Source organism: Peromyscus maniculatus, chromosome 5 (assembly GCF_049852395.1).
Source record: "Peromyscus maniculatus bairdii isolate BWxNUB_F1_BW_parent chromosome 5, HU_Pman_BW_mat_3.1, whole genome shotgun sequence".
Lineage (NCBI taxonomy): Eukaryota > Metazoa > Chordata > Mammalia > Rodentia > Cricetidae > Peromyscus > Peromyscus maniculatus.
The window spans coordinates 50,162,590-50,448,697 of NC_134856.1; the positions used below are offsets into that span (position 1 = coordinate 50,162,590).

The 286,108-nt window shown below is 46.4% G+C and overlaps 7 protein-coding genes and 3 long non-coding RNA genes across 20 annotated transcripts in view; 4 read left to right on the top strand and 6 right to left on the bottom strand.

Annotated features, from left to right (window-relative positions):
- Positions 1-85,228: 85,228 nt before the first annotated feature.
- On the bottom strand, positions 85,229-112,140 carry Cmc2 (C-X9-C motif containing 2). The gene is made up of 4 exons (XM_006986336.4): positions 111,993-112,140; positions 100,195-100,305; positions 90,435-90,506; positions 85,229-85,577 (listed from the first exon to the last, which is right to left on the bottom strand). Exons 2-4 carry the CDS (start codon positions 100,273-100,275, stop codon positions 85,491-85,493), a joined length of 240 nt encoding a protein of 79 aa, XP_006986398.1. The 5' UTR covers positions 100,276-100,305; positions 111,993-112,140; the 3' UTR covers positions 85,229-85,490.
- On the top strand, positions 98,232-106,249 carry LOC143273324 (uncharacterized). Its single transcript, XR_013051326.1, has 2 exons — positions 98,232-98,309; positions 105,078-106,249. It is a non-coding gene; the product is annotated as an uncharacterized LOC143273324 (long non-coding RNA).
- Positions 112,141-112,349: 209 nt separating the features above from the next.
- Positions 112,350-136,412, top strand: Cenpn (centromere protein N). 4 transcript variants are annotated; one of them, XM_016004933.3, is made up of 12 exons: positions 112,350-112,438; positions 112,977-113,101; positions 117,493-117,678; positions 120,099-120,144; positions 124,586-124,645; positions 125,307-125,383; positions 127,752-127,928; positions 128,565-128,666; positions 130,759-130,822; positions 131,641-131,753; positions 135,368-135,494; positions 135,727-136,412. In XM_016004933.3, exons 3-12 carry the CDS (start codon positions 117,508-117,510, stop codon positions 135,807-135,809), a joined length of 1,020 nt encoding a protein of 339 aa, XP_015860419.1. In that variant the 5' UTR covers positions 112,350-112,438; positions 112,977-113,101; positions 117,493-117,507; the 3' UTR covers positions 135,810-136,412. The 4 variants fall into 4 exon arrangements, with proteins under 4 accessions (XP_015860419.1, XP_006986400.1, XP_042133685.1 ...); XM_006986338.4 differs by having other exon boundaries at positions 112,351-112,433; XM_042277751.2 differs by lacking the exon at positions 112,350-112,438 and adding an exon at positions 112,641-112,698.
- LOC121829434 (uncharacterized) lies at positions 127,064-142,618 on the bottom strand. Of its 3 annotated transcripts, none has more exons than XR_013051325.1 (6): positions 142,060-142,618; positions 139,679-140,859; positions 139,506-139,550; positions 138,795-138,957; positions 133,986-137,207; positions 127,064-128,066 (listed from the first exon to the last, which is right to left on the bottom strand). It is a non-coding gene; the product is annotated as an uncharacterized LOC121829434 (long non-coding RNA). The 3 variants fall into 3 exon arrangements; XR_013051323.1 differs by lacking the exon at positions 142,060-142,618 and adding an exon at positions 141,321-141,547; XR_013051324.1 differs by lacking the exons at positions 139,506-139,550; positions 142,060-142,618 and adding an exon at positions 141,321-141,547 and having other exon boundaries at positions 140,704-140,859.
- Atmin (ATM interactor) lies at positions 141,564-160,637 on the top strand. Its single transcript, XM_016004930.3, has 4 exons — positions 141,564-141,887; positions 152,775-152,900; positions 154,557-154,756; positions 156,407-160,637. The coding sequence occupies exons 1-4, from the start codon at positions 141,564-141,566 to the stop codon at positions 158,208-158,210; spliced, it is 2,454 nt and encodes an 817-aa protein (XP_015860416.2). The 3' UTR covers positions 158,211-160,637.
- Positions 160,638-168,892: 8,255 nt separating this feature from the next.
- On the bottom strand, positions 168,893-175,280 carry LOC102927544 (leucine-rich repeat-containing protein 58). The gene has a single exon (XM_076572190.1). It carries the CDS (start codon positions 175,199-175,201, stop codon positions 174,575-174,577), a length of 627 nt encoding a protein of 208 aa, XP_076428305.1. The 5' UTR covers positions 175,202-175,280; the 3' UTR covers positions 168,893-174,574.
- A 2,698-nt stretch (positions 175,281-177,978) lies between these two features.
- C5H16orf46 (chromosome 5 C16orf46 homolog) lies at positions 177,979-191,468 on the bottom strand. Of its 3 annotated transcripts, none has more exons than XM_006986339.4 (3): positions 191,330-191,468; positions 180,470-180,717; positions 177,979-179,045 (listed from the first exon to the last, which is right to left on the bottom strand). In XM_006986339.4, the coding sequence occupies exons 2-3, from the start codon at positions 180,677-180,679 to the stop codon at positions 178,008-178,010; spliced, it is 1,248 nt and encodes a 415-aa protein (XP_006986401.1). In that variant the 5' UTR covers positions 180,680-180,717; positions 191,330-191,468; the 3' UTR covers positions 177,979-178,007. The 3 variants fall into 3 exon arrangements, with proteins under 3 accessions (XP_006986401.1, XP_015860417.1, XP_006986402.1); XM_016004931.3 differs by having other exon boundaries at positions 191,310-191,448; XM_006986340.4 differs by lacking the exon at positions 191,330-191,468 and adding an exon at positions 191,135-191,269.
- On the top strand, positions 191,459-202,145 carry LOC121829436 (uncharacterized). Of its 4 annotated transcripts, none has more exons than XR_006072244.2 (3): positions 191,459-191,595; positions 196,120-196,265; positions 201,602-202,145. It is a non-coding gene; the product is annotated as an uncharacterized LOC121829436 (long non-coding RNA). The 4 variants fall into 4 exon arrangements; XR_006072242.2 differs by lacking the exon at positions 191,459-191,595 and adding an exon at positions 191,635-192,242; XR_006072243.2 differs by lacking the exon at positions 191,459-191,595 and adding an exon at positions 191,691-191,833.
- Positions 196,786-208,536, bottom strand: Gcsh (glycine cleavage system protein H). Its single transcript, XM_006986341.4, has 5 exons — positions 208,321-208,536; positions 203,878-203,957; positions 202,241-202,304; positions 198,697-198,828; positions 196,786-197,560 (listed from the first exon to the last, which is right to left on the bottom strand). The coding sequence occupies exons 1-5, from the start codon at positions 208,457-208,459 to the stop codon at positions 197,463-197,465; spliced, it is 513 nt and encodes a 170-aa protein (XP_006986403.1). The 5' UTR covers positions 208,460-208,536; the 3' UTR covers positions 196,786-197,462.
- Positions 208,537-210,948: 2,412 nt separating this feature from the next.
- LOC102921975 (polycystin-1-like protein 2) overlaps positions 210,949-286,108 on the bottom strand; it is a 93,625-nt gene continuing 18,465 nt past the window's right edge. The window contains exons 8-43 of the mRNA XM_076573599.1: positions 286,087-286,108; positions 285,256-285,305; positions 279,988-280,105; positions 277,835-278,042; positions 275,548-275,668; positions 274,495-274,636; positions 273,277-273,453; positions 270,367-270,512; positions 269,571-269,762; positions 268,472-268,603; positions 266,373-266,555; positions 264,250-264,374; positions 262,668-262,794; positions 261,144-261,275; positions 260,115-260,334; positions 258,739-258,932; positions 253,119-253,349; positions 249,617-249,718; positions 249,117-249,295; positions 247,125-247,271; positions 244,208-244,407; positions 242,949-243,163; positions 240,447-240,663; positions 236,633-236,855; positions 233,794-233,998; positions 232,195-232,288; positions 229,695-229,832; positions 227,370-227,555; positions 225,372-225,699; positions 224,387-224,520; positions 222,573-222,700; positions 220,441-220,601; positions 214,824-215,034; positions 213,829-213,930; positions 213,233-213,364; positions 210,949-211,336 (exon numbers count right to left, since the gene is read on the bottom strand). The exon at positions 286,087-286,108 is cut by the window's right edge and continues 56 nt beyond it. Coding sequence (XP_076429714.1) covers positions 211,175-211,336; positions 213,233-213,364; positions 213,829-213,930; positions 214,824-215,034; positions 220,441-220,601; positions 222,573-222,700; positions 224,387-224,520; positions 225,372-225,699; positions 227,370-227,555; positions 229,695-229,832; positions 232,195-232,288; positions 233,794-233,998; positions 236,633-236,855; positions 240,447-240,663; positions 242,949-243,163; positions 244,208-244,407; positions 247,125-247,271; positions 249,117-249,295; positions 249,617-249,718; positions 253,119-253,349; positions 258,739-258,932; positions 260,115-260,334; positions 261,144-261,275; positions 262,668-262,794; positions 264,250-264,374; positions 266,373-266,555; positions 268,472-268,603; positions 269,571-269,762; positions 270,367-270,512; positions 273,277-273,453; positions 274,495-274,636; positions 275,548-275,668; positions 277,835-278,042; positions 279,988-280,105; positions 285,256-285,305; positions 286,087-286,108 — 5,784 coding nt within the window. The 3' untranslated portion in view covers positions 210,949-211,174. The remainder of the gene's footprint in view (positions 211,337-213,232; positions 213,365-213,828; positions 213,931-214,823; positions 215,035-220,440; positions 220,602-222,572; positions 222,701-224,386; positions 224,521-225,371; positions 225,700-227,369; positions 227,556-229,694; positions 229,833-232,194; positions 232,289-233,793; positions 233,999-236,632; positions 236,856-240,446; positions 240,664-242,948; positions 243,164-244,207; positions 244,408-247,124; positions 247,272-249,116; positions 249,296-249,616; positions 249,719-253,118; positions 253,350-258,738; positions 258,933-260,114; positions 260,335-261,143; positions 261,276-262,667; positions 262,795-264,249; positions 264,375-266,372; positions 266,556-268,471; positions 268,604-269,570; positions 269,763-270,366; positions 270,513-273,276; positions 273,454-274,494; positions 274,637-275,547; positions 275,669-277,834; positions 278,043-279,987; positions 280,106-285,255; positions 285,306-286,086) is intronic.

The following is a 286,108-nucleotide window of genomic DNA, read 5'->3' on the forward strand; positions in this document are numbered from 1 at the left end:
AAAATAAAAATAAGCTCTTCAAGGCTTATCCTCATATCCACAGTCTAGTGCATCTCTCAAACCTCATCAGAGACGTTTTTTCTTGCCATAGTGGGGGATTAACACAGAGACCCACAACTGGTCAATGAGCAGAGACTGAGAGACTCCAGAGTGTGCCTCCCAAGGTTCACTGAAGAAGAGGGAACAGGAAGACTGTAAAAGACAGAGGCAGTGGATGGCTACAGAGAAACAGCATTTTCTGGGCACAGTGGAACAGTTGTACACATGAACTCATGACAGTTGTGACAGCATGCATAAGACCTGTATAAGATCAAGCAGACAAAGTCCCAGCATGGAGGAGGGAGACATCAGGAAGTCCCACCCCTAGGTGAGGAGCTACTGGCAACTGATGGCTGTCTGAACAGGAAGAACCAATATTCTTCAGGGCTGCAGATTCAGAGAGGCTACCATGCTCCAGGAGATGGTCCCACATTCATACATATACGGAAAGCACTAAGCAGACTCCATAGGTTTATAAAAAAAAAATAGAGAATACATGAAATTTGGAGGAAACAGCAGAGTAGACAAATAGCAACTCGCTCAGATACAGGCACCTCTTATACCTATTAGAGGAGGAGATGGGCAGACATCAATGCAAAAATGCATACAGCAACATAAAGAGCAATATGGCATCACCAGAACCTAGCCCTCCTCCAACAGCAAGACCTGAACATCACAATGTAGAAGAAGCAGAAGAAAGCAACCATAAAAATAGCTCCATGAAGATGCTAGAGGCCTTTCAAGAAAAAATGAAAAATTCCCTTGAAGAAATTGAGGAAAAGACAAACAAAAAAGTGGAGAAAATCAATAAAGAAATTGACAGACATCACCCTTTACAATAGCCACAAATAATATAAAATACATGGGGGTAACTCTAACTAAGCAAGTGAAGGACCTGTATGACAAGAACTTTAAGTCTCTGAAGAAAAAAAATTGAAGAAGATAACAAAAAAATGGAAAGATCTCCCATGCTCATGGATAGGTAGGATTAACATAGTAAAAACGGCAATCTTACCAAAAGCAATCTACAGATTCAATGCAATCCCCATCAAAATCACAACACAATTCTTCACAGACCTGGAAAAAACAATACTCAACTTCATATGGAAAAACAAAAATACCTAGGATAGCTAAAAGAATCCTGTACAATAAAACAACCTCTAGAAGCATCACGATCCCTGACTTCAAGCTCTACTATAGAGCTACAACAATAAAAACAGCTTGGTACTAGCATAAAAACCAACATATGGACCAATGGAATCGAATTGAAGACCCTGACATTAACCCACACACGTATGAACACCTAATTTTTGACAAAGAAGCCAAAACTGTACAATGGAAAAAAGAAAGCATCTTCAACAAATGGTGCTGGCATAACTGGATGTCAACATGCAGAAGAATGCAAATAGATCCATATCTGTCACCATGGACAAAATTTAACTTCAAGTGATCAAAGACCTCAACATAAATCCAGTTACTCTTAACCTGATAGAAGAGAAAGTAGGAAGTAGTCATAAATGCATTGGCAGAGGAGGTCACTTCCTAAATATAACACCAGTAGCACAGACAGTGAAAGAAACAATTAATAAATGAGACTACTTGAAAATGAGAAGCTTTTGTAGGGCAAAGGACATGGTCAATAAGACAAAATGACAGCCTACAGAATAGGGAAAGATCTTTCACCAACCCCACATCTGACAGAGGGCTGATCTCCATAATATATAAAGAACTCAAGAAACTAGACATCAAAATACCTAACAGTCCAATTAAGAAATGGGCTATAGAGCTAAACAGAGAATTCTCAACAGAAGAAGCTCAAATGGCTAAAAGACATTTAAGGAATTGCTCAACATCCTTAATCATCAGGGAAATGCAAATCAAAATGACTCTTAGCCATCTTACACCTGTCAGAATGGCTAAGATCAGAAACACTGAAGACAGCTTATGTTGGAGAGGATGAGGAGCAAGGGGAACACTCCTCCACTGTTGGTGGGAATGTGAAATTCTATAGCCACTTTGGAAATCAATATGGTGCTTTCTTAGAAAATTGGCAAACAACCTCCCTCAAGACCCAGCTATACCACTCTTGGGCATATACCCAAGGAATGCTCAATCATACCACAAGGACACATGCTCAACTATGTTTATAGCAGCATTATTTGTAATAGCCAGAACCTGGAAACAACCTAGATGCCCTTCAATTAAAGAATGGATAAAGAAAATGTGGTACATATACACAATGGAGTACTACTCAGCAGAGAAAAACAATGACATCATGAGGTTTGCAGGCAAATGGATGGAACTAGAAAACATCATCCTGAGTGAGGTAATCCAGACTCAGAAAGACAAACATGGTATATACTCACTCATAAGTGGATACTAGATGTAAATCAAAGGATAACCAGACTGCAAATCACAACTTGGGAGGCTACCTAGTAAAGAGGACCCTAAGAAAGGCACAGGGATTGCCCAGCAACAGAGATATGGATGAGATCTACATGAGTAAACTGGAGGTGAGAGGAGGTAATGGAGGGCAAGGGTCTGGGGGAAAGAGAGCTTAGGAGAATGAGAGGGCCCAGCTGGATCAGGAACAGAGTGGAAGAATAAGGAAAGAGATACCATGATAAATGAAGAACCCATGGGAATAGGGAGAAGCAGAGTGCTAGGGAGCTCCCCAGGAATCCACAAAGATAACTCCACCATAGACTACTGGCAATAGTTGAGAGGGTACCTGAGCTGATCTACTCTGATGATTGGATGGCTGAATACACCAACTGTCATCATAGAACCCTCATCCAGTGACTAATGGAAGCAGATGCAGAGATCCATGGCCAGGTCCCAGGTGGAGCTCCAGGAGTCCAATCAACAAGAGAGAGGAGAGATTCTATGAGCAAGAGATATCGAGGCCATGATTGGAAAAAGTATAGAGACAACTAGCCAAACTAGTGGAAACACATGAACTGTGAACCAATAGCTGAGGAGCCCCTATGGTACTGGACTAGGCCCTCTGGATAAGTGAGACAGTTGTTTAGCTTGAATTATTTAGGGAGCCCCCAGGCAGTGGGACTGGACCCCCAGGCAGTGGGACTGGAACCTATCCCTAGTGCATGAGCCAGCTTTTTGGAACCTATGGTGAGACACTTTGCACAGCCTTGGTTCAGGGAGGAGGGGCTTGGACCTGCCTCAACTGAATGTACCAGGCTCTGCTGACTCCCCATGGGAGACCATGCCTTGGAGGAGGTGAGAGGGGGGGACGGGGGGGGGGTTGGGGGAGGGAGGAGGGAAGATAGGGGAATCTGAGGTTGATATGTAAAATGAATAGAAAAATCTCTTAATAAAAAAATTTTTAATAAATTTTAATAAGCCAAAATGGATGCCTCTTTTACAGTCATTCTAAAGACAGCCCAAGATAACGTGGCTCTGGAAATACAACATTCCGACTTTCCACGATCAGGAAGTTCTCATCAGTCAGCCTTGTAGAATTCACATCTTTAACATAGACATAGTTTTTTTTTTCTGAAAACTTTGGTTTATAGCAGACAGAGCCAGACTACCCAATGATTAGATTCCACCCATCATCGGGCCACCAAGATACCTTGCACTTCTGTCTTCTGAGAACTAACCACAGTTTATTGCAGCCATATCTGTAATTCAACAGCTTCTCCACCCTCTGTGGATTCTTCCAGAACACAGATCAGATGTTTCATTTCCAGATCTTTCTTATCTAGCTCCCAGATTTCTTAAATGATTCAATGTCATCAGTTAAGGTATGGGCAGGTCCTTCTCTGAAGGTGTGCTGGAACATAGCATATAACTGTAACTATGCATGTTCCCACAAGGCATGCTTCTAGCCAAATGTTGCCTTGTGGCTCCATCTCACTTGCCCTGCAGGAATCACACACACACACAAAAAAAAAGACCTGTGTGTTTGTAATGATTAATATTGGTTGTCCCTGTGACTGCATCTGGAATTAAGCAAAAGGCAAACCCAAGCTCCTGTGGTGAATTTTCTTGATCAGATTATTAGAGGGGAACACTCACCCTAATGTGAGTGGCACATTCCTGTGTTGAGAAACTTTGCTTTCTGCCTATTTACCATTATTATTATTATTATTATTACTACTACTACTACTACTACTACTACTTCAAGATTTATTTTATTTTATATGCATGAGTATTTTGCCTATCTGTGTGTCTCTGCACCACATGTGTGTCTGGTGCCCTGATGACCTTGGAGTACAGAAAAACATACTGGATCCCCTTGGAACTGGAGTTACAGGCAGTTATAAGCCTCTGTGAAGGTGATGAGAATCAAACCTGGGTGCCGTGCAAGGACAGTCAGTTCTCTTAACTACTGAGCCATCTCTCCAGCTCCTTACCTTCGCTGTTATGACAAGGTCATCCATCATATTACAGCTGCATCCCTTCATTAGTGTAAGAAGCAGCTTCTTCTGGCTTCTGACATAGCCTGAAGCCCAGCAGCTCTCCAGGAATTCTCCAGGCTGTCAGCGCCAGATTGGGACTGAGGAGACATCCAGGCTCGTGGACTGAGCCACAAGCATATTCTTGGCCTCTACAGTGTGAAACAGCACTGTTGACCTACCCACAATGCATTGTGCCAGCCAATCTAATAATCCCTCCGTTTAATACACACACACACACACACACACACACACACACACACACACACACACACTCTATCGATTCTGTTCCTCGAGAGAACTCATGACTAATACTGCACTCCAACACAGACTGGAGATGCTGACATTCTGTTATGCAAACCACTACAGAGGCTGGGGCTATGAATTAATGGTAGAATGTTTGCAGATTAATATGTGTGAGGTCTGGGGACCAATAAAACCAATATAGGATTCTCCCTAGAATGTTGAGAGAGACACCATCTTGTCCTGGTTCATGCCTTCTCTGGAAAGGGCCCCAGCAAAGGGAGGTAGATGGTAAAAAGGTAAGACTCCTAAAGCAACTCCCCCAAGTCAATGGATGCATTTCCTAATGAAACTTTCTTAACTTCCCTGAAGGTGACCTTCCCTCAGCCCCTTCTCCCACATGCTCTCTGCAGAGACACAGTCCATACTGAAGGACCCGGAGACAGAAGAGTCGTTCCATCCTTCGAGAATCAAAGCCACAAGGTCAGTCACAGCTGCCACACCTCCTTATCCCCGGTTGTGACAGGGCAGCAATGTTGCTTCCAAAGCAACTAGGACATTGTGTTTCACTGGCAATGCAGGGAGCCCAGGTGCATGCACATGCATTACTAATGCTACAGAGAACCCAGGTTCATGCACACGTGTTACTAATGCTACAGAGAACCAGGTGTATGCACACAGGCAAATACAACCCACGTGCCAGTGAGGCATACACAGATTGGTACACAAACCCAGACACCATCTTGCACCATGGGAACATGGCATCTTTTACAAAGAAAAGTCAGTCTATCTCTTATTATGGTCAGATGAGGCAGCTTCCAAGGCTGCACCAAGCAGGTCTATGTCATGTCATTTCCTATCTCTTACAGAAGCTTGAGAAATTAGCATCCAGCATTGTGTATACGTGCATCAAGTCCGCTGGCCCTGCCCATCTGATAATTGCCATGTTGGCTGCAAAGAACAAGAGGGGCACGGATTCCATTGGCATGAGATGTGTGCCTTCATTCCCTTAGGCTTTGGTTAGGAGCTTGGAATGCACTCTCCATAGCCAAGCTGTTTCTTCCCATCTCCCCTTCTCCTCTTCTTCCTTCCTCCCTAGTCCCCAGTTCTTCCTGGACCTGAAAAGTCCGAATCCTGAAAGCCACTCCTGAAGGACCTAGCCGGACAGCCTTTCCCCAGACAGGGCTGCGGTGGAGCCCCAGTTCCCACAGGCCTCCCTCCACAGTCTGCTGTGCTACGGGTCCTCAGGCCAGCCCTCCTCTCTCCCTGAAGAATCAAGCCAGGGCCTTAAGGGTAGCTCAGTTCCACGTGTGGGAAGACACTTGAGCACCAAGGACTTCCGGGACATGCTTAGGAGCCCAGGGCCAATGTGAGGCATCCTGTGACCTTGCCCCTACTTGCTCATCTTCAGATACTACACACGTTCTTTAAATATTTCCTATGCCAACATGTGGCTATGAGGTCATACAGTAAGTGCTTAGCCTCTGGCATGCAACAGGAAGACACTGCCTACATAATTCACCTGAAATAACACAAGTGTAACTACGTTTTCCAAAGTCCCTCACTGTTCTGTTTGCATGTACATAAAATAGGAGGTGACATTTTCCCTGTCTGCCTGCCCTTGGCACATGTTTTTAAGATTTTTTTTTAAATGTTTATTTGTGAGTGTGTGTTTATCATGCTATGTGAGTAAAGATCGGAGGCCATCTTTACCTGAGGAGGATAGAAGAGGGTATCCAGTCCCCTGAAGGCAGAGTTACAGGTGGTTGTCAGCTGCCCAACATGGATACCAGGAAATGAACTAGGGTCTCTGGAAGAGCAGCGAACACTCTTAACCACAGAGTCAGCTCTCTGGCCATTGGTGCAGGTCTCTCAGGCATTTGACCTATAAGAAGTTAATTTGGGGTGCCTGGAAATTGCAGCTTCTGAATGAGGCTGACCTTGGAGGGTTCCATTTGGAGTTTTGCCTTGGGAGTAATAAGCCTGTCCACCAGGACACTGAACAAGTCTGGACTCAACAGAATCAGAAGCCTAGATTCTACAAAGCACCATCTCTTACACAGAGCATGCTGATATGTATGTAATTACTTGGAACCCCACCCCCACCCCACCCCAGGAGTCTTGTGTATTCCAGGCCACCATCAAACTCCCTGCATAGTTGAGATTCTTGAACATAGTTGAGATTCTACTCCTCCTGCCTCCTCCTCCCAAATTCTGAGGCTACAGGGCATTATCTACTTGGCCTGTTTTTATGGGGTGCTAGGGATCAAACCCAGGGCTTTGTGTATGCTAGACAAGTGCTTTACCAACTGAGTACAGCCCATCCCTGGAATTCCATTTTGAAAGTCTGCTGATAAAGAAGAGCCATACCAAAAAGAGGAAAAGCCGGTGGGTCAATGTCTTGCCTTCGTTCCTTGCACCTGGCATCATCTATGCAATGGGTCAAGATTAGGTCAAGATTAGGTCAGGTAGCTCAAGGTGACTGTCAGCGCCAGCACCACCTGGCCCTCCCTGCCTTGGTCAGCATTTTGCAGCCTCTGCTTCCAAGCATGTCTTTCTGAAACTTCCCCTGGACTCCCAGGTCTGCACAGAGAGTTTCTCTGCTGTGTTGTTACCCTATCACTGCATGAAGTATATTATTCCCTTCTGACCCTGGGAGATCCCAAGGATAACAGCGCCAGATGCGTTATTTCCTTAACACCTATTGAGGTCCCTAGCACACAGTAGGTCCGCATACTTTTGTAGCAAATGAATGACAGCGTTAAAGAGGGTGGGCCCAGGCTTTAAGTAGCTCTTTCAGAAGCAGGTGGGCACTGCCGTGCCTACCTAAGAGGGAGCTCTTGGCCCAATTCGCACCCCTGTCTAGGCAATCAAACAAGTAGTCACTTTCATTCAAACACAAGGAAAGGAGGGGCGGGGGCTCTGGGATTTCTTAAACAGGGTACACAGGATGACAGAGCAGACAAACCTATGTGCAAAAGAAAACCTGAATTGCAGTCAACACTTAACATTCCCACGGTCGCCTTGGCCAGAGCAGAAAGAGGAGTCGGAACACGAAGGCCAGGTTAGGCCCGCTGCAGGGGGCGGGAGGGGGAGCCCAGTGTAGATTTAAGCCTCATGCCAACATTCATAGTTACGAATGGCCATTTTCCAGCTCAGGCCCTGCCTCTGATAGGCTGAAGTTCTGCCCCGAGGCCTGCTGGAGCCTGGTGCAGGACAGCTCCTGGGAAGAGGCAGCCTCTGAGCAATGATGGGAGGAAGTGGGAGGCCAGTAAACAGGAGGAAGTTTAGACAGCCTTCCTCCCTGGGGCATTGGCCACTTCTAGGTCATGAGGAGCAAGCTGCTAGCAGATCAGAAACTTGGCTGGGCAAAGAGTGAACGAATGTTTTGGAAGTTGCAGAGTCAGTCTTGTGACTTAAAGTACAACCAGTTCCTGTATTAGGGTCTCCACGAGGCAGTGGGAGGTTCCCACACTACCTTCAGCGCAGCAGGCTCAAGGCCAGGCTACTGGACCCAACTGGAAGCTGAGTCATTCAGGATCTTACTGAATTGTTGTGAGACCATCAGTCAATCAAGAAACATTTGCTAGCTCCCCAGTATGCTGAGGATACAGCAGCCGGGAAAGAGGCTTCACAACCAGTTAGCAGCTAAGGAACAGCACCAAGGAAATCCATCTGCACACCAAGGCCCCTTGTGAGGGTCTGTCACTCGCTGGAGGTGTTCACTTACTCAAAGGACTCATATGCTTCCTTCCCTTCCTTGATTTCTCTTTTGAAAGCCAATACCATCAGCTGGAGAAAGACCCAAGTTTGATCCCCAGAACCCACGTCAAAAAAAGTCTGGCTTGACGGCATGCCTTGTAATCCTGGCAGACTCAAGACTATAATCTCAGGCTTTAAGAAAGTCCCAGGGATTGCAGGCAGATCCCTAGGGCCTTCTGGGCAGCCAGCCTCGTCTAATAGGTGAGCTTCCAGTCAGAGAGAACTTGGCTCAGTAGGAAAAGGTGTTTAAAGGCAAGCCGGATGGCCCTCCTAATACCATGCTTACCCGTTGTGGTGGTTTGAATAAGAATGACCCCCACCCCACCCCTTCCCCTTCTTCCTTACCAGCTGCAGCACTCAGGAAAGTGGGCCCTGCACCTCACCTGAGCAGCACAGCAGAGCTGATGCTGTTGATGAGGGTGCAGGTGAAAGAACCGAGAATGTGAGCTTGGGAGGTTTGGCCCTTACCCCTCACTACTATATGGTGATATGGACAAGGGAGAGGCAACCCCCATGCTCCTTGCCACCAATGATAGTTGGGAGAGCTGGCCCTGAGGTCATAAGAGCAGGAGAGCTGTCCCTGTCCCTCACCAGCTGCAGCACTCATTACAGTGGCCCCTGTACCCTACCTGGGTGACACAGTAGAGTTAGCCCTGATGGTGTAGGTGTGAGTGAGCCAACCCTGAGGGCATGAACGCAGAAGAACCAGCCACACCCCTTGCTCATTGCTGCATTGGGTGACCTAGCTGCTGGTGAGCTGATCAACTCTGTAACTACCCAGGCCCAGAAACCAGGGTTATGAGTTGGCCCACCCCAGCATTCACCCCATTTATGATCTGCTGCAGCACGTGAAGGGGCCAGTCCTGAAGACCCAAAGCTGCAGGATCTCCATGACACAGGGCAACAGCAGGATCTCCAAGAGGAGTCCCAGTGAGACCCAGTATCAATGGTGCAGCAGAAACCAGAAGCCTGAAACCAGACCAATGACTCTCTGCAATGAGCACTTGCAGGTAAAGATATGTGGACAAAAGGATTTACTGTGTGACTCACTGTGTCACACTGCAGCTTCTATGACAAGATTTTTCTTTTCTTTTTTTTTTATTTTCTCTGAAACTTTATTTTATTTTGTAGGGGAGAGTGCAAGGGCACAGGGTGGATATGAAGGGATGGGGAGATGAATGGGATCGAGGTGCGTGATGTGAAAGACACAAAGAATAAATAAAAAGAAAGTTTAAAAAAAAAGATGGCCACCATAGGCTCATATATTTGAATACTTAGTCACCAGGGATGGATCTCTTTGAAAGGATTAGAAGGATTAGAAAGTCCACCTTGTTAGAGGAAGTTTGTCACTGGGGGTGAGTTTTGAGCTTTCAAAATCCCATGCCAGGCCTAGATTTTCTCTCTCTGCCTACAGATCAAGGTATAGCTCTCTGCTACTGCTCCCTTGCCCACCTGCACACCACCACACTCCCCACCATGATCATACCTCTGAAAATGTAAGCCAGCCCCCAGTTAAATGCTTTCTTTCATAGAATTGCCTTGGTCCTGGTGTCTCTTCACAACAATAGAACAGTGACTAAGACACACACTCACTTTTTAGCTGTGGAGAGTCACCCCTCCAACATTGTCTCCCCACACTTGCTCCTCCCTGCATGCCCTGTCCCTCACTACCATCCATCCTGATGCCTGAGCTGGGAAGCTGGAACCATTTCAACTCCCTCCCTCTAACTCCAGGGAATCCAACACCCTCGTCCGGCCTCCAATGACACTGTACTCTAGAGTACGCGCGCACACACACACACACACACACACAATTTAAAATAAAATAAATCTGCTGTGGAATAATCCTTTTGTACACTGTAAATATTTATTGTTCTCATTGTTAATAAAAAGCTGATTGACCAATAGCTGAGCAGGAAGAGATTGGGTGTGACAGCCTGAGACAAACAGAATGCTGGGATGAGAAAGGGCGGAGTCAGAAGAATCACCAGCCAGATGGAATGAGTTGGACACACAAAATGGGATAGAGGTAAAAGCCACAAGCCTCAGGGCATCACATAGATTAATAGAAATGGGTTAAGTTGTAAGAGCTAGTTAGTAACAAGCCTGAGCTATCAGCTGGGCAGTTGTAATTAATATTAAGCCTCTATGTGGTTATTTTGGAGCTGGTAGTTGGGACAAGAAAACCCCTCCTACATAAACCTCCAGAACTGGGGCTGTGCTGTCTTGCTGGGGCTTCTATAATAAAGTACCATAGACCAGGGGCTTCAACAACAGAAGTTTATAGCCTCAGAGTCCTAGAGTCAAATGTCCAAGTTCAGACACCATCACAGTTGTGCTCTGGGCTCACTGCTGCACATGACCAGTATGAAGGGATGAAAGATGGATCTTTTCTGTGAAAGCCATCACTTTGTGCCACCAAAATGAAGCAAAGAATGGTAACTCTTGATTTGCTATGCTTCTCCCAGGCTTGATTAAGGGCTTGATTGTGTTGAGGTGATTTCCTCAGAGGCCTCTCTCTTCACCTCACAGATGACTATTTTCCCTGTGTCTAACTCACTACACACACCCCATCCATGTTACATGCCATATGTGTTCAAGTCTATTCTTATCAATACAGCGATAGTGTGGGATTAGGACTCACCTAATGAACTCATTTCAATTGTGTCCCTTTTGAAAGGCCCCATCTCCAAATACAGTCCCATCCTCAGGTCCTGGAAATGAAGACTTCCACACAGGAATGTGGGAGACATAACTCAGCCCATCACAAGGTCCTCTGGTCAGAACCAAGGTATCTGCTTCAGGGACAACCTGGTAATGGAGTTCTGAGTTGAGAAGCCAGAGCTCTTAGATGCATCTTCATAGCCTTAGGCCAATCACAATCCAAGGCACTTCTCCTCTATGGTGTTGTTATTTCCTTATTGACTGACCTCTGAGATGGAGTTGGTTAAGGGCCTTGAAGCATCATCAATCAATTTGGTCACTCCAACCTGAACTCTATTCACATGGAAAGAATGAAAATGCTCCAAGGTCACTTAAAAAGCAGGAGTCCAGATTGCTTTTTACAACTGTAGTGTATTATCTGAAGGGACAAGTTTGGTTTTTCTGTCACAAAACACATTTGGACAAACCTGGGCAATATATTCCTCCATAGGAAATTGAAACGGAGAAGGTAACTTCTTTAAGCCCTTGATCAAGCCTGGGAGAAGTATAACAAATTAAGAGTTACCATCCTTTGCTTCATTTTGGTGGCACAAAGTGATGACTTTCTCAGAAAGGATCTGTTTTTTCATCCCTTCATTCAGGTCACATGCAGCTGTGAGCCCACCATTTGGGATGGTGTCTGTAACAGCACAGATCTCCACGGCAACCAAATGCCAGCATCCTCCTCAGCTCCCTCAGCATCAACATCTGAACCCTGCTATCACCCTGTCATCTCTGGGCCAGCCTTATTAGCCTGTTTCTCAGTGGTTGGACCATGCATGTTTTCTAATCTATCTTTTGTTTCCCTTCTGACTCTTTTGGATGATGTTCATCCATCTATAATCCATCTCTACATATTCTTGCCACATCAGGTAACTTACTATAGCTGTAAAAAGCAATCTGGACTCTTGACTTTTAAGATCCTGGGACCTCAACACGTGCCTCTGCTCAACTTGATCTCAGCCATGCCTCTTCCCAGGGTCGAGTCCATCTGCCAATTTTCTCTCTTTGCTTCCAGCATGTTCTATGTCATAAATACTAGGGCTGGTGGATGAGAATTCCCTCTTTCTTAGGCCAGCAAGATGGTTCATCAGGTAAAGGTGCTTGTTACCAAGCCTGGCAACCCGAGTTTCATTCCTGGGACCCAAATAAAGATGGGAGGAGAGAACTGGTGCCCTCAAGTTTCCCTCTGACCTCCACATGTGAGCTCCCCAACACACATAAACAAACCTCACTTTTTTATGGACAAAGGGGGTTATTTTGGGTTATTGTTTCTGAAGGAATACAGTGCATGATGGTGAGAATGCATGGCGACAGGAGCATGAGCCAGCATGGCAGCCTGGAACGAGACTCAAGAAATGTAATATTTTTGGATTAAAAAAATTCCTTCCTTCCAGGCCTTTCTCTACCTATCAGAAGATTATCTCTGTTTCCCACTGGAGATGAGCCCTAGTTCCAATCCTAGACACTCATGACACTGACACAACATTGAGTGTGTACATGCTGTACACTGAGTCACTGATCACAGAGTTAGAATGTCAGCAAAGTCTGCCTTATGTGACCAGAGAACAGGAAGTACATTGATGTCACTCCCAATGTCAGACCAGGATCTCATTTCCCTCTGCTCTGCTCTCCACCTCCAATGTCATCAACCTTGAAGACACAAATGGAAAGGCACAGATCCAGACACGAGGCTACAGGGATGTCTCAGGCTAACCCCAGTTGTATGTTCTGCGGGGCATTTACTCACCAACCCAGAGTTTTCTTGAGTGCGAGCAGCAGGATATATTAGATAGAAGGATTTAGATTGTGGAGATAAACAGACAGAAAATAAAAGATAGCCACAAGAGGGCCTGGAACCTATTCCAATGGGCCCTGACTGTCTCTGCCCCGGGGTATTTATAGAACCGCCAAGGGGTGGAGCAAAAGACCTCCCCTCAGCACAGCCAAGTGCAGACCATCTCAGACACCTGCACTCAGGCCCGTGGTCCAATCATCCTCTCTATGAGGACCTGCTGGGTAAAGCCACGAGGAACCTGAAAACAGGCTCCCACAATGTTCTTCCTCTTTTGTTCTTCTGAATAAAGGGTACCATTGCCCCTGTGTTAGTCAAGATTCTTACTAACAAAGGGCACACACCTAATGAAAACCAACTTTGAAATAAGTGGATTTTATTGCCCTATAATGAGAACTATGTGGGAAGCAAGCTTTAGGGAAGGGCACTTGGTTAAACACTTTACCCAGAAAACCCACAGTACTTATATTGTGTGATTGTGACCTTACTCAGAAATGGAATGTTGGAATATGTAGTTAAATTAACATGGGGTGGTATTGGATTTGGGTGTGTTTTGGGGAGAGGGACCTTTGTGTAAAACCATGTACAGGTCTGGAGAGATGGCTCAGTGGTTAAGAAAGCTTGCTGCTTTTGCAAAGGACCAGAGTCCAGTTCCTAGCATCATATTAGAACTGCATAGAACTCTAGCTCCCAGGAATCCAATACCCTCTTCTGGCCTCTGCAGGCACCTGCACACAGGTACACACACACACACACACACACACACACACAAATGTGGTGATATATTGTGTACCCCAGTAAAGCTTGCCTGGGGATCAGAGGACAGAGCCAGTCACTGAATTAGATATAGAAGTTGGGCAGTGGTGGCACACACCTTTAATCCTATCACTCAATAGGCAGAGATCTGTCTGGCTCTCTGTGAGTTCAAGACCACACTGGGCTACATGAGAGAAACAAAACCAGGCAGTGGTGACACACCCCTTTAATCCCAGGAAGTAACATGGCAGGACACAGAAAGGTATACAAGACATGAGGAAACAGGAACTCTCTTTAGCCTGAGGATTTCATAGAGGTAAGTACTTGCGCCTGGCTTGCTCTGCTTCTCTGATCTTTCAGCTTTCCCTCCAATATCTGTCTCTGGGTTTTCTATTAATAAGACCATTTAGCAATTTGTGTTACACACAAAATCATTTTTAAAAATATGTTTAGGAAAAAAACCCATCTGACAGGTGCAATAGAGACTGAAAGGTGGCATGGAGGGCCATTGGCCATGAAAGAGCTAGGAGAGATTTCTGAAACAGATTCTCCCATCCAACCTCTGCTGATGCCTTGATTCAGGACTTCTAGTCTGTAGAGCTATGGGAGAATTGAGCCCTGTTGTTTTTGAGCCATCTTAATTATAGTTATTTGTCATAGCCCCAGACTCCAGTGCAAAAGATAAGAAACCTTGAACAGCAATGCATGCCGTTGTTTGCACGAGGTCACACTGCTGTAAGAGGGGAGCTAGGGCTGCTTGAAACTGTTCATTGAGGCACAGTTCACATGCACACAAGACACCCATGTAAGCAATTACTCAGTGACTTGGGTGCAATCACACAGTTGTGCCTCTCTACACACTAGAGTGAGGACTTGAACCCATGCAGTTTGACTCCCGGGCTGTACCTTCAGCATATGTGTTATGTTGCTAGAAGTAAAGAATAAAGACATCCTAGGCAGGTAGAAAATTATAAGTGGAGGCCAGCAAGGTAGATCAATGGTTAAAGACACTTGCTGCCAAATCTGATGATCTGAGTTTAATCCCGGGAACCGACGTGGTGGAGAGAGAAATCCAGCTTCTGCAGGTTGTTCTCTGGCATCCATGTGCACACCACAGCATGAGTGCTGTCTTAGTTGTGGTTTCTACTGCTGGAAGAAAACACCATGACCAAAAGCAACTCGGGTAGGAAAATCTTAATAAACTCAATCAGGGCAGGAGCTGGATAGAGGCAGGAGATGATGCAGAGAGGCTATGGAGGAATGCTGCTTACTAACTTGCTCTCTGTGAACCCCTGATGGCTTCAAAACCAATACCACCTTTGAAAACAATTCCCAAGTTTGACAGCCAGCATGAGGTATAGCTTTAGCCTCCTCTGGACCACAGCTTCTATGTGTCAACCAGAAGAAACATTTACTAGGAGATTTTGCTGCAATTATCTTAGTCTCTTTTTTATCACTGCTAATTTCCCCCCTCTAGCTGACCAGTATCAATTGTCCTAGGGAAGAAAAAGCCTCACTTTAATAATTCGTAATTCAAAATATCACTTGAACTAACCTGATAGAGTCTTTGCTTCTCTTTAAAACATCACAAGGCAGATCTCCATTATCTCTCAGCATTCTTATCTTCCAGTCTCCCACAGAACAGCCCACTGAGCTCTGGGCACTCAACGACTTTTCTAGATAAAAGTTCAAATGTCACCACAATTCTCCCAACAACATATTGTCAGAATCTGCCACCCCACTCCTGGTACAAATTCCTGTCTTAGTTAGAGTTCCTATTGCTGTGATAAAATACCAAGGCCAACAACTTTTGGGAGGAAAGAGTTTATTTTGCTTATACTTCCACATCTCAGTCTATTGCCAAAGGAAGTCAGGGCAGAAACTCAAGCAGGGTGGGAACCTGGAGGCAGGAACTGATGCAGAGGCCATGGATGACGGCTGCTCACTGGCTCACTCCATCATGGCTTGCTTTTATACAGCACCTAGGACCTGATACCAGGCCAGGGGTGGCAACACTCATAATGAGCTGGACCCTCCCACTCCAATCATCCATCAAGAAAATTCAACAAAAATTTGCCCACAGGCAAATCTGGTAGGGGGTATTTTCTCAATGAATGTTTGCTCTTCCCAAATGACATTGGTTTGTAAAACTAGCCCACATATGTGTGTATATTTGCACATACATAAATAAATAAAAATATGATTTTTTTAAAAAGATAAATTATAATAAATGTCTCAATGGATTCTATTAGTGGTGCCCTGTGATAAACTCAGGACTCAGTTCTTTACCGCAGGCATTCCAGACTCCCTTAGAGGGCGGGGGAAGCATAGTTACACGATTAGGATGGGATGGTTTGCTTTGTCTCTACTTTCTCAGCAGTATCTGGGCACCTTCTCTGTGTACTTAGCACATGGGAAAAGGTGCCTGAGACTACAAGAAGAACCCCAAGTGGCAAGATAAAGATCTCGGTGGGTGGGGGCCTCTTACAGGGGATCTGAGTTTGGTTCCTGACACCTATATTAGTTTACAACCATACGGGGGATCCAATGCCTTCTTCTGGACTCCTAGGGTACTGTGTACGCACACACACACACACACACACACACACACACACACACACACACACACATTTTAAGATAAAAATGAGTCCTTAAAAAAAGGGGGTTCACAAAGAAGAAGTGACTGGGGTCTACGGAGACTGGTTAGACCTGCCCTAACAACTGTGGCATCCACACCAAGACAGAGTTCCAGCCACGGGACTGGAGAGACGGTTCAGGCACTGAAAGTGCTTGCTGCTCTTGCTGGACCTAAGTTCAGTTCCCAGCACCTAAGTCAGGTGGTAGTTACAACTGCATGTAACTCCAGGTCCAAGAGATCTGACAGCCTCTTCTGGCCTCTACTGGCACCTGAGTCCATATGCACATGCTAACATATAGACACAAACACATACATAAAAATAAAAATAAAATAATACTTTTTATAAAAAGAAAAATAATTCAGCCATAATCCCTTTTACAACTTGGGCGTCCAGCAGAATTCAAGGCCTCCATACAACTGTGCCTTTTGATGCCTGCAGACTCCAGGGAGAACATTCACAGAGCCCTAATTCACCTTTTCCTTGGATCCTTGCTCATTGAGTTTCTGAGAAACATATCCTGGAGGAGCATCCTCAGCGTGGAGCAGACCTGGTACCTAGGAGCTGACATCTGGCAGTGCAGAGGAAAACAGGCAGAAGATGGGGGGCGGGGGGGGCAAGTGACTCTATCCAAGGCAGCCAGCAACACTTGGAAGTCACCGCTCTGACCTGTCTCCAGGAGCAGGGAGAACATCCAGGCTAGGATCCCACATTACCCTGCCAGTCACAGGGAAGCAATTCTCCGGGTTATCAGTCAAAAGCCTCCTTTGGGAGATGAGAAACGAGCCTGAACGCCAGGCTGTTTAAGAGGAATTTATTGTGAAATGTGGGTCCAGGCACTTGGCATAAATCACATCAGATAAGGTTGGAGAGGCAGCAGCCAGCACACCTGGGTATAAATGAGATCCGACCTCAAACACAGCCCATGAGGAAAGAGCATCCAGAAGAGGGTGAGAAGCATGGGAGGAGAAACGTGTGGCCCTGAAGCCCAAAGCACACATGGCATTGCAAAGAGTGGGTGAGGAAAAATGAGGCTACATGACCATGTCAACTGAGGGTGACAGATGACAACATTTGGTGCCTGGATGTTTTTCAGAATACTCCAGTAACAAAAGCATCAAGGGTGGGTGCACAAAATGGAGACTGCCAAGATCCTAATCACAGTGAAGCTGAGAGGCAGATAGTTCAGGCTGCATTATGGTGTCTTCTACTTCGGTGCGTCCTTGAAAGTTCACCATTCAAACACTTCTGAAGAAAATAGGTCTTTGTCCACATTTGCGAACCATATCTCTGCAGATGCATACTTTGGAGCATGAGCCAGCCACATTTTGAGAGTTGCATGATAATTTGAAAACGACAAAAATTAAGAGCCATAAAGATGGTTCAGCAGGCAAAGGAGCTTGCCTCAAAGACCTGAATTCAATGCCCAAAGACCCATACTGTGAAGGGAAAAAAAACAGATTCCCACAATTTAAAGCCATGTGTGCATTATGGCACACACACACACACACACACACACACACACACACACACACACACAAATAAATAAATTAATAAATAAATGTATCTTTATTGTAAATTTTTATAATTGTAAATATGTTCCACAATTATGTTATGTATACACATACACATTGTGTATAAACACATATAGTAATATTAGATCACTACTTGTATACTGCATAGAATGTCAGGTACAATGAAGGCCAGGTTTCATTCCTTTTATTATTAAATTTCCATAGCAGTTACCTGAGGCAGTGGACATAAGTCAGCCAAGGTCAGAGAGCTAATAAATGCCAGCTCTGGGTTTAAGGCTCACCCCTGTCCAATGGGAGATCTAGAGGCTTATTTTTTCTACCAACCTCCAAGAACCCGCATGCACACCCTTACAAGGCCAGGAACATCACTCCTATCTTTCAGTGACTCAAGGTCAGGAGAGCCTCAGCCCACCCTGGCTGGCTCTATTTGGGAACTCTGTCCATCTCCCACCTTCCAACCCCCAAACTCAGTTCTTGGGTCCTACTGTGTAGCCAATGTGAGCCTGTGAGAGTGGCAGCCAGATCGTGCTTCTGTGGGGGACCTGGCACTTGCAGACCCTATTTGGACAATCTGCCCACATAGACTTGCCTTCAGGGAGGTAAGGAAAGAGTGGTATTCGCATGGCATGTAGAGATGAGGCCACCACGGTGCTTCCTGGTGTGCCCACACACTTATACCTCTCTCTCTTCTTACCAACAGCCTATCACACTGGTTCTTCACTTTGCCTTTCCAAGCTAACCAAATATTCACCCTTGGGCTGATGAGATAGTTCATCAAGTAAAATCACTTGTGGCATGAGCTCAGTGACCTGAGTTCACTTCCCAGAACCCACAGTGGGAAGAGAGATTCCACATTCAAAAATGGTCTTTCAACATCTGCAAATACACTGTAGCACATACACACACACACACAACAACAACAACAACAACAATAAAGAAAACCTTTTTTTTTGTTTTTTTTTTTGTTTTTTTTGTTTTTTGTTTTTTTTTGTTTTTCGAGACAGGGTTTCTTTGTGTAGCTTTGCGCCTTCCCTGGAACTCACTTGGTAGACCAGGCTGGCCTTGAACTCACAGAGATCCGCCTGCCTCTGCCTCCCGAGTGCTGGGATTAAAGGCGTGTGCCACCACCGCCCGGCCAGAAAACCTTTTTTTTAAAGAAAGCAAATGTTAGTTCTTGACCATCAGATGCTGTGTACAACTCTGACTCTGCTCCTAACACACAGCTGTGTTATTTATGTCAATGTCAATGTCTTAAATAACAGCCATTCTGTAGACTAGACCATAAGCCCTGGGGCCTTTATGGCCACCACTGTATGACCACATCTGGCACACAGCCTGCTACTGGAGAAACACCAATATACTTTTATTGGATGGATGAATTAATGCTTGGCGAATGCCTTAGTAGATAAACCTTTGACTGCAATGTTTTCCTTAAGGAGGATTTCTAAAAGCAGAATTATTATATCAGGTCATCTGGCCAAGAATTTCAATACTCCTTTTATGGAAACATCAAGATATGCTCACCTTTTTGTTGTTGTTGTTGTTGTTGTTGTTTTATTATACTTACTTATGTATTTGGAAGCAGGGCAGACAAACATGCCAGGGTGCACATGTGGAGGTCAGAGGACAACTTGCAGAAGTCAGTTCTCTCCTTCCATAATGTAGGTCCTGGGGATTGAACTCTTCTGGTCATCAGGTTTGGTGGCAAGTGCCTTTACACATTGAGCTATCTCACTGGCTCTATTTTTTATTTTTGTGGTTTGGTTGATTGGCATTTTGTTGTGGTGATGGCGGTTGAGTTGGGGTCTTGCTATACAACCCAGGCTAGTCTTAAACTCATACTCTCCCTAACCCAGTTTCTCAAGCACTGAGAATTCAGAAGCATGTCTACATCAAAATATTGCTTAAACCCTTAAAGTCATTGCTTCCTGCAAATAATCTCTGTTTTTTGTTGTTATAAAAAAAATAGTTATTTGTAATTGATTATAGCATTGTATAAGTGCAGAGAAAAACAATTCATTGCCCTTATTGTGAAGACCCGTGCTCACAGCTACAACGTGGAAATGGTAGAAGTCTTTTTAAACCTTTGACATAAAGATATGCAATTAGTAACATTCCATTCTGGTTTGGCCAGAAGGAAAGTCAATATCAAATATGAAGTCGAGGGACTGCAGAGATGGCTCGGCAGTTAGAATTTGCTCTCTTCCAGAGGACCTGAGTTCAACTCCTAACACCCACATCAAGTGGCTCACAACCACCTGTAACTCTAACTCCACGAGGTCTGGTGACCTCTGACGGCCTCTGAGGGCACCGGCATTCCCTCTATAGACATAACACACATAAACACAAGTAAAATAAGTCTGTCTTTAAAAATTGAAGTTGATTGCCCATTCTATATAAAAAGCCCTGGATTTGATTTTCTTTAATTTGAGTGTATATTCTCCCATGTTCTTATATGTGTATTTTAGTTTAGATGCTTTGTTTATTTTTGTTTGTTTTATAAGCCAATTACAAATCTTTCATAGAGCAAAACAGAATGTAAATAAAACTGAGTTAATAATTTCCCACTCTGCTAGCTGAGAGAATTCCCACTGGGTTTTACAGTGTCCAGAAGAGTCTGGCTGTGTCCCCGCCCCCCCAATAGGCCTTGGCCTCTCAGCTCTTGAGAGAGGGGATACAGAGTAAAAAAATATTACTGCCCCAGACTTTTCAAATGCTAAGCCTAGTCTTGCCCTTTCTCAGCTCTGTGACAAGCCATTGCTGGGCCTGTTGCCTCAGTAGGCAACAAAAAAAAAAATCCCCATGGGATGTCACAGAGACTTTCTAGTTACACAGACATCTGCTTAGGTTGAATTCACAGGGCTATGGCCAATAGCTTTCCATAGCCCAAATAACTCCTGCACAAGGTGTGAGTATCCAACCAGCAAACCAAGCACTCTTTCTGTCTGGTCCTACAATGTGATAAGACCACTACCATAATAGTCAATGTCAGGCTCACCAAAGTGTGACCTACTCAGCTCTAGGTGGTGACTCAGCACAGTAACTACCACACTTAAGCGATAAAACAGATTTCAGTGCACAGTGGGGCTTGCCTTTAATCTCAGCATTCAGGAGGCAGAGGCAGGCAGTGTGAATCTCTGTGAGTCTGAGGCTAGTCTGGTCTACATAGAAAACTAGAAAGCACTAACATATGTGTGTGCGCGTGCACACAGAGACAGAGAGAAAGAGAGAGAGAGAATGAATCCCAGTCTCGTCTCCTGGCCATTGCGAGACAGCTGCACCAGTCTGGGCCCTAGTAACAAACACTCCAGGCAATCTTCTAACCAAGCAAGGCTAAGGAACATGACACAGCAGAACCGTCGGATACACATGGAGACATCTAAGCCCCCCAACAGCTGCATACAGTATTCAGTTCCTGTCTGGTCTAGATCAATTCATCTGCCAGTTTATTCACACAGGTCACCCATCTGCCACTCCTATCTACGTAGGCAGGGTTTCTCACAGTCTGACAGCTTAGACATGTGTGTTCTTGGGGCTGGGGCTGCCCTGAACACTATAGGATACCCCTGGGGGTTTGGATGTGAAATGCCCAACAGGCTCCTGTCTTTGAATACTTGGTCCTCAGCTGGCAGGGTTGTTTTGGAAGATTGTGGAACCTTGTGGAGATTCATTGGAAGAAGGGGTTCACTGAGTGGGCAGTTGATTTTAGAGACCAGCCCTACTTCCTGCTTCTTAAATTTGGACACTGGTCTAAGCCACCTAATGTTCCTGTCACCATACCCTCCCTGCCAGTGGGATATAATCCATTGAACTATAAGTTAAAAATAAATCCTTCCTCGGGCCAAAGAGATAGCTCCACAGTTAAGAGCATGTGCTGGTCTTGTAGAGAACCAGAGTTCAGTTCCCAGCACTTATGTTGGGTGGTTCACAACCATCTATTACTCCAGCTCCAGAGAATCCAACACCCTCTTCTGGCTTCCTCGTGTACCTGCACACATATGTTTATACATAAACACAGACATACACATGCACATAAATAGATAGTATCCTGGGGTGGTTCTTTGAGACAGAGTTTCTCTGAGTAGCTTTGGCTGTCTTGGAACTCACTTTGTAGACCAAGCTGGCCTCAAACTTGGAGATCTGCCTCCCAAGTGCTGGGATTCAGGGTGTACACCACCACCATCGTGCTGATAATTTAATTTTTTAAATAAACCCTTCCTCCTTAGATTGCTTCTTGTTGGGTATTTGGCCACAGCAATAGAAAAGTGATTGAAGGTGAGTAGGGACATATGTAGCTCAACTGGTAGAGTGTTCGCTTAGCATGCAAAAGGCTGTGGGTTCTATAACCAGGGCTGCTAAAAAGGACATGATAGCACATGCCTGTAATCCCAGCATTCAGGAGGTAGAAACAAAGGCAAGGTCACCTTCAGCTACATCGTGTTTAGACTAGCCTGGGATATGTGAAGCTCTATCTCAAACCAGAAGTGGAAAGGAGAGGAGAAGGGAGGAGAGAAAATACTCAGCAGCATTCTTGGCCTCCCCACTAGGTGTCAGAAGCATCCCTTCCACTCCACTCATGTCAATCAAACACATCTAACAGAAATTGCCACTGTTCCCTGGGGAGTAGACATGTGCAAAATCACCCCCGTGTCGTGAACCACTGACCTGTGGAGACCAACCATTCTATCTGATGCTTAAACTAAAAGTTTACAACTTCTCAGTCTCAGACCCCTAAAACACATGCTCACCCTGAATCACTCCTTCCCTTTGGAGGATTCTGAGTAGTTCATATCCCACTATACAAAGTCCCAAAGTCCCTTGGCTTCTCTGGTCTAGATGGAGGCTATGAAGAGGACCCTTAAGTGAAATTATACATACGTCATTGAGACATCCCACCCAAGGGGTCCAGGAAGGTGTGAGCACCCACCCTGGCACAGTATGAGCTCCATGAAGGCAGACTGCTAATGCCCCACTACCTGGTCTAAAGCCCATGACATGTGATCAGTAAGCAATTGCCAGGAGTGTGGTGGAGGTGGACAGATAATCTGATAGGTGAACAGATGGGTAGGTGGACAAGTGAACAAGCAGGGGCAACACCCAAGGGACGACAGTTGGGTTACCCAAGCTTTCAAAGCTCCAGCGCAGCCACACTCGTAGACTGTGGAGAACAACCCCTTCTGCACGGGGCTGCTGGGAAGATTAAATGAGAAAGTGAAGAGCTGTGTGTAGCTTCCAGCATGAAGATGCTTAATGAAATGCCTGGCACATAGTAAATGCTGGCTCCCTTCTGTCTTTTCCAGGGTCCAGAGAACAAATTAAATTTAATTAAATGGTTCTCAGATATGGAGAAAGATAGAAGAGGTTCTCACAATGCTCCCAACGCAGACAGGAAGGAGCAGGGAAGTGCAAACACTCCTATCTTTCTATCTCATTGTCATGACTTCACATCATCCCTAACTCAGACGATGGATGCAATAAATTGAGATGCCACAGTGCCTTGCCAAGCACTTTCTGTCTGTGTGCCCTGGCACCTGGGAAGCTTTGGTAAGCGGCTCTCTGTGCATTAGGCTCTTCTGCCTCTGAGCCAGTCAGACTCCTGACCAGTGGGTCTCAGAGTGTTAATCCAAAAGCCAGGGAAGGGGAGTATAGCAAGAGACAGCATCTCAGCCTTTACTTAGCTTTAAACCCGGAGAGGCTTCGCTTGGCTCACCCTGGGTGTCCAAGACCTTGGACACCATTAGCGGATGTGGGTGCTGGGAACTGAGCTCAGGTCCTCTGCAAGAGCAGCAAAGGCTCATAACCACACAGCCATCTCTCTAGCAGACTGCATTAACCTCAATGGTCCACTCTTCCCAGGCCTGGCAGGCCACACCTGTAGTCTCAATCCCTGAAAGGGAGGGGGAACTGAGGTAGAAGGATCATTAATTGGAGGCCAGCCTGGGCTACAAAGCACTTCTTTAAAAACAAAAGGCTTATGTTCAATTTTCAAGTGCACAATAAAGTATTATTAGCTCTTAATTAATGACAACAATTTGCCATGATGTCATTAGAGCTCCTACGCTGACCCTCTCTACATAGCTGAAACCTCACCGTCTTGGACCAGCACCCCAGCCCAAAGAAAGTCCCCTTCCTCAGAGCAGAGCGGGAGAAGGAGGCAGCCTCGGAAAGATTTGACGACGTTGTCAAACATGAATTATAAAGAACTGTAATAAGCCTCAAATCTTAGGACTCAAGGAGCTACAAGGCCACGTCCAGATGGATTATCTTCCACGAGAAGTTGGGACAAGATGAGAGGAAACTTCTCTTCCCATGCATGCAACAGCATAAGCAGTGCTTGCTGGACGAATGAGTGAGTGAATGAATGAATGAATGAATGAATGAATGAATGAATGAAATAATGTTCATCATTGGCTGATCCAACTCTCCCACGCCTGGTTATTGCATAGTCCACACACCTTCTTTAGCTACCAAGGGGAATGTACAGAAATGACTTGCATACTCCTGTTTGGGGATTATGCGCTCTTTGACAATTTACACCATTTTAATGAAAGAAAGAAAAAGAAAACCGCAAGCCCTATGGCCTGCTCCAAAGCCATCTGGTGAGCCTTCCAAATTTAGACAGAGAAAGACACCTTGCCTTAGGTACCTGTCGCTAGAGCAGGTACTCCATATGTCTGCTCCATATGAGTACCTCCTAAAACGGCCAGATTCTCTCCTGAGAGATCAGAATTCTTACCCTTCCCCACTGCCTGTTCTCTAAGGGTGGGGACACATGTGATTTTGGGGGGACCGTTGCATGCATGCACAAGTGCATGTGGAGACCATGCTAAACTCTGGTGTTCTTCAGGACCCACCCACCTTGTTTCTGGAGCTGGTCTTCCACTGCCTAGTAGCTCTCTGAGTAGGCTGCCTGGTCGCAGAGCCCTGGGAATCTTCCTGCCTCTGCATCTCCAGATAAATTTTTGTGGGGGTTCCAAGGATCAAGCTCCACTTGCAAGCACTTTATGAACTGAGCCATCTCTCCAGCCCCAGCACCCATTCTTCCAACACTTTATGAAAACACATTCCCTTACCCAGGCTGGGGGAAAGACCATTCAGGGGCTGGGGATTTGGTGGCCACAGCACAGCCCTGCTCGGTTCTCCTGTGTAAGAACCGCTGACATTCAGCTTAGGCGCACTCATTTCTCTCGGATGCCTCCTCTCAGTGATCCAGCAGAGGCAGGGGCAGAGCGCCAGCAGCCCCTTCCCACAGGCCTCAGCACTTCTACAGAGCCGACTTCGGTTTGCAGACTCCTCACATAGGAAGGTGTGCTCTGGGGTTTTTCCTTGCGCCACGCCCACGTTTCCCACTCTCCTTCAACAGGCATCAGACTTGTCTCTAAGGAACAGTCTTGCCCACTTCTCTTCCTTCTTTGTCCCTCTGTGCCTGGTTTCCAAGGTCAAGTCTCCTAACGTGTTATTTGCATCTCTGATCCTATCTGAGTGCCTGCTTCCTGGAGTCCTGACCTGACCCAGATAGCCCGGCTGTTTAATAAATCAGAACGGCTGTTGATGCTGAGGCTCCACTGTTTGCTTTCAGTTTATATGTTTACAAGGCAAGCAGGCTTTGATCTTCTTGTTATTTTTATTTTTGTTGTTGTTGAAAAGAGAAGGGTGGGATTTAGAGTTTGGAGAGCAGAGAAAGCAGGCAGATGGAGGGTTGCCATGGTAACTGTTTCCTTGACCGACAGTGTGCAAGTTATATGGGAGATGGAATAATGACCAAAAGTTGAAAGGAGTGAATTCTAGAGAGACAATGGGAGGAGTATGAGAAGTTCTGCATGACCAAAAGTATCAGGGAAGAAGGTAGTCATCCTTATCACTGGCTACAGAAGCAGCGCTGCCCTGTGGGAATCTTTATTGACGAGTGTGTCAGTTAGCTACTGCTGTGTAACAAATTGCCTCAAACTCACTGCCTTAGAACATTATCATTCATCATTGTTCATATGTCTACACATCAGCCTGGGTTTGGCTGATGTAGGCTGAGCTCTTCTAAGGCAACTTTGCTCCACATCCCTCATCCTTCTTCTTTGGACCACCTGGCTCCCCTGGGAACGTTCCTTTCCTGATGACAGCAGAAGAGAGAAAAAATAGAAACGTGTGAGATCCAACATGTATCATTGCCCGGAAGAAATCACTTGCTCAAGAGTTAGATTAAAACTCCTCCACCTATAATGAGGCCTTGTAAAGATCATGGGGATGGAAGAAAATGGAGGTTTTCTCACTAGGAGACTAGCAATGAAGACAAGTATCCACGAGGAAAACTCAACTAAGAAAGAACAAGAGTGATTCAACCCCCCACTGATGGGAAACTTTATCTCCCTCTGACTCTGAAGATTTGAGTGAAGCATTAATCTAATTAATCTTTATCAATAAAAAATCTGTAGTCAAATATTGGGGTAAAAACTTAAAAGATCAGAAAACAGAGAGCAGCTGCCAATTGCTTCCTAGCGCTACTGTTCATTGATCCAAAAGGGCGGAGATCCTCTCTCAGCCCTGCCTTACTACTTCCTGTCTCCTCTCTGTCTACAGTCCTCCAAACCTCTATGGTCAGCTAGTGGCTAGCTTCACCCTCTGACTCCAAGCAAACTTTATTTGTCAGAACACAATCAAAATATCACACAACACTTGAGTCAGGATTTTAGCTTGAACCTCATAAAGTAATAAGACTTCTTCTGCCTTAGTTTCTGCACAGTGCTCACTGTGATAACTTCTTTTGAACATCAACTCTGTCCCCTTGCTATCTTCATGGCAAAAAGATGACAACAGGCAGATCAGAAGACACCCCCTCTACCATCCAATAAAGGTTTAACATTGCCTTCTGGAAAGACCAACCAAGGGGCTGAAAAGACGGCCCTGCCATTAAGAGCACCAGCTGCTCTTCCAGAGGAGCCAGGTTCAATTCTCAGCACCCACAAGAAAGCTCACAACCTTCTGTAACTCTGGTTTCAGGATATCTGTCACCCACTTCTGGCCTTCAAGGGCACTGCACACACGGTGCACAGACATACATACATACAGGCCAACAGTCATACACATACAATAAAAATTTTAAAAAAAGTCTTTTAAATCTTGAAAAAAAAAAAAAAGACCAACCAAGTACAGCCTGCCAAACAGCACCACAGCCATACTATACTGTTTTCCATGTAGTACCAGTCACTATAGCAAGGACAAGATGACACCACAGCATTTCTCCAATCTCCTGTTGGCAACACAGCAGGGTAGAACTGATCTCACAAAGGAGAGCATGGCTGCTCTCAGGAAGGGAAGGGGTGGAAGGAATGGGGCCTCAGGTAACCAGCATCCACTGGCAGCAGCCAACACGTGCATCTGCAGAGCATAGCATTGCAAACGACTACGTCCCACCTAGGGAAGCAATAACAGCGATACTGACACCGATGACTAGGGGACTCCTGACATGCACAGAAGCATGATTTGAAAGAGCGAGCGTGACAAATTAGGTGAAAGGGGTTGTAGGTTGGGGACAGAGGACAGGAATGCTTAGCACATCCCAGGCAGGGGAATAGGCTCCGGAACCAAAGGGATAGTGACATGGGAAGAGTTGAAAAAGAACCCATGCATCTAGAAGTCAAAGATAAGTAAGAGAGACATGAGTTCTGGGGCTGCAGAGAGGAGAGAGCAGAGAGGCAAGTTATACATGGTGCCCAAAGCTCTGCAAGGTATTTGCTTTTTACTCCAAAAGAGCATGGGATGATTGGAAGTTTCAGAGTGAGAACGGGAATGTGGCTTAATGGCCACAGAACATTTGCCCAGCATGAACAGGACCTAGGCTTGATATGTATTATAACGTTGCCAAAAAGGAAGAGGGGAGTGGGAGACAGAAATAAGGAGGAAGAGAACACAAGAGGAGGAGGAAGAGCGGTGTTAGATAAATGTCAAGATCCAGTTTATGTTCACTTTGCTCCCACACACTGGAAAGAAAGTGTTGGAGGAACTGAGGTTGTGGACCAGTAGCTAGAGTGCTTGCCTGATGTCCGCAAAGCCCTGGGTTCTAGCCTCAGCACTGCAGGAGCCAGGTTTAGTAGCTCACAGCTATAATCTCAGCACTCATAGAGGAAGGCAGAAGGATCAGATGTTCATCTTTGGCTCCTTAGTGAGTTCAAGGCCAGCCTGAGCTACATGAGACCCAGTTCCCTCCTCCCTGAATAAATAATGAAAGAATGGATTGCAGTTGGCAAGAGTGGCCGCAGAAAAACCTGAGCAGATATGCCGTTTATGGTTCCTGAAAACAAGGGTGGGAGTTTGGAGATGAAACAGAATAGGCAGACCTGGAGGGAGAGATGTAGAATCAACAAGGGTTGATGAGCCAGGAGGGAGAGAAAGTGGTAGCCTCTAACTCTGGGCATCGCCCTACAATAAGGGGACTCTGGTTTGACTATGGATGTCACAGGGATGACCTTGGTAGTATATAACTGGGTTCTGAGCCAAAGTCTACCTAACATTACTACAAGCATTCTCACTCTGCCAGCATGATGCCATCACGCTTCAGGGGCTCTTCAGTCACAGGAACCCACCAGCTACCGCATGATCCATTTCCATTGATATATCCATTTCTAGCTCCATAGAACAAGAGTGACACACACCTCTTGTGGAGGACCTAACCTGGGCTAAGTCAATCAGATGATCTGTAGGAGAACCTCATGTCTCTTCCATGCTCAGGTCCTGTTCGGCTAGAGCCCCAGCTCTCTCCCTCCACTAACAGGACTTGAGATCAAAACCAGAGAACACCATTACGTTTTTTAGGCTAAATGATCACTTGGAGAATGAACAGGTAGGGCTGGAGTAATAACTCTGTTGGTGTAAAGTGCTTGCTTGACTTTGATTCCCAGAATCCATGTGAAAAAATAAAAATAAACAGCCAAGTGTGTCGATTTCATTTCTGTTTCTGTGGGGGGGAAAATACCTTGACAAAAGCTGCTTGAGAGAGATGATTTTTTTTTTTTGGCTCCCAGTTGTGGAGAGATACAGTCCATCCTGGTTAAAAGGAGGTGGGGATCATAAGGCCAACTAGTCACATTGTATCAGCAATCAGGAAAAGAACAGAGAGAACAGGAGGTGGAGCCAGACTATAAAGCCTCAAACCCCACCCATTTTGCAAAGGGCAAAGGATTCTGAAATGCTCATTAGTTCAGTACAGCCCTAAGTGAAGTCTCTGTCTCACAGGCATATTTATCCAGCACATGGGATTCTGGAAATGACTGGTTTTATAATTGCTCATCCAAAAAAAAAAATGGAAAATGGTTCCACAGCTCTTTGTTTCAATACCATGCCCCTACAAACTCAGGGGCCAAAACCTTTTATTGTGACTTGACAATGAAGGATTTCAAATGGAAAAACACAAAGTGTGCTATTTTGAGCACAGCTCAGAAAACCTGTTGTCAGTGATCTGTCACCTGTGTCTAAAGTCCTCTTTGATAAATTACACAGGTGTGAAAGCCACAGGCAAGCAAATGTTCAAGGCACAAAGGTGTCAACGAGATCAAGCAAGGGGTTGGGTTAGTCTTCAGCAAAGACCTTAAATCATTTTAGCGAAAAAGAAAAGGAACTCTTTAATATGAAGCAGTAAAGCTCCCGGTCTGCAGCAGACCGAGAGATGATGAATCCTGGGACTTATACAACGCCAGCAGCTGCTCTCCACCTCTCAGCTCCCTCCGGTCACCTAGCCTTCCATCTTCCCCTTCAAATGCCCCCCAGGTTCAAGTCCAACACAAAAAGAGAAATTTCCTTTTTAGTAGCTCTTGAGTAAGTCCTGGGTCTCCTCTGATTAGACCAACTTGAGTCACATTTTCATTCTTGGGGAGGGGAAGGTGTGCAACCTGTGTATCTGACAGCTAATGTGAGCCTATGTGTGTATGTGGAAGCCAAGGTACCATTCCTCAAGTACCGCCCACCATCCCTTGTTCTTTGGGATAGGCTCTCACTGGCCTGGAACTTACCAGGTAAAGCTAGGCTGGCTGACCAGCAAGTTCCAGGGATCCACCTGCCTCCAAATCCCCATCGCTGAGACTATGTTTGCCCCCATTGTGCTCCGTGTTGTGGTTTGAATGTAAAATGTGTCCCCACAGACTGGTGTTTGAACAGTTGGTACCCAGATGGTGGTGACATTTGGGGAGATTATGGAACCTTTAGAAGGTGGAGGCCTGCTGGGAGAAGTATGTCACTAAAGTGGTTTTTGGGGTTTCACAACCTGGCCCCATTTCCTGCTCTCTCTCCCCCTGACAGCCAATGTCATGTGACTGAGCTGGCTTCCTGCTCCTGCACCATGCCTTCCCCAACACCACAGTGGACACTTTCCCTCTGGAACTGTGTGCCAAAGTAAACTCTTTATCCCTCCAGCTGCGCTTGCCAGGGTATTTTATCACAGTGACAGAAATAAAATTAACACACCTGCATGTCTTTAACATGGGTCCTGGGGCACCAAACTCAAGCCAGCACTTGAAACCAAACTGAGCTAGTGCCCCAGCCCCACATATCAATTCTCCAAACAGTCATTTGGCCAGAAAGAGAGGATGGCGCTGACTGGTTTGGATCTCACGGCCTGTGTGGAGGGAGGGAGGGGGAGATGAGGCTCTAGCCAAAACTTGGAGCATGGGAGACAGGGATGGGGCTCTAACAAAACCCAGAGACTACTGTAAGGCAATGATGTGGGGACTCCCATCTGAGACAGGCATGGGGCCCCTCACACAGCCTCACCTCAGCCTCTCCTTCCTGCTTCACTCCAGCTCTGGCCCCATGTCCTTGGACTGTGCCAAAATCAACTCTATCCTGTAATGATAATTTCACATGGCAGTACTCCCCCATCTGTGGCTCCTTTACTGTTAGGGAATGTGGCTTTCTGGAGAAGTCTTCTCCTGGCCTTCATATATTGATGACTGCTCTTGTTCAAGGCACCCCTCCACTTCATCCCCGACCCTTCAGTCTGGCGGCCACCTTCCCCTGAAGCTGCCCAGTGCACAGCTCCCCAGGACTCTCAAGCTGAACCAGTGTCTGGGTGCACCTCCTCTGTGGCCACAGCTCCTTTCCGTGTTCCAGCACCCCATTCCTTGCTCTTGTCCTTCCAGACCCATGGACGGCAACAGATTCCAGCTGTTGCTGCTCTGTAGGATTCTCAAGAGCCCTTTTGGTCTTTTTAACCCTGGCCTTCCCTCTAAGATTATTCCCCTAATTAAAATGCTTCAATCCACCTAAAGTGGATGTTCCCTGTGGGACTCTAACCGAAACCTTCAAAACACTGTTCTGACACCATCCTTCCTCCCCCACATCCATCCTGTGTCTTCCTCCCCCTCTGACTAGTACCTGGCTCAACTTTCCCCAAACTCAACGCAACCTTTCAGCCCTCGGGGTCCATCGAGTGTCCTCTCCCCTCCCCCTCTTTTCTTCATTAAATAAGTGCTCAGGCTGCAGGTGGAAGATGCACAGTCTCGCAACTGCTTGCCTCTTTCCATGGCTTTCTTCTCCCGCACAGCTTTGGCAGCTCCCCGTCTGAAGGTCACCCAGGACATCCTGTTCCATACTCCCCAGGTCTCTGTCTCTCTGTGACTTCTCCTCTACTTCCTGAGTCTGAAATGTAGAACTCCACCTGCATGTGACCTGTGCTTCTGTCTGTTCCTTATGCACTTGAGGCCCCTAATAGATGGTCCTGCTCTACCTTCCACCCCATTGCATCTCACCATCTGCTAGTTCCAGACCCCTTGAATCTCTCGACTCCTCTCTCCACCTGGACAGAACCCAGAAGGCTCATCTTCACTTGGACAACCCACACCTCCCACCTGGAACCTGCACTGGTTGGGACTCCCACCTGAACAGAATTAATAATCTCAGGATTATGGAGGCCAAGAAATCCCACAGCTTTGCTTTCTGCAAGCTGGAGATCCAGGAAAAGTGGTGATATAATTAAATCCAAAGCCAAAGAGCTAAGAATCAGACACTAGTTGAGTCATGAAATCAAAGACCTGAGAACCAGGGCTTCTCACATCCAAGGTGGGGAAAGATGGGTGCCCCAGCTCAGGAACATAGAACTTACCCTTCCCCTGCCCAGCTCAAGAACATAGAACTTGCCCTTCCCCTGCCTTTCTGTTTCATTCAGCCCTTCACAGATGGATGATGCCTACCCTAATTAATGAGTGTTGGTCATCAATTAGAAATTGGGTATTTTATTCTAACATGTCCTGGAAGGACCCTCACAAACACCCCCAGAAACTTTGTCACTGTAAAGCTCCCTGGTACCTTTAGTCCAGTTACACAACAGAATTTCTGTCCACCACCGCCCCATTCCCCTCTCTGTGTTGCCAACTTCCATCTGGGACACTCATGACATCTCATGGGTATGGTTCCAAGATACCAATGTCCAGGATGCCATGGCTTTCCTCTTGCCTTCTCTACCTGCCGTGTGGGTGTGCACTGATCTGATGGTGCCTGGACAATGGGCATACATGTCATTTCCAAACCTAACAGACCAAATTGACCAAGAGTACTAAAAATCACTAGGCCTCACCCAGGCACTGCTAAGTAGACTCTCCAGGGGGTGAAACCTATGCATTTGTATTGTTTAATCAAGCTTCTAAATGATGAGAATGTGAATCTCCTTGGGAAACCTGTGACCCACAGAGATGGTATGGGTTCACTTTTCCAGTAAATTATCTAGTCTATTAAATACAGAAAAACAAATTATTAAAGCAAAGTAGCTTCTAATGTTTCTGATTTTTGAAGCAAGGGTTTTTTTTTTTTAAGTTTTAGTAGCAAATATTAATGACACATAATTACGGGTTTCATTAGGACCTTTTCATATGTATACATAATGTACTTTGATCATATTCACCACCATCATCCCCTTTTGTCTTCCTCTCTCTCCTGTGGATTCCCTTCCTCCTCTCAACTAATCCCCCTTCTACTTGTGTGGATTTTGCTTGGGGTTTGTGTTTTATTTTTTGGTGAACCGATGACTTTATTTAGGTTTGCTTACAGCAGTATGGGCAATGTACCAGGAGATACACTGCTGAAGAAAATGTCTCTCTCTTCCCCAACAACCATTAACTAACTACAGATCTTGAGGGAAAAGTGGGGCCTCCCTGCTCCATAATGGAATGTTGACTACCAGATACTGTGTAGGTAATCACACCCGGAAGACAGTGTTTTCTAACACTGTTCCCATCCCTACAGCTCTGACGTTCTCCCTACCCTTCCTTCCATGACAGTCCCTGAGCCTTGGCGGAAGTGATATAGATGTTCTGTTTATAGTTGAGCATTCAACAGTACCTGTCTCATCACCTTGCCTGTGGAGAAGTCTCTGCAATATCACCACCTAATGCAAAAAGCTGCTTCTCTGAGGTTGACAGCACCCCTAATCTTTGGGCATAAACATAAATATTTTGAAGGCAATTTGATAGGCATAGAATGTAAATTTAGCAGGACAATAACAATCACTTCACTTTGAGAGTCCATGACCTTCCCTGCTGGCTTTTGTCCGGGTTTATAGTGGACAATGAGTGTTCTCTCCAATGGAACAGACCTCATATCCAGCCGGAAAGTGGTTGGTTACCCCTAAAACAGTCATGCCACTACTTCACTGAAAGCACCTCTTGCCCCACAGCTTCTAACTTTAAGGCAGAGCTTCACCAACAGAGAATGAGAACTTATGTAAGCTACTGTGGCATTCCTGACTAACACTCTGGGTGACAAGAGCAACTTCAAGACTACAGAAAAAAAAAGAGAGAGAGAAAGAGATATGCTGTCAGGGGAGGGGGAAAGGGGGAGAGAAGAGAAATGAGGCACAGGAAGGATTCATAATACAGAGTACTAAACTACTTGTTTTTTATCAGGACAAACAACTATAGCACTTGCTAAGATGAAGGGAATTGAGGCCAAGATGTCAAGATATATGAACGAGTTAGTCAGCCACCTCTCTAACTAGACTTTTGTGGCTTTCAATGCTTTCAGCCTACTTTTGTTTTTATTTTCCTATGATTTACCAGATGTAATTCCCCTCATAAGCCACTCAAAGCTTGAAGAGTGTTCTCAGGCTTGCTTACAACATCTTGGTGCTGACACTCCATCACTCGTTTTTTAAGCACTCAATCTAAACTGTTCTCTCCAAAAATAACTCAAGTGGACTTTGGTACCTGCTTTCAGCCCCTCAAAAGGAATATTCTACATTTCTTCCCAATTTCCGTAATTATTCTTCCTTCAGAAAGACAAAGGAAAAAGCATACTCTTAAGGCAATTTTATCTACAGCCTCTGTTTTGAAATCTACTCAACCCATAACCCCTCAGTATGGCCACTGATATCACTGTCCCGAGCTGGCTAGTACAAAAGTCACTCTTCTTGCTTCCAAGGCTCTGGACCATCAAGGTACTGTCTACCTATGGCCCAAGGGCCCCCTGGGCCTGGAAGCACTGTTGGGCTGGAGTTCTGTTTCTAAGCAGTAATATGCACCCAAGGCAAGAGCATGTGTTGTGGAATAACCTTTTTGTACACTGTGAAGATGAGTCACTCAGACTGGTTTAATAAAAGGCTGAATGGCCAATAGCTAGGCAGGATTTTCAGGGTAGAGAGGATGCTGGGAAGAAGAATGGAGTTGCATGGAGACATGGTGGAAGCAGGAAAGCAGAATAGATAATATATATCAACCTTGGGGCAGCAAAGATTAATAGAGGTAGGTTAATTTAAGTTATAAGAGCTAGCTAAAGACAAGCCTAAGCTATCAGCCTAGCTTTCACAATTAATAATAAGGCTCCGTGTTATGATTTGGGTATGTTATGATTTGAACTGGCTGGAGGACTTAGAAAAATCAGCATACATGCATGTTTCTGGGAGCCTGCACCTCCCTACCCTAGTTGAGACTAGACCCAAAAGGAATTCTGGGGAAGCTAGATTGTCTATCTTTTCATTAAAGCCTGGGCAGCGCTGTGCTCCCAGGAGCTTCCCTGTCATTTTGTTTGCCCTTTGCTTGTAAATGGGTAAAAGTCACCACTCTGATGGAGTCTGACCCACCTCACTAGTAAGAGGTAGGAATTGCTACTTACTCAAGGAAGGCCTGTTACCCTGGTGAAACCAATCACCTTTCTCATGATGGCTCCTCCATCTCTCCCTGGCACAAGCCAAGAAAGGTCAGTTTTAGAATTCCAGTATTAGATGGGGCCTTCAAAAGCATCTCCAGCAAGGGACAGAGGCAAGGCTGGGGCTCCTAACACTCAGCCCAGTACTGAGCATATTATATTGTATTAGTTAAGGTTCTCCAGAGAAATAGATGATGGATAAAATCAGTCATCACAATGGGCTTATCAGGAGCTCTGTTCAGGACGATGTTTCTCTACAACAGGCATCTGGTGAAGGTGCTGCTGATGCAGTTGTAGATTCCAGAGTAGAAGATTCCAGAGTAGAGTTTAAAGAAGACCTACAAGGCAGGGTGTAGCATGGTGGTGGGGAGGGCTGGATAAAATCACCTAAGAAGCCTGGCAGTGGTGGAGCCCGCCTTTAATCTCATCACTCAGGAGGCAAACCTAGGCAGATCTCTATGAGTTGGAGGCCAGCCTACTCTACAGAGTGAGATCTAGGACAGCCAAGGTTACACAGTGAAACCCTGTCTCAGAAAACCAAAAAATAAAAAAATAAAGATCATCCAAGAAGGAGGTACATATAGTAAAGATACCCAAGGCCTGAGCAAGGAGGGTCTCCAGTACTTCGGCACAAAAGAATGAAAGAGTTCAACAAGACAGACCACCCAGAAATGGAAGGAGGACCGAGGGAGGAGGCTATCCCAGGAGCAAAGAAGAGAAAGTGACTAGCTGTGTCAAATATACAGACAGGACTTAGCCACAAGGAAGTCACTAGAACCTGGGCAAGTGCACTTGCAGAGGAGTGGAGACATGGGGACCTAATAAGGATGGGATAAGAATGGAAGAGCAGATGAGAAACATTAGAGGCAGCCAGTCTGAACAACCTTCCAGAAATCCCTTGAACCCATAAGGTTTTAACTTTTCCTTAAGCTACTATGAATTAACTTTCTTTTAAATTTTTTTCCAGATGTGTTTATTTTATGTAAGTGTTTTGCCTAATTGCATATACATGTACTATGCACATACCTAGTGTCTGTGGGGATCAGAAGAGGGTATCAGACACCCTGGAACTAGAATTAAAGATAGTTGTGAGCCACCACGATGCTGGGAACTGAACTTGGGTCTTCTGCAAGAGCAGCCACTGCTCTTAACTCCTAAGCTATCTCTTCAGCACCTGAGTTAACCTTCTGATATTCACAACCTGATCCCTCACCCCAAAGTCCAGACTCACAGGGGAGAAAGACAAGGGGGTTGAGGATGCTATCAAGTATCTACTGTGTGCCAGGAACTTCATCAACACCATCTCATTTAATTTTAACTTAGTTATACTCATGCTCCACAGCAGCTATTATTTATCCAGGAATCACAGGTAAGGACACTGAGGCTCACAGAAACGGACTACTTTTGTTTTCCAATTTGCACCCCAACTGAGAAGTAACTGAATTCTACAGCATAACCACCACAAACTGAGTATGATTAAGAGAACCAGGGTGCCGCCAGGCCCCCCGTTTGTACACTGATTCACAGCAGATACTCTCAAACCTCAGAAATACCTGCAGGGCTTGTAAAACACAAGCTTGGGGCTGGAGAGATGGCTCCTAGCTAGGGTTTCTATGGATACAATAAGCACCATGACAAAAAGCAACTTCAGGAGGTAAGGGCTTATTTCATCTTACAACACTTAGGTTAAACTCCATCACTGAGAGAAGTCGGGACAGGAACCTGGAGGCAGGAACTGAAGCAGAACCATGGAGGAATGCTGCTTACTGGCTTGCTCCTCATAGCTTTCTCAGCCTGCTTTCTTATACAATCCAGGACCACCTGCTCAGGAGTGGTAGCACCCATAGTGGGATGCCCTGCTCATATTCATCAAACTAATCTGCTGAGGGCATCTTCTCAATTGAAGTTTTTTCTTTTCAAATGACTCTAGCTGTGCCAAGTCAACAAAAAGCTAAACAGGTCTTTACATAAGCCTGAGGGCCAGAGTTTGGACCCAGTGAACCCATATAAGTGCCGGGTGGCATAGCTGCCCACCTATTATTCCAGTCTCTGAAGGTGGAGCAGAAGAACCTCTGAACAATGTGGTCAGTAAGAAAAGGCCTATCAGTGAGCTCAAGGTTTGGCTGAGAGACTCTGTCTCAGTCAAGTAGATGGTAGAGTGACTGAGGATGATTCCTGACTTCAACCACAGGCCTCCGAGTGCACACTCATACAGTCAGACAATTAGCCAAAAATAATAATTACTATGACGTTAGTCAAAGGGAACTAAGGTTCTGGAGGGGCATAGGCTTGTCCTAGAGGGGAGGATGAACTTTTACTAGGAGGATCAGAGCAGGACTCATGGAGATGAACAAACACTAGAAGATGAGGAAGTGAGCTGTGAAGACTCAGAGCAAGTGTCGTTGGGGCAGCAGCAACAGTCCGTGCAAAGGTCCTGGAGTGAGGGCCTTTGAAGACTGGCACGGCCGTCACAGGACCTGGTGAAGGAAAAACAATTTGCAGTGAAGTCAGAGCATAATTAGGTGGTTTTTATTCCTGTAAGTTAGAAGCCAAAGACAAGGCACAAATGCTATATTCGTTATTTTTCTGTTCCTGTGGTAAAACACCATATCCAGAAGGAAGAGTTTATTTGGGGAGGGGAGGCGGGTTCCGGGGGATGAGAGTACATCATGATGAGGAAGGATTGTAGCAATGGCGGGCACAGGTGGGAACAGGAAGCTGGGAGCTCCCAATCTCAACCACAAGCTCAAAGCAGAGGAAGAGAACTGGAAGGGGGGTCAAGGCTATGACACCCCCAAAGCCCACCCCTAATGATGTACTTCCTCCAGCAAGGCCACACCTCTCAAACAGCGCCACCAACTGATGACCCAGTGTCCAAGTACCTGAGCCAGTAAGGGGCATTTCGCATTTAAACCACCAACCATGTATAAGTCAGTTTACCTGGGAACAGCAACCAAGTCACAATCTTAATATTTGTAACATTTTTACATGATACCGCAATCTTGGCAAACATAGTTGTGTAGTCTGTTCCTCTATTGCCAATTGTAATTTAAAAAAAAAAAAGCAGCCTTCACTAATAACAGTCAAACCCAGACTCTCAGAGGGAGAAATAGAGAACAAATCTCCATGAATCTACACAGAGAGAAGGGCAGGCAAGCTTCTGAACTCTGCATGTGCTTTCTTCCTGGAATCTGTCACAGTCACCAGCAAGCTGGCCACAAAAGGGTGTTACTTCACACTTAATGCCTTCCCGGCCTTGGGGAGGAGCCTCCTCTCTCCATCCTAGACATCCCTGAGCACAGTGGGGCAGAGACTGGAGGGCAGGAACAAACTGTCAGGTACAGAGAGAGAGCAGAAGCAAACTGAGTTCAGGGACCTATGGCTACCTGGACTCCACTCCCAGCCTCCTTCTCTGAGGTGGCCACTGGGGACACTTCTTCATTTGTTCATCTAATGCACCACTCCAGGGTGGATGTCACATGCTAGGCAACAAGGATATGCTTTGAACAAACTGGAGACAGCTCTTTCTGCTAGCCATAGCCACTCCTCTGAGAGAAAAAAACTTAATAAAGGAAGGGTTTCTCTTGACTTACGGGTTCAGAGGTGGCAGCCCATGGCTAGTGAGCACCGCTGCTCTTGGTTCACAGCAGGGCAAGACATCACGGAGAACACACGGTAGAACAAAGCTGCCCACTGTGTGGTGCCCGGGAAGCTGGGAAAGATGGAGATGGAGGACAGAGACAAGATATACCCTTCAAACACACACCCTATCAACCTACTTCCTCCAATCAGATTCCATTTCCCAGTAGCCCCTTCAATTATGAATCCACCTGTGGGTTAATTCATCAGTCACTTCAGACTCCTCATGATTCAGTCACATCCCCCTCCTTGTGAACCAGGGACCAAATCTTCAACACTTGAGTCTTTGGTATTATTAACAACAAAATTGGCAGATAGACCCAAAGTGGGATAAAGCAATAACGGAAATAAACATTCAAGCCATGCAGGGTGATGAAGGAAAGCCTCTGCAAGGCAACCCTGTGATGTAAGGCTTGAGGAGAAGGACGCAGCCTTGCCAAGATGAAAGGGACCTGTGTGGAGGGCATGAGTGAAGCAGGACCTAGATGTGTTACAGGCCCAGGGAGGAAGCCAGGAGGCTGCTCAGTGGTGACAGGGAAGGGAGCCAGACCATATGGCATAGCTTTGGGATTTACTCCTAATGTGCAATGGAATGCCACTGGAATCTTGAAGCAGGGGAGCTCCTGATTGACATGAAACCATGAAACACATGTGCATGCCCCCTTGAGAGAGATGGCCTAAATTCCACTCCGTGGGTCAGCTGCTGTCTGCAGCTGCTCTTGCCTGGTGGAAGCTGTACTGTCTGACTCCATGGAGGCTAGTGGCTAATGGTAGCAGTGGGAATTGACCAGAAGGAGTAAGTGATCAAAATAGGTTCTCAGATACAAGGAAAATGTTCCGTGGAGAAGTAGAGACGCGATCTAGAAGAGGGGATGGGAAAAGATTTGCTGAAGAAACGCTTGACTGAAGAAGGCTAACCTCCCACCCCTTTGGAACCAGCCTTCTATCCCAGATCATCTGCCACAGAGGGAGGCCAAAGTTCTGGAGCTGAATGTAAGCCAAATCAAACGAGAACGTTTCCAGTCTTGATGGCAAGTGATGAGGCATTACAGACTTCTTCCTCTGGGGACAGTCTCATCCCTCTGAGGAAGTTCCCAGGTGAAGCAGCTACCATTTCATTGCTGTGATCAAATACAGAAGCCAGTTAAGAGAGGGTGGGTTCATTAGGCTGTGTTTTAGGACTCAGCACATCACCGTAGGGAAGGAATGGTAGCAAGGAATGCACAGGAGCAGAAAAGATGGGGCAGTGGGCGTGGCTCTCGGCTGTGTTAGCAGGAGCGTTGGCTACTTGTTCACATCTGGGAGGGTCAGGAGCAAAGAGAGAAGGCTGGGAGCAAGACCAGGCTGTACACCTCAAGGCTGGGCCTCAGTGACTCTCTTCCTCCAACTAGGCCGCAGTTCCCAAAGATTCTACAACCTCACTGTCTTAGTTAGGATTTCTATTGCTGTGACATCATGACCATGGCAACTCTTATAAAGGAAAACATTTAATTGAGTGGCTTGCTTAGCAGTTGCAGAGGTTCAGTCCATTATCATCATGGCAGGGAGCATGGCGGCATGCAGGCAGACATGGTGCTGGGGTCCTACATCTTGCAGGCAACAGGAAGTAGACTGAGACACTGGCTGTTATCCTGAGCATAGGAAACCTCAAAGCCCGCCCCCATAGTGACACACATCCTCCAACAAGGCCATACCAACTCCAACAAAGACACACCTCCTAATAGTGCCACTCCCTATGGGATTGTGGAGGCCAATTACGTTCAAACTACACTTACAAAACAACGCCTCCCCCGCAGACGAAGTATTCAAACCAAAGAGCCTGTGAGAGATATTTCACATCCAAACTATGGCACCAGGCAAGGCTGGTCAACACTGCCTTTCCCTCATGAGTGAATCTGTGTGAGATCAAGAGAACCCAGAGTATCTGCTCCCCAAAAGGTCTAAGTTTTCTCAAGATTAACCATTTAAGGATGAAGGTTCTGATAAGCCTCATGCCATTACAAAGAAATTTTCAGACAGAGTTGCAATGGGTTCAAGGGAAGAAAGCCCAAGTTTTACATTCTTCTCTGGTCAACAACTATCTCACCTAGTCTCAAAGCAAAGAACCACAGGGCCCTGAGTTTATGAAAAGGCTTCTGGGTTGTTTGGGCATGTGTCTCTGATGATCTCATCAGTCCCCTTTCCCTAACTAGAAACCAGCTCTGATTTGGAAAAGCCAGGTACCATGGATCTCCATATTGAAAGTGATGCCTTGCTATTTGGAGCTAAAACTGCAAGTTGTGTTCAATTATTTATTCATCCAATAAATATTTACAAGTGCCAACTATATGTCGAGCATTATTCTAAGCAAAGGGGTAAAATCAATAAGCTGGTGTCTGAAGACCGTGCTGCTGCTGGGGCCATGCTGGTCTGGGTGGCCCGCACCACCAGCTGGGGGCCATGGTGACATCTGGACATAGGCTGCTGCACATGACCATGTCTGGGTCAATGGTCCTACTGCAGATGGAGTCTGTGTTGAAGCCCATGGCCCACGTTGCCACTGAGAGCTGTGAATGCCCAGGGTCAGTTCAGCTACCTGAGTCCATGTTTGTGGCCAAGGGTCATGCTGCAGCAGGGGCCATGCAGATCTGAGTGGACTGCACTGCAACCTGATGCCATGGTGATGCCTGGGCCAGAGCTACAAATGAGGACCATGTCTGGGTCTGTGGTCCTACTGCAGCCAGGGTCTATGTAGATGTCTGAGGTTCCTGTTACCATTGAAGGCCACATGGATGCCCAAGATCTGGGTCTATGTTTGTGTCTGAGGGCCACACTGCTTCTGGAACCAGACCCATCTGAGTGGCCTACACAACCACCAGGGGCAATGGTGACATCCAGACCCGGCTGCTACCAAGAACCATGTCTGGGTCCATTGGTCCCACCACAGCCAGGGTCTGTGTTGCCATTAAAGGTTACACAGAAGGCAGGGGTCAGGGCCACAACCTGTCGCCTTGTCGGTGTCCTGGAGCTGTAGCACCACCAGAGCCATCCTGATCTAAGTGGCCTGTGCTGCCATCCAGAGCCAGGATGTCATCTGGGCCCAAGCTGCTGCCGAAAGCCATGTCTGGGTCCATGGTCCTGCTGCAGCTGGGGTCTGTGTTGATGTCTGTGGTCATGGGAGCCATGGGTGATGGAATCAGAGGGCCATGCTCAGCTGGCAGTACCCATCGCTGGGATAGCTGGCCCTACCCCTCACTGGATGCTGCATCAAGAGAGCTGGCCCCAACCCTCATGGGAGAGCTTCCCCACCTCCACCCACCCACTCCACACTCACCCCTGCACTCACTTGGGAGAGACAGCTCCATCCCTCACCACAGGCAGGGGAGCCTGACCCTATGACATAGGCATGGGGGAGCTGACTCTGCCCCTTGCCTGAGGGAGACACCCTGGTAGCATGGACTCCCTAGCTCAACCACCACCCAGGCCCAGAGCCAGGCCTGGGGTTGGCCCATCCTAATGACTACCTCATTTAGGATCTGCTAGAGCTCGTGAAGGGACTGGTCCTGTGGAACAATAATCACAGGGTCTTCGCGACTTTGGGTGGCCATGAAATATCCAGGAGGAGTTTCGGTGAGGAACCAGTGATGATGGTGTACCAGAAACCAGAGGCCTTGAACTGGAACCAGTGACTCATTGTAATGAACATTTGTAAGTAAAGCTGATTGGACAAAAGGGTGTACTTACTGTGTGACACACCATAGCTTCCAATGAAGAGGTATTGGAGAGGCGGGAAAAATGAAGGAGCAAAAAGGTGTTTGTTTGTTTGTTTGTTTGTTTTTGTTGCTTTGTTTTCATTTTCATTCTTTTTTGTTTTTCTTTTAGTTTTTTGTTTGTTTGTTTGCTTAGTTTGTTTTGTTTTGATTTTGTTTTTATTTTCATTTAAGAGGACCAATTGGGGGGTGAGGAAGGATATGGAGGGACTGGGAGTTGAGCTGAATTGGGGTGCATGATATGAAATTCCCAAAGATCTAATAAAGAAATTATGTTAAATAAAACCTTTTTTAAAAAAATCATTGAGCAAGGAAATGTCACAGAACGCTGGTGCTAGGAGGGGAACCCCGGGGGTGAGAAATTTAGTTCAGCAGAAGAACACAGTTGCTGAGCCATTCCCAGGCCTGCACAGTCCTGTTCACTATGTGCACATCATAGCATCTTGGCCAGGTGAGATGCTGTGGGGCGTTTACCCACCAACCCCACAGTTCCCCAGAGTTTTCTTGAGTGTGAGCAGCAGGAAATACTAGATAGAAGAATTTAGATTGTGGAGATAAATAGATAGAAAATAAAGGATAGACACGAGAGGGCCTGGAACCTATTCCAATGGGCCATAGTACAAATGAGGCCATGAGTTCAAGCCCTAGCGCGCGCGCGCGCACACACACACACACACACACACACACATACACAATGGTCACACACAAGGAGCAACAGATCAGACAAGGTTTCTGCTCCTGTCCTCCTATTTTCCATTTAAACATCATGACCTCAGAGAAGTCTTTGCTGATTTTCTACCTACAGGGTCTGCCTTGGACTCTAGGGCTTCACCCTGCTGAAATCCTCCATGCAGCATCTAGTATCATCTGACATCCTAGCTGCTTGTAATTGAGGACCCTCCCTCAATTTTCGTGTGTGTGTGTGTGTGTGTGTGTGTGTGTGTGTGTGTGTGTGTGTGTGTGTGTGTGTCTCCGTCTGTCTGTCTGTCTGTGTGGTGTACATGTGTACAAACACATCCACATGGAGAGCTAAGGTTGGTGTCTGGAAATGATCGGCCATCAATCTTCCAACTTATTCGTTGAGGCAGGGTCTCTCAATCCAGCCCAGAGCTCACCGATATGGCTAGTTACCTTGCTCTAGGTAACCCTGTCTCTGCTTTCTGAAGCTGGAATTACTGATGGGCCGCCACACCCACCAGGCATTTAGGTGGATTTCTGGTCCTCCTGCTTTCTCGTAGTGCTTTAGCTGCTGAGCCATTCCCAGGCCTCTGTTGTTGGTTCTGTGGTGTCTCCATTGCTAAACTGCACGCTCTTCTTGTTTGTCCGGTACAGTGTGGAAACCACAGGGAATGCGTGTACCTTTCATGGGATGCACAGTCATAAAAGCTGATCTGGATGACTCAATTGATCGGTCACAGACTGAGGGAAGGTCACATATGGAACTCTTCCCTCCTCTGCCTGTCCTTGTTGCTCTGTCAAGAGGGTGGGGTGACAAGGGGCGAGACAATGTGGGTAGACTACCGAGGCTGTTAAGGTGGAGAGACTTACAGAAGCAGGGAACGTGGGCTCCAGAATGTGTTAGCACCAGCTACTACTCAGCTAGCGCACAAGAGTGGCCTGCGCTCATCCCTCCAATTCTGTGTTCAGTGACATCATGCTGACTATTTGAAAATGGAAAGGGTGAAAACAAATTTACAAAATTTTAAGGAAATTGTCGCAAACTGAGATGAATCACTGAAATTCCAGGAGAGAAAAAATGATTCTTTGGTACATGTTCTCTTCCTATACCCAGGATGTGAGAGGCCCTAGGCAAACTGAGTCCCATGGGCTCTCTACTTCTCCCATGTATCTCCGAGGAAACTAGAAAGTTCATTCCTAGCAGTGGGCTGCATGAGGAACTGGACATATCCCCTCTGAGACACTCAGTTAACAAGCAGAGGGCCTGCGTTCTCAACTCATCAAAAACAAACTGCTCCATTGAACTTTAAGTCCTGTTCACTATGTGCACATCATAGCATCTTGGCCAGGTGAGATGCTGTGGGGCGTTTACCCACCAACCCCACAGTTCCCCAGAGTTTTCTTGAGTGTGAGCAGCAGGAAATACTAGATAGAAGAATTTAGATTGTGGAGATAAATAGATAGAAAATAAAGGATAGACACAAGAGGGCCTGGAACCTATTCCAATGGGCCATAGTACAAATGAGGCCATGAGTTCAAGCCACCTTAGGAAAAGAAAATGAATAGACACAGATAGACTGCATCTCTCGGGGTTCTCTTGTCTGCAACAGGAGCTGCAAGAGAAGTGATGGCAATGGGAAAAGACCAGAAGACAGACGCAAATATTTAAAGCTAGAAAGGAGGATGCCACATAGCTAAAATTACAAGGCTTGAGGAGATGGGGACAGACCCTGCTACGGCCACATGATAACTGACATTGCAGTGAGGGAAACTCACGGTGCTGGGAGCAGAGAGTGGCTCACACGCAGGTGAGGCTGCCGGAATCAAAAGGCTGCCTGTTACCCACTTCTATTCCCACAACCTCCTGGGAAAGGGGAGACCATGAAGCTGAAGAACAGAGCCAAGGATGCCAGGGTTGGGGGAAGTGGTTTGGGGGAGGAAGATTTAAGTAACATGGGGTAGATGAAACTGCTCTTGGCTATATGTGTGTTGACATGACTGTGTGCATTTGTCAAAACCCTTCAAATCTGAGTTTTTATCATAGAGTTGGGGTTACCGAAGTGACAAAAGACCATAAAACTGTGTCCTCTGAATATAGTGGTTGTTACCATCCTAATCAGACCAACCGTGATTTTCTGCAAGAGACCCTCAACAAGGTCTGGCCTGTTGTAAAAAAAAAAAGGGGGGGGGTGGTGAGGCCTTTAGGCTCTCGCCTGAGATAACAGCCATGCCTTGCTGAACCCCTCTGAGCTGTAGGTAATCCTGTCCCAGCTGCATGTGGTCTTGGGGTATGCTACGGAGGAGGAGTATTAACTAAAGCGAAGAGCCCACCTGTGCAGCTATGGGAGTGTCACCACTAGGGTGGGAACTTTCATTGACACAGCTGTTGGGGGTCTGCCATGTTCCTGTAAGTCACCTCAATAAGCTCATTGGTTCACCAAGCTAGACTTGGACGGAACTGTCACTTTGATGTGTCATGGGTGCCCTATCTGGGGTGAGTAGACAGTTGCTCACACAACAAAGAGAGAGGAAAATATTTGATGAGATATATCAAATTTTGAGGTAATTCAGAATTATGTAAGCACTTTAAGACCCAGTGCATAGGTAGGGGAAGGGTATAAACAATGTATATGGGCCAGTACAAATAGTTTAGAAAGTCATAGGAGGAAATCTATGCTGCTGAATCTTTTAAATGTTTATTGCATGTGTTTGTTTATGTCTGTGAGCACACGCATGGCATGGTGTGCATGTGGAGGTCAGAGGACAACTTGGAGGACCAGCTCACTCCTTACACTTTGTGGATCCTGGGGGTTGAATCCAGGTTGTCAGGCTTGGCAGCAAGCACCTTTACCCTATGTCTTAGAAACTTTTCTATTCCTGTGACTAAATATCCTGCCAGGGCAACTTATAAAAGAAAACATTTAGTTGACGGTGGAATGAAGGCATGGTAGCAGGGACAGCTGAGAGGGCACAGCTGGATCCACAGTCATGAGGCTGAGAGAGTTCACTGAGAGATGCTGTCTTTTGAAACCTCAAAGCCAACCCCTAGTTGTAGCACGAATTTTAACTGGTCTTAATAATAAAAACTCAGAGTCAGATATAGGGGCAATTGCTAAAAGATCAGAGAGACAAAGGAGCAAGCCACAGCCACCTCTTACCTCTTCCAAATCCTCAGACCGAAAGGGGTGAGCTTCTGTCTCCACCCCACCTTATCACTTCCTCTCTCCATCCAGCCATATCACTTCCTGTCTCCACCTCCCAGGTGCTGCGATGAAAGGTGTGTACCACCACTGCCTGGCCTCTAGTGGCTAGCTCCGCACTCTAATCTCCAGGCAAGCTTTATTTGATAGAGTACAAACAAAATATCACCACACCCAGTGACACACCTCCAACAAGGCTACACCTCCTAATCCTTCCCAAAAGGATCTACCAACTGGGCACCAAGTATTCAAACATAGGAACCTGTGGAGGCCATTTTCATTCAAACCACCACACTATGCTCTTTGGAGGTTATGGGACATTTAGGACACAGAGCTTTGCTAGAGAAAGCATGTCATGGGAAGTGGGCTTTAAGAACTTACAGGCTCATCTCACTTCCAGTTCACTCTCTTGGTTTCCTGGTGACAAAATGTCATCAGCCAGCTTCCTGTTCCAGCTGCCCGCTCCCATGCTTTCCCCACCTTATATATTCTAGCCCTCTGGAATGATAAGCCAAAATAAATTCTTTCTTCTTTAAGTTGCTTCTGATCTTGGTATTTTATCACAGCAACAACAAAAATAATAACTAATGTATACTCTCTGAGCAATCAATCATCTTCCCCCTGTTAAATTTCAATGTGACGCCAAAGAAACCTTGACATGTCATTTGCAAACTTCAGGATTTGGTGAAATTTCACAATAACCAATGTGTACAGTGGGTCAGGTGGTAATGAAAAGAGAGAGGGAGGGCCTACATTCATTATAGGTATCAGTATAAATAAAGATGACCTCTTTGGAAAACAGCTGTAAACATTTCCCGTAATTTCAGCCTTGGAAATGTATTCTAAAAGAAATAATTCAGCAAAATCAAAATGTCATGTGTCACAAATATGCTTATTACATTGTCAGCTAATACAGAAAAATAACAATAACTAGAAATTGAATATCTCACACCAGGAAAATAGGATGATAAATTATAACATATCCAGTAAAAATGACATCTGAAAAGCTGAAGAGACTATAAAAATGCTAATGAGTATTTCTGGGTTTAAAAAATGATACAAAATTTCATGTGCAATAGCTTTTCACTACAAACAAGAACTAAATTTTATTGTCTGTAAACAAGAACAGCCTATATATTCCAAGATAACAGAAGGCAGTAACATTTGAAAAACAAGAACAGGGGTTGTGTGCAACCCCTGGGCTCCCTCCCTTACCAGCTGTATAGGAGAATCACAGCCCGTAAGTGTCACTCCAGGCTTGTAAACTAAGGTAAATAACAAGTGTCAGGGAGGGAAAAGCAGAGAACACTTTCTGTCAGTGGGGAAGGCACAGGACACAGCTCCACACTGTCGTCTTTAGCAGCCTGAGGAGTTGTGCCCCTTCCCTGCGGCTGTGCCCCCCCCCCCCGCCCCTGCGCTCACACACCCAATCTTTAAGGACTTCAACCCCCGGCAAACCCAGGTTTGTGACTTTGACACAGAAAAGAATTCCAGGCCAGGCTGTGTGAGACAGAGTTAGATATTTTACTAAGGAGCTTTTAATATAGACTTTAAGCACAAGAGTTTGGAGAAAGAGGTGTGCTCAGAAAAAAAGATTGGCGTACCTCAGGCCAGGGCATAGGCTTCCAGAAGAGCTACAGAAGTAAGGCGTACTCGAGTGTGGGTACCACTCGAGCAAGGGCTGCAACTGTCTCAGTATTAGCCTCGATGCCATCTCAGTAGCTCTCAAGTTACATATTCAAAGATTCCTCCGAGACCTTTTGTTTTCACTCTCTCTTGATATATGAGAGTTTAGTCTTAGGAGGTGCCTTAGGTGGAGTTATAATACGATAAGATGAAACCAGAAGGTACATAAGAAGGGTTTCAGGTGAGAACCCTAGAAAATGGCAGGTTTATACCTAACTGGGGAAAGGCAAAAGCCTTAAGTAGTTAATGGTGCTGAATTATTGTTTCTCAGCTGGCCAGAGATTTCAGCCAGACTCTTTGTTTGTTTGTTTTGTTTTGTTCAGACAGGGTTTCTCTGCGTAGCTTTGGAGCCTTTCTTGGACTCACTCTGTAGCCCAGGCTGTCCTCGAACTCACAGAGATCTGCCTGCCTCTGCCTCCCGAGTGCTGGGATTGAAGGCGTGTGCCACCACTGCCCGGCCCTCGGCCAAACTCTTAGATGAGGGGCTCCTTTTCACTCTCCAGTCTTCATGTTATTTCTAACCTATAATGTACTATATAAGAAGAGTTTAAATCCCCAGGAAATAAAAAAAAAAACTTAATAGTTGAACATGAAATTGGAAGATGAACCTCAGAACTGATGGCATAAGTTCTAAAAAGTCCAGGAGAGTCCTGGTGTGTGTCACATGTGCTCACAGGTGCCTTTGGAGGCCGGAAGAAGGTGTTGGATCAGGGTCCTAGAGCTGGAGAGACAGGTCATTGTGCTGTGGGTGCTGCGTGCGAACTAAGCTCCAAGTTTCCTCTTTCTTGAGGAAAGAGCAGCAAGCACTCTTAACCACTGAGCCATCTCTCCAGCCCTCTCAAGCCCCTTCGTAAAAGCTGAGAATAGTTCTTTAAAATTTCATTTCTTCTTGTAAATTCTTACCTATGAGAACAACCGCAATTGGGTTAAACTGTTAAAGCCAGCAAAGATTAATTTTTATTCTCAGTAAGAAGAATCAAACTCAGTGCCTCAGACATGATAAATAAGAGCTAAGTCCCCAGCCCCAAGGGTTTGTCTTTAGTTGCTGACCAGAGAATATAACACCAGGATGTCCCTCCCCACCCCCACCCCCACCCCACCTTCTCCAGTTCGAACCCCACCTACCCACCCAGCTGCTCCTGCACACCCCTGCCCCACCCTGCTGGGGAGAAGGAAAGAGAAAGGGAATAAAGGACAGGGAAGGAATGGAGGGAGGGCATTATTTCTACAGAACAACAAATGTGAATATAAATCTCAATTTTAAAAATTCCAAATAAATTGATCAAACACACAATGAGATTTTTCTATTTTATTGAGGCAGAGTTTTGCTAAATAAGTTTAGACTGACCTCAGACTTGTGATCTGCCTGCCTCTTGGGTCCTGGAGTTATTGACATCTATATCAGGCCCAGCTAAGATATTTTTTAATGGAGACTTTAGGAAACAAGTTGATGACCCAAACAACAACACTATAGAGCTAATAAGTTATAGAGGACAACAAAGAAAAAAATAATTGTATGATGAAAGCTGAAATTATTGAAATAAAAGATCTGTATTACAATTAAAATACCAGATGTGTTAGAACTGTTAGAGAATTTAACAGAAACAGCAAACATCAACTGTGTTTGAACTATTTTTTTTAGATAGACAATTCAACAAATAGAAGATATCCCAAAAATGTATACATTTTGTCTTCCTAACATGAAGAAAAAAAAATACTAAGATAATAGTCACAAAGGTATAAATGTGGGACAGGATTATCTTGAAAATATTATACCCAGCCCAATATGCCTTCCTCAAGAAAAACAAGATTCATAAATCGTTATTGAACAGTTTCAAAATATAACCCAGACATAAGGAGATGGCAATGGAGAAGAGTGAATAAGGGGAAGTTGGGACCCTGCCACACACATCTGGAATCCCAGCCCTCAAGAGGAGGAGGCAGGGGGATTAGAAGTTCCAGGTCTCCCTCAGCTACATTGTAAGTTTAAAACCAGCCTGAGCTACATGAGAACCTGTTTCACAAACAACAACAAAGCCCACCACACAAAACAAAAACTTAGTGATAAGGATTGTGTCTAAACACAGATCATGGTGTCGGTGAGGTGACTGCGGTGGGTAAAAGCTCTTGCCAACAAGTCCTACAGCCCAAGCTTAATCCCTGGGCCCCACACAGTGGAGGAGAAAAGCAACTTGTCCTCTGCCCTCTAAAAGCAAGCTGGAGTGTGTGTGTGTGTGTGTGTGTGTGTGTGTGTGTGTGAGAGAGAGAGAGAGAGAGAGAGAGAGAGAGAGAGAGAGAGAGAGAGAGAGAGAGAGAGAGAGAAACACAATGGTCTGTAACTCTAGCTCCACGGTATTCAAGGCCCTCTTCTGGCCTCCATGAGCACCAAGCATACACAGGGTACACAGACACATGTACAAGCAAAACATCTACACACATAAAACAGAAACAATCATTTAAAAAATTTTAAGTGAGGGCAAAAAGACAGAAGTTCAAGGCCAGCCTGTCTTTTTGAAAATACAGGTAAATAAATAACCAACAGTGAAGACGGATGGGAAATAGATTTATGTAACTCAACATTGATGTTACAGAAGCGAAAAATTAAAAATAATCGTAGTATAACTTACAAATCCAGAAGCAAAGGAAGGGGTGGGAGGAAAGATGTGTGCTGAATGCCTTTCGTTTCCCTAGCAGGACTTCATTAACTAGCTAAATCGAAACACATAGCTCTTTCAAATCTCCAACCACTTAATTCTCCCCCTTCCCTCCCTTCTCCTTTCTTCATTTTCTTTTTGAATCTTTCCTAAAGGAATAAGGAATATTTTATTGTGCATCCTGTAGTAAAATGCATCTACTTAAAAATTCAACAATTATTTTCCATTTCACTGTAGTTCCTTGGATCCAAATAAAATTACTGAAGTGGTTTTTTTTTTCATTTTAAAAGCATCTATTTTAAGTTTCGTTTTAATAAGATCGTTATCTCTTTCCTCTAACTGCATATACCCGTAAAATAAAATACACTTGAGTGGTGTCCATTCTGTTAACTATGGCTATTCCTCAGTAGTGGGAATTTTGATTTTCTCCAGTGTGGAGTTTATTGCATCTTTTGGTTTACTTAAAACAAGCACGTTGCCTCCTAGAAGGAGGTGATAGTCTCGGGATGATGGAGGAGAGAGAGGGAGCAGCAGCGAGTGGGGGAGACTTGAGAAGGGAGGGAGCTCGGCCTCAGGAGATGCAGGAAACTCTCCAGGAGGCGGCTGGCCGCAGGCTGACCTACTTTCTCAGTAGGGTTTGCAGCCAGCGCTACTGCGAATCCTTGAGCTGAGCCTGAGCCGCGGAGGGAGGAAGCCAGGCGGGCTACGCGCCAGGGCTTTCTGCGGGCGCCAAGGGCTGTGGGTTCCTTCCAACCTGCTTCCTGGCGGGACATCCCCTGTCGGTAAAGGCCAGGCTTCTAGAAAGAGGTCCAATTGGCTTCCTCCCGCCTACTGCGGTAGCATCACGTACCTCTCCTTTCACCGTGGGGAAGACTAGAGCCTGGTGGGGGCGGGAGAGGAGTGTCTCTGGAATCTTGGCCTCTTTGGTCCAGGCCCCCTCTGGTTCCCCAGGCCTAGGGACACCCCCGCGGCCACAAGCACAAGCCCAGGTCCTTCCTGATCCAGGTGGCTTCCAAGCACCTGCTACAAGACTAGAAAGGAACTGGATTTGTCCTCACAGTGCTGGCTCTTTCCAGCCTTTGACCTTGGACAAGTCAGCTGCACCTGGCATCCTCAGTTGTCCTCAAGAAGATTCTGACTTCACCTCGGTCCTGGAGTGGAGATTATAAAGAAAATAACACGTGTGGGAGTGCCTGGCAGAGCAGTTGGCACTTGGCATGTGCCTGGTGAAAATGTGGGGTTAGGATGAAACTGCTTGGTAGGACATCTCTGGTCCCTGCAGGCCAGGCTTTGCACAGTGGACAGCAGGTCTCCAGTGATCTATGCCATCCTCCTAGTCACGAGTCCTGAGGAAACAACTTCTTTCAGGGCCATTCCTTATAAGATACTTTGTCCTTGTGTCCACTGCCTAAAGAACTGTGGAAGGGAGGGAGGGAGGGAGGGAGGGAGGGAGGGAGGGAGGGAGGAAGGAAGGAAGGAAGGAAGGAAGGAAGGAAGGAAGGAAGGAAGGAAGGAAGGAAGGAAGGAAGAGATAAATAGGCCAGCTGGCAGATGGCTCAGATGCTGGGCACCAACCCTGAGAACCTGAGTTCCATCACCTGGACCCGCATGATAGAAGGAGAGAACTAACTATGGCAAGTTGTCTTCTGACCTCCATGTGCCCGCTGTGACACATGAACACCCACCCACGCAATAAGTAAATAAAGGTTAAATTTTTAAAAGTAAGCCATCAACACTTAACAAAGCAGTTACTTTGATGTACATGGAAAGCAGAAAGTTCCCGACAGAATCATAGATCTTCAGGCAATGGATGAGAGGCCGAAGTATCTCATAAGGAATGCCCCTGGAAGGAGGCAGTTCCTCAGGACTCTGTGACTAGAACGGCACAGATCACTGGAGACCAGCCGTGCAAAGCCTGGCCTGCAGGTATGAATAGGTGCCTTCGACAATTAGCCGAAGAGTAACAAGAGGATTTTGGAAACTGGGGGTGGTCTGACATCATTTCCCTCTGTTGTTAAAATTCTTTCCCTGAGGAAGTTGTAAACAACATCCACCCCTCCTTCTAAGGTCCCAACGACAAACTGAGGTACCGTTCCACCTAAGTGCAGTCTGGAGAACCAATGAGTTCATTGGGCCAACTAGAGAGTATAGGTAAGAGTTATTACAGGAGTGCCCCTGGCCCCGCCCTGGCCTCGCCCCCGCCCCCATGCACTTGGCGCTCTGATTCTGGCAACAACCCTGCCTCCACTTCTGCCCATGTCGAGTGAATACAGAACCAATTTCCTGGAATATATCCAAGTCAGACCCACCCAATGTCTTCACTGATCATTGTAAATGATGACATCCTAGGAGGACCCCTGCTTCTTGAGCCTGGGGGCTCCCCAGAGAACAGAGTCACAAAAGCCAGAAGAGATGAGAGGTGAGCAGCAGCATCTCCAGGTGCACGTGGAGTTCTCTCCATTCTGTGGCCGTCCCTCATGACATCCTGAGCAGATAGTCTCCATCTGGGTGGCCAGGGGTAGGTGTAATAGGCACCACCTCTGCCTTGAATTGCATTTATTTCTTACATTAGATCTCTGAAGTAAGGGCCAGTGAGTAAAGGCACTGAGTGCCAAGCCTAATGACCTGAGTCCCACCCCAGGGGCCCAAATGGTAGGAAGGGAAAGAAACAGCTCCCACAAGTTGTCTTCTGACCTACACACAGAGAGAGAAATATACATACACAAAATAAACAATATAACTCTAATTATTTTGTTATTTTTATTTTATGCATACGGGTGTTTTATCTTCTTAAACCTCTGCACCACACATGTGCAGTGGCCACGTTGGCCAGAAGAGGGTGTCAGACTCCCTGGAACTAATGACAGTTGTGTGGCTGGAAACCCAACCTGGATCCTCCACAAGAATAGCTGGTGCACTTAACCAATGAGCTATCTCTCCAGCCCCTAGGATTTTTTTTTAAGCTCATTTATTGCACTCAAGTTAGCTGCTGAGGTACATCTCTGTTCAGCTTGGCTCCACGTGCCTCTCACTCCGGGACTCAGAGAGAAGGGACAGTCACACTGTGGTACTTAGAGATCTTATGGCAGGAGATGCGAAAGCAAGAAACAGAGAAGAACCCGGCTCTGCCATCTCGCAGACGCTTCTGTTCATCCATGCTCAGAACAAATCACATCTGCTCACATTCCAGTGGCTAAGCCTACAGATGTACTCCACCTACTGGAACCACTCCTGAAAGAAATCCTTTCTGCTTACTGGAGTGTTTTGCTGACTGGAACGGCTCCTGGAAGCCACACAGCAAAACGGGAGAGAGGAAAAAAAAAGGAGAGAAAAGAGAGTAGCAAACTGTAGCAGAGCCAGCCAGTTATACCAAGCCGCAAACAGCACAGCAGGACTCGGGAGGAGTCTACCTATCATCGGGAAGTCTCTCCAGCAGGGCTGGTGGAAAGAGAACAGAGCAAACTCCCAGATCCTAGAATGGAGCCCTGGCTTTGCACAGGGTGCGCTCTACCGACAAAACAAGGTCCTGAACACTAGAGATTTCAACATCTGGGGCCCAGCTGGGGACCTAACAAGACATCAGAACACAATGACCGGAGCAGGTAGATCATGACTGTCAGAATACCCATCGTCTCGGGCACTGTTGTTAATGAGTTATTTCCCTCTGTGCTCTCTTGTGCTACTTTCGTAATTGTATTTAAAAAACAAACAAACAAACTGGGGTGTTTTTTTTTTTTTTTGTTATTGTTTTTAAGCCACGTGCCCTTCCTGAAGCCCCAAACAACACGAGCCAGCCAGCAGAGGTGGTTGCCTTTCCCTCCAGCCCTCCGGGCTGGGAAGGCTTCCCTTCAGATGATGCAACAAGGGTACCCATTTCGATCCCAGATGGTCCTGCCCATCCTGCCTGGCAGATGGAAAGTCAATACTAGGGTAACCTCCCGGGCTATTTTTGTTTGCTTGCTTACTTTGTTTCGTTGGGTTTGGTTTTGTGGTGGTGTTTTCTTGGTCAACACATTAGCCTTCACTTCCTAAAGCAAGGCATTCCTGGAATTTTCCACTCGCAGATTCTGTCTGAGGTTGAAGGAAGAGAAAGGCCACCATGAGTTCACTACTCAGGACATCCTGAATCTCTTCCTGGCCCAAGCGAGATTAGGTAACAGAGACTTAACAGTGTCCTGGCTGGCAGGGGACCTGTGACAAGCCAGCCGTGTGGCTTTAAACAGTCACACAGCAGCTGGAGTCAAGTGAAGCGACCACGATGCACAGAGATCTGAGCCCCGGGCTTTGGTTATGCAGCCTTTCACACTCGGCCTTGCGCCTCACAGCTCGGCAACTTTGGGCAAATGATTTAACCGTCCGAGCCTCCATTTTCTCCTTTGAAAATGGGATAATAGGGCTGAAGATACAGCTCAGTGGTAGAATGCCTGCCTAGGAGGCATGAGGCCATAGGTTCAATCAATCCCGGGCATCAGCAAGAATGAGGCCAAGGAAGGAAGATGAGAGAGGGAAGGAGAGAGAGAAACTCGAATGTCCACCATACTGAGATATGTTTTCAGAATAAAATATAGATATGCATTGAAGAAATAGAAAATTTTGATTCTGAGTCCTAATAGGGACAAAATTGATCAATCTACGTATATTTGTGGTGTTTCCTGCTCCCCACCACTGTTGAAAAAAGGCATCCTTCCTTTCTCCCACATTCTCCACTCTCTCTGGGTCTTATTGGAGAAAGTGGGCGATCAATGGAAGAACCAGAGAAGTAAGAATGGGAATTTGCAACATAATAAGATAAGCAAAGTGAAAATAAAAGGAGTTTATGGGAGGAATGGGGGGTGGAGTAGAACACAGAGGACGTGAGGGTGTGCTTGTGGAAGGTTTGAGAAGAGCAGAGAGCAAGAAACAAGCTGCTAGACTGAGGACTCTTCCACGGGGTGATGGAAGCTGCTCTAGACTGAGGACTGTTCCACAGTGTGATGGAAGCTGTTCTAGACTGAGGACTCTTCCACAGTGTGATGGAAGCTGCTCTAGACTGAGGACTGTTCCACAGTGTGATGGAAGCTGCTCTAGACTCTTCCACAGTGTGATGGAAGCTGCTCTAGACTGAGGACTGTTCCACAGTGTGATGGAAGCTGCTCTAGACTGAGGACTCTTCCACAGTGTGATGGAAGCTGTTCTAGACTGAGGACTCTCCTACAGTGTGATGGAAGCTGCTCTAGACTGAGGACTCTCCTACAGTGTGATGGAAGCTGTTCTAGACTGAGGACTCTTCCACAGTGTGATGGAAGCTGCTCTAGACTGAGGACTCTCCTACAGTGTGATGGAAGCTGCTCTAGACTGAGGACTCTCCTACAGTGTGATGGAAGCTGCTCTAGACTGAGGACTCTTTCACAGTGTGATGGAAGCTAAATCAAGAAACAAGTCCAAGCCAGCCATCTACTGCTGCAAAACAAGCTACTCCAAAACTAAAACGATGAATTTTATTCCCCTGCTTCTCTGGATCTGAAAATTGGGAGAAGCTTCAGCTGTGTCTCAAGGTATCTTCTAAGTCTCGGGTTAGGATGCCTCCAGGTACAGCTGAGGGTGACTGACAGCTTGACTGACAGATCATCTCTGAAGGTGGCTCACTCAGGGCTACTAGCAGGAGGCCTAATTTCTCACGGGGCTCTCCACAGGGGTGTGTGAGGGTTAGAGCAGAGTCATTAGTGGGGGCTGGAAAGGTGGCTCGGTAGTTAAGGGCACTCACTGTGCTCCTACAGAGAACTGGAGTTTGGGTCCCAGCACACACATTAGGTGACTCACAAGTGCTTGGTGCTCCAGCTCCAGGGGATCTGATGCCCTCTGCTGGTCGTGTGGGCACACATATACATGTGCATGCACACATAAATATAATTTTTGTGGGGGAAGATGAGAGTCATTAAGTCCACCCCACACTGAAGGAGAAGAAAAATATCCTTCATCTTTGTGGGAGCAGACATGATGGGTGGACAGATGGGCTCCATTTAACGTCATCTTAGGGATTTAGGGAGCATGGTTGTAGATTGTAAGTTTGACTCTCTTGAGTATTTTTAGGAGATCAACTATGAATCTCAGAACTACTTTTGGTTTGGGTTATGCAGTTGTTGTTGATGCTTTGATGTGGTCCTTAGATGGGTCTGTGCCCATAGATTCGTCCAAGAAACGTTAATAAGCTTCAGTGTTGCTGCTACAGACTAATGCACAAAAGGAAAGACCTCGGGACCTAGAAACTTGCAACAGAGGAGAAAGTGGCAGCTTTCCTTACTTGGCGTGCTGCCAGAAACGATGAGAGAAAGAAAAGAAGTTCCTCCTCAGGGCCAGAGCAATTTGCTGTTAGATTGAATGCCGGCTTGCTACCTTCACTCTACTCCCTCCTACAGATACTGTCTGCCTAGAATCCTCCTGCTGCCAACCTTCCCATAACCTCTCCTCATCATTCCGATCTCTAATGACACATTCTCAAAAAAGCAGTCCCTGAACGTCCTCTTGGATTAGAAGCTCACCCTCTCCATTGCTTGTTTGTATGGCTTTTTTTAAATTTTAATATTGTCCTTTAATCCCAGCACTCGGGAGGCAGAGGCAGGTGGATCTCTGTGAAATCAAGGTCAGCTTAGCCTATATAGCAAGCTCTGGACTATTCAGCGCTACACGGTAAGACCCTATCTCAAAAAGCAAATCAAAACAAACAAAAAACTCAAAACTTTAACTTTTAAGATTGTATTTATTTGCTGGTTGTGGTAGTGAATACCTTTAAACCCAGCCCCCAAGAGGCAGAGGCAGGTGAATTCTATAAGTTCTAAACCAGCCTGTTCTACATAGTGAGTTCCAGGATAGCAAGAGCTGCACAGTGAGACCCTGTCTCTATGTTTAATCTATGTGTTCGGCTATGGCATGTGTTGGGAGGTCAGGAGTCAGATCTCTCCTTCCACCATTGGGTCCAGGCATCAAATGCAAGCCTTTGGCATTGGTTGTAAGCACCTTTACCCACTGACCCATCTTACCAACCAAAGAAATACCTTGCATTTCTATCTTAGTAACATTTTTTGTGACTGAGTCTTACGTAGCCCAGGCTGGCCTCCAACTCCCTATGTATCTGAGGATGCCCTTGAACTTCTGATCCTCCTGCCCTTGCTTCCAGAGTGTTGGGATTACAAGTATGTGCCACTACAGCTGCTTTATGGGATAATGGGGATTGAACCCAGGGCTTCATCCATGTTAAGCAAGCAGTCTATTAACTAAGCCACATCTTCAGCCCCACCCCCCTCTAACCTTATTCACTTATGTTTTTGTAGATTTCCTGGCACCCCTGTGTCTGGTGCAAGGATTCTTTGTCCACGGTTGCTCTGGAATTTATCTGGAGGTGAACATAAAATGTCTCAAAGGAAGCCAGGAATTTATATCTTCAAAAGCATATTATCCAACATTTATATCATACATCTTTATTGCCTCTGTTAAAAATTTTTATTAAAAATCTTCTCTCAGGGGCCAGGTGGTGATGCACACCTTTAATCTCAGCACTTGCAAGACAGATACAGCAGGATCTCTGTGAGTTCAAGGCCAAAATGTCTAGCTACATCAGTGTTTCCCAACCTGTGGGTCTCGGTCCCTTAGGTTTCCTATCAGATATTTACATTATGATTCATAACAGTAGCAGAATTACAGTTATAAAGGGGCAATGAAATAATTTCATGATTGGGAGTCACCCACAACATGAAGAGCTGTATGAAAGGGTCACAGCATTGGGAAGGTTGAGAATGACTGATCTACACACAGACTTCCAGGCTAGCTGGGGCTACATAGTAAGTCCTTGTCTCAAAAATAAGTAAATTTCTCAGGGGCTGGAGAAATAGCTGAGCAGTTAAAAGTGCTTGCAGATTTTTCCAGAGGACCCAAGTTGGATTCCCAGCACATGTGAAAAAGCTTACAACCACTGATAAAATCCAGCTCCAGACCATCCAACACCCTCTTCTGGCCCCACACACAAGTGGTACTCACCGTCACAGACGCACACATAATAATAATAAAGACACCTTTTTAAAACCCTTCTCTCTTGTGTTGGATAAGCAGTTGTCCTGCCTGGGTGAGAAGAGACTTAACACAGTCCAGGAAGCAGCACTAACCTGATCCTAATGCTCCTATGTAATCAACTAGTGCTGTAGTCTGGCCCCACAGGCTCGTGAATTTGTTGTCCTTTTGGGATGCCATGAAACCTAAAAGAGATGGGGGTTCTAGCTAGAGAATTCTCTCTGCACAGGCCAGGCTTGTAGGCTATAGCCTGTGCCCCGCTTTAGCCCCTGCTCTGTTTCTCAGAACATGAAGATGTGAGCAAGGCGATCTACTCACTCCTACTGCCGTGAACTCAGCTAAGCCTTCCCCACCACGATGGACTGCACCTTCTCAAACTGTGAGCCATTTCTTTCTCCCTTGTTTGTCCTGTAGTTGGTCACAGGGACCAGGAAAGTAATTAACACCCCAGGAGGCACCTGCTAAGTTGAAAACAGAACCGTATTATCCCTGGTCACTATTAAAATCACTACAAAGAATGGCCATGTGGTTGGTTGACTGCTGATGTGCAGGCAAGATGCATCAGATGCATCCAAGCCTGTATCTCTGGAAGCTACGAACTCACTCGCGTGTGTTTGGAGATCGGTGCTTGAAAACCAGGAGCAAAGTAAGGACCTTATGAGCTCATTCTGAATTGCCCAGGCGGCTCTATAGCCATGACATCACACAGAAGAAGGAAGACAGAGTGACAAAGAGACCATGGGAAGCCAGGGGCAGAGAGTGGGGTGATACCAACAGCTACCGGCAGCTGGAGACGTCCAAGAACAGACTCTCCCCGGCACCTTCAGAGGGAATGGGTTTGCTAGTCTTTTGTTAGACTTTGAGTCTCTAAAACAATGAGAGAATAAAGTCTCCTGAGCAAAGCCACCGTTTTGTGGTCATTTGTTGCAACAGACACAAGCGCACAGAGGAAACTGAAACCTGTTCTCAGAAGACAAGGAACTGACAGCCACACTGGTCCCTCTCACAGGGTCTGGTTTCCCTGTGTTTGTGAGGCTAGCCGGCAGCTAACTCTTGCTAGTAGTTACAGGCAGCCATCAGAGCACGCTACTACTCAGGAGTGGTCTGTCCCCCAAAGTCACATGCTGGCAGCATGGTCCACCGTGTGGTGGTATTGAGAGGAGGGGAAGCTGGGTGGAAAGCGGTAGGCCATGGGGGCATTGGTCTCAGAAAGGATTAATGCTGGTCTGATTCTGGAGGCAGGAGAGAGAGTTGGTTGTTACAGAAGAGTAAGTTTGGGGACAGTGAGATGGCTCAGCAAGTAAAGGCACCCGCAGCTAAGCCTGCTGATCTGAGTTCCATCCCCAGAACCCACAGGATGGAAGAAGCAAACTGACTACTACAAGCTGTAATCTGATCTAGATATGAGCATGTTGCAAACTCAGACACACCAGACAGACAGACAGACAGACACACACACACACACAAATGTAGAAAATAAATGAATAAACTGGGGCTCTGAATACCTCTCTGGCTTTGTCTTGCCAGGATCTCTCCTGTTCACACCCATTTTCATGTTGATACCACTTGCCATGTTGAGATGCCACCAAAGAAGCCCTCCCCAGAAGCCAAACAGATGAGGCTGCCTAATTTGGGGCTTTGGGGACAGTTAAACGCTAACAACTCTAAAAGTCAAACAAACTTCTTTATTTTGTAACGCACCTAGCTTCAAGTATTCTGTTACAGAAACAGAAAACAGGCTAATACAGAGACAAACATTGGTATAAAAATAGGGATAATTAAGAACTGAATGAAAACAAACTTTTTGTTTTGCTGATTTGTAAATAATTGTGTATGTACACTTCCATGGCAGCCCATGTGGTGTAGCTGGATGGTCCCAGTTGCCCAACAATGGAAATTCAAGCCAAAGCAGCTTTAGCTGCAAGAGCATCTCCTGGCTCACCCTCTAGAAAGGCAAAAGTGGGGTGGGCTTCAGAGGCAGGATGATACGAACAGCACAGGTTCATCTCCCCACTCGGCCACTTACAGGTCCTGTCATTTGCTTCCAAAATCTGTCCCCTTGGGGGAGCGGAGCTGCATGCTCTTTTTAGATCTGCATGCTCTTTGTGGATTTAGCAAGACGAGAAAGGAGGCAGAGTAGGAGAGATCACTGGTGAGATTTGTTTCTGCCTCCGAACTTGGAGGGTCACCCGACCTCTTTGTTTCTTTTCCTTATGTGCAGTTGTTGACTGCATCTTCTGCTTGACTCACTTGCTTATCTGTTTCATTGGCCTGTTGATGGCAGGTGGCCATGCCCAGGTTGTTAGAACTATAGCCACCCAGGCTCGGATCTGACAACTCTGGAAACAAGGGCAGTCTGCCAGGGAAGTCAAAGAGAGCATTGTAGATGCCCTGGACCTGGAGTTATGGATGGTGGTAAGCCACCTTGTGGATGCTGAGAATTGAGCCTGGGTCCTCTGCAAGAGCAACAAGTACTCTGGACTGCTGAGCTGTCTCTCCAGCCCCCTCCCCTAGCTTTTTAACAGGTTCTGGAGATCTAAACTTGTGTCTTCATGCTTCTAAAGCAAGCACTTTTCCCACTGAGCCATCCCCCCAGTTCTTTTCAAACCCATTCTTACACTGTCCTAAGACAAAGTCCTAAAGACACACACCCTACCCAAGACAGAACTGATGGTGACCCACCCCCACACTATCTGTTAAAACCCAACTTCCTGTTACAGTTTTCAGTGAGGGGCAGTAGTGCCCCCTGGAGGACATGGAGATGTGCGGTGACATTTGTAATGGTCTTCTGCTTGGGAAATTGCAGCGGATGGTGGGGGGGGGGGCGGTTGCCCAGATCAGATATTGAATAGCCTGCAGTGAGCAGAATAGAGGGTGAGGCATTGTCTGGTCTAAAAAGTAGACAATACCCTTTCTGAACTCTGTCAACAGTGGAAGGCCAAGGTCATAGCCTGATGTCTTCATTGTTATGGTTCCAGCCCTGGACTGGATTCTGGCAGGGAGGGGTTCCATAAATGCTTGATGGAAGAAAGCAAAAGTGAACTCAGAGTTTATGTGCTGGCTCTAGGAACTTGAGCACCTGCAAAACATACTGTGTAACGGAGGTGTTAAGGCATTAGTAAGAACCTGAAGGGAAAAAAAAACACATCTTGTTAGGAAGAAAAGCTGGAATTCTCTTTACATGTGGGGAAAATCTTTTTGCTCTCTTTTCCTAAAAAGCTACTGGATGCTGTCCTGAAGCCTACTTAGAAATCTGAGGAGGCTGAAAAGAAACAATTAGTAACATGCAAACACCCAGATGCCACAAGGCAGCTCGGCTCTGGGTGTGAGCCCTTTCTACTGAGGCTGGCCACCACTGGCACTGCCAGACAGAAATTGCCAGAGCAGTTAGTAACAGGCGTGGGGAGGAAAGGGGGGGTGAATCTCATCCTGCAAGACCACAAGGCAAGTGGTTAACAGCTGGGCTCTTGGTCACAGCTCAGCTCCGACACCTAGCGGCTGAGACTGACTTCAGGTAGGTGGCCGAGCCGCCCTAAGCCTCAGCTTCCTCACCTATAAAACGGGAGTCAATGGCACTTCCCTCAAGAGTAACAGGAGGTCAAGCCAAGTTAAGGAGAGTACAATGCATGGTGCTTGGCCCTTAGGGAACATTATTAGCATCACTAGTACATTGAACAGGAGCCTCGGACAGATGCTAAGTCATAAGGCCTGTGACCACCTCAGAACAGAACACACACTTTGCCTTTTACCCTAAGGACACAAGCAGACTGAGAACATCATGTTCTTAAGAGACACAAATGAAATCATTTTATTCTACCTCTAAGTCACTTTGTTCCCTGGTTGAACGAGAGTGTTGTGACTCACACTTTCCATTATAATTGTGTTTCTATATCCCTCTGGTGATAAATATTTCATTTTTGAGCCTCTTTTGTCAAAATGAAGGTCTTCCAGACAGCTAACTCTACATGCAGACTTTACAGATTCTCACTTCCCACCCCACTGCCCTCCCCTCTTCCCGGGCCTTTTGGAGGCATTGTGTTTTACCAAGGAGTGGGTTTGTGTTTTCTCCCAATGACTCTGAACATCCACACTAATGGGGATGCCTGACATCTGTTTCCTGTTGCAATGTGAATGCTTTGGAGCAGTATTTACAAATCCCACTTCCCAACCATTGCTCTCACATTTGATGGAGAAACAGTAAAGCCTGGCATTCCACATCGGAGCTACAGGCTGTGTCGGGCAGACCCTTTAGGTTTCCAGACGCATGAGTACACTGCTTAAGAAACGTCACGTGTCCAGCTAAGGGAGCAAAGAATGCTGATACATACCATAAAGATACATGCTCAGCTATGTTCATAGCAGCACTATTTGTAATAGCCAGAACCTGGAAACAACCTAGATGCCCATCAACGGAAGAATGGATGAAAAAAATGTGGTACATATACACAATGGAGTACTACTCAGCAGAGAAAAACAATGAAAGCATGAAATTTGCAGGCAAATGGATGGAACTAGAAAATATCATCCTGAGTGAGGTAACCCAAACCCAGAAAGACAGTTATGGTATGTACTCACTCATTGGTGGATTCTAGATATAAAATGAACAATCAGACCACAACCCATAGAACCATAGAGGCTATATATATATAGCATGGAGGTCCGTAGGACGACTGTGGCATATAATAAATTTCAGTTTTACTCAATTATTGAAAAAAAAATAGCCAAATGAATGGAAACACAAGAACTATGAACCAAAGACTGAGGGGCTCCCAGCTGGATCAGGCCCTCTGAATAGGTGAGACAGTTGATTGGCTTGATCAGTTTGGGAGGCATTTAGGCAGTGGGACCAAGTCCTGTGCTCATTCCATGAGTTGGCTGTTTGAAACCAGGAACTTATGCAGGGACACTTGGCTCAGTCTGGGAGGAAGGGACTGGACCTCCCTGGACTGAGTCTACCAAGTCGATCACAGTCCTCGGGGGAGGACTTGTCCTGGAGGAGATGGGAATGGAGGGTGGGCTGGGGGTAAGGGGAGGGCGTGGGAGGGGGGAGAATAGGGGAACCCATGGCTGATATGTAGAACTGAATGGTATTGTAAAATAAAAAATATATATCACAAAAAAAAAATAAAAAAAAAATAAAAAAAAATAAAAAAAAATAAAAAAAAGAAACGTCACGTGTCCAGCTAAGGGAGCAAAGGTGCTCCTGTCTGGTTCCAAAGCAGGGTTGTTCAGGTTCTCCTCCCTCAAACCCAGGCCCCTCCCACACAGGTTGGAGGTTGGGGGTAAGTCAACTGTTGGTACAGTGTGCACTGGAGCATACCCGTGAGTTGACCTTTTCGTAAGAACGATCTGACATTAAACAAATCGAGATAATTAACAGTAGGACCAGGGCAGGGATCGACTCATATCCCCTCCCGCCTCTCTCTGATTAAATTCAGGTATCCATTCGGATGGCTGAGAAAATTCTTTCCTTGGCAGGCAGGCAGCAAGCTCCACACAAGCCGTCCCCAGCAGCCCACTTCTGAGAAGTACTATTGCTAGGTGTGCCAGGCTGGGTAGGAGCCATCAGAAATCCAATCTCTGGAACGTGCTGCTTTAAATGGAAAAAGGCTCTCTGAAGGTGTGAGGCCATGCTGAGGCCATGGCCATGGGTTGTCTGCAAGGGCCTAAACGCCATCCCTAGGGAGGGGCTTCATAGGAGAGAGGTAGAGGAAGAAAGGTCAAACTTGGATAAGGAAAAGGCCACGGGACATGGAGGCTCATGGAGGGACCAGGAGCTAGACAGAGCCCCACGGGCAGACAGGAAAAGGGACACTTACCATGTAATGAAGATGGAAAACTTCTGATTTCTTCCTCACCCTCGACCCGAAACCAAGGCCTGGAGGACTTTTTCTCCAGCCAGCATGGCCCCTCCTTCCAGAAACTAGACCAGGCTAGTTGGATGTGTTCTAGGCTAGACCTGGACATGTTTACCTGAAGCTCCTCTTTCTTTTTTTAGATGACAAACCCAAAACCAGAGGAAAAACACCAAAAACACTTTAAAGATCTGGGCCCTCCCGGGAGATTTGGATGTGGGTGCTTTGTTCTGACTGTGTGTGTCACACACACACACACACACACACACACACACACACACACACACACACACACACACACACACGAGAGCACAAGCACTTTTTTATCTGTAACAAAGTTGCTTACCCATTGCTACTTTCTATGGCTGAGATTTTTTTTTTCCAAGAGATTTAATTGGTGGAAAAAATAAACCTGTTACATTGTAACAGATGGATGCCCCGTAAGTCAAGCAGCACCAGCCACCAGCAGAACAGGAAGGAGGCCAGGGTGGATTTTTCCCCAGAGTCTCCAGGGAGCACAGTCTCCTGAGAGACTTCAGCCATTAACATGCACTTCAGAGCCAAAAAAGAAACTGTTGTTTCAAGGCCAACCACAACTGTGGTCATGTTAGTGAAGTCACAGGAAACTAACACACTGTCCAGGCATGGTGTCTCACACTGGCAGCTTCCCTTTACACTGCAGACATCCCAGTCTTGAGCACACAGCTGGCGGGCCTTTGACCAACCGAAAGGTCCCTGTGTCTGACTGGTTTTCTCTTCTCTCTCTTCCCTGGGGGAGGCTGAGAAGACCAATCAAGTCTGAAGGGAGATGATACAAATACTTGAAACCGCACATCTGAGAAGTCATCTGCAGAAATGGAGGCAGTTTGCACAAATTCACTCCAGAGGAGCGAGTCCTCACACTGAGATGATCATGCATCTCAGCTGGGATGGATTTAAAGGAAGATAGAAGGCATGTGCCAGAGTGTGGTCATGTGTGGTGAGAGAGAGAGAGAGACAGAGAGAGAGAGAGAGAGAGAGAGAGAGAGAGAGAGAGAGAGAGAGAGAGAGAGAGAGAGAAACATTAGATTTCCAGAAAAATTATGCTAAGTAATTTAAACCTCACCACATATGAACTGTGGTTTAATTAGTTCTCCTCACAAGCCTATGATGCAGATGCTGTAATTAATTACTACCATTTCAGTGGAAGATATGGAGGTTCTCAGAGCTTAAGTGAGTTTGACCTTCATCACCCTAGCTCATAGGTGAAAGCAAAGATCTGAATATAGACCTGATTCCAAATTTCTAACCCAGGCAGTAGCCCACCCCTTAAGAAAATCTGAGGGCCAAGGAGACAGCCCAGCCTGAAAAGGTGCTTGCTGCCAAGCCTGACCACCCAAGTTCAAGCCCCAGGAACTACATGGTAGGAGAGAATTGACTCTTGCAGGTTCTCTTCTGACCTCCAAATGTGCAGTACCACATGTACATGAGTGCGCGCGCGCATACACACACACACACACACACACACACACACACACACACACACACACACACACAAGTACTGAAAGACCCTAACCCTTCAGGCTTACAACCCTCCCCCAAGCCCCAGGAGAATAAGGAACTAAAAAGAAAACTAGTTCCAAGGGCAACCTGACTCAGCCATTATTCAACCACCCCTGCCACAATGTAACAATGTTAAGAGATGCACTCAACTGTGACTGGGATAACTGCAAGTGTTCCAGGAAGGACCACTGTGACCTTTGTGTAAACTCCACTCCCGCCCTGATACCCCCCCTTGAGGTTTTAGGGAAAATGTGCATGCAGACATGACTGTACCCACTCTGTGATCACCCTGTGATCAGGCCATGATCTTATGAAATTAGCCTCTAGATTTAAATCAATCGAAACAAAATTGTATAGGAATTGTAATCTAATGGCTTTTATGGGGTTTTCCTTTAAAAGTACCCATGTGATTGCAATAGGCATGACTCTTGCTCTTTGGAGCTGAGTTAGCCCGACTGTACAGCCGCATCAATAAATCTCTTGCTGTTGCATCAACTGGACCGGAGTCTGGGTTCTTTGGGTGCCCACCCGAGAAGCTAGTACCCTGAGTCTGGGGTCTATCAGTACATACTATTGTTTTAAAACTGATAAGCAGGACTGGTTACCAGGCAAAAGGTCACAGGCCATGACAAAACCTAGTATCAGAGCTTTATTAGGAGGAGGTGGGGGAAGACAGAAAAAAGTAACCAGGCCTGGGAAGAGGCATTTGTGGAGGAGGAAGAGAAGGAGAAGGAGGAGAGAGCAGAGCAGAGTGAAGAGAAGTCTGTGTCCGGCTTTTTAAGGATTCCCATGTACATGCGCTGGTGGGCTTACAGAGCTACACCACACATGCCCTGATTGCATGACCACAATGCACACATGTATGCAAGACCCCTTGCTTAGCTGCTGAACTGTGTATGTGCAGTCATGCAGCTGGAGTGGCAGCAGAATCCTAACATTCCACACTTTTTGCTTATTATAAAAAAGCGGGTGAACAGGAATAGGGGTGTCATTTCTTCCAGAAAAACAGCTTCCAGCTGACTTGGTAGGCATCGGTTGACTCTTGCAGGAATAGGGAAGGGGGCTTCTGAGGTAGACAGGCGTCCTGGGGTCATCTGCTGCCTTGGAAATCATCTGACAGGGTGCTGTCCAGGTGGATTCAAGCCAGTTCTGGAGCTCGCTGACCTGTCTAGGTGGATTTTCAATCTGGTTAGCGGGTGTGTTGTGCAGAGCAGTCCCGGCAGCTGGGCAAATGAAAAAAGCTGAATGGGTAGTTGCAGGTCCAATAAACAGGGTCCCAGACGCAGAACCCCAGATGCAGAGCCCCAGATGCAGAGTGCCAGGAGAGCCTGTCTCAGCACAGCACCAATGTTGTTTTAAAAATGATAAGCGGAGCTGGTTACCAGGCAAAAAGGTCACAAGCCACGACAAAACCTAGTATCAGAGCTTTATTGGGTGGGGGGAGGGAGGAAAGACAGCAAAGAGTAACCAGGCCTGGGAAGAGGCATGTGCAGAGGAGGAAGAGAGGGGGGAAGAGGAGAGAGCAGAGAAGAGGGAACCAGGAACAGAAAAGCTTGTGGGGTGAGACCTCATTCTTCTGGAATGGCAGTGGATCCTGATGTCCTCTGGTACTTGAAAGAGAGCAGGGCCTTGTCTGTGTCACTGTATATGAGAAGGAGAAGTGCTGCTGACCAGTCTGGAGTGAGGCACATGGGGGGAGCAAATGAAATGAAAGCTCCTACCTTAGCTGGAAAATCTTTTTCCATTAAGTAACCCTGGAAATACAATTAAGTCTGGTGAGGTGGGTAAGGCTGTCCCCCTACCCCAACAATAGGGAAATGAGAAGGAGAGGTGGGACCCCAAAACTCCCTCAGGACTGATTAAGTGCTTCGTGTCCAACAGGAAGGAAACAGATCACCCCATGCTGCATCCTGGGTTCCCTGTGAGCCTGTGACCAAGCCGAGGAGGTCTGCTGGAGGTCTTAGTGTAATGTCCCCATGCCACTGGGTGCATGGGGGCAGTCAGCTGACCAGTTATCTCTGTAGGTGGGACTTTGTACAAGGCTCAATTGATGGCCCAGCAGGGCACGCACTAGCCCAAGTGGCTTTCTGAAACAGGGACCTGGAAGCCCGCATGCAGCTGCTGCTTGGATAGTGTGTGCCAACATTTTGCAGTTTTGTTCATGGGCTTTCTCATCTCTCCCATGGTACACATTCATGCCACAGCTGAAACTTCTGCCTGTGGGGTCAGGAGCCTTGCTCTCCAGATGCTTAAGTCTTAGCCCTAATGTCAGGGAGCTCTGGGAGACAAGAGATGGATTTTATTCCATGTCTTGAATTTTTTTTTTTTTTGATAGTTTGGTGGTTTGAGGACAGCTTTAGGAAGACCCGCCTATGAACTGATCTCTGGCTAGAGAGCCATCCGGATTATTGAGATCCCAATGTGGGTCCTGATCATAAACTTATTTGCATGCACCCTAGCCTGCTTCTACACCTGTCCATGCTTAGTGGTTCTGCCCAGAGAACAGAGTGAAGAGCAGATAAGATAAGGTTCTTTGGAGTCAGAGATTCCTTATATTTAGGAATGTAAGTGGGCAGGGAGAAAGACTCAGAAAGGGAGGGTTCAGAGCTTAGTTTTGTAAAAGCATAGGGATAAGGCAACTCTTTTCATTTGCCCATTCACTGGCAGAAGTTAGATAATTCCTGTGAAATATTGGGGTTCAAGAATCTCTTAACAAAACAAATCTCTTAACAAACGGGATCCCAGGCTCCCATCTCAAGCATCCCTGAGGTAATCTATGGACCAGCATAAATTATCAGCACAAGTTACCTGAATCATCGTCATGGAAGGATCAAGAGCTGGGGGGCATACGTACCAGAGGACTCCCCAGGAGTCCAGACAACGTTCAAAACTTCATCAAGAGAGAATGTATCATGGTACACAGTTGAGAACCCCCCCCCGGGGGGGGGGCAGCACGAGAAATATATCTCAGGCTATAGTTGTGGGAAATGGCAGGGGATCAGAAAGGGAAAAATTCACCAATCCCAGTCACGACACCAATGTTGGCTTTAAATGTGGTGCTTTTACCATGCAAGGAAAGGTCAGAGGCACAACAAAACCCAGTATCAGAGCTTCATTAGGAGGAAGGGAAGGACAAAAGAACCAGGCCTGGAGAAGAAGCACGTGCAGAGAGAGGAGAGAGAGTGTGGGGGCAGGAGAGAACAGAGAGCAGAGAGGAGGAGTGTGTGTCCAGCTTTTTAAAGATTCCCATGCACATGTGCAGGTGGGCTTATGGAGATACGCCACGTGTGCGCTGATTGTGTGACCACACTGCATGCATTTGCACAATCACACAGCACACGGATGATGTAAGATGCACATGTGCAGTCATGCAGCTGGAGTGGCGGCAGAATCCTAACACATACCTGGTCACACACAGAGATAAATGATGCAATTTAAGATTTTTTTTAAAAAAAGAACATCTGGGGGGGGGGAGAAATTTAGATTAAAAACAAAAAACAAGGCCCTGGTATGGAAAAAAGTCTTCTAAGTAGTTTTGGTTAAGTTTTCTGTGTGAGAATACACATTCATATTTGACCCTATTCTTTTTCTGTGCCTGGCATTTCCATAGCTAACATTTGTTTTGGTTTTGTTTGGGGGGGGGTACTGTTTTTGAAAGGCTTTGTCTTTAGTAAAATACCCCAGAACTCTTCAGAGACAAAAAGACCAAAATAAACCCTAAGCATTTAAGAAAGGAAATATGTTAGTTTAAATCTTTTTTTTTCCTCAGAAAAGTACACATTTCTGACAAGCTATATTTCTAGATAAAATTGCTTCTTGACTTCACAAGTCTTGGATGTTAAAGATTTATTTTATTCTTATGTGTATGGGTGTTTGCCTGCATGAATGCATGTGCATTGTGTGTGTGTGTGTTCATGGCCCACATTGCCACCAAAGGCCACAAGTATGCCCGGCTTGTGGGCCATCACCTGTGGCTATGTTGAAGTCTGAGGGACATGGCCACTGCTGAGCTCATGCCAATCTGAGTGGCCAGCACTGCCCCCCAAGACCATGGTGTCAACTGGGCCCAAGCTGCTCCCAAGGATCATGTCTGGGTCTGTGGCCCTTCTGGAGCTATGGAGGAGCCCCAGAACAGCTTGACCACACAGCTGCCGTGACAGGCTTAGGAGCCTAGACACAGCTTCTGTGACAGGCTTACTGGCAGGCAACACTCAGACCCAGGAAAATCCTTAAGCTGACACCACCCAGGGATCCACCCAGGGATGGGGAAGTACCTGACATCCCAAACATTACAACCATTAGATAAAGTGGCCGGATGTCCCTGAGCCTAGCACTGTAGCTGGAGAATTTTTCTCCAGCTCCCGCCAAGCCTCACCAGTCCCAGAGCCCATTTATAAAATAAACACACCAACTCTTATATTATTTACACTGCTCAGCCATTAGCTCAGGCCTACCATTGTTTAGCTCTTATTCTGTTTGTTTGTTTGTTTGTTTGTTTGTTTGTTTGTTTTTCAAGACAGGGTTTCTCTGTGTAGATTTGCGCCTTTCCTGGGACTCACTTGGTAGTCCAGGCTGGCCTCGAACTCACAGAGATTTGCCTGCCTCTGCCTCCCGAGTGCTGGGATTAAAGGCGTGCACCACCACTGCCCGGCAGCTCTTATTCTTATACTAAGCCCTTTTTTGTTAGTCTATATGCTGCCACATGTTCCGTGGCTTTACCTGTTGCCTCTACATGATGCTCCCTGAACAGCAGCTGGTGTCTCCCTTTCCTCCACCTTTCTCTCCTTTTCCTCTCTCTCCTCTCCTAGTCCCACCTATACTTCCTGTCTGGCTACTGGCCAATCAGTGTTTTATTTATACAGAGCGATATCCACAGCACTTCTCCTTTTCTTCTTTTTCAAAAAGGAAAGTTTTAACTTTAACATAGTAAAATTACATATAACAAAACAATTATCAAGCAAGAATTACAGTTACAATATTATAGAAGATATCCTATCTATCTTATATTTGTGAGTCTAAGGTTTTCTATCTCACCCATCTTTTATCATAACTGAGGAAATTATAACTATCTAGTCTTTAACCACATCAAAGACCTCAGAAGGATGTAATATTACCTGAGAAATGGGAGAAGGATGCAAGCAACTTTTGGGAGTCTTGTAGGGTAGACAGAGACAGCTGTCAGCCTGGACAGTCATCCAAAGTCCTCTTGTAAAGTTGGAGCATCTGTCTTCAGCCCACAGGGCTAGAGTCTCTCAGTCATTTTTTTTTTTTTTAGTATCCTCCTCTCTGAAGTAAATCCGATGCTGCCAGGAGCAGACATGTCTCACTATCCAGAAAGTCTAAATTTTTAAAACATTTTAAATGCTATATTCTGTAGGTCTTTGAAGTGTTTGAAGATTACCTATCTGAAATATATCTATGTATACCTAGAAAACTTAACGTGTGATAGCCATCTTTACATGGCTTATTTTTTATATTATTGATGGTGTACCAGAGGCCATGAACCTGACCAACAACACATTACACAATGAATACTAGTAAAGCTGTGTGGACAAAAGGGTCTACTGCATGATATACAGCAGCTCCCAATGCATTTTTTTTAATTTTTTATCTTATCTTATTATTTCTTTTTTAGTTTTCCTTTGGGGGGAGCACTACAAGGGTGAAGGGCAGATGCAGAGGGACTGGGAAATGAGTGGGTTTGGGGTGCATGGTGTGAAATTCCCAAAGAATCAATTTAAAAAGTCAATTTAATAAAAGAAGAAAAAGCCGGGTGGCGCACGCTTTAATCCCAGCACTTGGGAGGCAGAGACAGGAGGATCTCTGTGAGTTCAAGGCCAGCCTTGTCTACAAATCAAGATCCAGGACAGGCACCAAAACACCACAGAGAAACCCTGTCTCAAAAAAAAAACAAACAAACCCATAAATAAAAGAAGAAAAACAAGTGCTGGGCAAAATTCCAAGGATTCCTGAAAGTATAACAAAGCTTTCTCAATCTTTCACAGAAGTCACGGCCATCTACCTGAGGCTAGCCATTTCCTCCAATCCCTCTCTACCAACTTTGTTTTCGGGAACCACTCACATTCATTTCTTCTGTGAATACTTTAGTGCATCATCAGAGACATCTTTTGAACATAATAGAAAAGTCGGTATCACATTTAACAAAATTGCAGCCATTTCTTAACATCATCCAAAACCCATGCTTGGATTTTTTTCAACTGTCTCAAGTCAGTTTTTTTATTCTTTTTTTTTTTTTTTTTTTTTTTTTGGTTTTTCGAGACAGGGTTTCTCTGTGTAGCTTTGCGCCTTTCCTGGGACTCACTTGGTAGCCCAGGCTGGCCTCGAACTCACAGAGATCCTCCTGCCTCTGCCTCCCGAGTGCTGGGATTAAAGGCGAGCGCCACCACCGCCGGCCAGTTTTTTTATTCTTGTTAGTTTGTTTCCACCAGAACCCATATTCATGTTGCAGTTTGTTCTTAAAAAAAAAAAAAAAAAAAAAAAAAAAAAAAGAATTTAAAATTTTTAACCAGGCGGTGGTGGCACACGCCTTTGATCACAGCACTTGAGAGACAGAGGCAGGAGGATCTCTGTGAGTTCAAAGTCAGCCTGGTCTACAAAGTGAGTTCCAGGACAGCCACAGCTGAGACCCTTTCTCAAAAAAAATTAATAATAATAATTTTAAATTCTTAAATTTATTATTAGTGTGTGTCAGTTACCCATCAGAGGAGTCAGGGGCAACTTTCAGGAATCAGTTCTCTCCTTCCACTGTGGGTCCCAGGGACCAAACTCAGGTAGTCGGACCTGCACAATGGGTGCCTTTCCCCTTTGAACCATCCCGCTGGCCCAACTGCATTGTTTCCCTCATCCTTAACCTAAAACAAGCCCCACCCTCTGTTCTATGCCATTTACTTGCTAGAGCCACTGGGTCGGTTTCCCATAGCACACGCCACGCGGAGACAGCTATGGAGCTCGCTCCTCCAGCTCCCAGATACCCAAGCGGGAAGCTAAAACTGGAGGATTGATTAGAGTCTGGAAACCATGGCCAGCAGCTCACTCTTTTTTGGGGAGAGGGGGTTTCGAGACAGGGTTTTTCTGTGTAGCTTTGTTGCCTGTCTTGGGTCTTTCTCTGTAGACCAAGCTGTCTTCAAACTCACAGAAACCCGCCTAGCTCTAAGCCTGTGCCACCACCCGGGCGCAACTCATTGTTTTAAAGGAGGCACACCATGTGCACGGCTCACTGCGCCTCTGGTGACTTACAGAATGCAGGACTGATCAGCATGTTGAGGGCTCATTGGTCTGATGTCTTTATTTTCCACTTCCCCATCAACGTTTCTCTTTGACCTAGCAGTTTCAATCAGACAGATTTTAAACCTCACTGATCGGTTATTGTATTCGGGTGTTGCAAAGTGGTACTTTCCCATCAGTCTTCCTGGGTTTATTAACTGAGGTTCTTTGAGAAAGAACTTTGTCATTATTCATCAATAAAAAAAGAGAGAGAGAGAGAGAATAAAGAGTTGATAGCACGTGGAGGAACCTTGAAAAAGTTGTGCTAGGTGAAAGAAACTCACAAAGAATACATGTCATTCACTTTCACTTATGTAAAAGGTCTGGAAAAGGAAAATCCGGAGACAGAACAGATTATGGCTTCTCGGGCTAGAGAGATGGAGAATGGGGAATGACTGCTTCTATGTACAGAGCTTCTTCTAAGGGTGAAAATATTCTAGAATCCTAATTGGTCTTAATAAAAACCCGAAGCCAGATATTGAGGTAAATGCTGAAAATCAGAGAAGCGGAGCAGCCAGCCACTAGTTCTTACCTCTACAAAATCCTCAGCTGGAAAGACTGAGCTCCTGTCTTCTCCTGCCTTACATTCCTTTCTCTGCCCATCCATATCACTTCCTGTCTCAACTTCCCTTGTGCTGGGATTAAAGGCCTATGTGCCTCCCAAGTACTGGGAGCCAAGGCATGAGATCCAAAGTGCTGGGATTAAAGGTGTGTGCCACCACTGCCTGACCTCTATGGCTAACTAGTGACTGTCTTTGCCCTCTGATCTTCAGGCAAGACTTATTTGTTAGATCGTACACAAAGTATCACCACAGGTAAATGCTTACACAGCTTAACAAATATAGCAAAACGATTAAATTAAGTAGGTGAGCTTTAGTTTTATGGCCTGTGCAGAATTATAGCCCAAGAAAGATATAAGCAAAGAACTTTCCTTTGAGGGTTGGGGATCAGTAGAAGAGTGTTAGCTTAGCATACTTGAGGTCTTAGGTTCAATTCCCAGTATCAAGGATTTTTTTTCTTTTGAATTTGACTTATCCAGTAAAGTTAATATAATTCTTTCTTCCCCTTCCGAGTAATGAGCTGGATGCTCTTGCAGGCCTCTGTGATGGCAAAGCCTTTTAAAGTATTTCCACAGCTCAAGGATATTTATTCAATGTATTCAAGTCTCATGTCCATTATTGTTTGGGGTTCACATTGTTCATGGCCAGTGGGTACTTCTATGCCTGGTGTGATCCCAGTAATCTTTAACAGTGTCCTCATTTTCTGGTACAAGATGTCACTATCCAGCAGCTGGACTCAGTCTTCTCCAGAGGTCTGGTGTCTTTTAGGGACAGATCTTTGAAGAGCAACATCTGAGCCCTGAGGGTGGTAGTCATCAGTGTTCTCATCACTCACACACCTCTTCAGTGGGCTGAATGACGAACATGGGTTTTAGAATGAGAAAAATCATAAACTCAAAGTCCTAGCTCCAATTCAAATGGGTGACTACAGTGTGGCTTGTGTTTTACTCTTATACTTTGTTTTGTCGTTGGCTGAAAATCTTTGTTTCTATTGATATTAACATGGTCATTATTTTCTGATACGTTCTAGAGTAATGGTATAAAATAACAGTATCCAAAAATCCAAGATCTTCGTATTTTTTTATTTTTATTAATTATGTGTATATGTAAATGTGTCACACTGTGTATATATGCCATGCATATACAGGTGCATGCAGAGGCCTGAGGCTTTAGATCCCCTGGAGCTGGAGTTACAGGTGATTGTGAGCCACCTGACTCGGATGCTGGGACCCAAACCCAGGTCCTCTGCAAGAACAATGCTTGCTCTCTGCAGCCATGCCAGCCCTCTAGCCCCAGCAAGCCCATTACTACAAACGAAGCATCTCAGACTTCGCTGAAGTTCTTACCCTCAGAATGTATCTCCTAGGGATGGATAGTCAAGACTGAACACCAGATAATTCTCTGTGGTTACTTATTCCCAAAAGTCAGCAATTTCTTTTTCATTTTGCGCAGCTATTGCTATATAGCCATACACACACAAAAAAAAGAGCCTTCCTTTTACAGCTTTGCACTACACTTCTGGGTAAGTGTGCTGCTTAGGCTTTTCTTTTGACAGTCTTACTACTTAGCACAGGGTGACCCCTGCCTGTACCTCATGGATTACAAGCATGTGTCACCACATCTGGCTGAACACACCATTGTTTATTTATTCCCTAGCAGCAGACACAGGCAGCCCTTCTCATTTCAGTTATAAATACCCAACGATGGGCCTATCCAGTAATCTACAGAGAAGTAAGAAACAATGAATTGTAAGGTCCCCCAGGTTAACAACTCATTCAATATTTCATTCAGTGTCCATTAAGACTTTATTCATCTAGAGGGCTGGAGACATGGTCCAGCTATTAAAAAGAGCATTTGCTGCTAGGGGTGGCATGAATAAGAATGGCCACCATAGGCTCAGATATTTCAATGCTTAGTCATCAGGGAGTGGCACTATTTGAGAAGATTGGAAAGATTAAGAGGTGTGGGTTTGTTTGTTTGTTTGTTTGTTTGTTTGTTTTTTGAGGAAGTGTGTCACTGGCTTTGAGGCTTGAAAATCACATGCCAGGCTCAGGCTCAGTCTCTCTCTCTCTTCCCCTCCCTCTCCCCTTCTCTTTGCCTACATATCTGGATGTAGCTTTTGATTACATCTTCAGCACCATGCCTGCCATGCCTGCTGCCATGCTCCCTGCCATGGTAATAATGGACTAAACCTCTGAAACTGTAAGCCAGCCCCAATTAAATGCATTTTTTATAAGAATTGCCATGGTCATGGTCTCTTCCCTGCAATAGAACAGTGATTAAGACACTGCCCTTGCAGAGGACCCTAGTTTGGTTTCTAGCACCCCCATCAAGTGGCTCACAACTGACTGTATTGCATCTCCATCTCCTGGGGGATCTGACACCATCTTCTTGTCTCCCTGAGTACTTACATACATGTGAGCATGCATGCACACAGATACATACACATAAATAAAATAAATCTGTTTAAATAAACAACTTAATTCATCTAGGGAAAAGCACCTACTACACGTCATTTATGTGCCAAGCACTATAAGCTACAGGTACAGCTATGAATAGAGAAGACTGGTTTCCAGTCAGTTCACCTCAACCCCAAATATCCTGGATAGACCAAATTCTCTACTAACTGAAGTGACCTACAATTCCAGCAGATGGGGCCAGCACCTTATCTTAGATGGTCTCTAGGTGATTTTTTGGTTTGCTTTACATCTTTCCTTATTTGGGGATATTGCTTGTAAGTCTAGTCAGCAGATCAACCATCAAGGGACACAGGTTTATATGGATATCCACCAAAAATGGGACAGGTCTATCTAAAAGAAGCACTTTAAAAAGGTTGTGTGTGTGTGTGTGTGTGTGTGAGTGAGTGAGTGAGACACACACACAATGGCCAGAAGAGGGCATTGGAGCCATTGGAGCTGGAGTTACAGGCATCTGTGAGCCATCCCATCCAGCCTGGATGCTGGGATCCAGACTCAGGTCCTCATGACAGAGCAGTGAGCACTCTGAGCCATCTCTTCAGCCCCATGGCCTAACTAACGCACCTGTGCTGAAGTCTATACAGCTTCCACTTCTCGGTTCTCTACTTTCCACATGTGAGAGCACAGCCTGAGAATTCCGTACCAGTCTTGGATCTCCAGGAAGATTTAGCTTTCGCATTCAATGTGACAACAAGTGTTATTTCCTCAATATAACACATCACCCATCAGAACTTTCCTCAAAAACTTCATGTGAACCCTGTCCCCTGCATATAACAGCCACAGCCATCTTAATCAAACCAGCTGTGACTGCTCAACAGGTCAGGCCTGTTGATGCTCCTTTGCAGGAGGGAGTAGTGGATTGGTAGATATCTATATCTGTGCCATATCTATATTTAGATACAGATTCAGTTAAAATGAATAAATAAGTGCCAGAAGCAAGCTATAGACACTACACTATATAGTGTTTCCCAAATAAAATGTTCCTTTATGTACACTAATATCCTGTTTATGGATACTCACACATGTAACCATGCATGGGAATAAACTAAATCTAAGTCTGTGTAGTAGTTATCTCTGGCAACAAGAGGAATAGACAGGGATGAGAGACACGGGAGGCTTTACTCATATTTTCAAAGTATTATTTCTTAAAAAGAAGGGAAGTCTGGACTAGGAAGATGGTTCAGCAATACTTACAAGCGCACACTGCTCTTGTGGAAGACCCAAGTTTGGTTCCCAGAACCTGTGTCACGAAGCACTCAGCTGCCTCGAACTCTTAATTTCAGGGGCTGCAATGGCCCTGGCCTCCACATGCACATACTCACAGATATATGCACATACACATAATTAAAATTTTTAAACCTTTAAAAACTATGCTGAGGATATTCCTCCATTGGTAAAGTGCTGGCCATGACCCGAGTTCAGTTTCCAAACTCCTGAAAACAAAGAGGTGTGCTGGAAGCAATCCATTGCTGGAAGGTGGAGAGCTGGATCTCTGAAGATCCGTGGCCAGAAACAGCCTGCCTGGAGAGTTCAATGCCAATGGAAGACCTTGTCTCAAAACTAAGTTAAGTGTTGTAAAGGGTGAGCAGCACCTAAGGAATTGACACCTAAGGTTGGGCTTGGGCCTCCATCAGCACAGAGAGAATCTGATGGCTATTCATGGTTGTCAACTTAACTGTATCTGGATTAACTAAAACCTACAAGGCTGGGTACACCTCTGAGGGAGTTTATTTTATTATTAAGAAAATTTTCCGCCAGGCGCTGGTGGCGCACGCCTTTAATCCCAGCACTCGGGAGGCAGAGCCAGGAGGATCTCTGTGAGTTCGAGGCCAGTCTGGTCTACAAAGTGAGTTCCAGGAAAGGTGCAAAGCTACACAGAGAAACCCTGTCTCAAAAAACCAAAAAAAAAAAAAAAAAAAAAAAAAAAGAAAGAAAGAAAGAAAATTTTCCATTAATTTTACATACCAATTAAAGATCTCCCTCTTCCCTCCTTCCGCCCCCCCAGCCTTCCCCTCCCAACCCATCCCCCCGCTCCACCCCCACAAGAAGGCAAGGCCTCCCATGGAGAGGCACATCCAGTAGAGGCAAGTCCAAGCCTTTCCCCCTGCCTCAAGCCTGCACAAGGTGTCCCATCACAGGTAGTGAGCTCCAAAAAGCCCGCTCATGCACTAGGGATGGATTCTGATCCTACCGCCAGCTCCCCACCTCAAGCAGATCAAGCTACACAACTGTCTCGTCATGCAGAGGATATAGTCCAGTCCCATGTAGGCTCCACAGCCATTGATCCAACTTTCATGAGTTCCCACTAGTTTGGTTTGGTCGTTCCTGCAGGTTTCCCCATCATGATCCTGATGCCCCTTGTGCATAGAATCCCTCTTCTCTCTCTTTGACTGGACTCCTGGAGTTCTGCTTGGTGTTTGGCTGTGGATCTCTGCATCTGCCTCCATCAGTCATTGGAGAAAAGCTCTGTAATGACAGTTAGGGTATTCATGGTCTGATCTCTGGGGCAAGCCAGTTCAGTTCAGGTACCCTTTCCACTATTGCTAGTAGTCCAAGCTGGGGACATTCTTGGGGATTCCTGGCAACTTCCCTAGCAGTGGGTTTCTCTCTCTCCCCCCATCATATCTCCCTGAGGGAGTTTTCTTAATTAAATCATTTGAAGTGGGAAGATCCACCTTTAATCTGTATTTTTTGAGGTGAGGAGACCCACCTTAAATCTGGGCCACACCTTCTGGTGGCAGCATATATAAAGGACATGGAAGGAAGCTTCTGCTCTTTGCCTGCTTGTCCTCTCTTGCTGGCAAGCCCATTCCTTCACTCGCATTAGAAACTTTTTTTTGGGGGGGTGGGGAGGATGGGGACAGGGACTGGCATGTGCTGAAGACCAGCTGAGATATCCAGTGCCATGGACTGGACAATTACTGGATTTTCAGACTTTCCGTTGGTAGAGAGCCATTGTCGGACTAGCTGGACCCTAGCGTATAAGCCTTCTAATAAATCTCACTTCTACATACATACATACAGACAGACAGACAGACAGACAGATAGATTCATTCATTTATTCTAGCAATTCTGTTCCTCTAGAGAACCCCGACTACTACAGAAATCTACAAGGATGGTAGAATGCTGACACTAATAAAGCGGAATAGTGGCTAGCACTCATCAATCTGTGTGCTTCCCTGCAAAACAAAGCATTTCGTCTTTAAAAGGCAGTATTAAATAAATATTAAGTGAAGAGGTCTATTGCAAAGTGTAATGCTCCCTCCTCTCTCACTGATCCAGAAAGGAGAGACACACTGAGCTAGTTTCCACTGCTAGCCCTCCGCCTTCTCTTGTCTACTGCCCTCCTTTTTAGCCTCCCATCTTCCCACGTGACCAGCTGCTGGTGAGGTCAGACTTGTGCCCAAAAGAAGAACCCTGATACAATTATCCAGCAGGTTCCAACTTCAGTTTCAGGCTGTGGTGGAAAAGGTAGTGCCTCTGTGCCTGTGAGATGTGTTTTGTTTGTCTTTACCAAGCACAAAATGATCTCTCTGTCCACCAGGCAAGTCGGAGGGAGGCACAGTTTATTTGGTTCAGTCCAGGATTTTTCAGGAAAACTCTGTGCATTCAGCTAACACCTCTGGAGATTAACTCGATTTTAAACTCCATTTACAAAAGGTCAGAAATAGCTCAGCTTTCTATCTTCACTCTTAAATAAAATTCTGCTTCTTAAAATAAGCATTAGTAAATTTGTTGTGAGCAGAGCATCAGGGCTCAGTGTTCAACAAAATTAGATTTCTCAGGAAGACCTTGGTCTGAGGCCCTCAGTTTCCAAGAGACTGCACCAAAAGGAGCAGGAAGTTGAGAAGTCTATCTATTCGTCTACTCAGCATCCTGCAGACCAGATGCCTCCCCAGTTCACACAGAAGGAAAGCTGAGTCTCGTAAGGTAACTTAGGCTGCAGGTGCAGTCACGAGACTGCACTCACACCAACCCCTGGACTTCCTTTACACTCAGCAAAGGCAGAGGCGGAGCTCTACAGAGCGAGAAAGAGGGTTCTGAGCCTTTGTTTGCACCAAAAGAAAAAAAAAGTCACAACTCTTGTTTGCTCTAGAAAGCAAACACTTCCACTCTCATCTACAGTAAGCTGAAGAAAATCCAGGGAAGTACAGACTTGGTGTAACTCAGAGGTGGTACAGTCATGGAGGTTGACAGACAGCCTTTCCACCCGTGAATGGGGCCAAGGAGCCAGGAAAGTGGCTCAGACTGGGGTATATGCTGGTGTTTTGACTTGACACAAGCTTGAGTAATTGGATGTATTACTTTTCCCTTGGCATGATAAAACACCATGACCAAAGCAACTTATAGAAGGGAGGGTTTATTTGAGGTTTACAGTTCCAGCGGGTTAATATCCATAATGGCAAGGACAGCAGGCAGATGTGGCTGTTGGAGCTGAAAGCTGAGAACTCACATCTCAAACCACAATCAGGAAACAGAGTAAACTAGGCAAGTCACTTGGCTTTTGAGACCTCAAAGCCCACCCCCATGACATACTTCCTCCACCAAGGCCACACCTCCTAAGGACCCCCAATAGTGCCACCAACTGGAGACCAAGTATTCAAATGCCCAAGAATATGGGGGACAACTCCTTCAAACCACCACATTTGGTAAGAGGGAACCTCAACTGATTGAATGCCTCCATCAGATTGGCCTGTAGGCAAATCTGTGGGTATTTTCTTGATCCATGATTGATGTGGCCCATTATAGATGGACTGGTGGTACTGAGTTGTGTAAGAATGCAGGCTGAGCAAGCCAGGAGGAGCAGGACAGTAAGCAGCCTTATTCCATGGCTTCTGCTTCAACTCCTGCCTTTAGGCTCCTTCCTTGACTTCCATGCATAATGGACCAAAACCTGCAAAGTGAAATAAACCCTTTCCTCCCCAAGTTGCGTAGGTGGATACTACTTTATCAAAGCAATAGAAAGCAAACTAGAGCCGAGTGAGCTCTATAGACCTGACCCCTCCTTCTATCTTCTAGCAAGTTGGACACCCTGCCCTCCCCACATCAGTGGACTCCTGCCCAAATGGGGTGGATCCAAGTGATATGGAATATACTTTGAAAATGTGGGGGAGCTGTGTCCAACACCCTACGCAGTCACAAGAACAACAGTATTGATACAGCCTTTACTTTAGGCCAGAGAATTTGCTCTTGTGTACATCTCAATGAATCCTCACGGTAACCCTGCACGGCAGGCTTGTCACTGGCTTGAGTTAGTTTGACTATCACTATTCTTTCCCAGAAGGCACAAAGATCAAATCTAAGGCATGAAACTGGAGAGCTGGCTCATGGTTAAGAGCACTTGTTGTAGGAAAGCTGCAGACTGGGTGTGTAACCAGTACAAGAGAGAAAAGTGTGTTGCAGTCAACAAAGCTGAACAGAGTTGGAGATCTGAAGAGAGCTTTGACGTCAGATGTGGAGATTCCGTTTGGAGTTTGCCCTGGTGATTTTTGCTTTGTCCAGTATTTCCTCACTCTGCTCCTTTTCTCCCTTTTGTAATAGGAATGTACATTCTGTCCCACTGTATGTTGGAAGAATGTGATCTGCTTTTTGATACTCATTTTACCATGAGTAGCCATTAAGAGATTTCTACACGTCTCAGAAGAGACTGAACTTTTAAACAGTGTTGAGACTGTTATAGACTATGGGCACTTTTGAAGTTGAACAGAAGACATTTCTGCATTATGATATGGCTACAAGCCTATGGGGGCCAGGGAGTGGAGTGGAGGTTTGAATAAGGATGGCCCCCATAGGCTCAGAGATCGAGAGCTTTGCCATCAGGGAGCAGCACTATTTGAAAGGACTAGGAGATGTGGCCTTGTTGGAGGAAGTGTGTCACTGAGGTGGCCTTTGAGGTTTCAAAAGCCTAAGCCAGGCCCAGCGGCTCTTTCTGTTGCCTCAGATCCTACTGTAAAACTCTCAGCTACTTATCCAGCACCATTTCCCCCTGTGTGCTGTTGTGTGTCCTGTCATGATGTGAATGGACTAAACCTCTGAAACTGTAAGCAAGCCCCAGCTAAATGTGTTCTTTAATTGAGAGAGAGAGAGAGAGAGAGAGAGAGAGAGAGAACACGAACTTGTTCTTGTGAAGGACTCAGGTTCCATCCCCCATACCTGCATGGAGGCTCACCGTTTCCTCAGGCACCAGACACATATGTGATACATAGACACGTGTATAGGCAAACACTCACATGAATAAAATAAAAATCTAAAAAAATTTTTTAAAAAATCCAAGGGCAGTCATGACCAATTCCTACTTAAAACCATTCCATACAATACGAAATAAATAATATCTATGTTGCATGCTGTGGTCCCCAAGGCCCAGGCAGAGGCAGCATGGACCTGCCCAACTCCCCCTTTGTCTCACTCTGCCTTGTTCACACTCAGCTCCAGGGTTTTTTCGTCAAGCTCTAAGACACACAGAGACTATGTTGCTGAAGCCTTGAGTGTGTACTTCACAGGGATTGAGAATGGCTGGGATCTCCAAAGACTAAGTAAGACCTTACCCGTGGCTTGCTGCCCTGAGAAAGAGCTTCCCTGGCAGTGCTGCAGATTGCCCAGATGGAAATCAGACCAGAGCAGGAGACTCACCCTGCGCAGGACTCCAACTCTCCACAGAACTTCAGTACTACTACTAAGTGGCTCCTGCAGGGGTGAGAAATGTCAGCCCAGGAAGCTGAGACCTAGATCAGATGGGAAACAAGACAAAACAAACAGAACCCTGACCAAACTGCTCATGAGTATAAAATTCATTAGAGCAAAAGAATGTTATCTCAGCTGGAGATGAAACTCAGCAAAGTGTTTGTCTATCATGTGTGAGGCCCTTGGCACATGGGCACACACAGGCTACATCCTACTTCTTTCTACCGATTACTTGGCACCCAGGCTTGAGATGCTTTGGACTCTGTCAATCTCTAGTCTCCACACACACATACATACACATACACACACACACACACACACACACACACACACACACACACACACACACACACACAGCTACACACAAGTAGACATGTATACGCACATGCATGTGTACCATAAAAAAAAAAAAAAAAACACCAATATAGAGTTGAACCAGAGGCTGAAGTGCCATAATTAACACACACATGAGACAGCCCATGGCCATTAGTAGGATTCGACTGGAGATGACTGCCAATCTAACAAGAGTCAGGCTTATGACTAGAGGCCTTTGAGACCCTGAACTCTGCTCCTGGGCCACAAATGCACACAGGTCGCATTTCCTTTCTTAACCCACCGAGCATGTGGTCATTCAAGCTTCAACAAGATGACTCGCTCAGGGAGCCTTTCAGGACTGAAACGCAGGGCAACCCAGGCAACAGCAAGTTCCGATAGTTCCTGTCACGACACTCCTCTGATGTCCATTTCCTGTAAATAAGCAAGGCCCCTGGGAGCAGGGCAAGCTGCTCCAGTTAGCACAACTGGACTCTCCTTGGCTTTTCTGGTTTCCTTGAGCAAAAGGATTGATTTTTGTCCCCCAAACTACAATCAGAAAATTGGCATTAAAATACAAACTGAAACAGCTCATTCTTACAACTCCCTCCACTACCACACTAAACTCAGGTCTGCAGGCAGAAATGGCGGAATTCAGAGCATTATGGGCTCTTCTTCTCCGCCATCAGCTACATCTCCCAGTCATACTGATTCCCTGCTGGCATAATTTATCAATTATATCTCAGTTTATCTTGCCAAAGGTCACCTTCACCAGACAGCTTTCCTGGAATGACTCCACGAACACTGGGCACAAGTGCCCTTGCCTTGTTTTCTTTAACACCTCAACAATCATGCGGCTTTTGTAATTATAACTGACTATGATTAACAGTCAGTTTATTGGTTCATTATAAGATTCTGCCAGCAAAATGTCTGAATATCCGGATCAGCTTTCGTAGGAGGGACTTCAAGAACTCTGGTTCTGACCCCACTCCTCTCATCAGATGTCTACCCTGTTTAACCACCTTGCAAACTCAATGTCCAGCTCCTCCTGCAATAGGAAAATCATTTATTAAACACCAAGGTCTCATACAAACATTACACACCAAACACAACCACAACCTTATAGCTTGGTCTGTCTTGTGGCTCCTGAGTAGGCCTGAGGAGCCCTGCTGATGCTGTGGCTGAAACTGCTAGCTTCCAACTGTCAAAGGTCTCAGAAACCAGTGGAAGTAGTATTCGTGAGGGAGGAGCCAGGAGTGGACACAAGAAGAGCTCTGAGGTTCCAAAGCTAAAGCCCAGGAGTCAACTGGTACCCATGGTGGGAACATTTAACCCACCATGAACTCCGAGAAAGCAGAGTCTTATGGGACCCTAACTGGATGCAATGCTATCCATGTAAATCATCTCTCCAAAGGGCTGGGCAGTACTGTTTCTAGGACCCTTCACTATTCAAATCTACAGATGCTCAAATCCCTAAAGGGCAAAGTATTTGCATAAAACCTACACACTTTCACCTGTGGCCACACCAGCTCTCACTTATGAAGACTGTATAAGTAGTTGTTATGCTGCTATTATTTAAAGAGTGGCAAGGAACATGTACATGTCCACTATGGGTCCAATTATTTTTCAAATATTTTCCATCCATAACTGGAGAGCTAAATAGAAATATATGATCTTTCAGAAAACATCTGCTTAAAAAGATAAAATGGGGAACTTCATATAGTTAACTCTGCGGGAATTTCCCCAGCACTCCCACGCTAGCTCTTGTCTTCAGAACCCAATCTTCAAGCACCATGTTCTCAACTAGAGGAAGCCATTGGCACCACTTTCCCTCTTGCCCCAGAGGGTTAAAGAAAGGGAGGACACCACTGTCCGATTACTTTATTTCAGGAGGTGAGTCAGTACTAGGTGGATGGAGGCCCAGGGCAGCAGCAGAGGAAACTTTGGCAGGCACAGCCCATGGCACTAGGGCTTTTGTTCAGGAAAGTACTGAGAACCCAGTCTCATGTTTCTCCATGGTTCAGTTCTTCATGGTCACTTTGCATTCAAAGGATCGTAGAGACCAAAAGGAAGGGATTTTTCCAGCTACCAGCCATCTTCAGGCCTCCAGTCAAGATATCCAGTGGACCTATCTTCCAGCTTCCTCTGGAAGGTCAGAGAGCCTCTTTCGCATGGCGGCACCATGCTCCCTGCTCCTGGTCCTCTTCTCTGTATACTGGCAGGAAATAGGAGAGAGGAGACACCACCATCAGTTAAGCTAAATAATGAATGTTTTTACCGACGAGACTCTTTCATTCACAAAACCTGAGATTAGAGGCAGTGATCCCTTGTTCAACACAGACTGGACAACAGCATCATGGATGGCCACTGCATCTCAGAGAAGTCAAGGGACATTTTGAACAGATGCGTTCTACCCCTGTCCCCAGCAGCTCCTCTGTCTAATTACTGGGGTCACTACCTTGAGAGCAGTCTGTTCAGCTGCTGGGCCCTTCTGCTTATCCGAAGTTGTCACAGTGAACCAGTATTTTCCTGTCAACTCCCCTCCTGCCTTCCATCATCCTTGCCTGCTTTAATCTTCAAGTAACTGATGGCCAACGATGACCCTTTTTTCCTCTTTTCTAGGCCAAATGTTACTGTTTTCTCCAAGTGTTTACAGGGCATGGCCTTTTTCTTCTGATGCCTGCAAAATGGCTTATTCTATTGGGCACTTTAATAGCAATGTTCTTTATTAAATTTCAGAACTAGAATTGAACACAGTACTCAAGCCAGTGACTGACAGACAGGGGTGAGGGAGCCTACTTCTGGTGGTTCTCTCAACATTACAAAGAGCAAACAGCTCTTGGAAGTCATTGATTCCCAGGGTAAAATTACAGCAGGTAAACATTCCAGGATCTCTGCTCCATCATCAACTGTCATGGCTCTTGATCCTCCACAAACCCTCAGCTTTTGCAACTGGCTTGCTCCAAATGCAGCTTCACAGGTCTGCAACTGCACTACCTGTCTGGACATATGGCCAGCAGCCACTGTAGCTGACAGGTAACAGAGCATGCAGCCACTCACTATGAAAGAGCACTTTGATTTTTCTCAAATGCTTATTAGCCTGCATTCAAAATAGAATGCTTTAATACACGTGTTTATATGCTATCAATAGAGAGATATGGACATATTTTTAAAAAATTAATTATTCCTCCCTGGGGAAGGGGAAAGAGAGAAAATGAATTAAAACGTGAGCATATATCAACAATGGAACATCTTTTAGGAACCAGAGACATGGAAAGAAAGGACACAAAAACAGAAGATTTAGTAACATCCAATAAAGGACTGAATTCCTCCCCCACTCCCAAGAAGAAAAATATAAAGATTTTCAACTTTTCAATTCCTCTACTTGTCTGGAGCAGGAACCACTAACATAAAGAGCCAGGCCACAGAACCGTTAACAAGCTTCAATCAATACAATTTCAAAACTAAAGATTCTGATTAAAGAACTATATAGATTCTTTTGAATGGCAGTTTTTAAAAATTACATTTATTACTAGACATAATGGCACATGCCTTTAATCCAGCATTTGGGAGCAGAAGCAGGTAAATCTCTGAATTTGAGGCCAGCCTGGTCTAAAAATGAATTCCAAGACAGCCAGAGCTACATAGTGGGACCCTGTCTCAAAAAAAAAAAAAAATTGCATTTACTTTGTGTCTGTTGATGTGTGTGAACGTACACATGTCCTGGTTCAAGTGTGGAGACCAGAAGACAACTGTGAGGAGTCCATTCTCTCTCCCATCATGCACGTCCCAGTGACAGAACTTAGGTGTCCACTTGGCCGCAAGCATCCTCACCACTGAGCCATGTTCTCAGCCCTTGAATAACAGCTTTCCAACTGTTTTCGTCACCAAAAAGTTACTCCAGGCAGGGTGTGGCAGATCATACTGGTAATTCTAGCTGAGTCCAAAGAATGGAGAGTTCTAGGACAACCTGGGCTACACAGCAAAACCCTGCCTTAATTAATTAATTAATTAATTAATTAATTAATTAATTAATTAATTAAATACCAGGGATGAGGTGAGGAAGGACAGACACAGGGGCTCTTTCAGCCAAGTTGTAGGTCAGGAGGCCAAGGCAGCGTGGGCTCTAAGAGACCCTGTGGCAAAAACAAAACAGAACAAAAGGACAATTTGGGAGAAAACAATATAAAACACTATTCTAGAATGCAGACATGTGCTGTAGGAAAAAAATTGACACTGGACTGTCTGTAGCTAGCAGGAGAGAAAGGAGTCTAAAGGTGAGTGTTCAGAAGGTAATGCGTGTAGCAGGCCATTCAAATGAGTTACAGAGCACACTCAAGTCAAGTCTATACTAACGTAGGAAGTCAAGATGGCCTTGAACAAAAAGGTGGAAAGGTGAATGTAAAGTCACTCCCAAGACGTCATCCAAAGACTGGATAAAAAGGACATTAACCAAACAATAAAGTAACGGGGACAGAGGAGGTGCAAATGCAGGGCCAGCAAAGGAAAAGGCAGCAGAGAGGCAGAGACAGGCGACCCTCTGAAGGGGGCGCAGGATACTCCAGCACCCTGGGGCTGAAGATGGCTCCCCGGTCTGGAGGCTGTGCAGCTCTTGCAGAGGACTCAATTTCAGTCCCCAGCACCCAGTCAGGCAGCTCACAACCGCATTAACCTCCGGCTCCGGGGATCCAACACCTCTAGCCGCCGAGGGCACCTGCATGCATGTGCACAAACCTACACACATACACATACTTTCCAAAAAGTTCCAAACATGGATAGACAAAAGAGAGCCTCTGAAGCCACTCTTTTTCTTTTTTTTTCCCCCTTTGGTTTTTCAAGAGAAGGTTTCTCTGTGTAACAGTCCTGGCTGCCTGGAACTTGCTTTGTAGACCAGGCTGGCCTCGAACTTACAGAGATCCACCTGCCTCTGTGCTGGGATTAAAGGTATGCTCCATGACCACCAGGCAGAGCCACTCTTAAGAACACAGGAACTGAAGAGCAGAGCAGACTCTGGAGTAGAGAAGAAAGATCGGACAGAACAGCACTCATAAGCTACAGAATGAAGCAACATTAGATACAGGGGAGGTGTACTGACTAGCTTTAAGTCAACTTGACACAAGCTAGAGTCATCAGAGAGGAGGGAGCCTCAACTGAGAAAATGCCTCCATAAGATGGGGCTGTAGGCAAACCCATAGGATGTTTTCTTAATTAGTGACTGATGGGGGAGGCCCTAGCCCATGGTGGGTGGTGCCATCTCTGGGCTGGTGGTCCTGAGTTCTATAAGAAAGCAGGCTGACTGAGCTAGCCATGTGAACAAGCCAGTAAGCAGCACCCCTCCATGGCCTCTGCATCAGCTCCTGCTTCCAGGTTCCTGCCCTGTTTTTAGTTCCTGTCTTCCAGTTGCTTTGTTCGCTGTGTTTCATCACAGCAATAGTAACCCTAACTAAGAGAGAAGAAAACAGGACATCTTATGAAAACAAACAGACAAGAAGTTTCTATGATGTCCAATTGAAGAGTCACTAACAACATTCAGGACCAGTTGGGAAGAGTTCACAAGAGGCTTTAGTCATGGAAACAGTGGCAAAATTACTAAACTACACAGGGACAATAAGCCTAAACATAGGTAAAATGCTATAAAACTGAATATAGTTGTGGGGGGAAAAAAAGAGCAGGTGTTGGACAGAAACCGCACAGGCTTTGTTTTCTGCAAGCACGTGAAGGAAAAACATTTTTCAGGAATCATCTTTAATCCTAACATACACGTTTGTAATCACGAAGAAAATCACCCTGGATACATTCGCTGGGTGTGGCAGCACATGCCTTTAACCCCAATATTCAAGAAGCTGAGGCAGGAGAAATAGGAGTTTAAAAATCAGACTGGGCTATTAAAAAAAATGCATCATTTTAAAATTTACTCCTATGTAAACAGTCCTTCAAATAAGATGATGCTACAATGATAAAAATTTCCCAGAGTAGAAAATTCACATAACGCAATACAGCTTCAAATATTGTGTTTAAACCTTTCGATCTAAAACTAATGAGGGGGAGCAACTCAAACACACACACAAACTGGAACATGGATTTTTTAGTTCATATATATATCATTATTTATTTTAAAAGGTTCTGGCTATAAATTAACTGATGTGTAAAACAGAAATGGAATTAACTTATTTTCAAAAGTTTAAAATGGATCTGCTTGGTTAACAGTTCCTGGAAAGACAATGAACTGGTACTTTGGCTCTTGGCCCATGCCTAGGTCCTTGTCATAGCCTACATCAGTGTCAGGAGATGATCACACAAGATCCCTGTGGCTTGCTGACAGCACAAAGACTCTAAGATTCTCATTAAAGATGGAAAAAAACCTAAGTTTAGCCTCCTCACTTTACTTAAGGAAACTGAGGCCAAAGACTCTTGCTTACCTACAAACTAACTAATCACTGTCGCCTAAGCATCTCCTTGATGCCAGTAATTTGACTTCTTGAGTTCATCCACCTTGAATTTTTCAATGAAAGCAAAGATGCCTTCTCTACTTGTGTGCATGGAAGAAAGGGGGTGTGGTGATTTGAAAGAAAATGGCCCCCAAAGGGAGTGGCACTAATGGGAGGTGTGGCCTTGTTGGAGGAAGTGTGTCACTGTGGAGGTCAGCTTTGAGGTCTCATATATACTCAAGCCATGCCCAGTGAGTCAGACCACTTCCTGTTGTCTGAGCCAAAATGTAAGAACTCTCAGCTACCTCTCCAGCACCATGTCTGCCTGCATGCCATGTTCCCCACCGTGATGATAATGGACTAAACCTCTGAAACTGTAAGCTGCCACCTCAATTAAATGTTTTCCTTTATAAGAGTTGCCATGGTCATGGTGTCTCTTCATAGCAATAGAAACCCAAACTAAGATGGGGGCAATGTTCTAAAGTTGTTCCCAAAGCAGGGTTCAGTCCTCTCGGTTTAAAAGAGAATGCCATACAAATAAAGTTGATTTTCTGTTAGACTAAAATTATAGTAAATTTAATAAGGGCAACAACATAATATTTTAAAAAAAGGTTATGCTGTTTAACTCTGGACACGGTTCTTACCTCATTCTTCAAGCACTTTCTCATTTCCCGATCAAGATCGTTGCAATAACCAAAAAATTTCAGAATGTTGTGCTAAAGGGGAGAAAGGGGTAAAATATTTATCTCATAATATGCTAACATCTCTGAAACACAGACCGTAAACAGATGCTGCTATGGAGATGGGGTCTACGGTGTGGATCTGTCGGTAAGCAGCCAAGCGCTAAAGGGAATCCCTAGGAGGCCTGCCCCTTGGCAGGAGTGCACGTTTGCAGCACAGAAACAAACAAGTGGGAATGACGTCACGGCTTGGGGGTGGGGTGCTTGTAAGTACGAGGACATGAGTTACACCCCCCCACCCCCCGCACCCACATAGAAGGTGGGCAGCCCAGGAAGGGGACAGCAAGATCCTGGAGGCTCGCTGGCCGGCCACCTAACTGAATCCATGAGCTCCAGGTTCAGTGAGAGACCTGGTCTCAAAAACAGGGTGAAGTGATAAAGACATCAGACACTGGCCTCCACACTCATGTGAACACACAAACACACACACACACACACACACACACACACACACACACACCTCAGTTTAAAAAACAAAAAGGCCTCCTAACCCATCAAAATCTTACATAGCATAAAAGAGTGGAAAAGTTTAATCACAAGGCAGAAGAGATGGCTCAGCAGTTAAGAGCACTTGCTACTCTTCCAGGACCCAAGTTCAGTTTCCAGCACCCACAATGGGCAGGCAGCTCACAACAACCTGTAACTCCATCTCCAGAGGAATCCAATGCCTCTGGCCGCCAAAGGTACCCGCATCCACGTTCTCTTACAGAAAAACACATACAAATAATGAAAAAGTTTAATTACCTAAACCATTTCCTAAGTGCATGCACCATCCCACCCACAGGAGCAAAGACTTACTTCACTAGCAAATGCTGATCCATAAGTTATTGAAGGGGCTGAAGAGGTAACTCTGGTTAAGAGTGCTTGCTGCTCCTGTAGAGGACTCAGATCCAATCCCCAGAACCCACACTGGGTATAATTCCAGTTTCAGGGGATCCCAAGCTCTCTTCTGGCCTCTATGGGCACCTGCACTTATGCATGCACACAGTGTATGTGCATGTGTGTGATTTAAAATATCTTTTTCAGAAGTCATTTAATAAAATGCTTGAGGCCAAAGCCACTTTCTCATGTGCCTCTATCCAAAATGTCATCAAAATACATCAAATATGTACAGGTATCATTAGATGACCTGTACAGGCCACATAAATAAGCCACTAAGAAAAGCCTGTGTTGGGGCTGGAGAGATGGCTCAGTCCCTGATCCTACAGAGGACCCTGGTCTATTCTAAAGCTAACAAGGGGTCATAACTCCAGCTCCAATGGATCTGACACCCTCTTCTGGCCTCCATAAGCACTGCATGCACATGGTGCACAGATGTACACACAGGCAAAACACCCATACACATAAAATAAAAATAAATAAACCTCAAAAAAATTTTAAAAATCTATCTAAAGTTCAAAGTCTGCTTTGCTAGAAGAGCAAAACTAAAAATCTAATCTAGGTTTCAAACCCTGTTGCCAAAACAATGGCTGCCACATGGCCAATGCCTAGTATAGTCAGGGGTGTTTGCCTGTCACAATGTTTGAGGCGGAGCGGGCGGCACAGCGATCTGCAATAATGATCTGCTGTAAATGCTGAACTTGTGCCTGTAATAAGCACGATTTTTCTTCTCTTCCTAATTACGGCTTTCAGGGGAACCAGACAACACATAATTAGTAAGCGACGCCTCGTGCTATTTCTCTCCTCCTTTACCACCACTACAGAAGCACTTCGCAGGTCGACGCTGAATAAATGATCAGAGTTGTTCCAATAAACACTTAAAACAGTCCAGGATTTCCTCTTTGTTACCTAATGGCCTTTTCAGAACAAGCACTTCCTGTGTTTTCCCTAAATGACTTCTGTGACAGCAAATAAACAGGGGAAATACGTTTTCACCCTTTCTAATAAAAAAATAAAAGATGACACGTATACATACATATATACACATCTCCCCACCCCAGTGCATGTGTGACCATGTGTGGAGGTCAGAGGCTGATGTTGCTGTTTTCTTCAATTTCTCTCCACCTCATTTTTTGAGTCAGGGTCTCTCTTGAACCTGGAGTTTTCCAACTGGGCTACACCGGCTGGCTAGCAAGCCCCAGGGACCCTCTTGTCTGAGCCTCCCACACCGCTGTGCCCAGCTTTCACACATGTGCTTGCCTCAGAACTCAGGCCTCACACTTGCATTTACCAGCTGAGCATCTCTCCGGCTGCCCTGTATACGCACACCTTATTTTCCAAATCTAAGATAAAAGCTAACATTTGTCCTTTTACCTCCACGTTAGCTAAGGCCAGAGGAGAATTACACTGTCAGGTTTGTGGGACTGTCAAGCCCAAATACCCCCGGGGAACTGGGACAAAGTAACTGCTGGTACTGGGTGTGTATTCTAAAGCCTGCCCAAAGCAGAAACTGATGAGGTGGTACCTGCGCACCTCTTATAGAGAGAACATTGGAGCAAGCACTGCGGAGGTCAGTCGTGAGTGAAGTGAACCCCAACCCTGCTCTCAGTGCAGAGTGAAGACAAAATGAAGCCATGTCCATACAACAGTGCTAGAGTTCAGGGACACCCTGGGGGTCCCAAGAATTTGTCATCAAGAGATGCACATGGGTGCCCTGGTCAAAATCAGTGGTGATAAAATAAAAAGCATGAACGTGGGGGAGGAGGGATGATAGCGGTATGGAGGAGATGAGAAGATGAGGGGTGAGGACAGAGAGAAAGCACTATATACATGTATGGAGCTGTCCAAGAACTCAATAAAACAGACATACAATTTTGATATAAATTTAAATACTTGAAGCTGGGCAGTGGTGGCACACGCCTTTAATCCTAGCACTCAGAAGGCAGAAGCAGGCTGATCCCTGAGTTTGAGGCCAGCCTGGTCTACAAAGAGAGTTCTGGGACAGCCAGGGATATTATACAGAGAAACTCTGTCTCAAAAAACAACAATCATCATAATAAATTTAAATACTTGAAAACTTCCCCAATAATTCAAGTACTTATCTGCTCTGCTCACTCTCACTCTTCCACAAGAGTGACAGCAGATGTCCCCAGAGGCTGGGGAGAAGTGGGGCAGATGGAATTACAGACAACACTGGTTTCTGGCTTTGACAAGTAGATGTCATTAAGACAGAAAAGGAGGGACAGTTTAAAAAGAGCCGAGTCTGTCTGGACAAGCTGAGTTTGTCTGTGGAAAAGCTAATCCATGGAGTTAATGTAGAGAAGAGGTAAACAGAATTCAGGGGGAAAATGTTTGAGCTGGAGATTTCAGTTGCCAAAATCAAAGAAGAATTTCTCAGGAGGTATAGCTGAGAAACAGACTTAAGGTAGAGGGAAGGCTGCCAAGGAGACCAAGTGTAGTGAAGACTGAGGAGAACCAGGGAAGAGACGAGGTTGCAGACGGGATCAAATGCTGCCCTGGAGAGGTGAGGTGGCTGAAAATGTCGAGTTTACCATACACTGGCCAGTGACCTGGGCTGGTTCAGCATCCTCCCGAGGAACTGACAACCAACCGAAAGAGGAGAAAGCAGACCCTCCTTCCAGTTTGCTCTGAAGCCTGGGATTACTGCAAGGTTTTATGTGTTTGTGTCCTCAGCGAGGGAAAGATGGGAGTCTTTTAAAATGTTAATAGGAAGACTCCCTGCAAAAGGAGGGGAACACAGAGATAAGAAAATGCCTGGTAAAGCCTACTCTTAGTGACTTTATTTCTGGGTGGCAAAGGAATGGTAGCTTCTGTTTCCTTGATGCTTTCTTGAGTTTTTCATACTGTCTACAAAGACATGTATTACTTAAATATTGCCTTTATAAATCAGAAAAAAAATAGCATTAAGGACTTCCAAGTGGCTTTGAGGAAAGCAGCTGCTTTACATTCTGTATTTTAAGTGTAGATGATTTGAGTCTTGCTGACAAATGTAGGCAACACAGGCCAGTAGATCAGAGGCAGCCTGTAGATACTGACAGCTATGGAAATGACATGTGGCTGCAAAGACCACAGAAAAACCATAAAACATGGGGGAATGATGAAAGCGCAGCCAGGCAGGCTCTGCCGGGATGAAGGGGCCCTGTGCTTCAAGAGAACTACAGAGCACGGCACAATCCCTGCATGGAAAGGGACTTCCGGAGTGATAACCTCCTAACAGAGAAAGATAAAAACAGCTACACATATTGGGGCCAGAAGCTGGACAACTTGGTCTGCCTTCCTATCAATTAAACTACTGAGGCAGTGTGTGGTACATACCCAGCATCCTTGGAGAGTGCAGGAAAAGGCAAGAAGTTGCAGCTTTAGTAAAACTTCTATAAAAGTGCACATATGGCTTGCTCCGCTTACATCAGATGCAAAGCCAGGGGCTCAGTCCACTGTGAGCACAAGAGACAGTCAGGCTCCAGGGATGCTGCTTGAGGGTGGTGCAATTCTGAGAGCAGCCTCTTACTGCTCAACTCTGGGGCACACAGAACACATAGAAGGCACTTCTCCAACTGCTGGCCACTGCCAGAGCCACACTCTACCAACAGCACCTCCATCCTTAGCCTATGTTCAAAATCTTTGACTTCAGTCATCCTCTCCTTTGGTGTGACTCATCTGGAATAAAGTTATAATTATCTGGTTTTACTCATGGCATATTTCTGAGTAGAAGAATTAAAGGTATGTGTCACCATGTCCAGCTAAAGGTGTAACCGAGGCTGGCCCTGAACTCCTGATCTTCCTGCCTCCGCCTCTTGAGCATATCATATCCTACCTGAGTAAGGGCCTGAGCTACCACTAGCTTCTCTGTAATTTACCACTGTACACAGCACACTGAAAGTCACCTAGTGCCCAAAGCTGAAACAGCCTGGGCAATAAAACTGTACTAGATTATAACCCTTGTATGCATGAGTCCACACTGATAGGAGCAGGACACCCAGGACTGTCACACAGTCAAACCCTGTCTCAAAACACCCAAAGAAAGAAACATAAAAAAGGCTCTAGAACAGTCCAAAGACACGGTCAAGCTCCAGGTCAGCCGGGGACACACAGTGAGACCCTGCCTCTAAAAGGAAAGGACACAGCTGGAGCATGGTTGGAGACAGCACAAGGCAAACAGCAGTCAAGGCTGTGACCCCAGTGTTAAAACAGACACATACGGCCAGGGAGAGCGCAGCAGAAAACAGTGCTTGCCTCATAAACCTGACAACCTGAGTTTGGTGCCCCCAAACCATACAAAAAGTTGAGTCTGCCATCCCAGTACTGCTAGGGCAACGTGGCAGGCAGAGACAGAATGGGCCAGAAGTTCACTCACCCAGCCCAAGGGCAGGAACAAGAGGGATTCTGCCTCAAAACAAGGTGAAACCAAAGAACCAACTCCTTCAAGTTGTCATCTGCCTCATACACACACACACACACACACACACAGACACTAAGGCACTTGTACCCACATACATACATACACACATACACACACACACATACACACACACACACACACACACACACACACACACACACACACACACATACACACACATACATACATAAGGTAATATTTTTAAAAGTTGAGGAGGCTATTGTAGTGGTTTGAAAGAAAATGGCCCCCAAAGGGAGTGGCACTGTTAGGAGGTGTGGCCTTGTTGGAGGAAGTGTGTCACTGTGGAGGTGGGCTTTGAGGTCTCTTATACTCAAGCTTCCCTCAGTATGACAGTCAGTTGACTTCTTGTTGCTTCCAAGGTGTAGGACTCTGAGCTCCAACATCTGCCTGCATGCCGCCATGCTCCTGGCCATGATGATAATGGACTGAACCTCTGAAACTGTAAATGAGCCCCCTCAATTAAAATGTTTTCCTTATAAGAGCTGCCATGGTCATGGTGCCTCTTCACAGCAACAAAAGCTCTAACTAACACAGTTATTTTGTTTATTTATTGTGATAAAGAGTCTCTCATGTAGCTCAGGCTGGTCTTGAACTTATTATGTTGTGAGGATGATTGAACTTCTGATCCTCCTGCCTTCACATCTTCTAAATTAGTGGTTTTAAATCTGTGGGTCATGATCCCACAGGGGTCATATATCAGATACTTACATTAACAATACATAACAGTAGCAAAATTACAATTATGAAGTAGCAACTAAAATAATTTTATAGTTGAGGGGGGTGAGGTCCCCACAACATGAGAAACTGTATTAAAGGGTCGCAGCACTAGGAAGGCTGAGAAGCACTGCTCTAATAAACGCTGTGATTACAGACATGTACCGATACTGCTGTTTATGCGGTACTGGGTACTGAACTCAGAGCACTCTGGCAACTAAGTTATATCCTCAGCCCTTTAAAAATCTGAAAAAGAGAAACAATTTTTATAAAAAGAAAGAGACCAGACGTAAGAATGAGTAGGCAGACTGCAAAACCAGAAACACTCTTATTTAAGTACAGTCAGCGGGGCTGGAGAGATGGCTCAGAGGTTAAGAGCACTGACTGCTCTTCCAGAGGTCCTGAGTTCAATTCCCAGCACCCACATGGCGGCTCACAACCGTCTGTAATGAGATCTGGTGCCCTCTTCTGGCCTGCAGGGACACATGAGGCAGAACATTTGTATACATAATAAATAAATTAAGTGGGGGAAGTCTGACAGTCTCTGCAATAGTGTTAAGACAACTAGGTATCTATCAGGAAAACAATGAACCTCAAAAATCACACCTCATACCAAACATGAAACTAAACTTCATCCACCAGAGACGGATATAAAAGAACCATATGACTCTAGTAAAAAACAGGGAAATTTTTGTGACCACAGGGAATGCAAAAAGATACTTAGGGCCGGGCGGTGGTGGCGCACGCCTTTAATCCCAGCACTCGGGAGGCAGAGCCAGGCGGATCGCTGTGAGTTCGAGGCCAGCCTGGGCTACCAAGTGAGCTCCAGGAAAGGCGCAAAACTACGCAGAGAAACCCTGTCTCGAAAAACCAAAAAAAAAAAAAAAAAAAAGATACTTAGGACAACTTTAAAAAAAAAAAAAAAAACATAAAAAAAGTAAATATGACTTTACCAAATCTGTAAGTTTCTCTTTGAAATACTTCTTTCAGAAAGTGAAAAGATATGTGTTGGTACACAAGTTTAATCCCAGCATTAGGGAGGCAGAGGCAGGTGAATCCCTATGAGTCCAAGGCCAGCCAGGGCTACATGGTAAGACCCTATCCTAAACGAAAGATTAGCAATACCATAGAATGGAAGAAAATAACATACTTATCAGATTTATATGCCAAATCATTAAAAAAAATTTAGATAACTCAAATTTTTCAATATAAGGGAAAGATGGTATAAGTAGCCAAAATGAACATGAAAAAAAATCTTAAAATCATTAGCCATCAGAGAAATACACTCTTAAAACCAAAAGGAGACATTACTACATCCTCATAAACAGACTGAGATTAAACACTTATAACAAGTGTTGGTGAGAACATTAAATAGCACACAATGGAAGAGTCTGGCAATTTCTTATAGACACCACACAAATTGGTGCACACAATTTCTATGCATCCAAGATACATTAAAAGATGTCCACACAATTGCTTGTAAACAAATGTTCACAGCAGCTTTATTCAAAACAGTACAACTCCAAACAAGCCAAATATCTACCAGTATGGAGGTAAGCTGTAGAACACTCGGACAATGCACCACATCTGTGAGTATGGAGGTAAGCTGTAGAATGTTTGGACAATGCACCACATCTGTGAGTATGGAGGTAAGCTGTAGAATGTTTGGACAATGCACCACATCTGTGAGTATGGAGGTAAGCTGTAGAATGTTTGGACAATGCACCACATCTACGAGTATGGAGGTAAGATGGGCAATGTACCACCCTCAGAAATAAGAGCCTGGGAGCCAAGGACACAGCAAATAGCACAACAGAGGCACAATGGGCAAGAAGATGCATAAGTTATATTTACAACAAATGCCGCCGCAGCAAAGCCCATCTATATTGACAAAAAAGTAGTGGGGAGCAGTTCCCAGGGCCAGTGTGAAGAACAGTGCAGACTCTGTGGGGCACTGATGTGAGGGGACATTTTGTATCGACTGCAACACCATGGCAAGCGTGTTGGTCAAACTCAATAAATTGTACACTTAAAATTATAAATTTTATTATTTATGTATGTATTGACCATGTTAATTCTTGAAGTTTATCTTTGGTTCTAGAATTTGAGATGTAACCTTTACTGTATAAAATCTTTTAGAAAAAAAAGCAGAACCAAATGCTTAAAATGATTCAGATTTATAACAGTCTGGGACCAAATGTCAATATACAAATAACAGGTGACACAGAATAACTTCTGAAAGTGGCATGTGCACACTCACGCATGGCTGGCAAAGCGCAGCTTTCGGGAGGTGGCTCTCCCCTTCTACCGTGCGGGTTCTGGGGTCAAATGCAGGTCTTCAGCTCGGCAGCAAGTGCTGGGACGGAGCCACCTCGCCAGCCCAACAAAGAATAGTGGAAAACAAGGGCTGAAACCCCTACCCTAATTCATTACACAGTGAGTACAGATGAAAAGATGGCATCCCGTGTCTAGCGTTACAACCTAAGGACCCTCAGTGACAAGACAGAACTGTCACTATGAAGTCTCAGGCTCCCTCCCTGTCAGCCTCGCTCCTTTTCTGTCCTTGCCTGCAACTTACCATATACAGCACTGAAACGTCCTCTACTAAATCAGCACAATCAGCTCCTTTTTAAATAACACTTTACAGTTTTACTTTAAAAACCCTAAAGTTGTAGTTCACTTATTTCACCTGGCTCATTTTCCAGCTAGGTCGAGTGTGCGCAGGAGCTCTTAAGTCCCCGCCCCCCCCCCCCCCAAAACAGGGTTTCTCTGTGTAGTCCTGGCTGTCCTGGAACTCACTCTGTAGACCAGGCTGGCCTCTAACTCAGAGATCCTCCTGCCTCTGCCTCCCAGGTGCTGGGATTAAAGGCAGTGTGCCACCACCTCCCAGCATAAGAACACCTAATTCTTGATCTGCATATATATTGGGAACTGTCTGGCCAAAGGATGTTGTCATCAACAGCATTCTTTGACCCAATAAAACATCTGTCTGCAAAGACTATAGGCATCACTATCATATCATTCTTTGGGTCCTAATCTTGTTCATCTGAGTGGCAGTCACTATTACTAAATGTGATATACCTACAGTTTACAGTATCATGAGATAAATAAAAGCACAAAGTTAAAGAAAAACACTAATGCTTCTTAAAACCATAAATATGAACCAAATATTCAATATCTACAAAAAAAAAAAGTCAACTTGATTTAATGTAGTCCCCACATGGGCTCATTTTCTACTTTCCATTCTACCAAGACTTAAGTAAACCCATCATACCTGGCCAATCAAAAACTGCAGCTAGTTACCACATACTTACATAAAGTTGACTATCAAGGAGCAGACAACCTTAGAATGATGCCATGTGATCAGGAACTGGAGGTGTACTAACTGTCCCAGCATCCTTCAATACAGAAATGATACACCTCACTGTGAGGACATGCATTCCAACTACTGCACAGGACTGCACAGGCTCTCTACCTTACCAGTCATAAAGAGCACAGAATCACACACAAGCAGCTCACACCTGTTACTAATGCACTGCCATTGTCCCCTTGTGCTAAAGGAGAACACTTCACATTAGAGTTGTACCTAAGTTTCACTTGTGCGTTACGGTCACTCTTCTGAATTCTTACATTTTTGTGACATTCCTTAAGCAAGTTAATCAAGACGTTGCATTCCTCGGTGTGCAAGTGTGGAGACAAGTCAGGATGCATCTTTAGGAGGACGAATAAATGCAGGGCGACCTGTGAACACAAGAATGTCTTGAGTATTCATGAATACACTTGTATTTTCAATGAGAGCCATCAAGGACCTTTATCAGAACAGTGTCAACAGTGAACCAACTGTGCGGCCTTAGCTCCTTTACAGTGACAGAAACAGCCAGCACATTCCCTGGACTTAGAGGGCCTGCAGGTCCAGAGGAGGAAAGTGTCCCTCACCCAGGAACACTTGCCTACATCAACAGCTGGGCCGTAAAGACTCTCCTCACACTCCTGGAACTGGTTACTACTCATCTTATTCAGGTGAAGTTTACCAATGTGAGAATTGGCTTTTTACTTCTTTTTAACTGTATGCTACTCTGAGGCAGTTATAAAGGGCTGAAAGTCAGTCTCACATGAGTGTGAATTAATGCAGACTGCTTTTTAAACATCTGGCTGAGAAAACTTAGCTAAATACTGAAGTGAGACAATAAGCCGTTTTCAAATTTAGCAATCTGTGCACAAACGTAATTACTGCAGCAAAAACAGAAACCCAAGATGCCAGAAATTAGTGTAATGGGTCAACCACAAAAGAAAAAATTAGCAACCAAGGTTAAGGAAAAGCATTATTTTAAATTGTCTGCTTTAGTTATATAGTGTTATTCTATATTTTAACTACACTTTCTAACTCAGAAACATGACCAAAAGAACCACTCCATCGCTTTAATCTTTTTTTTTTTTTGGGGGGTTTTTCGAGACAGGGTTTCTCTGTGTAGCTTTGCGCCTTTCCTGGAGCTCACTTGGTAGCCCAGGCTGGCCTCGAACTCACAGAGATCCACCTGGCTCTGCCTCCCGAGTGCTGGGATTAAAGGCGTGCGCCACCACCGCCCGGCCCGTCGCTTTAATCTTAAAAGCTCCAAAAAAGAAAACATAAGAACTACCCCAGATCTATTAAGAAAGCCACAGTCAGCCTGGTGTAGTGGCCTGTGCCTTTAATCCCAGCACTCGGTAGGCAGAGGGAGACGGATCTCCATGAGTTTGAGGCCAGCCTGGTTTACAGAGTGAGTTCTAGGACAGCCAGAGCTATTACTCAGAGAAACCTTGTCTTGGGGAAAAAGAAAGAAAAGAAAGAGAGGGAAGGGGAAAGGGACGGGAAAGGGAAGGGAAAGGGAAAAGAAGGAAGAAAGGAAGCAAGCTATTGTCTCCAGGCATAGTGGTGCACTCCTTTAATTCCAGCACTTGGGAGGCAGAGGCAGGCAGCTCTCTGAGTTGCTGGAGAGCCTGGTCCACCAAGTGAATTCTAGGACAGCCAGGGCTACACAGAGAAATTCTGTCTCTCTCAAACTAAACAAACAAACAAAAGAAAGCTGAGGGGAAAAGGGCGGGTGCTGAGAGGCGGCTCAGGATGTAGGAGGTATGTATGAGCTTGCTGTCCTTACAGAACTGGAGTTCCATTCCCAGCACCCACATCAAGCAGCTCACAATCCCCTGTAACTACAGCCCAGGGAATCCAACACCCTCTTCTGTCCTCCAAGGGCACATGCATGTACACGGTGTGTGTGGCACAGGCACACACACTCACCAATAAGAGTTGGGTTGTTTTTTGTTTTTTAAGTAAAGGAAAATAAGTGTGGGAGAGGCTGGGGGGAAAAGAAACTGGGGGACTGTAACCCTTGTACACTGCTGCTGTGACATAAAATGGTGCGGCCACCCTGAGAGTCATCTCAAAATATTCCGGAAACCCACACCTGCAATCTCAGCACTCAGGAGGCAGAAGCAGGAGAGACAAGCTCAAGGCTAATCTGATACAGTTGCATAGCAAATCTCCAGACAGCCTAGGCTACATAGCAAATCTCAGGACAGCCTCAGCTACATAGCAAGACTGTCTCAAAAAGGAAAAGAAAAGGACCAAGTTTCATCAGTGAAGAGTGCTTCCTGCTCTTGCAGAGGACCCAGGTTTAGTTCCCAGAACCCACATGGCAGCTCACCAGTGTCTAATTCTAGTTTGGGGAGTTCCAATGTCCTCTTCTGGTCTCTGCCAGCAATGCACACACATTATGCAGGGGAATCCCTCATACTTAGAAAGTAGATGTTTGTTTGTTTGTTTGTTTGTTTGTTTGTTTGTTTGTTTCAAAAAAGGGGGAAAACGAAAATAGAATTACTATATGACCTAACAATTCCACCCCTAGAAATACCCCCAAAGAACTGCAGGCAGCATCTAGAAGAGATACCAAGACACTGACACACAGCAGATTATCCCAACATCCAAACAAGCAACCCAAACATCCACAGAACTAGGTAAGCACTACCTCGGCCACACACAACAGGATACCATTAAGCCTTAAAAGGAAAGTAACTACATGCTGCAACGTGGATGAAGTTGGGGATATGTTGAAGAAAATATTCCCATCTCAAAAGATTAAAAAAAAAAAAAAAAGCCCAGCACAATGGTGCTCTCTGAAATACTTAGTCTACATGTCAAGTATAAAGTAGAGTGATAACTCTCAGGTGCTGAGAGAAAAGACATGAAAGTTGTGTAAGGGACACTTTCCTTTTCACAAGAAAAACGTGTTGCCATGAAATATGGTGGTGGCTGCCGTACAACATTAACCTGTTCGATACCATGCCCAGAAGTGGTTAAGATGACACATATTTCATTATAACCAAGAGAAGGAGAGAAGAAAAAAATATGTTTGACAAAGAGTTCTTAGATCAATCAAAGGATCATCCATAAAATAAAAATTCGATTATCTCACCAAAATTAAAATCTTTTGCCCTTTAGAGAACACAGTTAAGAAAATGAAAAGCCCCAGGCTGGCAAGATGGCTCAGCTGGAAAAGTCACTTGCTGCTGATAGCCCAGGACCCATGTGGTGAGGAGAACTAACTCTCAGAAGCTGTCCTCTGACTGCCACACAAGCACCACAGCACACACGTGCCCCCCCTCAACCCCCACCCCCAACACACACTACTGTAGAGAGCTGAGGAAGAAGTCCCGAGTGAACGGGTGTTGCTGACCTAATCCCAACCATGTCAAGGACTCTATAGCCTCAGACCCAGGGCGAAAATGACAAAGCCTTCTCCCTGAGGGCAAGGCTCAAAGGGAAATGACAAAGCTGTCCCTCGAGTCTGTCTGGATATTAATAGAGTGTGCAGAAATGTCCACCACAGCTTTGTCCCCAATCCCACCCACTCCCGGGTATTTATGGCCTGAAGACTGCCCCCCTTCACAGACTGCTCCTACAGAGATTAGCTAAACCTGTCTCCTTGGTCCAGCTGTCTACCAGAAACCCTGTCTCCTTCTTTATCTGCATGTATCACCCACTGTCTTCCTTGATTCAGCTGCACACAGTAACCCCACCTCTCCGTTCAATAATAAACATGCCGAGTGGCTGTTTCTCCAGCCATGAGCCCAGACCCCCTGATCCCAGTTTTTCTGTCTCTGTGTCTGTCTTTTCTCCATTCACTCATCTGCCCGGTCAGGTCTGTCCCTGGAACCATGCTCAATGAAGCAACATACAAAAATAAAGAAATGTAATTAAAAAATCAAATCTTGACTAAAAAAAGAAAATGAGAAGCACCATTGGGATGATGATGCTGTGACAATGTCATCAACTATGACATACACACAACTCTAGTTTCAGGATCCTGACAGCTCTGGACAGGACGAGGAAAGGAGGGTGTGGGGGGACCTCCGTGATTTCTGATCAGTTTTACTACAAACCTAAAACTACTCTAAAAATTACAATCTATTAAAATAAACAAAAGAAACCACAAAAAGTGATTTGTAGACTTATCTAAGAATATAAAAAAAAGTGTACTACTCAGTAAAACAACCCAATTTGTAAGAGCCATAAGATGGGCAAAAGATCTGAAGAGATACTTTTAAGATATAAGAATAGTTTAGTTAAGGAGGCACATAAAAAGATTCTCAACACCGTTAGTTCTTAGGGAAATGCAAATAAAAATTAGGAGATACCAAGATGCCTACCAACATAGTTCAGCAGATGTCCCTTGATAGTGGAGGTACATCCAGATACACCCATTACAAGCTAAAAATATTGTAGCTGGGCTCAGCATGTAAGACCAGGTGATCTTTCAGAGGCCACAAGTTCAGTTCCCAGTGTCCACATCAGGTGGCTCACAACCACCTGGAAACGCCAGCTCCAGGGGATCTGATGTCTTCCCCAGACTCTGCAGGCTCTTACACTCAAACATGCACACACCCACAAACAGATATACACATTTACATAAAATTAAAAACTTCAAAAAATAAATTAAGCCAAAAATATATCCGGTATTTCTAACACAAAGTCTCTTTTATAATGAAGTACCAGTTACTTCAAATATTGTTGAATGTTGTATTGAAGGTGAAAATAGAAAGGCTGTGTGGGTACCCACCACTAATGTACGCACCTGGAAGCGCACTGAACTAGAATTAGTGGCTGAATGGCATGGATGCTGGTGCTGTTAACACGGTCATCAGTGACCTCTTCTGATGAGGCTGAAGTAAAGCTGTGGAAGGCACAGAGGTAATGATGACACTTGCTGGCTTAGTAAGCACTGTATTACTAAGGAAAATGCCAAGCTCTGACTTTGTTTTTTGTGGTGGATTTCTCTACAGCAAGCAAGAGCATCCTGTACCTACCTGTCAGCACTCACAAATCTCTCACAATGGCCGTCCTTGCCTCCTAGCATCTGCATGTCCTAGCTAATAGGAGCAAATGCTTCTGCCGGTGTCTTGGCTGTGAACTTTCTTGGTGTCTTGGGCATAACTTCCTCCTGAGCTTCAACTGCTTTACTTCTTTCTTCCTGCAGCTCCATCAGCTCTTCACTGGAGTTCCTCAGCCTTGCTGCTGACAATCTCAAGAATGTCTTCCTCATCGATGTCCTATTCCAGCTGTTTCTAGAGCTAACACCTTTTTACTGCACACATCATCAGCATCTTGGTCAAAGCCCTCAAGTGGACTCACATACATCTTCAGAACTCTCTTACAGATGCAGTTCATACACTTCTGGGTGACTTCTTCCCATGCAGCAGCCATAGTCTGGATAGCACTCAAAAGAGTAGAACCTTTCTAGAACCCTAGTAGTGTTTGGAAAGACTCTGTGGCTTCCCCAGCCTATGCAAATGCCTGGCTTAAACGATGTGCTTTGAACACAGCTACCGCACCCTGGCCCATTTGTTATAAAAGTATGGTGGTGTTCAGCAGCAGGTACAACACTTTCACATCAGGATGCATGTCAGCCACGTGCTATGGATGTCTTGGAGCATCATCTAGTATCAGAAGAATCTTGAATGGGACACTGCTTTGCCTACAATATCACTGGCTTCTGGGATAAAACAGTTCAGAAACCAACCTACAAACAAGACTGATGTCATCCAGACTTTCTTGTTATGGTGATAGTAAATAGGAAGTGGATGCTTGCTCACATTCTTGACTGCTCTAGGATCCTCCAAATGGTAGATTAGAAAAGGCTTTAATTTGAACCCTGCAACATTTCCTTCCAAAGGCAGAGTTACATGGTCTCTGAATCCCAGTATTATCTTGGGCTCTTGATGAGCATATGCACATTCTGACATATGCTTCCAGAACAAGCTTATTTCATCAAAATTAAATATCTTGTCTGGTAAGTATTTCTGATCCACAATTACCCTATGCAACTCTTCCTTACAAGCTTCAGCACATTCAACACCAGCAGCCACTGCCCCATCACTGACCTTAACACTATGAAGATTATGACACTTTTTGAAGCACGGGAACCACCCAGGGCTTGCTGTATACATCTGTGTATATGTAGGATCAGCATGCTCTTTGAGCATGTTGAAAAGCCCTCTTGCCTAAGCCTGGATCATCAGCAGGCTGAGTGGCATGATCTGCACTTGCTCTTCTATCCACCACACAAGCAACTTTTCTGTATCGATGATCAGCCCAGCCCTTTTCTTAGTGATGACAGTGAACTTAATAAACGCTGATGATTTCACTGCCTCACCGATTCGTTTATCCTTCAAGATGGTTCAGATTGGGCTGGAGGGATGGCTCAGAGGTTAAGAGCACTGGCTGCTCTTCCAGAGGTCCTGAGTTCAATTCCCAGCAACCACATGGTGGCTCACAACCATCTGTAATGAGATCTGGTACCCTCTTCTGGCCTGCAGCATACATGCAGACAGAACACGGTATACATAGCAAAAAAAAAAAATAAATCTTTAAGATAGTTCAGATTGTGAACTGGGAAAAGCCCTGACTCCCCTGAGATGACCGTCACTGGCTGGCCACCTTTGTGCTGGGCAATATTTTGAGTTTCATCTCCAGAGTGATCTCCCTCCTCTCCTTTACACCAGCGGGATACACAGATGGGCATTTGATAGACATGATGGGATGCAAAACCACAATATCCAAAAGTACTGGCCACACAGACCCTGTAACATTTTCCCTTGTGACCCTGCGGCTGACTGGGAGCTATGGCTGGCCACATGCAGTGACCTGCCTTCAAGACATCACATCATCAGTCAGGGAAAAGACCAAATGCAGCACCTGATGATGGGTTTCTGCTGACCGTGCACTGCTTTTGCATCACTGTGAGTTGACCACCTTTATATCAGGTACATCTGCAATCAGAATCAGACAATACCAAGCAGAGTGAGGGTGAGGAGAAATGGGGTCAGGCACCACTACAGAGGACACATGCAGACACCCAGAGAGACAAAGTAGAACACACACACACACACACACACACACACACACACACACCACACACACACACACTTACTGTAGCTCCGCATCTGCATACCTGGGCACCTACCCAATATGGAAAGCCCAAGTTCACACTAAGACGTGTGAACATATGCAGAAGCACTAAACTTTTATTATTATTATATTGGTTTTGTTTTTTAAAAATAGAGTCTCACCAGGTAGCCCTGGCTGATCTGGAACACACACTGTAGAACAGACTGGTCTTGATCTCAGAGGTCTGCATGCCTCAGTCTCCCAAAGACTGGGATGAAAGATGTGTACATCGGGATAGGAGCATTAGTTTTAAGAGTTAAGCCTGGGAATGTAAAGCCACCCAATGTCTAACAACCAGGTATAAACATAAACAAATGTGACTTAACTATACAATAGAATACTTGTTAGTTACATGCTCTAATCCTGATGAAAAACCTACGCTGGATGAAAGTGGACCCCAAAGATTATACAGGGAATGGCTCTATTTCAGACAGTATTTACAAAAGGTTACATTCATGGTCACAGAAACAAAAAACCAAGCCACTGGTTGTACAGGACCAAAGGTGAAAATGAGGTTAATTTGTAAATGGACACAAACAAATAGAGCAGTGGTTCTCAACCTGTGGGACAAGACCCCTTTGGAGTTTCCCATATCAGATAACCTGCACATCAGATATTTATATTATGATTCGTAACAGTAGCAAAATTACAGTCACGAAGTAGCAATTCTGAATGAAATAATTTATGGTTGGGGTCACCACAACGTGAGGAACTGTACTAAAGGGTCACAGCATTAGAAAGGTTGAGAACCACTGTCTTAGATTGATGAAAATGTTCTAAAATTGGGTCCTGGTAATAGCTGTACAATTCTACAAACTTACTAATATCACTAAATTTGCTTATAATGGGCAAATTTTATGGTATGCACATTCTATACCTCAAATTTTTTATTTAAAAAAATCTGAGAAATGTGTGTGTGTGTATATATATATGAAATTCTCAAATTGCCTACCTCATTCCCAACAAATACAACAGAAAACTTAAATAAATAATGCCCAAGGACTAGAGCATAGCCACTATCTTAAATTGCAATTTTATCTGCCCACTGTTCAATTCAGTAACTACTAAACACACATACACACCACAGCTTAAGGCTATAAATCAGGCAGTTCCACCCAGCTAAGTATTTGAAATGGGAAATGAAAACACAGGCAAGTTCAGATTTTGTTTGCTCTACACTGACTACATGTCCTTCTAACGACACAAATTATATGCCTCGGAAGCATGAAGGTTGATATAGTTCAGCAGTGTAAGTCCTTGACTACTGTTAGGGTGTTAACCACCAGACTCTACCGTGTATAATAATGTGACAGAATGGAGAGTGGAGTTAATCTTGTTTTCATCTCGCATATTTTTTCTGAAAGCACACTGATTTACCATCTAGAAAATGACTTGAGCGTTTTGTTTCAAAAATGTACTTGTCAAAATATTTTTGCACATTTTGATCAAGCAGCCCTCAAATTTGTTCCTTTACAGTTCAAACATAAATTCAAGATGCTCAGAAACAACTTCTTTAATTAGCAAAGCAGACACATGGTCTCCGACTTTTGATGGCCCACCTTATAATTTCTTGACATCACTATCATAGAAAGATGACACACATTCAGAACCTGTTGTTCAAACCTTAAGCTTTTCATAAACTAGCAACATACAGGTCAATGCTGTCCTGTCTCATGGTGCTGGGCAGTGGTAACTAATCCTAGCTCCCAGTGAGTCACAGAATATAGAGAAACTATCTATGCACTAAAGTATACTGGATGGCTATTATTTTTTGAAGCATTATGTTTCCCGTTTTCACAGTCTTTTCATGTCTGGAAAATGTGTATGTGTATATGCATAAAATATTCAATATTTTATTTAAAAATGACGCTTTGTGTTTAAAGATTCTGCTCAACCGTAAGCATTCTGGGCATGGTGACATAGACCAGGGTAAGCAATAGTGTTCAGTCTATTAGGTGTACGAAATGCATTGTTTTTTTTCAGAGTCAAGGGTCAAACCAAGGGCCACATGTCATGCTAATCAAGCACCCACCATTGCACTGCATCACCTTGACCTTTAAATGAATCTTTGACTTACAGTATTTAACTTACAGTGCAAAACCTGTACATAATCCTACCAGAACTTATCTGTGCTTGAGAAGGCCTTGGCTGCTAATCTACATATGCATATTATATACAAACACAAACACACATAATTGTATGTATTTTCTTCACACCATAACCAAAGTTTACATAAATTATGTATACTACTACAGTGCCAGCCAGAAAACTTGTTTTCATTTTCTTTTTAACTGAGAAATAAAAATGGGCTCTTCTCATCGCTTACTCTCGATGGCTATTTCAGACTAAAATGTTACCTTTGTTTTCTTCTACTCTTGGCAAGAAGAATGCTATTTAACCTAAGTCCTAAACACTCAATCTTATCTAACAAATCCTTTCCTTTAGCACCAGGTGGCACATTTTTAAAATAAAGAGACTCTAGAACAAGGAAAAGCATGCTAATAACACAGAGGGTATCATAATAGGTAAGCTCCCTATATTTTAATAACATGTTTCTTTCAGAACAGTGGTTCTAAACCTGTGGGTCATAACCCCATCGCATTAGATATTTACATTATGATTCATAACAGTAGCAAAATTATAGTTATGAAGTAGCAATGAAATAATTATATGGTTGAGGGACACCACAACATGAGGAACTGTATTAAAGAGTCACAGCATTAAGAAGGTTAAGAACTACTGTTTTAGAAAGATTGTGCTACTGTGTGGCTGCCTAAAAAAGAAATTTACACTACAGTTGCCATCGCTAATCATTTGCAATAAGCAAGGAGCTGGGGAGATGCTCAGTGGGTAATGCCTGTAACCCTTAACGAGGAAACAGACAGGTAATACCCCAGGAGGGTGCTCAATGCCCAGCCAACCTAGCCAAAATAGCAGGCTTACCCAGGTCCATGAGAGACCAGGTCTCAAGCCAGTAAGGCAGAGAGTGACAGAGCAGACTTGACTGGACTGAGCCCCAACCCTGCAACACACACCTGCAAACACCATATATAAACACCACACACAATTAAAAACAAACTTAATTAAGGCCAGCAAGTTGGCGCAGTACATGATGACTTGAGTTCAGTCTTCAAAACTCACATGGTGGAAGTGGAAGGAGAAAACTGACTCCAACTAACATCCTCCAACCTACACACACACACACACACACACACACACACACACACACCAATGTAGTGCTGCTGGGCACAAAATACAAGTCTAAAAGAGAAGTCAAGACTCTGATATTTGAAAAATTAATAAAATGAAACATGGAAAAAAAAAAGCCAAGGAGAGAAAAGTTATCTTTAGTCTGAAGATTTGTTTTCTAGAAAAAACTGAAAACTTACCCTTGATGCTTCTTAAATGTATCTCTTATTTTAAAGACAAGGTTTCAGGTAGACCTTGAACTCTTCATCCGCCTGCCTCTACTCCTGAATGCTAGGATTATTGGCATGTGCTTGCTGCCTAGCCTAGTTTTATGTGATGTTAGGAACCAACCCGAGGGCTACCTGCACACTAGGCAAAGCACTCTACCAACTAAGCTACACGCCCTGCTGCTTAAAATATATCCTTAAAAAGCCTACACGTTTGGCCCATGAGACGGCTCAGCAGAAAAAAAGACACTTACTGCCAAGACTGCCTGGGTTTTGTCCCTCAGACATATATGATAGAATAGACTCCTACAATTTGTCCTCTGGCCTCCCACACACACACCATGGCATCCACTTGCCACCACCCCACCCCACCCCGCCACACACACACATACACTCAACACACATGGTCATATCTCAACTATCAAGAAAATAACAGCACATTGCCTACTACTTTTGAATTCCATCAAAAACTGCTTCTCAAGAAATAGGTCTCCTCTGCATTATTCTGGAACAATCTTAACCAGTACCAGGTAGGCAGGTAAGCATTCTGTCAAGTGAAGGGGAATTTTAGAAGAAAAAAAAAAATCAGTCCGCACACATGTGATAGAATAGAAGCTTGTGAGGTAGTCGTCTAGTAAGTACATAGAGGAAGTGCCCAATAAATGTTTATTGAATGCTGGAATTTATCACTGAACGGGATGAAAAGAGGCTCATTTTCACTTCGCTCAACCAAACAAATACAAAGGAGGCCTGAATGTACAAGACAGAATGGATGTCACAAGCGAATCCCTTTGCCAGTGCAAAGGTGTATACATTTAAAGTGGGTTTTGTTATTGACACAGTCATGTAGTCCAGCCTGGCTCGAACTCACCCTATGTACCTGAGGATGACCCTAAACTGATTCCTGCTTCCACCTCCCCAGTGCTGGGATTAAGGCACGAGCCACCATACCGTGCTTGTTTCGTTTTGTGTGTGATTTTTGCAAAGTTTATAGCAGAGGTTTCTAATATTTCGACTCTACATACATCTATTGTGAAAACACAATCACAGTCGTCCTCGAAGCCTATAAAACGGACATGAAACGTTACTTTCCTCGCCAAGTGTACCGTGGGCATCTTTGTAGATACCCACATCACCAGCCAGTTAAGTGACTTTTCTGTACAAGAACTTTCACGGCACCCAAAACGCACTCCACCAGATGCCTGTTTCTGCAGGCAGATCCCTAGATTAGTAACCATCCAAAACAATTCACTGAGCCCTCAGTGTCACAAATCTCCAAAGCGCTGAGACAGGGTACGCATGCTCAAGGTCGCAAGGCCAAGAGCGGCGGGGAGAACACGGTAAGAGTGTGACAGCTCACGCCCTAGGCTCACCAACGGAGTGTCCCTAGCAAAAGTCCAAGGGCACGGACATGGGTGCACCCCGGGCCGCCTTAGCACCCTCCTAGCGCGGCGTGGGAAGCCGAAGAGCCGCGTCTTCGCGCCATAGGCTCCCAGAGGCCCGGAGGCGTGGGGCTGCCCGACACTCACCGCCGCTTAGCCCCCACGGGAAACTCTGATAGAAATGTCACGGACATCGAGCCCGCAGCTCCGCCGAGGGAACGACTCTGTCCCGCCTCTCTGCGCATGCGCCGCCCGGCGTGCCTCGCCCCGCCTGGACTGATCCACTATCCGAAGCTAAGGGGGGGACCAAGTGCTGGTTCACCAAACACGGCGGGGACAGAAAACAACATGGACTGCAAGGAGGGATTCTAGGCAGAGATTAACATTATTTATCTGATTCTTTCCCTGAGTAGAGCGACGCCGGGGGCTCGACACGTTTCCCACCGGGTGCGCCCTCAGACGCGTTCCCCCCTATACTCCTGGAGCAGTGAGGAGGCCTTGCCCGGTGGGCGGGGCCCGAGCAGCCATTGGCGGCTTCGAAAGCGCCTCGGCGGGAACAGCTGCAGACGCGGCCGGAGATGTGGACCGGTAAGGTAGGCTTCAGCGGACCGGATTGGGACCCGGAGGGCGGTGGGAGGACTAAGAGAGCCAGCCCCAAGTCCTCTACGGGGGCCTTGTCACGGCGCAGTACCGCCGCGGGATCTTGGCCTAGGGGTGAGACTAGTGGAGTCTTGAGCCCGGAGCAAGAGGGCGGTGATGCGCGTCCGTGGCGTCATATCCGCCCGGAGTGGGGCGGGTCTTTACGTGCCGCTTGGAGTCTGCGCTGTGACAGCTCCGGGCTGCCCGCAGAAGGGTAGCTCTACTTTAAGCCATGGGTTCCAGCTGGGCATTAGCTCTCTAGTTCCTTGCCTCGTGTCTTTCTTGTCCGTGCATCCTGTTGCTTTACTCGTTATGATCCCTGCGCGTCTAAAGGATTGTTACTTAACGAGAGATCTTTTCTGTCATGTGTTCATTCAAGAACTGTGTGGTAAAGCGCTAGAAAGTAGAAATTGAAGTAGTTACAGGGGAAAGTTCACTCAAGGGCTTGCTAACTTTGCTGATATTTTACGCCGTTTCTGTGATTTCTTCTAGGAATGGCATTCTGCAAGCCACTCCGAATTAAGAATCTTCAGAAGTGCTAAGGAGTATTATATCTCATTCTTGGGCACCCCACCCTGAATGCCCTGACCTCACCTGATTTAGCAGCGTCGAGCCTGGTTAGTATTGGGTTGGGAGAAATGCCTGCTTTGCATACACTTTTCCCGTTTAGCTTTATAGATGCCCAAGAAAGCCCACCCAGTTGTTCTTCCTGAATGAAGTGTTAGTTTAATAGTTGGCAGACTGTTGAACCCAAATCCTTCCCATATGCATACTGCTTAGGGAGAATGTCCAGTCCTTCGTCCTTCAGGCATCTGTCAAGTATGTATGAGCTGGTTCTTGACTGAACTCCCTGGGATGACTTGATTGACAGTCACTAAAATTGTCTGGGTCAGAACCTGGGCCCTGGCAAACCTATCAAGCTAGGTTCAGTCCCCACTAGGGGACTTTAATCCACACTAGGCCAATTAAAAAGGACAAGTCATAGTGAAAAGCAGAGAAAAGAGATTTATTCAGTGTGACCACACTGGGAAAAACCAAGAGATCCAGTGGCCCACCCTCACCAAGCTCATCTTTGGTGTCCAGACTTGAGACAAAAGTTTAAACAGAAAGTAGAAGGTACAGGACTAATCAGTCCTGCTCACGGTGTGGTCCTGCCCGTCTCTGAGCCATCATTGTCCTGGTTTCAGTCTACCACAAGTTGGCAGAAAAGCTCCCAGACTGACACCAGGTGTCAGCCTTTCCCTCTGCCATTATATTCCTGGGTAAGTTTCATTTTCTTGGTGTCTGTTGTCTCTAAAGGGAGGCACACAAGTGACTCTCCTTAGAATGACTTTACTCCTGCCAGGACAGTACCAGGGCTATAGATTTTAGAGACATAGTAATGAATAAGACAAACGTAGTCCCTGTCTTGAGCACAAAAAAAAAAAAAAAAAACTGTAGCTGTGATCAAGTAACAAAGCTGAGGGCAGGTGGTTCTGTGAAGACAATAAGCACTTGAAGATTTTTTTTTTTTATAAAATAACTTTTTATTGGATGGTTGCAGTAAGTGTCCGAGGAGAAACTAAGCTGAGAACTGAATTACAACAAGAACCTTCTAGTCATGGTTTGCTGCAAGTACAATGCCCCATCCCCGGAGGGATCCTTGAGTCTTACAGGAACTAAGACTCAGTGTGGCTAAAGAGGTGGGCCTGGAGAAGTAGCTCAGTCGTGGTGTTGTCCTCCAGGAGGCCCTCAATTCCATCATCAAATACACATGCACAAGTGAGGAAGAAAAGGGATCGGCAGCAGAAAGGAAGCAGGGGCCAGGTAGTACATGGTCTTGGAGACCACGCTGAAGGTTAAGTTTTGACTTTTAAGGAAGAATGGGCTCATAACTGAACAATACAGCAAATAATACTCCATTTTCACAACCTTAATTCAGCCATTTTTTCATCCTAAACCATGCTATGGTTTTCAGTACCTTTTTCAAATACAGTCAACTGGGACTGGGGATATAGCTCAGTTGGTAGAACGCTTCCCATGCAGTAAGCCCTGGGTTCATCTCCCAAACCACATGAAACCTGTAATACCAGTGCCTGGGAAATGAAGGCAGGAAGATCAGAAGTTCAAAGCTACCCTGTGATACATGAGACTCTGTCTAAAAAGATAAAAATAAGGAGCTAGAGAGTAGTTCCTTGGTACTCTTTCAGAGGACCTGAGTGAATTCCCAGCAGCCACATGAAGGGCTCACAACTTCCTGTAACTCCAGCTCCAGGGGTCATGACACCTTGTCTAGATGGGGTACCATACCAGCACACTCATGGCATAACTAGTTCACATGTCACATACTCATACGTAAATAAATAAAAATAAAGTACAGTCAGTTGCATGTCTTTTAGCCAGCAGTCAGCAGCAGTAAGTTGCATGCAGTGTTCAAGAAGCTCTTATAATATTAGATGTCTGTCACAACCGGGACTCGTGTGGAGAACAGTCCTCCATTTATTCTTAGTAATTGTAGGATTGTGGGGATACCTGCCTTTCATCTTAAACATGGATAGCAAAGTCTCTGTGTTCCTTTCTAGAAGACAAGCTGTTCAAGGAAATGAAAGTCTACAGAGACTTTGTGTAGTCCTCATTTGAAATCATGCTTGTTTTCTGGGCATAGTGGCACCGGTCTTTAATCCCAGACCTGGGAGGCAGGTGGATCTCTGAGTTCAAGGCCACCCTGGTCTACATAGTGAGTTCCAGACTACCAGAGCTACATAGTGAGACCATGTTTCAGAAAAAAAAAAAGAAGAAATTGTGCTTGCTTGCATTTTATCTCCTGCGTCAGTTTTCCAATTTAGGTAATAGTAGGATTAGCTGTACCCTTTAAAGGCTCTGAAGAAAGTAATAAAAGGCTCAGGATCTCCCTTCCCTGTACCACAGCTTTAATACTCCTGAGGGTCACCTGTTGTTGAGGGAGCTATCCCGTGTTTGGGGCTCAAGACTAGGTGGGCACTGAGACTACCTGCAGACACGAAACAGCAGGATAGTAAGATACAGTTGTCGATGCATTGAAGCATGAAAAACAAGACACTGCAGTTGGCCACACTTCTAGTTTCACATTTCATAGGCACATTTCATCTGCCACTGGCTGAAATAGTCCATAACAAAGTCTAGAAATACATTGGTTTGTTTATTTGTTGTTTTTATTGTTGTTGTTGTTTTGGTTTTTCAAGACAAGGTTTCTCTGTGTAGCCTTGTCTGTACTGTACTACAGAGCACTTGCTCTGTAGACCAGGCTGGCCCCGAACTCATAGAGATCCACCTGCCTCTCCCTCTTGAATGCTGGGATTAAAAGCATGCACTGCCACCGCCCAGCTCAGAAATAAGTTTCTAAGTAACTTTCATTTTATTAGCTGTATCATAGGATGGGAGAGGACCATGAGTGAGGGTCGAGCTCTATACGCAGAAGAGTGGTCAGATGGCTGGAGGGAGCCGGAAAGCTAGTGGGGAAAGCCGTACACACACACTTTTACTTTTGGAGACAGTGCGGCACTCGATGGCCCCAGGCAGCCTCCTGTCTTTGTCCTTCTGAATGCTAAGTTTATAGGCCTGTTTCCCTATGACCGGATTAACACACGCGCCCACCCCGTGAGATGTGTGTGTGATGTCAGTGCATGTGTGTGCAAGTGAGTGTTAGTTTGTTGTATTTGTGTTTGTGTGAGTCTATGGGGGTGGAGTGTGTGGGTTCTAGAGGTAGACATTCGGTATCTTCCTTAGTCTCTCCACCTTATTTTTTGAGACAGTCTCTCTCTGAATGTTCAGCTCACCAATTCTGCTAGACCTCCTGGCCTTCCAGCTTTCTCTCCACACCCCCTGCACCTGAATTTTCACAAGGGCACAAGGGATCAAACTCGGGTCCTCCAGCTTCTGTAGCAAGCCCTTTACTGACTCCATCATCTCCCCAGCTGTCTTTAAAGAAAACACCAATCCTTGGGGAAACTAACCTGCCTGCTGTGAGAGTGCATCAGTCCCTTCTGAAGGTTGTAGCCAGTGACCTACCTAATCACCCTCACGAGGCTTCTTAAAGGTCCACCACCTCTCAGCACCATTAAATTGGTATTTAGCACAAAAACTTACTAGCACAAAAATGTATGGCGTACAAACCATATCCAAATCATAACAGTACTTGTCTTTCTTTCTTTTCTTTTCTTTTCTTTTCTTTTTTTTTTTTTTTTTAATTCTAAAGCATCCTGGCTATAGTAACTCACACTTCTAATTATAGAATTTTAGGAGGCTGAGACAGGATGATTGTCACCATTTTGAGGCCAGGGTTGGCTACATAGTAGATTCCAGGCTAGCCTGGACTACAGAGTAAGTAAAACTCTTTCTCCAGAAAAATAAAAGGAAAAAAAAATCTAGAGTTTGGGATGTAGGTACAGCTCAGTTGATAGGGTCTGGCCTGGCCTGCAGGAAGCCTTAGGTTTAACCCACTGCTGACTAGAACCCAGCACAGTGACTCACTCCATAATCCCATACTTGGGAAGTAGAGGCAGGAGGATCAAAAGTTGAAGGTCAGGCAGGAGAGGTGCCTTAGCAGTTAAGAGCACTGGCTGTTCTTCTGGAAGACCCAAGTTCAATTCCCAGCACCCACATCAGGTGGCTCACAACCAACTATAACTTGAGTTCCAGGGACTCTGACACCTCTATCCTCAGACACCCACATTCCTGTACAAAGACACATACGGTCACACAAAGAGGCATGGTTAAAAGTAAAAAACAAAATACATACCTATTTTTTCAATGGTTCAAGCTCATCCTCAGCCACATACTGAGTTTTCGCCTAGCCTAGGCTACATGAAGCAGTATGTCAATGCAGCTTAAAGAATAATTCAATTCTGCATTCTCAAACAGTGCAGACTGTTGAGAAAAGGTCAACATTGGGTGTCTGACCTAACAAGCCCTGGGTTAAATAAGATACTGAACAGTTCACACTGGAGTTTCTGTACTTGATTAATACATTACTATGCTCTTTTTGTTTTAGCCAAGGGCCAGAGAGATGGATGAGAACGTTGCTGAGTTCCTCCGGAGGAGCATCTTGAAAATCCCCTTATGTGAGATGAAGACCATCCTAAAAGCCTGGGACTTTTTGTCTGAAGACCAACTGCAGACCATAAACTTTCGGCAGAAAAAGGAATTTCTAGCCCAGGAAGTGATTCTGATGTGTGAGGTAACAGTGTTGAAAATTATCAGCCAAATAAATTAATGCAATAGAATAAAGTTAGACCAACATGTACATATGATTAATGGATTTTTTTTTTTTTCTTAAGCAAAGCTACAAAAAACAATTCTGGTAAGGAGGAACAATCTTTCCAACAGATGGGCTAAAATATAAAATAGTTGGATGCTTGTGTGCAAAAACCTTGCTGGTTGAGATAGTACATCTGTTCAGTCCCACAACCATGGAAGCCAAGGCAAAGATATCTAGAGTTCAGGTGAAGCCTGGGCTACATAGTGAATTCAAGGTCAGCTGCATAGGAGGATTGTCTCAGGAAGAAAAAAGACAAGTTCAGTCCATCCCTTCTACTGCTTAGAAAGAAAAAGAGACTCAAAATAGATCCAAGACCCAACTGTAATACTTAAAACCATAAAATGTGTAGGAAAAAGAAAAATTTTGTGTCATTGGACTAGGCAAAGGTTTCTTAGACCTCCAAAAAGGTAGTTCACAAAAGAAAAAACAATTGATAAACTAGTAGAATTAATCAATTTTTCTTTGAAAAATAGTATTAAGAAAAGCCACAACCTGATGGAAACGGTTTCTAAACCCTGACCTGTAAAGGACCTGTGGCTAAACTATGTCAGGAAGTCTCAAGAGTCAGTAATAAAGAAAAGATCTTAGATGGCTCAGTGGAGCCAGCTGCTTTTCTAGAATACCTGATTCCATTCCCGGCACCAACGCGGTAGCTCACAACCGTCTGTAACTCCAGTTCCAGAAGATCTTACACCCTCTTCTGGCCTCCAGGGCACCAGGCACACATGGTGCACAGACATATATGCAGGAAAAACACCCATACACATTAAGAATATTTTTAACACATAGACAATTTGGTTGACACTACCCACCAGAAAACATGCAGATGGTAAATAAGTATACGAAGAAGGGTTCAGAACCCTAGTCTTCAGATAAGTGCAAATAGAGCCACAAAATCCGGTCACTAGAATGGCTAGAATTGGCAAGACGGGTCATACCTATTTGAAATAGTTGGACCCAGGGACTAACTAGCGTGTGCTAACAAAGGCTGTCTGCCGAGCTGTTTGTACCCCAAGCCCAGCCTTTATTTTGTGTTTCAGTGCTTGAGATTGAAGCCAGGGTCTCATACATGCTGAGTAAGTGCTGGACCCCAAGCTACATTTCCAGCCCTTGACAGTTTGTCTAAAAGTCTAAATATTTGCCACCATAGATTGAGCCATTCCACTGCCAGGCATTTGCTCAAGAGAAATAAAAACACATGCATATCCGCAAAAAGGACACGTGTATTAGCACAGTGTTTATCGTAGCTCAAACCCAGAAACAACCCAAGTCCATCCATGGGTGAGCAACAAACTGTGTCATATTAACATAACAGAAAACTACTAGCAATAAAAAGAATTGAACTATAGATGGAAAGTATGGCTGAGTGTCAAAATAATTATGCTGAGTAAAGGAAGCCAGATCAAAAAAGAATCCAACCTTATGTTAACATTCATATAAAACTAGAAAATACAAATGTTGTGACAGAAGGAGGGTTCGTAGTTGCCTCAGCACCAGAGACTGGGAGGAAGAGAAGTCGGCACAGAAAAGGATATGAGAGTGAGAAGAAGCACAAGGAAATTGGGCATGGAGATTGCTGGGCGTGTTCACCACATTGACACAAGAGTGGTTTCATAAGTATATTTGTGGACACATCTGAAATTTTTAAGTACATTGTCTTACTTGTCACTGTGATAAAATACTCTGACAAAAGCAACTTCAGCAAGAAAGGCTTTGTTTTGGCTCACGTTCCTGGGGGTGCAGTCCGTCAGCTCACTGGCTGGTCAGGCTGCTTGGACACCCAGTGAACAGGAAGTATGACCAGGCTCCAGAGCCTCATGGCACCACTCCCAGTGACCCACTTCCCCCACTGAGGCTCTACCCTCCTCCAAAGAGCACCCCCTCCTGGAGACCCAAGTGCTCACCATGTGCACCTGTGGGGGCATGTCACGTGTCAACCACAGCATGGATGCAGTTTACTGTATGTTCAGGAGTGGTATTTTGTTAGGAGACAGAGTCTCACTCTGTAGTCCTGACTGGCCTCAAACTCATTGCAATCCTCTGCCTTTGCTTCCCAAGTACTAGGATTACAGCTGTGAGCCACCATACCTGACTTTTGAATGTTTTAAAAATCTAAAAGTTAAGTCATAAATGTGGAGTGAGTTTCAGGAGAATGTGGACTGAGGCAAGCATTAGAAGTGTGACTGTTGGTTAATAGGAGAATGTAGATTGGAGATAGATTATCAAGACATTACTTCAGGCATGCTAATAGAATGTTCTGACCAGCCCTAAAATAGGCTTGAGAGGACCATCAGCAGACCTCGTGCCTCCTTTCCTAATCAGTTTACCCTTTCTTTCAGGGGAAGAGTGCAAGTCTTGATGACATGGCCCTTTTAGACATTGTGTGTAAGTTTGGGGGATTTGTCTTTACACATTGGAGTTTTGTTTCATGGGAAGGGATTTCTTATGTTAATGCAGATTCTAGGGTCTTGAGAAGTGACTCAGGAGTTCCCAACACCCACGTGGTAACTCAGAACCACCTGGAAGTCTAGTTTCAGGAATCTGATGTCCTCTTCTGGCCTCTGTGGGCCACTGCATGCACATGGTGCACAGACACAAGCAGACACATCAAAATGAATCTTTTTTTTTTTTTTTGGTTTTTTCGAGACAGGGTTTCTCTGTGTAGCTTTTGCGCCTTTCCTGGAGCTCACTTGGTAGCCCAGGCTGGCCTCGAACTCACAAAGATCCGCCTGCCTCTGCCTCCCGAGTGCTGGGATTAAAGGCGTGCGCCACCACGCCCGGCTCAAAATGAATCTTTAAAGGTGCAGATTCTAGAGTTGAGAGGCCTGGTACCAGATCCCTGCTGTCTCATTGGCGGGTCTAGTGTCTCCTCCTGAGGCTAATCTCCTCTCTGAGCCTCAGACTTCACCTAAATCAGTGGACATGGACTGTGGGAACTCTGGACCTTTAGAGACAGGAACTGGTTCATCGTGAGCATAAAGTGTCACTTGCTGGGCTTTACTTTGTTACACATTTGAAAATGTGCCCCTGAGAAGCTGCCATATAATGCAGCTTCTCGCTTCTTGCTGCTACTTGGATTTTTTTTTTTTTCCTTCTTCAGTATTCACTTTTTAAAATTTAAGGACACAGACCCTACAGCCAGTTGCTTGGGTTGGTTCCGTGGCTCCATCATTGTCTCCCTGTAAGTGCTGGGGGACGGTGGCTCACGTTGCTTGCCTGGTATTTCCTTTTGGCAAGTCTGTATAATGGTGATAATACTGGAGTAAGGCCGTGGTGAGGGTCAAGTGGAAGTGCAGGTCCGGCACTTGGAACAGGAGTGGTCGCTCTGGGTTGGGGGTTGGGTCTTACATGATGTTTGTTGGGAGGGCACAGAAGTGGCCTTCAGGACAAGTAGCTAGAGTCAGTTCTGTCCTCCCTGGAGGGCCCCAGGGATCAAACTCAGGTTGCCAGCCTTATCAGCAGGTGCCTTTAGCCGCTGAGCTGTCTCTGGCCCAGAACCTGGCTTTTATTAATTTGTTGTCGTCATTATACATTGTCCTAGTTTTCTATTTCTGGGATAAAAACCACAATGAAAAGTAACTTGGGGAGGAAAAGATCACTTTATTTCAGCTTATAGTTTATAGTCTATCATGAAGTTGAAATTCAGGGCAGGAGCTCAAACAGGGCAGCAACCTGGAAGCAAGAACTGAAGCAGAGACCATGGAAGAATGCTACTTACTGGCTTACTCCCTGGCTTACTCAGTTTGCTTTCTTATAGCACCAGAGGACACCTGCCTAGAGGTGGCACCACCCACAGTGGTCTGGGCCATCCCATACAACCATCAGTCCAAAACACTGCACCATAGCAATGTTGACAGGCAGTCCAGTGCAGACAGAAGAGGTCCCCCCTTCAGATGTGCCTGGCTTGTGTCAGGTTGGCAGAGAACTAAACAGCACATACGTTAACTGCGTGTATGACTGGAAGTGTACCAAATATCATCTCTATCAACTTTTTTCCAGCTGCGCTGTGGCTGAATCTGCCTCTGATTTAGTGTGCCTCATTTTCTGTCATTAGCTTCTAACTGAGCGGTAAGGTGGATCCTCAGCAGTTAGAGTACTTGTTACCGGGTGCTATTCTGAGCATCTACGTAGCAGCTCACAACTGTCTCTAACCCCAGTTACAGAGGCTCTAAAACCCTCTTCTTGCCTCTATAGGTACCAGGCATACATGTCATGCACTTACATGCCTGTAGACATATACTCATACACATAAACTAAAAATCAGTAATTCCTTAAAAAAAAAAAAAAAAAGTGGATCCATAACGCACTGCTGAGCAGAGCCGGTGATTGATGATCTTTTGGATACTGAGGTCCAGCTGAGGAGAGGTTAACCAGCCAACCTCACAGTACCTATCACAGTGGTAATGAGTATGTGAAGGTGAATTAAGAGCTTATGAGAGCACAGAGCACATGATCTTTTCAGTGATCATGGATGGAAACTTCCTTGAGATGATGTTCAAGTTGAAAGCCTAAGGATGAGCTAGCACTAGCCAGGCAGAGGAGAGAGGGAAGTTGAGGAAAATGATGGGTCTGGGGTGGAAGAAGAGTGCCTATAAACAGAAATTTCTTGTCCCAAATGCCTGTTCCCAAATGCCCACTCTGAGGCTTACATTAATTGTAAATGCTTGGCCAGTACTCAGGTTTATTCCTAACTAGCTCTTACATTTTAAGTTAACCCATATCCCTTATTTACTCTCTGTTACATGGCAGTACCTTTATTAGCATGGCACATTCATCTCCTGCTTCCTCTGCATCTGCTGGCAATTCCTGACTCCGCCCTTTTCATTCCTGTCATTCTTAGTTTGGTTGTCCTGCCTATACTTCCTGCCTGACTACTGGCCAATTAGCATTTTATTAAACCAATTCGAGTGACAAATCTTCACAGTGTACAAGAGGATTATTCCACAGCAAGTGCCAGAGATGCAAGAGAAGGGACAAGCTAGGCCCCAGCAGAAGGGAACATGGAGACAATACAGAGACTTGGAAGCCACTAGAAGGGTTTCAGCCTCTATCCTAAGAATTATGTCAGCCCTTGATAGGTTATGAGCCAAAAGAATTTGGTGCTTGTTTTTGAGATCATGCTGGTTATAGCACAAGAGAGAGCAGAGCAGAAGAGAATTCAGACACCTGAGGGATCATCTGGAGAGGTATAAGCAAGAGAGGGTGCTAGCCCACATGAGGTGGTAGTCGGGATGGAGAGGAGGGTAGAGGGCCAAGGGATGGAAGGGGCTTACACCTAGCCCGTGGACAAAGACAAGTGGGTTGAGCTTGCAGGACTCCCATGTCTACACACGAGCTAGGAGCTCTCCCAGCTCTGAAGTGGAAGCTGCGGATGCAGGTCTATCACATCTTTCACAGGTAAGGATAGGCTAGCCTGTGCCTGTTGCAGGTGAAGCTGTCCATTTGGATCTAAGTCCTTGATGTTCACCTTTTAGATGACAAAAGTTCTAACTTTCTGTCGCGCCAGTCTTATTCAGAGACAAGTCTTCTCAACTCTAAACACAGAACCAGATTAAAAAAAAAAAGTGCCAGAAGAAAACCACTTTGGGAGATGGCATCACACTTGCCTTTTGACACCTCCTGTAGATACAGCCAATCAATCAGTGGTTTGTTGCCAGGCCCATTGGCATGAAGAAAAATAGGGGCCAGTAACGGGGACATGCAGGCCCAGGAAAGGAAAAGATGCTAAACATAGGGCGAGACAAGGAGAACATTGATGCTGAAGTTGATGGTAGGTACCCTTAGTGCTGGGTCCATATCCCCTTCAGAGATTAGAAAACCCAGTCTGAGGTGAAGACACAGAAGGAGGTCAGTAGACAGGTGGAGGTTGGCACAGGGACATCCTTTAAATCCAGGGTAAAGAGAAAGAGTGGAGCTTGCTGAGCCCCTAGATCCCATCCTCCTGCAGGTACTCCGTAGCTCCTGAAGGGCATCTTCTGTGTCACACACCTACCCTGGCCTTCATCCCACATGCATGCTTTATGCAAGTAGGGTTGGCCTGGGGCTACAGCACTGAACAAGTCCCTTATCTTCACAAGTGCCATGGAGAGAAGCAGGGGCAGTGTGGGTGTAATGAGGGTAGGCCACTGAGGAGTTGCTGCTGAGGAAGAGCAGGCTGATGGGGAAACTGGAGAAGAGGCCTCAGGCCTCTAGGCCCTGCCATAACTGGTCAGTCATTCCATCTTGTGGGCACATGCATAACAGACGTATGTAAAAATGACAAGTGAGGGCTGAAGAGATGGCTCAGTTATTAAAAACACTTGTTAAAGACCCGGGTTTGACTCCCAGCACCCATGTGGCCCCTTCCAACCAATCCAAGGGCTCCTACGCCCTCTTCTAGCCTCCATGGGCACCAGGCACTCATGGTGCATAGACATAAATTCAGGCAAAACCTCCACAAACAGAAAATACTTCTGCCCATTTTAAAAATGTAATTAAAATAACAAAAGACCTGGCAAAAAGTAATGATAAACACCAAAACTGAACTGTATTATCTGTGTTGAAGTCAGTAATTGGAATTTATCTGCAATAAGTTTACTCCATTTAAATTTTATGTTTCAGGTTTTTTAAGTTTGCACTTTAATTTCAAAGCTGTGTCACCTTTTTTTATATTATTAAAACTATGTATTTGTGGGAGGATGGGAAGGAGACCCACAAAAACACGCCTTGTTCAAAATTGTCAACATTGTCTAACACATCTTTGCTGGTTTAAAAATGAGTGTATGTTTATTAGCACACACTTCAAAGTCCTAACATACACACTAAGCTGTAAGCCCTTTTCTCTCAGATACTCAAGCTCATCGGCACCAGAAGCTTTGGAGCGTCTTTCAGATGAGTAAAGAACCAGGTAATGTTTTCCACTTTAAATTGAACATCTGAATTTGGCAATTTAAAAATGAGGAGCAAATGTGGTCTCTTGGGTGGAGGGTTTTGTTTTGTTGTTTCTGAGTCATTGTATCCCTATGTTGCATAGGCTAGCCATGAACTCACTATGTAGCCTAGCCTGGCCTTGAATTCACTGTGTAGACAAAGCTGGTCTTGAACTTGTGGTTTTCCTGCCTTTGCCTCCAGAGTAGTGGTTCTCAACCTGTGAGTTGCAACCTCTTTGTGGGATCAAATGACTCTTTCCCAGGGGTCACCTAGGACCATTAGAAAACACAGATATTTACATTATGATTTGTAACAGCAAAAATTATAGTTAGGAAGTAGCAATGAAAATAATTTTATGGTTGGGGGTCACCACAGCAAGAGGAACTGTGTAAAAGGGTTGCAGCTTCAGGAAGGCTGAGAACCACTGCTCCAGAGTGATGAGGTGACAGGGATATTCTTCCATACCCAGCCTAGCAGTCTGCTCTCTCAGGCTTCTTTTGAAAGATAGGACTCTTGCTCATTTATATCCCCTGGCACTCAGGGGCATGTATGGGGTGGCCATTACAGCTACGGGATGCACAGGCCAAAGACATTGTAGCTCCCTTAACCTCTTTTTATATTTCTGTGCACTTTGACAGGTGAAGATGTCGACTTTTTTGACATGAAACAGTTCCAAAGTTCCTTTAAGAAAATTCTTCAGAGAGCATTAAAAAATGTAAGAAAAGAGTCTTCATGGATTTCTACAAAATTCAATTTAGTAATATCTGGGGGGTAGGGGGGAAATATGCCATTACCTTAACAAACTAAATATTATAAAAAACTTCCATCTCTCACCTGCCCATCTCACCCAGTGCTTTTTAGGGGCAGTACTGCCCACTGGAACTCTGCCATGGCATCTGCTGCTGATGACAATGTCCAGTACTTAGCTGATTGCCACATGAGGACTTGATAGGTGGCTGATGTGACTGAGCAAATGAATCTTTAAACTGACTTAATGAGTTCCCATTAGATGGTCCACATGTGGCTAGTGGCTCTGCCAGTGGTCAGCAGTCACTTTTGCTTTTGCAGTGGGAAGTGAAGGCATCCAGAGTAAGACCCTCTGCTCTTCCAGCCAGTAGGGGCCACTGAGCCACAGAAGAGAGCAAGCTCTCTACTGCTCACCAGGGGATGAGACACCATTCTGCAAACCCACAGCCAGACAGGGAGCTTTCCTCCTCCTTGCACCAGGGGATCAGGAAAAGCAGCTGAGTGCAGAGTGGCAGAGTTTGCTCTGAGCCAGCAGACAGCATAACCACCTGCTTTTCCTGGAGTAAGATCCCACAGGGAGGAAACAGCAAGCCAGCTGGCCCTCTCTTCAGGTTCTCCTTTCCTGGTCAGGCCCCAAAGGAAGGTGAACTGGGGCTAGCTGATGACCTAGCAGCGGCTATTAAATTCCAGAGCAAGTGCAGTCATAGCTGCAAGTTTAGAAAGACTGAGGGCTGGCTGTGACATGGATACCACACAACCTCATGGGCTGCCACATTCCTGAGTGGCTCTAGCTGCTGAGACTTGTAGAAGAATATCAGGATCAGTGCACTCTGAGCTCCTTGCCACATAGAAATCCTGCTGTAACTTCAGAGAGGCAAACTAAGTGTGCTGGCCAGCACTAGTGAAAAGGCTTCGCAGGAAAGCACCCCTCGCCTTTGTTTGTTTTGTTTGTGAGATAGGATCTCACCATGTAGCCCTAGCTAGAGCTCCCCAAGATCTGCCTGCCTCTGCCTCCCAAGGCTGGGAATAAGGTGTGCCGAGCCAGATAGATCATTGTTTAAATTTTGTTTTATTTCTTGATGTATGTTAGTGTTTGTCTGCGTGTATCTGTGCACTGAGTGCATGTCTGGTGTCTGCAGAAGGCGGAAAAGGGCATCAGATCCCCTAGAACTGGAGTTATAGATGGTTGTAAACCACCCTGTTGATACCGGTAGCCAAATCATGATCCTCTGCAAAAGCAGCAAGTGCTTAACCTGTGAGCCGTCTCTCTGGCCCGATTATAAGTTTTTTTTAGGGATTTTTCTTTTCTCAAAAAATACTTTGCAACATGTAAATATATCTTTATAAAATAATTATAAAATGTTTTCCCAAAGAGTCTCAAAACACTGTCTAAAAAGTAGAAATAGGGGGAAAAAAAAAAGTCAGGCAGTGGTGGCTCACGCCTTTCTTTAATCCTGGCACTCAGGAGGTAAAGCCAGACAGATCTCTGTGAGTTCGAGGCCAGCCTGGTCTACAGAGTGAGTTCCAGGACAGGCTCCAAAGCTACACAGAGAAAAACCAAAAAAAAAAAAAAAAAAAAATGTAGAAAGCTGATGTGATGTGTAGATGTAACCAACCATCTTATTAAATAAGAAACACAGAACCAATGTAAAAGAGAAAGCCGAGAGGTCAGAGCTCAGAGCTAAAATCTTACCCTTCCTCCTGCAAGCTCCTAGCTTCCTGAAAGAGAGCCATTTCCTGTGTGTAAGTCGTTTCATAGTCTTTTGTTCTGCCTTCTCATTGGTTGTAAACCCAAACACGTGACTGCCTCGTCACTGTCTGTATGTACAGCCCCCCAGGTCTTAAAGGCGTATGTCTCCAATGCTAGCTGTATCCCTGAACACACAGAGATCTACCTACCTCGTCTACCAAGTGCTGGGATTAAAGGCGTGTGCCACCACCGCCACACTCTTGCTATGGCTCTAATAGCTCTGACCCCCGGGCAACTTTATTTATTAACATACAATTCACATTTCAGTACAATTAGAATACCACCACAGTGATGGGTCACCTAGAGTTACTTGCTGCCCAGCCTGATGACCTGAGCTGGATCCCTGGAACACATGTGGTAGAAGGAGAGAGCTGACTCCTGCAAGTTGTCCTCTGACCTCCACATGTGTGCTGTGGCAATTGTGTGCCCTCACACATACTTATAAATAAATAGAATCTTTAAGTAGACAAAAAGGCTGGGTGTCCACACACATGACAAATTACAGTAACATTGCTTGTGTCTCAGGTGCCTGTAGTTGGTGCCACGATGAGATTTAACCAGGAAGCTTAAATCTTTTCTTTATAAGGTTACGGTCAGCTTCAGAGTCGACGGGAAGAATGCAGTGTGGATTCGGGTTGCCTGGGGAACACAGTATTCACGGCCAAACCAGTACAAACCCACTTTTGTGGTGTATTATCCCCAGACTCCGTATGCCTTCATTTCCGCCAGCCATCTGAAGAGCACTGTACCCCTTCTCCATCAGGTAGGGAACAGATCACAACAGCTGGAGGACTCAATACCCTTGTCTCAAAGGTTCACATAGGTATTAAGTCCAAGAAGACTTAGTGTAGAGTAACTTAGTTCCTGTTCTTCTAAGGTAAGGATCAGAGAGCTTTCTTTCCTACAGTGGAAATGTGACAGAAGGTATTATTAGCTTTTTTCTTTTTTAATGTAAAAGTAATACATGCTTAATATAAAAACAAATGCAACCAGTTCAGAAGGCTCTAAAGGTAAAAGGTGAGTCATCAAAACTCCACCCTTCTTCCTACGCCATTCACCCCAGATAGCTAGTGTCACCTTGCTGTCTCCTTCCAAAGCAGTTGTTAGTGTCACCAGCAGTGCTTTTTGTAGTTTTCTTTAAGATTTATTTATTTATTATGTATACAGTCCATTGTCAGCAGCAGGCCTTGGGGTCCCAAAAGTGAGTAACAGGCGAGAGGATTAAATTTCTTCAGTTTCTTTTCACTTGTGAGGGGTGGGGGGAGTTACCTTTGTTTGGAGACGGGGCTCACCCCTGCCTCAGCCTCCCCAGGGCTGGGGTCCCAAGTGTGCAGTGAGCCTCTACACAGTGTTCTTAACAAGATGTGCATCCTAACAGTCCTGCTCCTTTCCCTCCAAGGCCCTGAAGGTTGCTAGCAAACACCATCAGATCGTGCAGATGGATCTGAGAAGCCGGCACCTGGACTCACTCCAGGCCATTGTTTTTAGAGAGTATGATCAGGTGAGTCTTTAAAGTTGGGTTTCCCTTTACTGCTGTGCACACTGAACAGGGGGAGGGCCACTCTCAGCACGTCCCTGGCAGTGAGTCGTTGACCCTTTCAATCATTTCACTTTGTTCTGTGTTTGTTTATTCTTTCACAGTGTCATACATATATAATGTACTTTGACCCTACTGTCCCCATCATCCTCTTAACCCCTTCCTCCCAACAAGTCCCTTCCTACTGTCATGGGCTGGTGGGGGTTCTTTTGAGCACCCTGCATTTAATTAGGGCTGCTTGCCTGAGTCTGGATGTGGAGTTACTTCCTAGAGCAAGAGTGCTCCACATTGGCTACACCACTGAGCAATTCAGCTTCTTTCCCCAGCAACCATCAACTGCCTAGAGCTCCTCAGAAAGGGGTGGGGTCTCATGAGCCCTCCCTTATCCAGGATAAAATGATGAAATGTTTGGATGCAGTGTTTCCATTTCCTGACAAGGACAGGTCTGCCCCTTGGTCTTAAGGTTTCTTCTGTACAGGGCAAATGTTTGCACATGTTCAGATATTTTAGGTGGATGGGATTCCTTAAGGGTAATGCTGTGTGTTATGTTCTAGGTAGGGAGAAATGATGGCTGTCTGCAGGTCACTCTTTAAAGGGAAGGGTAGAAACTTGAAGATGTTTTTGCCTCAGGGTCCTGCCAGCCACTGTAGATAGGAACATCTAACTGTGGGCCAAAATAAATGCTTCTTCCTTTTAAAAAAGAAAATAATTTTTACTTTCCTTCTTGAGGGTTTTAAAATGGGATCTCATGTACCCCAGGCTGGCCTTAAACTCATTACTTAGCTGAGGCCTCTACCTCCCAAGTGCTGGAATTGCAGGCTTGAGCTACCATGCTGGCCTCTTAAGAAGGTAGATGGCAAGCCAGGCCGTGGTACACATGCTTTAATTCCAGTACTTGGGAGGCAGAGGCAGGCAGATCTCTGTGAGTTCAAGGCCAGCCTGGTCTACAGAATGAGATCCAGGACAGACACCAAAACTGCACAGAGAAACCCTGTCTCGAAAACCAAACCAGAGAGAGAGAGAGAGAGAGAGAGAGAGAGAGAGAGAGAGAGAGAGAGAGAGAGAGAGAGAGAGAGAGAGAGAGAGAAGGTAGATGGCTTTCTCCCTGACTGCCCCTTCTTTGTCAACCCTCCACCCTCCTGCCAAATGGACATCGACTGTTGTTAGCCACCAAACTGGAGAAATGGTCACTCACTCCAGGGAGCTGCAGTAGAAAGGGTGCAAGAAATGTGGACTCATGGTAACAAAGTGATTTTTCCTAAAAGGCTCTGAGAGTTGTTTCAGGGTATCATGACCCAGTGCTGACCCCGAGATGTCAGGGTGTCTTTCATTCCTCTGACTTCTTCGTAGCCTCTGCACCTGGAGGTGCCTTTGTTTCAGATGGTGCTGGGGATGAACCCAAGGCCTCCCCCATGCTGGGCAGATTCTCTAGCACTGAGCTGCATCCTTGGCCACCACACAGGATGCATTCTTACGTCCGTTCCTAAAACAACCGTGCTGCACAGCTTGCTGTCCTAAGAAATATGCTCCATTTAGCGCCTGTGGCAGAACCCTCGCCTCTGTCTGCTTAGTAAGAATATACAACATAAGACCTCTTCAAAAAAAAAATAAGATTTCCAGGAAGTGGGGGTACACACCTTTAATTCCAGCACTTGGGAGACAGAGGCAGTCAGATACTAGCTCTCTCTCTCTCTCTCTCTCTCTCTCTCTTTCTCTCTCTCTCTCTCTCTTTGGTTTTTTCCAAGACAGGGTTTCTCTGTGAAGTAGTCCTGGCTGTCCTGGAACTCACTTGGTAGCCCAGGCTGGCCTCAAACTCACAGAGATCCACCTGCCTCTGCCTCCCAAGTGCTGGGATTAAAGGCATGCGCCACCACCACCTGGCAAAGCAGATCTCTTGAGTTCGAGGCTAACTTGATCTACAAAGCAAGTTTCAGCCAGAGCTACACAAAGAAATTTTGTCTCAAAAAACAAAAATAATGATTTAACACACTTTACATCTTAGAACCAATTACTATCTATATATCCCAACATGTTCACTTTTTCTTTCTCCTTTTAGACCTTTGAAAGTCACAACTCTACAATGCCTCTACAAGAAGAAACCCTTGGACTAGACCTGAATTGTATGTGTGCTTTGAGACAGTTGGGGTTGGGAAAGGCATCTCTGCCTTTCAGGTGGCTGCTACACAGTAAAACACTTGTGCTAGGATCTCATTGCAGAGCTGGTTCATATTTCAGAAAAATCAAGCTAAGTATTTGGGGCAGAAAGCCAAAGCTACCACAGGTGTTCTTCAGAGTTCACCAGAATGGCTGGCTATCATAGAGGGTGTCTTCCATGCCCAGCAGCATACCACAGTATTCACATGTGATTGTCACTTTGGTTCTGACAGCCGTCCTGTGTTAGAAGCACTGTCCCCTGGGAAACTGGGTTTCAAGAAGGCCTGGTAACTCCAAACAGGATCACAGAGCTAGGTCTGTCCAAAGTGGAGCCCGTGCTCTTAGTGAGCGGGGACGCTGGTTCTAGAACAATATGGTGGTTGTGTTGCTACTCGCTCACAGAGAACCCAGGTCTCCCTAGGAAAGCTAAACTCAGATTAACAGTGGGAGAAAACAACCCGTGTTAGGAACAGAGCACAGACTCCAGAGGCCTAAGACCTGCTGTGGGTCTCCTGTGAAGTAAAGAAACTTGATACAGAATTACTCATGGTAACTACACAGAAAGTGTATTAGAACCCAGACAGTGTGATGCCACTGAGTTATTTCTCACTCCCTTTGTCAGCCTGTGTTTCACAGCTGCTCCATGTAATGACTGTTTCCATGAGAAGAAGGGACAGGAAACAGATCTGAGCTACACAAACCATCTCAAGTTTAGGATGGGAAGAACATTGTATGAGATGAAGTGATTCCTAATGGCAGTCTCAATCCAAACTCTCATCCACAGTGGATTCAAACATCATTCATGAAAACACAGAAGAAAGAGAGAGAATCCAAAGAGTCACTCAGGAGACCTTTGGAACCTATCCCCAACCACAGCTGGAATTTGCACAGTATAAGGTAGGATGGCGCAGTGAATGGCACCTGAAGTTTAGTGCCTTTTTTTTTTTTTAGGTACAGAAACCTTAACTGTAAAACATGGCTGAAAACTATTCCTTTTCCATTTATCACTTCAACAAATTTGTAAATTACATAGATCTTTTTACTATATTTGTAAGTTCTCTTGTTAGCAAAGGAGACATCCTGAAATTTTGAATTTGCTTTTGCATTTTGTCTTTGTAGTAATCCATTTGTATATTGCTAGCTGCGGTAAGCAGGGAGAGCTATACCCTACTAGCCTATGCACACCTAGAATAGTATTTGGCATATAGCAAATGCTCATAAATACTTGAATGAATGAGCAGGGTATGGTGGCACACACCTGTAATCCTAGCACTCAGAAGGCTGAGGCAGGAAGATCTCAAGTTCAGGCAAGCCTGGACTACATAGCAAGTTGGTGGCAAACCTCCCTGCCTGACCCCAAAGCACAGAAACAAGAAGAGAGAAAGCACACATACTACCTAGCCCCACTGGCATCAGATGGAGAGCAAGCAGTAGTGCACATATCCTGTGAATTAAACTTGTTCTAAAGGGGTCCTACTGCCCACCACATACCCGAGTAGGAATACAAGTGCATGGCCACCGTTAGAAGAACTCTAGTGTATGTCATAGTCATCCTAACATAAGCCCATGCTCCTCCTCTTAATACCTTCCTTCCCTGAGCCCCAATAAAATTGTTTCCGATGAATCTTAGAGCTACAGGGCACACAAAAGATCGGCTATCCGTTGATCTGCTCACTTAGGCCCAAAGTCTATTTGGTTTGATTTTTTTTTTTTTTTTTTTTTTTTTTTTTTTTTGGGTTTTTCGAGACAGGGTTTCTCTGTGTAGCTTTGCGCCTTTCCTGGAACTCACTTGGTAGCCCAGGCTGGCCTCGAACTCACAGAGATCCGCCTGCCCCTGCCTCCCTAGTGCTGGGATTAAAGGCGTGCGCCACCACCGCCCGGCGGTTTGATTTGTTTTTAAAGGAAGATGTTTTTGACAGTTTTATGTTTGTTGATGTGTATGCACACACAGCTTTGCTCACTTACGCTCGAAGTTAGGGGAGCCAAAGGTCAGTGTCGGATATCTTTTGGCCTTATTCTTTGAGACAGGGTCTGTCACTGAACCTAGCGCTCCTTTTCGACTGGACTGGCTGCAGGGAGCCCCAACTTCTTCCTGTCTCTGCCTTCCTCCCAAGTGCTGGGGTTGCCACCACACCTAGCTTTTACCTGGGTGCTAGGGACCCAAAGTCCTAGTGCTCAAGCAACAAGCACTTCACCCACTGAGACATCTTTCCAGCCTGCCTGTTTGTTTTTCAGACAAGGTCTTGTAGCCTAGGACAGCCTCAAATTCACTATGTAGCCAAGGCTGACTCTGAACTTCTGACCCTCCTGCTTCCTCCTTGTCACAGGTATGGCTACCACACTTGGCTGTGTTGTATTAACTGAGCTTTAAAGAGCTTCTAATTCAGGACAGTAGCTCTCAGGGTGTGGTCTCTGAACTGGTAAAACCAGTCTTGTGGGAATGAGGAAGGAGCATAGATCTTAGCTCCACCCTATTCCTCCTGGAGTGGGCGTGGGCACAGTGTCCAGCCATCTGTTTCTGCTTGCTGTCTGGCTGCCCTGGGCTGTACACTAACACTGGAAAGCCACTGGTTCAGGAGATAGTTTGCTTGTTCAAACATCTTAGAGTGGTTGTGTTCTGATAGGCTAGATGTGCACTAACTCACTCACACCTGATTTTCTCCAACCTCAGGCAATGGCCAGATGACACTGAATGCCATTTGTCCACTTTAACCAGCCAGTGGCTACATTTTGCCATGTCCTCTTTCTTTCTCTTTATTCCATGTATAATTTGAATTCATTGCAGACATTTAATATCTCATAGATATTTCAGCATAGTGCCTCAAAGTTTTAAGAATCACTCACATTTTTGTTTCTGTTTTTAAACATGAACATATAAGAGGCACAGTTAGAAGGATCACTCCAAGTTCAGAGCAGCTGGTCTACCCAGGGTTCCAGACCAGTCAGGCCACAGTGAGGCATGTTTCCAAAAAGAAAAAGGAAACCTAGGGTCACATCCTGTGTACTTAGGTGTGTGTTGATGTTGAAGAATTATTATTGTTCTAGGCTGGGCCTATAGCTCAGAAGTGCAGTGACGCCCTTGTCACTATTCTGTTGCTGTGAAGAGACACCATGACCACAGAAACTTACAGAGGAAACATGTCACTGGAGGCTTGCTTAGTTCAGAAGTTTACTCCATTATCTTCATAGCGACATGCAGGGAGGTGCTGAAGCAGTAGCTGAGAACTACAACCTGATCTGTTAGCAAAGAGAAAGACTGGGCTTGAAATGGAGTTTTGAAACCCTAAAGCCAATCCCCAGTGACATGCTTCCTTCACAAGGCCATACCTCTTAATCCTTCTAATCCTTTCAAATAGTTACCACTCCCTAGTGACTAAGCGTTCAAATATATGAACCTATGGAGGCCATTCTTATTCAAAACGTCACAAGTGTTTTTACATACCTTAGGCCCAGCACCTGAAAAATTAAAAATAAGCGTTCCAAAACATTCACTGTAATCTGTCCACTTGGGAGACGGAGGTTGAAGAGCAAGTTGAAGACCTGGTCTACATAGAAAGACCCTGTCTCACAAAAAAAAGTAAATAAAATGATGTATGACAATGGCATAGAGATTCCCTTTGGGCCTCTTTTAGATACATACTGAAATATTTACAGGTCAAATACTACGATGTTTTAGATTTACTCCAAATCTAAGTGGAGTGGGGTGGGGGAACATTAACAGATGAATCCAGAGCTGTTAGTAACTGGTTCAGATGGATGATAGGCACATGGGAGTCACAGTGTGCTGCTTCTGTGTGATATGGTTGGGTTGGGAGGGGCTGTTGGGGGCAGTTGGCTGTTGAGATGGTGTCTGGCCTCAAACTTGGAATCCTTGTTTCAGCTTTCTGAAGCTAGGATTATAAGCATGTGCTATTACATCCAGCTTTTAGATACATTCTGAATCTTCCATAATAAAAATCTAAGATTTTTTTTCTGTGTGTATAAGTGATTTGCCTAAATATGGGTAGTGCACCAGATGTGTGTCCAATGCTTACAGAGGCCAGAAGGCTGTGTAGAATCCCTTGGAACTGGAGTTATGGACAGATGGTTGTAAAGCCACCATGTGGGTGTTAGGAACCTAACCCAGGTCCTCTTCAAGAGCAGCAAGTGCTCTTAACCACTGAGCCATCTCTCCAGCCCTGAGATTTATTGTTTTTATATTGAATGCAAAATATAATGGGCATGTAAAGCACAGACTCTTGGCTTCTCCTGCAGGTCAGGTGCTATGCTGAGGGCAGTGCTGACACTCAGCCTCACCTGTGGGTCAGTACCATGCTGGCATTTTGTGTTGGATATCTTTCCTATACCAGATACTTCCTCTTTGCAGTGAGCAAGTCAAATGGGCTCTGCCTGTATTAATCCATGTGTTTCTTGAAGGCAGGAATTAATGGAATATGTAAATTGTTTATCATCTCTCACCATCCTGGCTGATCCCAGGATTTAACCATCACTTATAAATATTTTTTTGACAGCTGGAGACCAGATTCAAGAGTGACATTAATGGAGGCATCTTGGCTGACAGGAAAGAACCTCTGAGGTGCCTTGTAAAGTTCTCAAGCCCAAACCTTTTGGAAGCATTGAAGTCCTTAGCACCAGCCGGTGAGTGGTCAGCATGTCTTACCAGCCAGACCACTGCTTTTGATTCTCAGTAGCTGACTAGCTGGTTACCTCTGAGTGTTCCTGCCTCTCCAGTTGCTGCCTATCAAGCCCTATTTTGCTTCTGCGCTTAGTAGGGGTTAGACGATGCCCATAATTTGCTTCTGATCTTGGCCATTTTTAAGTTAATTGTGCCCGTGATTATGCTGATGTTTTTTTCTTTTTCTTTTTTCAGGTATAGCTGACGCACCGCTTTCTCCACTACTCACCTGCATACCAAGCAAGAAAATGAATTATTTTAGAATTAGAGATAAATGAGATACATGTGGCTTTGCTTGTATTGTACATGCAATTCCAGTTATGGCTGGCTAGTTTCTGTATATAATCTTGTGTTTTAGAAATCAACCCTTGGCATTGGAAATTCAATGTTTTTAATGTCACTGTTGGGATTAACTATGTCCTTCCTATGTGCTTTTACTTCCTCTCTACTAAGTACAGAAGCTGTGGGCATTTGAGAAGTGATAGCACACACTCACACACATACACCACACACACAGCACACATACACACAACACACGCACACATACACCACACACATATATTTACACACACACACACACTGGGCCACTCAGAAGTCAAGCATGACACAGTGGCTGATCCTGCTGGCATCACCCCTACTGTCCTCTATCCCACTCCTTCTCGTCCTTAGTCCCTGATTTCTGTGGGATTTTGGAAACGTCTCAACCCAAAACTTGTAGGAGAATCAGAGGGGAGAGCTGACTGCGTTAAGCTACTACACAGGCTGCATATCTGATGGCTTGTTTCTATAAATTTATTCTGTTCTATTATATATACGTGGAACATTCAAACTGAGCATCACTGTTACACTGACTTGTGAATAAAGATACTAGAAAACTGGTCTATCAGTTGCTTTGGATGAGAATCAAACAGGCTAAGTAGAATGCATAAACACAGCATGAAAAGACTTAAGTAGTGCTTTATGCTATGATATGTACAGACTGGGTCATCTGTTATACCCAGATCGTGGAAACCCCCAAAAGACCACCACGGAGACAGAATCCTACAGTTTTTAGCATAGCAGTGGTTGGGTAAGGGCATTTCCAAGGTTCCCTGATTGGCTGACATTTGTGGAGGGGTATCTGTAAAACAAAAATAGGTGTGTGCTAGACTTGGGGACATCTGGCCACCTTCTAATGGTTGGAATGTTTGGGATGTCAGGTGCTTCCCCTTAGATGTAGGCCATCCCTGGTTGGAGTCAACTTATGGCTTTTCCTGGGTCTGGGTGTTGCCAGAAGCTGTGCCTGGACCTCTAAGCCTGTCATGGCAGCTGTGTGGTCAAGCAGTTTGGGGGCCCCTCTACATCATCCAGTATGAAAAACTGTTTTTACATGTAATGTGGTCAGATGTGTCAGGTACTTCCCTTGTCCCTCAGTGGTAAGAGTATATTGGGATTTGTGCTGGTTATGCCCAGATCACAGGGACCCCCAAAAAGACTACCATGGAGACCGAATCCCAAATGTAAAAGCAAAGAGCCTTTATTTCAAGCTCTGGAGCTTGGTCCCTCTGTCTGACACAGCAGTGAGAGCAAAGAGCCCTGAGCTCAGGTGGGGTGGGGTTTTTATCATAGCAGAGGTTGGGGTGTGGGGGATTTCCGGAGTTCAGGACCCTGATAGGCTGACAGTTGTCCAGGGTTATCTGTAAAACAAAAATAGGTATGTGCTAGACTCAAGGACATGTGGCCACCTTATCTAATGGTTGGAATGTTTGGGATGTCAGACACTTCCCCATCCCTGGGTGGTGTCAGCTTAAGGATTTTCCTGGATCTAGGCGTTGCCTGCCAGTAAGCCTGTCACAGAAGCTGTGTCTGGGCCCCTAAGCCTGTCATGGCTACTGCATGGTCAAGCTGTTTGGGGGCCCCTCCATAGTGCTGGCTGTTCTGTGTCAGTGTGATGAGCTAGAGTTATCTGAAGAGGGAACCTCAGTTGAGAAAAATATCTCCATAAGATCTGGTTGTAAGGTATTTTCTTAATTAGTGATTGACGGGGGAGGGCCCAGCCCACTGTGAGTGGGGACACCCCTGGGCTGGAGGTCCTGGGTTCTGTAAGAAAGCAGGGTGAGTTGTTGCTGTTATAGCAGTGGCGGCCACTGCTGCTACTGTTTCTGGGATTACCATTTCATAATTGCTTACTATAGCTAGCACAGTGGAGACCCTGGCAGCAAAAGTAGCTACCACAGTTAATTAATCTTTCATTCTATTGGGCATGATAAATTTAATTCAATAGTTATATACATTTCGATTGGCTCTGAAAATTATAAATTTATAAACTCAAGTTCCATTTGCTTTTGGGATACCATCTTACAAGGACTCCAATTTGCAATAAGGCTCATTAAGGAAGGGAATGGCTCAGTTGCCTTTAGCCTACTGGCTATGGGTGAGATAGGACCTCTGTTGGTCTTTTCTGTGTCGAACACACAGATTGCAAGCCCAGTGCCACTTGGAGATCTTTGGCAGCAGTTAACTCTGCAGCTCACACACGATTGAGCCAGTATGATAATGAGTATTCAGAGACAGGTAATGCCTGGGGGGCACTCACCAACCTAAGACAAAGCACCTGTGTGGCCTGGGCAGTCATCTCCATGACGGGTAAGGTGACCTGCTGACGTCCCACACAACCTAAATCAGAAGCTCATTTATTAGTAAAAGGGGGACCTGTAGGTCCCTGGCCCCCATTTTGGGTAACTGTTGCCTTGCTTGCTGACCTTGACCTTGATATCCTCCCTATGCTAATTCCCTGCTGGGTTGCGCCCTCCTGAATGCTTAAAGGAAGTTCCTTGTTTGTGTATCCTATATAATGGGTGTCAACAGCTTAGATGCAAGATTGTAAAACATCATTAGCGAACTTCTGCCCTCCAGGGTTCTCCCATTGTGCTGTAAGCCTGTATTTAAGACCTCTTCCCTCCTTCAATAAACAGCATTTGGCATAAAAAAAAAAAAAAGAAAGAAAGAAAGAAAGAAAGAAAGAAAAGGAAGCAGGCTGAGCAAGCCATGAGGAGCAAGCCAGTAAACAGCACCCCTCCATAGCCTCTGCATCAACTCCTGCCTCCAGGTGCCTGCCCTGTTTTTAGTTTCTGTCCTGACTTCCTTTGATGATGAACAGTGATCTGAAAGTGTAAGCCAGTTAAACCCTTTCCTCCCCAACTTGCTTTTGTAGTCATGGTGTTTCATCACAGCAATAGAAACCCTAACTAAGGTTTAAAGATGCTAACTCCCCCTATACATACCTTTGGGGTTTTTTTTCTTTAATAAGATTTTAAGATTTGGCTGGTCAGTGGTGGCACATGCCTTTAATCCCAGCATTTGGGAGGCAGAGACAGGTGGATCTCTGAGTTCAGACCAGCCTGGTCTACAAAGTGAGTTCCAGGACTGCTAGGGTACACAGCAACTCTGAAGAAGAAAAAAAAAAAAGAGTTTAGGATTTTATTTTGTGTATATGTATTTTGCTTGCATCTGTTTATGTATTTCACAGTCATGCCTGGTGCCTTCAGAGATAAGAAGAGAACATTAGATCCCCTGGAACTGGAGGTATGGATGGTTTGTAAGCCACCATGTTGGTGCTGGGAATCAAACTTGCTCTTCCTAAGAACAGTAAGGGCTCTACCACTGAGCCACCCCTCTAGCCCCACTAACTCCCTTTGACCCTTGTCACGACTGGTTGCATACTAAGCCATTTGGCCCTCAAAGTGCCTGAATGGTCAGATTGGAACTGCAGGAGTCCTTGAGCATCCTGGGGCATCTCGGAAGTCCTGGAGCATCCTGGGGTATTCTACCACTTCAAAGCTCTCCTTGGTATAATGGCAGGGATGAAGATTGGAATCTGGATAAGACCCATCATATTATCCTGCTCAAGTAGTATCATGGACTGCATCCTGTGGACCTCCCAGAGTGAGGCTCCTGCTTAAGAAAATTCTGGATTTGGGGCTTCTCAAACTTACCTATTAGACACTTGATGGCCATCTGCGAATGCCTGGGGACGGCTCCTGCAGGAAACGCAAAGCCAAACACCTTCACAGTCAGGACTGACTCAGAATCCCTGCCTTAGTTACTTTCCTATTTCAACAAAACACTGTGACCAAAGCAATTTATAAAAGGGCGTGGTGGCACACACCTTTAATCCTAGCTCTCTACAGGAGGTAGGAGGAGGCAGATCTCTGAATTTAAGGCCATCCTGGCCTACAAAGCGAGTTACAGTACAGCCAGGGCCGTTCCACAGAGAAATCCTGTCTCGAAAAAAGAACAAACAACAACAACAAAAACCCACATATAACTGGGGGCCCACAGTTACAGAGGATTAGAACCCACACCCATCATTAGAGGGAGGATGGCGACAGGCAGGCGTGCGTGACAGTGGAGGAGTAGATGAGAGCTTCTATCTTCCCCACACACATGAGGCAGTGAGAGGAACCTGGGAATGACGTGCGCTTTTGAAACCTCAGAGCCCACCCTCGGTGATACACCTCCTCCAATAAGGCCATACCACCTAGTCCTTCGTAAACACTCCCACCAACTGAGAAGCAAGCTTCCAAACATGAGCCTATGGCAGCCATTCTCATCAAACCACCCCCCCCCCCAATAACAGCAGTTTATTGAACACTTCATATGTGGCCAGCACTGTGGTAGTTATCTCATATGCATTAGCTCATTTCCAAGCTCCTATAAGCAGGTGCATTCTGACCTCTGTGGGAGCGAGCAATGTTTAGGACAATTTTCCCTCGTAACCTAGCTGCCCTGAGCCTGTGACAATCCTGCCCCTGCTTCCTGAGTTCTGTGGTGACAGGGGAGCCACCATTTCCAGTAGCATTACTAACCTTATTTTACTGACATGAATACCCTCCCAGCAGTCAGTCTTCATACCCTAACAATTGCTGAACAATTCTCAAAGACATCTGAATCATAATCCCTGGAATCCGAGTATGTTCCCAAGGCAAAGGGATCCTGCAGTTGAGCGAAAGTCTCTTTGGTACCCGGACAGGCCTGGTGTAATGGGATGACTGAAAATGTTGGTTATGGAATGTGACAGATTCAACTCGCCATTACTGATGTTGGTGAAGGGGGCCCTTGGCAAAGAAATGCAAGAGACCTCAAGAAGCTGGAAAAAGCAAGGTCCCTGGAGCCTCGAGTAAGAGCCAGCACCTTGATTTCAGCTGAGTAGATCCACTTCAGACGTCTGCCCTCATCAGAGAGAGCAGATAACTAGTCTTTGGGAGCTGGGAACGTAGCTCAGCTGGCAGAGTACCTGCCAGTCTTGTACAAGGCCCTCAGTTCGATCTTCAACGCCACAAACCGGCACTAGAGAGGTAGAGGCAGGCAGATCTCTGTGAGTTCGAGGCCAGCCTGGTCTACCAAGTGAGTTCTAGAAAAGTTGCAAAGCTACACAAAGAAACCCTGTCTCGAAAAAACAAAACAAAACAGAGAGAGAGAGAGAGAGAGAGAGAGAGAGAGAGAGAGAGAGAGAGAGAGAGAGAGAATGAGAATGAATCAGGAATTCAAGGGCTCCTTGACTATATGGGGAAGTTTGAGGCCAGCCTGGGTTACATGAGAATCTGTCTCAAAAATAAAATAAATTTGTGCTCTGTGTGTGTGTGTATGTGTGTGTGTGTGTCTTTTTTTAAGGCGCTACGGATCAAACTCAAGGCCTTTAGCATGCTAGGCAAATAGTCTACAATATAAAACTAACTCCTAATAATAATAAAGCGACCACCCCAAAAATAAAACTAAAAGCATCCCTCTTTCTTCTGTGCAGCTAATACCTGAGCTCAGGTCCCTAGGAAGAAGAATGGCTGGGTCCATGGAACCGATCCAGTTCACCTGTTCTCCCAGCAGTTGGCTCCGCTGATAGATGCGCCTCCGATACGCGCTCGCCGCGGCCGGCTGGGGGCGCTGCAGCGGCCGCCCGGCCGGATGCTAATGAGCCCGGCGGCCCCGCCCCCTGCCGGAAGTGGCTGCGGCGGGGGCGGGCACTGAGAGAGGGGCCTGGCGGCCGTGCGGGAACCATGGCGGCCACGGAGGCGGCGGCGGCTGGGTCCGCGGCTCCGGCCCCGGGTGTCCCGGCCATGCCGGCGAGCACGCGGGGAGCCGCCGCCGCCTCAGGCCCGTGGAGGCCGTCGGAGTCGCGGCTTCAAGGAAGCCGACCGCGACCGGCCAGGGCTCGGGCCGCGGCCCCGGTGCCACCGGCGCGGGAGCTGATCCAGCCGTCTGTGAGCGAGCTGTCCCGGGCTGTACGCACCAATATTCTGTGCACTGTGCGTGGCTGCGGCAAAATCCTGCCTAACAGTCCTGCGCTCAACATGCACCTAGTCAAGAGTCACCGACTGCAGGTGAGCGGGCCGCGGCGGGGGCGCGGGGCGTGCGTGCGGGGTGTGCGCGGTGCCCGGCCACCTGCGCTCGACCGTGCACGGAGGGAGCGCGAGAGCGCGGGGCGCGCACACGCCACCGGGCCAGCCGCTTCCCGGTGGCGTGCCCACGACACCTCGGCGAGCTGCCGGTTACCTGGCTTCCTTGGATGAGCGACAGGTGATGCCACCAAGGCACGCGCTTTCCACTCCTCCCACGAAGCCGCCGGTGGGTCCTACCCGGTCATTCAAAAGCGGCTGCGGGTTGAGCTCTCGGCACTTGAGCTACAAGTTTCACAGGGTTGCTAAGATCAACTCTGCACAGGAATGAGACGGGAGGGGAGGCTTCCCTGTGGATTGTTAGGAGGAGATCCACCGATAGATAACACGACAGTCCTCTGAGCAAGACCGCCCCGTGTTACGTAAAAGGAGACAGTGACTTTCAAACCTATAGTATATTCTGGAAGCTTGGTAAAAATCAGATGCTGAGACCCCACCCCAGACCTGTAAAGTCACAACAGCTTTTGCAAAAGGAAGCTTCCTTCCACCGTCAGATAGATCTCTATGCCAGCCAGCAGTTGCAGATTGGTGCATGTTCCCCGGGTCGGATTTGAGGGTCGGATCAGAGGGTTGCAGGCTCTGTCTGACCTTCAGGAAGATCCACCTTCGGCACTTCCCTTGAGAACTGACCAGCAGCAACTCTGAGTTTCAGTCAGTAGTAGGGCAGATAAGTATGTACTTGAGGGATGACCCGCCTTAGCAGCTGCACACCAGAGGCGACAGTGATCTCACAGAAAGGTCAGTCAGGAAATGTCAGCGGGGGCATGCTGAGGAAGTTCTGTGCAAACGTTTGGGCCTCCTTCCAGCACAAAAGTACAGCTCCCCATGGGCTTCGATCTGCAGTCTTCTCTTTCATCCTAAATGTTCATGAAACCCTCCCTTTTTTCCTACCACAGTTTAGGCTTAAAGTGAGTGTGCAAGAATTCTACAATCTACTCCCCCAGTTCCTTGTAACTTGAATTCAACAACCATAACCGGCCTTTAATATTGTCCCCTTGCTGATAGGTTTGTTCATGTCTGGCTATCCTCAGACTTACTATGTAGCTGAAGATAACCTTGAACTTTTAATCCTCCTGCCTCCACCTCGAATGCTGAGATTGCAGGCGTGGACCATCATTCCCAGTTTTATTCAATGTGGGGATCAAACCCAGGACTTCTGAATGCTAGGGGAGCACTCTCCTGAGCTGCATCCCCAGCCCCAGGTGGTATGTTTCTCATCAGAAGCTACCAATCTGACTAAAGGCTTCCTCAGTCTTGGCTGCTGTGACTCTAGCCAACATTTCTTAGCAAGTTGCTTGTTCTTTTCTCTGTTAGGAGCTCTGTACCCCTCAAATCTTTGTTATGCCTTGGAAGCACTAAGATGCCCTGACTGTGGTGAACTAGTTTAATGATGTACAGTAGATTCTTTTTGATTATGTTTTTTAAGTGCCCAAAGCTCAGGAATACACGTAACATGTGGCCGGAGGAACATGTCTGAGCCAATACAGGTTTGGTTTCATTTGGTTCGGTTCTGAGGCAGGGTCTTACTGTGTAGACCAGGGTAACCTTACCCTTGCTGGGAATGGCCCTGCTTCTACTGGCCAAGTGCTGGGACTACAGCATGCAGCACCATGCCCTGCTCTAGCAAATGTGAATGTCAGCAGTCCGATCCTTCCTCGGATCTGAGCATGTCAGAGACGTGGTGTCCTCTTTTGCCTAGAGCCTGTGTGAAGTCATGTTTTCCGGAATCGTCATTCATTTTTCAGATTCTCTCATCTGGAGATAGCAGTAAACAGGCCAGTCCCTTCCAGAGTCAGATATTGAGCAACAGCAAGATGGACTGTTCAGCAGGATCTGAACTGCCTCCGAACTGTGGCTGCTGTTTCTCTGTCAGGCAGCTTCCTTCCCTGTAACCTCTGCCCAAGTAACCTCAGGACCCACAGCCCCTGGGCATCTGCGGTCTGATGGAAAGGGAGTCCATTTTTTTTTTCTAATGAAGAGGCCTGTGTGATGTAGCCATACCTATGTGGTAAGGCCTCAGTAGCAACTATGTGTACCCTCAGGCTGGCTACTACCCAGAGGCTCTTCAGTTCAATTCTTTTTTTTTTTTGTTCAGGACAGGGTTTCTCTGTGTAGCTTTTGGAGCCTGTCCTGGATTTTGCTCTGTAGCCCAGGCTGGCCTTGAACCCACAGAGATCCTCCTGCCTTTGCCTCCCGAGTGCTGGGATCAAAGGCGCCACCACCACTGCCGGGTCAGTTCACTTCCTGATGTATGTTATTCTCAAGTTATTATTAGAGAAGAGAAGAGTGTGGCATGGGGACAAATGTGTTTTGGGGAGATTGATCAGTCAGGTATGTGCACCCTCTTCTTGCTCAAAAGCTACTCTGAGACTGCCTGATTGGCTGACTTTTTTTTTTTTTTTAATTATGTGTCTGTTGATATATCCACACAAGTATAGGTGCCCTTGGAGTCCAGAGAGGGCGTTGACTCCCATGGAGCTAGAGTTACAGGTGGTTGTGAGCCACCTTGGCTGACGGGAGTGCTGGGAACTGAATTTGGGTCCCTGTAAGAACAGTACACAGTCTCAGCCACTTTTTGCCATTTCTCCAGCCCCCATATGGGTTGACTGTCTTCAACTCAGTAGAAATTTTCATTGTCTTGGCTACAGCTACTTGTGTGGTTCTGATTTCTTTTCTTGTTATTCTGTTTTTCCAGTCATGATAATCTTTATTCCCTCTCCATTAGTTGTATGGTTATTTTATTCTAGTCCACCCCCAGCCGAATACCTAAGCTTCTGAAGGAAGCTGAGTGAGACGGAGGAGCTGGAAGCCACCTTTGGTTTTACGTGGGTTCTCAAAATAAATGTCTGTATTCCACGCCCTGAAAGAAAATCTGGACGTGTCACCAGCCAGCTGTGCCTGGAGTGGGCTCGGCAGAGAAAGGGAGCAGTGATGCTTTAGAGTGAGAGCTAAAATGATCCAGAGGAAGAGTGGGAGGAAGCAGGCTCTGCCTGACTGTTGGAGAAGCATGTGAAGCAGGGAAGGGGCAGGTGGGCACTTAGAGAGCCTGTTCCCAAGCAGCATTCATGTTTTAAAGCCTGGCTTAGCGGCTTCTGCATTCTGCTCCACCCAAGGGTATGTTTTCAGCAATTTCCTGGGAAATGATTTCAGAGAGGAAAGAAAGGCCGTGGCAGGTTGCTCTGTAAACCATAGTATGTGAAGATCTCCTGACTTTCAGTTTAGAATAGGGAAAAAGGTGGACTGGGCTCCTTGGGTGCTTTCTGTAAGGGTGGTGAGGTGCTAGGCAGTTTCTGCTGCCATCTTTATCATCTCTTTCCTTGCCTCTCCTCTTCAGCCACGGCCTTCCTTACCCTCCTTTTTCTGTTCTTTAAAGTATTTTTATTTGTGTGCGTGCGTGCGTGCGTGTGTGTGTGTGTGTGTGTGTGTGTGTCAAAAGTGTGGGTGCTTATAGAGGCCAGAACCCGGCACTGGGTCCCCTGGAGCTGGAGGGGGACCCAGGAGCCTGTCACAGGTGGTTATGAGCTGCCACTTGGGTGCTGGGAACCGAGCTCTGCAGGAGCAGCAGGTGCTCTTAACCATGGAGCCATCTCTCCAGCCCCTCCTCCTTTCATTTGTGTGTGTTTTTTCCCAACCTTGTTTTTTGGGGGGTTTTGTTCTGTGGTGCTGAAGATGGAACCTGGGGCTTCACTTCTTGGCCCCCACCATCCTGTTTGGAATTGTCTTTTTCTTTTGTAAATCTTTAGAATATATAATTATTGTTATTATTTAAATGTAACTATTTATTAAATTTAATTATTTACTTGTTTAATATTAATGCCACCTGAATAAAGTATTCCCATGTTTCTATCTGAGAAAGGAGTGTTTGGTTGGAGTAGAGCACCCTCCAAGAAGAAAACAGAGCATGGAGTCAGCAGCAACGGCAGGAGAGTAGACATGTAGCGGTAGAGTGTGGACTGTACACACAAGACGTAGGCGCCAAACTGGCGAGTGTTTGTGACCGTAGACTGCAGGTAACTGCTTTCCCGCTGTGATTCCTGGTGTGGTGTGCCATCCTGTCTCCTCTCCCTAGCCGACTTTGAACTCACTGTCTCACAGTGCAAGTAGAAATCCCCAAGCCCTGTGGGTCTCTGTAATGAGCTGTGATGAAGGAGTTGGCCCCCGAAGGTGGGAATATGTGTGATGGTGGGTGGTTGCTGTGGGCAGGGGGTTTAGCATCCACTTGCACAAGTGTTGAGGTCTCATCTCCACACAAAGTGCAGTTCTGGCTCAGGCAGGCCAGGTGAACAATATACAAGCTCATATTGAACACGTACTGGTTCTGAATAATCCTGGAGCCACCAGGTAACACAAATGAAGAGGTTGGGAAATTAAAATTACAGGCTGAGCATCTTAAATGCCTCCAAATCCAGAACTCTTGGAGTACCAACACAAAGCTCTAAACCTTCAGATTTGGGAGCATTTGGGGGTTTTTAACTCAGCAAGGGAAGGCTGTGCAGACATTTGAGTCTCAGAGTCAGTTCTACTCCCGAGCACTTTGTCAAGGCTATTTCAGTCTGAGTTCCATTAAGTGTGACAACAGTGGTAGGAAGGGTGAGGACTTTGAGTGTCCAGGCTGCTGAGGTCTGGACACGGGGTACACTGGAAGCTGTTGAAAATGATCTGAACAAGGCAATGGTATGACTGAAGGTAAGTTTTAAAAATATTCATCTGAGCTGGGCGGTGGTGACGCACACTTTTAATTCCAGCACTTGGGATCTGTGAGTTCGAGGCCAGCCTGGTCTACAGAGTAAGTTCCAGGACAACCAGAGCTACACAGAGAAACCCTGTCTCAAAAAAAAAAAAATTAATCTGGAGACTAAAAATGTTTTTAAATTAATTTTAAAATATTAATTAAAGAGATAGCTGAATGGTTAAGAGTGAGTGCTGCTCCTCCCCTCCCCCCCAGCTGAGGACTGAACCCAGGGCCTTGCACTTGCTAGGCAAGCGCTCTACCACTGAGCTAAATCCCCAACCCCAAATGCTGCTTTTAAAGCAGACCAGGTTTGGTTCCCAGCACCTCCATAGATGCTCACAATCACATGTAACACAGATTTTAGATAATCTGATGCCCTCTTCTGCCCTCCACAGGCCATGTTTGTGGTATGCAAAAACTCGTGCATACACACACAGTATTTCAGAATAAATTTTTCATACAAAATATATATCTGGCAAAATATGCAGGATGCCATCTTTTGGGCAATTTAAGAGCTTAGAATCTGATGATGGAGACAGCTCTGAGTATGAATTGGCTGGAAGGAACTCCATCGTGGACATGTGAGCTAAGGAGTTGGGAGGCATCTTTCAGTTGAACACACGCATATCCTTTTTCTCTAATAATACTAGATGGGAAAAGTATGAGTCAATTCAAACGTGTTCTCTCTCTCTCTCTCTCTCTCTCTCTCTCTCTCTCTCTCTCTCTCTCTCTCTCTCTCTCTCTCTCTCTCTCTCTCTCTGTTGAGACAGGGTTTCCCTGTGTAGCCCTGGCTGTCCTGGAACTCAACTCTGTAGACCAGGCTGGCCTCGAACTCACAGAGATCTGCCTGCTTCAGCCCCCTGAGTGCTGGGATTAAAGGCGTGCGCCACCACACCCCACACAAAAGTTTTCTATTAAAAAACATAACTGGGGGTGCAGTGGGAAGCTATCCAAGCGCCCGCCCCCGCCATGGGGCTACTACGAAGAGCGAGTATGTGGTGGAGAGACAGGAAAGGTGGAGTGTGAGGTGGAGAGATGGGAGAGCTGGCCCCATCCTCTGACTGCTGCTGTGCCGGCGGGGGTGGGGACAGCAGAGACCTAAGCTGACCAGCTCAACCACCACCCAGGCCCAGATCCAGGGCCCTGAGTTGGCCCACCCCAACTCCCATCTCTGGGCTGCTGGAGCACATGAAGGGGCTGGTCCTGCAGAACCATAGCCACAGGATCTCCATGACCCTGGGCGACAGCAGGATATCCAAGAGGCCCAGTATGGCCAGTGGAGCTGAAGCTAGAAGCCCTGAACCAGACCAACAACTCATTGCAATGAAAGCCATTGGGACAAAAGTGTATACTGTGTGACACACCGCAGCACCCAGTGCCACTATGACAAGCATGTGATGGAGAGGCAGGAGAGACAGGAGCGGAGTGGGGCAAGTCCAGTGACAGCTGTGACTGGGGAGAGAGAAGGCTGCGATTGATTGATAGAGGAGCAGGTTGTTGCCCAGAGGGGTCGGCGAGATGGTTTTTTGTTTGTTTTTTTATCTTAATTTTTATCTTTTTGGGAGGGGAGGTTACAGGGGTGGAAGGCAGAAGGACTGGGAAATGAGTAGGATTGGGGTGCATGATGTGAAATTCCCAAAGAATTAATTAAGAAATTATGTTTCAAAAAAAACTGATGGGACTGGAGAGATGGTTCAGTGGTTAAGAGCACTCGCTGGGCTGCTCTTCCAAAGGACCCAGGTTCAATTCCCAGCACCCACATGGCAGCTCACAACTGTCTCTAACTCTGGCTCCAGAGGATCCAACATCCCCCCACAGACAGACATGCAGAAAAAAACACCAATGCACATAAAATAAATCAACCATTTTAAAAATGAAATTTCATCTTTTAAAAAGCTAATAAATTGGTAAAGGAAATGAGGTTGGTGCTGAGGGACATTGTCGGTTCTAGTCACCTAGCAGGTGCCAGTGTTCAGCAGAAACTGAATTCACAAGGGAACTAAGACGCCCGTTTAGTTTATTGATGATAAGTCTTTTGGCAAAACACAAAAGAAAAGGTTTGGGGGAGTGGCTCAGTTAGCCCCACAAAACAATAACAATACAACAACAACAAAAAGATAAAGATTGAAGCTAGAGAGAAGGCTCCGTGGTTAGGAGAGCTTTCTGCTCTTGCAGAGAATCTGAGTTCAGTTACTAACTCCCACATCAGTTCATCCACAGCCACCTGCAACTCCAGCCCCAGGGACTCTGATGCCCTCTTCTGGCCACAGTAGGCACTGCACACGTGTACGCATAACGCATACACATAAATAAAAATATTCTGCTGTAAAATGATTATACGGGCAAAATGAATAAAGTAAAAGCTGAAATTTTTAAAGGTGATTGGAGCAGTGCATGAAGAAAGAACAGAAAAAGACGATTGTAGTAGCAACTTAGATCAGGAGGAGTTGGAATTACATATTTCAGTTAAACAGTGATAGATAAATACTTTCACTGGAAACTGAAGAGAATGGAGACTTTTTGGGGGAGACCACTTAAATATCCAAATGAGCATGAGTCTTGTTAAGTGGTTCTCAACCTGTGAGTCTTAACCGTGCATATCAGATATTTACATCATGATTCATAATGGTAACAAAATAACAGTTTGAAGTAGCAACAAAAATAATTTTATGGTTGGGGTCACCACAACATGAGGAACTGTATTAAAGGCTTACAGCATCAGGAAGGTTGAGAACCACTGCTCTAGACAGTGCCATGGCATGGTCCTGATGGAGTAGGCCAGCACTGAAAACCTGGAGGGATGGCTACATCCAAAAGGAACAGAGAGGCAAGTGATGGAGTTTGAACAAAACAAGGCTTCGTTCCCTCTCAGTGAGTGGGCCGTCATCAAAGTCCCATGTTCCTCTTCAGAACCAGGGGAACATCTATGATCTGCTGGGACACGTAGGGGGCTGGTCCTGCGGTCCCTAAGCTGCGGGGTTTCCACGACACAGGGCAACAACAGGATAACAAGAGGGGGTTCCAGTGAGGGCCCAGCATGGATAGTGCAGCAGAGACCAGAGGCCTCGAAATAGACCAGTGACTGCAGTGACCACTTTCAGTAAAGATAATGGATAAAAGGGTTTACTGCGTGACTCACTGGGTCACACTACAGCTTCCATGACTAGGTTTTCCTTTTTTTTTTTTTTTTATTAAATTTTATTTTATTTTGGAGGGGAGGTTGCTAGGGCAGAGGGCAAAAACGCAGGGACGGGAAATGAATGGGACTGAGATGCATGATGTGAAAGACACAAAGAATAAATAAAAGAAAGTTTTAAAAAAGGAAGAACAGGGGAAGCCTTGGGCCAGGTAGCTAGTAATGCCTCACACCCTGAGGGCACAACAGACAGAGAGGAAGATGTAGCCCAGGACCATGTGCCTCTTAGCAGGATGCCAGAGGAGTGGGATTTCTGGTGTTGAGCAGCAGCTAGTACCTGAACCTGCCACCCATTTCTTTCTCTGATGACCCAAAGACAGGCAGGCCATCTCCCACCCCTTCTTTAGAGCCAGCTAGGAGTGATCAGCAGGAATTATGTCTGAATCCACCAAGAATTTCAGGCCAAGAGTGGACAGCCACACAAAGGACCTGAAATCGATCCCCCATAGAACCCGTGTAAAAATGCCTGGTGCGGTAAGGTAGCATGTGCTTGTAATCCCGGGGCCAGCAAGTTCCAGGCCAGTGAGAGACTGTCTAAAAGGACTGGCCACCATTCCCGAGAGTGTTACTCAAGGTGTTCTCCAGCCTCCACACATAGGACATGTATATGCTTTTAAATTTCCGGTTGACATCACTTATAGCCTGGTATGGTAGTGTGTGTAAGTATAGACCTGTCTACTCTAGAGACTGCAGAGGGAAGCTTACTTGAACCTCAGCAATCCTGAGCAACGTATTAAAAACCATGTCTCTTAAAGTACATTTTATTTTATTGTTGTTATTGTTATTGAGGGGATGTCTCATGTATGGCTGTCAGAGGACAACTTTCAGGAAATGGTTCACTCCTATCTGGTTCCAGGGATTGGACTCAGGTCATCAGGCTTATGTAGCAAGTGTCTTTACCCATGGAGCCATCTCACTGGCCCAGAATAAAAAATAAATAAAATAAAACATTTCAAAAGCTAGGCATGATGACACAAACATTCCAGGCTACTTCCGAGACTGAGGTAGATGAACAAATTCAAGGCCAGCCTGGACTACTTAGTGAGGACTTGTAAAGTGAAGTTCGGGAGGAGGAACTGGAGATGGGAGAATGATGTTTTAGGGAAAAATGAATTACACGTAGCAAAAATGTTAATGGACTAGACATTGTTAATGTAATTCTTGGCTGTATATATTGTATATACTTATTGTATATTCTTTATCTTATATTATAAGCTTCCTTTATTATTTAGACAAAAAAAGGGGAAATGTGGTGATATTGTGCCCCCCCCAATATATTGTGCACCCTAATCAACTTATCTGGGGTCAGAGAATAGAACAGCCACCAGATAGAGAGGCCAGAAAATGGTGGCACACACACCTTTAATCCTGGCATTCTGGAGACAGATCCATCCGGATCTCTGCGAGTTCAAAGCTGCACTGGAAACAACCAGGCATGGTGACATATACCTTTAAATCCCAGGACTTGAGTTCTCATATCTTGCTTGGGAAAGACTCACGCCTTTAATCCCAAAGTGATGTCAGGAAGCAGAAAGGTATATGAGTCGTGAAAACCAGGAACTAGGGCTTTTTAAGCCTTTAGGCTTTCAGCAGCAGTTCAGCTGAGATCTATTCGGATGAGAACTCAGAGGCTTCCAGTTTGAGGAAACGAGATCAACTGAGAAGTTACCGAGGTGAGGTTAGCTGTGGTTTGTTCTGTTTCTCTGATCTTTCAGCATTCACCCCAGTATCTGGCTCCTGGGTTTGTTTTTATTGATAAGACCTAACAATTTGTGCTACACAAAAACTTACAAGAATTGGGGAGGTGGCCCAGTGGTTAAGAGTACTGTCTGCTTTTCCAAAGGACCTGAGTTCAATTCCCAGCACTCACATGGCAGCTTATAAGATCTGGTGCCCTCTTCTGGCCTCAGCGGGTACCAGGCACACACAACACCAGAACTGGGGAGGTGACTTAGTTTATAAAGTACATGTGATGCAAGCCTGGGAACCCTAGTTTGGAGGCCATGCCTGCATTAACACTGGAACGGTAGGCAGGAGGATCCCTGGAGCCTAGGGGGGTTGATGACCAATCAAAAGATCTCTCACCGGTGTGTCCTCCATTTCTGGACCATAGTTCATTCCAGATGTAGTCAAGTTGACAACCAAGAACAGCCATCACAGTGAGGGGCTATATCTCATAAAAATAGGATGGAGGGCCAGTGAGACAGCCCACCAGGTCAGGGCGCTGCCTGCCAAGCCTAATGACCTAAGGGTAACCCCCTGGGCCCATATGATAGAATGATAGACTCAAGTTGTCCTCTGACTTCTACATGTGTGCTGTGGCACATGCATGCACATACTAAGTATATAAACATAATTTCTAAAAGTAAATAAAATGGAGAATGATCTAGGAAGCTGCCAAATGTTGACCTCTGACCTCTGTACACTTTCACAGGATGCATGAGCACCTTTGTGTGTGAGGACTCAGACACCCATCCTGAAAAATGGAAAGCCACAGTGCTCCCAATAGGCCCAGGTCCTATTCACTGGAGGTTTTCTCAACGTGGGTGAGGATTAGAAACAGGAGCAAGGACAAGCCTGGGAGCTGGGGAGCAGTTCTGCTGGCAGACATGCTGGCTGGGAGGGCAGATGGATGCCTGGTTCCGATACTTCTACCACCAGCCTGCTGTGATGGGTTTGTGAGACAGTTGTTGAGCCAGGTGTGGGGCACCCCTCAATCCCAGCACTCCAGAGGCAGAGACGGCAGAACTCTGATTTGAGGCCAGCCTGGTCTACCTAGTGAGTTCCAGGCTACATAGAACTACATAGAGAGATCCTGTCTTGAATGAATGAATGAATGAATGAATCAATCAATAATGATAATTGCTGGATTTTACTTTTGCAGGACGGCATAGTAAATCCAACAATAAGAAAAGATTTGAAAACTGTCCCAAAATTCTACTGTTGTCCAATCAAAGGATGTCCTCGAGGCCCTGACAGACCATTTTCTCAGTTCTCTCTGGTTAAACAGGTATGTCACTTAGTATACCCTTTTCAAAGCGGACGTGTTCATTACTTTTCTGTTGCTGCAGTAAACACCAGGGCCAGGCTGGAGAGACGGCCTGGTGGTTAAGAGCATTGGGTGCTCTTCCAGGTTCGGTTTCCAGCAGCCACATGGCCATTTAAAAATGTCTGTAGCTGCAGTTCCAGGAAACCCAATACTCTTCTGGCCTCTGTAGGAACTGCACACATATGTCACATACATGCACATAAAATAAAATCTTTTTTTAAAGTAAATAAATAAAAACCCCATGACTAAGGCACCTTATAGAGGAAGTGTTTATTTGGCTTACAGTTCCAGGGGGATGAGAGTCCGTCATGGCAGGGAAGTGCGGCAGCAGGCAGGCATGGTGGCCACAACAAGAGCTGAGTGTTCCCATCTTAAACTGCAAGCGGGATGCAGAGGGGGCAAACTAGGGAGGCACGTGGCTGTGAAACCCCCAAGCCCGTCCCCAGTGCCATACTTCCTCCAACAAGACCACACCTCCTGAACCTACCCAGACGTGCCACCAGTTAACGGGGGACCAAGCACCCAAACACCTGAGCCTCAGGAGCCAGTCTCACCCAGAGCAGCACCGTGACCTACGGATGGGGTGACTCATCTGTGCTCTCCCCACTGAGCAGCCAGAGCCAGGCTGTCTTGTGAGGAGGGAGGGAGGGATCCTCTACCCGGCACAGAGAGGATTCGAGACTGAAGAGATTGATCCTGAGGGCTGGAGGAAAGGTCCAGTGGCTGAAAGTACACGTGACTCTCGGGAGGACCGAAGTTCTATTCCCAGCACCCATGTCAAGTGGCTCAGAGCCATCTGTAACTCCATGGAAGTCTGGTCTCTCTTCTGGCCCCACAGACACTGTACTCATGTTCACATGCATGCACAGACACACATACATAAAAATAAAATTTGAAAAACAAAAGTGAAATGATTCCTAAAGTTCTGCTGGAGGGTCTTGAGAAGGGCATCGCAGAGCCTGTATGTCTTAGTTAAGGTTGCTATTACTGCGATGACACACCATGACCAAAAAAGCAAGTTGGGGAGGAGGCAGTTTATTTGGCTTACACTTCCACATCATAGTCCGTCACTGAAGGAAGCAGATCAGAAACTCCAAACAGGGTGGGAGCCTGGAGACAGGAGCCTGGAGGCAGGAGCCCATGCAGAGACCAGGGAGGATGCTGCTTATTGGCTTACTCATCATGATCTGCTCAGCCTGATCCCATGTCTTATAGAACCCAGGACCACCAGCCCACGGATGGCAGCACCCACCATGGGCTGGGCCCTCCTCTGTCAATCACTAATTAAGAAAATGCCCTACAGCCAGAGCTTATGGAGGCATTTTTTCAACTGAGGCTCCGTCCTTTAGGGTAACTCTAGCTTGTGTCAAGTTGACATGAATCTAGCCAGCACACTGTATATTCTTGGCCCACAGCACTTAATGTGTAGTTGAGAGTCTGAATACACGGATTGGTTCCAAGGCAGCCTGCCCACTCTGCATAAGGAGAAACATATGTTAAACTGAAGTTTGTCTGCCTGCAAATGCTATACCTGGTGATCGCTGGGAAGCTGGGTGTGTGGGTGGATCTTAATGGGATGCTGTCGTCTTGTCTTAATCCCAACTGTGTTTTCTGCAGCACTTTATGAAAATGCATGCAGAAAAGAAGCACAAATGCAGTAAGTGCAGTAATTCCTATGGCACCGAGTGGGACCTGAAACGACATGAGGAAGACTGTGGCAAGACCTTCCAGTGTACGTGTGGCTGTCCCTACGCCAGCAGAACCGCACTGCAGTCTCACATCTACCGAACTGGCCACGAGATCCCTGCAGAACACAGGTAAGGCACCAAGAGATGCTGCTGAGGAGCTGTGAGGGGTTGGAAAGAGGGCTTCCTGGGGAGCCAGCCACATCGGGAAAGAGCCTGTTGCTTTGAAAAGGGTTCTTTTGGAGTAGCAGCAGTAATAACAGAAGAGCCCCCTGGCCAGGATCTCTTTTTATTTTTGTGTTTGAGGCTGGGCTGATGGTCCTCCTGCTGCAGCCTCCCGGGTGCTGGGGTTGCAGATGTGTACTCCAGTGCCCAGTACGGAGCCTGGGCTGGTCAGCCTGGATGCTGACCGCTTGCTTTGTATTTCTCCTAAAGATTTTTATTTTTACTTATATGTATGTGTGTATGTCAGTGTGTGTGATTGGCACATGTATGCAGGTTGCTGAAGAGGCCAGGAGAGGACATTGGAGTCCCTGAAGCTGGAGTCACAGGTGGTTATGACCTGCCCAATGCAGGTGCTGGAAACCAAATTCAGGTCCTCTGGAAAAGCAGCGAGTGTCCTTAACTGCTGAGCTAGTTCTCCAGCACATGGTTCCTGAGGCTCCTTTCCTATTCCCATTTGAAAATGTCAGCTCTCAGCATCTTCTCTCTCGAGAAATGGATTGTTGGGCACTAAAAGTTGTAACTCGGTTTCATTTTGTGTTTACTTACATTCCATGGTGCTGAGGATTGAATTCAGGGCCTCATGCATGCTGGGTGAGTGCGCAACCCTAAGTCACATCCTGTGCTCATTTTACTTCTCTTTTGACACTGGCCCTGAACTCACTCTGTAGCTAAGGCTGGTCTTAACTTCATGCCTCAGCCTCCTGTGGAGCTAGGATTATAATTATAGGCCCAGCTTTAAACTTCTTTAAAGATCAGATTTATATTTGGTGTGATACTTTCTGCTGTAGGTATGGTACTTACAAGTTTCTTGATCTGATTTGAAAGATCTAAGTTACGGGGCCAGCGGGACGACTCTGTTGGTAAGAGTAAAGGTTCTTGCCATAAGCCTGATGACCTGAGTTTGATCCTCAGGACCCACATGGTAGAAGAAAGAACCAATTCTTGAGAATTGTTCTGAATTCCACACAATACATATGCTGTGGCACATGTGTTTACACACAATAAATAAATGTAATAAAAAAGTAGAAGAATTTTAAAACCCCAAGTTGAGGATGGGGTGTATGCCTGTAGTCCTTTAGGGGGCAGAAGCAGAAGAGGTCCCACAAGTTAAAGACAACCATAGCTATATTGAGTCCCTGGAGAGAGGGAGTGAGAATGTTAGTGAGTGCAATTCTAACTCTCAGGGATGCTGAAGGGATGCATTGGCACTGTCTGGATCCCACCTTTCCTGTGGGAAATGCCATTAATAAGTAATGAAGATAATAGTATTGTAGTCAACAAAAGCTACATTTTAGGGGCTGAAGAGATGGCTCAGCAGTTATCCAGAGAGCTTTCCACTCTTACAGAATACCTGATTCTGGTTCCCAGGACATAGGCCAAGCATCTCACAAGCACCCATAACTCCAGCTCCAAAGGACTCTATACCCACTTCCAACCCCGGTGGCCATGTACACATACTGACACAGAGACACACGCGTGCACATAACTTTTTTTTAAATAAACCGTTGTAGTTTCATTTTAAAATTGGTTTTATTTTTGTTTTGTCCCTGTTTCCAGAGACCCACCTAGTAAAAAAAGGAAAATGGAAAGCTACCTACAAAGCCAGAAGTTGTCCAGTAAAACCACTGAACCACTGAGTGAGCAACCAGCCCCTCCCCAGGACGTTCACGACCTGGAAGCATCGGCAGTCAAGCTGGTGGCGTCGTTTGAAGACTCTTGCAGCCCTCACGCCAAAAAGCAGAGCATGGCAGCGCCTCCCCGCTGCCCCCAGAAGTTGCTTTTACCAAAGCCCAAGGTGGCTCTGCTTAAACTCCCCGTCATGCAGTTCTCCCCCGTGCCCGTCTTTGTGCCTGCCGCGGACGCCTCGGCCCAGCCCGTGGTGTTAGGTGTGGATCAGGGTTCCACGGCAGGGGCTGTGCACTTAGTCCCCTTGTCAGTGGGAACCCTCATCCTCAGCCTGGATTCAGAGGCCTGCTCTCTGAAGGAGAGCCTGCCGCTGCCGAAAATTATCGGTCCTGTTGTTGAGCCAGTCGGTACAGGTGTTCCCGTGAACTTAGGGAAGAGCCCTTGTAGCCCTTTACAAGAACTAGGGAACACAGGTCAGAAGAATGGCATCTCGACCAACGTGCAGACGGATCTGTCCTACGCCTCACCCAACTTGATACCTTCCGCTCAGTGGCTTGGCCCTGATTCCTCCGTGTCCTCGTGTTCTCAGACCGACCTGTCATTTGATTCTCAAGTGTCCCTTCCTGTTAGTGTCCACACCCAGACGTTGGTGCCGAGCTCTAAGGTCACTTCATCCATAGCTGCTCAGACAGATGCATTTATAGATGCCTGTTTCCAGCCGGGTGGGATCTCCAGAGAAACCCAAACCATCAGGATGCGAGCCCCCACCGATGACCCTGTGCAGGTGGGCCACACTGGCCTGTGTGGGGACATTTTTGAAAGTGTCCATTCATCATACAGTGTCCCCACGGACAGCGTCATCAGTAGCAGTTTGGTTTCAGAGACAGTAACTCATGGTCTGTTACCTCAGAATAACCCCAAGATATTAAGCCAAGTCATTGAAAAGTCTGCACCCTTGTTACACTTCAGTGCCCAGAACAGCATGCTTCCCTCCCAGAACATGACAGATAATCAGACCCAAACCATAGATCTACTGAGTGACTTAGAAAACATCTTGTCAAGCAATCTGCCTGGTCAAGCGCTGGATAACCGGAGTCTTCTGTCTGACACGAACCCAGGGCCTGATGCCCAGCTCCCATCAGGCTCAGCCCAGAATTCTGGGATTGATTTTGACATTGAAGAGTTCCTCTCAGCCTCAAATATCCAAACTCAGACTGAAGAGAGTGAACTCGGCACCATGAGCACTGAGCCTGCCTTGGAGTCGCTGGACATCGAGACCCAGACTGACTTCTTCCTCACAGACCCCTCGGCACAGCCATACGGGTTCAGGGGAAGTTCAAGCTTCTTAGGCCTAGAGATGTTTGACACACAGACACAGACAGACTTAAACTTCTTCTTAGACAGTAGTCCTCATCTGCCCCTGGGCAGCATCCTGAAACACTCCAGCTTCTCCATGAGCACTGACTCTTCTGACACAGAGACCCAAACTGAGGGCGCCTCCCCGACCCAACACACCCCCGCTCTGGAGAGCAAGGTCCAGCTGAACAGCACTGAGACACAGACCATGAGTTCTGGCTTCGAGCCCCTGGGGAACCTGTTCTTCACCAGCAACGAGACTCAGACAGCAATGGGAGACTTCCTTCTAGCCGATTTGGCCTGGAACACAATGGAGTCCCAGTTCAGCTCTGTGGAAACCCAGACATGCTCGGAGCTGCACGCTGTCTCCAGCTTCTGAAGGTGCAGCCGGCTCCCCTGTCCTGCGGGTTTAGAAAGCGGGGACAGGACAGCTGCAGCAACTGAGGATGTAGCTGGTGGGACAGCTCTTGAGATTCTCTGCACTTCTTGGCGTTTTGTACTTGTGAACACAACTGGTGTACAAATGTGAGTGTATTATAAAGTATAAGGTGTTAATCTAAAAAGTTTCAATGTTGCCTACGTTTGCTCCTGTGTAGCTATTCTTTTCATCTTTTTTTAAAAACAGCATTTCACACTGTAAAACTTCGGACCATTTAGCCGAGGCCAAGCTTACCAGGTAGTAGGGCGCAAGCTTTGCAGCCGCTTTCCCCCGAGTATGGCACACTTGAATGGCACCTCCAATGTTAGACAACCATGTGTGGCTGCTGAGTCTTCCGCTGCCACCCCCTTGCCTTGTCACCTCCCTTCTGGCTTGGAAACACTAAGGGAAGCCCCAGCTGTCTTTAGATTTTATGACAGTCTTTACCTAGTCACTGCTGTCCCTTCTTCCCCGAGCAGTGGCTGCTGCTGGCTTTGGTTGCCATTCCTTTCTGTCTGTGAAGTCACTGGCCGGCACTGGAACAGCAAGCTCTCTGTGTAACTAGCTAGCAGTCCTTCTATAAGAGGAAGGCACCCAAACCGTGGAGACAGCGCCGTGGAGTCCCGCCATTGTGTTCATCTCGGGCTCACCCTGCGACATGGAAAGGCTTCTTGATCAACAGTCGTGAGAAGAAAGCTTTTCCATGACCAAATCTGTGGGATTGCCACATGCTAGCAGGCAGCCAGCTGTGAGCACACGGGCTAGAGGATAGTCACTTCTGTCTGGGGCCCAGGATCCCAGAGCTTCTAACTATCTGTAAATTGGCGTTCCTGTGATTCCCCATTCTTTGGGCTTACAGAGAGGCTTACAGAACTCAGGGACACAGTTATTACAGAGGGTAGAGTGGGTGGGAAAGGGACACAGGGCTTCCATGCCCTCCCCAGGCAGAGCGCCCACCGAGAATCTATATATTTAGCCTTGTAGAAACCCTCCAAACCCAGTCTTCCAGGGTTAATGGCTGCTTTGTGGTACGGGTAGAGTTGCTTAAATCATTGCCATTAATGATCAACTTAACCTTGAGTGCCACCTTCCCCAATGGGTTGGGAGATAGGGATGAAGCTGAAAATACCCCAACCTTTCAATCATGAATCATGCCTTGGTCTCTCCTGTGACTTGTCCCCACCATAACGCTACCTGGAGGCTACCAGCTACCAGTGACCTCATAGCAAGCAAAAGCAAAACATTTCTTCTAAATAGTTTGGGGTTTGGGGGTGTTGTGTGCAAATACATACTTCATATCATTACACCCACAAACATCCTTCCCGTTCCACAGTAGACCCTGGGGACTACCCACTGCTTCCTGTAATGTACTCACCGACTTGCTAAGAATTAAGAAGGAAAAGTAGGGTGAGGAAAAGACATTCCTACCTCGTCCCTTCCAGTACTTCACACTTCTTGATAGGCGCAGCATGCCTACAAAGTCTTTCCATCCACCCACCTTTCCCCTCCCCGCTTCACACACACACGCACCCACTTTTCCTTGAGGGAAGCACTTGGGTCTAGCAAGCATATTATGTGTACCTTGAGACTAGCAATTGTAGAGTAGATCCATCTAAAGTATGCTAGTCTAGATTGTGTTGTGATACATTCTTTAAAGACAAAAAGCTGTAGACCATTTGCTTCCATAATAAAGAATAGTTTCTGTGTTTTGAGGGGAGAACATGGTCCAACATGCCTTGCGGGCTCTCCGCACTAAGTAGATTATGGATTAGTAGTTGTTGCCCAACTCTCAGGCAAACCAGGATGAGCAGAGCCTGAGGAACCGTCCATTCTACCCTGGAAAGCCCTGTGCTTTCTGTGGTGTATGCTTGCGCTGCCAAAAGCTGAACCCTTAGAATAAAACCTAAGGGGGTTGATGATTCATTAGGTACATTGGTGGTATTGCCCTGTTGTATCCCATTCACTTGATGCAAAGAACTCGGTAATGGGCTGATAACACACCCAGCGGGTGAGTGCACCCCAGTAGCTAAACAGTGGTTTTGGTCACAGTGCCCGTGAATGTGAGTGTCTGAACAGACATAAAGCCTTAACTTAGATTTCCTGTTGTTTTGGATTTGTCACTGCCTTAACTCAAGCATCTATTTACGCCCTCCGGCTGAAGGAGAAATGCATGTCCGCTCGTGGCTCTTTGTAAATACAAGTGCAGCGATCTATGGCTTTAAGTTTCTGTTTCTGTGGCAATGTCTCTTTGATAGTTACAGGAAAAAAAAAATGGAGCATGTAATTGTCCTTCATGTGCAAGAACTGTCCCAACAAACCCTTAGTCACCTGAATTCTAAGGTTGTTTGTAAACACAAATTCGGTGATTAAAGAGAAACTAGAATTCTACCTTCTGGTGTGAGTTTTGTACAAACTCAAAATGTGACTCTGTTGCCCTGGCTTCTTAGGAACTCGGGGTTTGCAGAAGACAATAGTGGGATAGTTGTGCCCAGCTGCTTTCATGGGAAGATGATAGTTTTCCCTAAAAAACCATACCCCAAAGGATGGAGGGGTGGCTCAGTGGTTCAGACAGCTTGCTGCCCTTCCAAAGGACCCAGGTTTGATTCCCAGCATCCATACCACAACCACCTGTAACGAGCTTCCGGGGATTTGATGCCGCCTTCTGAACTTGGAGGGTGCCCTAACACATGTGCATACACACATTCATAAATAAAAAATAAAAATATACTCAGGCGTGGTGGTGCATGCCTTTAATCCCAGCACTCAGGAGGCAGAGGGAGGCAGATCTCTGTGAGTTCGAGGCCAGCCTGGTCCACAAAGCGAGTTCCAGGACAGGCACCAAAAGCTACACAGAGAAACCCTGTCTCAAAAAACCAGAGAGAGGGAGAGAAAGAGAGAGAGAGAGAGAGAGAGAGAGAGAGAGAGAGAGAGAGAGAGAGAGAGAGAGAGAGCGAGCTCGGGAGGAAGGGATATGCAACTTTGGGGTCAAGTGCTCTGAAGTTATGTTCTCTCATCTCACAGTTGTATCAAGACTGTTCAAGTGTCATTGATTTGACATTGGGAGAGGACAACATAAACCCCTGCACACTTAATATCCAGATGTGATGCCCATTGTTAGATGACATGAATTTTCGTCTAGTGTCTTCAGCCAGATGCTGCCTAGTACAATATTCTTAGGACCAAAGAGTGACTCAGTTGTCTGGTGCTCAAAGGGCCCTTTCTGTTGCTGGGGCCGTATTTAGCAGTAGACACACTGATGCTTTAGTTCACATATCAGGAGGCGTTGCTATGGAACAAATGGAGAGGGGTCTCAGGCTCTTGGTTCTCAAGCAGTTAATAACATGGACTACATTGAAAAGGGAGTTTTTTGGAAGGAGCAAGCCCCAAACTGGGTAAATGAACAAAGACATTGCTTGAACTGCATCAGCAAGGCTCCTTGTTCTTTCAAAAGACTTAGGGGAAAAAAATACACTATCTTACTAAGTAACGAAAACATTTGTAACATGGTTCAAAATCTACAGATTTCACAGGCTAGCCTATGAGAAGCAGATGGACTAATAGACCTCTATTAAACTTCAGTTCTTTGAAGCAAGTTAGTATCACAGGACAGAGGCCACTCAAGGACAATGGCGGCAACAAAATAAAAACAGTTTTGATAAAATGATAGTCATAGTTCATGGAGTATGTCTAAAATGAAAGTGAAGTTGAAAAAAAAATATGTATCTACGGTGACTTGTCATCTCCTTCAAAGTCCTTTGCTCAACAAGGGCAAAGACCTGTTGGGCCTCGAATAGTGAGCGTTGAAGCCTGGAATGTGCAAGTAAAACCTTGGTCTAAGCTTGGCATCTTCTTGCTGCCGCCGCCGCCGCCGCCACTGCCGCTTGCAGCCATGTGAGCTCTGCTGTCTGGTGGATGCTGCTTTCCCACGCCCCAGGTGAAATGTGCATGTATGGCTGCATCTCAAATATGCTGACTGGAACCGAATTTAAAATGGATAGTTCTCTCTTCTTTCCTGTGCTGGGCAACTTCAGAAAATGTAGAGCTCATGCTTCAAGCAAAGCATGGCAGAACTCAGTGCCTCTGAACTGACTTGCCACGGACAGATATGTAACCATTCAAATTCTCCGCAGCTGGGCTGGAGAGATGGCTCAGTGTTCTAGGGCACTGAGGACGGGGGTTCAGTTTCAGCACCCACATGGCAGCTCACAACCACCCATGAATCCAATTCCAGGGACTCTTCTGACCCCCGTGCATGTGGTATACATACATACATGCAGACAAAACACAAACATAACTAATAAATTCTAATTCTCAGCAACTTTTCTCTAAAATTGAAATTTCCATATTACATGTTTGAGGAATCATGCCAACCTTGGCAAACTGCTTTAGGAATTGTTTATACTGCTTTATTTCAGTTCACAGAAATTATTTTTGTCTCGCTATATTTGAGAGTCTAGTACTGTTAGCAAACTACACTGGTTTCCATCCCTTTTTTTTTTTTCCTTTTGCACTTTTTTATAGAAAGGTGTATTTTTGTGGTTTTGTAGACACCGAGATTCCCATCTACTGCAGGAAGAAGTTTCTCTGATGATGATTAAGCAAAGCACTGATCTCTGGGTGTAACACTGGTACTAGGAGTCATTTTATTGCTATGTTCCTTCAGCAGGATAGTAGGGTATGTTTTCCCCTAGGTCCATGACCTAGCTAGTCTCAGGTTCTTGGCCACTTGAATAGTGGCCTCTCTCTAGACCAGTTTAGCTTGTTTCTCTGTGGATGGAGTCAGTCCATCTACCAATTCTGTGATAAGTTGAGGGAGAGGCCAAAAGTGAACAGATTGCACACTCCCATTGGGATTCCCAGCCTCTAACATCGAGGGGAGCCCATGTGTCATGTGTTGAGCATGTTAGGATGGAGGTACTGTGCCTCTTCTTACCTAGAGGTGATGGCCTTGCTTAGGTCTAGTCTCTAGTCCTCTGCAGACCAAGCACAGACAGCCCAGGTGTCCATGTGTCATTCTTCATCCCTTTGGTTTTTGTTTGTCTGTTTGTTTTGTTTTGTTTTGCTTTTTTTTTGTTTTTTTGAGACAGGGTTTCTCTGTGTAGCTTTGCACCTTTCCTGGAACTCACTCTGTAACCCAGGCCTGGCTCTGCCTCCCGAGTGCTGGGATTAAAGGCGTGCGCCACCACCGCCCGGCCATCCCTTCATTTTTGATATAAACATTTCCTTTAAAACTGCCACATGGAATTCTGGCAGGACCCAGTGGGGTTCCCACATGACCTGGGGTCACTTGTTGCAGAGGGGCGTGGCCCTGAGGCTAAACTGAGGTCAGGTGAGGCAGGGGAAGGGACAGAAAAAAGGGAATTCTCTCTTATCTCAGACAGCAGAGGCATTGCATAGAAATGAATGGTATTATCGCTCTTGACGACAGAAAGACTAACTCAGAGTAAAATATGGCTAGGCTTAGACAAATGTGTAGACTACTTTCGGCCCATTTGGAAGACTCATCCTGTTTTGTTTTGTTTGGGGGGTGTTTTGTTCTAATTTTTTTGTTGATTTTTTTTTCTTGTCAGTTTTTGTTTTTGAGACAAGGTCTCTTATTCCAGGATAGCCCCAAAGTTGCCACATAGCTGAGGATTGCCTTGACCTCCTGAGTCTCCTGCCTTTACTCCACAGTGGCTGGGATTACAGCTATGCACCACCATGCTAAGTTTACGTGGTGCGAGGGATGGAACTCGGGGCTCTGTCCATGCCAGTGAAGCATTCTACCCTCTAAGATACATTCTTGGCCCCTAATTTTGTCATTTTAGCACAGCTGCCTAAACTCAATGAAGACCCAGTCGTGGACAGTTCTTTATGCCCCAAGTTTTTTGTTCCATTCACCATGTAACCCTGGCTGGCTTGGAACTTGCCATGTAGATCAGGCTGGACTCCAAGTCACAGAGATCAGTCTGTCTCCAAGCCTGGAGCGCTGGGTTGGTTAAAGGCATGTACCACCACATCGTCTTAGATTTGTCCTGGATCCTGGACTTTCCAGAATGCTGGAAAATAAAAGTGAAGGGCTGGAGAGATGGCTCAGCAGAAAGGACACTTGCTGTGGCTTCCAAGACACTCAGGTTTCATCCCGGTACTTGCAAGGAAAAACACAGCTGGCAGTGGTGGCCCACGCCTTTACTCCCAACCCTCAGGAGGCAGAGACAGGCAGATCTATGAGTTTGAAGCTAGCCTGATATACAGAATGAGTTCTAAGTCAGGGCTACACAGAGAAACCCTGTCTTGAAAAGAGAAGGAGAGGGAGAGGGAGAGGGAGAGAGAGAACACAGTTGGGGTGACTAGGACTTACCATCTCCGCAGCTTTTCTGACAGCCATACTTACACAATAAGCAGAAGCCTGGGCCCAGTGCAGAGGGAAGGGAGCGAGCATCCAGCTTGTCTGTCTGTGAAGGGGGATCATATCCTCATTGTGTTCTGGTCCTTTTGAATTTTCAAAAAAGTATGTTTATATGTGTCTGTGTATGAAAATGTGTGTGAATGTAGGTTCCTTCAGAGCCCAGAAGAGGGTATCAGATCCCCTGAAGCTGGAGTTACACGAGGTTGTGAGCCACCCAGCATGGGTGCTGAGAACCGAACCTGGGTCCTCTGCAGGAGCAGCAGGTGCTCTTAACTGCCAAGCATCTCTCCAGCCAGTGCCCCCGCCCTTATGATGTGCTTGCTCGGGTCTCTGGAAAGAATCCCAGACCTGTCTGCTCCTCTCTGAGGAAAGTTGCTTCTAATGACTGTGCTGACTAGTTCTACGTCAGCTTGACACAAGCTGGAGCCATCAGAGAGCAGCAAGCCTCAAGTGACAAAACGCCACCATAAGATCGGGCTGCAGGCAGACCTGTAGGGCATTTTCTTAATTACTGATCGATGGGGGACGGCCCGGCCCATTGTTGAGTGGTGCCATTCCTGTACTGGTGGTCCTGGGTTCTATAAGAAGGCAGTCTGAGCAAGCCATGAGGAGCAAGCCAGTAAGCAGTGCTGCTCCATGGACTCTAAATCAGCTCCTGCCTCCAGGTTCTGCTCTGAGTTCCTGTCCTGACGTCCTCCAGTGAAGAACTTCCTTCAATGACATGAAGTATAAGCCACATATACCCTTTCCTCCCAGAGTTGCTTTGGTCATGGTGTTTCATCATAGCAACAGTAGCCACAATATAACAAAATGTAACCATAACATAACACTTTCAGGAAGAGCTATGAGCGTTCTCTTATCCAAGACTGTTTTAGAAAGGTTCTCATAATTACAAGATGTTCAATTAAAATTTGTACAAGTTGAAGATTGAGCTCAGTTGATAGAATGCTTACCTTAGCATGCACAAGGTTCTGGGTTCAATCCCAAGGACCATGAAAAACTGGGCATGGTGATGTATTCTTGTAATGTTTATTTAGCCCCTACCTTTCAAGTGATCCCAAACCACGCTGGAACCCCATTCCTGCCAGAATTCCATGTGGCAGTTTTAAAGGAAATGTTCATATCAAAACCAAAGGGATGAAGAATGACACATGGACACCTGGGCTGTCTGTGCTTGGTCTGCAGAGGACTAGAGACTAGACCTAAGCAAGGCCATCATCTCTAGGTAGGAAGAGGCACAGTACCTCCATCCTAACATGCTCAACACATGACACATGGGCTCCCCTCGATGTTAGTGGCTGGGAATCCCAATGGGAGTGTGCAATCTGTTCACTTTTGGCCTCTCCCTCAACTTATCACAGAACTGGTAGATGGACTGACTCCATCCACAGAGAAACAAGCTAAACTGGTCTAGAGAGAGGCCACTATTCAAGTGGCCAAGAACCTGAGACTAGCTAGGTCATGGACCTAGGGGAAAACATACCCTACTATTCTGCTGAAGGAACATAGCAATAAAATGACTCCTAGTACCACTGCTACTCCCAGAGATCAGTGCCTTGCTTAATCATCATCAGAGAAACTTCTTCCTGCAGTAGATGGGAATTAACAGACTCACAACTCAACAATGCGCAGAGAGTTGAGAGACTTGGGAGCACTCTGTCCTAAATGTCTTCCTCACAGCCTCGAGGCTCTGGGATCTGTTCAGAAGAGTAGGCAGAAAGATTGTAAGAACTGGAGGTGATGGATGACTCTGAAGAAACAGTGTCTTCTAGACACAGCAGGACTGACTGGTGCACACGAGTTCAGAGCCTGTGGAAGCATGCACATGGCCTACACAGATTCAAGCCAGAAGGGGGTCAGCGATGAGAGGGGAAGTGGACACCCTGAACCAAGAAGCTATTTGCAGTCAGTACTCACTGACAAAAAGAAAATGTCTTCTCCAAAGGAGTGTGACTAGGGATGTCAACCGCACTCTAGGGCAGGCTTCATGCCTAGGAGCAGTTGGCCAACACAAAACACACTTCACGTTTTATTTTTGTGGACTTTTTTGTTTTGGCATTTTTTTTTTGTCTTATTGGTCTTTTTCTTGTTTTATTTTCATTTTTGTGGTGTTTGTTTCTGAAAGTGAGAGGAAAGACATAAAGTTGGGTGCAGGGAGGTGGAGGGATCTGGGATGAGTTGGGGGAAGGGAAGAAACATGATCAAAATAGATTGTATGAAAAAAATTTCTTCCCACCAGGTGGTAGTGGTGCACGCCTTTAATCCCAGCACTCAGGAGGCAGAGGCAGGCGGATCTCTGTGAGTTCGAGGCCAGCCTGGTCTCCAAAGCGAGTTCCAGGAAAGGCGCAAAGCTACACAGAGAAACCCTGTCTCAAAAAAAAAAAAAAAAAAAAAATTCTTCCCAAAACGTATCCACTTCCAGAAGTATCATGAGACACATATACTCAACCTCCTTGGGGCACACTAGAGCTGACACAACGCTCTTGAAAAGAAATTATGTCGGGCATGGTGGTGCACTCCTTTAATCCCAGCACCTGGGAGGCAGAGGCGGGAGGATCTCTTAGTTTGAGGCCAGCCTGGTCTGCAGAGTGAGTTCCAGGACAGCCAGGGCTACACAGAGAAACCCTGTCTCAATAAACAAACTACCAAAACAAAGGACTTCATGAAGCGAGTCAAGAGCATTCAAACACTCCCATGCCTTTACCCAGCAGTTCTAGAAGTAAATGCCAAGAAATAATTATAAATGTGGACAGAAATTTCTATGAAAACTTCAGTATGAGGAAAAACAAAAACCACTAAAAACACTCTCATGATTACTAGAGTAAAGCATTTCTGTGGAGCAGAATGGCAGCCAGCCACCTGCAATTCCATTTATGACATATGCTAATGATATGTATGGCAAGGGGAAAATGATCAAACTATATTGTATGAAAAGAATTAATTAAAAAAATGATTGCAGGGAACTCTATCAGGCACTTGAACAGCTACCTGGGCAGGGAAGTGCCTAATGCAAAAAGTTCTTCATGTGTCCACAGAGGCATCTTCTGCATATTTTGTTAGATTATCTGGTCAAAAGAGACACGAGAACTGCACCCAGGGGTATTCCCAGCAATACTGAGAGGATCAGCCATCAAGGCCAGCCTGGACTACACTATGAGATCTCACTTCAAAGGAACAGGAAGAAGGGCTGGCAGGATGGTTCAGTGGGTAAAGGAGCTTGCCGCCAAGCCTGATGACCTGAGTTCAATTCCCAGGACCAGCCTGGTGGAGAGAGAACTGACTCCAGTAAGTGGTCCCCTGACTTCCAAATACACATCATGGCATATCCATCCAACACATGTATACACACATGTGCACGCACAAATACAATACACTTGTAAAGGATACTACAATTTCCATCGGATTGCTGGGGCTCTTGGATTACAGCCAGGGCCTTGCACATGTTAAACACATGCTAACAGTGACTACCTCTCCTGTGTTCCCCACAAACCTAAGGAAAAGTGGGCTCTTTGTTCAGATTGGTCCTCCTCCTAATTCTAGGTTACTCTGAGGTGCTGGGGGTGTGGTTCAGCAGAAGAGTGCTGTTGTGTGTTTCCACCAAGGTTTGTAGACTTTTCAAGCTTTTTTGTGTATGTGTATGAATGTGGGTCCATGTGAAGGTCAGAGGACCACCTTGGGTGTTGGTCCTCACTTCTAGTGAGACGGGGTCTGCAGATGCTTTTCGGTGTGAGACAATCTGGCTGGACCAACTTCCAGAGACTTTCCCGTCTCTGCTCCCTCCTCCTTGTAAGAGCACTGGTGTTATAGATACACACACTGAGTGCGGCCTTAATGTGGGTGTCAAGATCTGAACTCTGATGCTCACACTTGCACAGCATGCCCTTTTACCCACTGAGACATCTCTTAGACACTTAAAAACATTTTAACATTAGCATACGAAGTAACTGTGGGGAGCATGCTGAGGTCAGAGGACAGCTTTCGGGAGTCTACTCTCTCCTACCATGGGACCCAGAGGTTCAACTCAGGTCATCAGGTGTCACGTTCCTTTACTTGCTGAGCCAGCTCCAAGGCCCAGTAATGGGCTTTATAATGGTATTTTTTTTTTTTTTTTTTTGAGGAACAGGTTCTAACTCTATTTTCTCTTGTATCCAGCACGCACAATAAATGCTAATACACACTTAATTTTTGAAGTTGTGTATTCAATAAATTCAATAAACATATAAGCAGTGATATACCAAATACAGGCATTATAAAGTTTTCTTTAAAATAAATGTTTGTTTAGAATAAAATGCTGTCACAAAAACCAGAATTGGGTCTAATAACACAATTTAATAAAATGAGGCACAATGTTTAAGGCAAAATTCATGAAGAAGGTATTTAAAGTTAATCTAAGATCATATTTTTTCATGTCCTTTGGAGGAGGAGGCACAAGAATTTAAATAGTTTAAACATTCTTTTTAGAATATTAGCCATTATAAGGTAACATAAATTTGATACAATAGGACTATCTTTTTCAGAAAACAAACTCCATTATTAATTCATATTTCTGAGTTACATTTTAATTATGTATCTACTTATACATATATTTCTAATACACAAGACTTTAGGTACTGAAAATTAAAGAAGTTAGAACATACATAATAATTTGACCAAAGTAACATCTTTCAGCATCTTTTGTTGGTATTTGAAGCCCCCAACTTTATGAAAAGTTAAGGATGGTTATGCAGAAAGTCTTTCCCATTATGTTCTGTTTCTAACGAATACCAAGTGGGCTCAAAAATGCAACAAACCTCAACATAAGTCTGCTATGACTGTGAGAAAGTGACTACTGGGTCAACACTGTTTCTCGGGAACACCAGTGCTGAGCACGTGAACTGTGAGAACAGGGGCCTTGACCATCCCTGTACACAACACCAACCTAGTTACGGTTCCAATAACAGCAATGCCAACCTCCTCCTAGTTTCTTTCCCCAGCTTAAGTTTTGAATAATACAATTTTATTCAATTTATTCATGGTCAAAAGAATAAAGTATGTTCTAGTGAATGCAGACAGTTAATAACCTTCACTAAGCTACTACTAGATTTTATACATACATAATACACACGAGACTGAAGAGTATGCCAATGACTGAGGCTGACTGATGCTAAATAAAAGCCTAGCAGCACCCATCAAAACCACCTTCTAACGTGTTCAACTTTGAGTTAGTGGAATGCTTCTGAATCCAATCCTTAGTAAATATCGATCAAGAAAAATGCAGTAAGAATAGTGGCACTTATACATATTAAACTATCCCCACTTCGGTCTGTAAGGAAAACTGGTGATAAAACATGCTAAACCTCAGTGACAATATTTTCCTAAGATGATATAAATATGACAGCAGTGGAACTTCTGCTGTCCTTTGTGGGAGCATATACATTTAAATAAAATACTATATAAAAGGTACACCTTTCTACTGGGGGCAGGGTGGTGGTGGTGCTTGATCCTTGGTTTCAGTGGGCTCTGATCTCCTGGCACAGTATGATTAAGATTCCCTCCCCAGAAGCCCTACACACACAGTGGGCCCTGTTGTGGGCAAAGGAATCCCTCAGGATCAGTTTTTCTTTTCAAGTTAATACAGAAGATCACACAGCCATCACCGACAATTTACCATACAATATACGTTCTTTCCCATAGTTCGGGTTAAATGGAAGACTTAAGGCACTTCCTTTCAGATCACAAAGGATATCACTACCCACTATACTACCAAAAAGATCCCACTATGATGAAAATATCAAACTGCATGCTACTGAACTAATGTTATATAACATGAAGTGCTTAATATACAGACAGTGAAGGCTAACTAAATACTTTTCTAAGCAATGGAACAGAACTATGTGCTACATGTCACACTGCCTAAAGCCTACACAGCACCCTTCACCAGGGTTACATGCCTAGTCTAAGTCAAAAACACAGTACTTTGGACTAAATGGAGAGCATTATTTATAATAAAATCTCTACTTTTATATGAAAGGCAAGTCATTTAGGTAAAAATTAGGCACTTCAAAACTAAATGCAGCTAAATAATTTTACACATATACTTTTACTAGTAAAGTTGTATCTACAAGCACTCACATGGAAACTCACATGGTTTTTTTTATGTAAATAGCCACTACTAAATACTTGATTTGCACTAAAAAAAAAAACCCCACACAAAACAAAAAAGTAAACATTCACCAAGGCTACCTGCTGTATTATAAACCAGACCAATGAAGAAATACTTTCCAACTCTGGGAAAAGCAAGGCTGAAACAGCTTGCTGGCTCTGCTTTACCGGGAGCAAATGGAACAACAGCCTCCAGCAGCGGGGACCGACAGAATAACAATAATAACAGTAATAAACTTAGTGATAAGGTTTCTTGGTGGCAGCAGTAGGCCATTTTGCAAGTCAATTTTAAAACAATTCCTTATTACTCTACAGGTCTTTGTTGGCTCAGGGATTTCCCTGGTACCTATGACTTCTCTTTCCCTATCCTTTGCTGCTTTTCAAGATTTGTTTTACATTGTAGCAAAGGGCCTCTTCTTGAGTCTTTTTAAACCCAGTATTTCCAGTGTCTGTTAGAACTGTGGTGTCTGCAGGAATATGTTGCACTATTGAGGGCTGCCTTTTATTTTTATTTGCATCACCCCCAAACATCTCATATTTGAAGTCAACTTACAATGTATGTTTATTTTTAATATTGGCAACAAAATTTTAACATGGAGATTTTTAGGCCAAGAGGCACCTTTGGCACATTTCCATGTAAAATACTGAGCTGGGCTCATGGTTTACACTTGTGATCCCAGCAGCTGGGAAGCTGAGGCAAGAGCATTACAAGCAGGCCAGACTGGGCTACATAGTGTGTTCAAGGCTAGCCTAGGCTACACAGCCAGGCCCTGTCTTAGAAAACAAAACAGCTGTATTATGAAAATTAGCTCTTGCTGATTCTGAAACTCTAAGAGTTCATTAGCTGGATATACATGGGGCTTATAACTAGCGAGACAGACTACCGCTCAAAATATATTCGCTGACTTCAGAAGATGATCATATTTCTAGATGGCCAATTCCTATCTCACCAAGTGAATGTCTATAATCGGTTTTTAAAAAAAGAAAAATAATGAAAAAGAAAGAAAACTTTTTAGCAATCACTGGCAATAAAGGATAAGGCCAAAGATGAGTAAAAAAGGAAAAACAAAAAAGGTCAAACAGCTACAAAAGATTTCATTGAAAGCTATACCTGCTCTGCTTGGACTGTAGCTTGCTCAGCATGCACAAAGGCCTTGGGATCTATCCCTATAATCCCTACCCCTGCCAAAAAGACAGCTGCACACTGATGTGGTATACTGTTCAGAGTTTAACTATACACATAAAAAACCCACAATAAACACTTTGTTGAAAGAACACCATAGGATACATCTATATGCCACAGGCTGGAATATTTACATTTATGAAAGATGAAACAGTATACCTTCTTTCTAGAAGGCTGGAAAGGGTATGTATGGTTAGATGCTCTATTTACAAGGCTATTTACAACAAATAATTCCTAAAGGGCTACTCAAGCTATTACTTAGGTCAAGATGATTACAAGTATTTAAACCAGAAGAATGTGGTCCCATCAATTTGAATGTTTTCCGTGAAAACATTCTGTTATTTAACTAAAGTTATCTAATTTACAGTTTACAAAGCATTTACAGTATGACACTTGGGTACGGCCCAGGCATCTGTGCCTTTCCTAATCTTGAAGTCTACAGCTTACAGTTGCTCACTAGGTAAAATATAAACTTTGTAACTTCTATTATACAATTATGTTAGCAGTAGAAACATCACTTCTATAAACACAGGACGAAAATTTCTAAATCAAAAAGAAAAAATAATCTTACTACACTATTCCGAGGGAAAGGTAAGGGGACTCACTATAGCAGCGTTTCACAACTGCAGCCACGAAACTCTCGTGTTTCATGACGTAACACAAACACACACAAACCCTGAATTACCCTATAATCTACTAATATAGTTTACTAAAATAATCTACTAAAATAAAAATGATATATACAGGAAACCTAACATGCGAACATTCTCAGCACACAGTTGGCCTCTAACAAAGCACTCTTGAAGAGATCACCTGACACCCTAACGCAATCTGAAACTACCTTTAGCACTTACCAAGCAGCCTTCACGCTATTACAGGTTGCTTACTTAATCATCAGTAGTGAGAGTTAAAGATTTTCTAGTGTCAATTTAGAATTTTAATATTAGCTTTTATCGCATAATCAACTAGTTAGTAAAATTTGTTAATGTTCAATGATAATAATTTGTTACTATTTTTCTCCCACACCTTAAGGATGCCAGTTTCATTAGTGTTTTCTTTTCTGTTTTCTCGATAACCTCTTTCTCCATGTTCAATGGTTATACCAACTTTGTGAACTAGTCTATTGTGGATGACCATCATGAGCTCTACTTCTGACTCCCTTCAACTGTCATGATATCTAGTTGTCGTTTGTCTTTCAAATGCAGAGACAGTTTTGGTTTAGTATACAACAAGCAAAGATGACACATTTGACAGTTAAAACCCACCCCACCCTAACCCACCCCCACTATGAGACAAGTTTTCATGTATATAGCCCAGGCTGGCCTCAACTTCACTATGGCGCCTAGGCTAACTTTGAACTCCTGACCTTCTGCCTCTACCTCCCAAGTGCTGGTGTGGAGGTGTGCACAACCATGTCCAACTTTTCCTCATTTAGTCCATTATTATAAAGCAGCTTTTCTCAGATTACTTGTCGTCTAGATTTTTCTGTCAAGAACGATGATTCTATCTTTTGGCAAATAGATGGATCTGACGGTATAGCCTTGCTTACACAAGATCACTACAGTTAACAAAATGAAGTTAAGATAGCCATGGAAGCAGGTGGTGGCCAACACTTTAATGCCAGCACCAGGAGGTGGAGGCAAGTAGATCTCGGAGTTCCCGGCCAGCCCATTCTACATCACAAGTCCCAGGCCTGCAGGACTCAGGGACTATCTATAGGGTTTACTTAGTCTGTGAAAGCATATTTCCAAGTGTTTTGTTTGCATAGTGTCAGGTTGTAGGCTGCTCTAAAGTCATTTCTAGACTAAGCTTCCACATCCTTGCTAGGCTTAAGGCACTGTAACACATTACATCACAGCTAGACTGCATAAGGTTAGTAACAATCACACCAAACAAGAGCTAAGATTTAAACAGTCCATTGGAAAGTGATAGTCCTTACTGTACCAGTTAGTTGGTCAGAAAGGCTCAAGTCAGGGGTGACACAGGGGAAGGCCCAGTCTATCATGGCAGAGTGTTCAACACAAACCAGGACAACTCTGGTAAGTACAACTGTCATCAAGTCTTACTTTAGTCAACCCAACTGCCCCAAGTGACACCACTCCAGGCTGATGATGACTGCTCTTCAAGGTGTACCATTCTGCTAGTGTTTCATCAAAGACTTCAGTGAAAATTGTGACCAACCAGCTGAACTGAATTGAGAACTGCCATTTAGAATAAATTACACTCAAAGAATCTAAACGTGGAACTGGACTCAATCTTGCTGAACAGATAGATGGAATGCAAAACCTTTTACATCACTGCAACTCTTACATGGATATTCAAGATGAAAACACTAAGGTTTCCAATCAACTTCAAGCTCCATTTTCTTTTTAAGTATCTTTGTGTAGTGTTTAGTATTTCTCAAGACCCACTGCCGCTCAACCCAGAAGAACTTTCTGCATTCTGTGTGCAGCAACACTGGCTTCATCTTCCGAGTCGGACTCACTCTGGGATGTGGAGCTGTGGGATGCAGAAGTACAGGGGGAAGAGCATTCTGGAGAACACAAGTAGTGCATCAGGGGGAGGCGATACTTCCCACAGAAGTCCACAAACTTAATCTGCCTGACACAGCAGTCAAAATAGACGCTGTGAAAGCTGAGGAGTCACACTTTGGATTTTGTTGTCACACAACACCAAGTAATTCAGAGAAGGTAGATTTGCTAATTCTGGTGGGATTTCTTTAATGAAGTTTCCTCCAAGGTATAAACATTCTAAACTCTGCAAGTTCTCGATCTCGGCGGGGATGCTCTGCAGCTGGTTGCCGCCCAGGCTGAGGGTCTGCAGCGCCCGCAGCTCCAGCAGCGAGGGGGGCACCTCCTGGAAGCAGTTGCCGCTGAGGTTGAGCACCTGGAGGCTGCGGCAGAGCGGCGACTGGGCCAGGCCCTTGGGCAGCGAGCCCGGGCCGCCGAGTCGGTTGTTCCTGGCCAGCAGCGTGCGCAGGCCGCTCACCGTCAGCAGCTCGGGCCCCAGCGCCGTGAGCGCGTTCCCGCTGACGTCCAGGAGCTGGAGGTGCGGGAAGCCCCTGCCCAGCGCCCGCGGCAGCGACGTCAGCCGGTTGTAGGGCAGCAGCAGGCGCAGCAGCGCCTCCCGCGAGCCCCGCCGCTCCTCGGCGCGCGCCTCCAGTTCCGACTCCAGCGCCTCGGCCGAGACGCTGAGGCGGGACCAGTTGAGTTCGGCATCTCCGAGGGCGGCCTCCTCCATCCCGCCCGAGTCCCAGGCCGCCGCCGCCGCCTCCGCCAGCGGACGCCGCGGCGCGCCCCGGCACCTCCAAGCGAACGCTGCGTCGGAAGTGGCGGTCGGAAGTGGCGCGCACGGCCCGGGGGCGGCCGGCCGCTCACCCCGCGCGCCGGCCCCCCTATAATGGTATTTTATGAACAATTTATTCTAACTTGTCCCTCAGAACTTAACTCTTATCTGAACAAAACACTTTCTAATTTTCAAAAACATTTAATTATTGTATATGTACATGGAAATACCCCTGCACTTGTTTATCATTCATGTGGGGACCGGGGTTTGAACTCAGGTCATCAGGCTTAGTGGCAAGTGCCTTTACCTGCTGAGCCATCTCACCAGTCCCCATCCCCAAAGACTTTTTTTCAAAAATTACCCCACCAGGCGGTGGTGGCGCATGCCTTTAATCCCAGCACTCAGGGAGGCAGAGGCAGGAGGATCTCTGTGAGTTCGAGGCCAGCCTGGTCTACAGTGTGAGTTCCAGGACAGCCAGAGCTACACAGAGAAATGCTGTCTCGAAAAACAAAAATAAAAACAAAAATTACCCCATGCACGAATGTCATAATGAAACCCATTACGTTGCATGCCAACTTAACAACTTACATTGTGTGAGCTGGAGAAATGGTCCAGTAGTAAAGAGCACTGGCTGCTCTTACAGAGGACCCAAGTTTGATTTCCAGCACCCACACAATGGCTCACAACCCTCTAACTCAGGTTCCAGGGGATCCGAACCCTTTTCTGACTTGTGTGGACACCAGACACACACATGGCATGCAGACATACATGTAGGTAAAGCATTCATATACATAAAATAAATCTAACTTTTAAAACATTTTTACATTGTGACTCAGTCTTTTAAAACTGTCTTAAACACTCAAAGGGAAGGACTTGGGCCAAGCAGGGAAGGCCTGGCCACCCATTACTGGTGGTGCTCTCCCAGTACATGCTTTTTTCTTGTTTTACATTAGAGTTTACTCATGCTTCTGCTGCTTTAAAAAGCGGGCTGGGGCGATACCCCTGGCTCAGGTGGGCAGGCCCAGGGGCCTGGGTCCTATGCCACAATGCCCAGGAACTGAGATACCCAATTTCTCTTTGGGACAGATCAGGTGGCTTCTTTATTTGGAGAAGGAAGGGGGGGCGGGGAATCTCTAACAATTCCTTCTAGACTGCCAAGTATCCACCAGTTAGCGCAATCATTATCTTCCTGACCCTGTGCTGTGGCCTTTCCTTTCCTTCCTAGCTTCTTTGGCTCTGTTTTGGCTTTCTGGGTGTTGGGACTGCAGGCCCATACTACCATTCCTGGCTAGCGTTACGGTTTTTGTTTTTCAAAAAGGCTAGGCATTGTGGCACATGCCTGTAGTCTAAGCACTTGGAAGGCTATGGCAGGAAGATCAGTTCAAAGCTACCTCAAGGCCAGTGTGAGTTAGATGAAACCAAAACACCAGAAACTATGAAAACAAAATAGAACAAAACCTAGGTAACAGACAAGACGTTAGAGACCAATTCTGTAAAGCAGATGTCTAGAGTCCTATTCTGTCATCATTGAGGAGATGGAAAAATCTAAGAGTTCAAGTCTAGCCTCTTCTAAGCAATTCAAACTATGTGATTACAAAGCAGTTTAATGATTACCGCTATCACAAAATGGTCAGAGCATCTGTCCACATAGCAGTACCACTTGGCATTAAAATGATTTATTTACATTTAATATACAACTTAGGGAGCTATGCACCAGTGAAAATAAATGAGGGCAGAGAGAAGACGGAAGGGAGAAAGTAACAGCTCATTCTCTAACTGTCCAAAAGCCGAGGGTTTCCACATAGGAGAGGCAAGTTAACGGCTGGAGAAGGCAGGTCAGGCCAGCTCACAATGATCAGTGAGCTTTTCTCCCCCAAACAACCAGTTATTCCTAACCTGCTTCCCAGGCTGGATTTTATTCATCTGTGACTAAGTCTTCCAGGCACAGAGATTAGCCTGAGGCTGCAGTATGAGGATGTGACTTCCTAGGCAGCTGAGGCACTGGAGAATATATGTCCCTGAACGTAATACAAAGATACGGCACCTTGGACACTGGTGTATCCACTTGGATACAGCTGGGATTTTCCATTCATCAAGTAGCTTAGATCTTTGTTCAAAGAAATAGGCGGCAGGAGCTGCCTGCTTCAGAAGACAAGCCAAGCCAGCGCCTCTGGAAGCTCAAGGCACTGCTGTGGGTAGAAGCCCTGACAGGTGGCTCCTGGACCACTAGAGTAGAGGCAGCACAGAGCACCTTTCTAACCTAACCCTCCACCTCCCACCATGGGAGCCACCAGACAAGGAGAAGGCCAGCACAGGCTGGCCCAACCTAATTTTGTAAATGGCTTAGCAGCAAAAGCAGGTAACATGAATACAGAGGGTTCTTTTATTTTTAATTGGTTAGGTTTTTGTTTTTTGTTTTTTTTTAAAAAAGTGTCTTGTTGTATGGCCCAGGCTGGCCTTGAACTCTGGCATCTTCCTGCCTCAGTCTTCCAAATGCTAGGATTATAGATGTATGTCACCTAGCCCAACAGGGTGTTTTTGAGAAACAATGAAGCCAAACCCATTCAAATCTGCTCAATTTCCCCTGGTTCTACGATTTAAAAAAAACCAAAACCGAATGGGTGAGGAGTGGAGAGAGCGAGAGGGAGGAGAGAGGAAGAGCGACCGAAGGGTGGACATGAGGAGAGGGAGCGAGAGGGGACGTGGGGAGACAAACGAGCTCCGGGCGGCACTTATTCCCAGGAAATTATATTGTGACAAATCAGAGGACTCTGTGAGTAGAGACAGGGATGACAACTCTGCTCACTGTGAGGGACGGCAGGAGAGGTTTGGGGAACATTTTCTTCTCTAGCGCTCGAGGCCTGTTTTCCTGCTTGGCCTCTGGGAGGAGGTGCTTGTGGGTGCTCCTGGCAGGTTTGGGGTCCTTGCCTTTGAGCCTGGCCCTGCAGTTCTGCACGCCCTGCTTATGCAACACCTGCAAGGTGGCAAGATAGTGGATGTTGGTGGGGCTGGATGGGTACATAGAGCTCTTCTGGGGCAGGAGGGACCAGTGCAGGCAGCACCTTGGAGACTCTGCTCCCAGCAGGTGTGTCTGGGCCCCAGAGGGAGAGAAAGGCAGCATGTCGGTGACCTTCATGTGGCTGGCCAGCTCAAAGTGTCTCTTTTCACTTTTCCCATCAACTGTCTTCAATCCATCTGGACAAGCCACACACTCCTCCTTTTCCGTCCTTAGCGCCTTTTCTTCCGGCTGCCAGAAAATATTCCTGCTCTTCTTACTCAGGACATCCAAGCTGCTGGGGGGAGAGTTTTTCAGTGGGGGCAGAACCATGAGGGCCTTGGAATTGAGGGAGTCGGAGATGGAGAGGCCCCGGTCAGTGCTTCCGCAGGGGTTTCTGCAGGTCTTGCTGCTAACTGCCTCAGGAATGCCCCAATCTTCCATGCACCAGATAAATTCCTTGATTTGCAGGCTTTTTTTTTCTCCATGCAAGTACGTGGGAAAGCACAGTTTGTTAGGCTCTCTGGAAGCGGTGCTGGGGCCCTGGGAGGGGCTGTTGCAGCTCTTCTCGGGGCCGCCGCACTTCTCGGGGCTGCAGCTCTTCTCGGGGCTGACCTCGGCCACAGCACCGGCCTCCGGTTTCCCGACCTCTGAGAGGGGATGAGCCTCCAGACTCCCTTGAGAAAGGCTCATGCAGAACAAGCAGTTGCTGCCGCCACTGGTGCCTTCTCCCGCCTTTCCCTTTTTCACTTTCTTTCTTGACCAGATGCAGGCAGTTGGTGAGGTCCTTCCCCAGCCGTGGACCTGCAAGAAAGTAGCGTGTTACCCTCGAGCTCGCTGTGCTGGGGCCCTGCTGCCTCCATTTGGGCCACACTCCTGTTCTGGCAGTCTTATTTGAACCACATTTTTTTTTTCTTAAAATTGACTTATCATAAACACACGCACACAGGCACACAGAGTCTTATTTATCATGTAGACTAGCTGGCCATAAACTTATAACACTCCTGCCCAACCTTTGCTATTTTAGCCTCACACAAGCAATGGTATTAGAGCCATAGATGCTAATCTCAAGTACTAGCAGGGGTAGTTGTTTACTGACACACCGACAGTGGCACCTGAAAGCCACCCGAGTACTGACGACAGCTCCCTTCAGAGGCAATTCAGTCCAGCACTATGGACTGGAGCTGCCGTTCTCGTCCAAGGAGTTCTTGTACTGTCGGTCAGTTTCCCAAACACAAGGAAGGCTGCTCAGAAAGGCTGGAGGGGCAGCAAGGAACAGAGGCAGTCCTGGGAACCCAAGATTCCTGAGTGCCAAAGGACAGCTATGCCCACCCACCCCTGAAGGCCCTGGCTGCCATCTAAAAATAAAGGACTGTAACTGCGATAAACGTAACACTAAGTAGTTAGGGGTCACTCATCTGAAAGTCAAATAGGACAACCTGTATTTTTTATTGTATGACCTGGAAACTCTGCATTTAATCTTGGATTTGACCAAGTTTCCTTATTATTTAAAGTTTTTATTTAGGCAGTGAGGGGGTGTGTGTATGTGTGCGAATTCACATAGGCATGTATGACCAGTGTGTGGATAAGCATGCCATAGTGTGAGTGTGAAGGTCAAAGACAATTCTGTGGAGTTAGTTCTCTCCTTCCACAAAACTGTGGGTTCTGGGGATCAAACTCGGGTCTCCAGGCTTGTATTACAGGTGCCTCTACCTGCTGAGCCATCTTGCTGGCCCACAGTTCAACCAGCTAAGTCATAAGGCCCCACATTCCTGATGAAATTGCGCTACCAAGGCACTTGCCTTACAGTTTTAAATGTCAGCTTCCACTCCTGACTCTGAGAGACCACAGGCCTCTAGAGAGACAGGAGGAGACAGCCTATGGGTCTCCCAGGCACTGAACACAGGGCTGGAAATATTCCAGCCCTCTCTGCCCAGTTATTGGTTGAATGATCTCTGTGTACCGCATTTCACCTACTGGGTGCCTCAGCATCCTCATTCACAGAGGGAGGCCTCAGGTGGCTACTGAGATGCTGAAAGAATAACTGAATGCTCAGCTGTCCGTGCAAAGATGTGCCATGTGTGCCCAGGAGTACACCCTCCTGTCACTCTACTTCACTTCTGTCCCAAGGCTCCCACATTCATTCCAACATTTCTGGTAACATAAACTACTTTGGAAAAAGACCTGTGGTAAAGACCCAAGTGAGGAAGACCCAAGGAGACACTCACGGCTTCTTCCCACCCGGTGTTGATGGCAAACTCGCTGGCCCGTTCATCCTCTTCCAACGTGAGGTCGCTGATCCCGAGAAGACAGCAAACATGATTCCTCTCCCTTCTCTCATCTGGACAACCTAAAGTCACTGCCGTTTCTTCTGCGTCTTCAATTTTCTTGCTTTCATTATTTTCTCCAACAGTCTCACTTTCCGGACAGAGATCCATTACTGGGGTGATTCCTTATAGTTTTGAACATCTTCTTCCTGCAAAGTCCAATTAAACTTGGTTTTAATATTAGTTTTTTTAAAATCAAGTCAGTATCTCAAGTGGAATATTTTAATGTATGCAGACAGAATAAACATTTCAAAATTACCCATTTCTGCTGACAGAAAAGAGATGGCTAATTTTAATTAAAAAAACTATTTTTTTTTTAAAATTTTGTGTGTGTGTGATGGGGGTGATGGAGGGATATGCCATGGCACTCTAATGGAAGTCAGAGGACAGATCATCAGGATTGTGAGTTGAGTGCATTTACCTGCTGAGTCATCGGCCAACCCAAGATTGATGAATTTAATAAAGACCAAAGGAATGAAGAAAAGGCAACCGGAAGACACTGGCATTGGCTCGATCTCTGGTTACTGCTACAGCGCTCACAAGGGACGCAGGTCTACAGAGGGCACTGTGCCGCCATCAAGAGAACAGTGGGAATTCCCTCAGAGTTGACTGGGGGTCCACAAGCTTCCAAGGAAGCTGGGTAATCACATGCTTCACTCCTTCCTACACTTCTACCTGCCCCCATTCTGCTTCCCTAAAGCAAAACCAAGCAGTGGATGTTGGCAGAGCTATGGAGAATTCACAGCCCTCATCCCCACTGTGGGAAAGCATCTTAATAACCCACCATAGGGTGAAACCAGATTGTCATATACCTGATTAACTCTGCCCTGAGGTCTACAGTTAAGAAAACTGATTCAGGGCTGGATAGTGGTGGCTCCTGCCTTTACTCCCAGCACTCAGGAGGCAGGTGGATCTCTGTGAGTTCAAGGGCAGCCTGGTCTACAGAGCTAATTCCTGGACAGCCAGGGCTGTTACAAAGAGAAAAGAGAAACCCTGTCTGGGGGGGGGGAGGAGAAGAAAGAAAGAGAGAGAGAAAAAAAGGAAAAAAAAGAAAACTGATTCTCACTCCTCTGCCAGAGTCTGGGCATAGTGTTAAGTGCTGGGAAGGACTGAGGAACTTATAGAAGGATGCATAGGTTTTTCTTTTTTTGCAACAAGGTCTCTCTGTGTTGCCAGACTGACCTCCAGCTTCCTGTCTTAGCCACCAAGTAGCTGGGAATTTGGATATGGGCCATCATTTCTAGCTAGGTGCTGATGCATGCATGTATGTACCGTTTGGGGGTGGATATGTAGGTTCCACCTTTATATAGGTTCTGGGGACTGAACTAAGGTCATCAGGCTTGGAGACAAGAACCTTTACCTGTGGAGCCTCCTTGATGACCTGAGCTGTGGTATTTTTTAAACCCTGGGTCATTCTAAAGACCCATCAAATTAGAAAACTGCTGCTTTTGGAAAGCTCTTCCCCACACTGAAGCAACACTGGTTTCTACACACCAGAAACATCTTCTAGCCCTGCAAGCAGAGTGAGGCTTTGCAGTGGGAAGCAGGTACATAGGCTAAGCCTGTGGAACCTGAACATGTCTGCATCCGAATCACAGAATGCCCTATCTGGATAAAAACACAAGCCTATCAAGCCCCCATGTTCTCTCTTACAGAGTAGCCATTCCAGTTCTTAGAATATGACTCATGGGTCATGAGAAGAAGCTTTTTTTTTTTTTTTAAAGATTTATTTATTTATTATGTATACAGTGTTCTATCTGCATGTGTGCCTGCACTCCAGAAGAGGGCATCAGATCTCATTACAGATGGTTGTGAACCACCACATGGTTGCTGGGAATTGAACTCAGAGCTTTTGGAAGAGCAGCCAATGCTCTTAACCACTGAGCCATCTCTCCAGCCCTGAGAAGAACCTTATGTGTCTATACAGATCGATGGTGAGACCAGCAAAGAATGAAAGATGCAGTTTGGGGTGAGCCCTGCGCTGCGGTAGGAACTGGAACCCATGGTGGTCTAAGAAGATGGTCCAGCTGCATTCCATCATACCATAGCAAAGAAAATCCAGGAAAGCAATGTATACATCCACTATAAACAATGTTTTTATATGTACTTCACTCATGATCTATATTGACTCCTTAGATGTCAGGAAAACTAGTCAAAATTTAGTTAGATCAGTGCAAAGCAATTCATTATATGACACTTGGGAACACTGAGTTTCTTCCTTCCTTCCTTTCTTTTTTCTTTCTTTCCTTCTTTTCTTTCTTTCTTTCTTTTTTTTTTTTTTTTAAAGTTTTTCAAGACAGGGTTTCTCTGTGTAGCTCTGGCTGTCCTGGAACTAGCTCTGTAGGCCAGGCTGGTCTCAAACTCTGCCTCCAAGTACTGGGATTAAAGGCATGAGCCACCACTGACAGGTGAGAACACTCAGATTCTTGAGGTTCCACTAGCACGAGAATGTGCCTGCCTTTGTCCTAATTAAAAAAAAAAAAATGAGAGCCACTGAGATGGTAGGTAAAAGCCCTTGCAGTACAAGACTGATGACCGAAGTTCAATCCCCAGAAGGCACAGGAGCTAATTTTGTTTTGAAAACAAACAAAAACAAAACAAACTGGGCAGTGGTGTGGCACACCTTTAATCCCATCACTCAGGAGGCAGAGCCAGACAGATCTCTGTGAGTTCGAGGCCAGCCTGGGCTACAGAGTAGATCCAGGACAGGCACCAAAACTACACAGAGAAACCAAAAAAGAAAAAGAAAAAAAACCACCCTGAGGCAGTGATAGGTATCTATAACTCCTCCTACACCCCCAGTGAAAGGGGAGGCATTGACAACAGAACCTCCTAGAAGCTTATTACCCAGCTAGCCCGGATACAGAGCACAGAAGATAAAAAGCAGGTGGAGGAGAGAGAAAATCAACTCCAGAGCTGTCTTCTGACTTCCACACACAGCCTGGGCACATCTGAGTGGCACATACATGCCAATGTAAACACCCCCACACATTAATAAACACACTTTCATTATTTTAATTATGTATACATGTGTGGAGGGGATAATTTGCATGTGAGTACAGTACCCATGGAGGCCAGAGACAGAGAAGCCCCAGGAACTGGAGTTACAGGCAGTTATGAGGTACCTGATATGGGTTGATAGGAACCAAACTTGGTCCTCTGTCAGAACAGTTGGTGCTCTTTTTTCCCAGCCTCAAAATTAAAAACAAACCAGTTCATGGTCTGGATTTTAAGTTTTCCTGCTATAAATATACCTTCAACTTTTGCTACCCATTCTGCCATTTAATACATATTAACAGTTTAACACAAAGCAAGGATAGGCAGGTGGTGGTAGCACACACTGTTAATCCCAGCACTGGGGAGACTGAGGCAAGTGGACCTCTTTGAGTTTGAGGCCAACCTGATCTACAGAGCAAGATCCAGGACAGTGAGAGCTATGTCTTGTTTTTATTTTATGAATAAGAGTGTTTACCTGCGTTTCAAGACAGAGTGAAAACTTGTCTTAAAAATCCAAAACAAACAAATAAGCACAAAACAAAACAACAAAAAGCAAGCATCAACTAAAGCTGGGCACGATGTTATACATCTGTAATACCAGCACTTGGGAGGCTGAGGCAGGAGGAGTTCAAGGCCTGTTTCAGTCTTCCCCATCACCATCACCAAAAATAAAAATAAAATCACTAAAAGAATAAAATAGATTGTGATTTCTAATTTGCAAAAAGAAAAAAAAAAGAATACATTGTGGTACTTTGTTTGGTTTTAGTTTTGGTTTTTTGAGACAGGGTTTCTCTGTGTAGCTCTGGAGCTTTTCCTGGAACTCACTCTGAAGTCCAGGCTGGTCTGGAACTCACAGAGATCTGCCTGCCTCTGCCTCCCAAGTGCCGGGATTAAAGGTGTGCACCACCGCCACCCAGTGTGGTTCATTCTTTTGTTTATGTTTGGCTTTCTTTTTAATATTTATTGATTTATTTATTTTGGAGCTGGAAAGGTTGTTTTGCTGTGCATGGAAAGGACATATGTTCTGTTCCCAACACCCACATGGCAGCTCACAATTGTTTGTAACTCAAATTCCAGGGAATCTGATTCCCTCTTCTGGCCTGGACACCTGTGGTACATACACACACACACACACACACACACACACACACACACACACACACACACACACACGCAGGTAAACACTCTTATTCATAAAATAAAAACAAAATTTTATTAGATTTATTTTATGTATATTGGTGTTTTCCCTACACGTACATATGTACACTCAGTGTGTGCTTGCTGCTGCAGAGGCCAGAGGGGAGCACTGGATCCCCTTGAACTGGAGTATGGACAACTGTGAGCCACCATGTAGGTGCTGGGAATCAAACCTAGTTCTCTGCAAAAACAAGGGCTCTTAACCAATGAGGGACCTCTCCAGCCCCTCTAATGTGTCTTTGAGACAGAGATGCCCTTAAACTGGAAGTAAATCTCCTGCCTCTGCTTCTCTAGTACCTCAGTGCCTAGCTTGTGGTTTCTCACAAATTACATGCAGATTTACTCTTCTGTTAGAATGCAGAAGTTTGTATTGATATATTTTCATTTTTTGTTTGTTTTTTGTTTTGTTTTGAGGCAAAGGTTTTCACTCCAGTGAGTATAGCATGAATTGTTAGAAGGACTTATTAATAAAACAAACCTGGAGCCAGTTATTGGGGTGAATGCTGGAAGATCAGAGAAGCAGAACAAGCCACAGCTACCTCACCTTGCCAATTCCTCAGCTGATCCTGTTTCCTCAGACTGGAAGCTTCTGAGTCCTCATCCAAATGGATCTCAGCTGAACTGTGCTGCTATATTTTCATTTTTAAATTTATTTATTTTTATGTGTATGGGTGTTTGGTCAGCATGTATGTATACCACATGTTTGCCTTGTGTGCTAGGAGACCAGGGGAGAGTATTGGATCCCCTGGACTATAATTATAGGCCACTGTTAGCCATCATGTGGGTGTTGGTTATTGAACCTGGGTCCTCTGCAAGAATAACCAGTGCTCTTAACCCCCTTTGCCATCTTTCCAGCCCATATTTTCCATTTTTTAACTCATTTTTTTTTGTTTTAATTTTTTGTTTTTGAAAACAGGTTTTCTCTGTGTTCTGACTGTCCTGGAACTTGCTTTGTAGACCAGGCTGGCCTCAAACTCACAGAGATCTGTCTGCCTCTGCCTCCTGAGTGCTGGCATTAAAGGTGTATATCACCACCGCCCAGCTCTTAACTGAATTTTCATACAGGGTTCATGTACCACAGACTAGCCCTGAACTCTCATAGTGAATTCATGAATCCCTGATCCTCCTGCCTCTAACTCCTGAGTGCTGTGATCACAGGCATTGGCCAGCAAGCCCAGGGCTTCAAAACTAAATTTCATGTGTGTATGTCTACTCACGTGATCAGTGAATGTGTGTACAGGAGTGTGCACATCAGGTGGCCTGCTCTATTACTCACCTGCCTTGTTCCCCTGAGACACTCTCATTGAACTTTGAGTTTACCATTTTCTGATTGGACTGCCTGGCTAGCAAGGCCAAGTATTTCTCCTAGGGTAGGCTTAAAAGATGCCTCAGGAGCCGGGCGGTGGTGGCGCACGCCTTTAGTCCCAGCACTCGGGATCTCTGTGAGTTCAAGGCCAGCCTGGGCTACCAAGTGAGTTCCAGGAAAGGCCCAAAGCTACGCAGAGAAACCCTGTCTCGAAAAACCAAAAAAAAAAAAAAAAAAAAAAAAAAAAGATGCCTCAGTCATACAGTACTTGCCACACAAGCTTAAGAAACAGAGTTCAAATGGTGTTGTAAAATAATAATAATAATAATAAAAAAAAAACTGAAAGGACAAAAAAAAAAAAAAAAGAAACAGAGTTCAGATCCCCAGCACCCACATAAAAAGCCATGTGCTATGCGATACATGCCTTTAAGCCCAGTGTTGGAAGGGCAGAGACAGGAGGACCCTTGGGGCTTGCTGGCTAGAAAGCCTAGCCAAAACCAGAGAACTCTGAGCTCAGTGTGAGAAGATGTCTCAAAAAAATAAAGTGGGTAAGGGCTGGAGAGATGGCTCAGCAGTTAAGAGCATTTGCTACTCTTGCAAAGGACCCAGGTTTGGTTTCTGGCACTGAACTCACATGGCAACTCATAAGAACTGGTAACTAACTCCACTTTGAGTGGATATGACACCCCTTCTGGCTTCCATGTGCACCTGACATGCCCATGATGCACATACATTGAACCAAAACACTTGTATACGTGAAATTAAAATGAATCTTAAAATTATACAGATATAAAAAAATAAGGTAGAGAGAGATTGAGGAAGATGCCCAATGTCAACCTCTGGCTCTCTGCACACCTGCACACACTCAAGCACATCTGAACACATACACACAAAGACACACAAGGAACATGGAGAACACTTTATAAACTAGGAGGTGCATATGACTGACATATCTTCTCACAGAGCTGTAAGGTTAATCATGGAATCTAAAGCCTCAAACAAGAAGTACGGTGGGGGAGGGCAGTGGTGGCACACTTGGGAGGCAGAGGCAGACAGATCTCTGTGAGTTCAAGGCCAGCCTCGTCTACAAAGTGAGTTGCATCTACAAAGTGAGTCCCAGGACAGGCTCTGCAAAGTCACACAGAGAAACCCTGTCTTGAAAAACAAACAAACAAAAAACAAAACAAACAAACAAAACAAAAACCCAAAAAACAAAAAAAAAAAAGTGCACATTTATATTGGCTGGGGCCATCTGATGTAAACAGCACAACCCTCACCAGCTTGGAGTTTGGAGTTTTTTGGGTTTTTTTATTTATTTTTATTTTATGAACACTGGTGTTCTGACTGCATGTATTTCTATGTGAGGGTGTCAGATCCCCTGGAACTGGAATTACAGACAGTTGTGAGCTGCCATGTAGGTGCTGGGAATTGAACCTGAGTCATTTTTAAGATACCTTAAAATTTATGAGCCTAAATGTAGCCATTATAAGAGCATTAATTCTGCTCCTTTGTGAGCTGCCTGTTTTTTTCTTTATGGTTCTTAGTTGTTCTTTTGCAGAGCTACCAGCTTAAGTAGTGCTAGGATCAAGAAAAGTGGGCCTTGGCGGTTCGTGTTCCTGGAGTTGTATCCATGCCAGTGGATGCCCACACGCTCCAGAAGAGAATCTGACATTGCTGCTGCCGTTGTTGCTGTTATAGCAGTGGCGGCCACCACTGCTACTGTTTCTGGGATTACCATCTCATAATTGCTTACTATAGCTAGCACAATGGAGACCCTGGCAGCAAAAGTAGCTACCACAGTTAATTAATCTTTCATTCTATCGGGCATGATAAATTTAATTCAATAGTTACATACATTTCGATTGGCTTTGAAAATTTTAAATTTATAAACTCAAGTTCCATTTGCTTTTGGGATACCATCTTATAAGGACTCCAATTTGCAGTAAGGCTCGTTAAGGAAGGGAATGGCTCAGTTGTCTTTAGCCTACTGGCTATGGGTGGGATAGGACCTCTGTTGGTCTTTTCTGTGTCAAACACACAGACTGCAAGCCCAGCGCCACTTTGAGATCTTTGGCAGCAGTTAACTCTGCAGCTCACACATGATTGAGCCTGTATGATAATGAGTATTCAAAGACAGGTAATGCCTGGGGGGGCGGGGCGCTCACCAACCTAAGACAGAGCGCATGTATGGCCTGGGCAGGCATCTCCATGACGGGTAGGGTGACCTGCTGACGTCCCACACAACCTAAGTCAGAAGCTCATTTATTAGTAAAAGGGGGACCTGTAGGTCCCTGGCCCCCGTTTTGGGTAACTGTTGCCTTGCTTGCTGACCCTGACCTTGATATCCTCTCTATGCTAATTCCCTCCCAGGTTTCACCCGCCTGAATGCTTAAGGGAAGTTCCTTGTCTGCGTATCCTTCATAATGGGCATTAACAGCTTAGATGCAAGATTATAAAACATCGGTAGCGAACTTCTGCCCTCCGGTTCTCCCATTGTGCTGTAAGCCTGTATTTAAGACCTCCTCCCTCCTTCAATAAACTGCACTCGGCATTAAAAAAAAAAAAAAAAAAAAGCAGCCAGTGCTCTTGACCATTGAGCCATCTTGATTTTTTTTTTTTTTTTTTTTTTTTTGTGGTTTTTGTCGAAACAGAGTTTCTCTGTGTAGCTTTGCGCCTTTCCTGGATCTCACTCTGTAGACCAGACTGGCCTCGAACTCACAGAGATCCACCTGGCTCTGCCTTTTTTTTTTTTTAAAGAAAGTTTTGCTATAGACCTCAGGATGCCCTGGTACATGAATTTGTTAGCCTCAAATTCATGATCCTCTGGCTTGTGTCTCTGAAGTGCTAGGATTAGAGGGGTAGGCCAATATACATACATCTACAGTGTTTTAATAGGTAAACAACCCTAATCAGGGCTGGATACATAGCTCAAGTCAATAAAGTGCTTGCCTCATAAGCATGAGACCTGAATTTAATTGCCAGCTAGGAGCCAAAATGCTAAGTATGATGTCATGCATTTGTATTTCTGATGCCAGTCAGGCAAAAGATAGGTGGATCCCTGGGGTTTGCTGATCCAATTGGTGAGCCTCATGACCCAGGGAGAGACCTTACAGCAATGAAAATTATTAAAAGTCACTATGTAGCCTGCAGAGATCTTCAGGGAAGAAGTGAATTCCAAAGCCAGACTTTGAAACTGGGAAGCTGGGAACCATGCCCAGCCACATTACTTAGTATCACTTAGTACATGACCTTACTCTCAGAGGTAAGACACTTGGGACTGGATTGTAACACTGCCACCTCCAGCTCTTACAGCACAAAGAATCTCCTTCCACCCCTCTGCAGCAGACCCTTGCTAGTCACTCTCATTGTGTACAATGCAAAGCTATTCAATGACAGAACCCAGGTCAGATGCCAAACGCTCACTGTACGGAGGAGGCTGGGAGTTTCTGTTCTATCTTGAGGAGATGCTGTTTCCCTACAACAGACCTCCAAACACAGCAGATCTCTGAAACATTTTGATTTTGAACTATCAGTTGATCAGCTTAGATAATTCAGAAAGGGACTCTGATGTCCTATAGTTTGTCCTTTTGCCTGAAAATGCCTTTAATTTGACAGGTATGGTGGCACACACCTTTAATCCCAGCGTAAGGGAGACAGAGGCAGGTGGATTTCTGCAAATTTGAGGCCAGCCTGGTCTATATAGTGAAGTCCACGATAGTCAGGGATACATAGAAAAATAAAAAAGTGCTTTTCCAGAGAACCTGGGTTTGAATCCCAGCACCCACATGGCAGCTCACATCCATTTTTAACTCCAGTTTTAGCCCCTGAAGGCACCAGGCACCAACATGGTGTCCAGACATACATGGGACAAAACACCAGACATATTAAAAAAAAGTGTAAAGAATTGAAAAAAACAGAAGGATATAGATACAGTTTTGTAAATGGAGTGATTAAACAGCACATACAAAGCACTGGGTTCCACCCCCAGCAACCAAGCATGAGGAAGATGTGGGCAAGAGGATTACAAGTTGAAGGTCATTCTTGACTAACAAATTCAAGGTTAGCCTGGACTACATAAGACTCTATCTTTAAAAAAAAATGTTAATTCCTATTCCAATTATCAACTCCACACAAGCAGAGGCTACCTGAATGTGATAAGGAGCTTGACACCTGCCCACAGCAAGAAAAAGTTGTGTGGTTGATTAATTATGTCTACCACAAAATAAAGTGGTAATGTACACGTTTGCATTTGTCAGCACCTCCAGAATATGACCGATCAACCTGAGATTCCTACCTCTAAGTGACACATTCCTAATCTATCAGCGAGCATGGAAAGCAGGCTGACTGGCAAGAGACAAAAGCCCAGGGTATTGAAGGCAAAAGCTTGCTGCTGATATCAGGGCAGGCTACCTCGAACTTCCTTACCACCTTGCCACAGCTTCTCATTGCTCTGCATCTCATCTTACTAAAAGCTATGGCTTTAAGGGAATGATGTATCAGCTATCAGGATTCAGTCGGAGTAGAGGTGTGGTAGTATATGCCTCAACCACTCAGAAGGTCTCTGAGACAGGAGTATACCAAGTTCCAAGCTAGCCTGGGCTACATAGCAATACTGTCTCAAATGGACAAAACTAAATAAAATAAATGTATCTTCCTATGTTAATTAGCTGCGGCATACTTATATGCCTATGGGGTACAGCTGCCATGATGAAGCAATCCTTGAGTTCTTCCGAATTCAAGTAAGACACGTACAACCTTGAGATGAGGCCATTTCTATTCCAACCACTTACAACTCTTGCCCTTTTTCTTTTTTGCCTAGGGTCTCGATTTTTGTTTTTTGGCAGGGTCTCACTTTGCCCTTTTTCGACTTTTGTTTCTGAATTCACTAGGTGCCTAGTCCTGAAAGGATGGCCTTCCGAGGGCTCCCAAGGCTCAAGGCAGACAGAAAATACAAGCCCGAATCCTGGCGCCCAGACCTTCTCATCTGGTCCCTCCCTTCATCTCGTGGTCCCATCACACTCTTTCCACTTCACCAGGCTCCTCCCCTTCCTCCCGGCGGCTCCTACCGTGCCACAAGCTGCCGGTTTGCCCTTCTTTCAGGAGGTCACTGAGGGCTGCACCAAGCTCCTCCCTTGAGGCCTCGGCCACGCCCTCAAGGACCACGCCCATCAAACGGCTCCTCCCCCCGAGGCCCGCGCGGCTTCCACGCCCCGCCCAGTGCAGGCCCGCCCTGAGCCGTACCTCCTCTTCGTCTCGCTTACCCGCCTTGAGGGTTGCTTCCTTCCTCGGTTCTGCCACCCGCGAAGTGTCCTGGACACTTTTTCTTGGGAGAGGACGTAACCACGTCCACTCAGACGCTCCGACGGGGCCGCGAGGGAAGGAAGGCCCGGAGCGGCTCGTCCCCGGCCGGCGGGCATGAGCCGGGCCGTTGCCCTAGGTTACGGCCGCGTCGGGGGCGGGGCGGGGGTGTGTGTCCTGGCAGCTTGGCGGAAGTGACGTCACGCCTCAACAAAGCCTCTCAAGGGAGGTAGGTCTCTCTGGGGGCGGGGTCAATGAACGTTCCCTTGGTGCCGTGCGCGCGGTTGCCAGCTGCCTCCAGCGGCCTGGGATGTAGTTTCGGGCGTCTGTCCAGCGGCGCCTGCGCGTAGTGACATCGCTTCTGGGAAGCTGCGGCCCGCGTGCTTCGAGGGTTTCGAACTGTCGACGTTGGGAGGCCCACTTGCGTTGGGAACAACCTTCTGCCGCCTTCAAGAAGGGACACACAGGTGCCAGGCAAACAATAGCTGCAGATTTGGCACTTGTCCCTTCCTCCTTGAGATCCCGCGGGCTAGTGGAATGCATACCCAGAACGTCATGAAAAGACTCGTTTTCGGTTTGCGTGCTGTATAGCCTGGTGTAGCCTCGAACTCTTGGCAACCCTCCTTCCTCAGTCTCCTAAATCAACATTAAGAGGATTACGGACGTGGCTTCTGTATCTGCTGATGAGAAGGATTTCTTGTTTTGTTCTTTTCAGTGCCGCCCGCTTTACTGGGACAGTAGCAGCTAGCACTCACTGATCTTTTGGCAAGTTGGTACCCCACCCCCACCCCCTCCGCCATGCTGCTCTTGTTGCTTTTGAGCACTGAAAGACATACCCCAGGCTGGAAACCTGTGCCTGAAGTGAGGCATTGGGTGGTAAGTCTAGCACCCCAAGTCAGGTCTAGTACCAGGGCCCCTCTGCTTTCTGGTTTAAAAAGTATTCCTACAGCCAGAAAGACAGTCTCCAATACCACTATGACTCAAAGGCATTTGGAAGAATAGCTAAGAATGACTACTTTTTACAGGTTTATAGTGTTAAAGGACCGTAAAGATGTATGTAGTACATTATTCAATAAGGTTGGAACAAAGTCCTCTTCTAGAATATGACTACTTGTTAATGTTTTTCCCCTTATATATGTACTACACACACACACACACACACACACACACACGCATAGTTGCTATCCCAATATGTTTCATAACATAGAAGTAATGGTATGATACATTTCAAAATTTTATTTATATGTAATTTTAGATTTATTCATGTGGGTGAGTTTTGCCTGTGTGTACGTATACTTAAAGTTAGCTAGTTCATTGTTTTCCAACGCTGATGAGCAAATCCAGGACTTCACATGCTAGTCTATCACCAATTTTTGTGTCCATTCTGTGTTTTGAGGTAGGGTCTCACTATGTTGCCTAGTCTGGCCTCCAAGTCCATATCTTCCCTCTGTCCCTGGGTACTGGAATTACAAGCATGTGTCACCAGACCTGGCCACTCAACCATAATTTTAATAACCGAAGGTGGACAAAAGGCTTTTAAACATTCACAGAGCCGGGCAGCGGTGGTGGCACACGCCTTTGATCCCAGCACTCAGGAGGCAGAACCAGGAGGATCTCTGTGAGTTCAAAGCCAGCCTAGTCTACAGAGCGAGATCCAGGAAAGGCACCAAAACTACACAGAGAAACCCTGTCTCACAAAACAAAACAAAACAAAAATCCACAGAAAAGCCCAGCAATTTGGAAAAAAATAAAAACTTCCAATCTGCTGAGGACCTGAGTCTGTTGGTCTGAAGCACTGGTCTTTTATACTGGAGCCTGTGCCCAGAACTCTTCTAGTGGTTCACTAAAATCCAATACGGTCAACTTTAGGGGTTTTTTGTGGGGTTTTGTTGTTGCTTTGGGTTTGTTGTTGTTGTTGTTTAAGTTTTAATGCTTTCTGAGCAATCTTGTTTTTTGAAACTTTAGTATTTTTTATTTTTTAAGCGCTCAAAATTTTTGACTGCATGTGTATCACGTGTATTGATGCACCACTTCCATGCCTGGTGCCCATGGAGGCCAGAAGAGGGATTGGATCCTCTGGAACTGGAGTTACAGGTGTTCTCGAGCCTCCATGTAGGTGCCAGGAATCGAACCCAAGTCTTTTGGAAGAGCAGCTAGATCTTTTAACCACTGAACAATCTACACACACACACACACACACACACACACACACACACACACGTTATATTTCTGAGGTTTTAATTCCAGTGTGGTGGCACATGCCTGTAATCCAGCTCTTGGGAGAGGAAAGCAGGAAAACCTGGAACTCAAGATTGTTCAAGCCAACTAGGGTGGCAGGAGTGGGTTCCCTGCCAAACATAAGCACTGCCCCTGGAGACCTCCAGCCACCAGGTTCCTAGACTACTCTGGTGGCTAAGACCCCTTAAGGCACAGAAGCAGCCAGGCCCTGCCTCCCCTTCCCTAATCAAGGTTCCTAGCCCCTCAAGGCAGGAGAGTGGCCAGGCCCTGTCCTACAGGAAAAAAATCCCATCCATCCCTGAGCCTGCCCCAAGATCAGGCCACATAATCCCTCCATTCCCAGGCCATCCTGGAAAGTGTGTGTGTGTGTGTGTGTGTGTGTGTGTGTGTGTGTGTGTGTGTGTGTGTGTGTAGTTGTCCCCCTGGCCCCACCCCCAGCAGGAAACCCTATATAAACTCTATGTTCTGCCCAATTCTCTGCTGTTTCTCCCCCTCCCCGCTCCCCGCCAAGCAGAAAGCAGCCACCTTCCTGGGTTTTTTACTCCTAATAAATCTCTTGTGTGAGGTATTCCTTGGGTCCCAACTGCCAGGATACCTTTCCATCCGAGCTGTAACACTTTCAAAGGTAGTCCTTGGCTACACCCTCCATACCAGCTTGGGCTACATGAGAGCCTGTCTCAAAAATATAAAACAAGCCAGGCAGTGCTGGCACTCAGGAGGCAGAGGCGGGCGGATCTCTGTGAGAACAGCTTGGTGTAGAGTGAGTTCCAGGGCAGCCAGGACTACACAGAGAAACCCTGTCGTGACAAACCAAACCAAACAACAAAAACCCAGAACAACAACAACAAAAAAGCACCACAAAACATTGAAGTCAAGCATGGCTCAAACCTGTAATCCCAGCACTACAGAGGCTGAGGCAAGAGGATTGCCATGAGTTCAAGACCAGCCTGGGCTATAGTATGAGATCCTAAATCAACCAAAGCAGTCTAGAAAAAGAAAATTCCATTGACAAACTATGGTTAAGAGGGGATGTGGCTTAGTGGTTAGAGTGTTTGCCTGCTGTGTATGAGCCAAAAAAAAGAAAGAAAGAAAAGTACCACAGAAATGATAGAATTGAGTTTATATTCCGGATAGTTGAAAAAGCAAGTGAGCATATGTTCTGTTCAGTGTGTGTGTGTGTGTGTGTGTGTGTGTGTGTGTGTGTGAGAGAGAGAGAGAGAGAGAGAGAGAGAGAGAGAGAGAGAGAGAGAGAGAGAGAGAGAGAGAGGAGAGAGAGAGGAGGTTTGCATGTGCCTGGAAGGTAGAGGTGTCTTTTGACCTCTTCCATTGAGATAGGGTTTCTCAGAACCTGGAGCTAGCTTAGAGGCCATCAAGCCCCTAGAGATCTCAGAAATTTGAAGGCAGATCCTTTTGCCTTCAAAACAAGAGCCATCCTCCAGCCTGATTTTAAACTATTTTTACTACACATGAATTTTGACTTCCATATCACATGAGGTCAGGTAAGAACTTTCCACTTGTGCTATTTTCAAGCATAGGATTTGGGAGCTTTTAAAAATGTATGTGTTCAGATTGGAACAGTTCAAGTTACAGTTACATTTGCTAAGGGACAAATGAAAAGTTAGACCAGGAAAGGTGAGAATCCTTCCCGTGACCAATCTGTGTTCAATACCTTATCCACATCATCTTCCTTTTCTGTGAATTGGGGTATAGTGATAAGATGATGGTTATAAAGATCAAAGAACACTTATGTAATCATTACCTAGTCCGCAGGCAGGAAGAGTAATTAGCCTAATTGCTGAGTACACAAAAGGCAGTCATCCATGACACCTCTGGTATTTTTTTGGCGGGGACACCAAGATAAACTTGGTGGCAGCAGTTTTCCACCAGCGGTGTGGGAAAGTGCTTTCCTCTCCTGAGGAAACTGCTCCTTTGCTGCTCGTTCATCACCAGGTACGTCTGAATCCCTTCCTCTACTGTAGTCGGAGGGAATGCTAGAACAGTCTGTCTATTCTTCCTGTGTATGTAGTCACACACATAGTTATTTTTCTTTTGTTTGGTGGTGGTAAAGTTTGCATGTGAAGTTTGAGCTTGTCTGAACCCAGACTGACTAAAGGATCTGTAGCCAAAAGATGACTTGAACCCCTGATCCTCCTGCCTCCACCCCCCAAGTGCTGGGATTATAGGTGAGAGCCTCCAAGCTCGGCTGTACATATTTGTGTGCATAACCCCTACCCCGTCAGCATTTTTATAGTTTACTAAATTAGAGAACAGGCCATATTAGCTGTCTGAAAATACCATTTGGCAGTAAGCACACTTGAGCTGTAAAGAACACTTATTAAGTCAGTATCAGAAAGTTCCAGTGTCTGCTATCATTAGTAAGTGGAAACCGGAATATGATTTAAATTCCGTCACACCATGTGCGATGCCGATCAATTGTCACCCACTCTCCCTCTTCTAAGCTAGCATGATGAGAAGTGAAGATGGTAATTTCACTCTCTGGGTTTTATTATTGCAGGGAAAAGAGTGGATGCAGTCTCCCACTACTGCGGGTTATAGAAACTAATTTGCCTTTGGAGGAAACACAAGGGTTAATACACACTAAGAGCAATGTGTGAACCTTGACCTGGGAAAACCCTTCTTGATCAGAGTCTCCCCTGCCAGGTAAGCATTAGTGATTCCTTTCTAATCATTAAAATAATTAAATATAATAATTAAGATGAGAGTGCTAAGGAATTTCTGGCCAGTACATCTTCCTTACATTTTTTCATTGTTAAGGCATACATTTCTTTTTAATTTTAGATTGTTTTATGTACTCTGTGCCTAAATGTATGCATGTATATCATATGTGTGCCTGGTACCTTTAGAGGTCAGAAGGTGGCAGATCCCCTGGGACTGGAGTTAGGGATAGTTGTGAGCTACCATGTGCATGCTGAGAACCGAACCCAGGTTCTCTGCAAGAACAGCAACTGCTCTTAACCTGTGAACCCTCTGTCCATCCCCTGGCTTGTTTTTATTTTTTAAATAATTTCCCATAGCTAGGCAGGGAACAGCTCAGTGGTATCCCTAGCACCAGACACGCACACGCACACATACACATAACTTCCTAGAAATTAAAATTAGCCCTCTAAAACTAGTAGTCACTAAATGAAACATTAATATCCTAATAAAAACCAAGATGAACCAAGAGGATGAATGTTTTATTTGTTTCTCGCTGTGTTGCAAAGCCAATGCCTCACAGTGGGAAAACAATGGCAGTCAACGCAGCACAAGGTAAAAACAAGACAGTACTGTCCTTCATCTGACACTGTACAGTACGTTCCTATGATCCCAGGCATCGCCAGTGAGAAGACACATTAAGTCTTGACCAAAATCCAGTGGTGGATATGGGCAAGTTACAATATTATGGGAGATTTACAACACTGTTATCCTGAATTATGGAATTCTTATAATCACTAGGTCGGGTCTCACCATGTAACTCTGGCTGGCCTGGAACTTGTAAGTAGACCAGGCAGACCTCGAACTAACAAGAGATCTGCCTGTTGAGTGCTGGGATTAAAGGGTAGTTCGTCACCAAACCCAGCTTTATAACCACTTTTTACCATAGATGATCTCAAGAATGCTAAACACCAGAGCTTAACCCCTAGTCTAAATACCTAGTATGGGCATTATTAAAAACATGTACATTGTGTTTATCTGTACCCATCAGGAAGTTGGGTTTTTTAAGTAGCACTGTCGAGAATAGTTTCTTTCCATCAGTATTGCTAAAAGTTATTTCAAATCTTCTATTCTCCACTAATTTAAGACAAGCATGCTGGAGCAGGTTGCTTCCCAGTTTTATTTGGGAGTGGGGTGCAGTGTTCACTCCTCAATGGACTTCACATATTTCTCATACGCTTCTTCACTCATTAATTCATCCAGCTCTGAAGGGTCACTCAGTGCCATCTTGATCAGCCAACCTGTAACCAAAACAAAATGTCATTGCAAATTGCCTTTTTCGAAAGTGAAGCTCCAGCTCCAGGGGATTCAATGCCCTCCTCTGGCCTCTGAAGGCACCTGCAGGCACATGTAAATATCCTTACACAGGATATATATAAATATGATATATATGTATATTTTTTTAATTACAATACTTTTTAATAAAATCTTGGGGCTGGAGAGATGATGGCTCAGTAGTTAAGAGTACCTGTACACACACACATACAAATTTAATTTATATTTTTAAAAAAGGCATACCAAACACTATAACTATTAGGGTGTAGACGAATTTCTAAACAGTCTTATTAAATAAGAAACACAGTCAAATACAGTGGTGCAAGCCATAGAGATCAGAGAAACAGTGAGAGCCACCAGCTAACCTTAGCTCACTGTAGCGCTTCTTCCTGTCTAACCTGCCCCTTTATTGCCTTGCTGTTCTGCCCTCTCATTGGCTCTTAGCCCAGCTACCTCACTTCTTTGTTACCGCCTGTCTGTACAGACCTCCGGGTCTCTATGGTTGGTACTGGGATTAAAGATCACCACACTTGGTTTTTCCCCAGTGTGCCCTTGAACACACAGAGACTCTGCTTGCCATGTGATCAGATTAAGGGTATGTGCTACCACTCCCTAACTTTTGTTTATGGCTGGCTATGTCCTCTGATCTCCAGGCAAACTTTATTAACATACAAATAAAATATCACCACATTTCAGCACAAATAAAACATCACCACATTAGGGCAGTAGAAAGACCCAGAGCCAGACATGGTGACACATCTTGAATCCCAGCACTTGAGAGGCAGAGGTAGGCAAATCTCTGTGAGTTTGGCACTAGCAAGGGCCATATAGAGAGACCCCGTCTCAAACCACCCAAATCCGCACCCCCCCACACAACAACAACAAAAACAGAGAGAGACAGAGAGACAGAAAGCCCTAGAAAGTATGGAGGGCAAGCAGCAGGTCAAAGAGAACCACAACCAAATGCTAATGTTGCCACTTGGTGACTCTATGACCCTCCAGGTACACTTGGGGTCCTCCATTCATCTATAACATGGAGAAAACGGCAGCTGTCCTTCTTCACTGGGTTACTGTAGGGCTGAGATTCTGAGCAGCAACATACCGTCTTCATAACAGGATTTGTTGACGAGCCCTGGGTTTTCTGTAAGCGCTTCATTGACTTCTGTTACCTCTCCTGACAGAGGAGAGTAGAGTTCACTGGCAGCCTTCACACTCTCCAGAGCACCAAACTCATCTAAAAGGAAACAGTGCAAGGAAATAGTTAACATCAGGTCTGTGACTAAAAATCCAAAATGTGGCCAGAAGTGGTGGCCCTCGTTTAATCCAGCACTTGAGACAGAGACAGGAGGATCTCTGTGAATTTGAGACCAGAGTGAGTTCCAGACCAGCCAGGCATACACAGTGAGATGCTGTCTAAATGAACAACAACAAAAAAAGGTAGACACTATGGTGAGGGATGTAGCTCAATGGATACAGCACTCGCCTAGCATGCATAAGGCCATGGGTTCAACCCCCAGTACTGCATACACCTGGGTTGGTGGTGAGACCTGCAATCACAGTACTGGGGAGACAGAGGCAAGAGAATCAGGAGTTCAAGATCACCCTCAGCTATACAGGAAGTTAGAGGCTAGCTAGTTGGAGAAAAAGACCCCTTGCGATGGCTCAGTAGGTAAAGGTGCTTGCTGCTAAGCCTGAAGACCTGAGTTCAATCCTCAGCACCAAGGTACAAGAAGAGAACTATCTCTTGCAAGTTGTCCCCCTGTTACCCTCCCCCAAAAATAATGTTATAAAACAATTTAAAGACAAACTAAAAAAGTGGCGGCCACCTCCCATACAGTCATGCTAAAAAATTCTGAATTTCTTTCTTTTTTTTTTTGTTTTTAGTTTTTTGAAACACGGTTTCTTTGTAACCCTGGCTGTCCTGGAACTCAGAGATCCACCTGCCTCTCTGCCCACCGAGTGCTGGGATCAAAGGTGTGTGTCACCACGGCCCAGCGCTGAATTTCTTTATTTAAACTATAGGTTCTGTTAGATTTGTATGAGAAAGGGATAAGCGGCTGCGACAAAGTGAACATACACAGTCTGCACACAGTGAATGGCAGACGACAGTGTGTCTGAACACCAGTGTGCGGATGTTCAGGAAAACATAATTCTTTCAGTTCACTAGCCATACATGGTGTCACATATCCTGGTCTCTGATGGAGCCTTAAACCTGTGTACATAGGACATCACCCAAGGGACTTGGGAAGGCTGAAATAACTGTGCCAAGATTTTAACTACAGCTCACCCCAAGGGAGACTGCATTTTAGAGTAAAGATTAGCTAGTAAAATGGAAGCCAAGTGTCCTAGTTCCTGTTTTATTCCTATGAGACACCATGACCAAGGCAACTTATACACAGAAGCATTTAACTGAGTCAGGCCTGCTTACAGAGAGTTGGACCATTATAATCATGGCGGGGAGGGTGGTGGCATGCAGGCTGGCATGGTGCTGGACCAGTAACTGAGAGCTCACATGTGATCCACAAGTTGCAGGTCAAGAGAGAAGACTGGGCCTGGTATGGGCTTTTGGAACCTCACAGCTCACCCCCAATGACACACATCCTCCAAAAAAGCCACACCTCCCAATCCTAGACAAACAGTTCACTAACAGGGGACCACGCATTCACACATACGAACTTATGGGGGCCATTTTCATTCATACCACCACACCAAGCTTACACCTTAAGAACCTAGAAAAGAGCCAAGCATAGTGGCACACACCTCTAATCCCAGAACGAGGGAGGCAGAGGCAGGTGGATCTCTGTGAGTTCAAGGTAAGGCTGGACTACACAGTGAGTAATTCATTTTATTAAATTTGTATCACTTGATTATTATTATTTTGCCTATATTTATGTATGTATTCTGTGTGCATGTGTGCTGATGCCCTCAGAGGCCAGAGGGGGGCATCAGATGCCCTGAAACTGGAGGTACAGATTGTTGTGAGTCACCCTATGGGAGCTGAGAATCAAACCTGGGTCCTTTAGAAGAACAGTCCAAGTTCTTAACCAATGAACCATCTCTCCTGCCCTGAGACCAAATTTTACTTTTGTTCTGTAAAAAAGGTACCTGTTGACTAAATTCAATCACTAGACCCACAGGGTGGACAGAGAGAACTGAGTACCCCCAAATCACCCTCACTTCTACATATTCACCATGGCATATGCATAACACATACAAAAAAAATTTTAAAAGAGAGATTCTTGCTGGGTTGTAATGGTGCATGCCTTTAATCCCTGTATTTGGGAGGCAGAGACAGGGAGATCTCTGTGTGAATTTGAGGTCAGGCTAGTCTAAAGAGCAAGTTCCAGGACAGCCAGAGCTACACAGAGAAACCCTGTCTCTAAAAAAATCAAAGAGAGACCCTAAATTGAAGGAGCCTGGGCTACACACAAGGAACCAGGCAAGGAAAAAGAGTCTGCACACCCAGCTTTCTAATAGAGTACTTTTAAAAGTGTATATATCAAGGCTTGGTGGGACTTATTCTAGTAAAGTAAGGTTTGGCTAGACATAAAAAATAGATCTGTGTTTTAGGACGAAGTTCAGGGCTCCTGTGGCAGCAGTAGACATGCACCTTACTGCTTAAACAGCGGTGGATGGGAGCTCTGGGACAGATTACACAGGATTGTTTTACATCCAAGATTAAAATAATACCTACAAACAAACAAAAATCCGATGCTGGTAAGACAAGTGGGTGGAGATGCTTGCTGCCAAGCCTGATAACCTGAGTTTGATCCTCAGGTCCCACATAATGGAAGGAGAAAACCAATTCCCAAAGTTGTTGTGTTCTCTGACTTCCACATACATGTCATGGCATGTACATGTGAACACACCCCACACACACTAAATGCAATTTCTAAGTCTTGTATTAACAAAATGAAACATATAAATCATTTCAATAAAATTAATTCACATGAAAATCAGTTTGACAAAATTCAACATTCAGTAACGATAAAACTCTTTGCAAACAGGAAGGAACCTCAATGATACTGAGCATCTATGAACTGCCCCACAGCCGGCATCACACCTATTGATGAGACAGCAGCTGCTTCCCCCTAAGACAGGAACAAGACAATGACACCTACTCTCCCCGCTTCTAGTACAACGTTCTCCAGACAGTCCCAGCCAGTGCAAAAGGCAAGAGAAAGAAAATACATAACGACTAAAACATGGCCTCTTGAGTCAGGTGTGGTGGCAACACCTGTAATTCCAGCACTTGACAGGAAGTTCAAAGCAAACTTGAGGCCATCCTAGACCACATAGTGAATTCCAAGCAAGACCTTATCTCGAATAAACAAACAAAATATGTCTTTCAGCAAATTATGCTGTGATACATGAGCAAAACATATGAAAGAAGAAAATGAAGTCTCCAAAGCAAACTTAATGGCCTAAACATAACCAGCTATGGTGTACAGAGGCACATGCATGTAATCTAACCATGCAGGAGTTTGAGGCCAGCATGGATTATAGGGTGAAACCCTGTCTACTTAAAAATAAAAATAAAATAAAGCCTGAGCTGGGTGTGGTGGCTTAGGCAGGCAGGCAGGTGGGACTCTGTGAGTTTGAGGCCAGGCTGGTCTGAGACATTCCAAAATGAGAAATACACTCACCTTGTTTTTTCAGTTTTGTCCCAACTTCAGGCAGACTACAGTAAACAACATCTCCCAAAGCTTCCTGAAATACAAAAACAACATAAAAATGTCTAAGAAGTTGACCCCACCAGAAAACAGGAAAGAGACAAACACCTCATTGCCTAAATTTTTGTCTATGTATTTCACACATGAGGGGCTACATTCTTTGCTTTTCTGTACAACCCTTTAAACTTGTAAAATGGGCCAGGCGTGGTAGCATATACCCAAAATCTAGCACTTGGGGGACAGATGTAGGAGGGTTAAGTCCATCGCACAAAAAGAATAAAATCAGGTAAGATTTGGTACACCTCTGGTCAGAGGCTGAGGAAGGGGGACCCAAGTTCAAGATCCACCTTGTCTATAGAATTGGTTCAAGGCCAGCTAAGGCACCTTAGCCAGAGCCTATCTCAAAATGAAAGTAAGAAAAGGCTAGAGATGTAGCTCAGTGGTGGAGAACCTGCCTCGCATGTGTATGACCCAGGGAGCAACCACAGTACTGCGTAAATAATACTTTAAAAGCAAAAACACGCGGAAGTCTGCGGATAACTTGCAGGAGTCGGTTCTTCCCCCCTACTGCGTGCATCCCGAGGATCGAACTCAGGTTTTTAGGCTTGGTGGCAAGCACCCTTACTCACTGAGTCATCTCAGCAGCTCTAAAAATAATCTGCAAGAAACAAGCCACCCGCCAGATCTGACCTCTAGACTGGAGTAACCCCAGGCACAAACCACATGCTCCAAACAAGACTACAAGGTGTTCTGAGCACCCTGTGCTTTCCACCTCTGCAGTTTGAGGCCATGACCCAAACTGCACTGCCTACTCACTCATCCGACAGTGGTCCTCACAGACCTGCCTCCCGGGGCACCACCGCATCAGGTGACTGACCCACCTTCCTCACGCCCCCCAGATGGACTGTCTCCCATACGTTTTGTAAGTGGCTGTCGTACAGGTGACTCCCTGTGTAGATGAACTACGTGTGCTGGGCCCCCTCAATAGATAGACAGGGATGCCAGTGAAGGTACCAGAAACCCGGAGGTCTTCCCAACAGTTCTGTCCTGCCTCATGCACACATGCATCCAGTAGAAACCACTGGCCATGCATCTGCTTGGCTTCCACTGAGAAGTATCTCAGTATGAGGGTAGTGACATGGGGTTATTAATATTATTAACAGAGAAAAGGCCAACTAAATAAAAGTCTCTCTTGGTGTCAGCAGTGTTTATCTGTGTTTCCTGTCTGTCTTTGGTCATGCGGGTTCTCACGTGTCTACAGTGGCACCCCCTAGCTTTTGAGCTTGCTCTTCTCAACTGTCCTCAAATAACATTCCCTGCTTTTAAGTGTTGACTCAGTACTTAAAAAAAAAAAAAAAAAAAAAAACCTTTCTGTTTGCTGTTTAGCCCAGGCTAGTCTCAAATTCATAACCTCCTGCCTTGGCCTGAGGATGAGGTAACAGGTTTGTCTCTTTTAACGCCTTGTGCTGTTCTAACTAGTTGACATTTGACCTGTTTGACTTCCAACTTCTCCAGAAGAGCCCCAAAGCACTGTACGTTTCGTAAGGTAGAGACAATCCAGACTACTGAGAGCAGACTGTACAAACACTTCAAGACAATCCAATCAATACCTGTGCAAAATTGCTGATTCCCACTGTTCCAATACCATTTTCTGTGGTTATCCATTCATGTTTCTCTGTGAATTTACGCACTAAAACAGAAGACCAGCATTTCAGAAAAGCAGCATCACTTCTTCAACAGCCCTTCAAACGCCATTCTGCCAAAAGCTCAGACCTCCCCAGGACTGGTGACCGACACTGACATTGCCTTGCAGCAGTCTGATGCCCAGTAAAGAACGACGACGATGTGTAAAGACAGGGCGGTTTTAAAACAAAGGAATGTTGTAAAAATTGGTTTTTATGTATGTGAGGGTTTTGCCTGCATGTATGTATGTGTACTACATGTGTGCAGAGTCCATGGAGGCCAGAAGAGGATGATGTCAGAATCCCCTGAAAGTGGAGTTAAAGATGGTGGTGCTGGGACCCCAACCCGGGACCTCTGGAACAGCAACCAGTGCTCTTAACCCCAGAACCACCTCTCCAGCCCTGAGAGCACATCTGAAATGGAACACCTTGTACAGCCCTGCCTGCGCTTATCTGTTTTAACATCAGTCTAAATCACTCCAGAGCGCATTTCCTGAGTCCATTCTATGACTATAGGTCTGTCTTGAAGAAAGAACTCTATTCTTCGGAAAACAGGCTTGGGGTAATGGGTTTGGGGAGGCAGCATAAAGAAAATGATGCATGCCAGGAAGAATACAGCTGACTCGTTTGAAATACCTAGGCTGAAGCCGGGCGGTGGTGGCGCACGCCTTTAATCCCAGCACTCGGGAGGCAGAGCCAGGCGGATCTCTGTGAGTTCGAGGCCAGCCTGGGCTACCAAGTGAGCTCCAGGAAAGGCACAAAGCTACGCATTGAAACCCTGTCTCGAAAAACCAAAAAAAAAAAAAAAAAAAAAAAGTTCAAGACTTTTAAGATGGCTGAAGAGATGGCTCAGCAGTTAAGAGCACTGGCTACACTTCCAAAGGAACCTGGTTCATTCAATTCCCAGCATTCACATGGTGGCTCATAACCATCCTTAACTCCAGTCCCAGGGGATCTGACTCCCTCTTGTGGCCTCTACAGGCACTGCATGCACATGGTGCACAGATATAAACACAGGCAAAATACCCATATATAAAAGATAAATAATAAAATAACATTAAGACGACATTAAAAAACAGGAAACAATTTCTGAAGGACTGAGAATGCAGCTCAGTAGATGATCACTTGTCTACCATGTGGGGCTGTGGTTCGTTCCACTAATGGGGGAGGGGGGTTGACCTGTAACAGTTGATACTGGGAAGGCCAAGGCAGGAGATCAGTTGAGTATGAGAGTTTAAGGGAGCTTGGGCAACACAAGACCCTGTCTCAAAAGAAAAAGGGGGAAAAAAGAAAAGATTTGAAGCTGGAGAGGTGGCTCAGCAGTTAAGAGCATGTGTTCCTCTTTTTCTTTCTTTTTTTTTAAAAATAATTTATTTTTATTTTATGTGCATTGGTGTTTTCCTGCATGTATGTCCGTGTGAGGATGCCAGAACCCCTTGAACTGGAGCTACAGACAGTTGTGAGCTGTCGTGTGGTTCCTCTGAAAGAGCAGCCAGTGCTCTTACCAGCTGAGTCAGCTCTCCCACACGTGTTCCTCTGGCAGGGGACCTGGGTTCAGTTTCCAGCACTCACTTGGTGGCTCCTGACTGACTGCCGGTAACTACAGTTTCCGTAAATCTGACGGTTCTCTCCTGACCTCCAAGGGCACCAGGCACACAGACATGCATGCAGACAAAACACCTATAACATATATCCTTTAAGATAGAAAAACCAGCCAGACGGTGGCGGTACACGCCTTTTATCCTAGCACTCAGGAGAGAGGCAAGTGGATCTCTGTGAGTTCAAGGCCAGCCTGGTTTACAGAGTAAGTTCTCTCCAAAGCTACAAAAAACCAAAAGATGTAACCTAAAGAAGGCAATGTGACTCTTCAGGTAGAGTTGGCTAAGGATACTGCAGTTTAGTTCTAAGGACTGAAATGAACTTGCTATAACAAATGTAACCCGGCCAAGTTCTTAGAATTCTTCAATCATTAAGCCTGTCCTAGAAGAAAATGGTTACTGTTGTTCAAAGAAGAACACTGGGGCCTGAGCTCAGTGGAAGAGTGCTTGTCAAGGCCTTGGCTTCCGTTCCCAACACACTCCAAATAGAGGAAAAGGGATCTGGGTCAAAGATGATGTACAGCTATGGCTGCAGCACTCAACTCTCTTTCCCAACAAGTCTAGAATCCACTGACTACATCACCAATCATGAGCAGGTCAAAACCAGCACAGCCTCTGACTGTAAGGAGTGGACAGTTACAAATATGTGTCACCCTGCTAACATGGAGTGTCGCTACTCTGGCCTCAGTTTTGCAGCTGAGCCAGCACAACTAGGTCTACTTGACTTCAGAGTCCATATCATCCCTTTAGACCAGGCAGGCCACTTACCCTCACACCACAATAGGGTCCCAGTTCTCCATTAACCCTTGGCCGGACTCAGAAACAAAGCAGATTAGGTAAATAATTACTTTTCTTCCTAAGCCTTGAAAAACACGGTTTGAGGCCTGGGGACGCAGCTTAGTTGGTAGGTCGCTGCCTATTACTGAGGTAGCTCTGGGTTCGGTCCCTCACTGCATAAGCTGGGTGCGGTGGTGCTGGCCACCATTGTCTCAGCAATGGCAGGAGGATCTGAAGTTCAAGGTCATCCTCAGCTACACAGGAATCTCCCAGCTGAGCTAAGTCAGATCATGCCTCAGAGAGCAGAAACAAAACCCACCTTGGTTTGAGGCCTCAGAAAAACTCAGCTGTAACTGAGGGAAGCCCTTCATTCCCTTCCTTTCAGTTCTCAAATACAATCTATTTTCTCTAATATGGCCCAGTGTTTGTGTGTACATATTGTTATGTAATACACACCACTATAACGTCACGCTGTGTTTATGTGTCAAGTTGCAGGTGACAGGACCGTAATTCAGTTCGTCCTCCCAGGAACTGAGGTAGCTATTGTCTCCACTGCCCTCATGCAGGACACTGGGGTTCTGAGAAGTTGAGGGACTGTGCCCAAGACCTCACAGCTATAGGAGGAAGAGCCAGAATTGAGTGATGTCTGTGTGCTTTTCCAAGTGCACGCTCTGCACCCTGCAAAATAAGTGTGCAAAATTCTGCCAGTTTAAAGAGGGAAAAAATAAAAAACCTGGGTAGTTAAGCAGACCATGGGAATTGATATTTTGGGCAATATTTAACTAAATACTGGAACTCCGTATGTAGCTCAAGCTGGCCTCAGCCTCACAGTGATCCTCCACCTCAGCAGTGCCGACTCTGTTACAGGTGGGAGCCACTCACATACCTGGTTTGAAATGGAGTTCTTATTTGAGCAGTGCTCTACCCTTGTACTCCAGTCAACAACACACTGATGTGTCGCAGACTAAATAGAGAAATGTTAGCAAGAAAGGAGCAAACTTTGCACTCCACACTGAGGAACACCGTGATCGACATTTCGAGCTCGCACAGATTTCTGACCCAAGAGCCTTGTTGAGAGCAGCCGTTCAGATTTGTGCTGCCTGAATAGGGATCGTACAAAGGGCAGTTAGGGGCTCCGCTATTTGCGCATAAAAAAAGAAAACTGTTTCCCAACTAACTGTGCGAACGCGTATAATGGGCAGGTCTCCCAGTTATTTCCAGTCCGTCAAATTAGCCTCTTTTCAGCCCCAGTACACATCAATGACTCCATTACAGACGTTAGCAGAACTTCTCTGAAATCTAGAACACTTTTCCTTGCCTTTCTGTACTGCTGAATCTTCAATGCCATGCTTAGCTTTGCGTGGCGGGGGGTAGTAAAAAGCCTTTTCTTTTTTTTTTTTTTTTTTTTTTTGGTTTTTTGAGACAGGGTTTCTCTGTGTAGCTTTGCGCCTTTCCTGGAACTCACTTGGTAGCCCAGGCTGGCCTCGAACTCACAAAGATCCGCCTGGCTCTGCCTCCCGAGTGCTGGAATTAAAGGCGTGCGCCACCACCGCCCGGCGTAAAAAGCCTTTTCATTTCTGCACTTTGCTTTTCTTCCGTTTATCTGTGCGTGCACTCAGTGCTAAATTTTAGAAAGTGCTTCTGTTTAACTTCACTTCGCAGTTCCCCGTTATGGTTCATTTAGCTAAGCACTCCACATCTGGGGTCTCTGTACACCCAAACGTAAGCCACTAGTGCACGAGAGACCGGCTTACCTGCCGGTCCAGCCGGCCTTCTCTCCCAGTTCCACCTTTTTACCCCGGGTACAAAGTTTGCTCGTGTCCTCTCGCGCCTTCTTCAAGAGGGAGAAGGGCCGCAGAACCAGGATCCCAAAAGTGAGAAGCAGCGCGGATAGGGCTGCAGATCGCTCGGGCCGGGAGGCTTGGTTGTGGGGCGCCTGACGACCCCCGGCTGCTCGGCCGTGAGCAGGAGCCGTGACCACGTGCCCCCCACTTACCCGACAGCACAGCGGATCCAGTGCTCAGCGCGCGGACGGCGACGGCACTCGGCACCCAGGGCCGTGGTGGGCAAGAGGCCAGGGCGGTGCGCAGGCTGCAGGCCACAGCCCGCGCGCTCCTAGCCACTCGCAGCGACATGATCGGGGGGTTCCTAGGGTAACCGCACTGCGCCTCTGCCACCGGGCAGGCGGTAACCGGGTGGGCCAGAGTAAGCGGAGCACCGAGCCCGGGGCGGGGCTCGGGCAAGACGCACTCTGATTGGACAGCTCGAAGGTCTCACTTCGGATAGGACGACCCACGCAAGGGGTGTGTCCCTGTGGAAGAGCTGAAGCCCGGATGGGGCTGTGTGAGGGGCGTGGAATGGCTGGGCGGAGAGGAGGCGGGGCCTCGCCGAAGGGCGGAGCCTTTCACTAACACTGGGAGCTTGCGAATGGGAATACTGAGTTAGCAGTCTGTGCGTTCCCCTAAGCTGCATCACCTCAGTGGCCAGGGAAAGACTCCAGCAAGGATGGCTTTGCTGGGCTAACGCAGTATCATGCCATTAAGCCAAAAAGTCCTAGGGAAGATGAGGTGCCGCTCGGCCCTTTAAAGCATACAGTTAGGCCTATCTGCACAAGGTCACTCCCAAGGGGATTCATTTCATCTGAAGACCAGTCAGTGCTAGGCATTGGACAAAGTCACTCTGACACGGATCATATGTGGTTTTTTTGTTTGTTTGGTTGTTTGGTTTCTCTGTTTAGTCCTTGCTGTCCTGGGACACTTTGTAGACCAGGCTGGCCTTGAACTCAGAGATCCGCCTGCTTCTGCCTCCTGAGTGCTGGGATTAAAGGCGTGTGCCACCACCGCCCAGCCTTGTATGCATTTTTAAATGCTGAAAATAACCCAGCCGCTTTATTAGTTTACAGATCCCAAGTGGGTCAGAGACTCTTATCCCCAAGGGAAAGAGAATCATGCAGTTTATGGGGGCCTAGTACAATCTGTGATCACAGCTGCTGAATGAACCTGGGTCCTCCGCAAGAGCAACAAGCACACTTAACCACTGACTCACTTCTCAGCCCCCTAAGATTTTTAATATCCAGCTAGAAAGTAGGAGTTGTCCATCCTCAGGGTTGACTATCAAGTCAGAGACCTCCATTCCTTACCGGCATCAACCTGGCTTCTCTAAACTCTTCACTGTCAAGGGAACTGAGTTGCCATAACCAAGACAAACCAGGATTTACCTTGTGGTGGCTGCAGAAGTCCCGCGGGAGAAGGGGGAGAGAGGGCTCCCTGAAAAGGGTCAGTTTCGCTTAGCCAAGAGGAAAGCATGGGATGGGTGTGGGGCAGGGAACCCCCAGAGTCGCTACAGTGGATTCGGGAAAGAGGGAGGGACAAGACATACCAGAAGCTGTGCTAGATGCTCACTCCTGGCTGCTGGTGAGGAGGAAGTAGGAGCTAGACAGACTCCCTTGTAGGCAGACAGGGAAAAGGGCCATGATTAGGTAACAGAGGTGGTTAACTTCCACGATAGCCAGCTTCTCCCTCACCCTCCTGACCTGAGACAAAAGGCTGGCAACTTAAAGCCCGTGTGGGCTTTTTCTCCTGCCAGCAGGGTCCCCTGCCGCAAGGACTGGCTCAGTAAGTTCAAGGCCACATCAGGATTCATTTACACAACAGTTGTGGGCCAACCAGTCAACCCTTATAGGGAAGCCGCTTCAGAGACAAAAGCAAACAACAATAAACAGCCCTCCAGAAGAGACTGGAATCCCCCCTCTGCTTTACAAAGGGTCTTTTTTTTTTTTTTCTGCATGCCTGTGTCCCCCTCCCCAACCCCAATAAAAAGCCTTTCTTCAACGGCTGATTTCTGTTTGCCCCTGTTTACTGTGTTCAAGATTTCTCAGATGCCACCTGTAGAGACTGTTTCCTGCTTCTTAATTATTTAGCAGTGAAAACAAAACCAATCAAGACCCCTAGGCCGGGCGGTGGTAGTGCACACCTTTAATCCCAGCACTCGGGAGGCAGAGACAGGTGGATCTCTGTGAGTTCGAGGCCAGCCTGGGCTACCAAGTGAGCTCCAGGAAAGATGCAAAGCTACACCAAGAAATCCTGTCTGGGGGTGGGGGTGGGGGGAGGACCCCCAGAGGAGCTGGATGTGGTGGTGCACAACTTTGATCCCAGCATTTGGAGGCAGAAGCAGGTGGATCTCTGAGTTCAAGGTCAGCCTTATCTACAAAGAGAGTTCCCGGACATCCAGGGTTATACAGAGAAATCTTATCTCAAGGAAACAAAACAAAAACAAAACCCTAGAGAGTAATAGTGCTCTTCCTGGTTTGTGGTTTTTGTTTGTTTGGTTTGGCTTGGTTTTTGGTTTTCTGAGACAAGGTTACTGGCTGTCCTGAAACTCGCTCAGTAGACCAGGCTGGCCACGAATTTACAGAGATCCATCTGCCTCTGCCTCCCAAATGCTAGGATTAAAGATGTTCGCCACCACCGCCCAGCACTCTTCCTGATTTTTAAGTCACTCAATTTGTCATTCTTGGTCCCAGAAAGCTAACAGGACACCTATTAGCATTTGGAGAAGTTCTGGGAATCATTCAAAGGCAACTGTCAACGATCAAACTGGTGAATTAATCGTTCCGGAGAGAATATTCTTTTCCACATATGTTTGTTTTATTTCTAGGAGGAAGTACATTTGAACAAGCAGGCTCTCACACGGTGACACCATTATAAATGTATGTATTGTGACGATTTTACTACGGGAGTTCCAGAACTCCTCTATAGAAAGTAAAGCCAGTCCTCTCGTGAGACTCCGGAGTCACTGCCGGCAAGTGCAGGCTGGACGCTCAGGCCTTCTCCCACATGTGGATATACAGATTAAATCCGGGGCAAAGCTTGTGCTGGTTGAGGGGAGAGAGCCTGGGAGGATGGCTCTGGCTGCTCATTGCTGCTCTGAGGCTCTTCCCTTTTATATCTGACACCCAAAAAGCTGAGGATTTTCATCAGGAGCAATTCCGCAATCTCTCCTTCTTCTGACAGCTGCAAGAAGAAAGGACCAAGTGATATATCTGGAACCATCCCAAGATTTTACTGTCCTGGTCGCTCCCAGGGCTGAGGCTACTACGGCCTGGTGGTAGAGTATGTGGCTAATAAGCTCAAGGCTCTGGGTTTTATCCTCAACACCACAAACCAACAGAAGCAGCCTGTTGGTGCCAAGCCTAAAGTCACTAGGTTGTTCTAGGGTTGGGATGATATACTTCGGGGACTCTACCTCTACCGGGGTGGGCGGGGGCAGGGGGTGTTCTTCATGTTGTCTCCAGTGGGCCCTCTTCCTCTGTGTTGAGCATGTCTGGGTTTTCCTGGCAGGGCTTTCCATCCCAAACTGGACAGAGAAACCTTGGCTGGTTACTGCACCTGAATTTAAGCACCGGACACCTTTCAGAGATGGCGGTCACCCACCTCACTCAGCCCTGCCGTGGTGCTTTGCCTGAGTTACCATTTCACTTGTCTCCTCTGCTCACCTCTCGGTCTAGCCCAGCATGGGAGGAATTGGGATATCTGGGGCATGAAAAACTGCATAGGCGTTTCTCACTATACCTTTCCCATACTTAACCATAAGCGATAGATGGATGATAGGTAGGGAGATAGGTGATAGGTAGGGCTATCTAGGTAGCTAGATAGAAAGATAGACAGGCAGGGCTCTAAACTAAAGAAAAAGGCATAGTGACACACACACCCGTAACCTCATCCTTTAGAGGCTAAGACAAATCCAGCCTGAGCTGCAGATCACAATCCTGTCTCATTCATAAATAAAGCAAAGCAAAAACAGATTGTAGGATATAAGAATGGCAGGTCATACTTAAAGGCTGTAGGTAGAGTCACATAGACATGGTGAAACATGTCTATAATCCCAGCACTTGGAGGCAGAGGCAGGAGGATCAGGAGTTCAAGGCCAGACTGAGATCCATGAGATCTTGCCTAAAACAAACAGCAAAACTGTACATATATCAACAAAGCCGTCCTATTGGATTAGGGATCCAGAGTAACACCACGTAACCAATTACATCAACACCCACTCTACTCTCCAATATGGTCGTATATGGAAGTAGTGGGGCTTGGCATTTTGACCTATTTTTTTAGAGGACAAAATTTCTTCTTTCTTTCTTTCTTTCTTTTCTTTTCTTTTTTGGTTTTTCGAGACAGGGTTTCTCTGTGTAGCTTTGTGCCTTTCCTGGAACTCACTTGGTAGCCCAGGCTGGTCTCGAACTCACAGAGATCCGCCTGCCTCTGCCTCCCGAATGCTGGGATTAAAGGCGTGTGCCACCACTGCCCAGCTACAGGACAAAATTTCAATTCATAACAGCTACTAACCCCACCTCAAAAAAGCTTCTTAGACAGTGAAAACATAGGCAATATTTAGTTGCAAAAGATTATGTAGGCCCAGTGTGGCGACACACACCTTAGATTCCATCACCCAGGAGGCAGAGGCTGGTTGGTCTGTGTGTTACAAGGCCAGCCTGATCTACTTTTTTTTTTTTTTTTTTTTTAAAAAAAAAGAGTGAGTTACTGATAGATACCACAACATGGATAGGCCTCAAAAATAGTGTCCTCAGGCTGGAGAGATGGCAGTTAAAAGCACTTGCTCTTCTTGCTGAAGACCCAGGTTCCATTGCTAGCACCCACACTAGGCGGCTCATAACCATCTGTAACTCAAGTTCCACAGAATTCCAGTTCTGGCCTTCACAGGAACTGCAAGCAGGTAGTGGTACACATACAAACACACAGACACACACACACATACACAAAATAAATAAATAGATAAAGGAATAAGTAGTAAATAAAATAATATTGTCCTAAGAGGAAGCAGCCAGAGACAAAAGCACATTCATGTATGATCCCATTTATAAGAAGAATAAATGAAAAGAGTGAGTTCACCTGGTCATATTTTTGCTCCTCACTGAAGGCCACCAGAATGACAGAGATAAACAGATTCAGTACCACGAATGTCATAAAAACTATGCAGGAGCCAATGAGGAAGGAGCCAAGAACTGGGCTGTAGTCCAGGACCTGCCAGGAAGAAAGCCCGTCATTCCCATCTCCTGTAGCCGCCACCCCCCTGAGAACCCCTCAGCCGTCAATCAGGTCCTTTGAGCTGAGTAGAGGCAGGAAGATGCCCTGTGCCTGGGGCTGGGAGCATGGACTGAGCTCCCCAGAGTTGGCCCAGAAGGGGTATCAGCTGCACCACTGCCCATCACTGCTTCCTCTAAAAACAGGCACCATTTCTAGCTAGGGCCGGGAATTTCTGCAACCCAGCATGGCCCTCCTCAGGGTCTAGTGTTCTTCTGTAAGCAGAAGCCCCCAGAGTAGGCTGTCTAAAGGGAAACAGTTTTATTGGTCTAGAGAAGCCCTGTGCTTGCCAGGCTCTGCACTACACCCGGGGTAGTACTGGGGAAGGTGGGAAGGGAGTGATTTTAAGGCAGATTCGGCACAGATCGCAGTGGCCACGCCCACCCATCCCCTTCTCCCTTTACCTCTTCATAGTTGAAGATCCCCAGCTGTAGGCTGATCATTGTCTCGGCTGCGTCAAAGAGGGTTTTGTAGGAACGGAGTTTCCAACCAAATATTAAGTTTGACTGTCAGGGAAAGAGTCTTCATGAACAGGGAATGAAAGGGCAAAGCCCCTCCCCTAGTCCTGCTGCTGAGATGGTGACTGGGATATACAGAGCGGGTGAAGGATTCAAATGGAATGCAGACAAGGACACACGGGCTGCTGGTGCATGTGGTCTATGAGTGCTGGGAGGTGTGAGACTGGACAAAGCTTGGGTGAGAGATGACCCAAGCAGGGCTAAAGGTCAAAGACAAAGGCTACCCAGGACTACGTTGGAAAATCATGGACCTATTGTGCCTCAGGGTTGGAATGCGCATTTGGCTAGAGAGCAGGAAGAGGCCAGAAGCCTTTTTCTTAGTACTTGATAATAAGAAAGAGTTGAAGGGTCAGTGTTGGTCATGGTTGGTTGTTGGCAAACAGATGTTAACTGTCAACATGTAGTGTTAAGCAGCTGAATGAAACAATATTGGTCCTCCTGAGTCCAAGTATTTAGGACTGCACCCTGACCTCTCCACCTCTGCCCTAGCTCAAGGAGAGGGTGGGCCAATTCATTCATGAACACAGTAGGTGCTCACTGTTCATGCCTGGAAAGTAGCCATGAGGCTTCTAAGCAATTGAGGTATCAGAATTGGCCGCCTGAGCAGGGCCGGCTGCAGAAAGCAGCCCATCACGAGAGGCCACTGCGCCCTTCTGGTCTCGGACCTTGTTCTGCCTCATTCCCGTTCTACTGAGGTCCTGTCTTTGTTCTTGGAGGTGGACATTTCCCAAGGTCTCGGCTAAGAGATCCTGGATTCACACACACTGTCCTTCCCTTGGGAACCCCAGTCCCCCACTAACCCTGACGGTCCCCTTCACAGTACCAAGTAGCCTTACTTCCATCAAGCCCTGCCCTGAGGTTTTCCCACAGGGGGCACTCACTGCAATGGAATAAGCCAGGAGCATGATAAGGATGACGGTGACAAAGCCTGAAATGTCACCCCAGGCCCGGCGTAGTGCTGATGTGATCATGTTCATTTTGGGATTCAATCGGAGCAGGTGCCAAAGCTTCACTGTGGACAGCAGGACCAGGAAGGCAATGATGTAACCAAGCACAGCATCAGTTGCTGCTGTCTCACTGAAACTGATCCCCCTGTGGGAACAACGGGAAAGCCCTCTCAGATACCAGCATGGCTGGAGTCCATCCAGACACAGGGTTATATTTACTGTGATATCCAAGGTCAACACATCCTGAAATAGGTCTGGGAGTAATTCCAATCCCCGCCCCAAGTCAGGTGATGACGGTGGTGGTGATATCGAGGAGCATGTTGTTATTCTTGTTGGTGATGATGGTGATAAGAGTGATAGTAGTAGATGTACCAATAAGATTGCTCAGTGGGTAAAAGTAATTTCCAGGCAAGCCTGGTCACCTGAGTGGGTTCCCAGAACCCATGTAAACGTGGGGAAGGTGGAAGGAGAGAACCAACTCCTGAAAACTGTCCTATGGTCTCCACACGTGCTGTGGCATGTTTGTGCCTGCTCTCTCTGTCTGTCTGTCTGTCTGCCTGGCTCCCTCTGTGTGAGTGTGTGTGTGTGTGTGTGTGTGTGTGTGTGTGTATCTCTGTCTCTCTCTCTCCCTCCCCCCCCAGTACTCATAAATAAAATATGCTAGATGTGGTGGTGATGCCTTTAATCCAGTATTTGGGAGACAGAGGCAGGCAGATCTCTGTGAGTTCAGATCCAGCCTGGTTTACAGAGTGAGTTCCAGAACAGCCAGGGCTATGTACAGAGACCTGCCTCAAAAAACAAAACAAAACAAAAAAAAAAAAAACAAAAAACAAAAAACAAGCAAAACAAAAAGTCAAAATAAGTTAAAATAGAAGAATGATCATGGTGTCGGTAGTGATGATGACATTGGTGATGATGGAGTGATGGAGATGTAGTAATGGTGACAACAGTGATGATTAGGATGAAGGTGATGCTGTTGGTGATGGTGGTGATCATGATGATGAGGGGGTTGAGAAGAGTGAAAGTGATGAAGATAACAATGATGATGAGAATGCTGATGATGATGGTATTGATGAGGATGATAACGATGATGAGAAGCTGATGATGATGGTGATGAGGATGATAACAATGATGATGAGAAGCTGATGATGGTGATGAGGATGATAATGATGATGATGAGAAGCTGATGATGATGGTGATGAGGATGATAATGATGATGATGAGAAGCTGATGATGATGGTGATGAGGATGATAATGATGATGATGAGAAGCTGATGATGATGGTGATGAGGATGATAATGATGATGAGAAGCTGATGATGATGGTATTGATGAGGATGATAACAATGCTGATGAGAAGCTGATGATGGTGATGAGGATGATAACGTGACCTTGAAGATTCAGTGGCTTATTCTCTGGACCTTTAACCAGCAGTTTTGATTAATGGCTACAGAGCTATAGAAGGATGACAAAAGAGGAATATATTGGGGTAGGGGGTTGGGAGGATGAAGAGAGAGTCTTTTGTGAGTCTTGACCTCCCTGCTCTGGGGTCACTAAATGCCACTCCCTCCTGCACATTTATTTGAGTGTGCATTCCCAGCTGCCTTCATATTGAAAGAAGCATGGAGCTTCTGTTTGTTGTGCTAAGCGAGAATCTGATTTGCTTTGTGTCTCCGAACTTCGAGATGGAGCAGGTCTTGCTATCTCCAGCTCAAAGATAAGAACCGAGAGTTGGCACAAGATCACTCAGCTGGTGATGTACACAGCTTGTGAGAGGAGGAACGAGTTGAAATCCAGGTGTGTCTGGTTTCAAGCCCTCCATTCTCCTTTGGGGCTGATGTATTCCAAATTAAGTCTAAACAAACAGGTTCTCATGTTGGTTGCCCAGGGTGGCCTCATACTCACTATGTGGCTGAGGATGACCTTAAGCTTCCTAACCTCTTACCTCAGCCTCACAGGTGTTAAGATTTCCAGTGTGTAGCACTGTGCCCAAGCCAGCTCTAATGTATAGCTTTCTCTATCAGCTTATATTAATTACATAATAATGGGTTTCACCAAGATAGTTCCATACATGCATATGATGTGTTTTACACAATGTGTTTTGATTCACCCCTATTAGCCTCTCTGGTCCCCTTAACCCCACTCCTGCTGACCCTTCCTAATCCATTCTCCTCCTTCCATGCCCTCTTCATTTTTGTTTTGGCGAGCCAATGATTTTACTTAGGATTGCTTACATAAGCGCCAGCAACTAAGCGCGGTATATAGCTTTTAAAATCTGTTTTCCTAATTGGTATTTTAAGTTTTAGGTAGACATACCATGTTTCTCATTTACTGAAAAAAATTACAGCTACTTTACAGAAGCAGTCTTGCCATACAGGCCCAGAGCCTGCCTCTGTCAAGCTTTCCCTTATACCTGCTGGCTTTAGCCACCCACCAGGGCAGCTTTCTATAGGGAGCATAGGTAGGCATGGACTGACTTTGCCCCCTTAGGTCCTAGTCTGTCCTAGTCAGGCCTACTACAAAAGTCTCCAGCCTTCCAGAATCTTCCTCCTCTCTGAACAAACTGGAGTCCTGGTACGGATGGCTACTTCCTCTTTGGCTTCTTTGAGCATTTTCCGACCCCTACTCCTGAGCCGACAAGATGGCTTCATGGGGAAAGGCGCTCACTGGCAAGCCTGATGACCTGAGGTTGATCTTGGAGACCTACATGACGGAAGGAGAGAGCTGGCTCTTTCAAGTTGTCCTTTGATGTCCACATGCATGCCCCCCTCCCCCGCACACACAAAATAAATAAGTATAATTAGCAAAATAAAATACCAAATCCCTTTCATGTCATTGAATTGCTCAATATGTGGAAACAATAACAATTCCCAGCCCTTGTCTGAGGAGGCAATTAGCTTCATTATAGTGTGCCTCTCAAATGTGGCTACATATTGGAGTAAGCCAGAGGAATGATAAAATACTGGTGCTGGAGTGCCATCTCTGGACATCACAAGCAAGTCTGGGAGGCAGCCTGGACCACAGGGCTGGCTCCCTTCCTTCCAGAATCCAACTGGAGAGCCAGGGCTGAGGACCACTGGGTTGCAGAAACGGTGAAGCAAATCACTTGGTCTTAAAAGGTGTTTTATTAATGGGTTGGGGAGATAGTTCTGAGGTTAGGAGCACTGGCTACTCTTCCACAGGACCCAGGTTCAGTTCCTAGCACCTACATGGTGGCTCACAGCACTCTAACTCCAGTTCCAGGGAATCCAGCACTGTCTTCCGGCCTCCTTGGGCACCATCAGGCACACATGCAGTGCACAGACACACGTTTAAGCATTAACCAGCCAAATAAAAATATTTTTAAAAATAAATAAAAGTATTTTATTAAAATTCAGGACTTGGACTAGGGGCTTATCTTAGTAGTAGAGTATGTACTTAGCATATAGCAAGACCCTGGGTTTGATCCCCAGCAAAAAGAAGGAAATGGGAGGGGGAGTTAGGAGGGATGGAGGGAGAAGGAATCAGGTAGGTTCTTGTAGGAAAAAAAAAGCTTATCTATTTAAAAATTTATATAGAGGGGTTGGGGATTTAGCTCAGTGGTAGAGCACTTACCTAGCAAGCGCAAGGCCCTGGGTTTGGTCCTCAGCTCTGGGGAAAAAAAGAAAAAGACAAAATAATAAAAATTTGTATAGGCTTCTGAAAAAGATTAAAAAAGAAAACATGACTTTACTTAAAATGATCTGGCAGCATAGACCTGTAATCCCAGCTATTTGAGGAGCCAAGGCAGGAAGGTTGGAAGTTTAAGACCTGTATAGACTGCAGAATTAGTTCAAAGTCAGCCTGGGTGACTCTTTGAGACCCTGACTCAGTTCTTTTTAAGTAAAACTAAGACTGGGATGGGGGTGTGGTTCACTGGGATGGGGAATGTGATTCACTGGGATGGGGGGTGTGGTTCACTGGGATGGGGGTGTGGTTCCCTGGGATGGGGTGTGGTTCCCTGGGATGGGGGTGTGGTTCACTGGTAAACCACTTGCCTAGTATGTGTGAGGTTCTGGGTTCAAGCCCTAGCACTGAAAAACAGAAGCTAAAAATCTTTGGTTGATAGATTAATAAAATTATTAAATTCAACTAAGGATTTCAAATTAATCTTCAAACTGAAGCTTAACTGCACTTAGGTTGGCTAAGTTTTACCCAGTCTTAGTTTTACTTAAAATCTAAGATCCCAGTCTTAGTTTTACTTAAAAAGCTCATAGCTCAGTAGTAGAGCAATTTTTAGGAAGAGTGAAGCCCTGGATTTAAGGGTTTGATTCTCAGCACCACATCACCAAAAAAAAAAAAAAAGAGCAAGGTGGGTGTGGTGACAAATGCTGTTAATACCAGCACTCGGAAGGTAGAGGCCAGTCTGGTCTACAAAGTGAAGGCTGTTACACAGAGATACTCTGTCTCGAAAAACAAACAAACAAAACCCAAGGGCTAGAGAGATGGCTGAACAGTTAGGAGTGCTTACTGCCCTACCAAAGGACCCAGGTTTGGTTCCCAACAAACACATTGTTCAGCCCATACCCTCCTGTAACTTTTGCTCTGGGGGAACTAATGTCCTCTTCTGGCTTCTGCATGCATCTACACACATGTGGCAGGAAGATTTCTTTTTTATATTTTTTTCTGACATCCACTCTAAAAAGAGAACTGTCTAAGTCGGTTCAAGACCCAAGAAAATAATAAACTGTGTGGATGTCAAGAATGAAGTATGAGGTGAAGGGAGGAAGGAATGCATTTGTCAAGACACTGTGGTGTATGTATGATCTCATGGGCCACCTGTCACACACTCCGCATTGTTCCTCTGGGAACCCAGCCTTTGTTCTCTGGATGGCCAGCTCTTTGTGGAAAGGCCAGAGAGTCCACACTTGGGGCTACATGGGCCAGATGGTTCCTGTCTCAGTGACTCAACATTGCCACTGTAGCAGAAAAGCAGCCATAGGCGGTGTGTGAGCAAATGGGTGTGCCCACCCATATTGTAATAAAACTTTATTTGTAGCAGGGCATGGTGGCACGTGTCTGTAATCCCAGCACTAGGGAGACAGAAGCAGGAGGACCAGAGTTCATGCTCATCTGCATGAGCAGCTAATGTTCTTAACCACTGAATCATCTTCCAGCCCTGTTACTGTATTTTGTATTAAAGATTCCTCTCTACCTAGATATAGAACAGCAAGAGAGGGTAATGGTGTGTGTGTATGTGTGTGTGTGTGTGTGTGTGTGTGTGTGTGAATATGATCAAAGTGTATTAGATGCATGTATGAAAATGCCACAATGAAACCCATTATTTTGCATTTATAACAAATGTGTAATTTTAGTAATTAATACATGCTAATTTAAAATTCAAAATGAAAGAAACCTTTCCAATTTCATAAGTTCCAGACCCTGAGGGTGAATCTAAGAGCAGCTGAGGTTATATCTTTAAGGACTGCCCTCCATCCACTCAGGGTCGGCAGGGTTTCCAAAGCCTTCCCCTGAAGGAGCTATAGGAAGGAGAGGTAGGACAGGGTCAGGGAAGCCAAGAAGCAGCTACATACTCGCCCCTGTGCTTCCGGTAGCGCTGGAGGTCGCGATCTGCCAGGATAGCCCTCTTCACAAACACCACCAGAGCGCTCCAGCTGGTGAGGATGATGGTCAGTTCGAGAAGATTCCATTTGCTGCAAAAGTAACCCCACTTCTGCTTCCTCATGAGCTTGCCCTGGGAAAAGGGTCCAGAGATTCTGTCTAAGGCTATGGCAGTATCTACCCCTTCAAACCAAAGACCTCTGGCAGGATGTTACCCTGCCCCACATACAGAGTCCCTGGAGATCCCACCACTAACTCAGGTGCCAGACTTGAGGCTGTAAATACAGTAGCTAAGAATGTGTGCATGTACGTGTATGCGTGTGCTACTAGGGATTGAGCCAGGGGCCTTAAGCATTCTAGGCAAGCAGTCTGCCACTGAGTTATATCATCAGCCATGTATAGCAGGCTTTCTTTTAGGCCACCATCCAGCTCCCAAATCATGACACGGAGACTTATTATTAATTATGAATGCTCAGCCTTCTTATACTTGTCCCACTAGCTCTTATAACTTAACCTGTTTCTCTTCATCTACGTTTTGCCTTGGGGCTTTTTACCTTTTTTTTCATTCTGTATGTCTATTCCGTGTCTGTCTGTCTGGCAGCTGCCTGGCTGCCTAGCCCAGGAGTCTCCCTTTCTTTCTCCCTCCTTCTCTTCTCCCTTCTCTATTTATTCTCTCTGCCCGCCAGCCCTGCCTATCCCTCCTCTGCTGAGCTATCGGCCGTTCAGCTTTTTATTAGACCTTAGACAGGCAAGGTGAAAGAGTAACACATCGTTATCTAATTAAACAAGTGCAGCATGAACAAAAGCAATGCCTTTGCATAGTTAAAGTCGCATTCTGCCACATAAACAAATGTAACACATCTCTACATAGTTAAAGTAATATTCCACAACAGCCATCTTTTACTTTTTTCTTAAGACAGGGTCTTGCCGGGGGGTGGTGGCACACGCCTTTAATCCCAGCACTCAGGAGGCAGAGGCAAGCAGATCTCTCTGAGTTCAGCCTGGTCTACAGAGTGAGATCCAGGACAGGCACCAAAACTACACAGAAAAAACCTGTCTCGAAAAAACCAAAAAAAAAAAAAAAAAAATCTTTTAGCTCTGTAGCCTAGGCTGCCCTTGCACCAACAATCTTCCTGCCTCTGCTCCCCAAGTTCTGGGATTACAGGTATGTGCCACATCCAGTTGGGTGCCCTGCTGTAAGAGGTCATGTTGAATTATGGGAGGTTAGGGTGAAGGTCAGGTGACAGACTATGGGTCTCAATTCAAGTTTTGGATTTGGGGACTGAGAATGCAGCTCACTGATAAACACTTGTCTAGCATGTAGGTGGCCTTGGATCCAGTTGACCTTGGTAAATGAGGTCTCTGGGCCTTAGTGTCATCCTCTGAATGCTGGAGCCAAAGGACCGTTCTCTTGTTTAGAAAGAACATAACATCTGTGGTAGTTGGAATGTAATTGGCCCCCATAAGCTCATAGGGAGTGGCACTATTAGGAGATGTGTCTTTGTTGGAATAGGTAGGTATAGCCTTGTTGGAGGAAGTGTGTCACTGTGGGGTGAACTTTGAGGTCTCATATATGCTCAAGGCACGCCCAGTGTCTCAGACCACTTCCTGTTGCCTGCAGATCAAGATGTATTAACACTCAGCTCCTTCTCCAGCACCATATCTGCCTGCATGCTGCTATGTTCTACCATGATGATAATGGATTAAACCTCTGAACTGTAAGCCAGCCCCAGTTAAATGGTTCCTTTATAAGAGTTGCCAGATCATGGTGTCTCTTCACAGCAATAGAAACCCTAACTAAGATACATCCCTTAACCTAAGCCTTTTGGAAGGGCTAAAGTCAGAAGCCATAATACCAACCCAGATCCAACTAACCCTTGGAAGGACCAACACTGTCAGGTCAGTTCAGTTCTTGGACAATACCAACCCTAGTTCTTCCTGCAACAGCCTGGATTGGCTCTCAGGACCAACAGAAGGTCTGCCTGCCAAGCACCTGGGGCAAAAAAAAACCCCTTCCCTGCTGCCTCAGGCTCCACCATAGGAGGTGGGAAGGCAAAATGATGAATCCATCCATCTCTGCCCACTGAGCCCTCACCCCCCTCACCTGCACCACCATGTAGTAGAAGAGGAAGAGGAAGTAAATGAGCTCAGCTGCTACCACGAAGGGGTGCCAGCCATCTGTGAAGGGGTACAGGCGCAGGCTTTGTAGGGCCGCGTGTGAGAAGAAGGTACCTGGGGAGAAAAGTGCCTCTGTTCACCTGCCTGTTGGAGCCCCAGCTTCTGCCCAGACTCACATCACATAACTCAAGCAAGAAGACTAATGTCCTTAGGACAAGGAGATACAATGGACAAAGTTAGATGTGGGCAAGCTGCCAATGACAGTGGACAATCCAGAAGGGACAGAAGGAGCTGCCCCAGAAGGTCCTTGAGACCCCCAATCCCTGGGGTTGGTTTATGTGCACAACACCTCTGCCGAGCCCATCCACCCAGAATCTTCTACCAGCCTCCCCACATTGCTCATTTATGCTGTTTCCCCCACAGAGCTTCCCTGAAGATCATTTAATAGCCAATGTGCCAAGCATGCCAACCTTCCTATGTGGCCAGATGGGGACACAGGAAAACTTCAGCTACACCTATGAGTTGTCATCTGCTTATAAATCTTTCTTTTTTCTTTAAAGATATGATCTCACTGTACCCCTAGCTGACCTGGAACTCCCTATAGAGACCAAGCTGGCCTCGAACTCACAGAGATCCACCTGTCTCTGCCTCCCGAGTGCTGGAATTAAAAGCATGCACCACCATACCATACTGTGTCTTTTCCTTACATTCTTTCTAGTTTTGTTTTTATTTTTTTCCATTTAAATTATTTGAGTGAAAAATGTTATTTTTGCTTTTTGAAACAGACTAATGTATCCCAGGCTGTCCTTGAACTTGCTATGTAATCAAGGATGACCTTGAGATCTTGATTCTCCACCTCTGGCTCCTGAGTACTGGGAGCACAGGCCTTTACCTCCTTAGGTACCTGGCTTATGAGACAACATTTTAAGCCAGTTTGACAAGTAAAGCTATTATTGCCTGTGAATGTAAAGCTAGCCCTCAGGGTGACAGAAAGACAGATTGAAATTAAGTTCCAGGCCAACAGAGGCCTTGTAGCAAAATCCTGTGTATATATTTTAAAATTTAGTGAGTGTGGATCTTATAAAAAAAAATACAGTGTATGCATGATACTGCATGCATGTCTAAAATTCTGAAAGAATAAAGTCTTTAAATTTTAGGCCGAGTGTGTTCACCCTGTGGTCTCAGTAGTCAGAAAGTAGAAACAGTAAGATCAGTTGGAAGCCTGCCTGGACTACATGCAACAAGCATGTCTCAAAACAAGCAAACAAATAAAATAGCAGTTGAATGCTTTTAAATGTTCAGTGTTTAACAGAGAGGAAGCTGAGTTCTAGGCAAATTGAGTATTAGCTGAGGAGGCTTTAGGTTGATTTCAGTCTTGGTAGCTTGTAATTAACATTTTTAAAAGATGGCAGATGGGGAGAAAGTGAACAGGAAGTATAAAAGCCCACCAGGGAGGTGAGGGTGAATATTATGTGTGAATCTCTGGTCTCAGTTGTGTGAGTGCGGTTGGATGGTGATGTCAATGTGCTCCCCACTGTGGGATGAAGAGGTGGACAAGTTACCTTCGCATTCCAACTGGATTCCCTTAAGATCGTGAAAGAAACCAGCCCACAGTAGAGAAGAAAGACAGGCTAGAATAGCATTGATGCTTTGCCTTCGGGGACCCAGGGATTCATGACCCATTGCAGGCCGAACCCAGACCGCACCCCAACTTCCCTGGACCCCAGTCCCTGAGGCAGCAGGACTCAGCTAGGTTAGAGGCACAACCCAGGATGAGGATTTCCAGGAGAGATGGCTCACCCAGGCCACTACTCTCCAGTGTGAGTGTGACAATGCAGAATAGGTTGACGTTGGCATTGTAGACAGTGAATTCCACAAACACGGCTCTGGTCAGGGTGTCCAGCCAGCTGTTGTCAAAGAGGTACTGGAGAATCCTGTGGAGGAAGAGCACTTGGGTGTCCTCTTTCTCAGGAGGCTCCCTGCCTGTGAACCACCGCATGAGGCTCAGGCTTACTGTCTACACCTTCTACTCTGCTCTGCTCCCGGGCCACACAGCTAGCTCCTGGGGACAGTCACCATTTGCCAGCCACATGGTGTTGTTGGCTTATGGTCTCCTGAGCATTAGAACAGAGTTTGTCAAAGGGGGTCCCCAATCAACATTGTAGCATATTGCGAATACAGACTGTGAAGCTCTGGGTCACATGCATCAGAAAAGCTAGGTCAGGGCTCAGGAATGTATGCTTGGACGTGCCCCTTCTAGGAGGGTGGAATGCTTTTTTAAGTCAAATAGCATCATGTTAGAGGAACCTTGTGAAACACTGGGCTTCAGGCAGGCAGTAGCTGCAGCTATGGAGATCCTCTGGGATGTCACCTTACGTGGGACCAGGTCCCAGAGAACTCAGCCTGGTGTGATAAAAAGCGCAATGTGTCCTGGGGTAGAAGAGGGAATTGAGTTCAAATCCCAACTGCCTCTTGGGCAAGATAATTTCTTCAGGTCTTGGTCTCCTCATTCACAGTGGTGGTAAGCATCAATGCCTCCACATAGAGAACATGAAATCATGTGTGTGCACATGCATGTATGCTCATGAATAATAGCTGCAGAGGGCCTTTCCTTTCAAGCCTGGAGATGGACAGTTTCTAGGGGCCTGAAAATACTACCTGAATGATTCGTATTTGCCTGTCCCCTCCCACAGTGGCATGAATGAACTTGGCCTTGCCTTATTTTGAAGGCTACACTCTGGCAAACAGCTTCACTGAGCTAGAAAAGAATCAAGTCCGTCCTTACCTTGAGGCACTTTGGCGATCAGCTCCCAAGGTGACCACATAGCCTCCTCCCCCATACACGGTAAGTTTGCCCCACATGGGATAACCCTGGCGTTGGCTCTGGCTCTGGTATTGCCACACCTGAGGGAAGCCATTGCTGTTATTGTGGGCAGAGGCGTTCCAGCCTTCTCCATAGTCCGCCAGGTCTTCAACATCCAGGGAGTATGGTGCATGGCATCCATCAAAAGAAGCCCGTAGCTGCTGGGCAACAGGGCAAGAGCCTTCCCGGACCCTCACTTGGCGAATGTGGGCACTGCCAACCAACTTGGAGTTCCCGTCAGTGACAAAGCCTAGAGATGAGAACCAGGAGGGCAAGTGTGGCATCTGAAAGCATCCTAACACATTCCATGCTTCCCGACCCAGATGGGAATATGATCATAGGTAGGCCCATTAAAGACATAGCCAGAGCAGCTCATGCCCAACCGCAGGCTGCTTTGTTAGAACATGGGCCTGCCCCTCTAAGACCCTGATCCCTCTAGAGAGGCCAGAGCCTACAGCTTGAAGGGATTAGGCCACACCTCCATGCAGCTCTCTCTGGAACAGAATTGAGAAGTTCTTCTGTGCTGTAGCTTATGGTTCTAACCAGTATTTGGCTCCTCCATGCTCTTTGTCCTGCATGCTATTCTGCACTAAATCACATTACACAAAACTTCCCACCCCCTAACATCCTAAAGTCTGATATGCCCTATGTTCTGGGGCTTGCCCTGCAGATTTCTGAGAAGACTCCTCAGGGGGACTGAGCTCAGATTCTCTCTGAAGGCACTTCTCTGGTCTCCTCCTTGGCCCCCCGCCATCCTTCTCATGGTGTCCCTCACCCAGCTCTTTCTCTCTCTCTCCCTCCCCTTCTCCCTCTCTCTCTCTCTCCATGGTCTCTCTATGTAGCCCTGGCTGTCCTAAACTGAAACTCACTCTGTAGACGGGACTGGCCTCGAACTCACAGAGATCTGCCTGCCCCTGCCCATAAATGCTGGGATTAAAGGCATGCGCCACTACCACCCAGCTTCATTCTCCTTCCTAATGAAGCTGCTCTCCAGGTTTTAAAAGGAAGTCCTCCTTCCCTTTAAGGCCCTCGTCGTGCTTGGCTCTCCCATATATGGTACCATTTTCTGTCTAATATTCTCCCCCTATCTTGGGGCCAGTCATGGTCTTGAGGCCCATTTTCTGAAGGAACCTCATTGCTGAAGGGTGAATATGTGTCAGCTTCCTTTCCTGGACCAACCACTGCCACGCTGTCATGAATGTATTTAATACGTCCATCCTGACCTCACCACTTCGCCATCTTGGACGGACTCCATGCTGTACATGAACTCTCTCTGGGGACTGTACCCCACCACTCTGTCAGTACCCACTCACTCTGACACCATCTGTGTCCTTCTCCCCGACCCGCACTCCCAAACAGCCACCACAGCCCAGTATCTCTGCCCCCACCAGTCCCCTCAGATCTCTCTAGCATCCTGGCTCCAACACCCTTCACTCCAACCTCCGCACACTTCCAGGGGGAGGCTGCCTTGTGTAGACTCCTCCACGGTGCCTCTTCTCCAGGAGGATAAATGTGATCTTTAGAGCTCTGTCATAGCCTTGTCTCCCTGTCTCTTTCTTCCACACAACTTCACAGCAGTCCTTCACTCAGATACCCCACAGCGGTCAGTCTGAGTGTTTTACAGTGGCAGGGACCTGGCAGTCCCATGGTGTGGTGGCTCGGCGAGTCTCACGTCCTTTCTCCTGCCTGTACACTGCGTTTTCCTAGGGAGTTTATGTTTCCTACCTCCCATGCAAGATGCTCGTCAGTTCACATCAGCCTCCTTTCTGATAGCTTGTCAAAGCGTGTGGTCATGAGGCCATCGTGTTTTTATGCTCTCAGTGACTTACACACTTACGTGCACACACTTCCCACACTTCTTTCCCACACACTCACATGCACAAAGGGGCCTGACACACTGCCTCACGGCGTGGGGACTACCTGGGTGATGACCATATAGGTTCTTCACAAGAGTGGTGTTGGCCCATTCGAAGAACTCTCTGAACCCCAGCACAGCTGAGAAGCCTTGAGTGAAGCTGTGCTCCAGATGTCTGTTGAAGTGGTAAGCACTGGGGTCCCTTTGCCCATAGGCCACCAGCAGCAGCATCCACAGGAAGCCCAGGTAAGCTAGAAAGGATGCACAGCCTGGTCAGGCAGGTCCTTGACTCCCACCGAGTTCAAAGAGGAAAAGGAACACACATAGCTCAGAGTAGTGGCGGGCTGCAGCCCAGCCCCTGCCACTCTGGCAACAGAAACAGCCGAGAGGAGGGAGGTGCACAGACTTGGAGGTCATGTATGGTTTGACCCCTCTGTAGATGATTCCTCATCATTCAGATAATAATTTTAAGACCTGGGATTGTGGTGGGAAGATCAGCTAATGTTTATAAAGCATTTAGAACAAGACCCGTATAGACGTATAGAACAAGACGCTCCGTATTTCTTTTGAGACAAGGTCTCATGTCCCAGGCTGGCATTGAACTTGCTACATAGATGAGACTGGGTAGGAATTCCTGACCCTCCCAGTGTTGGGATTATAGGTTTTATCTGCTGTGCTTGATTTTCTTTTTAAAAACTTTTATTATTCTTGGGTGTGTGTGAGAGAGCGTGGACATGCATGGGCCATGGCACGTGTGTAGGTCAGAGGTTAGCCTGAAGGAGTCCATTTCCTCCTTCTACCATGGATTTTAGAGAGTGAACTCGAATAATCAGACTCGAGCAGCAAATTGCTAGGCTCACTCATGCTGGGGATTGTCTGCAAGGCATGTGCCTGCTGGGCAAGGACTCTCCCACTGAGCTAAACCCCTGAACTGTTAGGCTTCCTTTTCACTTTCTTCATGTGTATGCCATGTATGCACACATGTATGAGTGTACCAGAGGATGATGTCCTGTGTCTCGCTCTACCACTCTCCACCTGTTCCCTTGAGACAGCGCCTGGCACTGAACCCATAGCTAGGCTGGCCGCTAACAAGCCCTAGTGCCTCCCATCGTACCAGGGTTACAGGTACATGCAACCACATCTGGATTTTTATGTGGGTGCTGGGAACCCAAACTCAGGGCCTCATGCTTGCAAAGTAGAGCTCTCTCCAGATCCCTATTCATGTTTTTAAGATAGAATTGTCAAAACTGGACACCTGTCCTGTTGGAAACAATGCAGTATTGGAGCAGACAGATATGGTCCCTGTGCTCATGGCATTCACCCACTTGCTGGAGACCAGTTAGGAGTGTTGGAAGCCTGGAAGGGTCCCTTTGTGTAAAAAGATTTAGATCAGAAAGTCACACATAGCAGGGTTGTAGTAATGCACGCCATGAATCCCAGCACTCAGGAGGCAGACACAAGTGGATCTCTGTGAGTTCAAAGCCAGCCTGACCTACAGAGTGAGTTCCAGGACAGGCTCCAAAGCTACACAGAGAAACCCTGTCTCGAAAAACAAAAAAAACAAAAAAAGTCACACATAACAATCCAACCAGGGGTGTAGATTCCTACTGAACCAGAACTTCCAGGCATGGGCTTGGGATCTGCACCATAAGGCACCACCACCACGGAGTCCCATGGTGGGCCTGGATGGACACCAATGATGATAATGCATAGGATAACTCTGTCTCTGTCTCTCTGTCTCTCTGTCTGTGTGTGTGTGTGTGTGTGTGTGTGTGTGTGTGTGTGTGTGTGAGTGTGTGTTCCCATTCTCTCCAAGGTTTCCGGCAGAACTGAACCATTGACTCTATTTCATGGCTCCCCCCCGACCCCGGCCCCAACTGCACTTTCCTCCCACCTCTCTTCCCGGGATCACCTTGCTAGTGACATATGTCCACCCAGCTCTGCTTTGGGGGGAATCAGGCAGATAAACACCGGGGTTTGAGAGCCCCTGGCCTGAGCAATGGGGCATGGAATTCTCTCTAAAGACACAATACTGAACTAAGAGTTCAAGACTAGGAAGAATCAGCCAAAAGGAAAGGTGGGAAGAGGGATGGGCACATTCCAGGCCAGCTGGGATGATGGAACAGATCAAAAGCTCCAGGCACAACAGAGACACAGGATCCCAGGAGCCACAGAAGCCAGTACTGAACTCAGGGCACTGGGAGCCAGGAGAAGGGACTCAAGGGATAGACCACAGGAGGGAGCTCAGACTTCATCCCCAGAGCTTGAGGGGTTTCAGGCAAAAGGGAGAAGAGAAACTGAGGCCTAGAAACAGCAGAGGACTCATCAAAGGACAGTCGGTGTGTCTGCTCCAGGATGTGCTGAGGGCCTAGGTACGGGGAGCTGCCCACCCAGGATTTCTCTGATGAGAGCGAACGCTTTCTGCTCCTGGAGGCGAGTGGTTTTCATCTGTTCCACGGCAGCGGCGAGAGGAGGCTGGTAAGCATTCTTGCTGCTGCGTCTTCGCGTTCGGAACAAGGCACAGGGGCCTGTGGACACAGAGCAGTCCCCCGCATGACAGGGAAGCCAGGTATTGCCGTTCTGATAGGTATACTACAGCCCATCTGTCTTTTGTGTTCATGCCCTCCCGCCCACCCTCCCCAGCTTCTGCCGTCTACCTCCCCGCCGGTCTCCACATTTCCACTTATGACCTCACACCTGTGTGTGTCTCCAGGAGCAACGCCAGTGACCTCTGTAAAATGACAAGGCCGAGAGGCCCACTCTCCTTTTTTAAATCTCCAAACATCCCAGCATTGCTCCAAACCCTCCCAGTCCCTGCATGCCCTGCTCCCCAATCCCCTCCACCCTCTCCATGAGCCAATTCCTTCAACACAACTTCCTGAGCTCCTGCCATACCGTTAGTAATCGCTGCAGGATGAGCAGTTCTGTTCACCTCAAGGCCTTCGCAGGCATCTAGGGCTAGTCTTTCCTCCCCAATACCCTCAAGGGACGTCTGGGGAAGCCTGAGGGTCTTATTCCTTTCCAGCCCTGTCCTCATCAGGCTTCCTTAGATGGCTGCTTATGCATTAACATGCTTCCCACATGGTCTATACCTGCCGGGACTGTGACCTATTCCATTCAGCCAGTACCACTTGCCCAGGGATGTGTGTGCTTGGGATCATGGACAGACTTAAAATGAACAAAGGAGACCTTGCGGGGGGGAGGGGGGGATGAAATGTTTTAAATCTCAATCACAACCATGATGATTACATAACCCTCTAAATTTACTAGACTCACGGAATTACATCCAACAGTGAGTGAATTTTATGTCAATTATGTTCTGAAGCTGTCGCTGCCTGAAACACAGCCAGCTCTCCTTGAAGAATCGCCAACTGAATGATGGAGTGAGTATCTGGTGGGTCTGGAAGCTGGTATCGCTTCAGAGAGAAATTACTCTTTTGTTGAGAAAGGACTTTTTTTTTTTTTTTTTTTTGAGAAATGGGCTTTTTTTTTTTTGGAAGTGCAAAGACAAAATTTTAGCCTAGAGTGGAAGATTACAAGTCTGGGACAGGGTGAACCTCTTCACGCTCATGAGTGTACTAGCTCCTGGTTTATCTTCCCTGAGGCCAGCCGGGCGGTGGTGGCGCAAGCCTTTAATCCCAGCACTCGGGAGGCAGAGTCAGGAGGATCTCTGTAAGTTCGAGGCCAGCCTGGACTACCAAGTGAGTCCCAGGAAAGTCGTAAAGCTACACAGAGAAACCCTGTCTCGAAAAAAAAAAAAAAAAAAAAAAAAAAATGCCGGGCGTTGGTGGCGCACGCCTTTAATCCCAGCACTCGGGAGGCAGAGGCAGGCGGATCTCTGTGAGTTCGAGGCCAGCCTGGGCTACCAAGTGAGCTCCAGGAAAGGCGCAAAGCTACACAGAGAAACCCTGTCTCGAAAAACCAAATAAATAAATAAATAAATAAATAAATAAATAAATATCTTCCCTGAGGCCAAGGTCAGTTATTGATTCTGTTTTGTTTGCTCATCTGTCTGAGAAAAGCCCTTCTCAAGGTCCTTTGAGAGTTTCACTGGGAAGAGGGCACTAACCAGGGCCTCTTACACCAGGGTTCAGCATAGCTGTTTCCATAAATCTTTATTTACCAAAACCAACAGGGACAGTTGGGCCCCTTGGTTATAGACTGCAGACATTTTGTCCCGGGAGTCTAATTTACAGCCTCTTTCTGTAGCCTGCCGGTGAGCTGACGGAATGCTTGGTTTCCACTGGAAATCTCAGAGACCCACATCTTGGTAAAGAATGCCGTTTGGGGCTGAGGATGTAGCTCCTTTGTCTGAGTGCCTGCCTAACTTGTGCTTGCCCTGGGTTCTGTGCCAGCACCACATAGACTAGCTTGGTGGCACATGCCTGGAGGTGGCAGTGCAGGGAGGTCGGGGATCTAAAGTACAGAGTCAATCTCAGTAACATACCAATTCCAAGGCCAGTCCAGGCTATGTGGGGTTCTATCTCTAGAAAGAATAATACAGCCTGCCTGACCCCAAGGGCACACCCCTGACTAAAGGGTCCTGCCTGGTCCCCAAGGGCACACCCCTGGCTAAAGGATCCCGCCTGATCCCCAAGGGCACATCCCTGGCCAAAGGGTCCCACCTGGTCCCCAAGGGCACGCCGCTGGCTAATGGGTTGTGTGTGCTGAGTTATCAGAAAGAAAGGATGGAAGGGAAGGAATAAGACTGCTCAGGGACTAGTCAGGGTGTCTCTTCTCTGGCTAGTTTGGGATGGCTGATAAATCCTGTGTGGAGGCTGGTGGGGAATAAGTTCTGGGGAGTGCCTAGACGTTCTCTGCAGGCTTACTCAGCCTTGCCAGACTACTGGGTGGTTGGGCCCCTGTCTCTACACACCAGGGTCCTATTACCTGGACCAGACAGATGTCCTGGCAACGAGGGCAAAGTCTCTTCATCATCCTCTCTCTTCAAGACCAGCGCAAAGAAAGCAGCGAAGCCCAGGACCTGGAAATCACCCTGTGTGAGCCCCAACCTGCGGAGATTTCTCAAGGCCTGAGAGATAGGGACTGAGGGATAAGCAGTCAGGTGGGAACCAGTCATCCCCACAGAGGGAGGTCATTATGAGGAGGGAGGGCTGCCACCTGTCAGAAAGGCTGACACATCTCTAAACTTCCCAGAACTTCCCACTTGCTGCCCAGCTGCCCCGAGCACCTCTCACTTCTAACTCTGAAGAATTACTGCCTCCGCCTCACCCCATCCCTGTACCCCTGGATCAGCTGATGCAGCCTGCCACATCTGCGTCGGCTATGTCCAAGCAAAAGAGATCCTGTGGTTCGGTTAGGAACACTCAAGACACACCCCGCTCTTACTGGTCTTCCAGCCTTGGCTAGTGGAATTGTCACAGAGGCTTTTGAATCTTATCGGAAAGACCATTCAGGACTGCGGATGTAGCTCAGGAGGCAGAGGGCTTGTCTAGCATGCACAGAGCCCTGATTTGACCTCTAGCATTCTACACCAACAGAGCAGGATGGCACATACCCAGAATCCCAGCGTTAGGGAGGTGGAACAGGCAAATCAGAAGTTCGAGGCCAGCCTCAGCTAACTAATTGGTGACCACCTTGGGCTACAGGACCTTATCTATAAATAAATACATACACATAATTCAGGGTAGAGCGAGAGTCAAAGGGCAGGTGGGGGAGGGGTTTGAGATGTCCTACAGGAGGAGAGATTCCAGTAGCTGGTTATGACAGTAGTGCATATCTGTAATTTCAGCACCTGGGTAGCTGAGGCAGGAGGACCGCCATCAATTCAAAGAGAGCCTGGACTACATACTGAGTCCCAGGCTAGCCAGGGCTGCATGGGAAGACCCTGTTGAAAAACTAAGTAACCAAACATTACAGAGTCCCTTAATGGTCACTCTCCTCTTACAGTGCCCTGGTTCCCTGATGACTGCCAACTGCCAGGCCCTTCCCGAGGCAGGTCTATCCCTGCTCCCTGCTAGATCCAAGTCTATTATGCTACCACATAACTCTTTATTTCAGGAATAGGAGCAAGTGTCTGAAGGGCGCGCCCTCTACATTGCAATCCTGTCTCAGAATCAGAAGTACCTGAGGATTGAGATATACACACACACGTATGGGTTATGGAGAGATGTCCGTGATCTTTTTGGTGGAAGTGCTGGGGGTAGGACCCAAGACCTTGCGCATGCTGTGCAAGCTCTCTACTTCTGAGCGACATCCCCAGCTGTATGACTTCTCACCTATAAATTTTCCCACAATCCTCAGGGTGATGGTGAAGTATTAGCTCCCCAGTACAGCCCTGTACTCAGGGACAAGTCCTTTGGGCTATTATGATTACTATCTCCACTATCCAGCACAGAGGTAGCATCTCATGTGTTTGTTAAGTGAATAAAAGACATAACAGCTTTGCTTGAAAATGAACTGCTCACAAGAGAGTAGAGGGAGATGAAAAGGACATGGGTAGCCATTTTGAAAGGGGAGTGTTCTGACCTTCAGGGGCTGGGTGATGAACACGCTCTCCACAAAGGACACAGCCGTGGACATGAGCCACCTGAGAGAGCTGGCCCTTCCGTAGTGCAGGCCGTAGAGCATAGTGAAGAAGGCCGCCACGCCGCTGGTGGCCGCCACCAGGAGCCAGCCCACCAGGACACACCACCAGGGCAGGCCGCGAGCGGACTTGCTGGCCCGAGGAGTGCTGCAAAAGAGGAGAGAGCATTACAGTCAGGGTGGCACCCGAAGACCCACGTTCAAATCCCACTCTGCCCGCATCCTCCAGGTGACCTCAGGCAAGCTGCTTAACCTCGGCCCGTCTGTTTCTCCTCTGTAGCTTGTGCCTGCCTGGAAGAGCAGTTCTCTAGGCTGCCCCAGGCACTCATCAGCTGGTTTCAACAACTGTCCCTATCTTGTCTGGCGTATTCCATCAGTTCCACACCCTCCTTTTTCCTTTTGGAGGAAGGATCTTAAAAACACATTCTGGACATAATCCAAAATCACCCCAAACTACCTCAGAATGCATCTCAAGAAGGGTCATTTTCTGACTAAATTATCATACTATTGTTCCACCTAAGAATTTTTGTTGTTGACCACCAAAAACTATGTGTGTGTGAGCTATGGAAAGACAGCCCTTGGGCCTCCAGCATCCTAGGTGAGTCTGTTACCACGGAGCTATATCCAAAACACACACACACACACACACACACACACACACACACACAGAGAGAGAGAGAGAGAGAGAGAGAGAGAGAGAGAGAGAGAGAGAGAGAGAGAGAGAGAGAGAATGTCTCACTAAATTGCCCAGGATCAGGCTGGAGAGATGGCTCAGTGGTTAAAACACTTTCCGGCTCAGAGTGGAGTTTTCAGGTCTCAGCAGCTACACCAGGTGCCTCACAAACACTTGTAACTCCAGCCCTAAAGGATCCAACACTCTGCTCTAGCCTCTGGGCATTCATAAAAACACAAACACATATATAAATAAAACAAAATAAATCTATAAAAAAGGAATATAGGAACAAATTGAAAAGGAACGCAGAGCCAGATGTGGTAGATCCCAGGACTCAGGAGGCAGAGGCAGGTGTGCAGCATCTCTGTAAGTTTGAGGCCAGCCTTGTCTACATAGTGAGTTCTAGAACACCCAGGGCCATAGAGAGAAACCCTGTCTCAAAACAACAGAAACAACAACAACAACAAAAACCCAGGAATTTAGGTGCTGGAGATATGGCTCAGTGGTTAAGGAGACTGGCTGTTCTTCCAGAGGACCTGGATTCTATACATCACATAAATGATGGCTCACAACTGACTATGACTCCCAAAGCCCTCTTCTGGCACATAAACTGGGGGCGCAGACACTAAGTACAGGCAAAAACAAAACAAAAGAAAAAACCCACTGGCTAGTTTTATGTCAACTTGACACAAGCTAGAGTCATCAGAGGAGGGAACCTCAACTGAGAAAATGCCTCCATAAGACTGAGCTGTAGCAAGCCTGTAGGGCATTTTCTTAATTAGTGATGATGGGGGAGGGCCCAGCCCATTGCAGGTGGTGCCATCCCTGGGCTGGTGGTCTCAGATTCTATAAGAAAGAAGGCTGAGCAAGCCATGAGGAGCAAGCCAGTAAGCAGGTCCCCAACGTGGCTTCTGCATCAGCTCCTGCCTCCAGGATCCTGTCCTGAGTTCCTGTCCTGACTTCCTCCAGTGATGAGCAGCAAAGTGGAAGTGTAAGCCAATAAACCCTTTCCTCCCCAGTTTGCTTTGGGTCACAGTGTTTTGTCACAGCAGTAGTAACCCTGACTAGGACACTCAGGTGTCGGCCTTGAATCTACTGTGTAGCTCAAGCTGGCTTTGCATCTTCCTGCTTCAGCCTCCCTAGCATTTGGGATTATAGGATTGTATATCAGGCCTGGCCCACTGACTGCTGTCATCCAATAACCTGTCTTCAAGTTTACTGATTATTTTTGTTTGGTTTTTGAGGCAGGGTTTCACTGCATAGCCCTGGCTGTCCTGGAACTAGCTTTGTAGACCAGGCTGGCCTTAAACTCACAAAGATCTGCCTGCCTCTGCCTCCCGAGTGCTGGGATTAAAGGTGTGTACCACCACCACCTGACTTTACTGATTATTAAAAAAAAAAAAAAAGAAAGAAAAAAAGAAAGAAAGAAAGAAAGAAAGAAAGAAAGAAAGAAAGAAAGAAAGAAACAAAGAAAGAAACAAAGAAAGAAACAAAGAAACAAAGAAAGAAAGCCGGGCGGTGGTGGCACACGCCTTTAATCCCAGCACTCAGGAGGCAGAGCCAAGTAGATCTCTGTGAGTTCGAGGCCAGCCTGGACTACCAAGTGAGTTCCAGGAAAGATGCAAAGCTACACAGAAAAACCCTGTCTCGGGGGAAAAGAAAAGACAACTTGCAGAGAGATTCCCTGGCATGCACAAGGATGAGATTCAACCCCCCAGCACCGCAACAAACAAACAAACAAACAAACAAAAATCAAGTAAATAAAAGAAAATATCCTTGAAGTTTGAACTAGGAGCTTTGCATTTCAATCAGATAGTGCAACTGAGGTTCTGAAAGACGGAGGCCCTCCTCCAACACTGCAGACTGGGGAAGAACTGACATGAATATGGTCATGAACTGCAAAGTTGTGTGCAAAGGCTGAGTATCTTCCAGCAAGTAGCTCTGTCCCATTAACCCCTGCTGGCTTTGAGGGTACTCAAGGGAGTCCTGAGTCCCTCTTGCTTGCATGGTCTGAGTGGACAGCTTTCCAAGGCTGGTCAAGGTGCCCCAGCCCACAGCCCCAGGCAGGAGAGGGCAGGCGTCCATTCAGCACCCTGAGAAGTAGATTACCTGGCATGTGCTATGGCTGGGGTGCCAGGTTGTCCCCAGAGGTGGCCCTTCAGGACACGCAGCTGTTTGAGGGCCTGGGCATGACTATGGTGATGCAGGAAGCCTTGGGGCCCCACCAGCTGCAGCTCCCTCTCCACATGTTCCAGTTGAAGGTAGAGACACTGCCTGGAGATGCTGTCCTTCCAAAGTCCACTCACCGCCAGCTTGGGGTGCCATGTGCTCTCTGGGGGACAAAGGGGAAGGTGACCAGATAGTGGTGAGTGACAACGAACCAGCTACAATAAAAACAACACTAGCAGCAGTTTTGAGCTCACGCCAGGTGCACTGGGGCTGGACTCAAACAGCCAGCTAGGGGGTCGTGGCTTTTTATCAGGGACAGTTTGAAAAAGCCCTTGCTTACAAAGAGAAGAGCGCACTTTCCTATGCGCCCTGCTTCAGCAATGACTCAAGTGACCATTAAATTACATCCATTTACCTTCTCTCTCTCTCCTCTCTTTCTCAGAGTGGACTGTGAGTCCCCTCAATTAAATGTTTTCCTTATAAGAGTTGCCGTGGTCATGGTGTCTCTTCACAGCAATAAAAGCCCTAACAAAGACACTCCTCCACAGTGTGGGTCCTGAGGATTGAACTCAGGTCGTCAGCCTTGGCGGCAAGCCTCTTTACCCACTAAGCCATCTCACTGGCTCCCCATCTGGAGTCTTTGCCTTCTATGTGGTTAGCCTTAAATTTAAGTCCAGTTTTGCCCAGTGCCAAAGATGGGTAAGTCTCGGTCTTCTGTTCTCACATTTTCAAAACATTTATTTTTATTGTTTTTTACTCATATATATGAGTGTGTGTTTGCCACACGCGTGTGAGTGCTATAGAGGCCAGAAGAGGGCATTGCCCCCCCCCCCCGGAACTAGAGTTACAGGCAGCTGTAACATGGGTTCTTGGAACAGTATTTGGATCCAAGAGCAGCAGACACTCATCCACTGAGCAATCTCGCCATCCTTGCTTTCCCTAATTTTTTTAAAAAAACATGAAACCTGTCAAATGGATCAGGTGTGGTGGTGCTTGCATGCCTGTAATAACAATCCCAGGTCAGCCTGAGCTACATAGTGAGACCTGTCTCACAAAACAAACACCATTTCAAACATCCAGAAGAGAGAAAGATTTGGAACAGTGTGCCCTGTCTCCAGGCTTCCACGTGGCCTTTCCACATGGGTTTACTGTCTGAAATGCCCAGGATGGCCTGGAACTCAGCATCCTCCTGCATCAGCCTCCTGAGTCCTGGGGTTACAGGCTTGTACCACCACATCAGGCGACTTGGCAGCACATTCAGCACCTCAGACCATCTCATGAAGTAAATTATTGCATCTCTGCCTGAGACGAAGGCTTCAAAAGGCTGCACGATCCATGCTGGGCAGGGGTGGTGCATGCTTTAATCCCAGCACTTGGTTGGAAGAGGCAGACAGATTTCCACGTTCAAGGCCAGACTGGTCTGCAGAGTGAGTTCCAGGCTAGCCAAGGCTACACAGAGAAACCCTGTCTCAAAAAAAAAGAAAGAGAAAGAGAGAGAGAGAAAGAGAGAGAGAGAGAGAAAGAGAAAGAAAGAGAGAGAAAGAAAGAGAGAGAGAGAAAGAGAAAGAAAGAGAGAGAAAGAGAAAGAAAGAAAGAGAAAGAGAAAGAAAGAAAGAGAAAGAGAAAGAGAGAGAAAGAGAAAGAAAGAAAGAGAAAGGAAGAAAGAGAAAGAGAAAGAAAGAGAGAGAAAGAAAAAGAAAGAAAGAGAAAGAAAAAGAGAGAAAGAAAGAGAAAAAGAAAGAAAGAAAGAGAAAGAAAAAGAGAGAAAGAAAGAGAAAGAAAGAAAGAAAGAAAGAAAGACAGGAAGAAAGAAAGAAAGAAAAGGGGGTGGGGAGGCTGCACATTAACATCAAAATAAAAATATATAATAAAAAGCTGTAATAGCATGAGTGTTTAATATGCTTAACAATAATCCCATCAAATACCCAACCAATGGTCATTTTCCCTGATTATATTAGGAGCTGATCTCCTCCTCTTCCTTCTCTTTTATTTTTTTTGGTTTTTCAAGACAGGGTTTCTCTGTGTAGCTCTGGCTGTCCCAGAACTCCCTTTGTAGACCAGGCTGTCCTTGAACTCACAGAGATCCGCCCGCCTCTGCCTCCCAAGTGCTGGGATTAAAGGCGTGTGCCATCACTCCCGGTCCCTTCTCTTTAAAAGATGTTTTAACATTTATTATTTATCTAATGTGTATGTGTGTGCCAGGGCACACATGTGAAAGCCAGAGCATAACTTGTAGGATTTGCTTATCTTCCTCCACTGTGTGGGCTCCAGGGACCTGACCTAAACTGTCAGGCTAGGTGGCAAATGCCTCCACCTTCTGAGCCATTTTGATGTCTCCTTCCTCCCTCTGTTCCGTTCTTGTTCCTTCTTCCTCTTCCTCCTCCTTCCCCTCTTCTTTCTGCATAGGATTTTGCTATGTAGCCCAGGCTGGCTCGAAACTGGTAATCCTCTTGCTTTAGCCTCCTGAGTACTGGGATTATAGGCATGTACAACAATGTCTGACTTTCATGAGTCTGTCTGTCCATCTGTCCGTCCATCTGTCTGTCTGTACTGGCTGGTTTTGTGTGTCAACTTGACACAAGCTCCAGTCATCAGAGAGAAAGGAGCCTCAGTTGAGAAAATGCCTCAGTGAGATCCAGCTGTGGGGCATTTTCTCAATTAGTGATCAAGGGGGGAGGGCCCAGCCCATGGTGGGTGGTGCCATCCCTGGGCTGTGGTCCTGGGTTCTATAAGAAAGCAGGCTGAGCAAGCCATGGGAAGCAAGCCAGTAAGCAGGTCCCCTCCATGGGGCTCTGCATCAGTTTCTGCCTCCAGGTTCTTGCCCTGCTGGAGTTCTGTCCTGACTTCCTTTGGTGATGAACAGCAATTCAGAGGTGTAAGCCTTTCCTCCGCAACTTGCTTTTTGGTCACAGTGTTTCATCACAGCAATAGAAACCATAACTAAGACACTATATCTCTACCTGGTGTGTGTGTGCGTACATTTGGGCACTCACTTGCCAGGTGGATGTGGCAACCAGAGGACAACTTGTGGGAACTGATTCTCTCCTTTCACTGTGTGGGTCCAGGGACTGAACTCAGGTAGTCAGGAGTGGAGGCAAGCATCTTTACCCACTACCCCCCCCCTTACTGTTTTTCTACAGCTGGTTTGTTGAAATTTCAGGTGCTAGGGATAGAATCCAGGGATTAGTCATGCTCTCCCATCAAGCTCTGCCTCCATTCCCAACTCCTCCAAAAGTGTGTTTTTATTACTGTTATTTTGTCTTTGAGAGTGCTGTTGATGTTGCCAAGAATAACCCTGACCTCCATCCTGATCCTCCGGTCTTCACCCCTGAGTGCTAAATGCTGGGATTTCAGGCATTCACCACCATACCAGCCTAAAAAATGCTTAACTGTCTCTTTTTCTTGTTTGTTTTAAGTCACAGAAGTAACATATTTATAATCAGGAACAAAACAAGGATCAGGGAGATGGTTCGGGGACACAGATCCCTGCTGCCAAGCTCGATGACCCCAGTTTGCTCCCTGTGACCCACATGGTAGAGGGACCAATCACACAGACTGTTCTCTGACATCAAAGCATGATCTTACCTCAGACAATAATAAATGTAATCATTTTCTAAAGGACTGTGAAACTGTGTGTGCTTGTACACACCTGCAACCCCCGGCATTTGGGAGATGGAGGCAAGCTCCTGATTTCCCGGCTACCGCCCCGTTCCACACAACCTCTTCCTTTGGCACAGGACAGGGAAGGACTTACCTTTCAGTTGTACAGACCCATGTGTGGAGGTGAAAGGGTCCTCTCTCTCTTTGGCTTCCTCCCAGAACCCCTGTCCTGTTGTGCTCTCTGGACAGACAAGGTCTCCCATTAAGGCCAGGAGGTGGTTAATGTCCATCCGGTTCAAAGAGTCCCAGCCTGAGGCTGGCGGCGGTACCTTCAGAGCTTTGAACAGTGAGCTGAGGAGACTCCATAAACCCTGCAAAAAGCCCAGGGAGGTGAGGGGCATGAGCAAAGGCATGTGGCATAAAAGCCAAGAGCATGTGCCCTGAGCTGAGTGTGTGATCTGTGTTGAACTATAGCTCTGTGCTGCAAGCTGCAGGAAAATGTAATGGAATTCAGCTACTATCACAAAAGCTACTACTTGGAAAAGTCAAGGACCTTTCCAAAGGTCAAGCCATGGATTAAGAAGTCTTGGTGATATTTTAGCTTTTGTATATATATTAGTTGGTTCCTACAATGATTTTCTTGTAATGCTAGGTGTGCTTCCAAGAACTCCTAACTGTATTTATCTAAAATACCTATTTAAGCATCCAAGGCCAAATGATCTCTTCAGGTGGATAACCTTCTTTCTTGTGTGACCTGAGACCCTCCTTTTCTATTACTAACATTATAGACTCCTAACTTTTTTTTTTTTTTTTTTTTGTTTTTCGAGACAGGGTTTCTCTGTGTAGCTTTGAGCCTTTCCTGGAACTCGCTTTGGAGACCAGGCTGGCCTCGAACTCACAGAGATCTGCCTGCCTCTGCCTCCCGAGTGCTGGGATAAAAGGCGTGTGCCACCACCATCCAGCCAGACTCCTAACTTCTTATTAACCACTTCTAGGAATGTAGTTTGAACACACAAATTCCCCTTTTCTGATATACTGACTGATCGTGATCATTAGCTCTCAAATTGACCTCCTCCTTTACCAATCCCCTTTTGGGTTGTAAAAGAAAGCCTGGTGGTCACTGGCTGAGGAAAACTCTTATCTGCCTTTATGACCCTGTAAGAATTCAAGTCTGGTGACCTTGCTCTGCCAGAGGATGGCTATTGTTTGGGTTTTATAACTGAACACCTCAGAGACTTGAAAGGAGGAGAGATATAAGGAGAGAGAGGAAGATTTTGAAGATAAAATTGAGGACTATATGGAGAAGAGAAAAGAGAATGGAAGAACTAAGTGGGTAAGAACTGGAGAGGAACGGACTAGATGGGAAGAACTAGATTAAAGGGCTAAAAGAGAATACTAGAGGAACAAGATGAACATGAGGAAGAGCCAGATGGGGAAGGACAAGATGAGAAAGAAGGAGATGGGAGAGGAGCTGATATGGGAAAGAACTAGATGGATGAGAACCTAGATGGGGCAGAACTAAGTTGAGAGAATTAAAATAGAGAGGACAGACGATAATTATAAAGAGAAATCAGGCAAGAAAGGAGCTAGGCACGAGAGCAGAATAGATGCTGTGTAGAGAAAGAACTGACTGAGGATATAAAGTGTATGGACTAAGGAGTTTTGTGTAAGTATATTCATTTCATATCATCAAAGATTAAATTATCAGCTGGTTGTAGATTCTTCCTGGACCCTGGGAGGGGACTACTGAGGGGCTGGACCCCGATAGTCCTCGTTAGCTCCACCCTCTGAGGCATGAGCATCTGCAACCCCTAAAATATCTCTTCTGGGACTTGAATAGACTCAGTCCAGGCTGCATTACTCAAACGACTGCACACAGCAAGCGTTCTATAAAAGATTATCAAGCGCAGGAGTGCAGGGAAAACATGTCTCTTTTATGAGCTTCTAGCCTGGGGTGGAGGTGGGGCCGCAATACAGCACTCTCCTTAGAACCACAGTGCTGCTGTCTTCAGTTCTTCTGGGCCTGCTCACAACGGAGCACAAACAGCTGCCCTGTCGACTCTTACCTTCCCTAGCTGAAGGATGGGTAGGGAGGGTCATGGGGCTCTCCATTCCCAACCAACCCCATGCAATTCTGGCATAACTGCGTATGATCCTGGGGGGAGGGGCTAGAGGATACTGGCAAGGAAGGGGGGAGGGGGCTCCATCTACACAGCCATGAAGAAGCCATTGTCACTGCCGCCTGCTTTAAGGTCACATGCACCTGTCTGTAACCCCTCCCTATTGCGCTATAAATGTGCCTAATGGACTCATTGCTTTCCCCAGGTGAATATTGATGGCCTCCTACTTTGGTTTGTCATTGGAGCCTCAGAGGAGGGTGAATATTGCTTATGTCTCCCCCAGAGAAGGAATTTTAGCAACAGAGTTTCCAGCTGGGTAGTATATCTTACACACAATAGATGCTCAAAAAGTGTGCCTGTGTGTGAACACATGTGTGTAATGTGATATGCATGTCAGTCTGCATGTTGTCAGCTGGTGAATCCTGGCACCTGTCAGGCGGTCCAGGCTGCCAGGTGCCATGCACCAGCCTGCCCTCCTCTACCACCAGCTTTAGAGAGTCCCTCCACTCCTATACAAGCCGAGGCTGAGGACATGCCTCCGTCACTGTTTCAGGTGTCAGAAGTCCCTCCTCCATGGGCTGCGGTGAGGGAGCCAGGTGGAGGAGTCCCTGCTCCTGTTTCCCATCCTTCTCCGGGGGGAGCCGAGGCCGGGTATTCCGAAAGATCTGGACAATCAGGAGGTTGATGGGGAACATAAGGATGGAGCTCTCCAGCCCAATCATCACCTCCCGCCAAGTGAACTCAATTTTGCCTGGGGAAGAAGGAGGGAAGGAGAGGTCAAATGGAGACATGCGCAAAGTCCAGTCCCCTCCACCCTCTCAGCAGAAGGCGGCTACACAGCGAAGGACCAACCAAGCACAACTCCTGGGAGGTCACCTGTAAGCCATTCAGTGTCTACCCAGCCCCTAATAGGCCCTTAGCTTACCTGGGATTGTGGGTCAAGCCAGATAGTCCACACTGACCAGGCAGTTTACAAGAACCTGGGCCACGTGGCTCAGCTTATTCTTTGAGGGGCCCAGAGGCTAAGGTCAACTGTGCAGGTACATGGCCAACCACATCTATTTGGTCCCAATGAAGACTAAATCAAGGGGGCAGAGGAGACAGTGCAGTCTGTAAGGTACTTAGCATGCAAGCATGGGGACCCGAACCCCTGGATCCCAAGCACCACTGTAAAAAGCCAGGGGTGGTGGCACCTGCTTGTAATCTCAGTGCTGAGAGGAGGAACAGGCAGATCCCTGGGACATTTTAGCCAGCCAGTGTAGCCCAAGTGGCAAGCTTAAGGTCCCTGTCTGCAAAAAGGAGGTGACTGAGCTGGGCAGCGGTAGCCCACGCCTTTAATCCCAGCACTCAGGAGGCAGAGCCAGAAGGATCTCTGTGAGTTCCAGGCCAGCCTGGTCTACAGAGCGTGATCCAGGACAGGCACCAAAACTATGCAGAGAAACCCTGTCTCGGGAAAAAAAAAAAATGAGGTGACCAGCTCCTGAAGAACAACACCCAAGGCTGAACTCGGACTTCCACGTGCATGGACACATGTGTGCATGCACGTGTGCACACAAGACAAAGACAAGTCAGGCATGGTGGCACACACCTATAATGGTTAGTGAGTGAGTCTGAGACCAGCTTGGTCCACAGAATAAGACTTTGACTCAGAATATCAAACCAAACAAAACTAAAAAAAAAAAAAAAAAAAAAAAAAAAAAAAAAAAAAAACCTCCTCTAGATTGAAGCGGTCTTGCTGGGCCAGTGAGACTGGTACCCAGCAGGCACAGCCATCAAAAGTAATGCTGAGATTTACCCAAGTCCATCTTCTGCTCAGCTGGGTCCTTGGGGACACCCCAGAACATGATGCTGGTCAGCATGGTGCAGAGAAGCAGTGAGAAGCAGCAGGACACCCTCTGCACACGTGTGAAGCTGCTCCGGGGAGAGTTACAGAAGACTGAATACCAGATGTGTCCATCCTGGAAGCCCGTGGAGGTTTTTGTGAAAAACAGGTGGCTGTGGGCAGGGCAGATGAGAGAGACGGGCCCTTAGGGAGACAGGTATGCAGAAGGACTGCTCTCTTAAGAGCAAACTGTGATTCACCTGTAAGATTTAGGATGTTTGGGGGCCGGCAAGCTGGTTCAGGGGGCAAAAACCCTTACTACAACACAACTATGAACCACATTTTTAAAAAGCTGGAGTAGATGGTTCCAGCAGGTCAGAGAAACTGGAGAGGAAATGTGGAGTAGGTGAACTACTGGACAGACAACAGACACACACGGGAACTTTATCTGAGGGCCAAAGCTGAATTCATTTCATTTTTCTCTCTGCTGGTTGTTTTTACTCTGTTCTCTACCCTGATGTTTTCTTTCTTCTTCCCATTCTCCTTCTAGATCTTTCCTGGTGTTCTCCTTTTTGTTTCATCCCTGATGGTTCCCTTCTGTTTCTTTTCTGATGTTTTTCCTTCTACATCTTTCCTTCTTCTAGCTCTTATTTTCCTGGTATCCCTCTTATGCTTCCTAATACAAAGATTTCTATGCAAGAAAAGATTACCTCATAACCACAAGTTACATATTTTCCCAAAACAAAGTGAAATCTTTACATAAGAGGAGATCACATTTAGAGCACAAGTTACATGTTTTTCTTAGAGCCCACAAGTAGTTAAATGATTTTCTTTGTATTAATTTTCTCATCATAATCACTTCACCCCAACACCTTCTTTATAACTGATTAACAAAGTTTTAAGCAAGTTAAATATATTTCAGCCAGTTCCTTTTGTACCGGCAGGCGGCTGTTTGCAGTTCTGTGTAGCAGATTTCCATTTTCTACTCTAGAGGAACATTAAACAAGTGGTCACTTCACCATCTATTTTCCTTTACACACAATAGGATCATTTAAGTTCCTTTCACAACTTTGTTTTTTCAAGGTGCATACTAGGGCCTGTGATTAATTCTGTAAGTTATAAGACCAAGGAACTCAGGTCAAACCCTGGGTGTAGGGACATAATTGTTTTCTTTGATCATCAGTCTGTTTTTCCACAGGCAGAATTCATGGGTCTATAATACATGAAACTTGTTTTCATCTTCTGTAAGTCTCACATCTAACAATGGGGAAGGTAACTTTTAGCCTATATTTGCCTTTTTTAGTATCTCTTATTGGTGCAATTGGCAGAATAACCTAAACCATTTCCTTAATCATCTTTACTAACTGTCCTAACTATCTATATCTTTTAGGCTAACTCAGAAAACCCAATTAAATCACAGCTCTAACTAACTAATCATTGCTCTTATAAAAATCACTTTCATTGTGCTCTGCAAGTAAACTGCCCAGTGAGGAGTGGGTTTCCCCAGGAAACAGTCACACTGTACTAGATACCATGGGATCCTTCACATGGTAACCCCCCCCCCCCCATGCCGAACACAGCCGGAACTCGGCCACAGCAAGCAGGAGGAAGCACAGCAGAAGCAAGGGGCGCTCTGGGGACAATCCTCCGGGGGCTTTGTGCTCCAGGATGCACCAGAGCAGCTCTGCTATCCTCCGGGTTGTATCCCGTAAGCTCCATTACTGCCTGCAGCTCCTCTGACATGACCACAGACAGTCCGTAACCCCTGGCACTCCTAAGACAGCATGGGAAGTGCAGACAGAAGATTTCAAGTAAGCAGCCGAGATCCTGCCTTAGAAACAAGGAGAGATGGCTCAGTGGTTAAGAGCACCTGCTGCTCTTCCAGAGGTTCTGAGTTCAATTCCCAGCAACTACATGGAGGCTCACAACCATCTCTACTGCAATCTGATGCCCTACTCTGGCATAAAGTCATACATGCAGCTAGAGCACACATGCACGCGTGTGCACACACGTAAAATAACAATGTATGGTGTGTGTGTGTGTGTGTGTGTGTGTGTGTGTGTGTACATGTGCATATTAATGTCTGTTCATATGTGTTTGCAGACCAGTGTGGAAGTAAGCACATCAGGGTACGGAGAAATACATAAACTGAAGGGAGGATGGGCTGAAGACCCATGGGCAGTAAACTCAGAAGAAGGCCGCACAGGGCCAGCAACTGAATCAACATATGTCCTGGTTAGGGTTTCTGTTGCTGTGATAGAACACCATGGGGGAGGAAAGGCTTTATTCCATCTGACCGCTTATCACCCAGGGAAGTCAGGGCAGGAACTCAAGGCAGGAACCTGGAGGGGAGAACTGGAGGAGGGCTGCCTACCTGTTTGCCTCCCCTAGGAGAAGGAACTCAGGCCATGTTAGAGGTGCTTAGTCAGCCTTCTTTCTTCCAGTGCCCAGGACCACCTCCCGGGGATGCTGCTGCCCACGGTGAGCTGGGCTCTCCCTCATCAATCATCATCAAGACAGTACACCATAGGCTCCCCCACCAGACCAATCTGGTGGCGGCATTTTTCTCACCTGAGGTTCCCTCTTCCCCAATGACTCCAGCTTCTGTCACACTGACATAAAACTAGCCATCACACCATTCAAAACACCATGGCTGATAACAGAGAATATCCTGCGACACTCATCGGGTAATACAGGTGACTGTTTCCATGTCCTCACCACCTGCAACAGACTTCTTGCCAATCCTGCCAGTGTCCTCATCCCAACAGGACATTTGTCCATCAGTGTCACATGCTCAAAGATGCCCAGGCCACTGTGGATATGTGCTTTCATTAGCATGCCTGGGCTGTGAGGCTATTTTCCTAAGATTAAAAAGACAGAAGGGAAGTACCTAAACTGCTTCCTGTCCTGCTCTGTGGCCACAGGAAACACCTTGTCGAGGACACAGTCTCCCACATCGATGGACAGCCACGAGTTGCAGAGGAAATACCATTTCCGGTCCACCACAGGGTCATAGACCAGCACCCGGCTCACATACCTGGAGAAAGGAGATGCAGCTCTGAGGATTAGGTGTAGGGGGTGGGACTCCCTGGGATATCACAGGGATAAAGCCTTCAGAAAATGAGCTCCAAGTACCTGGAAAAGCACATGCATGCTCTTCACTTGGTGTCTGGGTGACATCTGGCCTCCTGTCGGGAGGTCAGCCAGCAGGGTGCAGGAAAACACATTTGAAAACTCTGAACCCCTTACTCAGGACCCCCAGCCATAAGAAAGAGAAGCCAGGCTGAAAGTATGCTCCAGCAAGCTGTTTCGAAGCCTCAGAGAAGGAGGTGCCATCTTGCCTGATCGAGAGGTGCAGGCTACTGCAGCTTTTCTGTAATTGTGTAGCCAACAGGCACAGCCATGGTGGCAAAGCTGCTCTTCCCTGAGTCCTCGCTATATAACGGGCACTGTGCTCTACCCATGTCCCTTGTTTCCATAAGCACAGCTCTGTCAGGGATGCAAAGGCCACCTATGTCCGGGCCATGGCCCTCCTGGGTGACAGACATCCAGTGATCCAGGACCTGGATATTTTGATCCAACTTGGGACACCTTCAGGGAGCCATAAGAGTTGGCCGGGCTGTCACTGGCTTGCACTACATTTGACACGTCCCTCTGCCTATCCCAGGCCTGGCCTCCCTCCCCAGGAGCCGACACTTGAACTCCTTTAGTAGACACCCGACATGCTCATCTGCCTCTCAGAGTCTGCTTCCTGGGAATTTGGTGAGTTAGACAGCAGTAAGCTTGGTGGGGTGCCCTGTGCCAGCTCTTACAGGCTGAGACAAGAGACTGCCAGAAGCTCAAGGCTAGCCTAGGCTACCGAGTGAGACCCTCTGCTAAAAAAGCTAAAACCTAAGCAGTTTAAGTACCTCCCTCCCTTTTTATTTTCGAGACAGGGTTTCTCTGTGTAGCTTTGAAGCCTATCCTGGAACTCGCTCTGTAGACCAGGCTGGCCTCAAACTCACAGAGATCTGCCTGCCTCTGCCTCTGGAGTGCTGGGATTAAAGGTGTGTGCCACTATCACCTGGCTCCCCACCCCTTTTGTTTTTTGAGACAGGGTCTTGTGTAGCACAGGCTTGTCCTGAATTGTCTTTGGAGCCAAGGATGACTTTGAACTCCTATCATCCTGCCTTTCAAGTGCTGGGATTATTGGTGTTCAATACCCAGTATCTGTTTTTTATATATATAAACATAGTCTCTCTATGTAGCCCTGGATGTCCTAGAACTCACTATGTAGACCAGGCTGGTCTTGACCTCACAGAGGTCTAGCTGCCTCTGCCTCCCAAGTGCTGAGAGTAAAGGCGTGTGCTACCACACCCGGCATGCCCAGCCTTTCCGTGATGAAGTCTCACACTCTAGCCCAGGCTGGCATGGAGCTCACTATGTACCCTAGGCTACCCCAGAACTTGCAGCACTCTTCACGCCTCACCTTCCCAAACACTAGGACTGCACATGTGCTCACTGTGCCCGATGACGCTGTTTTTCTGAAGGGACTGCCTGCTGATAGCTGGTCGCACTGACACTATTTGTCTGAGTCACTAGTTTTGGTCTCAGGGAGAATGGACAGGACCTTGCTCTGAACTTGTAGCTGTGCGTGACCTTGGGCAAGTCTTAAGCTGGAGCTCTAGAAAGGCCAGGGGTGGGTCCAGTGCTGGACATCAGGGCTGGACTTCAGTCCTCCTCCTTTCTGGTCTAGTTTGTGTGGACCATGAGCCAGGGACCTCTCTGAATGATTGTCTCACTTGTGCCGTGGAGAACCATTCTGTGTGTCTGTAGCAGCTCCTACAAGCCAGGAAACGGGTGCCTGGCCCCCAGCCTGGTCATTTGCTGTCTCCCGACTCACCACGATGGCCGGTCCCCAGAGTTGTCATGCCACAGCCTGAGGCTCTGCAGTTCTCCCAGGGGGAAGAGAGTGGAAAGCAGGAAGACATCCACCCCTCCTCGCTCAAAGACCGCAGCGTCAGGGTCTGACAGGTGGTGGGGTTCACTCTCTCTGTCTGAGCCATACAGGGTGAGAGTCACCTGGAACCCAGAGACCAGAGGCTGGCACGGTAGCTCAGTCAACAGAGTGTCTGCCCAGCATTCAGAAGATCTGTGCTTGATGCCAGCACTGCACAAAACTAGGCGTGCAGACACATGCATGCACACACACACACACACACACACACACACACACACACAATGCATAATGTAATTTTTTTTTAACTAAGAATATTCCCTCCTCTAAAATACAAAATGAAACAAATAGGGTACAGAGAAACACAAATCCAGGGAGCCAAAGACACCCCCAACGACAGAGCCAGTACTGCCCCGGGAGAGACACACCCACCAGCCAACAGGTACCTTTGAAGACGTGGCTGCCCCTCGCCGGTGTCCTGTGTAGACTGTCACCAGGTAGTGATACTGGGCAAAAGGCTCGTTGTCCTCCAGCACGATGACTTTTACCTAGATAGAAGGACAGTGTTAGGGGGACCCTACTCGGTGAGCTCACCCACCACCCAGCGGCTAAGAATGAGTTGGGCATCAATGCCAATTAACATGCAAAAAAAAATGACAATCGTTATTATCTCATCTGGTGAGAACTGTCCTGTGTGGAAGTTGGGCTTCAGGAAAAATAGTAGCAAGAGAGCAGAAGCACAAAGCGCCCTCTCTCCCTGTTAAGTGTGAGCCTGTGGAGTTAAGCTGGAAACGAGCTTGGCGTTAAACTGAGGACGTTCAGTGTTCAGTGTGGTGAGTGTATAAAGTGTGTTTATACGGCCAGCTTTGTTTCCCAGGGAATTCAGAAGGAACCTTTTAGTGAAAGCATCAAGTGGCCCGAGTTAGTTGGGGTCTGGGGTGACCTCTGGGATGCGCTGCTCAGCTCTCTTTCCTGTGAAAGGCTCACACCGGCTGCTGAGGCTCGGCTGTCAAGGATGTGGAGTCATCTCTGTCAAGGGTGTACTCTCGTGGCAGCTGACAGCCAATGACCCATCTAGGAGGTTATCTGGATGTGATTAAAAGCTGGGCAGTTCAGCCCAGCTCAGTCCCGCTCTCCAGGGACTGGCGGGGCTCTCAATGCTGCATTAGCATCCTGCCAACTCCACAGGGGCTCACCCTAGAGGTTCCTCTTAGAAAACACCCCTTAATTCCATCTTAAAGCATGCTTTCTGGGAGCCAACCTGAGGCATTTAAGATTTATTATATATATTATATAGTATATATGTATATAATTTTTTTTTTTTTGAAACAGGGTCTCACTAGGTAGCCTTGGCTGGCTTGGAGTTCTCTATGTAGACCAGGCTGGCCTTGAATTCATAGAGATCCACAAGCCTCAGCCTCCTGAGTACTGATATTATATGTCATTATACCCAGCTTTTATATTTTAAAATTAATTATGAGTATATGTTGGGGAGGGGGTTGTACACATGGCCACAGTGTCCAAGGAGGCCAAAATAAAGCATCAGATCCTCTGGAATTGGGGTTACATGTGGTTGTGAGCTGCTTGATGTGGATTTTGGGAATGGATCTTGAACTTGGTTCCTCTGCAAAAGCAGTACATACTTTTTTAGTTGTTTTATGTGCATGTGTGTTTTGTCTGCTTGTATGCATGTATGCACGTGTGCCTGGTGTCCTCAAAGGGCGTTGAATTCCCTGGAACTGGAGTTGTTAGAGTTAGAGATGGTTGTGAATCACCATGCGTGTTCTCAGAACGGAACCCATGTCCTCTGCAATAGCAACAAGTGCTTTTTTTTTTTTTCTTTTGGTTTTCCGAGACAGGGTTTCTCTGTGTAACTTTGGAGCCTTTCCTTGAACTCACTCTGTAGCCCAGGCTGGCCTTGAACTCATAAAGATCTGCCTGGCTCTGCCTCCCGAGTGCTGCGATTAAAGGCGTGCGCCGCCACCACCGCCGGGCCGCAACAAGTGTTCTTAATCACTGAACCATCTCTCAAGCCCCATTTTTGTGGTTTTGTTTTTGTTGCTATTTTTTTAGACAGAGTCTCATTATGTAGCCCTGGCTGGCCTAAAGTTACCGTGTAGACCAGACTGACCTTGAACTCAGAGATTCTCCTGCCTCTGCTTCCAAGTGCTGGGATTAAAGGCGTGCTCCACTATGCTAGGCCCAGCAGTGTGTGCTCTTAACTACTAAGCTGTCTCTCCAGCCCCAACCCTGTGTTTAAATGTCAATGTTTGGTCTCAGGGAAGAATCAAAGACACAGTATGAATGCTGGCTGTCATTTGATAACACTTCACTCTGTATTGGCATCCCTCATGGTGCTGCCAGGGAGGAGAGAGTGAGAGATGGACAGCTCCAAGCTCTGCCACACTGCGCCCTTGCACTCCCGTATGTATTCCCTCAGACATCCATGAACACTTCCTGAAGGCCAATCTGTGTTCTGTAAGACTTTATTAATTGTTGCAAACAATTCCTTGCACAGATTTTTGTTCAGTCCGTGTCTGCCCTGAGGCCCATCTGGGTTGAAATTCTGGCTTCTCTCTAATAGCTTCAGGCCAATTAACTGACCTCTTGATCCCTGGTTGCCTCCTCCTCTTTAAGATGATGGGTGGAATGAAATTCAGGGGTATGCTCACTGAACTTGAGGTGTCCAAACCAAAGGAAGGACTGGAACTGAGCAAGGGGATCCTTCCTGCAATCCCAGCACTCAGGAGGCTGAGGCAGGGGACTGTTAGGAGTTTGAGGATACCCTCAGATATATAGTGAGTTTGAGGCCAGCCTGGGCTACATGAGACATAGTTTAAAGAATAAGCGAAGACACCCCACAAACAAATGAGAGGGCTGTCCTTATAGCCTGTGTGCCCACTGTCCATATCCTTAGAGGTGACTTCTGTGCGTCCTACATAAGGCAGCTTTTGCATACTGGAAGCCCTGGCCAAGCCAGGCAGTCTAGGAGAACAATGTGATTTATGGTGGGACATCAAGTCACACTGTGTGTTTGAGGCGGGAGACTACATAACCAAGGTTGGTCAAGTGGGCTCCTCCTACCTCCGTGCCCAACTCCCAATCAAACCCAGGACACCAAAGCTCACAGGAGCTTCTGGTTGGCAATATTTGCTAGGTGTTGTCTCAGAGATAATTAAGCACCCTCTGTAGACATCACCAGAACAAACAGAAACCAAGACAGGTCTCTCCCGAGTCCTCTCAGTAGATCAACCATGAGGAGATGGCCCAGTTGACTAAGTGCCACATGACCATGAGGACCTGAGTTTTTGATTGACATAAAAAACCAGGCATGGTGACACATACTTGTAAATCCCAGGACTGGAGAGGGCATTCCTGGGGCTCACTGATCAGTCAGTCTGGCCTGTTTGGTGAACCCCAGGTCCTAGTGAGTGACCCTGTCTCAAAACCTAAGGAGGGCAGTTCCTGATAAATGACACATGACGTTGACATCTGGCCTTCAGATGGACATACCTGCATATGCATGCACATCACACAGACACCTACACACACAGGTTCACACATACACATACTTACAAACAAAAGTAATAAAACCATCACCATCACTTCAACTGCTGTTCTGAATTCTGAGTCCTTTTAGCAAATTACTGACACAAGGGTGGCTTTGTGACCTCCCATCCTAACACAGGTACCTTTCTCCAAGGGCTGCTGTATACATAAATGGGATTGTGCCTGGTATTTAATGAGTATTCAGTTGATGGTCAATAGCACACTCTTCCTGATAATTTGATGAAAAGGGATGTTTTGTAAATGCTAGGCTGAGTGGCCAGCTTGCCCGAGATGACCCCAGGGGTTAAAGCTGGGACAAACAACTGGCCTCTCCACAGACCCCTGGGCTCTGTCCTTTACAGTCTCTATTCTCCTATTCCCAGAAACATAGTGCCTCACCTTGCCCTGGTCCTGTATGTCCTTTCTTCTGGCCCAGATCACCACCAGCACGTAGACCACGCAGAGGCAGCCCACTGTGGTAACCACCACAGGGTTGTCCTCGAAGGTGGCAAAGAGCTCTGCAGTCTGGTGGACGTCAATGGCATTGGGCATCACCAGGAATGTGCTTCCAAAAAAGGTGAGGTGGTTGCAAAGGCAGTGTGTCTGGGAGGTGGTGGTTCGAGGCCCCACCTGTAAACCCCAAAGAGACCATGTTAGGAAATGCACCTGCTTCAGCTCAATGGCAAGAAATGATGAACACTCCAGTGTGGGCGTTACTCAATCAGCCTTTCAGATCCACAGATTCAGCCAACCAGTCCTCTGGTTGAAATGACATGTTTTTAGGGCTGGGATGTGACTCAGTTGGTAGAGAGCTTGCCCAGCATGCATGGAGCCCTGGGTTTAATGAACATCGAATAAACTGGATATGGTGTCACACACCGGTGATCCCAGTGTCAGAAGGTGCTCATAGGAGGATCAGGAGTTCAAGGTCATCCCCTGCCATCTATTCAAGGCTAGTCTGGGCTACATGAGACTCTGGCTAACTGGCTATCTAGGCAAGAGGCATGAAATCCCTCTGCAGTTGGTGTTATAAGTGCCTATGAATGAGGTGATGTAAGTGCTGGGAACTGGACTTGGCTTCTCTGCAAAGGCAGTGAGGATCAGAGTCCAGAACCCATGTGGATGCATGAAAGCGGGCCTGTTAACCTGCTAGTAATTCCAGCCTCAGAAGATGGAGACAGGATCCCCAGAGAAAGCTGGCAACTGAGACTAGCCATATCATCGAGCTGTGGGTTTGACTGAGACATCCTGCCTCATTGAATAGGGTGGGAAAATGGAGGATGATTCCTAATGTCAGCCTCTGGCCTTTATACACAAGTGCATATGCATTCATCCACATTCAAAAATGCATACACACACACACACACACACACACACACACACACACTTGAAAATGAAAATTCATTTTAAAATTCAGAGAATATTATTTCCTTTTCATGTGCTGGGATTGAACCTGGACCTTCCCAGCAGGGTTTTGTTTGTTTGTTGTTTGTTCTGGTTTTTTAGACAGGTTGTCGCTATGTAGCCCTGGCTGTCCTGGAACTTCTATGTAGACCAGGATGGTCTCAAATTCACAGAGATCTGCCTGCCAGGTGCTGGGATCAAAGGTATGCACTACCACACCGGGCTTGTAAATATTATTTTTAACAGAGTTTCACTTCTGTCCTTCACAATGAGGGCGCCGAACAATTTGCAGGCCGCTCTGTCTGTGTCAGAGAAGTACTGCAGGTGAATTTGGAGTCTCCATCATCACTGGTCCCAGCAGCACCCAGCACCACAAACGTGACCTACAGCTCTCCTGTCCTTTGCCTACTTAAGACTCATTCATGGAGGGGCGTGTGCTGGGTGCTGACACTTGCCCAGCAATTGGCCAGGCCAAAAACATCTAGTGGCCAACTTGTCTCAGTTTTCCAGGACTCCCTGGTTTTCAACTGAATGTCCTGGGCCCCAGGAATCCTCTCAGCCTGCAGCGAACTGGAATGGGTGATTGACCCATGCTGAAGAGAAAGTGCCAGTCTGGGAAGCCTCTGGAAGGGAGAAAGGCAACTGTTAACCCCCTAGGCAGGGTCTCAGCTCCAGCAAGGCGAGGATGGGTTTGGCTATGCAGCCTTTGGGTGCTCAGCAAGGAATCAGGGAGGCTAGGGCAGGCAACCCCACCCATGCGGCTGTTCTTGCTGTCTGTCCCCAGGACATTTGGCAAGTGAAGGAGCTTAACTCCGCTCCAGGGTCCAGCTCCATCTTCATTCCAGATGATGAAGACAGACCCAACAGAAAGGAGTGGCTTCTGGAAATTTCTCTGCTCAAGCACTTAGTGAGAGAGCCTCCTGCTGCCCAGTTCTGCCAAGGCTCATCCCACGGACAGGCCAGACACCAGCTGTTCATTCCGAATTTCAGGTAGGTCTTTCCTCTGTTCCCTCTGAGCTGTTTTTACTCTTTCCTAATCCTGGAGGGCATTTAGCACAGTGGGATGCATGGTATGGGAACACCTGCTAAACCCAGAAGGGGGTGAAGCTGCTTCCAGAGGAGAAAACGGAGCAGGGACCCATCTCTGTTTAGGCTCAGGTTTTGTCCCAGGTTTCAGTGGCTCTCCCAACCTCTCCCAGCATGGCAGAACTTTTTTGGGGGGCATGGAGGTGCTGGTCACTGACTCCTGAATGACAGGCAAGTATTCTACAATTGAGGTACACCCCAGCCAAGGAGAAGTTGTTTATTTTTTTTCTAATTCTTTAAAATACATATATCTGTGTGCCAGCGAGATGGTTCAGCAGGTTTAAGGCACTTGCTGGCATGTCTAACCATCTGCGTCCAATCCCTGGATCCCATGTGGTAGGAGGAGAGAATCAACTCCCACATCCATGTTTTCCTCTGACCTCCACATGAATGCCATGGCATGTGTGCACACACATACAATAAATAAATAAACAAAACTTTTAAAATTATCGTTTGTGTCCAGGGAGGGGGTTGAATGTTCCATGTGCATGTGACAATTTTGTAAAATTGGTTTTCTCGTTCCACTTTTATGTGGGCTCAAGAGATCAAATTCAAGCTATCACCCTAGTATGGCAAGCTCCTTGACCCACTGAACCATCTCACGTTCCCATGTAGTTTTAAAAATGTGTGTGTGTGTGTGTGTGTGTGTGTGTGTGTGTGTGTGTGTGAATGCACACTTGTGTGCAGATGTGTTCATGAATGTGGAGGCCAGGGTACAGCCTCCCATGCCATCCTCAGGAAATCTGTCCACCTCCTCTGACACAGGGTCTTTCATTGGTCTGGAGCTCACCATTTAGGCTAAACAGTCAGGGAGGCCCAGGGAGCCACTTGACTGCCTCTCCGCAAGTGATAGCATGTCTGGCACTTTCATATGGGTTCTGGGGACCTACCCCAGGTCCTGTGTTTACAAATCAAGCACTTTTCAACTGGACCACCTCTGCAAGCCCAGAAACATGTTTTAAATGGAGTCATAAACATTCTGTACTCTGAAACTTAGGTCTCCTGCTGTCTCCCTGACACATCCTGATCCTCAGTCCTTGGCTTCCTATAGAAAATGTTGTCCCCTTTACAACCAGAGGGTTGAACACAGGGATCCCTTTTGTCAAGCAGAGCCACTCTGTGAGCTAGGCATGTGCCTAGTTCCTTGTACCCCTGAGCCCCACTCGACTCTATCCCCATTTTAGGGTGGTAAAGCCCAGAGAGGTGGGGCAACTAACATTTACCCAGTGAGTACTGGAACTAAACCCAAGTCTGTTTTGTGGCAGACTCCACATCCCCAACCCCTACACCACCATGAACCTCAGGGTGCAGGGGCAAGCCACGGCCAGCCACATAGGTGGCTTTGGGGAGCGAGTGCTTTGGGAGGCCGCCACCCCCTCCCCCAGGCCTGTTCCTGAGATGCCAAGGCTGGTGCCTGGAGCTTGGGCACCTTCTGTCCCTTAGGAGTATCTTTGTGCCATCCTCCTCCCTGGGCCTTGAGTGTGGCAGCCAGAAGCCAGGGTGGAAAGTGACAACAGAGCTGTTACTACAGCCTCTACAGCCCAGAGGTGCTCACCCTCAGTGTCCTCCTTCCAGAGCTCTAGGGTGACGTGGTTCTTAGGTGTGTCTCGCTTCAGGCCTGTGCCCTCAGCTAGACTTCTTATTCACTGGTTTTCCTCACCCATCTACCCCACCACTGGGACAGGCACCCTCTTGACCATTGCCAATAGTCTATAGTGGAATCATCTTTGTGGATTTCTGGGAACCTCTCTAGCAGTCTGCTTCTTCCTATTCCCATGGAATCTTCATTTATCATGGTATCTCTTTCCTTGTTCTTCTATTCTGTTCCTGATCCAGCAAGGGCCTCCCGCTCCCCTAAGCTCTCTTTCCCCTGACCCTTGCCTCCATTAATCCTCCCTCACTCCCAGTTTGCTCATGTAGATCTCATCCATTTCTATGTCGCTGGGTGATCCCTGTGTATTTCCTAGGGTCCTATTTACTAGGTAACCTCCCTGGAGTTGTGATTGCAGTCTGGTTATCCTTTGCTTTACATCTAATATCCAGATGAGTGGGTACATATCATGTTTGTCTTTCTGAGTCTGGGTTACCTCACTCAGGATGATATTTTCTAGTTCTATCCATTTGCCTGCAAACCTCATGATGTCATTGTTTTTCTCTGCTGAGTAGTACTCCATTGTGTATACATAACCACATTTCTTTATCTATTCTTCAGTTGAAGGGCATCTAGGTTGTTTCCAGGTTATTGGCTGGAAACAATAACCTGTTTTTGTTGGCTATTACAAATAACGCTGCTATGAACATAGTTGAGCATGTGTCCTTGTGGTATGATTGAGCATTCCTTGGGTATATGCCCAAGAGTGGTATAGCTGAGTCTTGAGGGAGGTTGATTCCCAATTTTCTAAGGAAGTGCCATATTGATTTCCAAAGTGGTTGTACTAGTTTGCATTCCCACCATCAGTGGAGGAGTGTTCCCTTTGCTCTACATCCTCTCCAACATTGACTGTCATTGGTGTTTTTGATCTTAGCCATTCTGACAGGTGTAAGATGGTATCTTAGAGTCGTTTTGATTTGCATTCTAGGCCCTCTGGATAAGTGAGACAGCTGTTTAGCTTGAACTGTTTAGGAGGTCCCCAGGCAGTGGGGCGGGGACCTGTCCTTGGTCCATGAGCTGGCTTTTTGGAACCTAGCGCCTATGCTGGGACACTTTGCTCAGCTTCTGTGCAGGGGGGGGGGGACTGGACCTGCCTCAACTGAATGTACCAGGCTCTGCAGACTCCCCAGGGGAGACCTTGCCTTGGAGGAGGTGGGAATGGGGGATGGGATTGGGGGGTGAGAGGAGGGAGGACAGGGGATTCCATGGCTGATATGTAAAACGAATAGAAAATCTCTTAATAAACAACAACAAAGGGTGTCCAATACTTTAAAAAAAAAAAGAATTACAATTAATAAGGCCATTCTGAATCTCAGCATTTGGGGAAGTTGTGTTGTCATGGTAATGATAAGGCCACAGGCAGACCTGGCTTTAATGTGTGTGAGGTTTGGGGGCAGTCCATCAAGTTTCCAGACCCACTGTCTCCTTGCCCCCGAAATGGGAACCACCGCTCTGCTCCCCTGGGGCTATCTGAAGCACTGATGAGATACTGCTGGGAAAGGTGAACACAGGACACAGCTGAGGTCATTTTCTGGGAAGTGACACCCTGGCCTGCCATGCCCCACACACGGTGGGCAGCCTTCTGAATCAGCCCTATTCTTACTCAGTGATCAGTGATTCCAGACTCCTGGCTCCCGGGATGGCCTCGGGAGAGAGGTTGGGGAGCACACTGCTAAGCAGGGTGAGGCGGAGAGAGGGCACCCAGCAGGATTCTGACCTAGTCGGGGCCATGAAGTTTTCTCAAGAAGATGGGCAAGGAGGACACTCTGAGCACAGGAACCACATGTGCAGAACACCATGGAGAAGCGTGAGATGTTGTACCAGGGGCTCCAAAGGACACACCCTACCCGACCTCCCCAGCTTACCTCTCTTCCTTACCTGGCACCCAGCATTGTCCCAGGTCTCCTGGGTTTCATCCCAGAACACACAATGTGACAAGAAGGTGGTAATGCCAACTGTGAGGTTCCTGCCAGAGGCAGACTCCAGGTCATCCTTGGGGACCACCCTCAAATAGTAGATTCCTTCCCCAAAGGGCAGGTCCTCTGGGCCCAGGATCCAGGTGGGTGGCTCACCTACAAGAACAAGGCTCTGGTCTTATTGAAATTAGAGGACACCAAGATGACATGGCAGGAACATAGACCCAAGGTCTCTCCATTATCCCAGGAGTACCCTTGCTCAATAATATTCAGGGGCATGGCAGGACATGAAGGGCTCACAACTGTTTCTTATTGGCTGTGTGATATCAGACTGGTTATTGAACTTCTATGTTCTTTTTTAATTTGTTTTCTAGTTTTGAAGCAGGGTCTTATATAGCCCAAGCTAGCCTCAAACTTGCTATGCAGTGAAGGCTGGCCCTACTGGCCCTATTGGTCCTCCTGCCTCAGCTCCCAGGTTCTAGGACTGCTCTGCACCTGGCTTAACCCTCTCTGCTCATATCTGGAACATGGAGATTTCTACAGGTGGCCCCAGAAGGTTCTTTATGGGCTCATCCACATCTCCATGGCATGTACTAAATGTTTACCTAAGGTGGGGGTGGGGGGTAAATAACATCAGCCCAGGAAAGCTGCTGAAGAAGGCAAGCAGTTTGTTCTTTGCTTTTCAGTTAACTAACTTTGAGTGTGTTTGTGTGTGGGTGTGCATACACATGTGTACATTGTGAGAGCAGAGGCTGACACTGGATGTCTTCCTCAATGCTTCTCTACCCTATTTTATTTTTTTAAAGATGACTTATTATTATTATTATTATTATTATTATTAATTATGTGCACTGGGGGTGGGGTATGTGAATGTGAGTTCTGGTGCCCACAGAGGCCAGAGGCATGGGTCCTCCTGGAGCTGGGGTTACAGGGGGATTGTGAACCTCCCAGCATGAATGATGGGGACCTCTGCAAGTGCAATGTGTGCCCTGGACTGCTGAGCCGTCTCTCCATTCCATTTTTTTTTTTTTGAGACAAGGTCTTTCACTAAAACCCACAGCTTCAGATTCAGTGAGGCTGGCAGCCAGTGAACCCCAGGGACCCGCCCATCTCGATCCTCCCCGCTCCGAGGACTGGGATCACAGGCACAGGCTACTCCATCAAACTTTTTATGTGGTTTCTCAGGATTGGACTCTGCTCCTCATATTTTAATGACTGAGCCATCTCCCGGGCCTTGTTATTTGATTCTTTTTTTTTTTTTTTTTTCCTTTGACACCTTAGCTTGAAGCTGGCCACACTCAGGAAGCCGCTCAAGAAACAGCCCAGGAGGCTGAGTACCTGTGGCAGCCCCAGCAGGCAGGTGTGTTTGGGCATCATAGCTGGTCTCATTGGGATGGTAGCCGTAGCCCAGGCTGAGTGTGAGTGGGACTCCAGGTCCCCAGTGCAGCTGTATCCCCAGAGCTGCCTCCCCTGCCGTCACATTCACCCACAGAGCTTCCGGGGTGGCCAGGCTCAGCACCGTCGGCTTGCTGTGTTCTGAAATCCGGGGCAACAGGATCTGTTTTCAGGAACAAAGAGTTAGAGCCAGGCAGAGGGGCGGGGCCAGCGATGTGCAAGCCCTACGGTGTCAGAGGGCCGATGTGGACAGGAAGATCTCCGTGGCAGGTTCTGGGGGGCGGGGCTTGTCTTCCCATCCTTCTGAGTTCTACAGGCCACCTGTGGTCCTAGGCTTCTCGTCTGCTCCTCCCATCACCCCAACCTCTCTCTGTCATCAGAGGTCATCGACGCCCCTTCTGCTTCCCTCTTCTGGGGCCCCTTGTGACTTCATTGGGCCCCTGAGCAATCCAGATGCAACTGCCCATCTCCAGGTCCTTCACTGCATCTTATCTGCCAAGTTCCCTGGTAGCACATTCACAGGTACCATGGATGAGGATGGAGGCACCCCCGCAAAATGCTAATCAGCCACTGAGAGAAAACAGTAGATGACTAGGAGAAAACCAGTGGACTCTTAAAGGAGTCTAAGTGCCCATTGCACCATCATGGCATGTTAGCATTCTTGCTTACGTTTAAAGAAAACCTAACGGCATTTTGGAGGCTGCACTATGGGCCTTTAAAATGAACATTTGGTTTGTGTAATGATTAGAATTTCACCCAACAGATTTACATTCCCAGGAAAACTTGTCATACACCAAAGATGTGTGAATGGTCATATATATGCATGATTTTCAGTAGAATACAGTGTTTAATCGCGTAAGGGGTACTTTGAATGATTTCTCTATGGTTTTCACAACTGGTCCATTTGGTCCCAAACCAAGCTGAAGAGAAGGCCAAGTGCCACCTGACTTCCGATGACACCCCAGTGCCTACCTCGATATTCTGGGACAGGTTCTTCACGGGGATGGGATGACCACTGGAGCTGGTCAGACGGAGTCCACCAACAGTTCCACTGACTTCAAACCGGCTTCGGGAAAGGAAGGGGTTCTGTGAGAAACTCACCATCTAAAAGCCAAGAGCAAGAGAAACTGATGAGGGGTGGGAGATGAACAGGCCCCTGTGTGAACAGTGAATCCCGAGACTGGGTGAGTAGGCCTTGCTCTTCGGGATGGATGTAGAAGCCTGTAACTGATGGTGGTTTCCAGAGATGTGGTCTCAGAGGGCTGGCCCTGGGAATCAGCCAGTCTTTCTTCACCCAGAGTCGATATAGTCAGATCTCCATTTCTTTCGTTTTGTGTCTGTGGACTCAGCTAAATGTGGACTGAAAATATTTGAAAAAATTGCATCTGTATGGGTACGAATTTTTCTTGCCATTCTCCAAAAATAACACGTTTTTCATTAACTATTTGTGTAGCATTTACATTGTATCAACTGTTACAAGCAACCTTGACTTTATTTAAAGTATATGCAGAGGTGTAGGCTGAGCATGGTGGCAGTGTTTTTAACCCTAGCAATCAGGAGGCTGAAACAGGCAGCTCTCTGTGAGTTCAAAGCCAGCTTGGTCTATACAGTGAATTCCATGCCAGTCAACACTACATAGTGAGTCTTTCCCTTCTTACCTTCCTCCCTCTCCATATATAATATATATGCATATACTTACATATATATTACTTACATGTGAAGCTGTGCATTGGTTTATGTAACTACCATACTATGTTATATGAAGGACTGAGGAGCCACAGATTTGAAACTCCTGCTCATAGGCATCCTAAAAACAACCTCATGGCTACCAGGGGTGGTAAGAAGTGTCGAAGAGCCGGGTGGTGGTGGCACATGCCTTTAATCCCAGCACTTGGGAGGCAGAGCCAGGCAGATCTCTGTGAGTTTGAGGACAACTTTGGTCTATAGAGTGAGACCCAGGACAGAGTAACAAAACAAAATAAAACAAAACAAAAAAGAGGAGAAGGAGAAGGAGGAGGAGGAAGAAGAGGAAGAAGAAGAGGAGGAAGAGGAGGAGAAAGAGGAAGAGGAAGAAGAGGAAGAAGAAGAAGAAGAAGAAGAAGAAGAAGAAGAAGAAGAAGAAGAAGAAGAAGAAGAAGAAGAAGAAGAAACAACGAGAAAGATGTTGGTCTATTTTCACTAGCATTCAGGAGACTCAGATGTGCCTCAGTCTGGGATGAAAGGGACCCTGGTCTTTGTATGAGTCACAGATGGGAGCCTGGAGAGCTTGCTTCACAACAACTCACAAAGCCAAGGCCGCTGGAGGAAACTTGCAACCCACTGGAAAAAAAAATGGATTTGGGTGTCCAGAGCTGTGGGGTGTAAGTCCCACTTGTGTGGCTGTGGCTTTGATGAGATACTGAATGAACCTCATCCATAATGGATGGAGCTGCTAGTATCATCAGTGAGCAAATACCCACTAGAAAGGTTGTCTTGGAGGAGGCATTGCTGGGTTACCCTTATGTCCACAGGCTCCTGGCTGTCCTCCATAGGCCAGAGGGAGGTGGCGGCAGGCAGGTTGAAGGTCACAGAGTCTGCGGTGTCAGTGTGCACTGAAGAGCCTTGCCAACTCCGTAGCTGTATTCTGACCACAAGGTGAGAATAGGAAGAAAAGAAAGTCAGTGTTTGAGGAAGAACCCCCATTGTGCGCTGGGAGGAGGGGGTGGGGCTCCACTTTACTGTCAGAGATGACTGTGGTTTGTGTTTAGCAGTTTCTGTGTTTCAAACAGAAGCAGCATCAAAAGCTGCTGGTGCCCCTGTGCGGATGGGAGGTCCAAGAACACACAGAGTTGTTTAGAACTGACTCTCAATCCCTAGAGTAGCCTCAGTACTTAACTGATGGCTGGCGAATCATTTCTCCAAGTTTCTCCCCCTACCTGCCTTGACCTTTGAAGCCATGAGCTTCCAGCTCCATCTTTTCTGATCATTGACCTTGTCCCCTTTGATAAGACCCAGAAACTGTTTTCAGAGATCCATACTGCTTATGGAGTCTATCACTGGGACCCAAGAGAGCAACCCTGGTCTGAGGAGCCAAGGACTGGGGCAGAGTGAGGGAGCCCCTCTCCTGCCTACTGGCCAGGAAGTGGCATCGATGTGTGTGTGTCTGTTTCCTCTGAGTTGGACGAGATCTTCGCTATGGTGTATCGGAGTAACTGTGATTAGTTAATGGCTCTAAGACTTGGCCCATTAACATTCCACTGTGAAAGGACGAGAAAGGTCACAAGGATTGTGAGGCTCAGGGGACACACAAGACCCCTTCCTTCCCCAAGAGTATATAAGCAGGTAATCATTGCTGGGAAGTGGGGTTCTTTCCTTCAATGATGTACCCACCCATAAGTTGCCAACACCCCTATAACTAACCCTATATTAGTTACCTGTAATTACCTGTTAACTTGGGTGGAATTATTTCTTTCTTTTGTCTCTATATCCGGGTGAATTAAAATAGATGCCCCAGGCTGGCTATGGTAGCTCACATGTCTATAAACCCAGCCCTGAGGCAGGGGCAGAGTGATTACTACAATTCTGAGGCCAGCCTGGTCTACATATCTAGTCCCAGGTTAGCCAAGGTTACACAGCGAGACCCCGTGTCAACAAATAAATACATCAAAGTAACTCCCCTGGGAAACACGCACAACAGGAAGTATCTCAAAGCCCTGGTCAGTGCTCACTGAGATAAGTATGTCTGGGATCTCCACAGGCTCTCTATAAACAATGGGATAGCCAAGACCACCCAGGACACAGTGGGGGTAGCATGTGAGAGGAGGTGGTCCCACTTATTTGCTCCCTTACCTGCACAGTTCTGCTGGGACTTTCTCAAGACTCACTCAGGTGACTCAAACAACGGGCTTAGCCCTCCATAATTCTCTTTCTGCCCCAAACAAACACCTCCATGGTGGAAAGACTCCATTACACCCACACACCAGGCCTGGGTCCCAATGCTTCTCCAGTCCTAAGACCGGCCTCTGGACCCTGTCTTGGGTAGCTTGGGATGTGGGTTAGGGCATCAACTTTCTTGCGCATGCACAGTGCAGCTCAGTACCTGTTTGTGTACACAGAGATGGAGGGGGTGACCAGGATGGCTGGAAGGCCCCCTGGCAACGTCCCCAGCAGGAGGGCAGTCTGCAAATGGTCTACAACCTGAAGTAGCTGGGCCACAACGTGAGCCTGGAAAGGAAACAGAACACTACTGCAGACTGTCACCATAGGCCCCCTTGGTTGCTGTCATCAGGTTAGTGTGGGACTCCTGGCAGGGACGGGGAGAGGATGGGGACGTGATGGACAGAGTCAGCCCGGCAGGTCACAGGCAAAGTGGACATCCACAAGAAGTCTGAAACATGTGCCTGGCTCCCGTGGGCTCTTCCACCCTCCCAGCAGCCCCGGGAAGCGGGTGCTTTCCAGCCCCTTGGCAGAAGGGGAGAGGAAAGAACACAGAGAAGAGAAAGTCACATATTGGTGAGACGAACCAAGGCTCTCAGGAAACCTGGCTCCAGGATTCATATGAAGGGCCATTGTACTGTGTGGCTGTGCTGCGGGTGTGTACACATGGCCTACATCTTGCTCCGGGAGAGGTAAGAGCCACAGGCAAGGCAAGCTCAGCTCCCTGCCCCGTCCAAACCCCCAGGTAAGACACATTAGGTACCACTTAGTTGGCTCAGAGGGTAAGGTGCTTGCAACTAAACCTGACCACCCGAGTTCCATCCCAGGGGCCCACATGGTAGAAGGGGAGAATCAGTTCTCATGGGTTGTCCTCTGACCTCCACATGCATACCGTGGCATGTGTGCCCTTCAAATAAATAAATGTTTACAAAATTTTAGACACATCCTCATGATGAAAAACAAAGCTCGGGTAGGGACTTAGTGGAAGACCTCATAGGCTCTGTGTGTGTGTGTGTGTGTGTGTGTGTGTGTGTGTGTGTGTGTGTGTCTGTCTGTCTGTCTGTCTGTGTATTTATGTTTATGTTTGTGTGTATCCATGACTGTATTTGAGATGTGACTTTGTATATGTATGTTTGAGTGTGTACATGCAAGTCAGTGTGAGCACTAGCGTGTGAAAATGTGAGTGTATAGGACTGAATTTGGGTGTTGATCTGAGGGTATGTACTTAAGTATGTTTGAGTATGCATGGGCAGCTTGATGTATTGCTGAAACCAACTCTAAGAGTCTATTTGCCACTGCACTGCCACTTGAGAATGTAAATCTATGTCTGTGCATATGTGCTTGAAGGTATGAAGCATGTGTGTTCGGGGGCTTCCAGGTATGTGGACAAGTGTATGGCCGTGTGCCTGTGTGGGTGTGCATGTGTAATTGTGAAGGGTGTGTATATATGAGTGTATAAGGATGAGCAAAGAGTCTGTTTAGTATCTGAACATGTGGACACAAGTGAGGGTATGACTTTGCATCTTTTTAAAAATTTATTTATTATTCTTTTATATTGGTGTTTTGCCTGAATGTATGTCTGTGTGAGGGTGTCAGGTCTTGGAGTTACAGACAGTTGTTAGCTGCCATGTGGGTGTTGGGAATTGAACTCAGGACCTCTGGAGGAGCAGCCAGTGCTCTTAACCGCTGAGCCATCTCTCCAGCCCTATGACTTTGCATCTTTGCATGTGTCTGTCCTTCAGCTCTCTTTGAATAGGAAAGGAAGCCCATGGCACGAAGGACTGTGGAGCAGCTACCATTAGGCTTTGGGGCTCTGCCATGATGCTGTCCCGAGAGGCAGTACTCTCAAGGCCCACCAGTGACTCTGGAAGTCACATCTATCCCTCCTTTCTTGCTCTGGGTGCCCGACTCCCAAAGACATTCTGTATTCTTGGATACAAGAACCAGGACATTGCCCAAACTTGCAGAGTGGGTCATACAACCCGTCAGTGGACAGTTGCTGAGGATGAGGCCAAGTGCCTCCAGCCAGAGATGAGGCAAGGAGGCTTAGGGAACTTGGGGGACTTGGCTCCCAAATGACAGGCGGGGTTCACTGAGTGCAGCACCCCTGTTCTGTGTGCTAACCCACACTCTGCTTTCAAGAGCCTTCCTCCCCGCTCCCAAGAAGCACTGTAACCTTTGCCCCTGCTTCCCCGTCTGTAGGCTGTCGAGAAGGATCCACTTGCAACACTAGCATAAGCTGGGCGTGCAGTGTGGGTGAGCTCTGCCTCTGGTCAGGGCGCCCACCTGGCTGCTGTTGGCCTCCATAGGCTCTGTTGATCCGTGGCTGAGGGAAGCTTCCAGCACACTCCCCACAGCCTGAAACAGGGCCCTGGTGGCTTCCTGGCGTCTCTGATCCTCAGGATGAACCTTGGCACCGGCTGTCAACAGAGCTTCTGTGGCATGCTGCAGGACCTGGCTGGCCTCCCACTGGGCTCACCCAAAGAAAGAGAAACAGTGTGAACCCCTGCCTAGGATGCACCATTCAGAGAATAAGGATTGTATTGGAGGGGCGCACAGGAGGCCCAAGCCAGGGAAGAGGTAGAGCAGAGCCTGACATAAGCAGCCTGACTTAAAACTGGCTCCTTCTTCTTCACCAGGAGAGTAACCTGGTTTGCCCCTGACCTTCCCCAGGTACTTTGCACAATATCCTACACATAACAGGCGTTTGGTAACATTTACCGACCAGAGGCATGAAATACAGATGTGAGGAAAATGATGGGTGGAGGACAGGGGGAGGATAGATAGATAGATGGATGACAGGTGGACAACAGATGGATTGAGGATGGATGGATGAAAAATGGGGGGAAGGTAAATGGAGAATGGGTGAGAGACTGATCGAGAAAGAATGTCTGTATGGAGAAAGAATGCATAGGTAGACGGATGGTAGATAGTTGGATATAACACTCATCCTAATTTTGTAATTTTATTTGTGTTTGTGAAATCATTTGTTTAATGTCTAGATGCCCCAGTAGCCTGGAAGTACCATGAGGGCAGGTCCATGTGTGAGTGAGTTCAACACTGGCACACAGGCATTCAAGAAGCATTTGTAGAATTATTAAATTAATGTAAGCACAAATGCACAGAAGTGGGGAGTGGGGGATGTCTAGAGAGGTGTGTTTAGGCAGGTGTACACAAAACAGGCAAATGAGCAGATGAGGTAGGCACAGGAAGTGTCTCATCAACAGCACAGGGCCCTGGAATAGTTCCAACTGTTGTGGGATGTTTTTCTGCACACTGTGAATGTGTGTTGCTCTCATTGGTTGATAATAAAGCAGTTTGGCCAATGGCAAGGCAAGATAAGGTTAGGTGGTACAATCAAACTGAGGACGGAGATGAAGAAGGGTGGAGTTGGGGCAGATGCCAGCCAGCCACTAAGGAAGCAAGACATGTAGAAAATGAGGTAACAAGCATGAGGCAAAGCATAGATAAGAAATATGGGTTCATTTAAATGTAAGAACTAGTAATAAGCCCGAGCCATTGGCCAAGCATTTATAATTAATATAAGCCTCTACATGGTAATTTGGGAAGCAACTGCCGGGTATAATTGGGCATATGGGACAGAAAGCTCTACATCCGGTTACATCTATCCTTGATGACTTCAGGCCAGGAGATCTGTGAGGATAGCACCCCCCAACCCCAGGCAGAGCAGCTGGGCAGGACCAGGGCACTTCTCCCTCTCCATGACTTTGTGACTTTATTTTGACCCTGGGCTGCCATATTCTGGGAACATGGTCCTTGGCTATGATTCTTCAGGAAGATGATCCTGAAGCAAAAGTATGAGTGTGAATCATTGGTTTGAAGGTGAATCCAGGGAACATTCTAAGGGAGTGGGGAGGTGAGAGAGGTAAGGGTCAGAGGTCAACACAGAAGGTACAAGCCTGTTACCTGGAACTCAGTCCTGCTCAGGGCTTCCTCACCAAGAGTGTCTGGGAGCTGAGGTACTTGTGCCCCATCCCCTGTCATGTGAGCAGGTGGGGAAGCTTGGGGATCATGGAGACCCCAGGCTAGAAAGGTGGGAGCCAGCAGCTGTGAGTTAGGCTAACACATAGTAGGTCAGCAGCAATATCTGGACACACGCTTGGGACCCAAGATGAGCAGGATCCAGAACTCCCTCTGGTGCCCACCAGTGGGCAGTAAGCATACAGGCCATAAGCCCAGAGAGAGGCACTGGGATCTGTCATGGATCCATGAAGGACTCTAGGAAAGAAGATGGCGGAAGTCTTGTAGCCCCAGGACAGCACCATAACTGAGGGACTTCTTTGATCTATACCCTAATGGGTTGCCACCCCCACAGCATGGAGGAATGTGTGCTGAGGCCTGGATCAGCCAGCGGAAATTCTTACCTGGGCCACAGGGGTGAGCTCCTCGCTGCAGTGAGTCACTTCTCTCAGAGCCTCAGCCAACCCCTGCACCCTCTGCATGCTCTCCAGGCCAGTGGCGAGCATGGACAGTGATCTCAGCAAGAGCTCTCGGACCTTGGCATAGAGGGAGAAAGGCCAAGAAAGGACCTGTATTCCAAAGCCTCTGTGAAGGCCTTGCAGGAGAATTGGGGGTCTTAGGAATGACTGGGCTCATCCGGGCTCTGTAGACCTGGATGTATATGGCAGACAGGATAATGACCAAAAGATAAACACATCTGGGTCTTGGAAACCTGTGACCATGTTGCCTCACAGAAAGAAAGGAAAGGTAATTTGACAAAGTCATTCTGAAGATAGAGTTCAGCTCGGTGCCTTCCCATGGGGAGATCCTTCGGCAGTTATGAGTGGGAGCGCTGTAATTGCAAGGGTCTCCATAAGAGAGTGGTGGGAACACTGAGGAAGGAGACGGGTGATGGATGCAGAGATGGGGAGAGGGTATGTGGAGAGGAGAGGGTTTCAAAAATCTGGGAAGGGGGTGCTGGGGTGCTGGCTCGGTTAGTTAAGTACTTAGAGTGCAAGAAGGGATCCATCCCCAAAGCCGAGAGAGAGAGAGAGAGAGAGAGAGAGAGAGAGAGAGAGAGAGAGAGAGAGAGAGAGAGAGAGAGAGAGAGAGAGAGAGAAGGGGGTTAGGGGGTTAGGAGCCCAGGACTGATGATAACCTAGAAGCTGGAAAAACTAAGAAGTAGATTCTCCCCTACAGCCTCCAGAGAGTTCTCCGCCTTGCCTAGGCAGCCTGAGTCTTTCTTCCTCTGGTCCTTGGCTTTGTCATCTTCAGTGTGAGGGAGCTGGAGTGAGGCTCTCCAATTCCCTTCAGCTTCCAGAAAGCTGTGACTCCACAGTGTTGGGCAGAGAAAGTGGGTTACCAATAAGAAGATATATTCTTCATTTTATGCCACTGATTGGAAAGAACTAAAGCCGAGAGTGACAGTGACCACTGGGAGACATTCAAGGCTTCTCTGATTCATGTGCACCGCCCCCAGCCCAAGAAGCCGCATGCAGATTTTAAAGGACCCACTTCACGAACCTTCCACTTGATATCTGTTCTAAGTTGCCCAGAGCCTGGGCTCTGGTCCTCCTGATTAAGTTCAGAGGACACAGCCTTGGCAAACAGGAGAAGCCGTTCATGGCCATGCTCGTCTTGCAGAGCTGCGGTGATTCTCTCTGACACAATAGCTTGGAATGTCACATTGTCACCACCTGTGTTACCATGTCCCACCTGCCAAAGAAACCAGAAATGGGTGCAGTGATCTTTGTTCAAGAAGCTGGCTCCTAAGCCATGGGTCTGGGAGCAGAGCAGGCCTAGTAGAAGAGCTCGCTGGCCCTTCCTGAGGCTGGAGGGCACCTGGACCCATTGGCACTAGGTAGCTGATAGCTTCCAACAGCACATCTTGGGCAAACCCTCCACCTTCAACTGCCTTCCTTATCCCAGCCACCCCCCACCTGCACCTGCCTCCCAGCCAGGAACTTCTCTTGAGATCTCTCCAGGATCCCCGCTGAGTTCTGTTGGCTGAGCTCAGTCCTAGCTCATGCTTGAGTTCTTCTGTTTCAACTTGCCCCTGCTCCCAGGACCTCCCTATGCTCTGGCTACTAAATCATAAGATACACAAAGGTGGAGGCTGTATCCATGTGTCCACACGGCTGTCTCCTCAGGACTTGGCACATGGTGGATGGGTGCTCTGTAAATGTTTGTGGAAGGAATGAGTGAATAGGCTAGTCATCACCCATGCCCTCAGCTGCCTCCACATGCCTTGTAGTTCCTGAGGCTCAGCTGGGTGGAGACATTGCCCAGCACAGAAACACCAGCCATCACCATCACCCACCTTAACCGCCACTTGGGTCTGCTCTCTGTCTCCTGCCTGATTGGTGACAGAGATGACCACGGTCAAGATGAAACCATCCTTCTCTTTCCCAAGTGGTAAGTACAGAGCAGGGAGTTCTGGTTCAAGGCCACAGTGGAGGCAGGAACCTGGCCAAGCGGAAACGAAGCAATCAGGAGGGCAGAGCCAAGCTCCTTGTCACAGGCACAGAAAAACCCCAGCTACTGTAGGTGTGGCAGCCGTTCTGGGAATCCACAGGTGGCTGTACCTTTTGAATCACTTCTCTAAAGTGTATGAAGAATTGAAGGACCTTCTCCCTATTTGCAAGTGGGTTTTTGTTTCTTGTGGTGGTTAAACTAAAACATTTTTAAAGATTTATTTATATGAGTGCTCTGTCTGCATGTCCCTCTGCTTGCCAGAGGTGGGCATTGGATCCCATTATAGATGGTTGTGAGCCACCCATGTGGTTGCTGAGAATTGAATTTAGGACCTCTGGAAGAGCGGCCTGTGCTCTTAACCGCTGAATCACCTCTCCAGCCCAAGATTTATTTATTTTTATTTTATGTGTATAGTTGTTTTGTCCACGTGTATATATGTGCACTATAGGAATGCCTGGTCCCTAAAGGGTCCAGAGGAAAATGATGAATCCCCTGGAACTGGAGCTACAGATGGTTGTGAACTACCATGTAGGTACTGGGAATAGAACCTGGGTCCTCTGGAAGAGCAACACGTGATCTTAACTGCTGAGCCATCTCTGCAGCCCTGGGCTGGCTTGTTTTAGTTTTGATGTTTTTGTTTTCATAATATGGTAAATCAGATTACAACATGAAGAAAAAGAAGGTAGTGAGTGTGGGGAGAGAAAGGAAGAGCAAGAGGAAGAAGAGGAACAGTCCCCCAAAACTCCACCTAGCCCCTGAAAACTCTGCACCCCTTTAGGAGTCAGCAACGTGAGTTAGGTGGGTATGTTTTGTTTGTTTGTTTGTTCATTTTAATATTCATATGTGTGTATGTAATGTGTGTCTATGATGTGTGTATGTGTGTGATGTGTGTGTATATGTGTTTATACCTGTGTGCCACAGCACATGTATGGAGGACAGGGGATAACTTCATAGTGTTGGTTCTCTCCTACCACCATTAAGGTGGTGTGTCTGAGGATTAAACTCAAGTCCCAACGGGAGCAGCAAGCCCCTGTACCCACTGAGACACTGAGCCAGCCCAGTGTTTGTTGTTCGTTGTTATTTGCTTGGGGTTTTTCATTGTTCTTGGTTTATTTTTTCGGAGACAACGTCTCACTCTGTAGTCCAGCCTGGCCTAGAACCCACCATAGAGCCCCGGCTGGTCTTAAACTCACCACAGTCCTCCTGCCCTAGACTCTTCAAGTGCTGGGACCGTGGACATGAGCCACCACCCTTGGCGTCCGTCAGTGTTGGTTTGGGGTTTGGTTTTAGAGTGTGGGGATGGAGCCCAGGGCCTCCTATGTGTAAGTACTCCGGACAAGCACTCTCCTCTCCTGCAGCCCTTCACCCTGCCCACAGCACCTACAGAGAAGTTCCCAGTCTCTATGTCTCCAGCAACACCCCCTGTGGTTCATGCCATGGTTTACCAGATGTCTCTGCCACTAGACGTTGAAGATCATGACGTTAAGGATTTTCTCTGTTGTGTTCACACTAAGTGAATGGATAAATCTCTTTTTGTAAAGGAGACCCACACATCACGGGAGTCTCCAGTCATGGTGCAGACGTTCATGAAGCTATTGACTCACAACCGAACACTCACTGTTGTGTGACCACACTTCCTTCTTGCTCACCTGTATGAGATGGAGGCTGGGGACAAAGGGGGAAATCTGGCCTCTCCCTCTGGGTGCAGAGGGGAGGCGTTTGGGAATGAAGCCTACTTGCCTTGCTTGGGTTTTCTTTTTCTTTCCACACTTGGACCCAGTCATTGCCTTCTTAACAGCCCCGTGTTTGCCAATTCCTTGACAGGGCACCCCATGAACACTATACTCCCTAGAAGGGCTTACACCCACCTGTCCCTAGTCAAGGTACATTGTTTATGTTTGTGGTGTCTGGGGCAGGATATGGCAGAGTATGCCAGCTCCACTCATGGTGCCTCAGTTTGGATGGAAGTTTCACTTGGGCTAAAGTCCACATAGAGCTCATGTGGCAGTCCCCAAATGCTCAAGGCCACAGGGAGAACCAACAGCCACCACAATGGAATAATAAATGGAGTGAGCTGCCCCAAGCCAATCATATCTTCATATTCACTGCTGCTCTGGGTGTGGTTGTCATGGCTGACGTGACTGACATTGTAGGTAGGGTCACCCTCTGTGAACCTTTGCAAAAAAATGTTCTTTGAGATTTGCTTGTCTTGGGACATTGTCATTTTCTGCTGCCACTTACAAATGGAGGTCAGTGAAAGTGTTGAAGCTTCTATGAACCAGATCGAGTTCTGTCTTTCAAGGTAGCTCTAGCTCCGGCCTTTCAAAGAGTCACAGTGCCTCTGCCTCCCTCCCCCTTTCCTTCTCTCTCTCTTTCCCTCCCTCCCCCTCTCTCTCGTGTGTGTGTGTGTGTGTGTGTGTGTGTGTGTGTGTGTGTGTGTGTGTGTGTCTAGGACTATGACCTGGTATGTCCCTACCTGTTGGGTCTTCTCATCCATTAAACCCTTTCATATACCTTACCCTGGGACAGCCATTGTGTCCTCTGGGCTGGGGCAGATGCTGCTAGTGTATGCTGCCCTTCTGGTGTGATAACGAGGCCAGTGCTTTGGGGATGACCAAGGCTTAGGAGTCCCCTCATCCTGTCAGCCTCCACCCATTCTAGAACATATTCTACTGCAGCTCCCTGACGGGGACAGTCCACGTTCCTGGAGAAGATGATCCTGGGGGCTGGGGGAAGGGCAGTCTTTAGCTGGTACCTGACTGCAGACAGAAGCAGTACTCCAGGGGCCCTGGGGCTGTGGAGGCGGTGCAGAAGACAGCGAAGCTCGTCAATGTAGTACCCTCCTCCGGGACGATTGCACAGGCAGGCACCTCCGGTCGAGGTAGCATGCTGATCACGTAGGTATCCTCCCCGTAGGCATGGCTGGTCAGTGCTGGGAAGTGAAGATTCATTGTGCTTAGGGGACAGTGTGTCCAAAAACATAACCCCTCTTCAGGATGACCTGGAGAGCTTGTTGAACAAAGATTTCTGGGCCTCTGCAGCCCCGAACCCTCTGACCTCTCTGGAGATTCTGGGGTAGGCCCCAAAATACTCATATCTAGCAATTGTCTCCAATGCAAGGCCCCGGTGCTCGCTTTGAGAAAATGGGCAGAGAAGAGAGGAGAGACTCAGGCAGATGTGGAGCTGGAATTCTAGTTCTGCTATTCACTAGCCAAGTGGCCTTGGACTTGACCCCTGTCATCTGTAAGGTGGAGCCAACAACAATTTCCTCATAGTGACGTCATGAGCAGCTTACCCGGAAGCCATCTCTTCCCATCCCCACACCCTCAGCCGTGAGCCCCGGTCTATCCTGCAGCAATGAGCCACCACGCCTGCTTCAAAAAGAGCTCATGGCTGCCAGAGCTGAGCAAAAGAGAATCTCATTTGGTGACATGTAGCATCTTGGCTTCACTCAGTTGGGAAGGCCTGAGGTAGAGCAGGAGCGCCTACTGAACCAGTGCCTCAGTTTGTCTGGCTGTGGGCACTCTGTGGGCTGCCTTAGGGAATACGGAATCAACAGCCGGCCCAGGCGGCACCTGCCTGCAGCCCTAGCACTGAGGAAATGGAGAGTCAAAGGAAGTGTTCTTAGAAAGCATACAGTCTTTGTTTTGTGTCTGTCTGAGCACTGGGCTCATTTTCAGTGAGTAACTCTGGTGACTTCTCCTAGTAGGACACACAGGTTGACTTAGGGTGGCCCGCTTGTCTCCATGGCACTCTGCCAACCATCGTTTGTGATAATGATTCCAGGGCAGGTATTTAGATCACCCCAGATTTACATGGGAGGGAACTGAGACAACAAAACGTCAATCGTTTGCCCAAAGTCTCCTAGGTAGAAAGCCCATACTCTGGCTCCATGCTAGGCCAAAGATCCTTATTTTAGCCTTTCTGAGTCCATCTTGTCTCTGTGACAAGAGGTGAGGCGGCTGCTTCTCACCTGTGACCCGGATTCGAACAACAGGTCCCCAGGTCTGCAGGAAGCTGCTGTTCAGCAGCAGCACTGAGGAATTGTGGTGAAGGAGGGTCAGTGAGCGTGGCCAAAATCCTCGGAGTCTGCAGGCGTCAGGGAGGGGCTCAGCCTGCAAGGGAACAGCACTGAGGGCCTTAAAGTCTGTTGGGTAGGAACCTGGACATCCTCAGTCCCATGGCTTCCATCCCCGAGACTGACAGACTCTGATGAGTAAAGGCACTGCTGCTTCCTAGGAGGTCAGTAAATAGTCAGTCTCCAGCCTTGTATCTTGTCTGCGGTTAGGTTCCTAGAAAAGGAGTCTGAGGAAAAGTGTATGCAGGTCACTTATAGAGGGAGGAGCCTGGGGAGGAGTGTGTGCAGGTCACTTATGGAGGGAAGAGTCTGAGGAGGAGTGTGTGCAGGTCACTTACAGAGCGGGGAGCCTGAGGCAACCTACCTATCCCTTCACTTGTAAGTTACCCCACAAAATAAACCTCCCTTTTAACTATGTGGAGTGGCCTTAATAATTTCATCAATAGAGGGAGGAGTCTGAGGAGCAGTATGTGAGGTCACTTATGGAGGGTGAACTCTCGGGGGAATCAGCAAGTTAACAGGGCAGAGAAGGGAGTGAGAGCAAGCAGTTTTAAGAAGCATCCTTCTCAGTGTGGCCCTGAGGGACCTCAACCATGTGGGGTATGCCACAGAAATGTCTTTGGGGCAAGAATGCTAGGCTGTTTGACTTTCCTGTTCATCAGTTGTAGGCCATCAGGCCCCTTTGTAGCAGTTGAGGGATGCATGCATCCTGGCAGGGGGCTTTAGCTGAGGGCAATAGTGTCTGCTTCCCCCATAGACCTGGCTCCTTTGTATCCATTCACCTGTTAGAATTCCCTCAGGCCCTTCTGAAGCATGTCCCCAAATCTTCCTGACTGCCCGCACTGGCTCCAAGTGGGGTTGGTCCACCCTGGCTCAGGACCTGGCCTGCAGCGTAAGTCTGATCCTCTCGGAGGAGACAGTTTTGACTGAGTGGCTGTGGCATCTCACCTTCTCTGATGAGGTATCATCTAAGTACCAGCTGAACATGGCCATCGGGCTTTCATCTCCCACAGTAACTGTGAGCAGAACGTCTTGGTTGGCTTTCACTGGCTGGCAGTTCTTCTCACAGCTGGAAGGTACAGAGAATAAAGAGAGAAAGCTCCCTCAGGCATCATGACCACTTGCCTAGTCTTTAAAGACCTGTAAAGAGGGTAGGATGTGGCCAAATGAAAGATGGACTAAAAGCCACCAATGTTCTAACCTAACCAGGACAGACCCTGGTCTGCAAGCAGGTGAAGAGAGTCAGGACATGACTGGATTCCCATGTCACTCTACTTGCAGTGATGTGAAAGGGGCGGCGGGGGGAGGGGGGGAACGACGGGACGTGCAGGACAGGGCCCTGGCTTCCAATCCCAATTCTATCACTTAGGAAGGCTCACCTTGTATGAGTCACTTAACCTCTAAGTCTTGGTTTCCCTAGCTGCAAAGGAAGCGGGGAAAGCCAAATAACTTCTGAGATTCTCTTCAGTGTTGTAAAGGTGGCAGATGGCACCATACGGTGAACGACGAGAGCAGTTCTGAGAGCGACATGTCACAACTCCTAGAGCACTTGTGAGCATGCCGGGCTCTCTCTCTCTCTCTCTCTCTCTCTCTCTCTCTCTCTCTCTCTCTCTCTGTGTGTGTGTGTGTGTGTGTACACTTTTGTGCGCATGCACATGGAGGTCAGAGACCAATATTGGCTTCCACTCTCTTCATCATATTGTTTCAGACGAGATCCCTTACTGAACCTGAAGATCACTTATTTGCCTAGAGCTCCTGGCCAGCAAGACCTGCCTCCCCTGTCCTGGACTTAGTAGAGCCATGGTACTATGTCTGGATTTTTGCTTGAGTGCTCTGGATCTGAACTTCGGTCCTCACGCTTGCACAGCCAACTCTTTATCAAATAAGCCGTCATCTCTCCAGCCCCCTGAGCCTTCTGTAGGGTGTCTAATGCATCTCCAGGTTCACCTCCAACCTTCTTTCTTCTCTTGTCAAGTCAAGTACAAGCATGCTGGTGGGTTTCTACAGCCCTTCCAGACCATTCTCCAGCTCTCTCTGCAGAGCCAATGCCTCAGCTCCCACCCTCCAAGCGTCTGCTTGGGTCCAGCATTGGTATGGGCCCGGGAGGTTTGAGGAGAGAAGGTGGTCTGAGGAGAGCATGAGGCTGTTTTTTGCTTCCCGAAGGGCTAAAGCAACAGAGCCGGTGCCCCATCAGGTAACGGCCATGGCTCCTGTCCCTCTCCAGCAGCTATGGTCCAGAGGGGATTCGAGGTACACCCTCTCTCACCTCTACAAGGGCTCACCCCGCCCTATCACAGTCCTGCATTGTCTCCTGAGCTATTCCTCCAGTCCTGTTCATTCACACCTTACCCATCTGTAATCAGTTTCTGACGACAGTGAGCCATCTGCTTCCGGCACCAACCTGGTTAATAGGACCAGCTGCCTCAAGCTCCTCCCTCGACTCCTGTAAAATGCTAAACCATCTCCTTGAGGCCCATTCTATCCCGATAGCAGAGTGTTGTGACCATGTCCCTCCTGCGCAGAGATGTTGGGCAGCGTGTTGGCTGGTCTTAGGTTAACCTGACACACAAGTTAGAGTTATCTGAATGGAGGGAACATGGAGAAAATGCCTCCATCAGGTTGGGTTGTAGGGCATTTTCTTAATTAGTGATCACTTGGGGAGGGCCTAACCCATTGTGGGTGGTCCCATCCCTGGCCTGGTGGTCCTGGATTCTATAAGAAAGCAGACTGAGCAAGCAAACCAGTAAGCAGCACCCCTCCATGGCCTCTGCATCAGCTCCTGCCTCCAGGATCCTGCCTTGTTTGACTTCCTGTCCTGACTTCCTTTCATGATGAACAGTGCTGTGGAAGTGTCAGCCAGATAAACCCTTTCCTCCCCAACTTGTTCTTTGGTCGTGGTGTTTCATCACAGCAGTGGTGACCCTGACTAAGACAAGTAGCTTTCCCTAGAGACTCCGAGGTGAAAGACCTAAATCTGGCATGACCTGCAAGACCCTGCCTCACTCTTCCTCCTCTCTCCATATCCCTCCTCAAGGTGTCTGTTGAGTTCCACCTCCTATGGGAAGCCCTTTCTGGTTCCTGGATGAAGAAGTCGTCACGAACCTCTGCTGACTCTTCATGCTATTTATTGTTGATCCCCAGGTTGCCACCCCAATGGGAGCACAGGTGAGACCTGCCCTGCAGGTCCCACCCCTGAGTGGTGCTTGCTGATGAAGAACATGCCCACATGCCTCACCTGATTTGAGGCCCAAGATCCAGCGGAGAAAACACATAGAGGCATTGTTCTGTCTCTTTCTCCAGTTCCTGGCCCCTCAGGATGGCCAAGTGCAGGGTGACAGCCGAGTTGAGCGGTGGCAGACAGGAGGTGTGGAGCGCCAGCATCCTTTGGTCTGTGTGGAGCAGTTGCCTCTCCACACAGTCGCTCCACTGAGCCCAGCAGCGTCCTGAGAGAGATGGGCAGACACCTGTGCACAGCATCCCTGAACCCGACACACCATGGACTTTCTGGTTGAGCGAGGTTTTTGTGGGTGGTGGTTTGGTTTTGTTGAGACAGGGTCTGGCTGCACAGCCTGAGCTAGCTTCAAACAGATCATCTTCCTGCTCCTGCCTCCTGAGTGCTAGGGTTACAGGGCTGAGCCACCATGGCCAACCTCCAGTTATCCCATTTTATTTTGGTTTTGGGATGTGTGTACACATGCATACATACATGTGTATGTACGTGCGTGCACCTGCACATGTGCATGGGCACACATGTCATGGGTGCATGTGGAGGGCAGAGGACCACTTGAAGGAGTCCATTTTCCCCTCCTCTGTGTGGGTTCCAGGGATTGAACTTGGGTTGTTAGGCTTGGCAGCATGTGCTTTTACCTGCTGAGCCATCTCACAAGCCCCGATGACTCCATTTTTAGAAATTCTAGTTGTAAAAGTAGCCACAGAAGATGAAGACTGGCAGGGTTGTTTATCAGAGCAGAGACATGGAAAAACCCAAATGTCAACAACGACTACACAGTGACCCGGCTCTCTGCTGTGCTACAATTATGAAATCAGGATGGACAGGGAGATACTGTGGTGTTAAGATGAGCTGACTCAGCAACTAAGAGCACTGGCTGCTCTTGCAGAGGACCCAGGTTCAATTCCCAGCACCCACATGGCAGCTCATAACTGTCTGTAACTCCAGGTCCAAGAGATCCAACATCCTCTTTTGACCTCTGTGGGCACCAGGCACACACATGGTGCACATACATGCATACAGGCAAAAGACATACACAAATAAAAGTACACAATTTTTTTTAAACATGCAGAGGATTATTGTTGTTGTTGTTGTTTAGGATTTTCAAGCAGCAGAGTTGAGCGTCTCATATAGCACCAACTGGCCTTGAATCCACGTATAGTTGAACCTGAACTCCTGAGCCTCCATCTTCTACCTCCCAAGTGCTCAGGACATGTTATTCAATGAAAAACAAAACAAAACAAAACAAAAAAAGACAGCAGCAACGCTAATAGCATTTTATTTCTAAAAGGAGTGTGTAGCTAGGGCATAGCCCTATAAAAGGGAGACACCTCCTTTTGGAAGTATGTGCTACCATCTTTGTTTGAAGAAAGGTGCCTGGACTCTCCTTGGTGAGGTGTGTGTGTATGTGTGTGTGTGTGTGAAGTGTGTATGTGTTTGTGTATTTGTATGTGTGTGTCTGGTGTATGTATGTGAGGTATGTTATGCTGTGTGTGTATGTGTGTACGTATATGTTTATGGTTTGTTTTTTTGTTTTTCGAGACAGGGTTCCTCTGTGTAGCTTTGCGCCTTTCCTGGAACTAGTTCTGTAGACCAGGCTGGCCTCGAACTCACAGAGATCCGCCTGCCTCTGCCTCCTGAGTGCTGGGATTAAAGGCATAGGCCACCACCGCCTGGCGTGTTTATGTATTTTTATGTGTGTGTGTGGAATGTTTGTATGTGTGAGGTAAGTTATGCTGTGTGTGTGTGTGTGTATGTGTGTGTGTGTGTGTGTGTGTGTGTGTGTGTGTGTGTGTGTGTGTGTGTTTATGGTGCTGTGTGTTAGGAGGGAATGACCCTCTCAGAGGGGGACTATCTGGTAATGGACCTTTTCTGGACTTGCCAGTGCACAGTGTCAATTAACAAAGCAGTCTGGCTTTTTATGTTTTGTTACTTTTTTAAATCTCCCCCTGCCCCTGTCCTCCATGTTCAGGGCCACCATCCCTCCTCGGTTTGCTGTTATTCCTCTACACCCATTGCTGTGGTTTACGCTCTGGCACACACAGGTGGACAGTGTCAGCCATGAATCGTGTCAGATGAAGACGAGAACAGGCAAAACCCGACAATACTCACTCAGCAGTGATGGGGGAGGGGATCAGGATCAGGTTTACACCACCTACCACAGGACCAGTGGAAGTCCAAGTCTGGGTCATCATCTGGCCAGCCCAGCGTGACTTCTGTGAAAGGGTCCACGTACAGTTCAGGCTCAATAAACACCTTCACGTCCCCCGTGTCTCCCTGCAAAGGAAGTGACCACTGGTGAGACAACACTGTTGAGCTTCACTGTAGAGTCCTGCCAACCTACCCTCCACCCCAGAGCAGTGTGTGCTGACAGTGGCCGCAGGGGGAGGCTCAGAGCAGAGAACGTTCTGGAGGGTCCTCTGCTCTGGGGTTTCCCTCAGGAGCATGGAATGCCTTCCTAAGACTCACTGGGTAGCTTTACCTCCAGTGTAGGCTTAGGACTCACTGTGCAGTCAACTGCATGGACAGAAGCCATTCTGAGCCAGGCCCTGTGCTGATGACTGGAGACATGGTAACAGAGACCCAACTGTTGCCCTTAAGGTAGATAGGAAAGACAGCGACATTAATGGTCACTTAAAACTCAAGGCATTACCTGTGCTTGATTAGAGGGTATTCACTTAGAGGAAGCAGGAGGATGTGGAAGATGGAGGCAGTCAGTTAAGAATCCCTTGAGGGACTTGGGGAGAGATGGCGCAGTTTGTAAGGCCTTTGCTTTGCCAGTGTGTTGACCTGAATTCAACTCCCAAACCCACTGAGGGCAGCAACATGTGCTTGTAATACCAGCCTTGGAGAGATGAGACAAATGGATCTCTGAGGCTCACTGGATAAGCATCTGTATGTGGTTTATTTTGGAGCTGTGTGACAGGCCCCCCAAAAGAGTAAAGAGTAAAAAAACCAAAACCAACATTTTGGCATACCAACATGGGGCTCATATTTCCATGTTGGACCTGATAAAGTTGAAAATTTTTTTTTCTTTTTAAGAAAAATGACATGGCTCCTTTAAGAGGCACTGCTGTTCAGCCTGCAGGGCAGCAGTGAATAAAAGAACAGCAAGCTAAATAGAAACCACTTGTGGCAGCCCAGGTACCGGCTTCCTACAGCTAGGAAGGTTGAAAGCAGTTCCTGGTCACGCACCTCCAACTGGGCCCAAGCTTTAGGCTTGGCTTTCATGACCCAAGAAGTGAAAAGCAGGCCGGGCGGTGGTGGTACACACCTTTAATCCCAACACTCGGGAGGCAGAGGCAGGTGGATCCCTGTGAGTTCGAGGCCAGCCTGGGCTACAAAGCGAGTTCCAAGATAGGCGCAAAGTTACACAGAGAACCCCTGTCTTGAAAAAACAAACAAACAAACAAACAAACAGAAGTGAAACACAGGCAGAGCCAGCCAAGAGCCACATAGAGGATCTAGGTGTAGCTTAGCAGTTTAAAATTTGCTAGTGTGGTCAAAACAGGCTAAAAGATACACAGCAAAAGAGGATCAGAAGGAAAAACCTCTAAATAGGTTACAGTGTGTTTAATAATGTGCATAGGATTGAGAAAAGAAAAAGGGTATAGTCATGGAAAAAATGAATATTTAAAAAATTAAGTCTTTAAAGAGAGAAGTAAAGTAATATAAAAAAGAGTAAGCCGTGTAGAGATGGGAAATACACAGGGAGTCTGGATCCTATTTAGTATTGTGTTGATTTTAAATGTTTTTGAGTGCTGACAAGCAGACAATATCTGCTAAGAGACACAGGACTGTGAACTACACTGCTAAATTGAACCAATCTAGATATTTTAAGAATGCCTTAACTTTAAAATAGAAGTAAAAAAAAGTATTTGTCAAACAAAAGTCAAAAATGCTTTGGAGAAGTGGTTTTGCTTTTGTTTCCACAGGAAACAAGAGGCTGTGGATTCATTTCCAGATTAATATGGGTCAAGTTTGATCAAGGGAGACCTCCTGAATCTTGACAGGTGCTATCTATCAACAAAGATTATAGGGCTGGAGAGATGGCTCAGAGGTTAAGAGCACTGTCTGCTCTTCCAGAGGTCCTGAGTTCAATTCCCAGCAACCACATGGTGGCTCACAACCATCTATAGTGGGATCTGATGCCCTCTTCTGGGGTGTAGGAATATATGCAGACAGAACATCGTATACATAATAAATAAGTAAATCTTAAAAAAAAAAATTATAGCTGGTCTCCCCAGGACTTGGCCATTATCTCAAATATTCTCAGGGACCCTAAAGATGCCTTTGTCCACAGATAGCAGGAAGCAGTTTGGAGAACATGGCACCCACATCCAAGAGGGGTGTGGAAGGCTTTTGCTTAATTGGTGGCTTATGGATGTTTGTTATAATTTAGGGGAATATAGGAATATAGGAAAAAAGACAACTATTAATATCAGATGTTTGCATTGGCATGGATTTTGGAATATTGATACAAATTTAAACTTAATTTTGTTGCACAGCATATATGTTTCTACTCTTGTCTGAGGTATTGTGTTTATGCAGTTCATTTAAAAATGCAATGTATAATAAAAATTAGGTTAGTAGTAAATCTATAATAATCAAACTTGTAGTCACATTAGATATGTTTTTTAGGTTATTTAGGTATATTTTAGATAGATAGATGGTCTTCAAACACTTCAAAGACCTATAGAATATGACCTTTAAAATGTTTTGCTAATCTAAGTTTTTTTGTGACAATGAGACACATCTCCTCCTGGAAGCACCAATTTACTTCAGAGATGATTGGCATCAAAGAAACTCCTTATGAAGTTTGCTTACATTAAGGCAAGGTTAGCCACTGGGCAAAGAAACTGCTTTTTCCCTTTGACTGCTGACAATATGCTGCACAGACTGAACATGCAGGACACACAGAAAAAAGACTGTTGAACTTTTCCAAAACAAGCCAGGACAGTACTTCAAAATTCCTGCTTCACAGAAGAGTCTGCCAGACATTCTGCAGGACACAGAAGAAAGCAACTGACAAACTTTGTCAATACAAAGTAGGACAGTGTTTCAAATTTCCTGCTTCACTGAAAAGTCTGCTGGATACTCTGGGCCTGTAGGCTGAAGATGGATGCCCCAAACGTTGCAGAGGAACTTTGGGTGACTTTCCAGGTAGCCAAATGTCTCTGTTGTTGGATAATGTTACATCCTTCTGGGTCTTTGTGGAGTTCAAAACTAGATAGTAATAGAAGCAATTTTCCTTAGTTATGATAGAAAGTAAATTAGATGTAAAACTTTGGATTCACTAAGATAAGATAGATAATGCATTATGTTCTCTGAATATACAGACTACAAATGGACAGAATATTGTAAATGTAATTCTTACTTGATAACTGTTTTTGTCATGTATGATTTTACTATGTTAGAGTGAAAAAATTTTTATTTAGACAAAAAGGGGGAAATGCTGTAGAATATTATTTTAAGGTATGTTACATTTGTTTGTAGTGTGGAATATTTGTTTAATGATGCAAAGATGTGTTGCATTCTTTTCTGTTGCATTTTTTTTTAATTCTGTGAAGCTGTGTTGCTTTGCCTGTCTAAAACACCTGATGGTCTAATAAAGAGATGAATGGCCATTAGTGAGGCAGGAGAAAGGATAAGCAGGGCTGGCAGGCAGAGAGAATAAATAAAAGGAGAAATCTGGGAGGAGTGAGAGAAAGAGGAGGACCCAGGGGCCAGCCACCCAACTATACAACCAGCAACCAAGTAAGAAAGAAAGACATACAGAAACAGAAAAAGGTAAAAGCCCAGAGGCAAAAGGTAGATGGGCGAATTTAGGTTAACAAAAGCGGACAAGAAACAAGTTAAGCTAAGGACGGGCATTTATAATTAAGAATAAGCCTCCATGTGTGATTTATTTGGGAGCTGGGTGGTGGACCCCCAAAAGCCAAAAGCAACTAACAAGACAGAGTGGGTCATGAGCCTGTGTCCTCCAGCCATGTCCTAAGTCTCTGTCTCACTGAGGACTTGTTAGCATCTGACTCTCCCTGGACAGAGCCAGGGAAGCTTCCTTTGGGATGGTCTCCCAGAAGCACAGAAAGGAAGAGGAGAGAGGGCTGGCTAGGCAACAGTGGAGAACGTGTCAGTCCTGGGAGAGGAATCAGGGTCCCAAGGTGAATTCTGGGAGTAATTGCTGACGGGGCCTGTTAAACGACCTAGCTATGGGTCCTCTTGTTCACATCTTGACCCAGAATAACACAAGGCTACAGTGAAACTCAACCTCTGATGGGCTGTGCATGCCGTGAGTGTGTGGAGGTCTGAGGACACCTCAGGTGTCAGTCCTGGCCTTCCACTTTGTTTGGGACCCAGGCTCTTAACCTCCTCTGCACAGACCTGGCTGACTGGCTTTTGTCCTCCTGGGAATTCTCCTGTCTCCACTTTCCATCTTGTAAGAGCACCGGGATTTCAGGTGCTTGCTATCATGTCCCGCTTACACCGTGTAGCAAGAGCCTTACCCACTGAGCCACCCCTCTCAGTCCTCATGTCTCCTCGGAGCACATCTGTGAGACCACACTCTGACCGTTACCATCAGTACACCCGAGGGGTTCTTGGTAGACACACAATTCTCAGTTTCTTCCTTCTTCTCCTCTGTCATCTCTGAGCTTCACGAAGGCAGAGAGAGCACAATCCGCCTTTTCCACATCACACCCTCAGCCCCTAATGCCAATTCCTGAACACTGTAAATGCACAGTAGGTCTTTGTTATTCGGTAAACACATGCATGAACAGTGTCAGGGGGAAGGATCTGAAGACTCTGGCATAAACACTGACGAACACAAGCCTGTTGCAAAATAAGTGCTAACAGCTATGAATTTCCCTCAGAGTACTGCTTCAGCCACAGCCACAAACGTGGATCCACTGTATCGCCATTATAATTTTAGTTAGAAATAGTTTCTAGGGGCTGGAGAGATGGCTCAGAGGTTAAGAGTACTGACTGGTCTTCCAGAGGTCCTGAGTTCAATTCCCAGCACCCACATGATGGCTCACAACCATCTATAATGAGATCTGGTGCCCTCTTCTGAACTGCAGGCATACCTGCAGGCATATGTACAGGCAGAACACTGTGTGCATAATAAATAAATAAATCTTAAAAAAGAAATAGTTTCTAATTTCCCCTCTGGTTTCCTATTTCACCTATTTTTTTTTTTTAACAGAAGTGTGCTACTTACTTCCTAAGGCCTACCTACATGACCCAGTGTCTTATTTTTTACAACCTAACCCTGTTGTAGTTAGAGAACACGCTTCTAGACCTCTTTCCAAATGGAAGAGAGCTTGGGAATTCCTGGGGGCACCCTGTCGCTATCCTAAACCCCAAACTGAAAGCAAAGCGGTTGGATGTCTTTTTCTTGTGAAGTTAAATGTTGTAAAGATGCTCACGTTCTTTGCTTCAGCGCTCATTCCAGGTGGTTCTTGGAGACTGGAAGGGGCTGTGAATGTGATGAGAACAAGCATTAAAGGTTGTCGGAGAATGTTATGCAGAGTTGTCCAAGGCAGAGTCCTGCAGGGATTGTGGCGCACACTCAAGGTCCCAGGTTGGGGTGGGGGTGGGGGGAGCAAGTCTAGACAACACAAGTAAGACCCCTCTCAAAATAAATAAATAAATAAATAAATAAATAAATAAATAAATAAATAAATAAATAAATAACTATGATAAACAAGGAAAAGATTGTGTTGAGCGTGCCCTGAGATGTCTTTGTAAATGGTTGCAGGAACGTGGAGAAACCCATTCGGGTGACAGACGCACAGGTGACAAGGTTCAGTGGGTGAGAGATGTGTGGCTGCCTCGCCCGGCTTTTTCATGAGTGCTGGGGATCTGACCTCAGGTGCTCACACCGACACATCAAGCTCCGACCCACTGAGTCACCTCCCCAGCCCTCGGCTGGAATATTTTTGTTATTGTTTTCACAGCACTAGGGGCGGGACCCAGGGCTTCTGTGAGCTAAAGAATTCTACCACTGAGCCACACAGGAGAGGTGGAGAAGGCTTCAGCCCACCTCAGGTACTTCTCTATGTCCGAATGCCTGAGATACTATGAACATCATGTCTGAGTACTGCACGGTGCAGTTCAAGGAGTTCATCTGTGCACGTTCGGTGCAGACTTTTCTGGTACTTTCTGTGACCCTGTCTATAAAGCACCCAGAGGTTCTGAGACTGTGGAATGGGCTCCAAGTTCAGAGCCCTGGACTCCTGAGTGTGGAAACACCTTGCCTGTGACTGTGACGCTCCCCAT

Excerpts from the sequence above, each read along its gene's own strand:
- Cmc2 (XM_006986336.4), bottom strand. The coding sequence starts at position 100,275 with ATGCATCCTGACTTGTCTCCACACTTGCACACCGAGGAATGCAACGTC. Across the intron at positions 90,507-100,194 it reads TTAAGGAATGTCACAAAAAT|CACAACATTCTGAAATTTTT; the intron begins GTAAGAATTCAG and ends TCTCCCCTTTAG. Across the intron at positions 85,578-90,434 it reads GAAAGTGCTTGAAGAATGAG|TATACAGAGAAGAGGACCAG; the intron begins GTAAGAACCGTG and ends ATTTCCTGCCAG.
- Cenpn (XM_016004933.3), top strand. The coding sequence starts at position 117,508 with ATGGATGAGAACGTTGCTGAGTTCCTCCGGAGGAGCATCTTGAAAATC. Across the intron at positions 120,145-124,585 it reads GGCCCTTTTAGACATTGTGT|ATACTCAAGCTCATCGGCAC; the intron begins GTAAGTTTGGGG and ends CTTTTCTCTCAG. Across the intron at positions 135,495-135,726 it reads GAAGTCCTTAGCACCAGCCG|GTATAGCTGACGCACCGCTT; the intron begins GTGAGTGGTCAG and ends TTCTTTTTTCAG.
- Atmin (XM_016004930.3), top strand. The coding sequence starts at position 141,564 with ATGGCGGCCACGGAGGCGGCGGCGGCTGGGTCCGCGGCTCCGGCCCCG. Across the intron at positions 141,888-152,774 it reads TCAAGAGTCACCGACTGCAG|GACGGCATAGTAAATCCAAC; the intron begins GTGAGCGGGCCG and ends TTACTTTTGCAG. Across the intron at positions 152,901-154,556 it reads AGTTCTCTCTGGTTAAACAG|CACTTTATGAAAATGCATGC; the intron begins GTATGTCACTTA and ends TGTTTTCTGCAG.
- LOC102927544 (XM_076572190.1), bottom strand. The coding sequence starts at position 175,201 with ATGGAGGAGGCCGCCCTCGGAGATGCCGAACTCAACTGGTCCCGCCTC.
- C5H16orf46 (XM_006986339.4), bottom strand. The coding sequence starts at position 180,679 with ATGGATCTCTGTCCGGAAAGTGAGACTGTTGGAGAAAATAATGAAAGC. Across the intron at positions 179,046-180,469 it reads ACACCGGGTGGGAAGAAGCC|GTCCACGGCTGGGGAAGGAC; the intron begins GTGAGTGTCTCC and ends ACTTTCTTGCAG.
- Gcsh (XM_006986341.4), bottom strand. The coding sequence starts at position 208,459 with ATGTCGCTGCGAGTGGCTAGGAGCGCGCGGGCTGTGGCCTGCAGCCTG. Across the intron at positions 203,958-208,320 it reads TGGATCCGCTGTGCTGTCGG|TGCGTAAATTCACAGAGAAA; the intron begins GTAAGTGGGGGG and ends CTTCTGTTTTAG. Across the intron at positions 202,305-203,877 it reads GAATCAGCAATTTTGCACAG|GAAGCTTTGGGAGATGTTGT; the intron begins GTATTGATTGGA and ends TTTGTATTTCAG.